Source organism: Pristis pectinata, chromosome 34 (genome assembly GCF_009764475.1).
Source record: "Pristis pectinata isolate sPriPec2 chromosome 34, sPriPec2.1.pri, whole genome shotgun sequence".
Taxonomy (NCBI): domain Eukaryota; kingdom Metazoa; phylum Chordata; class Chondrichthyes; order Rhinopristiformes; family Pristidae; genus Pristis; species Pristis pectinata.
In genome coordinates this window covers 7,203,530-7,432,695 of record NC_067438.1, presented here as the reverse complement: position 1 = coordinate 7,432,695, position 229,166 = coordinate 7,203,530, and the positions used below count along the sequence as shown (strand labels likewise).

The window sequence follows — 229,166 nt, the reverse complement described above, 5'->3', positions numbered from 1 at the left end:
CTGGGACAGTGGGGGTCGGGGTGGGGGGTAGGGTGGACCTGTTAGCTGGATTTGGGAAACGGGGGGCAACCAATGATGCCCAGGGCAGAGACCCTGTCCCCATTTGGTAGCACGTAAAACTGTCGGGCACCCAGGAGGTGTTGGTGGGATCCATCGTCAGCTGTCCCACCAGCTTGGGGAGCCTCGGGGGGCTGGGGGGTGGTGGGGGAGTTCTTTAAGGATGGCGTCCCTCCCCAAGTGGAAGGCCCAACTTCTGGAGCGGAAGAGGAGGGATGAGGAAGAGGGCAGAAGGAGGGAGAAGGAGGAGCTCGAGAGGCTGGCTAGCATCCCGGCCTGGAAGAAGGAGGTAATGGAGAGGAGGAGGAGCCGCCTTTGCTCCCGGCCCCTGCCGGGCGAGGGCCAGGCTCCTGTCCCAGGGAGGGCTGGGCCGCGGGGTGATGAGCGTGCCGGCACCCAGGAGGGGGCGGTCCTGCAGGAGGCCATCGGGCCCGTCAACTGCAACCCCTTCGTGCGGCAGGAGAGGCGGAGGTGGGACGGGGAGATGGGGCAGGGCCCCAGGCCCCGGCAGTGGGCCCCCACCAACGCCGGGGCCAGGACGTCCCGGCCGGGCGACCTCGCCGCCCCGGAGCCCGAGGACCTCCCCCACCCGTGGCAACCGGCCTCCGACGCCCCAAGGGCCGATCCGGGCAGGAGGGTGGGGGCCCCAAGGCGTCCCGTCACCGAGGCCGCCCTGACCAGGAGCGTGGAGGACCTGAGCTGCTTGGGGAGGGGCCAGGGCAAGGGGGAGGAGGAGGAGGAGGAGGAGGAGGGGGAGGAGGGGGAGCAGGTGCCCAGGCGAGGTAGGGTCAGCCGGCTGCTCAGCCGTTTCGGCCAGCGGCGGGGCTTCTTCGCCCGTTCCCGCAGCTCGGAGAATGTCCTGCGGCGCCCCTCCAGACCTGGGGACCCAGAGATCCCGGGACTCCTCCCTCGCCGGCCCCCCCAGCAACCCCCCTCGCCTTCCCCTCCCCGGAGCCTGCCTGGTGCCTCATTTGTCGGCCGGGGTGACCCCACCGAGGACCAGGACCCTGAGCCGCCCTCCCCCTCCCCCACCCCATCCCCCTCCTCCTCGCCCCCGGCAACCAACGCCCGTGGGGAGGGGGCGGGCTGCCCCCCGGCCCACCGCCCCGCCGAGCCAGAGGAGGGGGGGCGGCCCACAGAGTCACCCCAGGCCAGCGGGCGGCAGGTGGGGGCTGCCCCAGACCCCCGGGAGACCCCAGCGGCGGACGGCCAGGGGCAGGGTCCGGGCGGGCCGCCCCCCTTCCCATCTCCCACGCATCCCGCCCTGAGCCTCCCCTGGGCCAGGCTGTTGTCGGCGATGCCTCCCCTCAGCCCGGCAGCCTGTCGAAACCGCAGCCAATCAGCACAGCTTCCCCTTCCTGTGCCGGCCTGACCTCAGGCTGCCTGGCTGCTGCGGCTTCCTGCCCTGCTGCAGCAGCGACTGTGTCGGGAGGGGCGGACGATGGGCCCCAGGACCTGCAGGCCGGAGTAGGCCCAGAGAGGCCTCCGTCCCCCGAGCAGCAGGCCGCCCAGGAGGGGGCCGGCATGAGCAGGCTGTACAGGGTGGAGGGCCTCTCCTGGGCAGGGCCCGCGCCCCACCCACTGCCCAGGAGGAGGCTGGGCCTCCGGTCCGCTTCCTTAAAGGGGCGGTGGGCCTCCTCAGCAGGCCGGAGGCGGCGGCTCCGAGCGAGGGCCCGGCGGAGAAGGACAGCCCCGGGACGGCGCCTAGCGACGGGCAGGAGGCCAAGGGGCCATGGGGGTGCGTGCGTCCGAGCGGAACCCCCCAGCGCAAGGCAGGCCGGACCATCACCATCAACCCCCGCAAGATGGCGGCTAGCAAGGCCTCAGCGGCGGCGGAGAACGGTGTGGTGGCTCCCCCGGCAACGACACAGCCCCCGGCAGCCCCAGGCGCGCCGGCCAAGAAGAGGTACCCGACAGCTGAGGAGATCCTGGTGATCGGGGTTACCTGACCCTGCGGAGGTCCTGCCTGGTCAAGGCCGGGGCGACCCGGAGGAAGGTGAGGCCTGTCCCTTATTACCCCCCTTCTTGTGAGCCGTCCACAGCTCAGCCTGGGGCTGGGTGGGTCCTCCCCCTGTCTGTGACTGAGCTGGGTACTAAACACAGTTACGGACCGCCCACCTAGAGAGGAGGGTGGGGGAGGAGGACAGAGGGAGAGAGAGAGACTGGGGAGGACAGAGAGGGAGAGGGGGACAGAGGGAGCGAGAGGGGGGAAGGACAGAGGGAGAGAGAGGGAGAGGAGGACAGAGAGGGAGAGGGGGACAGAGGGAGAGAGAGAGAGGACAGAGGGAGAGGGGGGACAGGGAGGGAGACAGAGGGGGTACAGAGTAGAGAGGACGGAGAGAGAGAACAAACTGTCCACTGAGACCGAGAAAGAGAGAGAGAGCAAACTGTACAGAGATGAAGAGTGGAAACTGTCGTGAGAGAGAGAGAGAGAGAGAGCAAATTGTCTACTGAGAGAGAACAATGTCTGCCGAGAGAGAGAGAGAGAGAGAGAGAGCAAATTGTCCACCGAAAGAGACAGAGCAAACTCTAAATGTGTGTGCTGCAATGTACAACTTTCATGGTGCAAGTAACTCTTTGCATAGTAATCGATAGACCCCAGAGGTGTGGGAGCCCAGGACTGCTGAGGTCCACAGATCCCATTGACGTCCGGGGACAGGGTTTGCCCTATAAACCCCTAATCATAGAATCGAGAGAAATTTACAACATACGAGATGGCCATTATGTCCATGATGGTTGGAACCAGCTCCTCCTTCAGGTACTTGGTCCACAACCCAGAATGTCACAGATCCAAGTACTTACTGGAGAGTGGGGATAGGGATTAGCCCTGGGGTCTATAGACCCCTTTGGAGGGTGCTATAGGAGTCACCCTTGTGTTCTATAGATCCAATCGGAGAGTGGAGATAGGGTTACCCTGAGGGGGTTTAGACCCAATTGCAGAGTGGGGACTAGGGTTGATGCTGTGATCTATAGATCCTATTTGGGTCGATGGAGATGTTTTATTGTCTTTTATTCTCATCTGTCTTTGCATTAGAGCACGTAGCAACATTCTGGCATTCTTGCTGAGTTACATCAAAGGGGAACAAAGCACTCACTAGAGAGTTCAGAAGGATGAGGGGGGGAATCTCATTGAAACCTACCGGATAGAGAAAGGCCTGGATAGGGTGGACGTGGAGAGGGTGTTTCCATCAGTGGGAGAGTCTGGAATCCGAGGGCACAGCCTCAGAATAAAGGAACGTCCCTTTAGAACTGAGATGGGGAGGAATTTCTTCAGACCAGGGGGCGGTGATTCTGTGGAATTCTTGCATCGTTGCCAAAGGGCTGTGGAGGCCAAGTCACTGGGTGTATTTAAGGCAGAGATTGACGGGTTCTTGATTGGGAAGGGGCTTAAGGGTCACAGGGAGAAGGGAGGAGAATGGGGTTGACAAAAAAAATCAGCCAGAGGATGGGCTGAATGGCCTAATTCTGCTCCTATATCTTTTGGAGAGTGGGGACAGGTATTAGCCCTGGGGTCTGTAGATGCCATTGGAGGGTGGTATGTGAGTCAGCCTTGTATTCTATAGACCCAGTTGGAAAGTAGAGGTAGGGTCACCCTGGGAGAGGGCTGGACGAGAGGTTGACACTTATCTGAAGATCCTTTTGGGCTGGAAGGGATTGCATGTTTTATTCTTCTTGAGCAGGCTTTATGTTATGTCAACAGCAAGATGTATTTATCAGACATGAGGTGTATTAAAGGAGCCAGGGACATTTATGAAACGGTATTAATGGGCAAAGAGGGGAAGGAACGGTTATCAGCGCCCATGTCCCCGAGGCAGTGGGGCCGGTAAAGCTTCACACATCGCTGACACAGCTTTGTAGGTTTGAGTGGAGAGGTGGCAGTCCCGGGTGAAACTTTGCTGGTGGGGATGTGCTCCATTCACAGAAAGTAAACTGCCCCACGTCTGAGCTCTGCCAGACCGGCAGTCTAACAACGAGGGAGAACACAATCTCTAAGCACAGGGAAATGATCATCATCACACGTTGGGGTTCAACCGTTCTCAAGCACCCACTAATGTGCGATGTGTATCTGGTGTGTGTGAGCCAATTAGATTAGAGCCTGTCACTCTTGGGGCATCCATTTATATAAACCATCTGAACTGAATTAGACCCAGGGTATAATTCACACCGTGTGTATTTGGTCTCTGCGTATGTGTTTGTGTTTCTGTGTGGCACTGTTTGTGTGTATCTGTGCGTGTGTGTGTCTCTCTCTGTGCATGTGTCTGTGTCTATGTATGTGTATCTCTGTATGTGTCTGTGTGTATGTGTGTGTTTGAGTGTGAGTGTGTATATGTCTGTGTGTGAGTGTGTCTGTATCTCTATGTGTGTATCTATGTATGTATTTCCATTTGTGTCTGTGTGTGTGTGTGTCTGTATCTCTGTGTGCCTGTGTGTGTGCCTATGTGTCTGTCTGTGCCTCTGTGTGTGTGTGTATGTGCCTGTTTGTGTGTGTGTGTGTGTGTGTGTGTGTGTCTGTGCCTCTGTGTGTGTGCCTCTGTGTGTCTGTCTGTCTGTGCCTCTGTGTGTGTGTATGTGTGTGTGTATGTGCCTGTTTGTGTGTGTGTGTGTGTCTGTGCCTCTGTATGTGTGCCTGTGTGTGTCTGTCTGTCTGTGCCTCTTGTGTGTGTCTGTCCAAGTGTCTGTCCACCTGTGTGTGCCCCTGTGTGTGTGTACATGTGTGTGTGTGTGTTGTCTGCCTGTGTGTCTTTCTTTCCTTTCTCCTATCTCCGAATCCTTGTTCATCTTTCTTCCTGATTTTTACTCTTCTGGTCCCCCTGCGGAAACGAACTGCTCTGATCGCCAGCAATGACGATAAAGGTAATTGCACTAATTAGTTAAACGAAATCCCAAGGATGTGACATGTGAAACTTTATTCTGATCCTTTCATCTCGCACTGACTCCTCCCAGTGAGTCCCCACCATGTCTCGTCCACCTCGTGTCCTCTGGCTCGCGGTCTCTCTGTGAATGAATGCTGCCCTGTCACTGTCATGCCAACAGCTGGTTCCTCTCCACGGCTCAGCCTGTTAATGTGCCTGCTGTAATCGGATAGTTATGTGCTGCTACATTCCTCGGCACCATTCCACATGTTGTGCATCCATCTACTTCATGGGTGAATATATCCTCCCCGTCTCAGTAACTGAGCTGGGCATTAAACACAGTTAAACAGACCATCCAGCAAGGGAGAGAGAGCAAACCCTAAGTGTGAATGCTGCAATGTACAAGTTCTTCCACTAAATCTTCAGTGTGCAGAGAACTATTTGCATAGTGGTCCATAGACCCCAGAGATGTGGTGTGACAGACCCCAGGTTTGCTGTCCATAGATCCCATTGACGTGTGGGGAGAGGGGTTTGCCCTATAATCCCTTATTCATTCAATCAAGGGAAATTATAGAGTCAAACTTGTGTTGTATAGATCCAATTGGAGGGTGGAGATAGGGTTACCCTGAGGGGGTTGTAGACCAATTGCAGAGTGGGGACTAGGGTTGACTCGATGACCTATAGACCCTATTGGGGTCGGTGGGGATGTTTTAAGATAAGATAAGATTTCTTTATTAGTCACATGTACGTCAAAACACAGAGTGCGATGCATCTTTTGCGTAGAGTGTTCTGGGGGCAGGCCACAAGTGTCGCCACGTTTCTGGTGCCAACGTAACATGCCCACAACTTCCCAACCCGTACGTCTTTGGAATGTGGGGGGAAACCGGAGCACCCGGAGGAAACCCACACAGACACGGGGAGAACGTACAACCTCCTTACAGACAGCGGCGGGATTTGAACCCGGGTCGCTGGCGCTGTAAAGCGTTACGCTAACCGCTACATTACCATGTTGTTCTCATCAGTCTTTACATGACAGTGAGAAGTAACGTACTTAGCTGGCATTCTTGCTGAGGTATATCAAAGGGGCAACAAAGTATAAAGGCAGGGGAAGGTGTTTGGGAGTTACAGACTCATAGACTTGTACAGCACAGAAACAGGCCCTTCAGCCCTTCTCGCCATGCTGACCAAGGTGTCTTCCTGAGCTAGTTCCATTTGCCCGCGTTTGACCCATATCCCTCTAAACCTTTCCTATCCATGTGCTTTTTACCCAGGGTTAGGGAATCAAAGAATTAGACGGCAAAGGTTTAAAGTGAGAGGGGGGAAATTTAATAAGAACCTGAGGAGGAACTTTTTCACCAGAGGGTGGTCCGTATGTGGAACGAGCTGCCAGAGGAAGTGGTTGAGGCAGGTACGTTAACATTTAAAAGACACTTGGACAGGTACACGGATAGGAAAGGTTTAGAGAGATGTGAGTCAAACACAGGCAAATGGGAGCAGCTTAGATGGGTGTCTTGGTCGGCATAGACCTGTTGAGCTGAAGGGCCTGTTTCCGTGCTGAATGACTCTAATGACCTGTCTAATTGAGTTAGGAGAGTACATCGATGGAGCAAAGATTAGTAACGTGGGTGCAAGTGAGCAGGGACTGGTAGGGTGATAGGACAAAATCGTAGAAGATTGAAAAGCCACTTCCCATGGGAGATTGGACAGCAAAGTTCCTTGAACAGGTTCTGGGAGAATGCTGAGGATTTTTCCCTGGAGAACTATGAAGACTAGATAGGCCGTGAAGGGTGCCAAGTGATTTTCTTTCTGTTCTGTCACATGATCCCACCATCACGTGACATGGGCAAATGGAGGTCAAGGGTCGGCACTGTGGCGACTGAGTCTTGAGGGCAGTCCAACATGGAGAGTTGCGTCAGCATCATTGCGTGGTACGTCCAACCAACACCGCAAAAGAGGAGGGAGGTTTAAAATGTGAGACCTCGTTCCTTGTGATAGAAAAGATTGAACAGTGATTTGAATGAGGTGCTGAACATGTCAGAAGCTGTCGGTAAGGTGGATGGAAAGAAGCCGTCTCCTCTTGTCAAGGGGCTGGGGGAGGTGGTGATTGGTTTGTGAGGGCAACGCTATCGTGTCTAAGAGCGATGTCAACTTAGAATCAGAGCTTCATGTGTCCAGGTACAAAATTGGACAGCACCCTTCCACACGATCTGGAGTGGGGATCCAGAATTCCTCCCCCAGAGTCCCACAGATGTTCACAAAAGAAAAAGAAGCAGCTGTAAAGCCTCTCCTTTTGAACCGACTCCACCGTAAGATTGTATCTGGTCCTGTGTCTCAAGTTTACTTGCCCAGCCGGTCTCCATAATCCATTAATTCTCAGTGAATAGAAATCCAACCTTAAATGTACTCTGTGATGAGTATCCACTTCCTATGGCTGATTTCCAAAGATTTACAGCTCTCCTTGTAAATAAATTTCTTCTCATCTTGGTTGTACGTGTTCAACCCCTTAGCCTGAGATCATATCCCCTTGTATGAATTCTCCAGCCTCAGAAAGTGATGTGTGTGTGTCTCTCTCTCTCCTCAATCTCTCCTCAATCTCTCCTCAATCTCTCCTCAATCTCTCCTCAATCTCTCCTCAATCTCTCCTCAATCTCTCCTCAATCTCTCTCTCTCTCTCTCTCTCTCTCTCTCTCTCTCTCTCTCTCTCACTCTCACTCTCACTCTCACTCTCACTCTCACTCTCACTCTCACTCTCACTCTCACTCACTCTCACTCTCCTCTCTCTCTCTCTCACTCTCTCTCTCTCTCTCTCTCACTCTCTCTCTCTCTCTCTCTCCGCAATCCCTCTCAGGATCTTGCATGTGTCAATGAGATCATTACTCAATCTTCTAAATTCCAGTAAGTACTGGCCAATCTCACTCCGTCATTACCAGGAATCAGTATAATGAATCTAAACTGCACTCACTCCAAACCAAATATATCCTTCTTTAGATACAGAGATCAAAACTGCCCAGAGTGCTCCAGATTTGGTCTCATAGGAGTTTTGTACAAGAGAAGGAGACTTCCCATTCGTATACTCTATCCTATGGACTACAAGGGCTTTATAGGAACAGAATTAGGCCATTTGGTCCATCGAGTCTGATCCGCCATCCAATCATGGCTGATGTTTTTTCAACCCCAGTCTCCCGCCTCCTCCCCGTAACCCTTAACCCCTTCACCAATCAAGAACCCATCAACCTCTGCCCTAAATACACCCAATGACTTGGCCTCCACAGTCCTCCATGGCAACGAATTCCACAGATTCACCACCCCCTGGCTGAAGAAATTCCTCCCCATCTCAGTTCTAAAGGGACGTCCCTTTATTCTGAGGCTGTGCCCTCTGATCTGAGACTCTCATGAGAGTCTAGAATCACTGTAGAATCATATCATAATTGTTTGCAGTACCTTCATGTGAACATTATGGGGCTTGATGAACCAGTACCTCTGACTGCCCACAGTTTCTGGTTTCTACTGCTACTTATTGACGCAGAAGGAGGCTATTTGGCCCATTGGGTCCATGCTATCCCCCAGGGGAGCAATCCCATTACCCCGATTCTTTTTTTTAAAGTTTTTCTAATTCTTCCTATGAATAATCACATATTTCCTCTTATTAAGCGCCGCCTCTTGCCAGTTATATAACCCGCCCACTTTCCTTTGCGTCCTCCCCAAAGCTCACTGTCCCAGCCACCCTCCTGTTTTCTGTGTACCTCCTTTCACCAAAATGATTCATACAGATGGCACATAGCAGTGCATCCAGTCCTCAGTCCTATGACACCCCAGTAGTTCCAGCTCCTGGGAATCGATTAGGTTTTGGAGACACAAAACCTAACAAAAGTACAGTAACGTATCGGTTAGCGCGACACTATTACAGCGTCAGCGATCAGGGTTCGATTCCCGCCGCTGTCTGTTAAGGAGTTTGTACGTTCTCCCCGTGTCTGCGTGGGTTTTCCTCCGGGTGCTCCGGTTTCCTCCCACATTCCAAGGACGTACGGGTAGGTTAATTTGGGTTCTAAAATGGGCGGCACAGACCCGTTGGGCCAGAAGGGCCTGTTACCATTGCTGTAAATAAAATTTCAAAAAATTTAAAATTTAAAAAATTTACAGCTAACATCCTGACACCAGACACAAAGTGACCGCTTCGCCGAGCACCTTCACTCCACCTGCCGTGGCCATCTGGAAGCTCCCGGTTGGCAGCCATTTTAATTCCCCTCCCCGTTGCCACAAGCGACCTGTCTGTCCTCGGCCCTCGTCCAATTCCAGGGTGAGGCTAAACCCAGACTAGAGGAACAGCACCTGGTGTTCCGCCCGGGTCGTCTACAACCTGACGTAATGAACACTGAATTCTCCAGGTTACCATTTCCCCTCCGTCTCTTTTCTCTCCTCCTTATCTAACCGGCCTCCGTCAACATGGCTCTTCGCCTCCCCCCACCATGTCCGTGGTGCCCGTCAGCCGCACACTCCTCCCACTGGTTCCCCTCCCCACTCTTCCCATCTGTCCCCCCCCCCCCCCCGCCTCGATTCCGCGCTGCACCCTCCCTCCCCTGTCGGATTTCACCATCTTCAGCCCTTTGTCACCCCCACCTGTCACCTTCCCCCCAGCTTCTGACACCATTCCCACTATTGGCCTATTAACCCCCCCCCCCCACCTCAACCTGGATCCACCTATCACCTGCCGGCTCTCGCTCCACCCCTTCCGCCCACCTTTTTATACTGGGCTACCTCCCATCTTTTAGTCCAGATGAAGGGTCTCGACCCAAATGTCGACTGTCCGTTTCCCTCCATAGATGCTGCCCGACCTGCTGAGCTCCCCCAGTTTTTTGTATGTTGACAAGTTTTTGTTGGTGTCAAGGAATATGAAGTTCAATTCAAGTTTATTGTCATGTGCATAGGTACGGGAGGTACAGGTACAATGAAAAATTTGCTTGCAGTATCACAGGCAGGTAGGTACAGACACCAGAGAGGATATAAATTGTACATAAATTATACAATACAGTGAAAAAAGACTGTGTGAAAGCAAGACAGTGCAAAATATAACAAGACACAATCAGAGACGGGTCCATGTAGTGCAAGAGGTGGTCCGTGGTGTCCCGTTGCTGAGGTAGGGTTAGGGTTGTGCAGGTCGATTCAAGAACCTGATAGTTGTAGGAAAGTAGCTGCTCCTGAGCCTGCACTTCAGGCTTCTGTACCTCCTGCCTGACGGTTGCCGCTCCTGAACCTGGTGGTGTGGTGTGGGATAGGGGAACTAAGACAGGAAAATGGAGTTGAGATGCAGATCAGAAATGGTGTAATTGGGCAGCACTGGCTGGAGGGAGGGGTTGAATCTCCCCGTGGACTCAAATAGGCTGGTAACATGTGTTTGCTGCAGTCTACAGACCTTTTTGGATTGTGCTGAGTGTGTGCACATGTTCAGTTCCTCCCTCGAGCTATGTGGTTTACAGGCAATTTATCTGAAAGGGTGCTTGTGAAAACAAGTTTGTGTTTTGTGAGAGGAAGTAAAGCACATGAATGTGCATTTATGTCAGGCCTTTTGTGACCTTGAGTCATCTCAAAGTGCTTCCCAGCCAATCAGGTGTTTCCTTGAAGAGGAAGAGAAGACAGCAGCCACTTAGCACAGCACGTAACTAAATGGCCAGGCAATCAGTTTGTGTGACTTTGGTTGAGGGAGAACTATTAGCCAGGACATCAGGGGAGAAGTGCCTGCTCTCCTTCAAGGTGGTGGGCAATGGAAAAGGTTGCATTTGTGCACCAGGTCCCACCCGATATTGAGTTCATCTTCCAGAGGTCTGTTCTGTCAATCTCAATAAAACCGAATTCTGGGAGGGGAGATCACCACTTGCACTCTGCCACTGCACAATGGGCCTTTGTCATAGGGAATAAGTTCTGACCCCAGGATCTTTCACATGTATCCCATTTCCCTAGTTTAATGTTTCCCCCAGAATGGCACTTGATTGATTTTTTTTGAGGTGGTGACAAGAGTGATTGATGAGGGTAGGGCAGTGGACGGTGTCCACATGGATTTAAGTAAGGCATCCGACAAGGTCTTTCATGGTAGGCTGATCCAGAAGGTTAAGGTGCATGGGATCCATGGTTGCAGGTATTTATAAAACTTTGATTAGGCCCCACTTAAAGTTTTGTGTGAAATTCTGGTCGCCGCATTACAGGAAGGATGTGGAGGCTTTGGAAACTGTGCAGAAGAGGTTTACAAGGATGCTGTCTGGATTAGAGGGTATGAGCTTTAAGGAGAGGTTAGACAAATTTGGATTGTTTGGATTCAGAATTGGCTTGCCTATAGAAGGCAGAGGGTAGTGTTGGAAGGGTCAAAGGGTGGTCTGTGACCAGTGGTGTTCTGGAGGGATCAGTGCTGGGACCTCTGTCATTTGTGATATATATATTACTTGATTCAAGTGGGTGGGTTAGTAAGTTTACAGGTGACACAAAGATTGGAGGAGTTGTGGACAGTGTGCAGGGCTGTCAAAGGATACAGCAGAATATAGATCAGTTACAGATAGGGGCAGAGAAATGGCAGATGGGGTTTAATCCAAGCAAGTGTGAGGTGCTGCCCTTTGGGAGGTCAAATGTAAGGAGAAAGTGTACAGTTAATGCAGGACCCTTAACAGCACTGATGTACAAAGGGATCTTGGTGTCCAAGTCATAGCTCCCTGAAAGTGACCACGCAAGTAGATAGGGTGGTAAAGAAGGCATACAGCATGCTTCCCTTCATCGGTCGGGGCATTGAGTATAACAGTCAGGAAGTCATGTTGCAGCTGTATAAAACTTTGGTCAGGCCGTGCTTAGAGTATTGCGTGCAGTTCTGGTTGCACCATTACAGGAAGGATGTGGAGGCTTTAGAAACTGTGCAGAAGAGGTTCACCAGGATGCTGCCTGGATTAGAGGGTATGAGCTATAAGGGGAGGTTGGACAATCTTGGATTGTCTTCTCCAGAGCATCGGAGGCTGAGGGGAGACCTGATAGAGGTTTATAAAATTATGAGAGGCGTAGATAGGATAGACAGTCAGTCTTTTTCCCAGGTTAGAAATGTCAAACACTAGAGGACGTGCATTTAAGGTGAGAGTGGGAAAGTTTAAAGGAGATGTGGGGGGCAGGTTTTTTTACACAGAGAGTTGTGAGTACTGGAATGGGCTGCCGGGGTAGTGCTGAAAGCAGGTACAATAGTGCTGCTTTAAGAGGCTTTTAGACAGAGACCTGAATATGCAGGAAATGGGAGGGATAGGGATCATGTGCAGGCAGGAGAGATTTAATTTAACTTGGAATTGTGTTCAGCACAGACATGGTGGGCCGAAGGGCCTGTACCTGTATGTTGTCTGACAGTATCCCCTCAGGTGGTGGTGTCAGCAGAGATGTTGGATTTAATCTCCACCCACCCCCCCCCACCCCCCCCCGAACCACTCACGCAGAGGTGAGAGAGCACTGAGCCACAGCTGACCCTCAGGTTATGGTTGTGCTGCCCTGTTTTCTTTCGGAGTTACTCTCCCAGCAACGACAGACTTGTTGCCCACGGTACCTCATCCCAGTTACAAGTCACTTCGTCCAGCCTCAGTCCAGTTGTGAACACAGATTGGGGCATGCCACCTCTCCCACTCCCCCACCTCCCTGCTGTTTGTAGGGGATTCAACCCATTCACAGTGAGTCCCTGCTGAAAAGCAATTGACTAACAGCATTGTCCACATCCCAAACAGGAATCGGGAAGTGAGCACAGGAAGGGGAATTCCTTAGGAAACACTGGGTAACTTTATAACATGCTGAAGGGTTAAGTTCAGTCCCCAGAGGAAATACTCGCAGTGTGTTTATGGACATTGAAACAATGACTGGAAAATGTTTCACTGCATTCTTTCAGCAAAATATAAATTGACTCAAGCCCAACAAGTGTGACGTGTTCTGAAAAACAGTCTGATTAGAAGATTTACCGGGTCAGTACCAGGAATCTGCAGAGACTCGAGAACTGGGGACTGTTTGCCTTCAGGAGGTTAAGGGGAGATTGAAGTGTTTTGATAGGATTGGTCAGGAAAAAGTTTTCCCACTGATGCTAGAAAGCACGGACCTGACGATGTTGCAAGTGCCATGACGGGTAACAGGACTTTTTCTGTATTTTACTCAGAGAACTGTTGTGATTTGGAAAGTACTGGCTGCGAAACAAAACCGGTCGGAGATGTACCAAGAGCAGTTTCCGAAACTGAGCCAGATAAACGATAAGGGGAAAGCCCCGCAAGGCTGCTCAGGAAGAGCAAAGAGGCAGAGGGGATCAACAGCGTTGTCCTTTCAAAGAGCCAGTGCAAGACGAATGGGCTCCTGTTGTACTTCATCATTCAATAAAAATCTGCAAGCACAATAAAAGGCTGGTTGTGGAAGGGCTGCAGGATGTTGCAAGGGTTATGGTGCCAGAGGTTGACATTTAGTGATGAGTTGGAGGTTAGGAATGCAACTTTTGCTGTTGCCTCAACTTGCAGGCCAGAATCTTGCCTGGTGACACATTCGCCGTGTTGTGTTGGAAGTTAAGACTCGTTGCCCAGGCTCCTGCTCTCTATCCGTCACTGGTGGGGTCTAAAGGCTGTGGCAGACTTTGTCCCTCTCACAACCTCTCCTCCCACTTCCATCATGTGATTTTTATGAGGTGTATGAAATCATGAGGGGCATAGATTGAGTGAATGCAGTCGGTCTTTCCCCCAGGGTTGGGGAATCAAGAACCGGAGGGATTAGGTTCAAGGTGAGAGGGGAAAGATTTAATAGGAACTTGAGGGGCAACTTTTTTACACAGAGGGTGGTATGTATGTGGAACGAGCTGCCAGAGGAAGTGGTTGAGGCAGGTACAATAACGACTTTTAAAAGGCACTTGGACAGGTACATGGATAGGAAAGGTTTAGAAGGTTATGAGCCAAATGCGGGCAAGTGACGCCAGCTTGAATGGGGCATCTCAGTCGGCATGGACCAGTTGGGCCGAAGGCCTGTTTCTGTGCTGTATGACTCTATGTCCCCATATTTTCTCTACCTTGTGTGCCACCCACAACCAGGAGCTCACAGTATAGTCTGACTCTCCAATACAGTGCTCATGGAGTGCTGAAATGGTGGCAGGGTCATCTCAGGAGACCCCCATGACCTTACTGCTCCTTCCCTCTGTAAGCCTGAACTTACTTATTCCTACACTGGTGGCTGTGCCTTTGGCTACCAGAGACCAATGCTTGGGACTTCCCTCCCTAAACCCCTCTCCCTCCCTTTAGTGTAATAGATTTAACACTTCCAATTACCCTTCCGACCAAGCTTTGCCACAGTGTCATGTGATTCAGTTTCCAGTAGTGTTTGGGAATCACTCCATTGAAGCACCTGGGGTGGTGAGCATGGGGTTACTACATCAGTGAGGCTACATGTTCCATTGAAATGTAACAGCATTCTCACAGGGCTCGAGAAGCTCAGTGACCAGGTTCAATTCTGGCCACTGTCTGTAAGGAGTTTGTACGTTCTCCCCCACTGTCTGTGTGGATTTCCTCTGGGTGCTCCGATTTCCTCCCACATTCCAAAGGCGTACGGGTTAGGAAGCTGTGGGCGTGCTATGTTGGCGCCAGAAGCGTGGCGACACTTGCGGGCTGCCCCCAGGACACTCTACCGCAAAAGATGCATTTCACTGTGTGTTTCAATGTACATGTGACTAATAAAGATATCTTAGGATGGTGCTTCCTTTAGCTGAGGAGTCTAGAACTGGGGCCATATCCTCAGAATAGGTGGCCGTCTATTTAGGATTGAAGTGATGAAAAATTTCTTATTGGAGGGTGCATAATCTTCAGAATTCTCTATCCCACAGGGCTGTGGGGATTCACTCATGAAGTTAATTCAAAGCAGCGATCAATAGATTTTTGGATGACAGGGAGTCATGGAAACATTGCAGGAATGTGGAGCTGAGGTAGATTTTAATGAATAGCAGAGCAGACCTGCTCCTAGTTCTTACAGTATGTTCTTATATGTCGAGGCGGTGAAAGGCAGAGAGGTAGCAGGAGGACAGGTGGATCATTCGGGCCGGCGGTGGTGTGAGTACCATGCCAAAACCTTTCTGAATCACCCCATACAAAGGGAAAAGGTTCGAGATACACAGCAGGTCAGGCAGCATCAGTGGAGAGAGACACAGAGTTAATGCTTCGGTTCAGTAACCTTTCATCAGAATTGGGAAATCTTGGGGTGGGGGTGGGGAGAAGACGGGGAATTTTTTGTGATAGAGAGGAGCAAGAGAGAACATAGAACTACAGCACAGTACAGGCCCTTCGGCCCACGATGTTGTGCTGACCTTTTAGCCTACTCTAAGATCAATCCAACCCTTCCCTCCCACATAGCCCTCCATTTTTCTATCATCCATGTGCCTACCTAAGAGTCTCTTAAATGTCCCTAATGTATCTGCCTCCACCAGCACCCCTGGCAGTGTGTTCCACGCACCCACCGCTCTCTGTGTAAAAAAAACTTACCTCTGATATCCCCCCTGTACTTTCCACCAATCACCTTAAAATTGTGCCCCATCGTGTTAGCTATTTCCGCCGTGGGAAAAAGTCTCTGACTGTCCACTCGATCTATGCCTCTTATCATCTTGTACACCTCTACCATGTCACTTCTCAATCTCCTTCTCTCCAAAGAGAAAAGCCCTAGTTCACTCAACCTATCCTCATGACATGCTCTCCAGTCCAGGCAGCATCCTGGTGAATCTCCTCTGCACCCTCTCTAAAGCTTCCACATCCTTCCTATAATGGGGTGACCAGAACTGAACACAATATTCTAAGTGTGGTCTAACCAGGGTTCTATAGAGCTGCAAAATCACCTCGCTGCTCTTGAACTCAATCTCCCGATTAATGATTGATTGATACAGGTTGGTGTTGACTGATTGGTACCACCAGGCTCAAGGACAGCTTCTATCCCACTGTTACAAGACTACTGAATGGTCCCCTTGTACAATAAGATGGACTCTTGACCTCATAATCTACCTTGTCATGGCCCTTGCACCTTATTGTCTGCCTGCACTGCACTTTCTCTGTGACTAACACTATATTCTGCATTCTGTTATTGCTTTTCCCTTGTACTACCTCGATGTACTGATGTGATGAGATGTTCTGTATGGATAGCATGCAAAACTAAGGAAAGTGAAAGAATAAAAGTAGGCATGCCGGGACTGTGAGATGTAGGACACAGTGGCAGCTAGTAATCTGAAATGAAGAAGATGGCGTTTGACACATTTGCCTTCATCGGACGGGCCATTGAGCACAAGAGTTGGGACATCATGTAACAGCTGTACAATATGGTGGTGGGACCTCACCTGGAGCCTGGTGTGCGGTTCTGCTTGCTGAGTTATTAAGCTGGAGAGGAGGCAGAAAAGATTCACAAGGATGTTACGGGGACTGGAGGGCTGGAGTTATAAGGAGGGACTGGACAGGCTGGGATAGTTTTTCCTGGAATGAAGGAGGCTGAGGGGTGACCTTATAGAGGTTTAGGAAATCATGAGGGGGCGTAGATAAGGTGGACGGTCACCGTCTTTTCCCCAGGGTAGGGGAGTCTAAAACCAGAGGGTATAGATTAAGGTGAGAGGGGAAATATTTAGAGGGAACTTGAGGGGCGTTTTTCACCCAGAGGGTGGTGGGTATATATGGAACGAGCTGCCAGAGGAAGTGGCAGAGGTGGGTACAAATACAACATTTAAACAACATTTGAGCAGGTTCATAGATAGGTGAGGGAGGCCAAATGCAGGCAAATGAAATTAGCTCAGGAAAGGACCCAGTCAGCATGGAGGAGTTCGGCCGAAGGGCCTGTTTAAGTGTTGTATAACCCGAGGACTCTTTGAAAATGACGGTGAATCCCAGCAGATCAGGCGGCATCTGTGGAGAGGGAAAAACTGAGTTATGTCAGAACCAGCCAGGGACTGAAAATAAAAATAAAACTGCAGATGTAGGAAATTGGAAACAGAAACATAAAATGCTGGAAACGCACATCAAGGCAAGCAGCATCCGTTCAGAGAGAAAACGGTCCCCACCATCAGAGATCAGAGACCAACCATGCCGATCCCGTCCATGGAGCAGTTGCCTGTACCACAGGTACCCCCAGCATTGACCTCTCTCGCACAGGGACTGTCCAGTTCTGACATAGACTGGGAAGTTTGATTAACTGGATCCCCGAGAGCTTTAGTGTGTCGAGATGGCAGGTGAACTGTGGTTCAACAAGTTTACATTGGGGCTTCACTGGAACAGAGTGGGAGTGAGATGGAGAATTAAAGTAACAGACATCTGGGAATCCAGTGGTGCTTGTGCGGACTGAGGTGTTCTGCACGGAGGTCACTCAACCGGCGTTTGGCCTCCCCATTGTGGAGGAGACCGCATTAGAACGTACAACAGTACAGCCCACCGTGTCGGTGGTGACCATGAAGCCAATCCAAGCTAATCCCATCTGTCTGCTTGTGGCCCATATCCCTCCATTCCCTGTCTCTCCATGTACCTGTCTAAATCCCTCTTAAATGTTGCTATCGTATCTGCCTCCACCACCTCCCCAGGCAGCGCGTTCCAAGCACCCACCGCTCACTGGGTTAAGATAAAACTTGCCTCGTAAATCTCCTTTAAACATTCCCCCCCCCTCACGTTAAACCTTGACCCTCTAGAATTTGACATTTTCACTCTGGGGGAAAAAAGAGTCAAAATTTTATGAGAGGCATATCAAGCCACCCTCAGCCTCTGACGCTCCAAGTAAAACCATCCGAGTTTGTTCAACCTCTCCTTATAGCTAATACTTTCTAATCCAGGCAGCGTCTCGGTGAACCTCTTCTGCACCCTCTCCAAAGCCTCCACATCCTTCCTGTAATGGGGGCAACCAGAACTGGCACACGATACTCCAAGTGTGGCCTAACCAAAGTTTTAGACAGCTGCAACAAGACTCCCCAGCTTTATATTCGTTGCCCCTACCGATGAAGGCAAGCGTGCCGTATGCCTTTCTTACCACCCTCATCCACGTGTTGCCAGTTTTAGGGAGCTATGGACTTACACCCCAAGATCTCTCTGCATTGTAAGCACTGAACAAGTGAGTCGCTGCTTCAGTGGAAGGAATATTTGGGTCCCTGGGTGGTGGGAAAGGGTGAGAGGGCAGGTTTTGCGTCTCCTGTGGTTGGATGGGTCGGCGCCCTGAGAACGGGGATGGGTATTGCTGGAGGCTGTGCAGCAGGAAGATCCAGAGGGAATGCTGAAAGAAGACAGGAAGGGGAAGGTGCGGCCGGCGGGGGCACCCTGCTGAAGCTGGCGGATGTCGAGACTGGTGGGGCAGAAGATGAGGGGAACCGTACCCCTACCCTCGGCGGCAGGAGCAGAAGTGCAGGAAATCGAGCCGGTGTTACTGAGCGCCATGTTGGCTGTGCAGGAGGGGAAGCCATGGTTAAAGAAGGAGCAGGACATCAAAGTAGCAGAACAGATGCAACAGAACGAGAGAAGTTGTGAGAATGGAATGCAATCCTTACAGGGAAGTAGGATACAGAGGGTGTGGTCAGCTGTGGGGATCTGTGGGCTTGTAATGGATATTGGTTGTTGGCCTGTCAGCTGAGATCAAGAGCTTCAAAGTCAAAGTCGAGTTTATTGTCACATGCACAGGTGCAATGAAAAGTTTACTTGCAGCAGCATCACAGGCACAGAGCACATAGGTTACGGAAGGGGAGAGTCAGGAGGACCATCCTAAAGTGAGAGAAGGGTGGAAACTGGCAGTAAGCTTCATGAAATCTATCTGAGAGCAGGAAGCAGCACCAGAAAAAGCCTTGAGGAGAGAGGGGTTGAAACACGGACTGTCCTACGTATCCCATGGATACTAACTTGGATCACTAACTTGGATCACTCACTTGATCCCTGCCTTCAGAATCAGAATTATTATCACTGACTTAGATGACGTGAAATTTGTTGTTTTGTGGCAGCAATGCACTGCAAGACCTAAAATTACCACAAATTACAAAAATAAATAAATAGTGCAAAAGAAAAAGGAATAACGAGGTAGTGTTCACGGACCGTTCAGAAACCTGATGGCGGAGGGGAAGAAGCTGTTCCTGAATCGTTGAGTGTGGGTCTTCAGGCTCCCGTACCTCCTCCCCGATGGTAGTAACGAGAAGAGGGCATGTCCCGGGTGGTGAGGGTTCTTAATGACGGATACGGCCTTCTTGAGGCACCGCCTCTTGAAGATGTCCTCAATGGTGGGGAGGGTTGTGCCCGTGGTGGAGCTGGCTGAGTCTACAACTGTCTGCAGCCTCTTTCGATCCTGCACATTGGAGCCTCCATACCAGGCGGTGATGCAACCAGTCAGAATGCTCTCCACTGTATGTCTGTAGGAATTTGCAAGAGCCTTTGGCAACATAGCAAATCTCCTCAAACTCCTAATGAAGTAGAGCCGCTGGCATGCCTTCTTCCAATGAAATCAAACCTTTGATTAGGAGAAACCAAAGATTGCAACGTGATCCACCCTTTCTTTTCTGAGTACAAACAGCATCGTTGTGGGAGGATGCAGTGTAACACTAGCCTGGAGTGGCTGGAATGTTTAGAGAGCTGTGTATCAATAACACAAGCTGTCTTACTGGATGTTTACCTGTTCAACAAGATTCACCAGGTTTATCCTGATAGACAAATTAATCAACCGCACTGTTGTTGCTTCAGTTGGGAGCTTTGCGCTGGGGTTTACTGGAGTTCACAATACACTGGCCAAATATTTCCACCCAAAGTTTATTTTAAATGCATCCCTTTTCAGACTGTGAGCAGTGCCAAAAAGGCCAGCATTTATTGCCCATCCTTTGTTCTAATCAACAACTGACCCATAACCAACAACTCCACCCCTTCCAATCCTCTCCCCTTCCCCTTCCCCCCCTCCCCCCCGACACAGTTCATGACCCTAGAGATGCAATGGAGACACAAGAGACTGCAGACGCTGAATCTGGAGCAACACACAATCTGCTGGAGGAATTGGGTGGGTTGAGCAGCATCTGCGGGGCGGGGGAGTGGGGAGGAATTGTCGACGTTTTGAGTCAAGGACGGAGAGTGGAGAAGGGAGGTGCTGGTGTAGAGGTGTACAAGGTGATAAGAGGCAGAGATCGAGCGGACGATCAGAGACTTTCTCCCAGGGTGACAATGGCTAACATGAGGGGACATAATTTTAAGGTGACTGGAGGAAGGTATAAGGGGGATGTCAGGGGTAAGTTTTTTACACAGAGAGTGGTGGGTGTGTGGAACGCACTGCCGGCAGAGGTTGTGGGGGCAGATACATTAGGGACATTTAAGAGACTCTTAGACACATGAATGATAGAAAAATAGGGGGCTATGTGGGAGGGAAGGGTTAGATAGATCTTAGAGCAGGATAAAATGTCGGCACATTGTGGGCCGAAGGGCCTGTACTATGCTGCAGTGTTCTATGCTCTATGTTGTTCTATTAAAAGGGGGAGGGGTGAGACAGGAGCCCGGTGTGATTGGTGGATTGAGGAGGGGTGCAAGTTGACGGACAGATTCCACCAGGTATGGGGGAGATTTGCAAAGTGCTGGCCTTGTGTGCGAGGGGCTGATGTTGTAGCCGCCGCCTTTGTGTGCCACCCCCCCCCCCCCCCCCACTTCCAGTTTCAGTGAGGAGTTAGAGTCATACAGCACGGAAACAGGCCCTTCGGCCCAACTGGTCCATGCTGACCAAGAAGCCCATCTAAGCTTGTCCCATTTGCCCAGGTTTGGCCCGTATCCCTCCAAACCGTTCCTATCCATGTACCTGTCCAAGTGCCTTCTAACCGCTGTTAATGTACTTGCCTTGACCACTTCCTCGTTCCATGGACACACCATCCTCTGTGTGAAGGATTTGCCCCTCAGGTCACTTTCAGTGAGAAATGGGATCGCCATTTGGACCTGCTGAGACTTAATGGCTGAAATGGCCTCTTATGTTGTGAGAAGATGTTCTGGAGGCAGTTGTTCCCTGAGCAGACTGTCCAGACCATCGGGCAGAATGCCTCATCGCCAGAACTCACCAACAAGCACCAAGACCTCGGTTGGCTGGCGGTGAGAGGGGCCCTCCCAGTCAGATCCTTCCTGTATGGTCAGAACCTCACTCCGAGTGCACACTGCCCCAGGGAGAACTGCGCTGGGGACGAGACGGTCACCCACCTCTTTGCGGGCTGTGGGTTTGCGAGGAGGGTGTGGTGAAAGATGCAGGGGTCCTCGTCACGGTTCATCTCCAGCAGCTGCGTAACAGAGGATTCTCTGATTTACGGGCTGTTTCCGGGGACCAACACAGAGACGGACGTCAACTGCTGCTGGAAGGTCATCAACTCGGTGAAAGACGCCCTTTGGTCTGCCCGAAACTTGTTGGTCTCCCAGCACTGTGAGATGTCTGTAGGGGAATGCTGCTGGCTGGCACATTCCAGGCTGCAGGAGTAGGTGCCGAGGGACACACTGAAGCTGGGTGCAGCCAACGCGAGGGCTCAGTGGGGAAGGACTACATTTTAGGGTTCTTCTGCCACAGGAGAAGGAGGGGCGGGGTCAGGCGAGGAAGCCCCTTAAATGTTGTACGTACGGGATTGGGGTAGCCCCCCAGGGAGCCACACGAGTGGCATCGGTGCTGTGTTTTTTATATAAAAAGGTAACACTAATGATTGATCTGTACACGAATGTAAAGGTTTGCACTGTTTTATTGTTGTATATAGAGTGTTTTTGATGATGAATAAAGTTTATTTTGGAATACAAAAAAATCCAGGGGCAGACAGTGCTGGGACAGGCAGTCTGTCTGCGGACTGTCCTTGTGGGCGCACAATACCTGGGTCCCACCCATGTCCTGACTCTCCCTTTGTTCCTTCCAGTTAAACATCTCCTTTAATGACGGCGAGTTGGAGTCCACCTTCGAGTACCCATCGGAACTGGCGCTGCTGGCTGAGTTCGGCACCGATGAGGACGAGGCGGCGCCCCAGCTCCGGGAGCCTCAGGAAGAGGAGGAGGAGGAGGAAGAGGCACCGGTCCCTCGCCTGGAGGTGCCCGGGTCGCCTGTGGTCGGGAGAGTGATCCGCAGGAAGCCGCTTCTCGTAGGTACGGCTGGCAGCGTGGTTCGGAAGGGGTGGGGGGAGCAGGACCAAGCTGCCCTCCGCAAACCCCCCCCCCACCGGGACTGTACCCCAGTGGGACTGCACCCCAGTGGGACTGCCCCATTCCGGAGAGAGCCCTGCACCAGACTGACCCCTATGCAGAACTGTTCCCCCCAGGCTGAATATCCCCCACACCAGGCTAACCCCAATGCCAGCCTCAAAACCTCCCCCAAGGATTAGGCCAAAATTCGCCCTCCTCCCCCACACCACCCCCCCCACCCCCCCCCCCGACACTGGCCTGTTCACAAAGGGTCCCAGATCCCACCGTCCCAGAGGTAGACACGAGAGACTGCAGACGTTGGAATCTGGAAGATCAAACAAGATATTGGAGGAACTCAGCGCGTCAGGCAGCATCTGTGGAGGGAGGCGGACAGTCGACGTTTCGGGTCGAGACCCTTCATCAGCACGGAAAGGGCAGGGGGGAGGAGGTAGACTATGAAGAGATGGAGGGAAGGGGTGGGGTAAGATCTGGCAAGCGACTGGTGGATCCAGGTGAGGTGGGGTGTCATAGATTAATACAGCAGGAAAACTGGCCCTATGGCCCAACGTCCATGCTGACCATGGTGCCCACCCAAGTTAGTCCCATTTGGCCCATATCCCTCTAAACCTTTCCTATCCATGTACTTATCCAAATGTCTTTTAAGTGTTGTTACTGTACCTGCCTCAACCACTTTCTCTGGCAGCTCATTCCATGTACGCACCACCCTCTGCGTGAAGAAGTTGCCCCTTTAAATTATTCACCTCTCACCTTAAGCCTATGCCCTCTAGTTTTTAGTTCCCCTTCCCTGTATGTACCCCTCATGATGTTATGCACCTCTGTAACGTCACCTCTCAGTCTCCTACGCTCCAAGGGATAAAGTCCCAGCCTGCCCAACCTCCCCCCTATAACTCAGGCCTTCGAGTCCTGGCAACGTCCTCGTAAATCTCCTCTGGGCAGGGTGGAGCTAGCGACAGAGGCCAGGAGGTGATGGGTGGAAGGGAAGAAGGGCTGTGGGGGAAGGAAGCTAATGGGAGGGGAATGTGGAGCGTGGAACCAAATAAGGGAGGTGGGGAGGGTGGGTGGGAACGGAGGGGGGAGGGGACACAGTGGGAGGGGTGTGTGGGTGATGGGCAGGTGGGAGTGGGTGGAGGAGGGGGAAGGGACAGGGTGACGGGGGCTGGGGTGGGTGTAGAGGAAGTGAGACTTCCTCGAACTGGGTCTTGACCCAAAATGTCGACTGTCCATTTTCCTCCATGGATGCTGCCCGACCTGCTGAGTTCCTCCAGCATCTTGTTTGCTGCCCCAGTTGTCATGTTGGGCCAGGAGTGCCACCAGACCGGACTGCCCCAAATAACCCCCCCCCCCCCCAAAAATGCCCCTAGATCAGTCGATAACGGCTTGTCCCAGAGCAGGCTTGGTGCGAGCTTGAGGAGTGTCTTGGAAGTCTCACCTCAATTGGATACAAGCAGCCACTTGCCACGAGTGTTGGTGATTCCAATCCACTTTGGGACTGGAAGGAGATCTACCCGCACTGATCCCCGATCCGCCAAAGCCACGCGGAGTCGCTGGGAATTCCGGTGTCCGAGCTCTCCGGGATGCTGTGTTATCGCTGGACGCTCTCATGGACTGGGCAGTGTGGAGGTGGCTTGGAGTGTGGTGAGCAGTGGCAAGAAACACAGGGGCAGGCAGCCAGGTGCTTGAGGAAAGGCCACAACTCACGGAGTTGTCGGTTCGAATCCTGCTCCAGAACACTAAAGCTTGGGCTGTGTCTGAGGTGCCTTCTCTCAACTGAGGTGTGAAATTAAACGTTAGCAGGTCCTAGGTGAGCAAAAAAGAGTTGCCCTTGTACAGTAAACGCTGTGTGATTATAATTACAAGACACCACTGTATCAGTGGGGTCATGGGGGAAGCTGACCAACGGTAATACAGCACAGAAACAGGCCCTTTGGCCCAACTGGTCCATGCTGACCAAGCTGCCCTCCTGAGCTAATGCCATTTGCCTATGTTTGGCCCGTATCCCTCTAAACCTTTCCTCTCCAGGTACCTGTCCAAATGTCTTTTAAACTATGACTCTATTGGAGGGATATGGTCCGGGTGCAGGTAGATGGGACTAGGCAGATCAGGTTGGCATGGAATAGATGGGCCGAAGGGCCAGTTTCTGTGCTGTAGTTCTGTATGACTCTACCTCTACCTCTCGTTCCACATACCCACCACCCTCTGGAAAAACTTGCCCCTCAGGCCCCTATTAAATCTTTCCCCTCTCACCTTAAACCTGTGCCCTCTAGTTTTAGACTTCCCGACCCTGGGGAAAAACCATTCACCTCCTCTACGCCCCCCATGATTTTACAAACCTCTGTAAGGTCACCCCTCAGCCTCCTTCGCTCCAGGGAAAACAGTCCCAGAATGTCCAGTCTCTCCTCATAACTCAATCCCTCCAGGCTCCATAACTCAGTGGTGAATCTTTTCTGCGCCCTCTCTAGATGAATTGCATCCTTGCCACAGTGTAAATGACGTATTTCAATGTATGATTTTAGTGCTGGAGGGAGTCCATTATCTTAATTTGCATTAACCGACCAGTTTACAACACAAAGGTGGGATGGGATGGGGTGTGTTTTGGGTTTTGGGTCATGTATTGATCTCAGAATCTGGTTTAATCCCAACCAGGAGCCAGGAACAGCTCAGTGGGGATTAAGCTTTGATCTCCTCACAGAGTAACGGTGTGGGGAGGCCCCAGTTCCTCAACCCGCCCTCCTTCCTAGCCCCACAGCCAAAGACCAACCTCGGCTGATCTTCTTCCTGAGTTCAAACCTGGGTGCAAAATTTGTCGAATTTATTTTAAAATGTTGCATTTAGAGAACAAAGAATAGGTGGGCAGAAGGGTTGGAGATGTGAAGCCACTAGAAGGCCTGTTGCCATGGGAACACACCAGTGACATTCAGCATGTGGAGCCATGCCAAACCTCTCAAAACTTCACCAACTTCTTGAGGGGCAGAGCCCGTGAGTGGGGAAGAGAGCTGTGGGAGTTTCAGTCTGGATCTAACCAGGATTGTGCCTGTCCTGGGATTGTTGGGACAGTGTAGAGGGAGCCTTACTCTCTACCGAACACACCCAGACTGTCACTGCCCTGGGAATGTTTGATGGGACACTGTGGAGGGACCTGCACTCTCTACCTAACCCAGGTTGTCCCTGCTCTGGGAGTGTTTGAAGGACAATGTGGAGGGAATGTTTGAAGGGACAGAGGCAACTTTACTCTTTATCCAACCCACAGTTCTCAACTTTTCTTACGATATAGAAGAAGGTTATTTGGCCCATCGAGTCCATGTTGGCACTCAGAGCATTTCTATCACCCCATTCCCTCCCTCACGTCCCTCTAACCTACCTCGCCCTCAGCCCTCTTGCCACACAGCTTGGGGTGCATTTGGGGTAAGTGACAGCGTGCGATGGGATGGTGTAGATGGGACTTCACAAAGCTTTAAACCCATCGGTACAGTGGGGTTCTCGTACAGTGTGTGAAAGGTTAAGAACCTGCGCATTAATCATTTTTCCAGCACGCACTCTCACACACACACTCTCTCACACACTCTCACACTCTCTCTCTCACACACACTCACACACTCTCTCCCTCCATACGCACACTCTCTGTCTCACACACACACACAATCTGTCTCTCTCTCTCTCACACACAGACACACACACTCTGTCTCACACACTCTCTGTCTCTCTCTGTCTCTCTCTCTCACAGACACACACACACACACACTGTCTCTCACACACTCTCTGTCTCTCTCTCACACACAGACACACACACACACACACTCTCTCTCTCTCTCTCTCCCTCCCTCCCTCATTCTCTTGTTCCATTTTCCAGCCTTCCATTGAATGCTGGGTATAACGGAACCTCACAGTTGGAAGAAAATTTTTATTCTGGGATGGGATTCCTGAGGCTCAAGCTCTGTAAGTTTAGGTCAGTGACAGGGTGACAAACTGTGGTAAACGACTGAGGAGTTATTTTACCAGGCTCAATAACTAATAGGGGTTTATTTGCAATTTTCACACATAATTTTAGGTGTTAGATAATCAACTCCATTTTCCCTTAATTCCTCAAGGTTTGTTCATACAACCCCAGCATTTCTAACCAAATAAGCAGCCCACTTTTGTGCAATATTTTTAGAACAAATGAATATAAATAGTCCCCTTGTTTTTCTCTTCTTGACCCTGTGGTTTAAGAATATAAAGAGAGAGGAGTAGACCGGTTGACCCCTCACACCTTCTCCGCCATTCAATGAGAACCTGGCTGATTCGCTCTGGACTCATCACCATTTTCTTACACACTCGCCATATTCATTCCTTTTCCAAAGGAGGTTTATGCAGAGATTTTAGCATCACATTATTACGATATTACAGTGCTCCACAATTCACACTATTTACAGTTTCAAACTATAACACGGCCATCTCTATCCAGAACGCACTAGAGCCCCTGTGGCACCCACCGGTCCCGGAAATCCCCCATTGTCCCCACGGATACTGCGTGCTCCTTCTCCAGGGACACGCGGGCACGGGTGTAACCCTGGAAGAGGGGCAGGCAGTTAGCTCGGACAGAACCCCTGACTGCCTGCTGCCTAGACCCGCGAATGGCCTCCCTGGTCAGGCCCAGGAGCAAACCGACCAGGAGATCCGCCGAGCGACCCACCCCACCCCCCACCGCACTGGGTGATGAAGATCAGGAGCGAGGGGGCTGAAATGCAGCCAAAACTTGAGGAGCAGCCCCTTCAGATACTCAAGTGGAGGCTGCAACCTCTCGCACTCTGTATGTACATGACACACCGAATCCTCCTGGCCACAGAAGTGACAGACAGCTGGGGAGCCCCCTATACCTTCGTAGTTTAAATATCTGTCAATCCCTGGCATCAATATGTTCAACAACTTTGCCTCCACAGCTGTCTGAGGACCGAAGAGCCACGTCCTTCTGATAGGAGGTTCCTTCTCATCTCCCATCTTAAATGGGTGAAGCCGTATCCACTTGTGCTGGATGGTCACACGAAGGGAAATATCCACCTTGTCAATTCTCCTCTGGAATCTTATATGTTTCCACAAGACCACCTCTCTGATTTCCGTACACCAATGAGTACAGACACGGTAGTGTAGCAGTTAGTGTAACGCTAATACAGTGCCAGCGACCCGGGTTCAATTCCCGCCGCTGTCTGTAAGGAGTTTGTACGTTCTCCCCGTGACTGCGTGGGTTTCCTCCGGGTGCTCCAGTTTCTTCCCACATTCCAAAGACGTGCGGGTTAGGAAGTTGTGGGCATGCTATGTTGGCACCGGAAATGTGGCGACACTTGCGGGCTGCCCCCAGAACACTACGCAAAAAGATGCATTTCACTGTGCGTTTCAACGTACACGTGACTACTAAAGAAATCTTATCTTGTCTCCAACTACTCACCATACGAGACACAAGAGACAGCAGAAGCTGGAATCTGGAGCGACAAACAATCTGCTGGAGGAACTCAGCGGGTTGGGCAGCATCTGTAGAGGGGGGAGGAATCGTCGACGTTTCGGGCTTGACGTGCTGAGTTTTCCAGCAGACTTATTTGTTGGTCCACTGGAGCCTGGTGAACTCCTCCATTGACTCCAATGTAAGCTTATCCTTCCTTAACCAGTTCCGTTAAGTGTCCAAGCAATCGACCTTCAGTCCCCGGAGAGTCCAGGGTGGTCCTGAAGAGTTGGCAACCCCAAATTCCGGTCGCCACACCCCCCCCCCCCCCCCGGAGGCATTATGTTCCAGTGTGGATGGTGGGGTTGCAGTTGCAGTGGGTACACGGAGAGACAAGGTTTAGACGGACACGGGCCAAACGCAGGCAAATGGGACTAGCTCAGGAAGGCGCCTTGTTCAGCATGGAGGAGTTGGGCCGAAGGGTCTGTTTCTGTGCTATGTTGCTCCACGGCTCTTGTCCTAAATTTCAGTCCAGATGAAGGGTCTCGACCCCAAACGTCGACTGTCCATTCCCCTCCACAGATGCTGCCCATCCCGCTGAGTTCCTCTGGCATCCAGTACGCTGCACCTCTGGTGGCTGCTTGGTCATCCCCGAATTTCATCACCCAAGCCAGGCGGCTGTGGCCTATGCTCTGGGAGTTCCCTCTCTGGCCATCTCCATCTCTTCCCCTAAACCACTCCCTTAAACCGACTTCTATGGCCAAGCTTTTGGCCGTCTACTCCAACATCTCCTTGTACACGAAATGGGAGCAGGAATTGGTCACCAGGCCTCACAAGCCTGCTCTGCCACATAGTTGGTTTATTATTGTCACATGTACCGAGATACAGTGGAAAGCTTCTGTTTTGCATGCCATCCATACAGATCATTCCAAAGCATAACTACATCAAGGTAGTACAGAAGGGGAAAACTATAACAATGTCGAATATAGTGTTACGGTTACACAGGCAGACAATATAGTACAAGGGCCACAATCAAGTAGATTGGGAGATCAACAGTTCATCTTTATTGTACAAGAAGTCCGTTCAAGAGCCTTATAACCTATACCGAGGTACAGTGAAAAACTTGTCTTGCATACTGTTCATACAGATCAATTCATTACCCAGTGCATTCAGGTAGTACAAGGTAAACCAATAACAGAATGCAGAATAAAGTGTTACAGTTACGGAGAAAGTGCAGTGCAGGCAGACAATAAGGTGCAAGGCCATGACGAGGTAGATTGTGAGGTCAAGAGTCCAGCTTATCGTACTAGGGAATCATTCAATAGTCTTATAGCAGTGGGATAGAAGCTGTCCTTGAGCCTGGTGGTCTGTGCTTTCATGCTTTTGTAGCTTCTGCCTGATGGGAGGGGGGAGGAGAGAGAATGACCGAGGTTGGGGGGTAACTGATTATGTCGGCCACTTTCCTGAGGCAGCGAGAAGGTCTCGGTTGATTTACATGGCCTGCCACCATGATGAAGCACCTGTGCCTTGGAAGATCTTTCATTGTTAAAGTTGCTCTGTGGATGGAAGTTCCTGCTTCTGTTGTTCCTGTTCAGCCTTGGCACCGAGCTCCCTCCATCGACTCTCAGCTTCCTTCCTCTCGTAACTTATTGTCTCTCCCTTGCCTTCCCTTCACAGATGAGAGTTGCAGGTGATGACAGACTCCACAACCAACCACCGTGTGACTTTTGCCTTTGGAACTGCCACCAACCTCTGCTTTAAGTCTCGTAAACTGCCAAGGACCACATTCCTAAAGAGAACAAAGATATAAACAGGACCCTCCAGGATTTTCCTTCCGTTCACTGGAGCTGCCACAGATGACTGTGACCGACTGCTGGTTCGTTTCCTCTGGATGTTTTTCGGAATCAAACAACTCCACCAAGCCCAGTGGGACGTGTGGCCCACAGCAAGGGCGGAAAGACGTTGTGCTCCAGTTAGGAAACACCACTGTTCCTCGCTCAAACAGAACTTCCCAAATGCCCATTCCTTTTTGTAGCTTCACGTGCCGGATTATTTGAACTTCTTCAAGGATGTAGGCTTCTGCAGGGAGAACATTTGCCATGGTGATGTCTGTGTGTGCCAGTAAGGGGGATTCAGTACTCCGAAAATATTTATTCCCCTTTATGTGTGAATAGGGGCGGGTGCTGCATTGTGAGAGGGTGCTTCCTCAGGGCGTGACAGGACATTGGGCGGAAGGGGATGTCCCATCCCGTCCCTCCCCTCCCTGTCCCTGTTGGTCAGTCACAGGAGTGAGATGGAGGTCTGGTCCAGACCTGGAGACAACCTCTGCCGATGGACGGGAGGGACGGTGGGGGAGATAACGCGGAATCCTGGGACCTGATTGCAACACAGGAGGAGAGGTGGAGGGTGATTTGGTTCAGAATTCCCGGTTGGTGTCTATCTGAGGGAGATCCAGCTCTGGATGGTGTTCCCGTCTCCAGGAGTACAGCCAGGTCCCCGGCCACTCAGGAGTGCACGTGCTGTTCTCTAACCTCCTACCGACAGCTAATGGCCCCGCGCGCAACAAACGAACCTTCACCGTGGCACCTTGGTTCCTCGCCACCTGACTTGACGGGGCTTGTTGACTCTGGGCCAGCCTCCTGGAGATTTTCCAACCTCAATTCCTCCTTTCCCTGCCTCTATGCAACATTTGAGTGGTATGGGATTTGGGAAAAACAACAAGCCTTAAGACTCATAGGGGCAGAATTAGGCCATTTGGCCCATTGAATCTGCTCTGCCATTCGATTGTGGCTGATTTTATTTTCAACCCCAGTCTCCCGCCTTCTCCCCGTAACCCTTAACCCCCTCACCAGTCAGGAACCCATCAACCTCTGCCTTAAATGCACCCAATGCCTTGGCCTCCACAGCCCTCTGTGGCAACGAATTCCACAGATTCACCGCCCTCTGGCTGAAGAAATTCCTCCTCATCCACTTCCGAAGGGACGTCCCTTTATTCTGAGCATAGTTACATTGGGAACAATCCTGGCCACTTGTCTTTCAGTGTTCCTGGGATGACTAGTCCCAGTGACAAGCAATCAAGTATGCAAGGAAATGTGTACCTCCCACTCAGGATTTCTCCCCCAGAATTACAGGATTCTGCCCCACCTTCCCGGAATACCACCAGGTTCCTGTTGAGCAGAAGGCACCACATGGGATAAAATCCTGGGAAGCTCTGTGACTACTGGCGGGTCCCGGGATCACTATCTGAATTTCAGCAGCCAGCCCAGATACAGTCTTCCAGTCCAATACAAGACATTCCCGTCTCCCGGTTTACAAGCTCTTGGTTTTTATGTGTGTTTCTTTTAAACTTTAGACACAGTGGATTTTGTGCAAATTGTGTGTGTGTGTGTGTGTGTGTGTGTGCGTGTGTGTGTGTTTGTGTGCGTGCGTGTGTGTGTGTGTGCGTGTTTTTATGAGTTTGCTATGAACGGTTTAACAATGCATGCCAGCACTTTTGCTGTCACAGCCCACGTATGTTCACGCCAGATCCCCAATAAAATTTTGTAACTGGCTCCAGGGCTGCAGATATTGCGAAGTTCAGGTTTTCAAGTGACATAGAACAGTACGGCACCAGAACAGGCCCTTCAACCCATCATGTCTGTGCCAGCCGTGATGCCAAATTAAGCTAAACCTACCTGCCTGCACATGACCCCCATCCCTCCACTCCCTGCCTGGCCCAGATGCCACACACAATAGTGAGTTGTTTTCTCTGGAGTGTTGGAGGCTGAGGGGAGACCTGACGCTATCGCGTCTGCTTCCACCACCCGTACCAGGCACCCACCGCGCTCTGTGTAAAAATACTTACCCCGCACATCTCCTTTAAACTCTCCCCCCTTCTCACCTTAAAGCTACGTCTCCCAGAATACTCTCAGTCCTGATGCAGGGTTTCAACCCGAAACATTGACACTTCCTTTCCCCTCGCACAGGTGCTGCTGGATGAGCAGATTGTTGCAACATCTGCAGTCTCTTGGGTCCCCTCTGGTGTTTGACATTTCTACCCTGGGAAAGAGATTCTGACTTGTCTCCCCTATCTCTGCCTCTCATAATATTATAAACCTCTATCAGGTCTCGTCTCTGCCTCCAACGCTCCAGAGGAAACAACCCAAGTTTGTCCAGCCTCTCCTTATAGCTCATACCTTCTAATCCGGGCAGCATGCTGGTGAACCTCTTCGGCACCCTCTCCGAAGCCTCCACATCCTTCCCGTAATGGGGTGACCACAACTGTGCCCAACACTCCAGGTGTGGTCTAACCAAAGTTTTGCACCTGCTTCCCCCTTGTTCCTCTCCTGGTTCACCCAGGCCCTCTTACACACACACTGCAACCCTCCCAGCCCCCTATTGCCCCTGGTTCTATCCCCTCCTCCACCTACATCAGCCCATCTCCCACACACACCTCCCACTGGGTCCCCTCCCTCCACTGTTCCCATCTGCTCTCCCCACCTCCCTTATTTGGTTCCATGCTCCTCTCAGATTCGCTGCCTCCACCTATCACCCCCCAGCCAGCAACCTGTCACTCTCCCCACCTTTCCTTCCCGGTCCTGCATCTGCCAATCACCCCCCCCCCCCTCACCTGGATCCAACCATCACCTGCCAGCCCTCACTCTACCCCTTCCCCTCACCTCTTTATACCGGCCATCTCCCCTCTGCTCTTTCAGCCCAGGTGAAGGGTCTCGACCCGAAACGTCGACTGTCCATCTCCCTCCACCAGATGTTCCTCCAGCAGCTCCAGATTCCTGCATCTGCAGCCTCGATGCCTGTGAAGTTGTCACCGGCCGCTTGTTGTTTTGGCATTGAGACGTGCAGACACTCTCGTGAACTTGATTGTGTTTATCTCAAACTGCGTTACCGCTGGAGGGGGTGGAAAATGTCGCAAAGTCCCTCACAGAAGCGTAGGCCAAGAAAAATTGTCATTGAGTCACTGAGGGAGATACTCGAAGAAAAGGTTGATAGGTTAGTCAAAGGGACAGTTTTTAAGTGGCAGTGGAGGGAGTCTTCATCGTCTGTGGTCTTGCTTTTGTACATCTGGCCTTCCCTTATTCGGAATAATTCTCCACGTGGTGACCTTCTTCTGTGAAAGGCACGGATTGGGATTGAAGAAAACCACCACTTGACCCACACCAAGCCAATCCAGTCAGTTTTATTGGTTGCACCCTCACACTCCCATTCACAGACTCACGGAGAGAGACAGCACAGAAACAGGCCGTTCAGCCCATTGCGTCTGCACTGACCATCAACCACTCACTGACACTAATACCACGTGAATCCCCGGAGACACCGGGAGATGCTGGAACCTGGAGCAACAAGTAAAAAGCTGAGGGACTTCAGCGGGTCGAGCAGCTTCTGTGGAGGGAAATGGAACAGTTGACTTTCTGGTCCAGGTGGAGGGTCTCGACCCGAAACGTCGACTGTCCATTTCCCTCCACAGACGCCGCCTGACCCGGCGAGTTCCTCCAGCTTCTCACTTGCTGCATTAATCCAATTTTTTATTCTCCCCACATTCCCATCAACTCCCCCCAGCTTCTACCCCTCACCCACACACCGGGGGCAATTTACAGCGGAGAATTAACCCACCGACCCGCCCATCTTTGGGACGCGGGAGGAAACCGGAGGAAAACGTGCAAACTCCACACAGACAGTGCCTGAGTTCAGGATCGACTTCCTCCTGGTTTAAAAATGTTTAATTACATGAATCCTTATGGGAAATTATACATACTTTCCCCATCAGTGCCTTTCACGGAAACAGGTTGCAATTGTGAAACAGGTCAATGAATATCGAAAGTTATTCCTAATAAAGGTGTTTTCCCAATTCATTGCACTTGCCTGCAATAGATCGACAAGTCACAGCTCACGAGGTCAGGATCAAACCTGGTTTACTGGAGCAATGAAGCAGCAGCTCTACCTGCGGAGTCAATGCGTCGCTCAACAGCCTGAGAGCCAATGGCAAGGGGGTAGTGATTACAGCGGGGGACAAAATGGGATCTTGGCAGTCACAGAGTCACACAGCACGGAAACAGGCCCTTCAGTCCAACTGCTCCATGCCAACCAAGACGTTCCATCCACGTTCGTCTCATTTGCCAGCGTTTGGCTCACAACCTTTCCGATCCATGGACCTGTCCAACTGCCCTTCAAAAGTTGCTATTGTACCTGCCTCAACCACTTCCTCTGGCAGCTTGTTCCACATACGTACCACCCTCCGTGTAAAAAAGTTGCCCCTCAGGTTCCTATTAAATCTCTCCCCTCTCACCTTAAACCTATGCCCTCTAGTTCTTGATTCCCCAGCCCTGGTAAAAAGACTGTGCGCATTCACCCTATCTATGCCCCATGATTTTATACACCTCTAGGTCACCCCTCTGTCTCCTACACTCCAATGAAAAAGTCCCAACCTGCCCAACTTCTCTCTGTAACTCAGTGCCTGAAGTCCTGGCAACATCCTCGTAAATCTTTTCTGCAACTTTTCCAACTTAATGGCACCTTTCCGACAGCAGGGCGACCAAAGCTGAACACAATTCTTGCGGCTGGAAACTATTTGAAAAGATTCAGATTTTGAAACAACACAGAAAGAGGCCATTTGAACACGATATTCCAAATGCGGCCTCACCAATGTCCTGTACAACTGCAACACAACGTCCCAACTCCTGTACTCAATGCCCTGACCGATGAAGGCCAGCCTGCCAAAAGACTTCTTCACCACCCTGTCTACCTTTGCTGCCATTTTCAAGGAACCATGTACTTGTACTCCAAGGTCCTGCCAGATATGTTGAGATACGGGGCAGTTGTGCTCAATGCATTGCAGAATGGGGCTGAATGCTTTCTTATACTTACAACAACACACAGGAACTATTTGGCCCATCAGGTCCTCTCTGTACAAGACACTGGTAAGGCCACATGTGGAGCTCTGTGTGCAATTCTGATCGCCCTGCCGTAGGAAGGATGTCCTGGAGAGGGTGCACCCCTCAGTCTCCTGTGCTCCAGTGAATAAAGTCTCAACCTGCCCAACCTCTCTCTATAACCATCCCTGAAGTCCTGGCAACATCCCCATAAATCTTTTCTGCAGTCTTCCCAAATTAATGGCATCCTTCCTACAGCAGGGCGACCATAACTGAACACAATACTCCAAGTGCGGTGTCACCAGCATCCTGTACAGCTGCACCATGACCTCCCAACTTTTATACTCAATGCCCTGACTGATGAAGACTGGCGTGCCAAACGCCTTCTTCACCGCCCTGTCCGCCTGTGACTCCACTTTCAGGGAACCTTGTACTTGTGCTCCAAGGTTCCTCTGTTCCACAATGCTCCCCAGGGCCCTGCCGTTCACTGTGAAAGTCCTACCTGGATTTGATTTTCCAAAGTGCAACACCTCGCACTTAATCCGAATTAAATTCCAGTTGCCATTCCTCGGCCCACTTACTCAGCTGATCGAGATCCCCCTGTAATTTTCGATAACCTTCACTGTCCGCAATACCACCTATTGTAGTGTCATCTGCAAACTTACTAACTGGTCGCCCCAATATTAGTTGAAGGACATTGGGTGTTCTCAGTTTACATGTGGACATTGATGCCACGTCTTCAGATGGTGTTGAAGCAGGGGCAAGAGGCAGACGAGACCAGAGGAGAGGTGAGGGCAGGGGCAGCAAGGATGGATCCTCAGGCATGTCGGAAAGAACACAGAAGCAGCAAGAAGAGTCGTTCCCGATAATCCCCTTTGGCTGCGACTGGGTGGTTAAGAACAGAGGCAGGTTCTTCATACCGCCCCCAGTTGGAGAGGCACTGCAGGGGGAAGCTGTGGTCAGCGTTAGAGGCTGCAGTCCCGTTAACAAGAACACCAGCTCTGCCAAGAGCCTTGGTTTAGTGAGTATCAGACCCACATGACCTTATACCACACTCCAGAGACTCTAGGCAGGCAGTGAGGAAGTAGAGGCACTGGTGAGCTTTCTTGGCCGTGGCATCTATGTGGTTGGACCAGGACAGGCTATTGGTGAACTTCTGGGAACTTGAAGCTCTCAACCCTCTCGACCTCAGCACTGTTGATGTAGAGAGGTGCATGTACACCACCCCCTTTCCTGAAGTCAGTGACCAGCTCTTTTGTTTTGCTGACATCGAGGGAAAGGTTGTTGTCATGACACCATTCCACTAAGCTCTCTATCTCCTTCCTGTACTCCGACTCATCGCTGTTTGAGATACGGCCTACACCGGTGGTATCATCTGCAAACTTGTAGATGGAGTTAGAGCAGAATCTGGCCACACAGTCATGAGTGTATAGGGAGTAGAGTAGAGGGCTGAGGACGCAGCCTTGTGGGGCACCAGTGTTGAGAATAATCGAGCCTATCCTCACTGATTGCGGTCTGGTAGTCAGAAAATCAAGGATCCAGTTACAGAGTGTGGGAATGTAGGAATTATAGAATAATCAGTCCTGATCGTATTGAATGGTGGAGTAGGTTTGCAGGTTGAATGGCATATTCCTTCTCCCATTTTCTAGTTTTCTATGTAAATAAAACCTCAATCAGACCACTGAAACCTGTTGGTAACAACTGTTTTAGTTCAATGTCATTTAGTCTTTACATCATGACTGTAAGATACGCTCCAAAAGCAACCCAAAATGGCTAACTCTGTATCAACTCCACTCTACACATGTTCTGGAAGTATTTATGGGAAGGAGTACTGAGAAGTTTATTCAATATCTAACCCCTGCTCTCCCTGCCCTGGGAGTGTGTGACGGGACAGTGTACAGGGAGTTTCACTCTGTGTCTAACCCCTGCTCTCCCTGCCCTGGGAGTGTGTGACAGGACAGTGTACAGGGTGTTTTACTTGGATCTAACCCCTGCTCTCCCTGCCCTGGGACTGTTTGAGGAGACAATATAGAAGGAGCTTTACTCCCTATCCCATATATGCTGTACCTGTCCTGGAAGTGTTTGATGTGACAGTGTGGTCCTTGTTTCCAAATCTCCTTGTAACCCATTCCCTGCCTCTCTCTAACCTCTCCAGCACAGGGTATCTGTGCTCATCCAATGTTGCCTAAATGAACATCCCCAAACCGAATGTCTAAGTGACACATTGCTCTAACGTTGCAGTGGTTGAGCTCGGCTCGACGTGGCTCAGTGCTGGGGTTTTCTCCGCCTTTGCACAGCGGCCTTGTACTTACCCAGCCAGAGACTTTCCTACCACACTTCCTGTGCTCCTGACCGCTCAAGAGCTGTGCAGAAATGCAGAGTAATTTATGCTTATCTGATCACAGGATGCAACGTGGAGACTGTTTAATCCCCTGGCCACCCCCTTCTCCCATACCTGCATTGCACAAACTTCATTTCCAAATTTGGCCCTTTGGAATAGAAAATGCCTTTTAAACCATTTTTTTTCTCAGGGAAACAGCCAAAGCCACCAGCTTGTGGGGCCTCTGCAGTGCCATCACTGCTGGGAATGCACTGCTCCAAATATGGGCAGAGGTGCTGGGAGAGACTGAATGCTCAGCATGCCTGAGCTTTACGATTATAAGGGATTTGTGCAGCTCCCGACAACCTCGATAGAAATGACATAAGCGCTACGAATTGGGAAGTGGTTATGTGGTTCTGAAGTTGGCTCAGGGTCAGGAACTGGACGGACGTGGTGAGCAGTTGCTTTGTGGACTTAAGGAACTGACGGTGTAAATCTGATCCACTTGGCCCCAATCCCCCACCTCCGCGGCCTCTTACCCTCCCTTGATGTGACACTGACCGCCTTGATTTCTCTGGTCCCTTCACCCACTCCAACCTCATTTCCCGGGCAGGAGGTACAGAAGCCTGAAGTCCCACACCACCAGGTTCAGGAACAGCTACTTCCCTTCAACCATTCGGTTCTTGAACTATAATCACTACCTCAGTATAGCAACACTATGACCACTTTGAACTACTTTTTCTTTGTTCCTATTGTGTTCTTTTCTTCTACAATTCTTGTATAATTTTGTATAATTTAAGTTTTTCTTCTAAATATTGTGCCTCTAATACTAGGTCAAAGTCGAATTTACTGTCACATGCACAAGTACATTGGTGTTAATGAAAAACTTATTTGCAGCAGCATCACGGGCACAGAGCATCAGATAAGCTGCATTCACAAGAAAAACATAAATTAAACATAAATTATACACAATTTTTACAAGAAAGAACTCAATTAAAGAACTGTGCCAGTGATGCTGCTGCAAGGAAGGTTTTCGTTGCACCTGTGCTACATGTGACAATAATCTCGACTTGACTTCTGAACATGCAGCTCACTGCAAGCTAATCCAGATTTCTTTTTACCAAGCTGAGAGACCAGGGTGGTGCTGTTGTAGTGTGATGAATCAACCTCGACCTTTCAAAGGCCAAATGTCAGACCTCAGACACCACCCTCCGGACCGCGATCTCACCAACCAACAGCAGGCCATTGTCTCCCAGTATAACAGATTTCATCAGGAGATCTCCCCTCCCTTGAACCTGGTAGTCCCCCAGTCTTACACGGCTAGCTTCCACCTCCTACCCAAGATCCACAAACTGTCCCGGTAGACCTATTGTTTCAGCCTGCTTTTACCCTGCCAAACTTGTCTCTTTCTACTTTGAGTCAATCCTGTCCCCTCGAGTCCAGTCCCTTCCCACTTCCATCAGTGACACTTCTGCCCCCCACCCCCCGCCAAGTTTGACAACTTCCAACCCCCTGGTCCCAACCAGCACATCTTCACCATGAACGTCCAATCCCTTGACACCTCCAACCACTTCAGGAAGGTCTGTGGTTCATAGAACATACAAAACATAGAACACTACAACACAGTACAGGCCATTTGGCCCACAATGTTGTACTGACTTTTTATCCTGCTCTAAGATCTATCTAACCCTTCCCTCCCACATACCCCTCCATTTCTCTATGATTCATTTGTCTAAGAGTCTCTTAAATGTCCCTAATGTATCTGCCCCCACAACCTCTGCAGGAAGTGCGTTCCACGCACCCACCACTCGGTGTAAAAACTTACCCCAGACATCCCCCTTATACCTTCCTCCAATCACCTTAAAATTACGTCCCCTCGTGTTAGCCATTGTCACCCTGGGAAAAAGTCTCTGACTGTCCACTCGATCTATGCCTCTTATCATCTTGTACAGCTCTATCAAGTCACCACTCATCCTCCTCCTCTCCAAAGAGAAAACCCCTAGCTCGCTCAACCTATCCTCATTAGACGTGCTCTCCAATCCAGGCAGCATCCTGGTGAATCTCCTCTGCACCCTCTCTAAAGCTTCCACATCCTTCCTCTAATGAGGCGACCAGAACTGAACACAATACTCCTAGTGTGGTCTGACCAGAGCTCTATAGAGCTGCAACATCACCTCGCGGCTCTTGAACTCAATCCCCCGACTAATGAAGGCCAACTCTCCATTCGCCTTCTTAACAACCCTGTCGACCTGGGAGGCAACCTTGAGGCAACCTGCCAGTCTGGTGCACTGCACTCGGTGCTCCCAGTGTGGCCCCTCTACACGGCACCGGCCATTCCACACGGGTGACCCTGAGCTTCCCGTTACACCTCAGTCCTCATGTCCCACTCGCTTTCGGGCCTGGGGACGCAAGAGGTTCTTGATGCGGGGTTTCGACGGTCCCTCTCCTCCCACAGACGCTGCCCGACCCGCTGAGCTTTTGTTTCCAGCAGATTTCAGCATCTGCCGCCTCTCATGTCTGCGCGCACTCCTCCCGAGCAGAGGGGGCGCTGCGGCCGGAGTCTGCGCACGGTCCTCCCGAGCAGAGGGGGCGCTGCGGCCGGAGTCTGCGCGCACGGTCCTCCCGGGCGGAGGGGGCGCTGCGGCCGGAGTTTTCCCGCGTCCTCGCTGCTTCCGGCTGTCGGTGGCGGAAGGTTCCGGGTCACAGGTCGGAGCTGCTGTTGTTGCCGAGGGGGGAGCGGAGCGGAGGAAGGTCAGTGGGAGGGGCGCCCCCCCGGTCCCCCCCCCCCGGTCCTCCCCGGTCCCCCCCCCGGTCCTCCCCGGTCCCCCCCCCCCCGGTCCTCCCCGGTCCCCCCTCCTCCCCGGTCCCCCTCCCCCCCCCCCCCCCCCCGTCTCCGCCCGGTCCCCCTGTCCCGGACCATCCCCCCCCATCCCCCCCTCCCCCTTCCCCCTCCCGGTGCCCGGACCCCCGTCCCCCTCCCTCCCGGTGCCCGGACCCCCGTCCCCCTCCCTCCCGGTGCCCGGACCCCCGTCCCCCTCCCTCCCGGTGTCCGGACCCCTCCCCCCCCCCAGTGTCCACCAGGAATACCGCAGGGTCTCCCCAATACATTAGATTAAAGCTGCCCCCCTCCCTGCAGTGCGCCGGGTACCCGCACTTCCCACGGTGTTGGTTGTGAACCTTGCGAAGTGGTGGGGGGGGGGGGGGGGGGCAGTGGGTGCCCGCTCGTTAGAGTCCGAGCCTCTCTACAGCACGGAGACAGGTCCTACGGTCCACGCCAACCAAGGTGCCTTCCTGAGCTGGTCCCGTTTGCCTGCAATTGGCCCCTATCCTTCTAAACCTTTCCTATCCATGGACTTGTCCGACTGTCTTACGCGTTATAACCGTACCACCTCTGGCCGCTTGTTCCATATACCCACCACCTTCTGTGTGGGAAAACTTGCCCCTCAGGTCACCTTTAAACCTCTCCCCTCTCCTCTTAAACCTGTGCCCTCTAATCTTAAGAGTCCCCTACTCTGGGGTAAAAGGCGTGCTGAATTCTGCTGGCACCCACACCACCAGGTTCAGCAACAGCTACTTTCCTGCAATTATCAGGTTCTTGAATCGACCTGCACAAACCCTAACCCTCCCTCAGCAACAGAACACTATGGATCACTTGTCTCTGATTGTCATGGAGTTGTACAGCACGGAAACAGGCCCTTCGGCCCAACTGGTCCATGCCGACCAAGATTCCCATCTAAGCTAGTACAATGTGCCAGTGTTTGGCCCATGTCCCTCTGAACCCTTCCCATCCATGAACCTGCCCAAGTGTCTTTTAAATGTTGTTGATGTACCTGCGTCAACCACTTCCTCTGGCAGCTCGTTCCGTATACTGACCATCCTCTGGGTAAAAAGGTTGTCCTCGGGTTCCTATTAAATCTCTCCCCTCTCACCTTAAACCCATATTGTGTAGTTCTTGATTCCCCAGTTTTGGGAAGAGGACTCTGTGCATTCACTGTATCTATGCCCCTCATGATTTCGTACACCTCCATAAGATCACCCCTCATTTTCCGACGCTCCAGTGGGAAAAAAGCCCCAACCTGCCCAACCTCTCTCCACAACTCAATCCCGGCAACGTCCTGGTAAATCTTTTCCGCACTCCTTCCAGCTTAGTGGCATCTTTCCTACAGCAGGGTGACCAAACCTGAACACAATACTCCAACCGCGGCCTCATTTGTACAACCGCGCAGTTTTTATTTTCTCTTCAGTGTCTCGTTTAATTTACGTCAGGTGTGTCGTCTGTACCGATGCACATGCGATGCTGCTGCAAGCAGGTTTTTCCTTGCACCTGTACCTCGCTGGACTTGCACACGCAACGACGAGCTTGAGCCACTGACCTCGCCTGTTTTCCCCCTGCGCAGGGGCCGGCCATGGGCACCCTGGAGAGGTGGGTGAACGACCAGCTACACCAGCTGCTGGGGCTAAGTGACAAGTACGTGGCCCAGTTCCTGATTGGCACGGCCCAGCGCAGTGGCCACCCCCAGGACTTCATCCGGCGCCTGGAGGACACGGGCACCATCGACGTCACGCCGAGCGTGCGGCTCTTCGCTGGCGAGCTATGGGCCAAGGTGGGCGTGGGGCGGGTTGGGGGGGGTGGTTGAGGAAGGCCGGCAGTGGGGGTGGGGAAGGAGGCCGCAGGGAGGGGGTCGAGTTCCTCAGGGTGGTGGTCTCCCCCCCCACTCAGCACTAGGTCTCCTGGGTCCGTAGGAGATGGTCACAAGATCACAAGGAGCAGAGGTAGGCCATTTGGCCCATCGAGTCTGCTACGCTACCTCACCATGAGCTAAACTATTCTCCCATCTAGCCCCAATTCCCAGCCTTTTCCCCATATCCCTTGATACCTGACTAATTAGATAACTATCCTCCTTAAACGCCCCCAATGATCGGGCCTCCACAGCTGTACGTAGCAACGAATTCCATAAATCCACGACCCTCTGGCTAAAGAAATTTCTCCTCATTTCTGTTCTAAATGGGTACCCTCTAATTCTAAGACTGTGCCCTCTAGTCCTAGACTCACCCACCAAGGGAAACAGCTTGGCCTCATCTACTCTGTCCAGTCCTTTCAACATTCGAAATGTTTCTATGAGGTCCCCTCTCATTCTTCTGTACTCCAGTGAGTACAGTCCAAGAGCCGACAATCGATCATCGTATGTAAGCCCTTTCATTCCGCAAATCATCCTTGTAAATCACCTTTGAACCCTCTCCAACATCAGCACATCCTTCCTAAGTTAAGGGGCCCAAAACCGCACACAGTATTCCAAATGAGCTCTCACCAGTGCCCCATAGAGCCTCATCAACACTTCCTTACTTTTATACACTATACCTCTCGAAATGAATGCTGACATAGCATTCGCTTTCCTTACCACCGATCCGACCTGGTGGTTAACCTTTAGGGTATCCTGCACGAGGACCCCCAAGTCCCTTTGTACTTTGAATTTTCTCCCCATCTAGATAATAATCTGCCCGTTTATTTCTGTTTCCAAAGCGTACAACCGCACATTTCTCAACATTGAATCTCATCTGCCATTTCTTTGCCCCTTCTCCTAAACTGTCCAAGTCTCTCTGCAACCTTCCTATCTCTTCAATACTCCCTGCTCCTCCACCTATCTTGGTGTCGTCTGCAAACTTAGCCACAAAACCATTTACTCCATCATCCAAATCATCAATATGCAGTGTAAAAAGAAGTGGCCCCAACACCGAGACGGTGTGGGGAGATGGTGCTTGAGGTGGAGAGGGGACCCCTTGGGAAGGTGGTGGGGGGTGGGGGGGGGGGGGGTGCAAGCCACCACACTTCCTAGAGGGAGGATTGGTGCGCCATGTTCTGAGTCCCCTCTGGGCGCCCGTGCTCTCTGTCGGTCGCCTGACTCTCCCCCCTCGCCTCCCCCCGCTAAGATCCCCAGGAAGCAGGCGGAGGAGAAGGCCTCCCACGTGGCCGAGCGGGAGGCCCGGGCCCTGCAGCAGAAGAACCGGACCTACAGGCTGCTGGAGGACAGCGAGGAGGAGAGCGGGCCCGAGGAGAGGCAGAGCCGAGGCAAGAGCAAGAGGAAGAGGGCTCACCTCCGGAGGAGGAGAGCGGAGTCATCCGACAGCGAGGCCGAGGAGAGGGCGTGAGTGTCCCTGGGGGGGAGGAGGAGCAGGGCGAGAGTGTCCATGGGTGGGAGGTGGGGGGCAGGGTAAGAGTGTCCGTGTGTAGGGGGTGGGGGTGGGGGCAGGGCGAGAGGGCAGTGGGGGGGGTGGGGAGCAGGGCGAGAGGGCGGTGGAGAGTCAGGGCGGGGCAGGGCAGGGTCAAGGTGAGAGGGTGGGGGGACGGTCAGGGTCAGAGGGCGAGGAGGGGGCAGGATGAGAGGGCAGAATATGTGCAAGAGGGATGACGGGAAGAGTCATGGTGTCATACAGCTCGGGAACAGGCCCTTCGGCCCAACTGGTCCACGCTGACCAAGATTCCCATCTGCCCGTGTTTGGTCCACATCCCTCTAAACCCCTCCTATCCATGTACCTGTCCAAATGTCCACCTCAACCGCTTTTTCTGGCAGCTCATTCCATCTGCACACTGCCTTCTGTGTGGAGAAGTTGCCCCTCAGGTATTAACAATCCATAGTCGTCATTGGTTTGCATTGACCAGTACGTAAGTTGGATAGGGCAGTGAAAGAGGGAATTTAACCCTGATAGTGTGGTGGTGCAGTTTTGGGGGTGGGGGGGGGGGGGTGAGTTGGTGTTCAGATAAGGGTCGGACATGTACAACAGTGGTACCCCTAGGAAGGACAGGCCATCCCCAAGTAACAAACAGCTTCCATTTTTACGGACGTCCATAAGTCGATTTTGTCTGTCAGTCAGAAAATACACAAAAAAACACTCAAAGTCGGGTTTATTGCGACATGCACAAGTGCAGGTATGCACAGGTGCGACGAGGAATACAACAAGGACGTGGCTGCACTGGAGCCGGTGCCGAGGAGACTCACGGGGACTCTGCTGGGATGGAGCGTGTCAGTTATGAGGAGAGTCTGTTGTCCTTGGAGCTGAGGGGGCAACCGTGATGGAGGTGCAGAACATTATGGGATGTGTAGACAGACAGGGCAGATAGTAGGAAACCTTCCCCCATAACATCAGAGTCTAAGACCAGAGGAGGTGGTTGAGGCAGGTACAATAACAACATTTCAAGGACATTTCCACAGGTCCGTGGATAGGAAAGGTTTAGAGGGATATGGGCCAAACCCGGGCAACTGGGACTAGCTCAGATGGGCATCTTGGTCGGCATGGACCAGTTGGGCCGAAGGGCCTGTTTCCATGCTGTATGACCCTATGACCAGAGGGCGTAGGTTTAAGGTGAGAAGGGGTTGAGAGAGGATTTGAAGAGGAATTTTTCCACTCTGAGGGTGTCTGGAATGTGACATGCACTGCCTGAGGAGGTGGTGGAGGCAGGTACTCTGGCAGAAGTACCCAGTAAAGCACTTGGAGTGGTATGGGCCATGTGCTGGTATGTTATGGTTGGTACGAACGCAATGGGCTGAAGGGCCTGCTTCTGTGCTGTACAACTCTATGACAGGGTCCTGAGACAGTGCGGGGGTTGGTGTTGGAAGGGAGCGTGGGGCGCGTCCATCACCACTGACCGACTGGTTCACTCCTCGATCAGGAAGAAGTCACCGTCCCCTCAGAAACAGTCAGCATCCGAAGAGGAGGAATGGGAGAAGGAGGAGAAGGATCGGTTGAAAGATCTGGAGGAACGGGACGCCTTCGCCGAGCGCATCAAACAGCGGGACAAGGAACGGACCCGCATTGTCCTGGAGCGCTCCGATAAAAAGGTAGGGAAGTCATCGGGGGGGTGGGGAGGGGGGAGGTTCGGGATCTGGGCCTATTCAGCCCCTTGAGTCCGTGCCGAGCTTCCGTTACATCATAACACACTCGTGGCTGGTCTCTCTCGCTCTCCACGTGGCCCACGCTGCCTTCTGGTTAAGCAATGCATTGGGCTTAACGGGCCTGTCCCTCATTCCGTCTGTCATATTCCCATCCCACAACCCGCTGAGAATCAGGATCAGGTCTATTATCACTGACACATGACGCAAAATTTGTTGTTTTGCGGCAGCAGTACAGTGCAAGACACAAAAATTACCATGAGTTACAAAAAGAAATAGTGCAAAAGAGGAATAACGAGGTGGTGTTCATGGACCGTTCAGAAATCTGATGGCGGAGGGGAAGAAGCTGTTCCTGAATTGCTGAGTGTGGGTCTTCAGGCTCCTGTACCTCCTCCCCGATGGTAGTAATGAGAAGAGGGCACGTCCCGGATGGTGAGGGTCCTTCGTGATGGATGCATTGCCTCTTGAAGATCTCCTCAATGGTGTGGAGGGTTGTGCCCGCGATGGAGCTGGCTGAGTCTCCAACCCTCTGCAGCCTCTCTCGATCGGTGCTCTTCCCTATTTCTGGCCTCTTGGTCGTCCCTGCATCTAATCGCTCCATCGCTGGTGACTGTGTCTTCGGCTGCCGTGACCCCAAGTTCTGAAATTTCCTCTCTGTTACCAGTCATAGAGTCATACAGCACAGGGACAGGCCCTATTTCCCAGCTCGTCCATGTGCCGACCAAGGTGCCTTTCTGAGCCAGTCCCATTTGCCCACGTTCGGCCCGTATCCTTCTAAACCTTTCCTATCCATGTACCCGTCCAAATGTCTTTCAAACGTTGTAATTTGTACCCACCACTACCACTTCCTCTGGCGATTCATTCCACATACCCACCACCCTCCGTGTGAAAAGATTTAAAGGTCCCCTTTAAATCTTTCCCCTCTCTCAAACCTCTGCCCTCTAGTTTTAGATTCCCCTACGCTGGAAAGCAGACTGCGGGAACCATCCGCCTTACTTTTGCCCCTCTAGAATGTCACCTCCCATCTTCACTCCAGGGAAGACAGTCCCAGCCTATTAGGCCTATCCAGCCCCTCCTTATAACCAGGCCTCCAGTCCCGGCGGCGTTGTGGATCTTTTCAGCACTCTGTCTAGCTTAATCTGTAACTAATTTCTTCTTTCAAGATCCTTCTTAAAACCTTCCACATTGAAGTGCATTGAGAAAACCTTCCAAAGCTTTCATTTAGTGTAGCGGTTAGCGTTATGCTATTACAGCACCAGTGACCCGGGTTCAATTCCCGCCACTGTCTGTAAGGAGTTTGTATGTTCTCCCCGTGTCTGCGTGGGTTTCCTCCGGGTGCTCCGGTTTCCTCCCACATTCCAAAGACATACGGGTTAGGAAATTGCGGGCGTGCTATGCTGGTGCCGGAAGCATGGCGACACTTGCGGGCTGCCCCCAGAACACTCTACGCAACAGGTGCATTTCACTGTGTGTTTCGATGTACATGTGACTAATAAAGAAATCTTGTATCTTATATTTTTCTTTGTACGTCCCTATGGCATGGTGCTAATTCTTGTCGAGTGACATTCCTCTGAAGAGCCTTGGGGATGTTTAATGTGACAAAGATGCTACATTACCAGATGTTGTTGTAGAGCGTGGGTGATCTGTCGCTTCTCTCCCACTGACCTGTGTTAGCTGTGTACTCTCAGTCCCAAGACGTAGGATGTTAACCTGTGAGCTGGAGGACTAAGGGTTCTTCTGGTTGAATTTAAATGCTGCAAATGTTGGACACCTGAAACCATAGCAGAAAATGCTGGAAACACTCAGCAGGTCGGGCAGCATCCGTGGAGAGAGAAACTTGTTACTTGCCCCAGGCTCTTTAACGAACCAGGGTCCAGGCCTTATAGAGTTCGCTCACTGCTTTACACAGCAGCATCCTGGATTCTATATCCCAGGTGAGCAGATCCCAGCCAGGGTTCCAGTGGAAGCCTCCGTACACCGACTCCATGAGCACGTGTCGATCAACGACAGGTTCACTCCTGGCTCTGATGCCTTTCACAGTCAAATATCTTGCTGACACTGCGTTCACACTCAAGATGGTGCTTCATGCGCGCTAACCATGTTGGGTGTGTATGTTGGAATGTCATTGAGGGGTTCAGGAGGTTTATGTCTTGAATAATATATACCCAGGAATGAATTATAGGCTGGAATCTAATCAAGGGGTTCAGGGGGTTTATATATAGAATAACGAATACTGGGAGTGTGTTACAGGCTGGGATCTGGTTCAGGGGGTTTATATATATAGAATAATGGATATCGGGAGTGTGTTACAGGCTGGGATCTAATCCAGGGGTTCAGGGGGTTTACATATGGAATAATGGATACCGGGGGTGGGTTACAGGCTAGGATCTGGTTCAGGGGGTTTATATATAGAATAATGGATCCCCGGGAGTGTGTTACAGGCTGGGAGCTATCTGCGGGGTTCAGGAGGTTTATATACAGAATGTGTGGTTGTGATTGAGTTGCAGGCTGGACTCTTACTGCAGGAGTTAAGTAAGGTCTGAGGTATCTACAAATAAACTGTGTGGCTAATGTTTGACTCTTCTCCCTGCGCTCATGTGTTCCAGGCCTATGAAGAAGCTCAGAAACGCCTGAAGATGGGTGAAGAGGATCAGAAGGCACTGGTACGACAGTTTTGTTTGGAAGGGCTCGCTGCTTTATGGCTGCTGGACACCTGCTCTGTGATGCTGCTCTATGAGGCCCCTCAATCCTGTCCTGCCATCCATTACGATCACGGCTGATCTGCCCCAGGCCTCAGCTCCTTCTCTGTGCCAGTTCCTCACAGCCCTCAATCCCCCGATCCTTCAAAAATTGATCTATAAATACTCCCAAAGAGCCTGCATTGATAGTTATTACCCTCTGTCAAAATCTGCTCAGCTTGCCTGAGCAATGCTCCTTCCTAGCGCCTCTGTCCTACACAGCATTTCTTCAGCAGCTCTCATTTACAGAGGTAGGAATGTGTACCTGCAGTCACACGCCCAGTTTGGTCTGTGAAGTAGTAACTCGGTCGCTGGCTGACCCCCCCACTCTGACACACTGTATTGCTGTATTGTGTTTGGCATGAGGTGAATGTTGGTTTCTACTGCACAAGCCTCAGAATCCCCTCTGGTTTGCTAGTAGTGTCACACTGAAAGGCCACAGGAGGCAGCTGGGGAAGCAGAATCAGGTTTATTATCACTGACGTACGTCGTGAAACTTGTTGTTTCGTGGCAGCAGTACAGTGCAAGACATAAAAATTACCACGTTACAAAAATAAATAGTGCAAAAGAGGAATAACGAGGTAGTGTTCATGGACCCTTCAGAAATCTGATGGTGGAGGGGAAGAAGCTGTTCCTGAATCGTTGAGTGTGGGTCTTCAGGCTCCTGTACCTCCTCCCTGATAGTAGTAACGAAAAGAGGGCATGTCCCGGGTGGTGAGGGTCCTTAGTGGTGGATTCCACCTTCTTGAGGCACCGCCTCTTGAAGATGTCCTCGATGGCGGGGAGGGTTGTGCCTGTGATGGAGCTGGCTGAGTCTACAACCCTCTGCAGCCTCTTGTGATCCTGCGCACTGGAGCCTCCATACCAGGCGGCGATGCAAGCAGTCCACTCGCAGTGTAAATGGGGTCCTTCTGGGCTTGGACCCCCCATACACTGTGAGCTGCTGGATGGGGAGGCAAGTTATTAACTATCAGATGGTAACTTTTACTCTGTACCTAACCCGTCTTCCCCCCACTTCCCACCCCCCCCCCCCCCCCCCCCCCCCACCATTGCAAGGGTGTTTGATGCTGTAGTGAAGAGAAAGATTTGCTCCCAACTAATCCTCCAAGCCCCACACCACCCTGACTTGGGAACGTATTGCTGCTCCTTCGCTATCGCTGGGACAAAATCCAGGAACGCTTGTGAAAGTCGACCTGCACTGTAATAAATCAGAACCAAAGAACGTACAATTAACGCTTTATTAGTTTAACGCTAGCGGGAGTGAGGGATACAGAGAAGGAGTAAACAGTGTAACCCGAGCTCTGTACTGATCCCCACTCGGAGATTTACCGGTTAGTGTCCCTCCTTTTATACCCAATCCATGGGAAACCTCCCTGGGAAGTTGCACATACTGAGGCAGTTGCTTACAGCAAGCTTTTAGTAAAGCAAGATATGTCTTAAAAACGTTTCTCTTTCTCACCAGCACCTGGACGTTTTACAGCCATAACTATCGGCACCCCATGGTTGAGGCAATATCACACCAGGGGAAGGGTAGCTGCACACCTTAACCCTTACATTTCCAGCTGTTAACCCTTGCATTCCCAGTTATCTTTTACACGCTCCCCCCACCTCTTGCCCAACAGCAGTGTGGGTAAAAAAGGAACAGATGGGAACAAGGCACTTGGATCACACTGCACGCAAGTTAAGGGTGCAAGTATTGAAGGTGGGGTGGTGTTGGAAGTGGGGAGCATGTAACCTATGAACCTCCCCCAGATCCCAGAGCTCCGGAAGAGATCGCGGCGGGAATACCTGGGCAAGCGAGAGCAGGAGAAGCTGGAGGACCTGGAGGCGGAGATCCAGGACGACGAGTACTTGTTCTCCCCCAGCATCCTCACCACCCGGGAGAAGCAGCAACTGGAGTACAAGAAGAAGGTGCGGGACCTGGCCCGGGAGTACAAGGCAGCTGGAGAGCAGGAGAAGCGGGAGAAAAGCAACCGCTACTACATGCCCGAGGAGTCCCGGAACAAGGTGGGTGCAGGGGAGAGCTCGGGGAGGGGTGGGATCCGCGGCGGAGGGGAGGTTTAGCGACCCCGGCAGTGAATCTGCCACCCACGGATGGCACGGTTCACCTCCCGGCTTGGAGAGCCCATCCCCCCGGATGCCTTTGTATCTTGTGGGCTGAAGAATTCAATCCTGATTCCGGGAGCAGGAACATCACGGTATTCCGTGGAACGAGGCCTCAGAGCGCTGTCCGAGGGAGCGTTATTCCGGGATGTACAACCAGAGCCCACTCAGACCCATCCTGTTTCCCTATTAATTTTCCCAGTCACATTCCCATCGATTCCCCCTCCAACAGAAGCCCTTTACAGTGGCCCGTTAACCTACACGTCTTTGGGGCCAACAGTGCAGACTCCACACACCGACAGCGCCGGAGGTCAGGATCGAACCCGGGTCTCCGGAGCCACAGAGCAGCGGCTCTACCTGCTGCGCCACCGGGTTGCCCCTGCGTGTTGGGTGAAAAGCTATTTGACCCATTTGTTTGCCGCCTCCGCAATCCCCCTGCCTTTGCCTCCCACCCCACCCGCCTCTCTTCCGTGCCTCCGCTCTCACCTATCCTGGCCCCTCGCTCATTCCTCCCCTGTTGTCTTCCCAAAGAAAGTCCCGGATCGCTATGAGGAGCCCGCAGCGGACGACAAGCACGCGCCGCGGGACGAGCAGAAGCGCTGGGAGGAGGCGCACATGGACGCCGCCCTGCTGAAGTTCGGCGCCAAGGATGCCCGCGAACGCAACAAGCAGAAGGAGTACGAGTTCCTGATGGAGGAGGACGAGATGATCGACTTCGTCAGCTCTGTACCCATGCAGGGCACCATCTCCAAGGTAGGCCTTCACCCTGACCTCGCCTTTCAGCCGGTTGCTCAGATACGTGGAACCTCGAGCCACGTTCCACAAGGAGTAGACCACTCACCCTCCCCTACCCTTCGATGTGACCAAGGCTGATCTATGCTGGTCTCGTCTCCTCTTCTGTGCCAGTTCCCCATTACCCTCAATTATTCAGGTAAAGAAGGCGTACGGCATGCTTGCCTTTGTTAGTCGAGGCATTAAGTCCAAGAGTCAGGGTTACGTGTCTTGCAGCTCTGTAAAACTCACGTTAGGCTGCATCAGAAGTTATTGCATTCACTTCTGGTCGCTCCCATTACAGGAAGGATGTGGGGGCTTTGGAGAGGGTGCAGAAGAGCTTCACCAGGATGCTGCCTGGATTAGAGGGGACAAGCTATAAGGAGAGGTTGGACAAACTTGGGTTGTTTCCTCTGGATCAGTGGAGGCTGAGAGGAGACCTGATAGAGGTTTATAAGATCATGAGAGGCATCGATAGAATAGACAGCCGGTATCTTTTTTTCCAGGGTTGAAATATACTAGAGGGCGTGCATTTAAGGTGAGAGGGGATAAGTTCAAAGGAGATGTGCGGGGCAAGTTTTTTTTTACACAGAGAGTGGTGGGTGCCTGCAACGCGCTGCCAGGGGTGGTGGTGGAGGCAGATACGGTAGAGGCGTTTTAAGAGGCTCTTAGATAAGCACATGGATGTGCAGAGAATGGAGGGATATGGCCCATGTGTAGGCAGAAGGGATTTGTTTACTTAGGCATTTAATTAGTTGGACACAACATTGCAGGGTGAAGAGCCTATTCCTCTTCTGTTCTTGGTTCCTCAGTCTTCCAAATACTTCTCTCTCTCCAACGTAAATATATCAAATGATCCGGCCTCCACCTCCCTCGGGGGAGAGAGAATTCCAGAGATTCACCACCCTCCGACAGGAGAAATTTCTACGCACCTCGGTTATTACTTTACCTGTTATTTTGTAACTCCTCCCCCCCCAACCACGACTGTCCCTCCAGCGGAAACATCTCAACGTTTGGTCTCACTGCTCCGTGCTTTGCCTCGCTCTATCAGCATTCCCGTCCTGTCCTCTCCCCCTCCGGAATGGGGAGGGCGGAGAGCTTGGAGGGTGGTGAGGGCCGGGGGCAGGGGGGGGGGGGGGGGGGGGGGGGGGGGGGGGGTGATGGTTTAATATAGAGATATTTAGCTCTGGTGGCAGTGGAAACAAAACTTTTGTGCTCCCTGACATCAGGAGACTGCACATGGTAAACCAGTAGCTGTGACCCAATGGTGTCAGGCAGCAGAGACACTGTCATCTCACCTGCAAGGATTGGTAAATGGTTTATTATTGTCAAAGGTACCAAGACACAGTGAATAGATTTTGCTTTGCGTGCCATCCAGACAGATCATTCTGGGCATAAGTACATTGAAATAGTAAAAAGGGGGATTAAAATAAAATGCAGAATATAGTGTTACGGTTACAGAAGAAAGTGTAGTGCAGGCAGACAATAAGGTGCAAGGGCCACGACGAGATAGGCTGGGAGATCAAGAGTTCATCTTTCAGCGTATGAGAGGTCTATTCAAGTCTTATAACAGCGGGTTATATCACAAGTGGTCCTTGAGCCTGATGATACTTGATAGTATTTGTTCTCCAGCTTTTTTATCTCCTGCCCGATGGGAGAGGGGAGAACAGGGAATGACTGGGGTGGGAGGATTCTTTGATTATGTCGGCTGCTTTCCTGAGGCAGCAGGAAGTGTAGGAGTCAATGGATCGTGGGCGCTCGGAGACTGCAGGAACCGGGAGGGAAGCACTGAAGGCGGCTGGCAGATTTTTAACAGGCGTTTTCAGACCCTTGTGATCCTCACCGGCTTCTCCACGCACCCCACCCCAGGATGAGGCAGGCGAGGTGTCGGAGGCACAGAGGCAGAAGACGTCGCTGCAGGAGGTGAGGAGGAGCCTGCCCGTCTTCCCGTACCGGGAGGACCTCCTCACGGCCGTGGCCGAGCACCAGATCCTCATCATCGAGGGCGAGACGGGCTCCGGCAAGACCACACAGATCCCTCAGTACCTGTACGAGGAGGTGAGTGGCCGTCCGTGTCGGGGGTGCCTGGCGTCGTGCGGTTATTTGTGGGGGGAGTCGACGGAGCCTTAATGTGGTAACGTTTGCGGCTTTGTCACCATCAGGGTGTGGAAGTTAGTCCGCGCTGTAATAAAGCAGACAACAGCAGAACCAAGGAGTGTACAATTAATGCTTTATTATTTAACGCTAGCGGGAGTGAGGGATACAGAGAAAGAGTAAACAGTGTAACCCGAGCTCTGTACTGATCCCCACTCAGAGATTTACATGTTTGTGTCCCTCCTTTTATACTTAATCTAAAGATGCCTTCATGCAGAGTTGCACGTACTTGGGCAGTTGCTTACAGCAAACTTTAGCACAACAAGATATGCCTTAAGCACTTCTTTGTTTCACCCAAGCACCTGCACATCTTGAAGTCACGACTGTAGTGACGCCATGGCTGAAGCAATAACAGCCGTACATTATTAACCCTTACATTTCCAGTTACTCTTACGGGGGAGAGCTTCACCGCCAAGTGGTGGCTGGTGCAGGAAACGTCTTGCCAATTAAGTACAGAACACAATAAAAAGACACCGGGCAATGACTTTGCCTCACAACCATACTTCTTTCTTAACCATGATTGATTCAAACAACTCAAAGATTCATCTCGTAGATTCAAGTAGTCACTTAACTTACTTCCACAACTCTTTAGTTTACTTTCACAACTTCCAAAGCCCGCATCCTGTGTTCAGGTATCACCCACTCTCGATGAACCCGACTGCAGTTCGATCTCGTTGAGTTCTTCCCTGTGTCCCTAACTTGGGGTCTTCATCAGCGGTTGGTCTCCAGAGTTACCGCTGTTGGTCATCTCATAAGGTGACTTTCTTGTACATTTCTTCACATACCTAATCATTGCTTAGTTCTTTCTTACCTTTACACAGCCTTAAGATAAGATCTTTATTAGTCACATGTACATCGAAACACACAGTGAAATCCACCTTTGCGTAGTGTGTTCTGGGGGCAGCCCACAAGTGTCACCACGTTTCTGGCGCCAACATAACATGCCCACAACTTCCTAACCCGCATGTCTTTGGAATGTGGGAGGAAACCAGAGCACCTGGAGGAAACCCACGCAGACACACGGGGAGAACGTACAAACTCCTTACAGACAGTGGCCGGAATTGAACCCGGGTCACTGGCGCTGTAATAGCATTACGCTAACGGCTACACTACCATGCCTGCCCAATTCCAATCCTTATCCATACAAGCATGTGCTTTCTCCTTCAAATTCCTGCTAGTGCCTACAATTACTTTAACCATTTGGTTCCTCAACTACCAGAGTTTTTGTAATCTATCAGATAGTACTTTTCAAAAAGATGTCAGGTCCCAAGCACCCTCAGCTGCTTGTCCTGTCTTGCAGACAGCTCACGGTAGGAGGTTTATGGTGGGATAGTCCACGGGGTCTCAGCTCTGTTCTCACGTGAGACTGACCAGGTGTCGATCGCACAAACTTCCTTCACTGCGCCTGTTTGTTCTGTGGTTTCCAACATCTCTTCCAAGGGTATTACCCCCCACCAAACCCCGATGGGATACTTGACATCGCTCTCTGGCTGCTGCAGATGCAGCAGCCCACTGGCGCACAGCAAGATCCCACCTGCAGCGAGAGTGACTTTTAAATTGTCATTGGCAGCGCGATGCAAAAGTAATGGAGTTACTTGGCGATCGGCCTCTCTCAGTTAGTCTGCAATAGGTCCAGACAACCGGTGGGGGAAACTCCAGCCAAGGAAAGCTGTGGAAGCCGTGGATCCAGCCGCCTCTTCATCGTAAACAGTTGCCCCGTGATTATTTTCCCAGCATTGTACGTTTTTTTTTACCTCTTGTATTTGAATGAATCGCAGCATGCTGCTCTCAGCACCTTCCCCAGCAACATGTTGGAGTCATAGAAGGAGACAGTCTGTCCATCACCCATCTCCACCAATCCCATTTTATTCTCCTGTATTTTCATCAACCCCTCCCAGAATCTACCACTCACCCACACACAAAGGGCAATCGAGCACCCATTTACACTAATCCTGCAGTCATCCAGTTTTATTAGTCCTAGAACAATACAGCAAAGAAACGGCCCTTCGGCCCAACTTGTCCACGCCAACAATGATCCCATCGAAGCTCATCCCATTTGCCCGCGTTTGGCCCATATCCCTCTATACCTTTCCTATCCGTGTACGTGTCCATGTTCCCCTCAACCCCCCCCCGCCTCCTCCCCACAGATTCTACCACTCACCTTTTACACTGGAGACAATATACAATAGACAATTAACGCACCGACCCACATGTCTTTGGGATGTGGGAGGAAACTGGAGCCCCCGGGGGAAACCCATGGGAGAGTGTGTAAACTCCGCACACAGACAATGCCGGAGGTTGGAATCGAACCTTGGTCTCTACCCACTGCGCCACTGTGCCTTTTACACAATGTTGGGTGTTCGAGGTTGGAGAAGGCCAGTCCACTCATTGCTTCGAACGGTGTGCTCGAGGGAGGAGAAAGTTGCAGGGCTGTGGAGAATTAGAACCAACTTGCAGAGATGGACGGGCCAAGTGTCCCCTTCCGTGCTGTCGTTCTGTGATCCCATTGCCTGCGGCTTGTCAACACACTGGGGCTAATTGTAACGGTCAGCGGGGCGACCCCCGTCGTAACGGGTCGGGGGGGGGCGACCCCCGTCATAACGGGTCGGGGGGGGCGACCCCCGTCATAACGAGTAAGGAGGGGGGGGCGACTCCCCCCTGTCGTAATGGGTCAGGAGGGGGGGGGCGACCCTCCCGTCGTAACGGGTCAGGAGGGGGGGGGCGACCCTCCCGTCGTAACGGGTCAGGAGGGGGGGCGACCCCCCTGTCGTAACGGGTCAGGAGGGGGGGGGGTGACCCCCCGTCGTAACGGGTGATGGGGGCAACCCCCCGTCGTAACGGGTGATGGGGGCAACCCCCTGTCTTAACGGGTCAGGAGGGGGGTGACCCCCCCCCGTCGTAACGGGCCAGGAGGGGGGCGACCCCCCCTGTCGTAACAGGTCAGGAGGGGGGTGACCCCCCCCCGTCGTAACGGGTCAGGAGGGGGGCGACCCCCCCCCCGTCGTAACGGGTCAGGAGGGGGGCGACCCCCCCCCCCCGTCGTAACGGGTCAGGAGGGGGGCGACCCCCCCCCCGTCGTAACGGGTCAGGAGGGGGGCGACCCCCCCCCCCCGTCGTAACGGGTCAGGAGGGGGGCGACCCCCGTCGTAATGGGTTGGGGGGGGCGACCCCCCGTCGTAACGGGTCAGGAGGGGGGGCAACCCCCGTCGTAATGGGTCAGGAGGGGGGCGACCCATACAAGCACCCCGAGGGTGCGCGCGGGCCGACAGTGGAGCAGCTGAAGGTGGTGATTCCGCTGTGTTACGTCTGCGCCTCAGTTCACCCCTCCTGACCCTCTGTACCGTCTCCACAGGGCTACACGTCTGGCGGGAAAAAGATCGGCTGCACGCAGCCCCGGCGAGTGGCGGCCATGAGTGTCGCCGCGAGGGTGGCGCATGAGATCGGGGCCAAGCTGGGGAACGAGGTGAGCTGCCGCGCCGCCAGGACAGCGGAGCGAGGCTGCGGGGAGGAGCAGAGCCGAGCGCTGGGAGCTGCCGGGCAAACCGAGCTGAGGGACGGGGAGAGCGGCTGGGAGTGATCACGGGGAAAGGGCGTGCCCGAGGGATAGGAATGAGGGGAGGGAGGAGTGTCAGGGAACAGTGACGGTGAGCGGGGGTGGCGGTGAGCGGGAATGGCGGTGAGCAGTAGGTGGGAAAGGTGGCAGGGGAGGCGTTCGTAGCATCAGGCAGCAAGCAGGAGTAGTGACTGGCCGTGACAGCAAATAGCAAAGGGCATTGATCAGGAGTTACAACGGGCAGTCAGACAATCTGCTGGAGGAGCTCAGCGGGTCAAACAGCATCTGACAGGTCCTGCATCTGAAACGTCGAAAGTTCCTCCAGCGGACTGTTTGTTGCTCCAGCTTCCAGCATCTGCGGTCTCCTGTGTCTCCGTCACTGGGATCAATGGGTAGGGACCTGGAGTATAACGTCAGGTAAATGAGGAGAGCAGCTGGGGAGGATGGCAGGAGGTGGCTGGGAATGAAGGTTGTTCGGGGATGCAGGGATGGTCCGAGTGTGAGGCTCCACCAGGCACAACACGCGGGTGGCCACAGATCGGTTGATCATTTTACGCTGAGCTTGACAGTGTCCCATTAGCCAGAGCTAGAGTCACACAGCACGCAAACAGGCCCTTCAGCCCAACCAGTCCACGCCGACCAAGATTCCCATCTAAGCCACTCCCATTTGCCTGCATTTGGCCTATATCCCTCTAAACCTTTCCCATCCATTCCTGTCCATTCCATGTTGTCAATGTACAGTACCTGCCTCAACCACTCCCTCTGGCAGCTCGTTCCTTATACTCTGGGCGAAAATGTTGCCCCTCGGGTTCCTATTAAATCTCTCTCCTCTCACCTTAAACCTGTACCATCTACTTGTCGATTCCCCAGCCCTGGGGAAAAAGACTGAGTGCATTCACCCTGTCCGTGTTCCTCATGATTTTATACACCTCATAATATCACCCCTCATTCTCCTACACTCCAATGAAAAGAAGTCCCAACCCGCTCAAACCTCTCTCCGTCACTCAGTCCCTCGAGTCCCGGCAACATCCTCATAAATCTCCTCTGCACTCTTTCCAGCTTAGTGGCATCTTTCCTACAGCGGGGTGACCAAAACCAAACACGATATTCTAAATACGGCCTCACCAGTGTCTTGTACGAACTTCGCCGTCTTAATGGGGTTAAAGTGGGCAGTTGGAGCTGGGGTCAAGGTAGCCACGGTTGATCCAAGGATCGAGCAGCCACCTTCTTTTCCGAATGTTTCTGACTCGAAATACCAACAGGGCAAGAAAAACTATCAGAGTCTATCTCTGGCTAACGGAACACTGTTGAGCTCAGCGTAAGAGCTGTGAGTGGGGGAAGTAACGGAGGGAGGGTTGATGTTGTGCCTGTTGTTGTTGTGTCGGGGCTTGACTGCTTGACCCTCTGAATGTCTGTGTGAGAAGCGGCCTTGACCCCTGCTGTGTCACTCCGCAGGTGGGGTACAGCATCCGTTTTGAGGACTGCACGTCGGAGCGCACGGTGCTGAAGTACATGACTGACGGGATGTTGCTGCGGGAGTTCCTCACGGAGCCGGACCTGGCAGGGTACAGGTATGAGAGCTGCCGGCGGTGACCCTGCTGCGTCCCCTACTGTCGGACCCACCCGTGCATACGTTTAGATGGTGCAATCAGGTTCAAGTTACTTTATTGTCATTCCCCCATATGCTGTAAAGCACATGGAGGAACGAATGTCATTTGCCCCAGACTCTCACAACAGAGAACACACATAGAACAGAGGACATAGAATAACCACGGACAAAAAATAATTGTGAACGTACAAATAGTGCAAAAAAAACGGTATATACAGAATACAAATTTAGTGCAGAGTTAGTGCAAAACCGAGCTGGACGAAGAAAATACAGAACTCAGTGTGTTGCACTATTTGTGTAAACGTGTTCAGCAGTGGCCAAAGTTCTTATACGCCGTTGTGCAAACCAGGGCTTTTGAGGCAGCATTTGTCTGAGATTGTCTCCAGGGTATTCAGGAGCCTGACAGCCTGGGGGAAAAGACTGTTGTGCAGTCTAGTAGTTCTGGCCCGGATGCTCCGGTACTGCTTGCCAGATGGCAGTGGGACAAATAGGTCGTGGGAGGGATGAGAAGGGTCATCTATGATCCTGTGGACCTTGCGTGATCAATAACGTGCATGTTTCTCTCCTTGCATCATGTGGGTTGATGTGCATTTGTGTAGTACTGTGTCCCCTTACGTGGCAGGTGTACACTCTCTGCGCCATGTAGTGTATTAGATAAAGCCCAGAAACAGGCCCTTCGGCCCACCTGGTCCATGCTGACCACCCATTCACACTCATCCTACATTAATCCCATTTTATCCACCCCGTCAAGTCCCCCCCGATTCTACCCCTCACCTACACACCGGGAACAATCTGCAGCGGCCAGTTAACCTCCCGGCCCATGCACCTCTGGGACGTGGGAGGAAACCGGAGCACCCGGGAGGAAATTACCCCCGTCACGGGGAGAACGTGCGAACTCCACGCACAGACAGCGCTGGAGGTCGGGATCGAACCTGGGTCTCTTGTGCTGTGAAGCAGCTGCTCTACCCACTGCGCCACATTTAATTGGTGCTGAATATCCTGTGTACTTCCACGTGATGCTGGGTAGCGTGTGTGAATCTCCCTGCTGACCTGGAGCATGTGTGCCTATAACTACTGCAGCATAAGAGGCACCACAGCGCGAGAGACCTGGGTTCAATCCCCACCTCCGGTGCTGTCTGTGTGTGGAGCTTGCACATTCTCCCTGTGATCATGTGGGTTTCCCCTGGGTGCTCCAGTTTAGGACATAGAACACTACAGCACAGTACGGGCCCTTCAGTCCACAATGTTGTGCTGTCATTTTATCCTGCTCTAAGATCTATCTAACCCTTCCCTCCCACATAGCCCCCTATTTTTCTATCATTCATGTGTCTATCTAAGAGTCTCTTAAATGTCCCTGATGTATCTACCCCCACAACCTCTGCAGGCAGTGCATTCCACGCACCCACCACTCTCTGTGTAAAAAAAAACTTACCCCTGACATCCCCCTTATACCTTCCTCCAATCACCTTAAAATTATGTCCCCTCGTGTTTGCCATTGTCGCCCTGGGAAAAAGTCTCTGATTGCCCACTCGATCTACGCCTCTTATCATCTTGTACATCTCTATCAAGTCACCTCTCATCCTTTCTCCTCTCCAAAGAGAAAAGCCCTAGCTCACTCAACCTATCTTCCCACATCCCAAAGATGTGCCGATTGGTAGGCTATTTGACCGCTGTGGAATGCTCCTAGTTTGGGATGGTGGCAGGCGAACTGGTGCAGTTAATGGACGTCTGACACACAATAGGTTAGTTTATTCTCACACACACCAGGGTGCAATGAAATTCCTTGTTCACACAGAGTTCACGGAGTAACAAAGAGAAGTATGTAATGAGATGGGATGTCTTGTGCTTGTGATGGGTATTTTTCTTCCAATTCAAATGTACTGATGGAACATGGGAATAATAAATACATTACTAACAAATTAACAGTGTTACAGAGTAATAAATGGGGAGATGCTGTTGTGACTGTGAACTCAGTCACCAGAGAGACACTGAAGCTGGTGATATAAATGGTCTTTATTCATCACCACAAGCAGGCACCCTCTCAGCAGAGTCTCCCAAACTCAAAGTACACCACATTCTTATATCCTTAAGATCAAAGGTAGCAGCAGGTGATTCAATACAATTTCAATAGCTACAGTGACCTTGTTCACATCAATATTTTGAGTCTGACAATGCTCCCATTGAGCTACATAGGGGAGACACCTCTGAATGTTCAAGCACCTCTGCTGGGACAAAGTAATTCACACAGATGGTCTAAAAGCTGAGGACAGAGATCCCAGCCACCCAAAATTAATGCTGTAAGGGCTGAGTCAGTACACAGATATCCCAACCATTGATAGAGCAGATACCCTTGTGACTATGTCTGCTCTGCAAGCTTCCTTGAACTCAGTCACAATAGTGCAAAATAACGTGGCCCATGTTGCCTGGTTTGCTGCAGGACAGTTAACGTACCCCCATTGCCTTAGGTATGGCTGATGCAGACGAGAACGTCCCACGGCCACTTCACTTTGCAAACCACATCTCTTGGACAGCCAGCCCCCTCCTGTGGACCAGTAGCCTGTGCTCTGTAGACAGTACTGTTTGTTTACAAAGCTGCCCTTTTATTTTCAAACTGCTTGCAACTTACATGAAGAATGGTTCTCATTTGAATGACTGCACGGTATATCCACATAATTCCTGAGTCCCTAACAATGCGACAGATAGTTAATGCTCTGGGGAAGCAGCAGACTTGCTGGGCTGAATGGACTACCCGCTCTACAAAACTCTGGTTAGACCACACTTAGAGTACTGTGTCCAGTTCTGGTCACCTCATTATGGGAAAGATGTGGAAGCATTGGAAAGGGTGCAGAGGAGATTTACCAGGATGCTGCCTGGTTTGGAGAGTATGCATTATGAGGAGAGACTAAGGGAGCTAGGGCTTTATTCTTTGGAGAGAAGGAGGATGAGAGGAGACATGATAGAGGTGTACAAAACATTAAGAGGAATAGATAGAGTGGACAGGCAGCGCCTCTTTCCCAGGGCACCAATGCTCAATACAAGAGGGCATGGCTTTAAAGTAATGTGTGGGAAGTTCAAGGGAGATATCAGAGGAAGGTTTTTTTACCCAGAGAGTAGTTGGGGCATGGAATGCGCTGCCTGGGGTGGTGGTGGAGGCAGGTTCATTGGTCAAATTCAAAGATTACTAGATAAGAATATGGAGGAATTTAAAATAGAAGGATATGTGGGAGGAAGGGGTTAGATAGTCTTAGGCGAGGTTTAAAGGTCGGCACAACATTGTGGGCCGAAGGGCCTGAATTGTGCTGTACTGTTCTGTGATTCTATAGTAGGACGTTTCCTCGCTGGGCACTGACGGTCTTTGTCCCCTTCCAGTGTGGTGATCATCGACGAAGCCCATGAGCGCACCCTTCACACCGACATCCTCTTCGGCCTCATCAAGGACATCTCGCGCTTCCGCCCCGACCTCAAGGTGCTGATTGCCAGCGCCACGCTGGACACCGAGAAGTTCTCCACCTTCTTCGACGATGCCCCCATCTTCCGGATCCCGGGGCGCCGCTTCCCCGTCGACATTTACTATACCAAGGTGCTGTGGCTGGGGGGGGGGGGGGGGGGGGGGGGCTGGAGGGGGTGGGTGGGCTTGGGACTGAGGAAGGGTGGGGGCTGAGAACCTCACCCCATCATAAGGCTCTCAGAAGCTGCCCCCAAGGAGTTGCCGGAGGAATCGAACCCACAACCCACCACTCTGCGCAAGGGTGTTTGCTGAGTGACACCAGGAAGGAGGCATACTTTATATCCTAAAGCGCAGTACAGTAGTGTAGCGGTTAGCATAACGCTATTACAGCGCCAGTGACCCAGGTTCAATCCCGGCCGCTGTCTGTAAGGAGTCTGTACGTTCTCCCCATGTCTGCATGGGTTTCCTCCGGGTGCTCCGGTTTCCTCCCACATTCCAAAGACCTACGGGTTAGGAAGTTGTGGGCATGCTATGTTGGCACCGGAAGTGTGGCGACACTTGTGGGCTGCCCCCAGAACACTCCACGCAAAAGATGCATTTCACTGTGTGTTTTGATGTATGTGTGACTAATAAAGATATCTTATCTAACCATTCAGTCAGGGCTAGCGTTTATTACTCATCTACACTGAGCAGCACCCTGTGCCAATTCAAAGGGCATTCCAGGCAGGGAGGCCACAGCGGGCATTTACCTGTTCAGTACCAGCACTGGTTTATTATTGTCACATGTACCGAGACACAGCGAAAAACTTTGTTTTGCATGCCATCCGTACAAATCATTCCCAAATATAAATATGTCGAGGTAATGCAAAGGGAAAAGCAGTAACAGAATGCAGAATGTAGTTTTACAGTTACAGAGAAAGATAAGGTATCTTTATTAGTCACATGTACATGGAAACACACAGTGAGATGCATCTTTTTGCGTTGAGTGTTCTGGGGGCAGCCTGCAAATGTCACCACGCTTCTGGCACCAACATAGCATGCCTACAACTTCCTAACCCGTACGTCTTTTTGGAATGTGGGAGGAAACCGGAGCACCTGGAGGAAACCCACACAGACACGGGGAGAACGTACAAACTCCTTACGGACAGCGGCTGGATTTGAACCCGGGTCGCTGACACCGTAATAGCGTTACGTTAACTGCTACACTACCGTGCCTGTGCAGGTAGACAACAAAGTGCAAGGGCCATGACGAGATAGATTGAGAGATCAAGAGTTCGTCTTTATCGTACAAGAGCTCCGTTCAAGAGTCTCATAACAGCAGGATAGAAGTTGTCCTTGAGCCTGGTGGGACGTGCTCTCAGGCTTTTGTATCTTCTGCCTGGGGGGGGGGGTGCGGGAGAGAATGACCAGGGTGTTGGCTGCATTCCCAAGGAAGCGGGAAGTGTCGACAGTCAGTGGATCGAGGGCGTTCCGAGACTGCAGGAGCTGGGAGCGAGCACTGAAGGCTCTTTTATAGATTCTAATGGGTGTTTTCAGATCCGATGCAGAGGGTAAATTTGGAGAAGCTGTTTGCAGTGTCAGGTTGGTCATTAACCAGCGGACCCCTGGCTAAAGTAATTGAGATTTTCTAAGCCATGATCTGCGAAGAAGGTTGGAGGGGGAGCTGGAAAGGTGCAGGGTTGTGGTGTGAAAGTCAACCCGCGCTGTAATAAAGCAGACAACAGCAGAACCAAGGAGCGTACAAAAATTCTTTATTGTTTCACGCTAGCGGAAGTGGGGGTACATGGAGGAGCAAACAGTCAGTGTTGCTCTTCCCTGCACGTGGCCCGACTCAAGGAATACAGGGTGCTAACAAACTTAAATACATTGTTCTCCAGTGGGTGTCCACCTACTGCACAGGCATACCCATATTTGGGTATGCTTGACCAGCTCACGCTACCATTGGTCAAGCCGAGGCTGCTGTGTGCAAGCAGACAGGTTAACACGTCTTTCGCAGTTAGTCAGAAACAACTCTGATTCCTCGTGGCCTTGAAGCTCAGCAATTCCTTATCACGCCGAGCAGGTGGCTCAAGCTTTTTACCAGTAGAGAGAGAGAGTAACCCTTTGTTCACCAGAGCTCCCCATTCAAAGCGAGCCAGGACCGAGTGGTCTGTGTCGTCCGTAACTTGAGCTATTCACGTGGAGAGAGTGCGCCCTCGTAATTGGGCTGAGCCTGCACTGATTCCTCAGTGGTTTGGATTTCAGGCGGTTCCTCGCGTGGTTCAGGACCTAGGTGAAGGACCCAGGAAGAGGTTCAGGACCCTCATTGCCTGACCTTAACATTTGGGGGGCAATGATTGGCTTCTGATGCCCTGGGCTGGAGGGCTCAGCTGTGTGCCGATGCATTCGGCCTCTGGAAACCTGATGAGGAAGATCTTCCCCACTAACCACCACCCAACCCCCCCCCCCCACCCCACCGCCCCCCACATTTCAATCTCCTGGTACTCTTGTTCCACCTAAAAGAGCCGAGAGGAAAGTCGGAATTGCCCCTGCTAACTGACCGGCCCTCTGCTCTCTCCGCAGGCCCCGGAAGCTGACTACCTGGAAGCCTGCGTGGTTTCCGTCCTCCAGATCCACGTCACCCAGGCTCCGGGAGACATTCTGGTGTTCCTCACCGGTCAGGTACGTCGATCCTGGGTCCTGGGCCAGTAAGCTGGACGGGCAGTCCTCGGCAGGACCCATGCTTGCTCACGTCCAGAGCCACCCCAGGTCCTTTGTTGCCGACGGCGGGGCTCCCTGGGGTCTGTGGACCCTCCCCTGGGGTTGGGCAGGTTGTGTTGTGCCTCATTGTCATGGGTCCTTGACCCTCTCCCCAGCGGAGGGGTGATTTGCGGTAAGCCTGTCCCAGCGCCCTGCGACATCATCGAGTTGTACAGCACAGAAATGGACCCTTCGGCCCGTCTCACCCCTGCTGACCTTTTGACCCATCTACGCTCATCCCAATTGCCTGCATTATGAACGTATCCTTCAGTGCCTTGCCTCTTCAGTGCCTTGCCTTAAACATAGCGATTACATCTGATTCCAGCACCTTCTCTGGCAGCAGGTTCCAGCTATCGACCACTCTCTGCGTGAGGAAAAATCTCCTCAGATCCTCTTTAAAACTCCTTCCTCTTGTGAAAGTTGACCCGCGCTGTGATAAATCAGACAGCAGCAGAACCAAGGAACGTACCAATTAATGCTTTGTTAGTTTAACGCTAGCAGGAGTGAGGGATACAGAGAAAGAGTAAACAGTGTAACCCGAGCTCTGTACTGATCCCCACTCAGAGATTTACCAGTTAGTGTCCCTCCTTTTATACCCAATCTGTGGGAAACCTCCGTGGGAAGTTGCACGTACTAAGGCAGTTGCTTAAGCAAACTTTTAGCAAGATATGTCTTAAAAACTTCTTTCTTTCTCACATTTTACAGTCAAACCTATAGTCACCCCATGGATGAGGCAATATCACACCAGGGGGAGAATAGCTGCACACCATTAACCCTTACATTTCCAGTCATTAACCCTTGCATTTCCAGTTATCTTTTACACTCTTACCTTCAACCCATGTCCTCCGCTCACCCCCGTCACCACGGGAAAATGATTCTATCTACCCTATCTGCACCTCTTGTACTGCTGCCAGGTCACCCCTCGGTCTCCTTCGCTCCAGGGAAAACAAGCTCAGTCCGTCCGCCCCCTCCTCCAGTGCTGGCAGCGTCCGCGGTGAATCAGGAGACACGAGAGAGAGAGACCGCAGACGCTGGAATCTGGAGCAACCCACACAAAGCGCTGGAGGAACTCAGCGGGTTGGGCAGCATCCGTGGAGGGAAACAGAGGGTCGACATTTCGGGTCGAGACCCTCTCTCTGGACTGAAAGATAGAGGGGAGGAGGTAGCCACTATAAAAGGATCAGAGAGGAGGGGTTGGAGCAAGAGGAGGGGTTGGAGCAAGAGGAGGGGTTGGAGCAAGAGCGGGCAGGCGATAGGTGGATCCAGGTGAGGGGAGGGAGTGGTGATCACACAGAAAGCTGGAGGAACTCAGCAGTCAGTCTTCTCTGCACTCTCTCCAGCGCCATCGGACGGGTTCGTGTTAATCCTGGCGATTGTGTTGGCCCTTTTCCATCGTTGACACAGCACAGAAGTGGGCCCTTCAGCCCATCGAGTCCATGCCAAAACCAAATCCTAACCCAATAAACCCAAGGATGATGACAGGAAGCCCATCCCAGCTTGTCTCCCTCTTCACCCCCCCCCCCCCCCCCCCCCAGCTGTATCCACCTTTTATTCCCCCTTTTTCCTCTTCTTTCTCTGCCTCCCATCTATCATTCACCTGCCAGCATCTCCCAACTACACCTCGCCTCCCCTACCCGTCACCTTACACCCCTCCTCGGTCCACCAGTCACCTCGGGCTCCTGTCTCACCCCTCCCCTTCCTGGCCATCTCCCCTCTCCACTCTCGCTCCCTGATTCCTGATGCAGGGTTTTGACCCGAAATATCGACAGTTCCTCTCACGTGCGCGCGCGAGCATGCTACGTGCAACGCGCACACACTACGCGCAATGCACACACTACACACACACACACACACACACACACACACACACACACACACACAGCTCGACCCGCTGAGTTCCCGCAGCAGATCGTTTGTGGCTCCATCCAGGGTTGAGTGTGTCCTGGTGACTGGCTGCCGTAGGGCTTGTGCTCACTCCCGTTGCTGACGGCTTCGCTGCTTTACCTCCCCTGCAGGAGGAGATCGAGACCACCTGCGAGATGTTGCAGGAGCGCTGCCGCCGACTGGGCTCCAAGATCGCCGAGCTGCTGGTGCTGCCTATTTACGCCAACCTGCCCTCTGACATGCAGGCCAAGATCTTCGAGCCGACCCCGCCGGGTGCCAGGAAGGTGAGGGGTTGCTTCGGTCAACGTTTTAAAGCTGTGTGTTCTGGGGGAAGCCTCCCTGTCCTCGAGCATGGGTCGACACAGGAAACTGCAGATGCTGGGATCTGGAGCAATAAACGAGCTGCTGGGGGAGCTCAGCGGGTCAAGCAGCATCTGTGGAGGGAAATGGACGGTCAAGGTTTCGGGTTGAGACCAGGTGAACATCTTGACTCAACATCAACTGTCCACTTCCCTCCACAGACACAACTCTGTGACTGTTCCTCCACAGGTGCTGCCCGACCTCCTGAATTTTTCCGCAGTACACAAAAAGTGCTGGAGGAACTCAGCGGGTCAGGCAGCATCCATGGAGGGAAATAAACAGTCGACGTTTGGGGCCGAGACCCTTCATCAGGACTGGAAAGGAAGAGGGCAGAAGCCAGAATAAGAAGGTGGGGGGAGGGGGAGGAGCATACACAGGCAGGTGATTTGTGTCTCCAAACTTTTGAGCAGTTCTGTTTTTGTTTTAGGTTTCCAACATTCTGATTTTGAAAACTCTGTGACCATTGCTGCACCTCAGTAAATGTGTTCTTTGATGTGACCACATAATTAACAAATATCTTGGGCTACTTTTGGAATTAAAACCTGGAAACATTGTGATCGTCCCAGTCGATTACTGTCGGTGCTAATCCTCAGAATGAATCACACTCCTGATCCATATGTGTGCCCCTTTGGCTGCTCAGCTCCTTTTCCAGAGCCTAACCCTTGTCTAGCACTTCTCATCTCCCTGATGATATGGTTTATGATTAACCAGGAGGTCAGGCAGCATCTGTGGAGGAACAGTGGTCACTAAGTGGCCACCTCCTGTTCCTGCAGTCTCGTTTGGCCCCTTAACCTCACGGATGCTCTCCCACTCCTGAGGTAGTGATGGGTGCTGTGTAAATACATTTTTTATTTGATTGCCACCTTTTGGTGTCACCCATCTCGTCCACTTTAATGCCTGTATTCCTGAACTTTGACGTTAAAGGGGTAATTCACAGTGGCCAGTTAACCAATCAGCTTGTCTTTGGGATGTGGGAAGAAACCAGGGCACCCGGGGGGGCTCACAGGGAGTACATGCAAATTCCACACAGACAGCACTGGAGGTCGGGATCGAACCTGGGTCTTTGGAGCACGAGGCAGCGGCTCTGATTGCCGTTATACTGTGCCACTCTCATTGTCAACCTCTGTACACCTATGAAATGCACAGAAATTGAGGCTGCTCCTTTGTGTCACTGGCAAAGGCACTTCTAACGTGAGACATAGAATCTAGAGTGAGAAGTTAAGAGCGACTGTGCAATCAGAGACAGCAGCACATTTGCAACAGTGTTGTAATGTTGGGAAACGTCCCGGTTAGTTTACACGTGGGTGGCTCCTGATAATGACTCGGTGAAATTTTGGATGCACTTGTTCGAACAGTTCATGGCTGGGGCAGCAGACAGGGCTTTCCGGAATAGTGCCTTGGGATCTTTTGTGTTTCCCTGTGAGATGGTGTCTTAGTTAATACCTTCCTCGATGCACGGGGTTTCCAACTGAACATTGCTCCCAGTGTTTCGATCTGAAACATCGACTGTTCCTCCCCGCCTCCCCACCACCCCCCCCCCTCCCCCCCACAGATGCTGCTCGAGCCACTGGGTTCCTCCAGCAGATCGTGTGTTGCTCCAGTTTCCAGCATCTGCAGTCTCGTGTGTCTCCCTCTGTACTCTGCTGGGCATGCCAGCCGAGCACCCGTGCTCAGGTGTACAGAGCGGGGTTTGAACCCCCTCACCTTCTGACTCAAGGGGCAAGAGCTCTGCCAAGTGACAAATGACAGACAGGGTGGGTGGGGGTGTGGTCTGTTGGACCTGGTGCTTCCCTTCCCATCACATCAGTGGTCGTAGAACAGGTGGGTTCAGAGGTGCAGCAGTGGAGTTGTCCTGGGGCCCGAGGGTTACGTCAGCCCCTCTCTCCTCCACTGAAGCTTGGGGATCCAAGTGTTGAAGCACAGTCCCATTTGGTTATCAAAACCCACTGATTTGTCCTATGTAGAAAATTACAGCAGAGTACAGGCCCTTTGGCCCACAATGTTGTGCTGACATTTTATCCTGCTCTAAGATCTATCTAACTCTTCCCTCCCACATCGCCCCCCCCATTTCCCTATCATTGAATATAGAATAGTGTGGACATCTCATTTTAACTATACCTCAAAAGTAGTTCATTGGCTGTAAAGTGATCTGATGTGGCCCGAGGTCATGATAAACATTGCACAAGTGCAAATATCTATGTTCTTCTTTACCCTATGAATGGGCCTTTCTTCCATTTCTATTCCAACCTTGAGTTTCTAGGTACTGAATTGCAGTCAAGCAATTCTTTTTTCCTTTTGTTATTTTTCTTTGAGTTTCTTGGTATCATAACAATCTAACCGTGGTGGATATGAGTTTCTGTGTCAAAAGATAATGGGTCCAAAGTGGATGCCATATTGCTGTGTTGTGTATTTGATATCTAACATATGTTGGGAACGGTTGCCCCCACCGACCCTCCCTCCCTGTCTTACAATCTTTCCACGTGCACTGTTCACACTGAAGGAGGAAGATGGTACACAAGGATGGGGTGCCTGAGATGCCCACGGTAGTGTTGTACAACACAGATACAGGGCCTTTGAACCACCACGCCAACCATTAACCACCCGTTTGCACTAATCCTAAACTAATCCCATTTTATTCTCCCCGCATTCCCACCAACTTCCCCCTGAGGTTCTACAACTCACCTACACACAAGGGAAAATTCCCAGCAGCCAATTAACCCACCGACCGGCACGTCGTTGGGATGCGGGAGCAAACTGGAGCACCCCAGGGGAAACCCACGCAGTCACAGGGAAAACGTGCAAACTCCACACACACACACACACACATACACACACACATACACACACACACACACACACACACACACACACACACACACACACACACACACACACACACACACACACACACACACACACACACAGTGCCAGCGGTCGGGATTGAACCCAGGTCTCCAGAGCTGTGAGGCAGTGGATCTACTGGACGGCAGCTTCTTCCAGTCGTGTTTCACTTCCAGCCTCCCCAGTGCCTTGACTGAGAGCAACTTGTTCTTTTGTGAACCGACAGGGTTTTATTTTCCCTCTCCTCAGGTTGTCATAGCCACCAACATCGCAGAGACCTCCCTGACGATCGACGGGATCATCTACGTGATAGACCCCGGCTTCTGTAAGCAGAAGAGCTACAATGCACGGACGGGGATGGAGTCCCTGATCGTCACTCCCTGTTCCAGAGTGAGTAATGGGATGGGCACTGGCAGAATTACTGGAAACTGGGAGGGGAGACACCACAAACCTGGATACACTCTTACTAAAAGGACCTGCATTAATGCAGCACCTTTCACTTCCAGCACTGGAATCGTTGCCATACAGCACGAAGCAGGCCCTTTGGCCCATTGAGTTTGTGCAGACCATCGAGCACCCATTTTAAACTAATCCCATTTCATTCTCCTCAGACCCATCAACTCTCCCCCGATTCCACCTCTCTCTCTCTCTCTCTCTCACACACACGCGCACATGTGTGCAAGAGGGACAGTTCCCAGCGGCCAATTAACCCACCGACCTGCACGTCATTGGGATGTGGGAGGAAACCAGAACACCCCAGAAGAACCCCACGTGGTCACAGGGAGAGAACGTGCAAACTCCACACACAGACAGCCCCGGAGGTCGGGATCGAACCCGGGTCTCTGGAGCTGTGAGGCAGTGGCTCTACCCACTGTACTGCCCACTCCCTGCATAGTTTTTTTCCAGTTTATTGGAGACCACGAGCTTTAGTTTTAAACTCATCTACATCTTCTTTCTGTATTTTCTTCCAACGCAGAAGGGGGCCCTTTGGCCCTTCTAGTCTATGCCAATTTGCGCAGCAATCCCATTCCCCTTTTTACCTGTAGCCTGTTCTTCCCACATTCCCATCAACCTCCCCCCCCCCCCCCCCCCCCCCCGATTCTACCACTCTCCCACAGACTAGGGGCAGTTTACAGCGGCCAATTAACCTTATGTTTACCCTTCAAAACTTTGAAGTGGTTTTCTCAGATTACCCCGGGCCTTCTCTTTGTCGAGCAGCCACCATTCCGGCCTCTCGCTCGTCCCCATTATAAAATGGAGACTGAAGCAACGGCAGTCAAAATAAAAACCCGCAGATGTTGTAAGTCTGAAATAAAAACAGGGAACGCTGGGAACTGTCAGCAGGACAGGCAGCATCTGTGGAGATGACATCTGGCAAAAGGTCTTCAATCTGTAACCTTAGCTCTGTCTCTCTCCCCACAGTCGCTGCCTGACCTGCTGAGTGTTTCCTGCATTTCCTGATTTTATTTCAGAAAATCTAGCATCTGCGGGACTGTTGGCTGCCTCATTCAGTGCCTCGGCGTCCATTTTGCAAGTGGGAGGTGGGAGAGGCTCCTGGTGCCTCCTGATGTAGGAGATCACGAACTGCGTCAGTGTCCGACCAACTTTGACAATTATGTCTGAAGGGGGAGACCTGATAGAGGTTTATAAGATTATGAGAGGCATCGATAGAGCAGACAGCCCGTATCTTTCTCCCAGGGTCGAAATATCCAGTACTAGAGGATGTGCATTTAAGGTGAGAAGGGGTAAGTTCAAAGGAGATGTAGGGGAGGCAGGTTTTGTTTTACACAGAGAGTGATGGCTGCCTGGAATGCACTTCAGGAGAGGTAAATACAATAGAGGCATTTAAGAGGCTCTTAGATAGGTGCATGAATGTGCAGAGAATGGAGGGTAAACAGAATGGATTAGTTTAGTTAGGCGTTTACATAGAACATAGAACATACAGCACAATACAGGCCCTTTGACCCACAATGTTGTGCCAACCTTTAACCCTCGCCTAAGACTGTCTAACCCCTTCCTCCCACATATCCCTCTATTTTAAATTCCTCCATGTGCTTATCTAACAATCTCTTGAATTTGACCAATGTACCTGCCTCCACCACTGCCCCAGGCAATGCATTCCATGCCCCAACCACTGTGGGTAAAAAACCTTCCTCTGATATCTCCCTTGAACTTCCCACCCATTACTTTAAAGCCATGCCCTCTTGTATGGAGCATTAGTGCCCTGGGAAAGAGGCGCTGGCTGTCCACTCTATCTATTCCTCTTAATATTTTGTACACCTCTGGAATGACTAGTTTAATTAGTGCGGTTCAACATGGTGGGCTGAAGGGCCTGTTCCTGTATTGTACTGATCCATGTTCTCTGCCTCCTCACACCCCCAGGCCTCAGCCAACCAGAGAGCCGGCAGAGCGGGACGTGTGGCAGCGGGGAAGTGCTTCCGACTGTACACTGCCTGGGCCTTCAAGCACGAGATGGAGGAAACGTCGGTACCGGAGATACAGCGAACGAACCTGGGCAACGTGGTGCTGCTGCTGAAGAGTTTGGGTAAGGAAAGAGATCGCGCCCTCTCGGCGCCTTACAGCGGGAACGATGCTTCCTATAACGCGGCCGCCTTAAGGTGGCAGAGAGTCTCTGCTGGGGCACGGCCACAGAGTCACACAGCATGGAAACAGGCCCTTTGGCCCAACCTGTCAGTGCTGACACTGGTGCCCACCGAGCTGGTCTATGCCAGCTCACAGCAAGCCCATTCCCCCGCTAATTTTACCTGTACCCTGTTCTAGCCACCCTGTCCACTTGCCCGTGTTTTGCCCATATACCTCTAAACCTCTCCTATCCATGTAACTGTCCAAATGTCTTTTAACTATTGTTAATGTACCTGCTTCCACCACTTTCTCTGGCAGCTCATTCCACATTCGCACCACCCTCTGTGGAAGAAGTTGCCCCTCAGTTCCCTTTTTAAATCTTTCGCCTCTCACCTTAAGCCTATGCCCTCTAGTTTTTAGATACCCTTCCCTGGGAAAAAGGCTGTGTGCGTTCACCCTATCTATGCCCCTCATGATTTTATACACCTCTATAAAGTCAGCCCTCAATCTCCTGCATTCCAAACAACAAAGTCCAAGCCTGCCCAACCTCTTTCCCTATAACTCAGGCCCTCGAATCTTGGCAGCATCCTCGTAAATCTGCTCTGCGCTCTTCCTAGTTCAATGATGTCTTTCCTGTAACAGGGCGTCCAAAACTGTGCACAAGTGCAGTCTCTCCCCTGTCTTGTATAACTGCAACATAACGTCCCAGCTTCTGTACTCAGTGCTCTGACTGATGAAGGCCAGCGTGCCGAATGCTGTCTTCACCACCCTGCTACTCCCAGTGAACCTTGTACTCCTCGGTCCCTCTGTTCCACAGCACTCCCAGGGCCCGGCCATTCACTGTATAAGAAGGGGAGGTAATAATTAGATAACGAGAAAAAATAAGAGCAGGAAAAAGCCGCATACCCTCCTGACCCTAGAGAGAAGCAGCTTGGAAATAGGCCCTTCGGCCCATCAGATCTGTGCTGACCATCAGCTACCCATTTATGCTAATCAATCCCATGTCTTTTTATTCTCCCCACATTCCCATCAACTCCCCTCAGATTCTACGCCTCACCCACACACCGGGGGCAACTTGCAGCGGCCAATTTACCCACCGACCCTGCACATCTCTGGGATGTGGGAGGAAACCAGGAACGCCCGGTGGGGGTAGGTGGGGGTGGAACACAGGCGGTCATGGGGAGAAGGTGGGAACTTCGCACACGGACAGTGCCGGCGGTCGGGATCAAACTTGGGTCGCTGGCACTGCGAAACAGCGGCTCTCCCCACTGTGCCGCCCCCGTCCTCCCCTAATAGCCGATCTCGGCAAAGGGCACGGAGGCTCTTCACAGGATTGTCACTGAGTCGCATCTGAAAATGTCCCGATCAAAGGGGCAGGGGCAGGGCTCAAGGAGCAGAGTAACACTGAGGGGGTGGGGGGGGGGGGGTGCTGCGGAAGAATTTCAGAGCATTAAGCCCAGAGGCAGCCCCGAGACAATTCCCAGCCAGTTGTGTACTTTTTAATCAAAGTGCAGTTTGGGGAACATGTAATAGTGATAACTTTCACAGTGATGTTGATTGAGGAGGAGATACTGGCCAAGGACACTCCTGCTCATTTTCACAATGGTGCAGGGGGTTATTTTTTTTGCAGTGTAACCTGTTGCAAGGGCAGCTGTGTTAACATCACAACTGCCCTGCCAATAGCCAGTCTGAAGTGCTGGCCCGGACCCTGCTCTGGTTTGAGTGCAGACCCACTGCCTTTTGAGTCCGAGGAGAGAGTGCCGTCAACGGACCTGTGCTGAAGCCTCAGCGGAGGCAGAGGGTGCTGCTGGAGCAGGAGAACATCCGACCCTGTGGTACGGAAGAGCCTGATCCTTTGTGTTTGCAGTCGCTCATTGTCCACAAGTGTTGCCCGTGAAGGAGAGAACACTTGAGTCGATGGATCCATGGGTCCCATGGCCATGTTGTTGCATTAACTGAGCAGTGGGCACGGCATCTGTCTCACTCCACCTCATCCGGCCAGGATTCCACTTGGGACAGAGGGACGTGGTCCTGCTTTCCCGGTGCATTTCATCCCGGAGCACCGGGTTTAACCCTCTCCGCTCTCTCCCTTTAAGGAATCAACGACTTGATCCACTTTGATTTCATGGACCCCCCCCCTCACGAGACCCTGGTGCTGGCCTTGGAGCAGCTGTATGCCCTGGGAGCCCTCAACCACCTCGGGGAGCTCACCAAGGTAAGGCATGACACCGGGGGTGGGGTGGGGGGGATGGTTTATGGCGGGGGGTGGGGGGGGGGAGTGAGTGGGGGTTGGGGTGGGGTAAAGGGGTTTGGGGAGATGGGGGGTTGGTGGTGGTTGGGTCGGAAGGGTTGAGGGGTATGGGAGTTGGTGGGGTGGGGGTGGGGGGGGGGGCTTGGGTTGAGAGGGTGGGGGGTGTGGGGGTTGGTGGGCGGGGGGATAACAAAGGAAACGTTCTTTTCCCAATCTGCATCTCTGACTCTCCCTGCACCCTCCCCCTCCCCACTGCCAGCACCATTCCCCCCATCCCCCACCATTTTGTTACTTGTTCACATGCAAACATCCACCCTGCAGGCAAGGCCTCCATTCACTGTCCCACTGTAACTGCCTGCGAGCTCTGTCCCTTGCTGCAGATACGTGCTTAACTTCTCCCCAGATTGGTCGGGCGCAGCGCAATCTGCTGGAGGAACTCAGCGGGTCGAGCACCATCCGTGGGAGGACCCTGAAACGCTGACCAGTCCTCTTCACCAACCCTCCCCTGCAGATGCTGCTGGACCCACTGAGTTCCTCCAGCAGATTGTGTGTTGCTCCAGGTTCCAGCATCTGCTGTCTCTAAGCATGTAGCTGTGTTGGCCTAGTGTCTGACACACAGCCCAGACCTGGGAACAACGGCAAGTTCCTTCCCTAGATGACTAGTGAATCGTCACAAGGTTGCAGGAGTCTAGTGGCTTCACAGTCACCACTGCTGGCCTTTCATTCTAGATTTCATTAATATAATTAAATAAATTCCATAGCGATGGTGGATCATGAGTCCAGACCCCTGGACTGCTAGCTAGTAGTTTAACCCAAAGTTGTCTGTATCAATGCAGCAGTTAACGTAACGCTATTACAGCACCAGCGACCTGGGTTCAATTCCGGCCACTGTTTGTATGTTCTCCCTGTGTCTGCATGGGTTTCCTCCGGGTGCTCTGGTTTCCTCCCACATTCCAAAGACATACGGGTTAGGAAGTTGTGGCTGTGCTATGTTAGCGCAGCCTGGTTCTACCGCCGTGCCTTTCCTGAGTTTCAGAAGCGTGCGAATTGCCCTGCTTCTCAGGAACACCTCCTCCTCTGCTCTTCTTTCCGCCATTCACGCGCTCCCCCTCTCCTCCCCTTCCCTGGCTGCCGTTCCCAATCCCGGACAGCGTTCCCTGCTCTCTAACGCTGCCCTAGTTTCCCTCTTCTTCCAGCTCGGTCGGAGGATGGCGGAGCTCCCTGTGGACCCCATGTTGTCCAAGATGATCCTGGCTTCGGAGAAGTAAGTACCATCGGCGCAAGGGTTAAGGCAGACAGGCGAGCATTCAGCCTCTCAAAGGCTGGTCCCTTTCGCGGTCTTAACAACAACTCGGCAGCCAACCGCATGCGTTGCGTTGCCCACCCCACCCCCCTCCCGAAGGTGCTCCTGCCTCCACGGAGGTGGCCCGCCTGTTTTTATTTCAGATTTCCAGTGGCTGCAGTGTTTTGCTTCTCACGAGGTTCATGCTGTCATCCCTACCAGAGCAAGGAATCTAGATGGGCACTCCCGGGCAGCGCTGAGGAAGTGCTACACTGTCGTAGGTGCAGTCTTTAGATCGTGGTCCCCGCTGTCTTCTGAGGAGACCGTACGCGCTACGTTAGTGAAGTTCTCGCTGGTGTCCTGGGCGGTAATTTATCCTTCGTCAGAGCAGACCATTTGGTCATTGCTGCTGACGGGATCTTGACATGCGCAAGTTGGCTGCTGCGTTTCCAGAGTTGCGATCTCGGTCACATTTCCTGAACAGGATGATGATGCTGACTCAGCAGGCTATGCAGCATATGTGGAGAGAAGCATCTGTGTGAAATGGCCTCACGTTGTGATCACTCTTCCCCATTTCATTGATGTCGCTTGATCTTCCGAATGTTGTGAATCCAAACAATGTCCCGCTGCTGTCGTGCTTCGTGATCAGGGCTACCACCATCAGGCCCAAGGGCGGGGTGGCAGCACAGCAGTTAGTGCTGCTGCCTCTTACTCCGGAGACCCGGGTCTGATCCCGACCTCGGCTGCTGCCTGTGTGGAGTTTGCACGTTCTCCCCGTGACCATCAGGGTGCTCCTGTTTCCTCCAACATCCCAAAAAAACGTGTGGGTCGGTGGGTTAGTGGTGCCCCTATTGTGTAGTTAAGTTGCAGGGGTGTAGGGGATCAAACCGAGGGGGAATGGGACTTATGGGAGCCAGCATGGACTCTGTTGGAGGAATTTGTGTGTTAAACAAACTCAAGGTTCCCTCAAGGTTGCAATGCGGGTCGATTGGGTTGTTAAGAAGACGTATGGGGTGTTGGCCTTCATTAGTCGGGGGATTGAGTTCAAGAGCCACAAGGTGATGTTGCAGCTCTATAGAGCTCTGGTCAGACCACACTTCGGGTATTGTGTTCAGTTCTGGTCGCCTCATTATAGGAAGGATTTGGAAGCTTTAGAGAGGGTGCAGAGGATATTTACCAGGATGCTGCCTGGATTGGAGAGCATGTCTTATGAGGATAGGTTGAGTGAGCTAGGGCTTTTCTCTTTGGAGAGGAGGAGGATGAGAGGTGACTTGATAGAGGTGCACAAGATGATAAGAGGCATAGATTGAGTGGACAGTCAGAGACTTTTTCCCAGGGTGACAATGGCTAACACGAGGGGACATAATTTTAAGGTGATTGGAGGAAGGTATAAGGGGGATGTCAGGGGTAAGTTTTTTTTTCACACCGAGAGTGCTGGGTGCGTGGAACGCACTGCCGGCAGAGGTGGTGGGGGCAGATACATTAGGGACATTTAAGAGACTTAGATGGACACATGAATGATAGAGAAATGGGGGGGGGGGCTATGTGGGAGGGAAGGGTTAGATGCATCTTAGAGCAGGAAAAAATGTCGGCATGACATTGTGGGCCGAATGGCCTGTACTGTGCTGTAGTGTTCTATGTTCTAAACCTGTACCCTGAATCTGCCTTTCACTTGGGGCCCAGTTGCCCTCTTAACTACAGCTCAGATTGGGACAGCACACAAAATCTCTTGTACAGCAGTGATGAGTTTCTCCAACAAGTCGGTTTATTCAGGCCCTGTTACGGTGTACACCGGGGAGCACTTCGAGTGAGGGCTCAGAGACACTCCACTGATCCAAAAAATCTTCCAGCAATTTATAGTCTCGGCATTACAATAGTCACGTGGATTTCACAATTCCGTCAGTAGCACACTTCCCTTTGTATTTGATCTTTGTTTTATCTCTGCAGGGGTTGCCTCTAACTGCCTGGCAAATGGGACTTTGCCTTCCTTTACCAGATGGACATTTCCCCCATTCGCCCTGCATTTGGGTGCTCTGATTCACAGCCTAGCCCTCCTGTTGTGACCCTGCCCATCTAACGATCGGTTTTCCCGCACAATCAGCCCCATCTCACAATCTCCATTCGTCTACCTTTTTGCTGCGGCTGGCTCTGCCCTGTAATCTAAACGCTCTCCCATCCCAATGACTGTTCTGCTCTTCTGACGTGACCTTTACACCACCTCCAACACAGGCCTATTTGCCCATCATCCCTTTCCAGTTTGTACGACACCTAAGTTGACCATATTACGAACCTTCCCAATTTTCTTACAACTCCTGGACACTCCTTCGCCTGATTCAATGGGCCAAATGGCCTCCTCCCATGTCAAAGTAAGTAAATTTTCCATTTTGCTTGCCTTTCTGAAATGTCACCTGCAGCTCCTGGCCTACGTTGTAGGAGGCTTCCAGTCCCAACTGTATCTCATTGGTTCTCTGCTGGAATCGGAATCAGAATCAGGTTTATTATCAGTGACTTAAATGATGTGAATTTTGTTGTTTTGCGGCAGCAGTACAGTGCAAAGACATAAAATTGCTATAAATTACAAAACTAAATAGCGCAAAAAAATTTTATTTAAATATTTATTTAATAAATAAATAGTACAGGGAAAGATTGAACAGGTTAGGGCTTTATTTCTTGGAGTGTAGAGGAATGAGGGGAGATTTGATAGAGATTTACAAAATTATGAGGGGTATAGACAGAGTAAATGTGAGTAGGCTCTTTCCACCTAGATTAGGAGAGATAAGTACGAGAGGACATGGCTTTAGGGTGAAAGGGGAAAGGTTTAGGGGGAACTTCTTCACAGACAGTAGTGGGAGTGTGGAACAAGCTGCCATCTGACGTGGTAAATGCGGGCTGAATGGGACTAGCGGAATAAAGTTTTGGCACAGACTAGAAGGGCCAAATGGCCTGCTTTCTGTGCTTTAGTGTTCTATGGTTCTAAAAAAAAGGGAATAACGAGCTAGTGTTCATGGACCATTCAGAAATTTGATGGCGGAGGGGAAGAAGCTGTTCCTGAATCGTTGAGTGTGGGTCTTCGGGCTCCTGTACCTCCTCCCTGATGGTAGTAATGTGAAGGGGGCATGTCCCGGGTGGTGAGGGCCCTTAGTGATGGATGCTGCCTTCTTGAGGCATCGCCTCTTGAAGATGTCTTCGATGGCTGGGAGAGTTGTGCCCGTGATGGAGCTGGCTGAGTCTGCAACCCTCTGCAGCCTCTTGCGATCCTGCACATTGGAGCCTCTGTACCAGGCGGTGATGCAGCCAGTCAGAATGCTCTCCACCGTACATCTGTAGAAATTTGCAGGAGTGTGTGGTGACCCCAACCCTCCTCAAACCCCTAGTGACGTGCAGGAGTATGAAGAGTGGGTATTGAGGCCTGTTGTGCTGTTGCTTACACTCAGCACCTCGTGGCACCTGGTCCCGCTCAAGCCCGAGCTCTCCTTGTCCCCACAGGTACCAGTGCTCGGAGGAGATCCTGACCATTGCAGCCATGCTGTCAGTCAATAACGCCATCTTCTATCGTCCCAAGGACAAGGTGGTGCACGCGGACAACGCCCGCATGAACTTCTTCCTGCCGGGAGGTGACCACTTGGTGCTGCTGAATGTCTACACCCAGGTGAGGAAGCCAGGGCTGAATCTCTGCAGTCTGATGTACTGAGGGCGGGCGTAAACCTCCGCGTGTCCGGGACGGCGTAAACCTCCGCGTGTCCGGGACGGCGTAAACCTCCGCGTGTCCGGGACGGCGTAAACCTCCGCGTGTCCGGGACGGCGTAAACCTCCGCGTGTCCGGGGATGGCATAAACCTTCCTGTGTTTGGGTATGATGTAAATCTTCCCGTGTTCAAGGGATGATATACACTTCCCCACTTCCCCGTGCTTGGGGGGGAGGGGGGAGGAGGGGGCGCGGCGTACACCTCCCCGCGCTTGGGGGGTGGCGGGGGTGTGGCGTACGGCCCCTGCACTGGGGGGTGCGGCGTATGGCCCCTCGCACTCGTGCATCAGCGCATCTCACTGCAGTTTGCTGACTCTCCCCTTGCCCCCCTGCAGTGGGTGGAGAGCGGATACTCCACCCAGTGGTGCTACGAGAACTTCATCCAGTTCCGCTCCATGCGCCGAGCGCGGGATGTCCGGGAGCAGCTGGAGGGGCTGATGGAGAGGATCGAGGTGGAGCTGAAGTCCTCGGCCAGTGACAACGTCCTGATCCGCAAGGTGAGCCCAGAGCCATTCACCAGCCAGGCACCCAAAGACCCCCGGGCAGCACACAAAGGCCCCCAGGCGGCACCCAAATCCCACCGAGCTGGCACCCCCGCTGTTCTCTGTACCCGGGTGGGCATGAACCATAGGAACCTGGGAACTGAAATGCCCCTCAAACCCCTTCATTCCCAGATCCCTAATGCCTTCCACCCGCCTGGTTCCCTCTCCAACAATGATCCATCCGTTACAGTTTTCCATTGATCCATTGTCCCAAAGGCTGGAGGCAGCGGCATCTAGAATTGCCCTGCATTGCCTGGGTCATCTACAACCCGACGACATGAACACTGAATTCTCCGGTTTCAGGTGACCTCTGTCTCTCTCCTCCCTCCTCCTGATCTACCCTGTTTCTCCTACACCCACCCCAGCCCCCCCCATCACCCTGCTTCTATCCCCTCCTCCGTCTGCCCATCACCCACACACCTCCCTCACCGGGTCCCCACCCCCCACTGTTCCCACCTGCCCTCCCCACCTCCCTCACTTGGTTCCACGCTCCAACTTCCTCTCCTATCTGGTTCCATCATCTGCAGCCCTCTGTTGCCTGCACCTCTCACCTCCCGGCCTCTTCTCCCTATCCCCACCCTCCCCTCCTCTGTCTGCCTATCACCCCCTCACCTGGATCCACCTATCGCTTGTCTTCTCTTGCCCTTCACCTCTTCATACCGACCATCTCCCCTCTATCTCAGTCCAGATGAAGGGTCTCGACCCGAAATGTCGACTGTCCGTTCCCCTCTACAGATTCTGCCTGACCCACTGAGTTCCTCCAGCATTTTTATGCCCCTGTTCAGTCTCTCTCTAATTGTAAGGTCCAATCCCCAAAGCTCTAACTGGACAGAAGAGCTGACGAGAGGTCATCGGCCTGAAGGGTTTCTCTCTCCATGGATGCTGAATGACCTTCTGAGTATTTCCAACTTGGAAGAAATAAGATAGATACGATATCTTTATTAGCCACATGTACATCGAAACACACACTGAAATGCATCTTTTGCGTAGAGTGTTCTGGGGGCAGCCCGCAAGCATCGCCACGCTTCCGGCACCAACATAGCATGCCCACAACTTCCTAACCCCTATGTCTTTGGAATGTGAGAGGAAACCAGAGCACCCAGAGGAAACCCACGCAGACACACGGGGAGAACGTACAAACTCCTTACAGACAGCGGCCGGAATTGAACCCGGGTCACTGGCGCTGTAAAGCGTTAGGTTACAATAAATCCTTTATCTTAAAACTTGGTGATCAACAAGGAGATTTTTTTTCCAGGGTGGGAGCTGGTCTTATTTCGGGGGTGGGTTTCCCAGGTGCTGCTGGTGTGGTTAAATGAACGTGGTTTAGACTTGAGGGAATTAGTAAAGGAACCAGAGGAGATGAGGTGAAATTGTTGAACGCAGTGAGTTATAAACACAGAAAACACATTCAGTAGTAATTTCCAAAGGGCAGCCCGGTGGCGCAGCGGGTAGAGTCGCTGCCTCACAGCGCCGGAGACACGGGTTCGATCCCGACCTCCAGCACTGTCTGTGTGTGGAGTTTGCATGTTCTCCCTGTGACCGTGTGGGTGTGGGAGCTCCCTCCCGGGTGCTTCCGGTTTCCTCCCGTGTCCCAACGACGTGCGGGTGGGGTGGGTTAATGGGCCGCTGTGAATTGCCCCTAGTGTGTGTGGGTGAGTGGGAATGTGGGGAGAAATCTGGGGGAAGTTGATGGGAACGTGGGGTGGGAGTGGGGGGAGGGGAGGATGGGACCAGCGTAAATGGGTGGTTGATGGTCGGCACAGACTCGATGGGCCAAAGGGCCTGTTTCCCTGCTGTGGGAATTGGATGGCAGTTAAACACGGGTGGATCTCCAGGATCTGGTGACGCTGTCCTTCCCGCGAGCTGGAAGAGCGATGAAGGGCAGAGTGGCAGCCTCGTGCGCCGCGGAGCCTCACTGTGGCCAGGAGACGTTGGCTCAGCGTGGAACCGCCCTGGGGTTTGACGGTCGGGGCGGGGCGGGAAGTCAGCGCATCTCGCTGGCGGTGGGAAGTTTGGGCTGACTTCTTGTGCTGTCCCTCTCTCCTCTCCCCCCCACCCCCCCCCAGGCCATCACCGCCGGCTTCTTCTACCACACTGCCCGGCTGACCCGCACGGGCTACAAGACAGTGAAGCACCAACAGTCGGTGTACGTCCACCCCAACAGCAGCCTGTTCGAGGAGCAGCCACGCTGGCTCATCTACCACGAGCTGGTCTTCACCACCAAGGAGTTCATGAGACAGGTACCCAGCGCCCCCTCCCTCCGGACCGCGGGCCCGGCCTGCCGAACGCCAGCGGCTCTCCCCTAGTCCCCTGACCTCGGACGCCCGCGGAATGGCGGAGAGGGAACACTCGGCCACGCAGCCCCTCCTGCGTGCGCGTGCGGGCTGCCCTCGCCTCCCGGACCGTCCGATCCTCAACAAACACGCCCTGCAGGATGGAACACAGGGCAGTACAGCACAGGAACAGGCCCTTCGGCCCACCATGTCTGTGCTGACCGTGAGGCCAATTTAAACTGGACATCTGCCCGTGCACGGTCCATGTCCGCCCGCTTGTGCGCGGTCCGTGTCCCCCCGCCCAGTCCATGTCCGCCCGCTCGTGCGCGGTCCGTGTCCCCCCGCCCAGTCCATGTCCGCCCGCTCGTGCGCGGTCCGTGTCCCCCCGCCCCTGTTCATGTGTCTGTCTGAATGCCTTGTAAACATTGCTATTCCTCTGGTTCCGCCACCTCCCCTCCATCATGTTTCAGGCACCCACCGCGCTCTGTGTGTGTAAACAAAAATCAACGCCTCCCGCCCCCCTCAGCTTAAAGCTGTGCCCTCTGGTATTTGACATTTCCACCCCTGAGAAAAGGACTCTCTTTACCCTCTCATAATTGTACATATTTTCTATCATTTCTCCCCTGGCTCTGACTATCTGCGCCGCTCATAATTTTATAAACCTCTATCAGGTCTTCCCTCGGCCTCTAACGCTCCAGAGGAAGCAACCCAAGTTTTGTCGAGCCTCCCCTTTTAGCTCATGCCCTCTAATCCAGGCAGCATCCTGGTGAACCTCTGCTGCACCCTCTCCAAAGCCCCCACATCCTCCTGTAATCCTGGTGAACCTCTGCTGCACCTTCTCCAAGCCCCCACATTCTTCCTGTAATGGGGGCGACCGGAACTGCACACAAGTGCAGCCTAGCCAAAGTTTTATACAGCTGTAACGTGACTTCCCGACTGATGAAGGCAAGCGTGCCGTATGCCTTCTTTACCACCCTGTCTACTGTGTGGTCACTTTCTGGGAGCTGTGGACTTGCACCCCAAGATCCCTATGTATGTCACTGCTCCTAAGGGTCCTGCCGTTAACTGTACACTTTCCCTTTGGATTTGACCTCCCAAAGTGCAACACCTCACACTTGTCTGGATTAACCTCCATCTGCCATTTCTCTGCCCACTTTTCCACCCGGTCCACATCCTGCTTGAAACCTTTGACCACCTTCCACAACTCCTCAAATTTCTGTGACAGCTGAACTTACGAATCGGCCCACCCACATTTTTGTCTAAGAGCCCGAACTCTTTACCAGGTGTACCAGAGCACTTTATGGCCAACACGAGGGGACATAATTTTAAGGTGATTGGAGGAAGGTATAAGGGGGATGTCAGGGGTAAGTTTTTTACACGGAGAGTGGTGGGTGCGTGGAACGCACTGCTGGCAGAGGTTGTGGGGGCAGATACATTAGGGACATTTAAGAGACTCTTAGATAGACACATGAATGATAGAAAAATAAGGGGCGATGTGGGAGGGAAGGGTTAGATAGGTCTTAGAGCAGGATAAAATGTCAGCACAACATTGTGGGCCGAAGGGCCTGTACTGTGCTGTAGTGTTCTATGTTCTATATCTAGTGAATCACTTCCACTGCTGTTAAAAAGTAGGAAATGAGGCAGTCAGTTTGTGCATAGGAAGCTCCCATAAGCAGCAGTGTAGTAACGACCAGACACACTGCTTCAGTAGTGTTCATTGAGTGGAAATATTGGTCAGACAGTGTCCTGCTCCTCCAGGTAAAACCCTGGGGTGTCTTACAACCACATGAGAGGCAAAGTCATATCTGAGATCCCAGTCAGCCTGAGAGGGGTGAGGCACTGAGATCTGTGCCATGTGCCTGATTGCATGGGGAGGGTCATAGAGTCATACAGCACAGAAACAGGCCCTGCGGCCCAACTCGTCCGTGCCGACCAAGATACCCATCCCATTTGCCTGCGTTTGGCCCATATCCCTCTAAACATTTCCCATCCATGTATCTGTCCAAACCTCTTTTAAACATTGTTATTGTACCTGCCTCAACCACTTCCTCTGGCAGCTCGTTCCTCATCCCCACCGCCCTCTGCGTAAGGAAGTTGCCCCCTTAGGTCCCTTTTAAAACTTTCCCCTCTCACCTTAAACCTTTGCCCTCGAGTTTTGTTTTATTCCCTTCGGAGAGGGTGCAGAAGAGGTTCACCAGGATGCTGCCTGGATTAGAGGGCATGAGCTTATAAGGAGAGGTCGGACAAACTTGGGTTGTTTTCTCTGGAGCGGTGGAGGCTGAGGGGAGACCTGGTAGAGGTTTATAAAATTGTGAGAGGCAGAGATAGGGTAGACAAGAGTTTTTTTTCTCCCCCAGGGTAGAAATATCAAATACTAGAGGACATGCAGTCAAGGGGAGAGGAGGAAAGTTTAAAGATGTTTGGGGTAGGTTTATTTTTTACACAGAGTGGTGGGGGCCTGGAACGGGCTGCCACGGGAGGTGGTGGAGGCGGATACGATAGAGGTGTTCAAGAGGCTGTTAGATAGACACAGGAATGTGCAGGCAATGGAGGGATATGGATCATGTGCAGGCAGAAGAGATTTAGTTTAAACGTAGAACAGTACAGCACAATACAGGCCCTTCGGCCCACAATGTTGTGCCGACCTTTAAATCTCGCCTAAGACTATCTAACCCCTTCCTCCCACATATCCCTCTATTTTAAATTCCTCCATATGCTTATCCAGTAATCTCTTGAATTTGACCACTGCCCCAGGCAGCGCATTCCACGCCCCAACCACTCTCTGGGTAAAAAACCTTCCTCTGATATCTCCCTTGAACTTCCCACCCATTACTTTAAAGCCATGCCCTCTTGTATTGAGCATTGGTGCCCTGGGAAAGAGGCGCTGGCTGTCCACTCTATCTATCCCTCTTAATATTTTGTACACCTCTATCATGTCTCCTCTCATCCTCCTTCTTTCCAAAGAGTTTAATTTGGCATTGTGTTCAGCACAGACATTGTGGGCTGAAGGGCCTGTTCCTGTGCTGTGCTGTGTCTCTGTCCCTGTGCACTCGTCCACCTCTTCGCCGGTCGACGGACCGTCCGCTGCCCTTTAAGCTCCTCTCGCTTCTGCCCCCAGGTGATCGAGATCGACAGCGGCTGGCTGCTGGAGGTCGCTCCGCATTACTACAAGTCCAAGGAGCTGCAGGACGCGGCCAGCAAGAAGATGCCCAAGAAACAGGGCAAGGCGCGCGAGGAGCTGGGTTGAGTGCGCCGGAGTTGCTGGGAGTTGAACCCCGTGGCACCGGGAGAGGAGGCCAGGTCCATCCCCCACCCGGCCTCCCTCGCGCCCGGTAGGCCGCTCCCTCCCGTGCAGTCTTTGCCTTCGCCATACGCGGTGCACAGTTGGTGAGGGGGGTGGCCTCGAACGCAGTCCCCGCCGGCATCCCGTTCGTTCATCCTGGTCGGTCGGTTGGACCCCGACCGCTCCCCCCCCCCCGGAGTTCCACCCCTCCCTCTCCAGCCTCCAGCCCCTCGCACTTGTGGCCAGGACACCAGACGCTAGTTCTGTCCTGAAGCACCAGGGGAGAATTCCCAGTTGAAGCAAGGCAGGCTGCACTAGCAGTCCCAGATCAGTCCCAGTGGCCAACACTGATCCTCCTGTTGCAAGGACCAGTTACACCCCACTGCAGTGTGCAGTACCTTCCGACCTCTATATGGTTTCAAATAAAGCTTTTATTTTCTAAAGAGTATACCATCTCTCACTGTTTGTAACCTAGTTGGACATTCCCTGGGTCATCTTACAGAGGGATCTCAGATCAACTGGAGAAGTGGGCTGGGGAGTGGCAAATGGAGTTTAATTCGGATAAGTGCAAGGTGTTGCATTTTGGGAAGATAAACCAATGTCGAGGACTTTTGAATGGAGGTTCCCTGGGGAGTGTTGTAGAACAGAGGGACCTAGGAGTACAGGTACATGGTTCCCTGAAAGTGGCGTCGCAGGTAGACAGGGTGGTGAAGAAGGCTTTTGGCACGCTGGCCTTCATCGGTCAGGGCGCCAAGTCTAGAAGTTTGGAGGTTATGTTGCAGTTGTATATGACGTTGGTGATCCTGCATTTAGAATATTGTTTCAGTTTTGGCCACCCTGCTACAAGAAAGATCCCATTAAGCTGGAAAGAGCGCAGAGGAAATTTATGAGGATGTTGCCAGGACTCGAGGGACTGGGTTATGGAGAGAGGTTAAGCAGGTTGGCACTTTTTTCATTGGAGCGTAGGAGAATGAGGGGTGATCTTATAGAGGTGTATAAAAACTTGAGGGGCATCGATGGGGAGAATGCGCACAGTCTATTTCCCAGGGTTGGGAAATCAAGAACTAGAGGGCATGAGGGGGGAGAGATTTAACAGTAACCTGAGGGGCAACTTTTTCCACCCAGAGGGCCATCAGTATATGGAAGTGGTTGAGGCAGGTACGTTAACATTTAAAAGGTACTTGGGCAGGTAGATGGATAGGATAAAGGGAAATGGGCCAAACACAGTCATATAGGACTAGCTTAGATGGGAATCTTGGTCGGTATGGGCCAGTTGGGCCGAAGGGCCTGTTTCTGTGCTGTATGCCTCTACTGGGCAGCTGGGGGGGTTTCTTTAGATTTCAGTGACCAGACCTTCCACAGGACTGAGGTTTATCCAATACACTCACCTACCACTCAACCATCGCTCCACCACAAGTCACGTACGGCAGACACATCCGGCTGAAAGTTATCTATAGACTGAGGAACACGTCACATTCTTATGTTAGCAGGCTTCAGCCCACATGTTTTACGTAAGTTAATGACTTATTCACAATCAATGCCACAGGCCTGTCCCAATAAACTGTTGTCACCATTGAATAGTTTTAACCTCGTGAACGAGTTAATCCATGTACTTGGAGAGTTCGCTGGGCAGCACAGGGGTATGGTTAGTGGAACTCTTAACCCAAAGATGAGCTCAGACCTGCAGCAGGAACTTTACCTGACTGCACCTCGCCTGCTGCATAGAGAGATACAGCACAGAAACAGGCCATTCAGCCCTTTGTTTCTCATGAACTGCCCCAAACTCTATCTCTCACCTACATACACGCTGGGGGGCAATTGACTGTGGTCTATTAACCGGCCAGCCTGCACATCTTTGGGATGGTGGGGGGGGGAACCCACACGGTCACAGGGAGAACGTCCAAACTTGGCACAGGCAGCGCCAGAGGTCGGGATTGAACCCAGGTCTCTGCAGCTGTGAGGTAGCGGCTCTACCCATCGCGCCACTGTGGCCCTGTGCTCTTCCAACACAATCCTTCCCGTCGTCACCCTCCATAAATTAGTCCCATGTCCTCGCGTCCCATATTGCTTTCATCTCTGTGCTCGCTGATTGACATTTGCTTCCAGTCCAGCAATGGCCTGACCTTAACATCCTCAACTAAACTAACAGCACCCTGGGTGAACACACCACCAAGTCGCCGGCTTCCTGAAGGTGAAATGTGAGCGGCTGTGGGAGAAGCCACAGTTATTGCCCGCTTGTCCACTAAAGTGTATGATGACAGGATGACAACGCAGGAGGCGTCCTAGTGCCCTAAGGTTATCGCATCCCTTTCCCCCATAACATGAATGCACAAAATAATACTGAAAATAAGATTTCTTTATTAGTACATTGAAACACAGTGAAATACATCTTTTGCGTAATGTTCTGGGGGCAGCCCACAAGTGTCGCCACACTTCCGGCGCCAACATAGCATGCCCACAGCTTCCTAACCTGTACGTCTTTGGAATGTGGGGGGAAACCGGAGCACCCGGGGGAAACCCAAGCAGACACAGGGAGAACGTACAAACTCCTTACAAACAGCGGCGGGAATTGAACCCGGGTCGCTGGTGCTGTAATAGCGTTATGCTAACTGCTACACTACTGTGCCTGCCAAGTCCAACTAAACTGTAAAACTGACATTTCCCAGTTCACAGATTCAACCTGCCTGGAGGCGCGACTGCCCGTGGAGGACAATGCCGCTCAGGTTGTGCTGGAACATTACCAGCCGAGGTTTCCAGCAGTGAAATCCTGATTTCACAGGAACCTGAACCAGGAAATTCCCTGCAGTGAAATCAGAAGCGAGCGACTTTTGTCTCAACTGGGGCCACGTTGAAAATCCTGTGCTTGCCTGACCACGGGCTCCCCTGCAAGCCCAATGTCAAATGAAAATTCTCTTTCTTGGCACTGAGCAGCCTCCTTTGAGTGCACACGTCGAGCAGGATCAGAGTCAGGTTTATTATCACTGATATTTGTCGTGAAATTTGTTGTACAGTGCAAGACAGAGATAAAAATTACTGTGAGTTACAAAAATAAATAAATAGTGCAAAAGAGGAATAACGAGGTAGTGAGCATTCAACAAGCTATTGCAAAAGTTGGGGGAATTGCACAATAAGCTCCTAAAACCCGAAGCTTACTGCTTCAATCTTGATATGAAGATCCCTCCATGACCTCCCCCTGCACCTCTGCATCTCCTCCAGGTGGACAACCCTCTGAGATGCCCCGCTCTGTCCACCTGCCCGCCGGCGGGGGGCGCTCCCGGCGGTAGTGCCACCTCCCCGCCGCCGGGGGGCGCTCCGCTGGAGGACCGGCGTTTCCCGCTCCCGTGCCCGGAGCTCGAGCGAAGGGCCGCGGCCGGGTGTCGGGACGGTGCAGGAGGCCGCGGGACGTGGGGGCCGGACCGAGGTGGGGGAGAGGGAGAGGGAGGGGGGGGGGAGAGGGAGAGGGAGAGGGGGGGGGGGGGGGGGGGGGGGGGGGGGGGAGAGGGAGAGGGAGGGGGGGGGAGAGGGAGAGGGAGGGGGGGGAGAGGGGAGGGGGGGGGGGGAGGGGGAGAGGGAGGGGGGGGGGGGGGGGAGGGGGAGAGGGAGGGGGGGGGGGAGGGGGAGAGGGAGAGGGGGGGGGGGGGAGGGGGAGAGGGAGGGGGGGAGGGGGAGAGGGAGGGGGGGGAGGAGGGAGGGGGGGGGGGAGGGGGGGGGAGAGGGAGGGGGGGAGGGGGAGAGGGAGGGGGGGAGGGGGAGAGGGAGGGGGGGAGGGGGGGGGGAGAGGGAGGGGGGGGAGAGGGAGAGGGGGGGGAGAGGGAGAGGGAGGGGGGGGGGGAGGGAGGGGGGGAGAGGGAGAGTGGGGGAGGAGGTGAGGGAGAGGGGGGGTGGGGGAGAGGGGGGGTGAGGGAGGGGGTGAGGGTGAGGAGGGGGAGGGAGGGGGTGAGGGTGAGGAGGGGGAGGGAGGGGGGAGGGGAGGGGGAGGGAGGGGGGAGGGGAGGGGGAGGGAGGGGGGGTGAGGGAGGGGGGAGGGGAGGGGGAGGGAGGGGGGGTGAGGGAGGGGAGAGGGAGGGGGAGGAGGTGAGGGAGAGGGGGGTGGGGGAGAGGGAGAGGGGGGTGAGGGAGGGGGGAGGGAGGGGGTGAGGGTGAGGAGGGGGAGGGAGGGGGGGGTGAGGGAGGGGTGAGGGTGAGGAGGGGGAGGGAGGGGGGAGGGGGAGGGAGGGGGGGTGAGGGAGGGGAGAGGGAGGGGGAGGAGGTGAGGGAGAGGGGGGTGGGGGAGAGGGAGAGGGGGTGAGGGAGAGGGGGAGGGAGGGGGGAGGGAGGGGGTGAGGGTGAGGGGGAGGGAGGGAGCAGGGGAGGGGAGGGGGAGGGAGAGGGGGGGTGAGGGAGGGGAGAGGGGGGGTGAGGGAGGGGGAGAGGGAGAGGGGGGGTGAGGGAGGGGGGAGGGAGGGGGGAGGGAAGGAGGGGGTGGGGGGAGGGGGGAGGGAAGGAGGGGTTGGGGTGAGGGTGAGGAGGGGGGAGGGAGGGGGGGAGGGAAGGAGGGGGTGGGGTGAGGGTGAGGAGGGGGGAGAGAGGGGGTGAGGGTGAGGGAGGGAGGGGGAGGAGGGGGAGGGAGGGGAGAGGGGAGGAGGGGGAGGGAGAGGGTGGGGGAGGGAGGGGAGGGGAGAGGGGAGGAGGGGGATGGGGGAGAGGGAGGGAGGGGAGGAGAAGGAGGGAGGAGGGGGTGGAGGAGGGAGGGGGAGGGGATGTGGGAGAGGGAGGGGAGGGATGGAAGAGGGGAGGGGAGGAAGGAGGGGGAAGGAGTGAGAGGGTATGGGGTGGGTGGGAAGAGGGAGGGGAGGGGGTATGGGGTGGGGGGGAGGGAGGAGGTATGAGGGGTGGAGAGGCTGAGGCCCGGGGTTGGGTTGGGGTGGGAGAGGGGAGTTGGGGCCGTGGGGACAGGAAGCCGGGTCGGGGGCCGAGTGGGCCTGTGGTAGATTAACAGGAGCAGGGGTGAGGGGTTGGAGAAAGAAGTGGGGTCAGGGGTAGAGTTCAGGACCGGGTCAGGGGTCAGAGACAGGGTCAGAGTTTGGGTCAGGGACTGGGTCAGAGTCGGGTTTTGGGCCAGGGTCAAAGAGGGATGTGGTGAGGGGTGTGAGGTGGGGATGGGGGCTGAGATTGAGTGGGGTCTGGATTTGGGACAGGGTCTGGGACAGTGAGTGACCAGGATTGGGTCAGGGTCAGGTATGGGTCAATGTTGGGGTTTGGGACAGGGTGTGTCAGGTTTGGGGTGGGTGGTGAGGTTAGGTGGGGAGCTGCGATTGAGCGGGGCCAGGGGATGGGAGGCGAAGGGCAGCAGCCACAATGATGCTGGCGTTTCGGGGGCTCCAACCTCAGATGGGCACCTGAACAGTTACAGGCCTCGTCCTGGGTGGTGGGTGGAGGGAACTAACAGACCCTCTGCGGGTCTGGGGCTGGGGAGGGTGAGCAGCCTGTCGGCAACAACCGGAGTTTGGGACATTGATTCAGGAGCCTGTAAATGGACAGGGTGAGGGAGGAACGGGAAGAGGCATTCGGCGATAATTTGGAGTAATGGGAGACGGAGGCTGGGCTGCTGCAGGGTCAGGCTGGATCAGGAGATGGTTAGCACATCGTGTGTACTGATGGCTGCGTGATCTGGTTCTTGGGCTCTTTCTGCTCCTGCAGAGCTGCGATGGCTGATTCGTGTTTTGAATCCGACCCTGACTTCTGCCCCGAGTGTGGAACTATCCTTCCGCTGCCTGGCCTGGAGCAGTATGTGGTGTGTCGCAGGTGTGATTTCCAAATCAGTGTCCACGGTGAGTAAACCGGGCGGCTGAGACTTAAGCGTAGGATTAAGGTGTACCATCGAACATCCCTGGGGGAGGTACAGCATAAATAGTCTAGTACAGAGTGAAACTCCCTCCACACTGTCCCATCACACACTCCCAGGGTCAGACACAGAGTGAAGCTCCCTCCACACTGTCCCATCACACACTCCCAGGGTCAGACACAGAGTGAAGCTCCCTCCACACTGTCCCATCACACATTCCCAGGGTCAAACATAGAGTGAAGCTCCCCCCACACTGTCCCGTCACACATATCCACAGGTTAGGTGCAGAGTATCAGATCACACCCTGAAGCCCTGTGGACATTCGGCAGCTGCCAGTATTTCCCCTCCACTGCAAGGCACTCCCCTCGGGCTGAGGTCTGAGCTGACTGTCTTCCGTCCAGCTTCTTATCACTGGCTGGATACCTGTGGTCGGGGGGGTCCCAGCTGCCCTGTGGGACGGCTCTTGCCTGCCCATTACTGCCCTCGAGCTTCCTGGGCCACTGTGTGGGTGGTGAGGGGTAAACCACCAAGGCCCCAGCCAGACCGGGGAGGGGTAGGATCGATCTCCAGCCTCCTGCCCAAAAACACACATTTCGACATCACTCCTGGTTCCTGCCCCCGCCAACCTCAGTCATTGGGCTGTGCTCCTTTTCCAGACTTCTGTCCCAAACCTCATTCCCTCTGACGGAGTCTGTTAAAGACTGACCAGCCCCCCACTCCACTGAGGCTTGTGGGTTGGGCTTGGCTTGTCTGGTCCTGTGTTTCTGCCTGGTTTGTGTTTTATCTGCGGCTGTGGATCTGCGCGGGCTGCATTTATTTCTGGCCTTTGCTTTGGGTTTGGACTGCGTTTGTATCTGGGCCTGTGTTTCCATCTGCGCTGTCTTTATTTCTGGGGTTTATTTTGGGATCTGCCGTTGTACCAGGCCTGTGCTGGGCTTTGTCTGTTTATTTCCAGCCCTCTGTTTCTGCTGGGGCTGGGCTGGGTTCGCCCCGGGCATGCTGCTCTCCACTGACTGCATCTTCTTCCCCAGCCTTTGAAGGGACGGAGATCCACTCGGAGGTGGTGTTCAACAATCCGGACCTTCTGCAGGCCAAACTAGACACAGAGGATGAGGCAAGGGACCTGAAGGGGCCTGTGGTGAGTGTCAGAGGCCAAATGGCAGAACCTCACAGCACAGGGATAGAAGCTTCCCTCTAGTCTGGTGATTTGTGCTCTCAAATGTTTGTATCCTCTGCCCGACGGGAGGGGGGAGAAGGGAGAATACCCGGGGTGGGAGGGGTCCCTGATTATGTCGGCTGCTTTCCTGAGGCAGCGGCAAGTGTAGACAGTGTCAGTGGAGGGGAGGCTGGTTTGTGTGATGGACTGGGCTGCGTCCACAACCCTGTGCAATTTCTTGCGGTTTTCGGCAGAGCAGTTGCTGTACCAAGCCGTGATGCTTCCAGATAGGACATTTGTGAAAACTGGGACTTGTTTATCTACAAAGGCATCAACTTTTGCTTTCAGTAATAAATGGCAGCTAATATTAACGAGCTGCACATTCACAGCCGACCAACTCTACTTCTGACGCTCAGGGTTAATATTTCCCTGGTTACCCAGTCACATCGCTGACCGATGAATTCTTCCACACCTCTGCAACCAGACGAGATTAGTCAGCAGTCTCCGCACAATGTCCACATTTTGAAAATCGCAATCTCAAAGCAGATTCGCGGTTGGCATTCTCAAATATTTTGCCGACAAAATTATTGTTGCAGAATTATGAAAAGCAAATTTTTAAAGCTGGTGGTCAGGGAGGTTTGTCAGTTGTCAGTGAAAATTGGGAAAAATCTGTGTTGTAGTAAATCAGATCTCTCCCTGGATAATGAAGGGACAATGCTCCTAAAGATTTCCTCGTTTCTGTGAAATTCATATAGCACGAGGTACAGTAAACTCTTAATTTTGGCAAGGGCCATCACTTATAGAGATCAAAATTAAATTTATTATCACTGGTTTATGTGGTGTTTGTTGTTCTGCGGCAGCAGTACAGTGCAAAGACACAAAATTACTATAAATTACAAAAATAAATCGTGCAAAGAAAAAGGAATAACGGGGTAGTGTTCATGAACAGTTCAGAAATCTGATGGTGGAAGGGAAGAAGCTGTTCCTGAATTGTTGAGTGTGGGTCTTCAGGCTCCTGTACCTCCTCCCCGATGGTAGTAATGAGAAGAGGGCATGTCCCAGGTGGTGAGGGTTCTTAGTTACAGAGTCACACAGCACGAAATCAGGACCTTTGAACCAACCGGTCCATGCCAACTATGATTCCCCATCAAAGCGAGTCCTGTTTACCTGCGTTTGGCCCATTTCCCTCTAAACCTTTCCTATGCATGTACCTGCCTCAACCACTTCCTCTGGCAGCTTGTTCCATAACCCCACCGCCCCGTGCGTGTGGAAAACGGCTCGGCTCCCTTGTTTTGGGATGGACGATGGGAATCAGCCTTTCCCCAGGAAGGATGCGGTAAATCAAAAGCAAACCAGGCTGATCTAGACAAGCTGAAACATACCACTCCCTCATCCAATGGTGGTTGTTGCTCGATGGAAGAGCACAGGTACTCAGGGGAATTTGCTTTCCATTTTAAACGGCTTGTTTGTTTCACACTGTTTCCTGTTAACCTAATCAAAAAGGCCGATAAATGTCACCTCCACCCACACAAATAACAGACATCTGTGGTTTGTGTTCCCGGGTGCCTGAAGCTCTGTCCAGTTGTCCTCCTACCCAGCTGGTTCAATACTCCTGCAGTCTTTGCGGGCCTGTCGCTGTGTAACGATCAGGGGAGCGTTAAGTTCAAACAGAAATGAGGTGATTTCATTTCTCTCTCTGCGGGTTGAGAGCCTGTGGAACCCTCACAGGGCATTGGAAGCAGAGTTTCTGCAGAACTTCGCAGCAGAGGTAGAACAAACCTCAGTAGGTGAGGGGGTGGAAGGTCACCGGGTAGCGGGAGGAGCAGGGGGTTGTATTCAAGTCGGTTCTTGTTGAGTGCTGGAATGGACCACGGGGGCTGAGTTATTCTTAGTTGTGTGTTCGTACTTTGTTTCTGCACTAGGAGTACCACTCCCCAACCCCCTCCCCTCTGTACAAGCAGTGACAGCCTTCACTCTCCTCTGCACAAGGATTGATGGCCTTCACTCCCGTCTATACAAGGTGTGACAGTCCCCACTGCCCTCTGCACAGGGAGTGACAGTCCCCGCTGCCCTCTGCACAGGGAGTGACAGTCCCCGCTGCCCTCTGCACAGGGAGTGGGGGATCTGAGTTTTACCGGCACTTATCGTGCACCAGTAATTACCCTTGAACTGTGCTCGCCCCCTCTCGGAGGGTTTCCTACTCTGTCCGGTGGGTCAGGAGTCACCGGTGGGCCAGACCACGAGGATAACTAACATCAGTAAACCTGACAGGTCTGTCCTGGGGTCAGTGAACTCCACGACTGGTTCGCCTTCTGATTGTTCCTTTGTTCAGTGGTAGAGCTCTCCTCCAGTTGCTGAACATTCGCTACAACAAAGGGTCTCATTCAGTTTAACGTCACTTAACGAGGAGAACGTTTCTGGAGGCACAAGCAGATTGGAACCTAAATAGAAACATTTCGAATGTTTAAAGGACTGGACAGAGTAGATGTGGCTAAGCTGTTTCCCCTGGTGGGTGAGTCCAGGACTAGAGGGCACAGAATTAGAACTGGAGGGTACCAGTTTAAAACAGAGATGAGGAGAAATTTCTTTAGCCAGAGGGTTGTGGATTTATGGAATTCTTTGCCACGTACAGCTGTGGAGGCCCAATCACTGGGGGCGTTTAAGGCAGAGATTGATAGGTATCTAATTAGTCAAGGTATCAAGGGATATGGGGATAAGGCCGGAAATTGGGGCTAGATAGGAATAGTTTTAGTTTAGCTTGTGGAGCAGACTCGATGGGCCAAATGGCCTACTTCTGCTCCTTTGTCTTGTTGATCTTGTGAACCTGGAGCAACAAACTGCCGGAGGGACTCAGAGGGTCGGGCAGCATCTGTAGGGGGAAATGGACAGTTGACGTTTCGGGTCGAGACCCTTCACATTCTCCTGTCCGGATGAGGGGTCTACGACCCAAAACGTCGACTGTCCATTTTCCCCCCACAGATGCTGCCCGACCCGCTGAGTCCCTCTGGCAGTTCGTTTCTTTGAACACATCTGGAGACTGCCATTCAAACACAGGTCAGTGACGTGCAGCGGCTTTTGTTTTGATGGGGTTAATGGGAAAGAGTCCGCGAAGGAATCAGGCCACTTGAAATGGAAAGCAAATTCCCCTGAGTGCCTGCACTCCTCCATCCAGCAATGACCACCGCTGGACGAGTGAGTCACAACTTTCAGCTTGTCTGAGTCCGCCTGGTTTACTGCATCCTTCCTGGAGGGAGGGGGGGCGGGGAGCGTGGGAGGCTGCTGAACTTTCTGCTTGTTTTCCCACCACCCATCGCAAGACTGGTATCCCCTGCGAAAGTGAAGTGTTTAGTGTACATCCCTCTGTGCAAGTTTCTGCATTACAACGGGGTTCATTAGGAACCCCTTGGTTAACTGTGGGACGCCTGTCAAAGTCGAGTTTACTTTTGCTGTACTGAGGTAGTGATTAGGGTTGTGCTGGTTGGTTCATGAACTGAATGGTTGAAGGGAAGTAGCTGTTCCTGAACCTGGTGGTGTGGGACTTCAGGCTTCTGTATCTCCTGCCCAATGGGAGCCACGAGAAGTCAAAGTCAACTTTATTGTCACATGCACAGGTACACGTGTGCACAGGTGCAATGAAAAACTTGCTTGCAGCAGCATCACAGGCACAGAGCATCAGAGACACAACATTCACAAGAAAAACATCAATTAAACATAATGTATACACAATTTTTACCAGAAAGAACACAAATAGGACAAAAAAAGCAGCCGGATAGTGGGGATCTTAGATGACGAATGTTGCCTACTTGAGGCAGCGCCTCCTGTAGATACTTCCGATGGTGGGGAGGGATGTGCCCGTGATGTACTGGGCCTCAGTCCCCTACTCTCTGCAGCTTCTTGTGTTCCTGTGCATTGGAATGGCTGTACCAGACCCTGATGCAACCAGTCTGGATACTTTGAACAGTACGTCTGTAGAAGTTGAGACTGAGAGGTGATATTATATAGATTGGGTGAATGCACACAGTCTTTTACCCAGGGTTGCAGAGCCAAGAACCAGAGGGCACAGGTTTGAGGTGAGAGGGGAGAGATTTAATAGGAACTTGAGGGACAACGTTTTTACGCAAAGGGTGGTACGTATGTGGGACGAGGAAGTGGTTGGAGGCAGGTACAATAACAACATCTAAAAGACAGTTGGACAGGCATGTGGATTGGAAAGGTTTAGACGATTATGGGTCAAACACTGGCAAATGAGACTAGCTTGGCTGGAGCACTTTGGCCGGCATGGACCATTTGGGCCGATGGGCCTGTTTCTGTGCTGTATGACTCTATGACTCTGTCAGAGTTCCTCAGCAGCTGGGGTGGTATTCGAACGCACACTGTCATGGGCTTCGGCCTCTGGATATGAGTCCATAGTAAGCACACCGCGGCCGTATTCCCGTGAAGGTGGCGGTGAGCTGTCCGACTCAGCCAACCCCGTCCCAGGAGAGGGCAAGCCCTGTGGGTACGTGCTCGTGGAGGAGGGACCCTCGGGGGTGATGGGGGTCATTCTACTGAACTGGGAGAACCATGTCGGGGAGGGGTCTTGACAAGGGAAGCAGGGGGCGGCCTTGGCAGGGGTGAGGGCAGTAGGGTCCCGGCCGCAGGTAGGTGGGGCTGGAGAGGAGGGAGGAGGTGCCCGGCGTGGGGCAGTGGGAGAGACGGGGGACCGTGATCCGCCCAGTGCATTCTCCGGACTCTGCCGCTGAGGGCAGCCGTGACGTTAGGGGGCTGCTAATGGCCGTGGGGCTGTGCTTCCAGGTGGACCGGAAGTGCTCGCGCTGCGGACATGATGGGATGGTGTATCACACGCGGCAAACACGCTCAGCAGACCGAGGGACAGACCGTGTTCTACACGTGTACAACTGCAGGTGGGTACAGCGGGAATTACAGTGTCTGCAGGTGCCTACAGTCACTGTAAGTGGGAGTTACAGTGTCACTGAGGGGGTTACAGTGTCATTGAACCCCTACAGTCACTGTCAGTGGAGTTACAGTGTCACCGACCCCTACAGATAAGATCTTTATTAGTCACATGTACATCGAAACACACAGGTGAAATACATCTTTTGCGTAGTGTTCTGGGGGCAGCCCGCAAGTGTCGCCACACTTCCAGCGCCAACATAACGTGCCCCACAACTCCTAACCTGTAAGTCTTTGGAATGTGGGAGGAACCAGAGCACCCGGAGGAAACCCACGCAGACACAGGGAGAACGTACACACTCCTTACAGACAGCGGCCGGAATTGAACCTGGGTCACTGGCGCTGTAAAGCGTTATGCTAACTAGTCACTGTCAGTGGGAGTTACAGTGTCACTGAGGGAATTACAGTGTCACAGACCCCTATAGTCAACTGTCAGTGGGAGTTAGAGTGTCACTGACCCCTACAGTCACTGTCGTGATCCCATTTTCCCCACTATCCCAGCCACCAGTCTGCGACACCTCAGCTTCTTCTGACGATGGGGAGCCGGTGCCCGTCCCCCCGCTCTGAGGTTTGGCACGGCTGCTGAGGTTCCAGTGTGGGTCTGCCGGGCTGGCTTGTCCCCCAGTATACACGGCCTGGTCCCTGTCCCCACCGCGGCAGGAATCCTGACCTCCCTCTTTGTTTTCCTTTTGATCCCAGGCACCAAGAGAAGGAGGACTCCTAACCACGGAGAGGGCGGCGCGGGCTGCTGCTGGTGAACACTGGAGGGGACTCCCAGGCCAGTCCGCTTCCCGTCAGCCGGCGGGAGGTCCAGCGTCTCTCCTCTCCCTGCCTCCGCTGTGGGTTTTGTAAACAAACGAGCCGAACCTCCATCGGAAGAGTCGTTGAGCCAATCGGATGCTTACAGTCGACCCTGCGCACCCGTGGGTGCTGCCAGTCCCCAGCCTGCACGGTGCGTCCCTGGGGTCCCCCCCACTCCCACTGCAACTCCCTCCCTCAACCTTCCTCGCTGCGGATGACGCTCAAAGCCCCTCGCTGACGGTCTGCCCTCCTGTCTCCGCACACAGCCGCTCGGTGGGTGATACAGCCGCTTGGGGTTGGCTTCCGACGTTCCGTAAGTGGAGGGGCTGCGGCTTGGTTGGTGACCTCTCACTCGTGTTATGTTGCAGACTTTTTTAAAAGTAAAATTACTTCTTTTTAAAATTCACGCACCAATAAAACCGTGTCCCAGAAATAAATATCAACCGAGGACGGTTTATGTTTTGCGCTGTCACGAAATGTTTGCAGCTCAGCAGGGAGCTGTTCAGACCCTCGAGTTTGTACCAGCTCTTGTTTTGGAGTTACCCAACTAAGTCCCACTCCCCCACCCTCTCCCATTGCCCGACAATGGAGTTCAATCCGGAGAAGTGTGAGGTGGTGCACTTTGGAAGGCCAAACTCCAAGGTGGAATACAAAGTGAATGGCAGGATTCTGGGCAGTGTGGAGGAGCAGAGGGATCTGGGGGTTCATATCCACAGATCCCTGAAAGTTGCCTCACAGGTGGATAGGGTAGTTAAGAAAGCTTATGGGACGTTAGCTTTCATAAGTCGTGGGATCGAATTTAAGAGCCGCAAGGTAATGATGCAGCTCTACAAAACTCTGGTCAGACCACACTTGGAGTCCTCTGTTCGGTTCTGGTCACCTCATTATAGGAAGGATGTGGAAGCGTTGGAAAGGGTGCAGAGGAGATTTACCAGGATGCTGCCTGGTTCGGAGAGTATGGATTATGAGAAGAGACTAAAGGAGCTAGGGCTTTAATCTTTGGAGAGGAGGAGGATGAGAGGAGACATGATAGAGGTGTACAAAATATTAAGAGGAATAGATAGAGTGGACAGGCAGCGCCTCTTTCCCAGGGCACCAATGCTCAATACAAGAGGGCATGGCTTTAAAGTAATGTGTGGGAAGTTCAAAGGAGATATCAGAGGAAGGTTTTTCACCCAGAGAGTGGTTGGGGCATGGAATGCGCTGCCTGGGGCGGTGGTGGAGGCAGTTACATTAGTCAAATTCAAGAGATTGTTAGATAAGCATATGGAGGAATTTAAAATAGAGGGATATGTGGGAGGAAGGGGTTAGATAGTCTTAGGTGAGGTTTAAAGGTTGGCACAACATTGTGGGCCGAAGAGCCTGTATTGTGCTGTACTGTTCTATGATTCTATTTGTATGAAATTATTTCACGTGTTTTTCCCGTTGTCTAAGGGGCTCAATTAAATCTGCTTCACTGTGCCTTCCAGGTTCTGACCACATCCTGCGTTTTAAAACAGAGGCACGTCGTCCTGTCACTGCGGTTTCATTTGCCCAGACACCTTCATTCTATAGAGGCAATTGCCTGGGGTGGGAGGACTTCAGTTATGCGGAGAGATCGGACGGGCTGGGCTTGTTTTCCCTGGAGCGAAGGAGGGCCGACCTGATAGAAATTATAAGAGGCATAGATCAGGGTAGATGGTTAAAAATAATTTTCCCCTGTTAGGGGTATCAAAACCAGGAGAGCGTAGGTTTGTGAGAGGAAGGAGCTTTAAAGAAGATTTGATGGGAAAAGTTTTTTTTTACACAGAGTAATCAATTTATTGTCACATGTACCAAGGTACAGTGTAAAACTTTGTTTTGCAAGCCATCCATACAGACCATCTCACAACAGCAGTGCATTGAGGTCGTACAAAGGAAAAACAGTAACAGAATGCAGAATATAGTGTTGCAGTTACAGAGAAAGTGCAGTTCAGGCAGACAATAAGGTGCAAGGCCATGATGAGGTAGATTGTGAGGTCAAGAGTCCATCTTACCGTACTAGGGAACCATTCAATAATCTTATCACAGCGGGATAGAAACTGTCCTTGAGCCTGGTGGTACGTGCTTTCAGGCTTTTGTATCTTCTGCCTGATGGGAGGGGGGAGAAGAGAGAATGTCCGGGGTGGGTGGGGTCTTTGATTATGCTGGCTGCTTTTCCAAGGCAGCGAGGAGTGTAGATGGGAGTCCACGGAGGGGAGGCTGGTGTCTATGAGTGATTGATATCTGGAACTCGCTGCCAGAGGACGTGGTGGAATCAGATATATTTACAAGGTTTATACAAGCACTTAAATAGGCAAATGGGATTCGTGTAGATGGGCAGAAAAGTCAGCATGGACATGGTGGGCCAAAGTCTCTGTTGCATTGGTTTATTATTGTCACTTGTACTGAGGTACAGTGAAAAGCTTGTCTTACAAACCGATCGTACAGGTCAATTCATTACACAGTGCAGTTACATTGGGTTAGTACAGAGAGCATTGAGGTAGTACAGGGTAAAAACAATAACAGTACAGAGTAAAGTGTCACAGCTACAGAGAAAGTGCAGTGCAATAAGGTGCAAGGTCACAACAAGGTAGATCATGAGGTCAGAGTCCATCTCATCGTATAAGGGAACCATTCAATAGTCTTATCACAGTGGGATAGAAGCTGTCCTTAAGCCTGGTGGTACGCGCCCTCAGGCTCCTGTATCTTCTACCTGATGGGAGAGGAGAGAAGAGAGAATGACCCGGGTGGGTGGGGTCTTTGATTATGCTGGCTGCTTCACCAAGACAACGGGAGGTAAAGACAGAGTCCAAGGAGGGGAGGCTGGTTACTGTGACGCCCTGGGCTGTGTCCACAACTCTCTGCAGTTTCTTGCTGTCCTGAGCAGAGCAGTTGCCGTCCCAAGCCGGGATACATCCAGATAGGATGATAAAAGTACAATACTTCTACTCCATTTTGTCTCTTTCTTGACCCCTCTGCCAATGAAAGCAGTTTCTCACACCTACATAACTTCATCCCTATTATTTTAAATAACACTAAGAGATTCAATCACCTTTATCCCGAGAAGAACACCTCCAACTTCTCCGTCATGCCTTCAAACCTGGAATTGCTCTCTGCGCTCTGAGGCTTTATGAACAGCGTGGTGACACAGGAGACTGCAGGTGCCAGAATCTGGAGCAACACACAAGATGCTGGAGGAACTCAGCAGGTCGGGCAGCATCTGTGGAGGGAGAATGACAGTCGACGTTTGGGGTCAAGACCCTTTATCCGGAGAGTCCAGATGAAGGGTCTCAGCCTGAAACATCCACTGTCCATTCCCCCCACACACAGATGCTGCCTGACCTACTGAGTTCCTCCAGCGCTTTTTGTGTGGTTATAAAGTGTGATGCCCAGAATTGGCTGCTGTCCTCCAGCTGTGGGCCAGCCTGTGTCTCTTCAAGGTTAGTCGTGACTTCCCTGCTCTTACACCTTCTCAGAACCCTGGAGGCACAGAGACTGTAGATGCTGGAACCTGGAGCAACACACAATCTACCGGAATCAGGCCAGAAGCCTGTATGCTATTATAACCGCGCTCTCAACCTGCCCACTCCTCTAAGTGAGCTGTGCACAGGTCAACCCTCGGATCTTACGGATGAGGAGTTACCTGATGAAGACACAAAGAATTTCTTCTCTCAGAGAAGAGTCTTACAAATTCGCTGCCACAGTGATCTCCAGAGGCTGAATATATTTAAGGGGAACACAGGAAAATGGAGTTGAGACCATGATCAGATTAGCCCCAATCTTAGATCATAGAAACAGGCCCTTCAGCCCATCGTGTCTATGCCGATCATCATGCCTATTTGTACTAATCCCACTTGCCCACATTAATTCCATATGCGTATCCCTGCGTGCCTTGCTTATTCAAGCACCTGTCCAGATGCCTCTTAAATCTTGACGCAAGAGACTACAGATGCTGGAATCTGGAGCAAAAAAAAATGAGCTGCTGGAGGAACTCAGTGGGTCGGGCAGCAGCTGTGGAGGGAAACGGACAGTCGACATTTCGGGTCGAGACCCTTCATCAGGACTGAAAGATAAGAGGGGAGATGGTCAGTGGGGGAAGGGGGGGAGCAAGAGCTGGCAGGTGATAGGTGGATCCAGGTGAAGGGGTGATAGGCAGATGGGGAGGGGAGGGTGGGGATGGGGACAGAGGCCGGGAGGTGACAGGTGGAGTCAACAAGAGGGCTGAAGGTGATGGGATCTGATGGGAGAGGAAGGTGGGAGTGTGGAACCAAGTGAGGGAGGTGGGGAGGACAGGTGGGAACAGTAGGGGGGGGGACCCGGTGGGAGGGGTGTGCGGGTGATGGGCAGATGGGAGTGGGTGGGGGGGTGGGGCTGGGATTCGGAAAAGAGGGTGTGTGTGAGAGGGCCTGAGTGGATCAGAAGGAGGGCAGGTAGCCTGAAGGAGAATTCAATGTTCATGCTGTCGGGTTGTAGACTGCCCAGGTGCTGTTCCTCTAGTTAGCTTTTGTCCTGGCCGAGGACAGACAGGTCAGTCTGTCAGTGGCAACGGGGAGGGGAATTAAAATGGCTGGCAACCGGGAGCTCCAGACACCCGGTGGACAGAGTGCAGGCGCTCGGTGAAGCGGTCACCTGGTCTGCTCTTGGTCTCACCGACATAGAGGAGGCCACAGCCAGAGCACCGAACATTATAGGACAAAGCTGGGAAGTGGAATTAAACTTGGTAGCTCTTTATTAACAGGTCCGTTAGATGTCGCTTGGACTTTTACTGTGCCGTAGATCTCTTGGAATTCCTGTGACCAACACAACCAGAAAAGTCACCTGCATTTATAAGGCTTCTATCAAAACTTTATAAAATATGAGCGTTGACGGAACTGTGACAAAATCTGAGATAATAGGAACAAAGATTTCTGACCACATACGCCCCGCAGGAAATGTTTTAAAAATAAAGACTTATAATTCAGTTGGGAACACTTGTGCCTTTGATGAAGGACGTGACCAGTTCAAGTTTATTGTTGTCATAGACATACTATACATCCACAGGGTATAAATGCCAGAAAATTCAGCTTTTTGTAGCAGCAGCACATACATTACCAAGATGAGGACAAACATAAGTTAATAAACTTTAACATAAATTATACATAACTTACCCTAGTGCAAAATAAGCAACAAAATAAATATAATGACATTAATGCAAGATCAAGGGAGGGAGATGAAATATAGATGAAGGCAGTGTTGGGGTTCTTCAGGTGGGTTCAAGGACCTGACGGCAGTAGGGAAGAAGCTGTTGTTGAACCTTGAGGTGTGGGGTCTTCAGACTCCTGTACCTCCTGCCTGATGGCAGCATTCGAGAAGAGGGCATGGCCCAGATGGTAGCGTCCAACTTCTGACCAGAGATGCAAGTATATATTTCAGGATGACAACCACTGTGAGACGCTGGGTGAATGAGGTACTGACATTCAGGTGAGACGTTAAACTGCAGCACTGTCTGCTCTCTTGGGCAGACTGTGAGAGAATATGGGAATTATTCCCTACGTTTTGGTCAATTGTTATCCCTCAACTAAATTCACCAACAAAGGATTATCCAACCATTATCACATTGCCATTGATGAGAGCTTAAGCACAAACTGGCTGGTTAGAACATACAACAGCACAGGAACAGGTGTTTCTTGCCACAATGTCTGTGCCAAACATGATGCCAAATTAAACTAAATCCCTTCTGGCTGCACATGATCCATATCGCTCCATTCCCAGCATATTCATGTGTCTGTGGGACACACATTAGTATGCCCCAAGCTATTCTCACTGTCCTCCATGTCCTCAGTGAATACCGAAGCAAAGTACTCCTTTAGTACCTCGACCACTTCCTCTGACATCTCCAAGCAGAAATTCCTTTCTTTATCCTTGAGTTGTCCTACCCTCTCCTTAGTTATCCTTTTGTTTCTAATGTAAGTATAAAATGCCTTGGGATTCTCTGTAATCCGATTTGCCAATGATATTTCATGGCCTAATCTCAGGCTTGAGTTCTTTCCTGCTTTCTTTTATTCCTCAAGGGCTATGTCTGGTTTTAGCTTCCTAAACATTACATACACCTCCTGGTTCTTTCTGACTAAGTTCACAACCACTCTCGTCATCCAAGGTTCTCTTACCCTGCCGTCCTTGTCCTTCTTCCTTACTGGAACATGTGGGTCCTGAACTCTGATCAGCTGGTCTTTAAACAACACCCACATGGCAGATGTGGACTTGCCCAATATCGGCTGTTCCCAATTAACTCCCCTTAGCTCCTGTATAATAATATCGTAATGTGCCCTCTCCCAATTTAGTACTTTCCCGCCACTTCCATACGTATTCATAACTATCTTAAAACTTAAGGAGTTGTGATCACTGTTCCCAAAATGCTCTCCCACTGAAAGGCCAGTCACATTTCCCAAAACAAGGTCCAGTATGGTCCGTCCTCTAGATGGATTATCCAGGTTCTGTTTTAAGAAACCCTCTTGGACGCACCTAAGAAATTCTGCCCCATCTAAGCCCCTAGCACTAAGGAAGTCTCGGTCAATATTAGGGAAGTTAAAGTCACCCACTATGACAACCCTGCGACCTTTAGACCTTTCCATAATCTGTCTACATATCTGTTCCTCTATCTCCCAGTGGCTCTTGGCAGGCCTGTAGTATAATCTCATCAGAGTGATGGCTCCTTTGTTATTTCTGACCTCTGCCCATATTGCCTCAGTGGATGAGCCCTCCAGTACGTCCTCCCTGAGTGCAGCTGTGAGCAACGATGTTTCAAAAGCGGCTCGGTGGATGTGAAGTGTTTGAGAGGCCATAAAAGCTGTTGCATAAGCGCCTCTCCTTCTGCCCCCAATGGTCTTGGATGCAATCGCTTGATTGGAGCATTAGGTTTGGGTCAGGTCTTGAGTTGGCAGCCCCGCTGGTTGTGCTATTGCCATGATGCACTGGGTTGTGGACATAGCCCAGTGCATCACGGACACCAGCCTCCCCTCCTTGGACTCTTTACCGCTCACTGCCTTGGTGAAGCAGCCAGCATAATTCAAAGACCCCACCCGGGACATTCTGTCTTCTCTCCTCTTCCATCGGGTAGAAGATACAGGAGCCTGAGGGCACGTACCACCAGACTTAAGGACAGCTTCTACCCCACTGTGATAAGACTATTGAACGGTTCCCTTATACAATGAGATGGACTCTGACCTCACGATCTACCTTGTGACCTTGCACCTTATTACACTGCACTTTCTTTGTAGCTGTGACACTTTACTCTGTACTGTTATTGTTTTTACCTGTACTACATCAATGCACCCTGTATTACCTCAATACACTCTGTGCTACCTCAATGCACTCTGTACTACTTCAATACACTCTGTATTACCTCATTGCACCCTGTACTACCTCAATGCACTCTGTACTGCCTCAATGCACCCTGCACTGCCTCAATGCACCCTGCACTGCCTCAATGCACCCTGCACTGCCTCAATGCACCCTGCACTGCCTCAATGCACTCTGTACTGCCTCAATGCACTCTGTCCTACCTCAGTGAACCCTGTCCTACCTCAGTGAACCCTGTCCTACCTCAATGCACCCTGTACTACCTCAATGTAACTGCACTGTGTAATGAATTGTCCCGTAAGATCGGTACGCAAGACGACTTTTTCCCTGTACCTCGGTACAAGTGACAATAATAAACCAATACCAAAACCAGCTGCTGATTTCACTCTAGGTGTCCATTTCCCTTGCTGCCTGAGTCCTGTGGACTTTGAAGATGGACAGATAAACATGTCAACCCAACACTGCCTGCCCTGGGTTGCTAACTGCAGCCAGGGACCTCCTGGGGATTTAATTCATGAATACAGGCTTAAATCCCTGCTGTTTATCTTTCTCTTTCTGCAATGCAGAATTATTGAGCAAATAAACACATTTATTTTCTCACATGGCAACGTGGAACTTCACTCCCTTCACTCCAGAGTTGGCAAGACCTCGGCACACCCTCCTCACCTTTGACATTGCCACCCGGCTGAAGCCAGGCAGGGACGTGTCACGTGTGAAGGGGGGAGAGAGGGGGGGCCGCCGGCCACGTCGGCGGACCTGTCAGGTGACGGCGGGCCGGCCAATGGCAGGCGCCGGCGGCGGGTTGGGGGGGGCGGGAGGGCCGGCGTGACGTGGATTCCGTGCGCGCGGGCGCCGCGCCGGGCAGGAGCAGGAAGAGGGGGCGCGGGGGGGGGCAGAGGGTGAGTAACCATGGAGACGGGCGGGAGGCCGGGGGCGGCGGCGGGGCCCCCGTCGCCATGGAGACGCGGCCTGTTTCCCCCCTCGACCGGGAGGGAGCCGGCGTGAGGGGGGCTGTGGCTGCCAGACTGTAGTTTATTGATGAAGGGGTGCGGGGGGGAGGAGAGGGGGTGAATGTCCGGCTGGTGCACTGGGGGGGAGGCATGTAGCGGGGGCTCAGGGGCATGGACTCTGCATCGGTCCCAACACGGCCAGGGCATGGACTCTGCATCGGTCCCAACACGGCCAGGGCATGGACTCTGCATCGGTACAAACGCTGCCAGGGCATGGACTCTGCATCGGTCCCAACGCTGCCAGGGCATGGACTCTGCATCGGTACAAACGCTGCCAGGGCATGGACTCTGCATCGGTCCCAACGCTGCCAGGGCATGGACTCTGCATCGGTACAAACGCTGCCAGGGCATGGACTCTGCATCGGTACAAATGCTGCCAGGGCATGGACTCTGCGTCGGTACCAACACGGCCAGGGCATGGACTCTGCGTCGGTACCAACACGGCCAGGGCATGGACTCTGCGTCGGTACAAACGCTGCCAGGGCATGGACTCTGCGTCGGTACCAACGCTGCCAGGGCATGGACTCTGCATCGGTCCCAACACGGCCAGGGCATGGACTCTGCATCGGTCCCAACGCTGCCAGGGCATGGACTCTGCATCGGTACAAACGCTGCCAGGGCATGGACTCTGCATCGGTCCCAACACGGCCAGGGCATGGACTGTGCATCAGTACAAATGCTGCCAGGCAGTGCCTCAGCACCTGTGTGAATGCTGCAAGGCAGGGATCCCTCGTCGGCGCGGACGGTGGGAGTCGGTGATCCCACGTCGGCGCGGACGGTGGGAGTCGGTGATCCCACGTCGGCGCGGACGGTGGGAGTCGGTGATCCCACGTCGGCGCGGACGGTGGGAGTCGGTGATCCCTCGTCGGCGCGGACGGTGGGAGTCGGTGATCCCTCGTCGGCGCGGACGGTGGGAGTCGGTGATCCCTCGTCGGCGCGGACGGTGGGAGTCGGTGATCCCTCGTCGGCGCGGACGGTGGGAGTCGGTGATCCCACGTCGGCGCGGACGGTGGGAGTCGGTGATCCCTCGTCGGCGCGGACGGTGGGAGTCGGTGATCCCTCGTCGGCGCGGACGGTGGGAGTCGGTGATCCCACGTCGGCGCGGACGGTGGGAGTCGGTGATCCCTCGTCGGCGCGGACGGTGGGAGTCGGTGATCCCTCGTCGGCGCGGACGGTGGGAGTCGGTGATCCCTCGTCGGCGCGGACGGTGGGAGTCGGTGATCCCACGTCGGCGCGGACGGTGGGAGTCGGTGATCCCTCGTCGGCGCGGACGGTGGGAGTCGGTGATCCCTCGTCGGCGCGGACGGTGGGAGTCGGTGATCCCTCGTCGGCGCGGACGGTGGGAGTCGGTGATCCCTCGTCGGCGCGGACGGTGGGAGTCGGTGATCCCACGTCGGCGCGGACGGTGGGAGTCGGTGATCCCTCGTCGGCGCGGACGGTGGGAGTCGGTGATCCCACGTCGGCGCGGACGGTGGGAGTCGGTGATCCCACGTCGGCGCGGACGGTGGGAGTCGGTGATCCCACGTCGGCGCGGACGGTGGGAGTCGGTGATCCCACGTCGGCGCGGACGGTGGGAGTCGGTGATCCCACGTCGGCGCGGACGTTGGGAGTCGGTGATCCCACGTCGGCGCGGACGGTGGGAGTCGGTGATCCCACGTCGGCGCGGACGGTGGGAGTCGGTGATCCCACGTCGGCGCGGACGGTGGGAGTCAGGGATTCCAGATCAACGTGAACATGGGGTCGGTGATTCCACATCAGTGTGGGCGCCGGGTGTCGGTGATTTCAAGTCAGTGTGGACGCCGGGTGTCGGTGATTTCAAATCAGTGTGGACGCCGGGAGTCAGTGATTCCAGATCAACGTGAAGATAAGATATCTTTATTAGTCACATATACATCGAAACACACAGTGAAATGCATCCTTTTGCATAAAGTGTTCTGGGGGCAGCCCACAAGTGTCGCATGCCCACAACTTCCTAACCCGTATGTCTTTGGAATGTGGGAGGAAACCGGAGCACCCGGAGGAAACCCACGCAGTCACGGGGAGAACGTATAAGCTCCTTACAGACAGCGGCCAGAATTGAACCCGGGTCGCTGGTGCTGTAAAGCGTAACGCTAACCACTACACTACCATGGAGGTCGATGATTCCAAATCAGTGTGGACGCCGGGAGTAGGTGATTCCAAATCAACGTGAACATGAGTTGGTGATTCCACATTGTGTGGACGGTGGGAGTCAGTGATTCCAAATCAGTGTTGATTGCCAGGAGTCGGTGATTTCAAATCAGTGTTGATTGCCAGGAGTCGGTGATTTCAAATCAGTTGATCGCCGGGAGTCGGTGATTCCACATCAGTGTGGACGCCGGGAGTCGGTGATTCCAAATCAACGTGACCCTTCAATCTAGACAACCCAGCTGGAGGAAATGGAAATAGGAGACCTTTGTGATGATGCAGGCGGACAAGGAAGTGCTTGATGAGAGAGTTTGGTGATATTACGGTGCACTGATCAGAATTGAATAGAATTGGAGGTGGAAGACGTGTGATTGCCTTTGTACAGAGGCTGAACAAGAGGTTCATAGTTGCATTGTTGGGATACATCACATGGAGCTGGTGGTTAGTGTTGGCTCTGACTGTGAGTGGGGAGATCTGTGATTGGGTTGAAGAGGAGGGATTGCAGAGAAATGGAGAATTATTACTGGTGATGATAGGTTGATGTCTGGGTTCCCAATACTGATTTGAAAGGTTCCTTTCAGGGGCTATTCAGATTGTCAGCCACCGTAAGTCCCTAAAGGTCCTTGGTCATTGAAATATTTCCCCAAACGCGCACACGTTACAGAATACTGCAAGAATTTGCTGTATTCACAGTACTGCTAGTCCCACACAAGAATCCTACTTCCTTGACATAAGACTGAATACAGGTTATGCAGGTGTAGGTGGGAAGGCGTGCTGTACTAACATTTCACTTTCAAAGCCACTTTTGGCACGCCTTTTCCTCGAGACTCGTCATCCATCCTTCTGAATTATTTCCCCTAGCTTAAATCTCTGTTTCTCTTTGTTCTGCAGATATGTTCTAGGTCAGTGCAAATCCTTCTATTTCCCCGTGCGAATCCCCTACTTGAACCTCTTGCCTGTCCCACAGCTCTGATACATCAGGATTAGACTTCTGACCAAAGTCGCAACCGATGCGCTTTGCGTCTGCACTCTTCTGTGCTATCTTCCCTGCAGCTTTTCCAACCTCCTTTGCGGTTTTGAACAGGGTTTACAACATCGTCCTCCTCCATTTGAATTGGCAAGGCATAGAAGGTTAGGAACCAAGTGCAGGTAAACGGGATTGGCACATTAATTAGCACGGACATGGTGAGCCATTGGCATCTCTTCCATGATCGAGCTCTGTGGTGTCGTCCTCTCCGACTGGCCAAACACAGCCTTCCCTGGTGACGGCTCCCCATCCTGCCTCCGTCGTAAAATCCCCGACAGTATTTTAGTGCCTCCTTCCCCCTTGTAACGCCCTCTCTCGTTGCAGTGGTCCATGGCGGTGTGTCTCATTTGTACGTTTGCTGGTGACACCCAGCCGTATCCCTTCACCAACCCCCTTTACCCTCGTTCTCTTTGTAAATGAACCTCCTGCTTCACCCAGCATCGTTGTGGGATAGTGACAGTTATCTCCACAGCAGACACAGAAGAAAGAAGCTGCAGTTTGCTCTTGTCAGTTAACTGTTCCTTGCTGCTAACTCTCTGCCTGTTTGCTCAGGTTGTATGATGTTTATGGGTAGGGGAGTAATGGGAGGTGTGATGCCCCTGCTGGGTATCAAACCCTAGGTTCCATCTCTGACCAATCAGAATCAGGTTTATTATCACTGACATATGTCGTGAAATTTCTTGTTTTGTGGCAGCAGTACAGTGCAAGACGCAAAGACATTTAAAAATTACCAGAAGTTACAAAAATAAATAAATAGAGCAAAAGAGGAATAATGAGGTGGTGTTCATGGGTTCATCGACCGTTCAGAAATCTGATGGCGGAGGGGAAGGAGCTGTTCCTGAATCGTTGAGTGTGGGTCTTCAGGCTTCTGTACCTCCTCCCCAATGGTAGTAATGTGAAGAGGGCATGCCCGGGTGATGAGCGTCCTTAATGATGGATCTCACCTTCTTGAGGCATCACCTCTTGAAGATGTCCTCGATGGCGGGGAGGGCTGTGCACGTGATGGAGCTGGCTGAGTCTACAACCCTCTGCAGACTCTTTCAATCTTGCCCATTGGAGCCTCCATACCAGGCAGCGATGCAACCAGTCAGAATGCTCTCCATTGTACATCTGTAGAAATTTGCACGTCTTTGGTGACGTACCAAATCTCCTCAAACTCCAAACGAAGTAGAGCAGCTGGCGTGTCTTCTTCTGATTGCATCAATCTGTTGGGCCCAGGATAGATCCTCTGAGATGTTAGCGCCCAGGAACTTGAAGCTGCTCACCCTTTCCACCACTGACCCAGCAATGAAGACTAGTGTGTGTGTGTGTGTGTGTGTGTGTGTTCTCCCGACTTCCACTTCCTGAGGAAAAATTTCTTTAGCCAGACGGTCGTGGATTTGTGGAATTCGTTGCCACATACAGCTGTGGAAGCCTGATCATTGGGGGTGTTTAAGGAGGAGATTGATAGGCATCTAATTAGTCAAGGGATATGGGGAAAAGGCTGGGAATTGGGGCTAAATGGGAGAATAGTTTAGCTCATGGTGAGGTAGCAGAGTGGACTCGATGGGCCGAATGGCCTGCTGCTCCTTTGTCTTGTGATCTTGTGAAGTCCACAATCAATTCCTTGGTCTTGCTAATGTTGAGTGCAAGGTTGTTGGTGCAACACCACTCAACCAGCCGATCTATCTCACTCCTCAACGCCATCTGCCAAGAACAGTGGTGTCATCGGCAAATTTATAGCCACACAGTCATGAGTGTAGAGAGAGTAGAGCTGTGGGCTAAGCACGCATCCTTGAGGTCTGCCTGTGTTGATTGTCAGCGAGGAGGTGGTGTTACTACCGATCTGCACTGACTGTGGTCTCCTGATAAGCAAGTTGAGGATCCAGTTGCAGAGGGAGATACAGAGGCCCAGGTTTTGAAGCTTGTTGATTAGTACTGAGGGGATGATGGTGTTGAACGCTGAGCTGTAATTGATAAACAGCAGCCTGATGTTTGTTTTGCTGTTGTCTCGGTGCTCCAAAGCCGATTGGAGAGCCAGTGAGATTGCATCTGCTGTAGACCTGTTGTGGCGATAGGCAAATTGCAGTGGGTCCAGGTCCCTGCTCAGGCAGGGGTTAATTCTAGCCATAACTAACCTCTCAAAGCACTTCATCACAGTAGCTGTGAGTGGTACCGGGCGATAGTCGTTGAGGCAGCTCACCCTGCTCTTCTTGGGCACTGGTATGATCGATGCCCTTTTGAAGCAGATGAGAACCACCGACTACAGCAGTGACAGGTTGGAGATGTCCTTGAACACTCCAGCCAGTTGGTCGGCACAGATTTTCAGTACCCTGCCAGCTACACCATCGGGGCCTGACGCCTTGCGAGGGTTCACCCTCTTGCAGGATATTCTGACGTTGGCCTCCAAGATGGAGATCACAGGGTCACCAGATGCTGTAGGGAATTACAGGTGTAATGTTATTCTGCCTTTCAAAGCATGCGTAAAAGGCGTTGAACTCATCCGGGAGTGAAGCATCACTGTGATTTCCGACCATCTCTAAGACTATCTCTGGTATGTCCCCTACTTCCTCACCTACTCTCCTGCTTTGTCACCTCAAGTTTAGACTGTGACCAGGAGACCCAAAAACTGAAGGCAATTAAGCCACTGGCACAAAAATAGGTTTCAGACTAGCTGGGGCCCGCTGTAGGTCCTCGACTTGTCAGCTATCCCTCGCTCCGCTCCATCGCTGGACTTCACATGAAATCCAGCAGCAAAGATCCTTCTTCCTGAGGTTCCCCAACAATAACCATAGAATCCTAGAAGACTTGTGGTACAGAAGGAAGCCATTCCGCTCATTTCTGTCCATGCCAGTCAGGAAAGAGCTATCCGAACTTGGAGCAAAAACTACGGGAGGATCTCTGCATCTATGGAGGGAAATGGATGGATGACGTTTCAGGTCGAGAGTCTTCATCTGGACTGGAGCTTAACCAGAGGCCATCAATATAAGATACTCCATGAGAAAGCCAATCAGGAATTCAGAAGAATGTCCAGATGAAGGGTCTCGACCCAAAACATCGACTGTCCATTTCCCTCCACAGATGCTGCCTGAGCCTCTGAGTTCCTCCAGCAGTTTGCTTTTTTTTTGCTTTTTAATAATGTAGCTATTTTAATGATTTTTTAAAATGTTTTAATTTTTTTTGTTTTAATTACTCATTGGATACAAACTAGGCCACTTGGCCCAACCAAGCAATGCTGGCCTTTATGCTCCGGTCAAGCTTCCCCCTCAGTGTAAGTCTATTGGCATAAATCCTCTTTTTCCTCCCCCCGTTAAATGTACCTACACTGTTCTGTTCAACCTGTGGGAGTGGGTTGCATATTCCCACTGCTCTTTGGGTAAAGAACTTTCTACTGAACTCTCAATTGGATTTCTCATGGAGTATCTCATATTGATGAATTCTGGATATGCTCCTCATCAAAACCTTTGACTATTTTATAGATCTCTGGGGATTTTCTCAAGACACTCGGTCTTTTCAACCTTTCCAGGTCCGTACGCTCACACAGTCCCAGTATCATCCTTGCAATACTTCTCTGCACCCTTTCTAATTCTTTTTATAAGATTTGTTTCAATTTGAGTAGTTTTTAGACGTCTCTGAATGTTGGGGACATTTTAAGGCTGTTACAAAGCTCTGGCAGCTTTAGACAGAGGCCATCAAAGGAGGTCTGGGCTCTTTATCAACAGTGTGGCAGCCAGGGCGGTGGGAAGCTCGGGTGGGGAGGGCCATCGAGGTGAGATCATGTCTTGCCCCAGTTAGCGCAGGTAGCGACTCCTGCTGGTTTATTAGGTCCTGGAGGACTCAGCCCTTTGTAGAGTGATACAAAACGGGCAGACTATTATTTAAATGGGGAGAAAATTCAAAATTCAGAGATGCAAAGGGACTTGGGAGTTCTCGTGCAGGATACCCTAAAAGTTAACCTCCAGGTTGAGTCAGTGGTGAAGAAGGTGAATGCAATGTTGACATTCTTTTCGAGAGGAATAGAATATAACAGTAGGGATGTGATGTTGAGGTTCTATAAGGCATTGGTAAAACCTCACTTGGAGTACTGTGTGCAGTTTTGGGTTCCTTATTTAGGAAAGGATGTGCTGATGTTGGAGAGGGTTCAGAGAAGATTCACTAGAATGATTCCAGGAATGAGAGGGTTAACATATGAGGAGCGTTTGACAGCTCTTGGGCTGTGCTCCTTGGAGTTCAGAAGAATGAGGGGGGACCTCATAGAAACATTTTGAATGTTAAAAGGCCTGGACAGAGTAGATGTGGCAAAGTTGTTTCCCATGGTACGGGAGTCTAGTACAAGAGGGCACGACTTCAGGACTGAAGGGCGCCCATTCAGAACAGAGATACGGAGAAATTTCTTTTGCCAGAGAGTGGTGAATCTGTGGAATTTGTTGCCACGGGCGGCTGTGGAGGCAAAGTCATTGGGTGTATTTAATGCAGAGATTGATAGGTATCTGAGTAGCCAGGGCATCAAAGGTTATGGTGAGAAGGCGGGGGAGTGGGGCTAAATGGGAGAATGGATCAGCTCATGATAGAATGGCAGAGCAGACTCGATGGGCCGAATGGCTGACTTCTGCTCCTTTGTCTTATGGTCTAACACCAAAACAGGCTATTTGGCCCACCACATATCTTCTGACCATCTCCCCTAATCCCATTTACGTGCTTGGTCCATAACCTTCCGTTCCTTGGTAATTCAAGTGCTCATCGAGATCCCGCTCAAACCTCGCAAGAGTCTCTGCCTCCACCACCCCTCCGGCCATGTGTTACAAATTCCATCCAACCTCTGGATGAAAAAAAATCTTCCTCAAATCCCCTCTAAACCTATTCTGTCTTTGCCCTAAACCTGTATCCTCTCGCCTTTCATCCTCCCTGTATCTGGTCCACAAGTCAACTTTTGTGTTTTTCTGTCCCACACTAACAACAAAAATGTAGCAAAGCATCACAGGGCACTTCATGACGCGGACTGCACAGGTAGATGGTAGGGCAAAGAGTCTAAAACTTGGTCAGAGAGCGTGATATTAAGAATTGTCTTAAAGGAGGACAGGGAAGTACAGAGGTGTAGGTTGGAGGGAGTGTATTTTGGAGCTTAGCATCAATGCCACTGAGAGTGGTGGTAGAGGAAGGTATTGAGGCTAGAACTGGAGGCAGACAGCAATATTAAGGTATTTATTTATTAGTCACATGTACATCGAAACACACAGTGAAATGCATCTTTTTGCGTTACTGAGAATATTCTGCGGGCAGCCCGCAAGTGTCGCCACGCTTCCGGCGCCAACATAGGATGCTCACAACTTCCTAACCCGTACATCTTTGGAATGTGGGTGGAAACTGGAGCACCCGGAGGAAACCCACGCAGACACGGGAAGAACGTACAAACTCCTTACAGACAGCGGTAGGAATTGAACCCGGGTCACTGGCACTGTAATAGCGTTATGCTAACCGCTACACTACCATGCCACTGGGTATTGGGGGGGGGGGGTGGGATGTTAGGATTGGAGGAGGTTACAGAGGTAGGGAGGGGTGAGGTTTATATTATTGCAGCTTGTTTGGAAGGGAACAGAAAGTTAACCTGTGACTTCATTTCTTTCAGTTACACAGCGAGAGCCCCCCAAATGACAGAACGAGGTGTGTGTAGGCTGGTGTGTGAAGATAATCGCCCTGAATGCTAGCCAGCTGCTTCTGTTCTGCTCCGAGCACCGTGCTGTAAAGTGAGCAGCGCAAGTCCTGACGTGGCTGGGGAGAACCTCTTGGCCACTGAAGCCTGGGACTGCCTCCGTCCTCATCCACCTGCCAGCTGCAGGCAAGCAGCAGCAACGCAAAGCAAATGAGCAACTGATGGCTGAGGACTAACTGTTCTCCACTGCAGAGGCTGGATCTTGCAGGATAGACTGTGCGGAGAGAGGATCAGCTGGACACTGGGTGAATTTAACAGCTCAACAGTTTGATGAAACCCTCCTGCTGTGCATGCCCGTTGTAGAAAAGCAACTCCACTTGGCCTGTGCCCACTTAAACATCCCAGAAGGAAGCCACACCACTCAGAAGCACCGCAGACATTCAGGAATTCATTTTTTTCTTCTTGGGGGTGGCAAGAAAGCCAGCACAAGGAGTCCTGGCTCATGCAGCGAACAAACAGAGCAAGCGATTTCCTGACTGGGGAGGGCCCTGGACTAAAGTGACACATTTCCTCTTTGTCAGGGTGAGTGGGTAAAAATCCAAAGCTGCTAAAGTGCAGCCAACAAAGAGCAAAGTCAGCAAAGTGCGCACATTCACAGACTAGAATTGTGAACACACGGGACCGCTGATAGCCCGGTCAGAGCAACACAATACAAGCCCGAGAGGGTGGCTCTGCTCCCCGCTTTGCGTTTGCTTTTGGCGCCTGGTGAGCCCCTCTGACAGTAACATGAGCAGATAGGATCGAAGTCACATTTCCTGGTAAGGCCAAACTTTTATTTTATTTGCACAGGATGCCTGTTAAAAGTTTTCTGATGTGGGGTTGCAGGGTGGAAGTTCAAAACCAGTTATTGAATTCTGAAGGAGTCTCTCCATGCACAGGCACTGTGCCTTAGAATGTGGCTGTGAAAGTTTGTGTGTGCAGAAAATGTACTGGTAACAAGCTAACCTACTGATCCTTTTTTTGTGTGTTGGAAACCTTTTTCTGGGTTTAACAAGAACGCCGCCAATGGTCTTGTGGTTTATGGGTTCAAATCTAAGGTCGATTAAAGCCATTCATTAAAGAGACCCCTTTAACCTGTTGGTTGCTTCAGAGCTGTTGGGGAAGTGCCATTTTCTTCCATGTGCACTCTGTTGCAGCCTGCAGTGCCGGGGGAGAGACTTGCATTTAGCCAAGAGATTGCTGTTCCAAGTTTCTGCAACTTTTTACTTTTTCTTTTTTAAGAGCTCCTCTCAAATTTCAGTCAAGTTTCCTAAAAAGGCCAGCGTGTTGTGAGCTTTGTGCTGCTGTCAACAGTTGGCAGCGTGGCCAAGAGTCTGTCTTATCTGCAGTGGGAAACTGTTCTGTCCAATTTCTTGGGTTCACTGCTGTGCTTTTACTGTCCTGTCCTGAGTTTGATTTGGGGATGACTTTCTATCCCAGTGCCTCCTCCCCTCTCTGCCGGCCTTCCGGGTCACCATGTTGTGCCTTTGCTGCTCTCGAACCTCGTATCGCTGGTACAAACCCCGAGAAAGGGAATATAGGAATAATCACAGGCCATTCAGCCCCTCGAACCTGATCTGTCGTTGAGTGAGATTGTTTGTGACCCAATTCCACACACCGGCCTTTTCCCTATATCCCATCCACTGTGATTAAGGTTCCATGAAATCTGCCAGTCTCAGATTTAAAATTAACAATTCACAGAACGTGAATTACCAATCGCAGGAGTTCCAAGTATCTACTGCCCTCTCTATGTAGAAGAATTTCCTAACCTCTCCTGAACTGATTTTTAGCTTCTGGTTCCTGGAACTGCTCCTAGTTCTCCCCAGGTCTGTTTTAACCTGGCTTTGTCCAGCAGTAGTATAACTTCTATCCAGTGGAAAGGCAGCATTTCATTAGACTTTTGTTTATTTTTACGAGCTCTCCATGACATTTTAAGGGTCTATGTACGTGGACCCATGTGTCTGGATCTCCACTGCTTCCAGCTTTCCACAGTTTAGGCTCTTTCCCTCTGCCCAAGACCGTAAGAAATTACAGAGAGTTGTGGACACAGCCCAGTCTGTCACACAAACCAGCCTCCCCTCCATTGACTCCGTCTACACTTCCCGCTGCCTCGGTAGAGCAGTCAACATAATCAAAGACCCCTCCGACCCCGAACATTCTCTCTTCTCCCCACTCCCATCGGGCAGAAGATACCTAAAGTTGAGAGCACATACCACCAGACTCAAGGACAGCTTCTGCACCGCTGTTATCAGACTCTTGAACAGATCTCTTGTATCATAAGGATGAACTCTTGATCTCTCAATCTACCTTGTTGTAACCCTTGCACTTTATTTGTCTGCCTGCACTGCACTTTCTCTGTCACTGTAACACTATACTTTGCATTCTGTTATTTTTTTCTTTTTGTACTACCTTAATGTACTTGTGATCTGTCTGGATGGCATGTAAACAAAAGCTTTTCACTGTCTCTCGGTACGTGTGACAATAATAAGCCAATTACCCCTTTAGATCCAAAGTGGAGACTTCACATTCACCCACACTGAACACCACTTGATGTACTTTTGCCCTTCTATTACTGCGATCAATCCCTTGCAATTTGACACTTCTATCTATGCTGCTTACAGTGCCACCTACCCAACTTTGTATCATCTGTGGGCTTGGATCAGTAGTTTTCTATCCCATCACCTCGGTCTCTGAAAGTATTGGTTTTTAAGATATCTTTATTAGTCACATGTACATCGAACACACACCGTGAAATAAATCTTTTGCGTGGAGTGTTCTGGGGCAGCCCGCAAGTGTCGCCACATTTCCGGCGCCAACATAGCATGCTCACAACTTCCTAACCCATACATCTTTGGAATGTGGGAGGAAACCAGAGCACCTGGAGGAAACCCACGCAGACACGAGGAGAACGTACAAACTCCTTACCGACAGTGGCCGGAATTGAACCCGGGTCGCTGGCGCTGTAAAGCGTTACGCTAATCGCTACATTACCGTGCCTGCCCCTTAGCACAGACCCTAGCAATTCAGGAGCCTGCCCGCCACCCCCAACTCTGTACTCTGCCACTGTTGAGATAATGATCTGACAAGTCAGCAGCCTTGCAACACATTCCCGATAGTGGTGATTCAGCTCTTAAAGCCTCCTACTTAGGACATTTGTTACATTCCAGGAAAGTGCTTTAGAGCTCAAGTCCGTCTCTGAGAAATAATTCTTTCATCGTGTGTGGGATCAGGTGTAGAAGGTGTTTGAGAGAGTAAATGGCCAGTATCAAGCAAACACAGACTGGAGGCCAAATAAGGGTTTGGGTAGTTTATGTGCACAGGGCAAGAAAGATAAAGAAACTTGCATTTTGGCAGTGGGTTTCTAAACCTCAGAACGTACTGTGTACAGTTCTGTTTGTCACACTAGGAGGGACGTGATTGCACCAGGGGTCGGGGGGTTGGTAAATTGGTTTATTATTGTCACATGTACCAAGGTACAGTGAAAAGCTTTGTTTTGCATGCAGTCCATACAGATCATTTCATTACAACAGTGCACTGAGGCAGTACAAGGGAAAAGCAATAACTGAATGTAGAATATAATGTTACAGTCACAGAGAAAGTGCAGTGCACGTAGATAATACAGTGCAAGGTCATGACGAGGTAGATTGTGAGGTCAAGAGTCCATCTTATCGTACTAGGGAACCATTCAATAGTCCTAAGTGGGATAGAAGCTGTGCTTGATCCTGGTGGTACGTGCCTTCAGGCTTTTATATCTTCTCCCTGTTGGGGTGGGGAGGAGAGAGAATGTCTGGGGTGGGTGGGGTCTTTGATTATGTTGGCTGCTTCACCGAGGCAGCAAGCAGTGTAGACAGAGTCCACAGAGGGGAGGCTGGTTTCCGTGATATGCTGAGCAGTGTCCATAACTCTCTGCAGTTTCTTGCGGTCCTGGGCAGAGCAGTTGCCGTACCAAGCCGGGATGCATCCAGATAGGATGCTCTCTATGGTGCATCGATAAAAAAAAAATTGGTGGGGGTCAAAGTGGACATGCCAAATTTCTTTAGCTTCCTGAGGAAGTAGAGGCACTGGTGAGCTTTCTTGGCCATGGCATCTCCGTGGTTGGACCAGGACAGGCTATTGCTGATGTTCACTCCTAGGAACTTGAAGCTTTCAACCCTCTTGACCTCAGCACCGTTGATGTAAACAGGAGCATGTACACTGCCCGCCTTCCTGAAGTCAGTGACCAAGTCTTCTGTTTTGCTTTTTCTGTGGGGGATGAGGGTGCAGAACAAATTCACAGGATGTTGCCTGGGATGGAGCATTTCGGTTATGACACTGAATAGGCTGCTGTTTTTTTTTCTTGGAGCAGAGAAGCAGAGGAAACCTAACAGAGGTATACAGTATTATGAGGTTCATAGATTAGGAAGATGGTAGGAAACTTTCTGCTATTGCTGAGGTGTCTAAAACAAGAGGGCGTAGGCTTACGATAAGGTGTAAGAGATTGAGAGAGGAGCTAAGAGGAACCTTTTCACCTGGAGGGTGGTTGGAATCTGGAACGCACTGGGTGGTAAAGGCAGATCGCCAACATTTACAACATTGGAGGTGTACAAAATATTAAGAGGAATAGATAGAGTGGACAGCGAGCGCCTCTTTCCCAGGACACCAATGCTCAATACAAGAGGGCATGGCTTTAAAGTAATGGACGGGAAGTTCAGGGGAGATATCAGAGGAAGGTTTTTTACCCAAAGAGTGGTTGGGGCATGGAATGCACTGCCTGGGGCGGTGGTGGAGGCAGGTACATTGGTCAAATTCAAGAGGTTACTAGATAAGCATATGGAGGAATTTAAAATAGAGGGATATGTGGGAGGAAGGGGTTAGATAGTCTTAGGTGAGGTTTAAAGGTTGGCACAACATTGTGGGCCGAAGGGCCTGTATTGTGCTGTACTGTTCTATGACTATGATTTAAGAAGAGCAGTGGAATCACCAAGGCTATGGACCAAGTGCTGGCAAGCAGGATTAGTATCGATGGGTGGGCATGGATGTGATGGGCCGAAGGGCCTGTTTCTGTGCTGTATGACTCTGTGACATCACAAAGCTCTTCTAAGTCAAAGCGTGTTTACTCCGCCTCTGTAGGATTGAGGTAACCAGTTGTAGGCAGCGTGATACCAGAAGCAGTGTGAGGATCATCAGGTATTTTCTTTGAATTATGCTGTTTGAAGGACAAATAATGAGACCACCAGAGGAACGGCATTAGGGTAAGCTATTTGCACCCAGATATTGGCTGCCATCCCAGGTGAAAGTAAAACACACATCGTCCATTCCATGGAGCTGAGGATCTAAAACCCCACCTTCATTCATTGCATTATGAGGAGAGACTAAGGGAGCTAGGGCTTTACTCTTTGGAGAGAACGAGGATGAGAGGAGACATGATGGAGGTGTACAAAATATTAAGAGGAATAGATAGAGTGGACAGGCAGCGCCTCTTTCCCAGAGCACCAATGCTCAATACAAGAGGGCATGGCTTTAAAGTAATGGGCGGGAAGTTCAAGGGGGATATCACAGGAAGGTTTTTTACCCAGAGAGTGGTTGGAGCATGGAATGCGCTGCCTGGGGCGGTGGTGGAGGCAGGTACATTGGTCAAATTCAAGAGGTTACTAGATAAGTATATGGAGGAATTTAAAATAGAGGGATATGTGGGAGGAAGGTGTTAGATAGTCTTAGGCGAGGCTTAAAGGTCGGCACAACATTGTGGGCCGAAGGGCCTGTATTGTGCTGTACTGTTCTATGCTCTATGTTCTATTCCACGAGCATCACTCCCACCTCCAACTCCCAGGTCAATATTTACTCAGTCAGTATAAGACTGCAGGTGCTGGAGTCTGGGACAAAAAGACAGAATTCTGAAAGAACTCAGCAGATCGAGCAGCATCGGTAGAAGGAAATGGTGCATGTTGACTTCAGGTGGAGACCCTGCAACTGGACTGAGGTGCAAGAGGAAAGATTGTCGGTATGTAGCGGAACAAGAGGGGTGGGGCAGAGGCTGGCAGATGATAGGTGGAACCAGATGAGGGTATTGGGATTGGTTTATTATTGTCACTTGTACCGAGGTCCAGTGAAAAACTTGTCTTGCAAACCAATCGTACAGGTCAATTCATTACACAGTGCAGTTACATTGAGTTAGTACAGAGTGCATTGAAGTAGTACAGGTAAAAACAATAACAGTACAGAGTAAAGTGTCACAGCTACAGAGAAAGTGCAGCGCAATAAAGTGCAAGGTCACAACAAGGTAGATCATGAGGTCAGAGTCCATCTCATTGTATAAAGGAACCGTTCAATAGTCTTATCACAGTGGGATAGAAGCTGTCCTTGAGCCTGGTGGTACATGCCCTCAGGCTCCTGTATCTTCTACCGATGGAAGAGGAGAGAAGGGAGAATGACCCAGGTGGGTGGGGTCTCTAATTATGCCGGCTGCTTTGCCAAGACACCGAGAGGCAGTGAGAGGTAGAATGTTGAGCAGATGGAGGGGGTGGGGGGGGGGGGACCAAAGGGTGAAGAAAACTGAGTGGACAGTGAGTGGGTGTTGGAGCAGAACACCTGGGGAAAGTTCAACGTTCATGCATGTGGGTTATCAGCTGCTGAAGATGAGATGTTGTTCTTCCAATTTGTATTTGGCAAACAAGTTTCTGTTTGTGCACAAAAGTTGGTTGCTGTGCCTGTTTTGTTCTGGCAGTGACTGCACTATAAATAAAGGCTTGTGAAAGAAAGGCCTGTCCTCAGTGCTCAGAAGCACCTGGCTATGGCTCCCTCACCAGAGAGCTCCACTCCTCCCCCAGGGTTAATGAGTAGAGGGGACGTGGCTGCCGTTAGCAAATTGCAAGCTGACTCGTCACCGGTCTGCGTGAACTTTGGTTGGATTAGTCCAACTGCCCAGCGGAGGTTGTGGCGACATGAGAGACTGCAGATGTTGTAACCTGCAGCGAAAGAACACAAACCGCTGGAGGAACTTGGTGAGGTCAGGAGGCACCTGTGGAGGCAAAGGGATGGTCGACGTTATAGGGTCCTGATCCCAACCCCAAACGTTGACCATTCTTTTGCCTCCACGGATGCTGCCTGACCCGCTGAATTTCTCCAACGGTTTTTGCTGTGATCCGCGGTGCTGATTTTCAGGGTTGCATTGGTGACCAGTTGTCTGGCAATGCAAGTCCCCACCACCTCCCCTCCGCCCAAGGTCCTGTGTAGATCCTGACCTGACCCCGACTCTTCAGGACTCTGAACCAAGGGCCAGGTGACCGTCCCTTCTGGAGATTTAACCACAAGCTCAGGGGTGGACCCCTCAGGCCTCAGTGCCCTGCTACTTCCCTCTGTGTTCAAACACCGGCACGGCTGCTCCCCAGCACCTATCTGCACTGCAGCTGCTGTGTCTTTGGCTAATTCTAGAGAGGCAGTGGCTGCTTTTTCCTCACCCCTCTCTGTAGCTGGGCCCAAGAGAGGGCAAAGCGGGCAGGGAGATGGACGTTTGAATCCACAGCCGTGGACCCAGCTGGCTGTGGGACAGGAGCAGGCAGGTCAAAATGGACTGCCTGTTATGAGGACCAGTTTCCCTGCTCTATGACTCTATGAATGTACGTTGGTAACCCACGGACAGCTGAGCTGTACTCGGTCTGGAGTCGGAGACTGAGGAAGGGACCGTAGCCGGGAGAAACCAGCACAGATGGAGTAAAATCTGTTTCCTTCTAAGAACTACCAGCTTGCCTTTCCTCTGGGCATGTGTCATCTACATTGCAAGTATCTCCAAGCTTGCTGTGCGACCCAGCCCACACGCTCCTGCCATGGTTCAGTGGATCACATCGCTCCTTGTGTTATCCTACTATGCGTGCAAGCTTGCAGGACTGACTGCGCTGCACAAAAGTGGTGAAAGGTGCTGATAAGTGCGAGTCTTTCTTTATTGTTTGCTCTCTCTGGTTCACATGCTGCATCTGCAGATATCCTAACCGACGAATGGGAACACAGCCTGCCTGTTCTCCTCCCACTCCTGTTATTTTTCTCTTGCTGTGAGGAAACTGGATGGGCAGCTCCTGTTCCCCACCCTGTGACATCAAGTTCCTGTGGTGGTAAGTTGTTGCTCTAGGCTTGTGACTTGCTGCTCTCAGTCAGTAACTCTCAGCAGTCTACGTCTCACTTCAATGGTACAAGGTTGTGCATTTTAAGTGGCCGTTTCATAGTTCTCTTAAGTACAGAAGATTAAGGGCATTCTACTTTTAAGATGATTAAAATACTTGACGAGATAAAGAGGGAATATTTATTTCCTTGGGCATTGAGCATAACCTTAAAGTTAGGTCATTCATCGAGCATGTTGGGGGCGGGCTGCTTTGCCAACATACTGCAAGGTATGTAAATGAGAAGTTGCCATCCCCCCCCTCATACAAATTCAGGACCCAGTGTCCTTTTAGATGGGCAAAAGGATCAGCATGGATATGGTGGGGCGGAAGGGCCTGTTTCTGAGCTGTATGGCACCCGACTCACTTCCCGTGTAGTTTTCCCGATCCCACTCAGATCCAATCCCAATCCAGGTCCAGGTTGAGTAACGCCTAGTCGGGAAGTCAGAGGACAGTCACAGTGACCAGGATCCCGGGACGTACTGACAGGGGAGGTGGTGGAAGTGGGTACGATAGTGACGTCTAAGAGACATTTAGACAGGCAGGTGAACACGTAGGGGTTGGAAGGATATGGATCGTATGCAGGCAGGTGGGGTTAGTTTAATTTGGCATTGTGGGTCAAAGGGCCTGTTCCTCTGCTGTCGTGTTCAACTTAAATTAGAAAGAAAACTAAGTAAACTATTCAAATGAAGTAGTTGACAAGTTGGACGGCAACCTAATGACTTCCAGACTTGTTTAACATTCTGTTCTTTCTAATTTGCCTCCCCCTTTATCATTATTCTGCTCCTCTTGTGTTTATGTAGTGGTCACTGATTCTCCAAACAGTTCTGAGTTCATGGGAGCCAGCCAGCCTCTGGTATCTGCCCTCCCACCTCAACCAGCTGTCCGTGTACTGTGGATGGGGTGGACATGTGCAGTTGAGCTGCTTGCTTTTCTCGCCATCCCCCTCACACACAAACAGCATCCATTCAGTGGCTGGCAGCAGGGACTTGGGGTCTCTGTTAAACTCCCATGCATTTACTTATTTGACTGTGGGAGGGTTCATACAATCTCAGTGCATTCCAGCAGTGACCAGAAGGGTGGTTTGTATAGAGTTAAGGGCAGAAAATACTGGAGCTACTCAGCAGATCAGGCAGCACCTGTGGAGAGAGAAGTGGCGCCAAAGTTTCCGAACCAAGTGTGACCGGACATGCTGAGTATTTCCAGCAGTTTCTTTTTATTTTGGGTTTCAAGCATCAGGAGTATTTTGTACTGTTCCGTTGGTTGATGCAGTTTAACTTCTGCAACTGGGGCAGCACAGTGGTGCAGCTCGTAGAGCTGCTGCCTCACTGCTCCAGCAAACCAGCTTCAACCCTGACCTGTCTGTGTGGAGTTTGCACGTCCTCCCTGTGACTGTGCAGGTTTCCTTCTGCTGCTCCGGTTTCCTCCCATGGTTGGTGGGTTAATTGGCCGCTGTAAACTGCCCCCAGTGTGTAGGTGAGGGGTAGGATCCGGAGGGAGCTGAGGGGGAGGTGGGGTGAATGAAATGGGATTAACGCAAATGAGTGCCTGATAGTCAGCACGGACTCAGTGGACCGAATGGCCTGATTCTGTGCTGTGTTACTCTTTGACTGCACAGTTAATGAAGGGTGGTGCAGGTGTGGAGGGGGACTCTCTCCCTTGTGTTTGGATCTCTGCATGGCCTCGCCCCTCTCTGTCCCTGCAGCCTCCAGCCCTTGAACCCTCCAGGTGCTCCAGCGTGACCCAGCTACCTTCACTCGATTGCCGGCAGCTGTGCCTCCAGCTCTGGAGTTCCTTCCCTCACCCTCTCTACTCCCTGCTCTCCTTTCTCGAGCCCTGCTTTTGGTCAACCATTCTCGTGACCATTCCTGTGGCGCCCTTTTGCCATTTTATCTCCCAAAGTAATTCACAGCCATTGAACTATTTCTGAAGCATGGCCCCTCTTGTAATACAGGAAAGGTGGTAGAAATCTCCCACAAACAGTGACGTGACTGTGAAGATCGTGAGGCTTGACTTTATTTCTCCCCCCTCAAGTCCCTTGGGATGTTTAGCCAGATGAAAGGTGCCGTTTGAATGCACATTGTTGGCATGAACTGTATCATCGGGGTTGGGGGGAGGGGGGTGGGCGCGGAATGTACTGGAGGCTATCTGGGCAGTGTCAGCAAAGAGGAAGGAAACACACAGCAGAACGAGGAGCCACTGGACAGACCAGGCAGTTCTGTCTGGCCTCACACAGGCAGGGGCAGACCACACTCATTCAAAGTTCCGTGCTAAATCTATTATCCGAAAAAAAAAACACTGAGCACAGACCAACTTCTTCCACAATACCACCGCCCCCATCCCCAACTGCTGTTTGTTTCAAACTATTTAATTCCACTCTTAGTTAGGCAAGCTTTCAGATCGATCAGGGTCTGTCAATGAAGAGCAAGCTGTGATCACTGGACTGTGACCCATTTGGCAGCCAGTGTACCCGACTGTACTTTGTCTCAAAGTGTGGAAGTTTGAATGTGTGTCGGCTTTAGCAGCTAATTATCCTGTCTTCCCTCTGCCTTCAGATTTTATGAGGTACGTTCCAGATTTCTTTAATTTATGATGCCACTGCAGTGCCCCTCTGAAGAACTGTTTAGTGTCAATTATCTAAGGCTCCCTCACTGATGCTGCCTTTTAATCTTTTGCAATGGTTGTAAAGCACAAAGATGCTTAACTAGAGCTCTCAGCCAATGGCAGCCTACAGATGGGTTAGGGAGAGCAAGGAATTGTTTCCTGCTCACTACGTGTTGTCACCGGAAGTGTGTATGTGGCGCGGACAGAGATTGTGTCCACTGGCATGCTGTCTGTAGCTTCATTTTTAAAAAAAAGTGTGGACTGGGATCCAAAGACTGTCGCTATACCACACTGGGATTGTGCTAGAGTAGGTGGGATTCCAAGCCAGACTGTGATACACACTAGGACTGTATACTGGGATTGTGCTGGAGTAGATGGGATTCCAAGCCAATTCTGTGATCCACACTAGGACCGTATACTGGGATTGTGCTGGAGTAGATGAGGTCCCATCTCAAACCAGTCTCTGACCCACACTATTGTGCTGGAGTAGGTAGGGTCCATCTCTGGCAGGTCTCTGATCCAAGCTATTGAACTGGAGTAGATGGAATGCAGAGCTTGTTTCTGACTTGGACTCTTTGCTGACAATGTTGGGACTGGGTGTACTGTAGCCACATTTGCACATTTGCTCCTGATGGAGAAAGGGGTGGGTTCGGAAGTTGTGGGGAGGTCACAAAGAGCTTTACAGCTTGTAAGAAACAATTATTTTAAATGGAACAAGACTACAATGGAATAAGTGGGTGGCACGGTAGCGTAGCGGTTAGCGCGACGCTATTACAGTGCCAGCGATCGGGGTTCGATTCCCATTGCTGTCTGAAAGGAGTTTGTACGTTCTCCTGTGTCTGTGTGGATTTCCTCCGGGTGCTCCGATTTCCTGCCACATTACAAAGACATACGGGTAGGTTAATTAGGGTTTAAAATGGGCGGCGCGGACTCGTTGGGCCGGAAGGGCCTGTTACCACGCTGTAAATAAAACTTAGAACTTAAAATGTTGAGTGCAAAGGGATCTCTGAGTCTTATTATGTGAAGCACAAAAAGTTGACATGCAGGAACAGCAAGTAATTAAGAAGACTTATGGAATGTTTGCCTTCGTTGTAAGAGGTCTGGAATATGAAAGTAGAGAAACAGACTGAAAGCTGGAGAAACTCGGTGGGTCAGACAGTTTGGGTGGAGGGAAATGGACAGTCCAGTTTCGGATAAACTGCTCCCCCGTCTCTCTCTCTCTCCTCCTGATCTACCAGGTTCCTCCCACTCCCACCCCAGTGCCCCCCCATCACCCCGTTTGTTTCCCCTCCTCCACCTGCTCCATGTGCCCGTCACCCCTCCCACTGGGTCTCCTCCCCCTACCGTCCCCATCTGCCCATCCCACCCTTATTTGGTTCCATGCTCCACCTTCCTCTCCTGTCAGGTTCCATCACCTGAAGCCCCCGTCACCTCCACCGATCACTTCCTGTCGCTATTTCCAATCTTCCCTCCTCCGTCTGCCTATCACGCCCCCCTCACCTGGATCCACCTATTGCTTACTCCACATCTTCCTCTTCACCCCTTTATACTGCTCAACACCGCTCTCTCCAGCTGAAGGGTAGTGACCAAAAACGTTGACTGTCCATTTCCCTCCACGGATGCTGCCTGACATGCTGAGTTCCTCCCAGCTTCTTGCTTGCTCCAGATTCCAGCCTCTTGTGTCTCTATAAAAGTAGAGAAGTTTTGATGCAACTTTACAGGGTATCTGGAGCATTGTCTACACTTTGGTCCCCATAGTGAAAGAGGGATGTGCTTGTGTTAGAGGCGGTGAAGAGAAACTTCATGAGGTTGACTCTTGGCATGAAGGGGTTGACATATGAAGAATGGTGGAGCGCGTTGGGCTTCTACTTATTGGTGTCTGGAAGACTAAAAGGTGATTATATTGAAACATATGAGATTCTGAGGGGGATTGACGGGCAACTTGTTTCCCCTAGTCAGAGTACATAGAACTAAAAGGCATTATTTTAGAATGAGGGATTGTCATTTCAGACCAAGATGGGGAGGAATTTCTTCTCTCAGAAGGCCAAGAATCTGTGGAGTTCTCTACCCCAGAGAGCTGTGGAGGTGGAGTCACTGAATATATAAAAGACGCAGATGGACAGGCACTGCCAAGTACAAGGGAGAGGAGGTTTTGTGGAGAGGCCGAGATCTTGTCAAATGGTGGCCTACTCCTGCTCCTGTTTCTTGAGTTGTTTTTAAACATGGATGATGCCGTTGTGACCAGGAGCCAGTGTCAGTCGCTGTCGGACTCCGGGCCTGTGCACTAACATTGTGCTGAAATGGCTGGGATCCTGAATGTGTCACCCACCAGCACCGGGCCTGTGTGCTGGGATTGCGCCAGAGTGACTGGGATCCCGGGGCCTGTACTCTCCTGCCCTTGACCTAGGATTATGCTGCAGTGTCATAGAATTGTACAGTACAGAAATGGGCACCACCTTCATTCCAACCTTTATACCCATCCACACTAATTTCACTTGCTCACCTTAGGTCAGTATCCCTCTATGCCTTGTCTATTTAAGTGCCTGTCTAAATGTCTCTTAAATGTACTTCATGTGATTCTAAACATTCTTGTGCTTTTATTGAATCTTAGCATTCTGTGCAACAGCTGAGAAAGCTGTAAGGCAGTCTATAGACACTGTAGTTAATAATTTATGCGTTGGGCATTAACATATCAGATGACCTGCCCTGGGCTCAGCACGTAGATGTAATTACAGGGAAGGCGTGCCAGTGTCTTTACTTTCTGAGGAGGTGAAGGGGTTCGGCTTCTCACCGAACATTCTAACAAACTTTCTACAGATGTACTGTTGAAAGTATCCTGACTGGTTGCATCGTGATCTGCTACGGCAATTTGAATGCGCAGGAACATAAAAAGCTGTAGAGAGTATTGGATTCAGCCCAATACATCACGGGCTCATCCTTCCCATTCCTCCACCATCGGGAGTATCTACATGAGGCGCTGCCTCAAGAAGGTAACATTCATCATCAAAGATCCCCACCATCCAGGCCGCGCCATCTTCTCGCAGTAACCGTCGAGCCAGAGGTACAGAAGCCTGAAGTCCCACACCACCAGGTTTAAGAACAGCTACTTCCCTTCAACCATTCGGTTCTTAAACCAAGCAGCACAACCCTAATCACTACAGTTTAGCAACACTATGATCCTTTGATCACTTTGCACTGAAATAGACTTGTTTTTGTTTGACCTAATTGTATTCTTTCTTGTAAACATTGTGTATAACTTATTTATGTTTTTCTTGTGAATGCTGCTTCTGAGATGCTGCTACAAGTAAGTTTTTCATTGCACCTGTGCATACGTGTACTTGTGCATGTGATAATATATTCGACTTTGACTTGTGACGTTGAGGAAAGTTGAATATAATTAAACCTAGTCAATGTGGTTTTATGAAAGGCAAATCACCTTTGACAAATTTGTTCGAATTCTTTGCGGATGTAACAGGGAGAGTTGGCAAAGGGGAACCTGTGGATCCAGTGTGTTTAGATGTCCAAAAGGCATTTGACAAGGTGCTGCACGGGAGGCTGGTGCATGAATAAAAAGCCCATGCTATCGGAGGACGTGTTAGAATGGATTGAAAACTGGCTGTCTCCTAGGAAACAGAGTTGGAATAAATGGGTCCTTTTCAGACTGGAAGGAGGTAACTAATGGAGTTCTTGGCCCACAGTTGTTCACTTCATTAATGACCTGGAGGAAGGAACAGTATGTGAGGTTTCCAAATTGGCTGATGATAGGAAAATAGGTGGAAGGGCATGTCATGATAAGGATACTGTGATTCTGCAAAGGGATATCGATAGAGTGAGTAAGTGGGCTAAAGACTGGGAAATGGAGTTTAATGTGGAGAAGTGTGAAGTCATAAGAGAAATCGAAAGGCAGATTATTATCTAAGTGGAGAGTAACTGCTAGTGGGTGAAGTACAGAGGGACTTAAGTCTTCTACTGCATGAATCACAAAAGCTAGCAGGCAGGTCCAACAAGTAGTTAAGAAGGCAAACTTTATTTTGGCCTTCATTGCAGAGTGGTTGGATTTTAAAAATAGGGAGGCTTTGTTGCAATTATACAGGATGTTGGTGAGGCCTCACCAGGAATACCGTGTACTGTTTTGGTCCCCTTACTGAAAAAACAGCATGGGAGGCAGTACAGAGGACATTCACCAGGCTAATTCCTGGGATGAGGTGGTTGTCCCGCCAAGAGAGGCTAAATAGTTTGGGCTTGTATTCCTCGGAGTTTAGAAGAATGAGGGGTGACCGTATTTGAGCATATGAGGTAGTAAGGGGCTTGACAGGGGTAGGTGCTGGAATGTTTTCACTGGCAGGAGAGCCTCGAACAAGGGGACATAACTACAAGATGGGGGGCTGGTTGTTTAAAACCGAGGTACATAGAAACTTCTTCTTGCAGAGGGTGGTGAATCTCTGGAATTCTCTTCCCCGGCAGAAGCTGAATCACTAGAAGTACTTAAAGCGGAGGTGGATAAGTCTTTGATAGGTGGAATGGAGGGGTATGGAGAAATGGCACGGAATAGGAGTTGAGGCCACCATAAATCAGTCATGATCGTATTAAATAGTGGGGCAGGTTTGAGGGGCCAAGTGGCCTATGCCTGCTCCTATTTTCTTGAGTGTCATAAAATCCTTGTAATTTTCCGTTGACGATGCTGTTCTGGATCAGGGGCAGACACGTGCATGGACTGCCTGTCTTCGGTGCAAGAGCGCAGTCCGCCAATCAAAAGTCCACAGCAGCAACTCTGCAGAGAATGGGAAGTGGCAGATTAGATTCTCATAACTGCCCATCTGGCCTCACCTTGTGCAACATCTCAGCAGGTGGCCTCCCGAAACACTTTGCAGCAAATTACCTAGTTCTGAAGTGTGGTTACTGTTGTAATGTTCAAAACAGTTTGCACACAGCAAGCTCCCACAAAAGGCAACGTGCTAACACCGGGTAAATTTTACTTTAACTGACTCTGGTTGTGGGATGAATGGATGGCAACAGAGCTGAGAGAACTCCCCTATTCTTCTTTGAGAACTGTTGGGGCTCCGTTTTAAAACTTCTGTACATGCTATTGGTTTATTATTATTGTCCTGTGTTCCAAGATACAGTGAAACATGTTTGTTCATGTGCCATCCAGGCAGATTTTGCCATGCATAAGTACACTGAGGTAGTAAAAAGAAAACAGAATGCAGAATATAGTGTTGCAGTCACAGAGAAAGTGCAGTGCAGATAAACAGATAAAGTGCAAGGTAGATTGGGAGATCAAGAAATTTTTAGCACGTGAGAGGTCCTTTGATGCGTGTGATAACAGTGGGGTAGAAGCTGTCCTTGAACCTGGCGGTATGTGCTTTCATGCTTTTGTATCTTCCGGGAGGCGGGAAGAAGAGGGAATGACCGGGGTGGGAGGGGTCTTTGATTATGTTGGCTGTTTTCCTGAGCAGTGGGAAGTGTAGACACAGTCACTGGAGGGAAGGCTGGTTTGTGTAATGTGAAACACTTCCTCGGTGCTGGCACTTAAGGGGTGTTGGCCTGAATATTTGTGCTCGGACTTGAGCCTGTGACTTTCTGACTCAGAGGCGAGAGTGACTATCCTCGGAACCAGGAAGGTTGCCAGTTCTCCAGCCAGTGCGATTGGCATGGAGCAAGAGCTTGAGAAGCCTGATCCATCATCCAGGGATCCATATGATGTGTTGCCAATGCAGCCTGGGCTCTTCATTCACTTATCTTGTGTGTCGGTGCTGAAATGTATTCACTGCAAGCATCTGTGAGCAGACCAAGACAGCGAGCTCCTGCATTAATCTCATTCACCTATGAGGAACAGTCCTTGCTCTCTTTCAAATACGCCCAGTAAGTAACTCATTTGTCACAAGTTCCTTTTGCTCCGAGCAGAACAAAACTGATTTAGATCTTCATCCAGCAAATCTCCTTTAATCAGTAATCCGACACCCATGAACAGAGACTGCTTGCTGTACGTGATCAGGTTCTACGGCATACTGTGCAGGTGGTGACTTAGTTCCTCTTAAAACTCCAGTGTGAGTTTCAGTTCTTCCTCTGGCTTTTATCACTAGTTCCTGTAATTAGGTCTCTGTCCTGTTTGTGAGCATTTCATGAGAAATCTGCTCACTTGAAGCTGTAATAGCTGTGTTGTCTGTGTGGCTTTCTATTTCCTTCGCTCTTTCACATGCGCTCTTACAAAGATAGGAATAGTCTAAGGGTATGTGTTTTCTGTCTCCTTATTTGAGTATCATCGTGCTTTTGTTGTGTGTAATGTGGAAAGTTTACCTGAGTGTATGTTGTTCTGCCTGTTGGGGTGTAATTGCTGGGGTGAATCTCTGATTCTGTGTGGTGTGTATCCAGTTGGCTGTGTATTCTGTGTGTATCCAGTTGGCTTTTCTGGTTCTGTGAGTATCTGTGTGTTTGGCAAAATGTGGTTTTCATTCTATGTACTGATGACTGTGGTTTTGGTCCTCTGGGCAGCTCTGTATTTTTCTTTTGGACCGCTGTCTGTTTTTTCTATGGTCCATTTTTTTTGGCCCACTCTCCACTTTTTTATTGGTCTGCTGTGTGCTCTCTTTTTGGCGGTCCTCCGCTGTGTGCTTTTTGTCCTGTATGTGTGATTGTTGTGCATCTTCCTCTTGTGCTGTTGAACTCTCTCATCATTAGACAGCACAGATTGTCGTGCAGAACTGCCTCCAGGAATGTGGCCGATGGACGTGGAGATTCTCTGCTCCACACTGGGGTTTGATTCAGTTTTCAGCCAGGGATGTACGTTCTGTGGTGTCATTTAAAGGGATGAAGTAAGGACCAACCTTCCTGCAGCACTTTCACCATTGTGGGATTTCACAGCTCGTGGACTATTTCCTGAAATGTAGTAACTGTTGTAGTGTAGGAAATGTCCGAACAGATGAGCAGAGCAAGATCCAACAACAATAATGACCATATTTTAGTGATGTTGGTTGGGGGATCCTGGAGTCATACAGCACAGAAGCAGGCCATTCAGCCCATCGAGTCCACCCTGACCGTCATCCACCCACTTAAAGCATGGAAACGGGCCCTTCGGCCCAATTGGTCTGTGCCGACCAAGTTTCCCATCTAAGCTAGTCCCACCTGTCGGTGTTTGGCCAATATCCCTCTAAATCTCTCCTATCCATGTACCTGTCCAAGTACCTTTTAAAGATTGTTAATGTACCTGCAATACATTACAGGTAAGCGAATGGGGGTTTGGAAATGATGCAAGCCAGCTGTGATTAGCCAGAGGTCACGTGCCACAATCCTACATTAATTCCATTTTGTTTTTTATTCTCCTCACATTCTCATCAACTCCCCCTGCATTCTACCACTCACCTACACACTTGGGGCGATTTATAGTGGCCGGTTAACCTACCAACCCGCACGTCTCTGCAATGTGGGAGGAAACTGGAGCATCTGATAACCCACGCGGTCACAGGGAGAACGTGCAAGCTCCACACACAGACAGCGCCGGAGGTCAGGATCGAACCCGGGTCTCTGGCACTGCGAGGCAGCAGCACTACCAGCTGCACCACTGCGGCTCTGGAAATGACTGCCTTCAAAGAGCTTCCCCTCCCATGCAGCAAAAAGCCATGTTCTTGAAATTTTCTGCAGGAGTTCCGATGTGCTCGTTCTGGGAGCTGAGTGAGTCAGAGGATTTTTGGAAAGGGAGCAAGGCAAACAGCTGGCTAGTCCTTGGGAGAAGCGAACAAGGGTTTGGAAATGATGTAAAACAGCTGCGATTAGCCAGAGGCCAGTCACCCTTGGAGGCCCCATTCGAGGGGGGCACTCAAACTTGGCTGCATTTCCTTGGAAAGACTAACAGAAATAACACAAAAGAAATCAATACTTCCCAGCATCAAGCAGACGGCTTACCATCTGACAAAAGCTTGCCTATCTGCTGGGGGTGAGGAGGGATTCGGGGGTTGCAAATGTTGGCCAGTGGCATTCAGTCGACAAGTGAGTATTGGTAGCAGGGTTAGACAGGCAGGGAAATGTTAGTGGAGGGGATTAGACGACAGCTGATGGTCAGTGGGTAGATGGACAAGTGGATGTCAGTGCTAAGGTTCGACCTGATAGAAGTGTATAAGATTATGAGAGGCATGGACAGCGTAGATAGTCAAAATCTATTTCTCATGGTTTAAAAAAAACAAGAGGGATGTGTTTCCAGTGAAATTTTAAAGGACATCTGAAGGAAAAGTTTTTTTGCACTGATATCTGGAACTCACTGCCAGAGGAGGAGGTGGAATCCAATACAACTACTACGTTTAGGAAACATTTGGGCAGGCATGTAAATGTGCAAGGCATAAAACGCTGCAGACCTAATGCAGGCAAATGGGATTAATGTAAATGGGCAAAAAGAATGGCATGAGCAGTGAGGGTAGAGATGGAGACATCCAGACCCTTCCAAGGTGAGTGGTTACACTGGACGGACTCTGTTAGAAAACGTGGGAGCAGCTGCAGGCTGGAGGGAATTTAACACCGGGTTTCCATGAACCTTTCTGACTCAGACAAGAGTATGTTCCGTTAAACTGGGCTGACACAAGGGTGGGAGGAGCGACTTCGTAAGGTCCGAGATTGCCAACTAAGGGTGGATAAATGGGCAGACCAGAGGGGCGAGTGATATTGTACTGGATTCTAGAGAGGCGTGACACTAAGTTCTCTAACACTCACCTGGGGAGGTTCTGAACTCTGCAGGGTGATGGTCAGATTGAACAGAGAGAGGCATGGATCTTTACAGAGCAAATCCCAGATATTAGTGTCTAGATACCCAGGAGTGAACATAGTACACTGCTGGAACAGGCTCTTCCTGTAATTTATCTTTTTCTCGTGAGTGCTGCTTATCTGATGCTCTGTGCCTGTGATGCTGTTGCAAGTTTTTCATTGCACCTGTGCACACATGGACTTGTGCACGTGACAATAAACTCGACTTTGAGTTTGATATTCTGCCCGCGAAGTCTGTGTTGACCCTGATGCCAAATTAAACTCTAATTTTTAAACAAACTTAACCTTTTGCCTGGACATGATCCATATCTCTGCATTCCCTGCATATTCCCTCTTCAAAAGCCTCTTGAATGTCCACTATTGTATCTGCTTCCACTACCACTCCTGGCAGCACGTTCCAGGCAGCTACCATCCTCTGTGTTTTTAAAAAAAAACTTGTCCCCACATCCCCTTCAAACTTTCCCCCTCCGACCTTAAAGCTATGCCCGCTAGTATTTGACATTTCTATCCTGGGGAAAAAGATTCTGACAATCTACCCTGTCTATGCCTCTCATAATTTTATAAACCAATATCAGTTCTCAACTCAGCCTCCAGGGCTCCAGACAAAACAATCCAAGTTTGTCCAACTCCTTATAGCTATTACTTTCTAATCCAGGCAGCATCCTGGTAGACCTCTTCTGCACCCTCTCCAAAGCTTCCTCATCCTTCCTATAAAGATCAGCGGGGAGGTGGAGAATGCTTGGGAGACTTATCCAGCCTCTGACACCTCCCATTCCCCAGGATCCTGGTGTTCCTGGATTGGGTAGCATTTTCTCTGAAGAGTTTTTTAATCTGCTGCCTCGTTGGTTGAGTAAGGCTGCTCCATAAAATCATTTAGCAGGAGAAGCTTCAAGTGCAGACTTGTTGCTGAGATTTGAACAAGATGGATATGGATTGGAAACTGGATGAGGTTTGTGTGAAAATACAGCATGAGGTATTAGCTTCTCTGAAGGCCTCTGGCCTCGTGCCCAGTAAGAAGGAGAGTCTTATTATACACGTTGCTTTTCACAACCCTGGGTCTGTGTCCAGGTGTTTTACAGTCAGTGGAGTACTTTAATAGCGTAGTCATAGTTACAATGTAGGAAACGTGGCAGCCAGTTTGTGGACAGAAATAGGCTGCTGTTTCTTTTCTTGGAGCAGAGAAGCGGAGGGAGACCTAACAGAGGTATACAGTATTATGAGGTTCATAGATTAGGAAGATGGCAGAAAACTTTCTCCTGTGGCTGAGGTGTCTAAAACGAGAGGGCGTAGGCTTAGGATAAGGTGTAAGAGATTGAGAGAGGAGCTGAGAGGAACCTTTTCACCTGGAGGGTGGTTGGAATCTGGAACGTACTGGTTGGTAAAGGCAAATCGCCAACATTTACAAAATTAGAGGTGTACAAAATATTAAGAGGAATAGATAGAGTGGACAGCCAGTGCCTCTTTCCCAGGACACCAATGCTCAATACAAGAGGGCATGACTTTAAAGTAATGGGTGGGAAGTTCAAGGGAGATATCAGAGGAAGGTTTTTTACCCAGAGTGTGGTTGGGGCGTGGAATGCGCTGCCTGGGGCAGTGGTGGAGGCAGGTATGTTGGTCAAATTCAAGAGGTTACTAGATAAGCATATGGAGGAATTTAAAATAGAGGGATATGTGGGAGGAAGGGGTTTAAAGGTCGGCACAATATTGTGGGCCGAAGGGCCTGTATTGTGCTGTACTATGACTCTATGACTTAAGAAGAGCGGTGGAATCACCAAGGCTATGGACCAAGTGCTGGCAAGCGGGATTAGTATCGATGGGTGGGCATGGACGTGATGGGCCGAAGGGCCTGTTTCTGTGCTGTATGACTCTGTGACATCACAGAAAGATTTCAATTGTCGTGATCTGGAAAGTCTATGGTTTTCTTCTTGAAATGGTTTTGAATGAGGAATAATCTTAGTCAGTCACCTATACATTAATGTTGCTTGATGATCTATTACGTATGTGAGAGCAGATGGGGTCCTGAATCAGCATCTCATCCAAAAATCAGCACCTCCTTACTGATTCTCTGTCTGAGAATCAGCCAAGACTTTTCTACTCAAATCTCTGGGGTGGAATCCAAGTCCTCAACCTTCCAGCTCAGAGATGAGAGTGCTGCCTCTGAGCCAGTATTGACCCCCCAACCACCCCCCCCCCCACCCCCGCAGCCTGTAGAAGCATGTCCTTTCCAGCTGTGTTTCCCATTTGTTACAGTTACTCCCCTCTCATCAATGTATCTGGAACCTGGCCCACCTACACTAACCCTCCACGCTACCATCTACACTGAGTGTCATGTGCCCCTGTTTACTCCACTCCTGGCTTTCCCCCTTAGTGCATGACAGCAGCCACCCCCATCCTCAGCTCACAGTATCATTCAATATTCTCATTGCTGATTCATTGGTTCACACATAGAGCACTTACAAGTGGCAGTTGATGATTTATTGCCGTTGTCTCTAGGGAAGTTACAGAACTGGTTAGATACAGAGGATAACTCCCTCTGCACTGTCTTATCACACACTCCCAAGGCAGGGGCAGCACAGGGTATGCACATAGTAAAGCTCGCCCTGCACTCCTGCATCACACACACTCAAGGCAGAGACAACACGGGTTACACATAGAATAAATCTCCCTCTATGTTGTCCCACTAAATACTCAGGGAGAGCCTACTTTTAGTTGTATCCCCTGTATCTTCTACCAGGATGAACAGGGAGACATGTTGTGGATTGCTGGTAGCTCAGTGGTAGATGGTCTGCTGTCAGAGGAGATGACATTTCCACAGAGCAACATGTACATCCGCTGTCGAAGGCAAAATTGACTGCTCACCTAGGGTGCTGGACAGGACTGCTCTGAGTGCTTTCTCACAGGAGCCGAGCACTGGTCATAAACCAGCTGGTGGCCTCCATGCTCTGGTACCAGATGGTCGCTTTGGTCTAGAAGAAGCTCAACTTTTTCTTTTCTGGGGCAGGATCTAACACAGGATCTCTGCTGTAGTTGGGGTCTCCTGATTCAAGAGGACAGCCCACACCAGTCATTAGACCCTGCGGAGATACCTGAACGGAAAGCATCCTCCCAGATGCTGCAAGCCGGTGATGTATTATCTCTACCGGGGCACTGCCTTCAGAATGATGCACAGGTCCCGTCGGTGGACAGCATGTCTGGGACATGGTTCCCTCCAGTCAGAATGTACTTCCTCCTACTGCTCCCCACTACCTGGTCAATAAGGGTAGTCTGCCAGACACGAGGATGGACTGGACCGTGTAGGAGCAAACGCCACATCACCAATGCTGGTAGCCAAAGCCTCTGGCTGTCCATTGTTTGTGGGTGTCAAGGGGGCTTAGGAGTGTGGGGCGATCCTATTCAGCGGACTCTTGTTTGGCTGGAATTTCTCATTGGATCCAGACCTCTCCAAAACCTTGGCTGGGAGCTAGTCCCGCACAATTGGAGCCATCTTCCGGAAGTGCCCTCTCCGCCATTCCACGTGGGGTTTTCTCTATCAGATGCTCCTGCGCACTCTTCCTTGTCCTCACCTGCCATCTGGATGTGCTCTGGCAGTCCACTCTGCCCTCCTGGCAGTGAGGGAAGTCCCTAACGAAGGTCTTTGTGTGCAAGAGGCCTCTCCCCTTACACTGAGGACCTGGGAATGGAGGACATTGCACCAGACCAGTCCTCTCCACTTGAGCTGGTCCACGGACTCCCAGACCACCTGCCCTTTCTGTGGCCTGAACGTACCGTGTGTGCATGCAGCATGAGAGCTTGCAGCCCTTCTGAGCATATCTTGAAGGGGCTGCTCCTCAGAGAGAGGTTGTACTCGAGCCCCATGCTCCTGACCTTTGGCACCCAGTGTCGAGGTGGGGAGCAAATCGGTCAGAAGACCTCCTTGTTGTCTCCTAGGTCCAGGCAGCAGGCTGTGTGGGGGTCAGCCCATCACAACTGCCTGCCCTCTCTGAGGTTCATGTCCATGCCAAGGTATCCTGAAGAAAGAGCACGTGATGTCCACTGGCTCGCTGGAGGCCTCCTGGGTCCCAGTGGGTACCACAGGGGCTGGAGTATATCCTCAAGTCAAGTTGAGTTATTATCATGTGCTCAAGTATGGTGAGGTACAGGTACAATGAAAAACTTGCTTGCAGCAGCATCACAGGCACATAGATTCCGACAACACACAGAATATAAATTGTACATTAATTATACAAGACAGTGAAGAGAAAACAAAGATTTTTTTTGCACTATTTTATTGTTTTGCACAATCAGAGACGTCCATAGTAGTGCAAGAGGTGGCCCGTAGTGTTACATTGCTGAGGTAAGGTTAGGGTTGTGCAGGTGGGTTCAAGAACCTGGTGCCTGTAGGAACGTAGCTGTTTCGGAATCTGGTGGTGTGGGACTTGAGGTTTCTATACCTCCTGCCCAACGGTAGCAGCGAGGAGAGGGCATGACCTGTGTGGTGGGGTTCCTTGATGAAAGATGCCACCTTCTTGAGGCAGTGCCTCCTGTAGATGCTGTCAGTGGTGGGGAGGGCTGTGCCCAACATGGACCGGGCTGTGTCCACTGCTCTCTGCAGCCTCTTGTGTTCCTGTGCTTTGGAATTGCTGTACCACGCCGTGATGGACTCAGTCAGGATGCTTCCAACAGTACATGTGTAGAAGTTTTTTTTAGTGTATTTGGTGACATGCCAAATCTCCTTAAGCTTCTAAGAAAGTAGAGGCACTGGCGTGCCTTCATGATTGCATCCATCTGCTGGGCCCAGGACTGGTCATCTGAGATGCTAATGTCCAGGAATTTGAAGCGGTTAACCCTCTCCACCTCTGACCCACCAATGAGAACTAGACAATACATCCTAGACACAGAGAACAACGATTTAAATTAAGTTTTGATGTAAATAAGGTTATTTTAACACGGAAAAAATGCAAAATGAACCGCAGGTAATAAAAGCCAAGGAAAATAGAATGGATTGCAGAGTAAAGCTCAGTCTAAACCATCCCATGAAACAATCCAAGGGGTTAAACACACTATGGGATAGAAACAGATTATAAGTATATATAAAGTTGCCTCAGGTGGATAGGGTAGTTAAGAAAGCTTATGGGGTGTTAGCTTTCATAAGTCGAGGGATCGAGTTTAAGAGCTGTGAGGTAATGATGTAGCTCTCTAAAACTCTGGTTGGAGCACACTTAGAGTACTGTGTCCAGTTCTGGTCGCCTCATTATAGGAAGGATGTGGAAGCGTTGGAAAAGGTGCAGAGGAGATTTACCAGGATGCTGCCTGGTTTAGAGAGGATGCATTATGAGGAGAGACTAAGGGAGCTAGGGCTTTATTCTTTGGAGAGAAGGAGGATGAATGGAGACATGATAGAGGTGTACAAAATATTAAGAGGAATAGATAGAGTGGACAGCCAGCACCTCTTTCCCAATGCTCAATACAAGAGGGCATCGCTTTAAAGTGATGGGTGGGAAGTTCAAGGGAGATATCAGAGGGAGGTTTTTTACCCAGAGAGTGGTTGGGCATGGAATGCGCTGCCTGGGGCGGTGGTGGAGGCAGGTACATTGGTCAAATTCAAGAGATTACTAAATCATACGGAGGAATTTAAAATAGAGAGATATGTGGGAGGAGGGGGTTAGATAGCCTTAGGCGAGACTTAAAGGTCGGCACAACATTGTGGCGGAAGGACCTGTATTGTGCTGTACTGTTCTATGTTCTATGTATAAATAAAACCTTTGTCACAGAGTTGGGGAACACAAGGAGGGCATTCAGACAATGCTGCTGTTTTGTTAGATCAGAGCGGATCTGCTCCTTAGCCTGGTTTTGTTCTATGCACCTCGATGTTCTTATGTGACAGAAATCAGATGGAGGTACAGATCCCAGGTCCAGTGTGAACCCTGTGATTTCCCTGCTCAATGCCTTGGCTCTAGTTTCAGGTTATGTCCCCAAATCTATGAACCCTGGAAGATTTTAAAGCTCAGACCTTGTCAGTGAATATTGGGTGGACCATTATTGAGCAAACAGTTGGTTTAAGACTCTTAATTGCACAGTAACAGAAACACAGCTGGTAACAGACAGAAGTTATCAGACCGAGATAGATAAATATTTCTTCTTTGCCTTACTGGCCAGTCCTTGATTACACTAGCATGGATCTGTCAAGCAAAGATACCAAATACACTCCCCGTGCTTTTTCGGCACCTAACTTTATGTGCAATCACTCAAGGTGACCGGTTTATTTTTAGTGTCAGCAGTTTCAAGAGATCCCAGTTATTATTAAACAAGTTCTTTCTACTAATTGGCTCTGACCTCTCACCTGTCATCTCCCGCTTGCCAGGATTGTTCTCCAAGCCACGTCCTGAGACCGAGCTCCCACCTCCCAGTCACAGAACAAAAGCAAGGCTCACGTCCACATCAGCAAGTCTGTCCTTTTAATTGTGTGTCCCCAGCACAGTCTGCACAGCAAGGCAAGCAACAGCAAATCAATTCTGTCCCCACCCCCGTACTAACTGATCCTGGTCCAACTGGACAGAGAAACCTTGTTCATCCACCTGCTGGTAATCAGATTGAGCCAATAAAACAATAACCTACAATGCAGCTTTAGCTTCTGACACAATGTTAACCCCTTTTAGCCCTTTCTAATCAGCTAAGCTGGATACATATCCACCCCCTCCCCTTCTGTGACCATGTTCCCCAGCAAGGAATGCAGTACGTTAAGATGGGGGCTCACCAGGACTCTGGAAGTGAAACATGACCTTCCATTCTTTGCATTCCATAGTTCTTTGATACAAAGACCCACATTCCATTCGACTGTCCAAACAGATTCCTAGAACATAGCAACACACACAAAATGCCAGAGGAACTCAGCAGGTCAGGCAGCACCTGTGGAGGTGATAGGTAGAAGAGGCAAAGGGCTGAAGAAGAAGGAATCTGGTAATCCTCTTTTTTTCTCCCCTACTTTGTTTTCCCTGATTCCCTGACCTCTTCTCTTTCCCTTTCCCCCGTCCTCGTGACCTGCCCACCTATTCCCCACCTCCTTCCCTTTATTCCATGGTCTACTGTCCTCTCCTGCCAGATTCCTCCTCCTTTAGCCCTTTGCCTCTTCTACCTATCAGCTCTCAGTTCTTACATCATTCCCTTTCATCGACCCAAAACGTCAACTGTCCATTACGCTCCACAGATGCTGCCTGACCTGCCGAGTTCCTCCTGCATTTTGTGTGTGTGGCTCCAGATTTCAGTATCTGCAGAATCTTGTATCTTCATAGAACAGGCACAAAAATTTGGCATAGTACAGCACAAGAACAGGCCCTTCGGCCCACAATATCTGTGCCAACCACAATGCCAGTTTAACCTGCACATCTGCTTGCCCATGGCCTACCCTCGATTCCCTGTCTGTTCATGTGGCAATCTATATACCTCTTAAATACCCTTACCTGCAGCTTTGGTAAACTATGCAGAAACCTCTTTGTAGTTCACAAAGGAGCTGGAGGAACTCAGCAGGTCAGGCTGCATCTATGGATGGAAATGAATAGTCGACGTTTTGGGTCGAGACCCTTCCTGAAACGTTGACTGTTCATTTCCCTCCATAGATGCTGCCTGAACCATTGAGTTCCTCCAGCTCCTTTGTGTGTTGCTCCAGATTTCCAGCATCTGCAGTCTCTTGTGTCTCTCTTTATAGTCCCTCAGGTTCTCCTAACCTTGGAGACACATGAGACTGCAGATGTGGAACCTGGATCAACAAACAACCAGCTGGAGGAACCCAGCTGGTCGAGCAGCATCTATGGAGGGAAATGGACAGTCAACGTTTCGGGTCGGGTCTTGGTGAAGGGTCTTGACCTGAAACATCGACTGTCCATTTCCCTTCATAGATGCTGCCTGACCCATTGAGTTCCTCCAGATTTCCAGTATCTACAGTCTCTTGTGTCCCGTAGCCCTGATGTAGGGTTTAGAGCCAAAATGTCGACAGTTCCTTTTCCCCCACAGGAGTTCCTCCAGCAGATTGTCTGCTTCTACTGATCTTTCCCTGCCGAGAAAAGTTTTGCATCTGCCTTTCTCCAAATTGGATGGGACTCATATTCTTCCTTTACACTAAGATGCTTCTGGGTCGGATGCCACATGAGTTTGAGACGATGTTGGGATTGGAAAGACTCTCCCTAGAACAGAGAGGATCAAGAGGAGATTTGTGAGAGGTGTTCAAATCTCTGGAGGTTTTCAACAGAGTGGAAGAGGCTTTCCACTGGCAGGAGGTTTGTAACTAGAGGTCAGATTATATGCAAAAGAGCCAATGCGTTATACAGCAGGTTATCCCGATCTGGCACACACGGCCTGAAAGGGAGGTTGAAGGAGATTCATCAGCACCTGTCAAAATGGAATCCGATATAAACTTAAAAGGAGACATTTGCAGATTTGTAGGGAATAACTAATCATAATAATAAGAAGAAGACACTTGGCATGCTGGTCTTCATTGGTATTGGTTTATTATTGTCACTTGTACTGAGGTACAGTGAAAAACTTGTCTTGCATACCAATCGTACGGGTCAATTCATTACACAGTGCAGTTACACTGGGTTAGTACAGAGTGCATTGACGTAGTACAGGTAAAAACAATAACAGTACAGAGTAAAGTGTCACAGCTACAGAGAAAGTGCAGTGCAATAAAGTGCAAGGTCACAACAAGGTAGATTGTGAGGTCAGAGTCCATCTCATTGTATAAGGGAACCGTTCAATAATCTTATCACAGTGGGGTAGAAACTGTCCTTGAGCCTGGTGGTACGTGCCCTCAGGCTCCTGTATCTTCTACCTGATGGAAGAGGAGAGAAGGGAGAATGACCCGGGTGGGTGGGGTCTTTGATTATGCCGGCTGCTTCACCAAGGCAGCGAGAGGTAAACAGGGCATTGAGTATAGGAGTTGGGACTATGTTACAGTTGTACAAGACGTTGGTGAGACCGCACTGTGTATGGTTTTGATCACCCTGCTATAGGAAAGGCATCATTAATCTGGAAAGAGTGTGGAAAAGATTTATGAGGATGTTGCCGAGACCAGAGGGCCTGGGTTTTCGGGAGAAGTTGGGAAAACTGGAATTTTATTCCTTGGTGAGCAGGAGATTGAGGGGTAGGTGACCTTCTAGAGGTGTATGAGGGGCATAGATAGGGGGAATGCACACAGTCTTTTTCCCAGGGAAGTGCAACTAAAAACTAGAGGCTTAAGGTGAGTGTTGAAAGGTATAAAAGAGACCTGAGGGGCAACTTCTTCATGCAGAGGGTGCTGTGTATCTGGAGCGAGCTGCCAGAGAAAGTGGTTGAGGCAAGTACAGTAACAACATTTAAAAGACATTTGGATAAGTACGTGGATAGGAGGGACTTAGAGGGATAAGGGCCAAACCCTGGCAGATGGGACTAGCACCATGGTTGGAATGGAACATCTGATGAATCTATTAGAATTACTGAGTTGTAAAGTATGGACCAGGCCCAGCTTGCCCAGTTCTTTGAAGATGTTTATCCAGTGAAACAAAGGAGGTGGAATCATTGGGTGTTTTGGGATTTTCCTAAGACGTTCGAAAAGAACTCACACAGGAGATTGCAGAACAACACTGAACACACGTGGGTGATCTGCTACTGAGGGTTGAGAGCTGACTAACCGATTTTTAAAAAAAACAGAAAGAATAGTCCTCCTCGGGTTGACAGGTTGCAAACTAGTTGGTACCGTGGGGTTTGTGCTTGGGCGCAACCTACGTGAACGATTGAGCCGAGGTGACCAAACACAATGTTCCCACGTTTACTGATGACAGAAAAACTAAGTGGCAACGTGAGGAGGTGAAGAGCCTTAAGGAGGATACTGAGTGAGTGGGTAACAGGATGGCAGGTGGCAAGTTGGGAAACCAGGAGGTAGATAAGCCAGGAATTCTGTTTTTTTTTGAAAAAACAAAGATTGGGAAATGTTGATGTTCAACGGGACCTGGTAACTTTGTGCTCAAGTTACTGAAAGCTGATGTGCAGCTGTAGCAGGAAAATGGTGTGTTGGACTCTGGTACAAGACGATTTAACTACGAGAGTAAATATGCCTTACTATAGTTGTATAGGGCCTTGGTGAGACCACACCTTCAGTATTGTGTATAATTTTGGTCCCCCTAGCTTAAAAAAAAAGGATATACTTGTTATTGAGGGATTGCGGCAGGAACTCACCAGACTGGGATGGCAGGTCTGTCATTACAAGGAGGGAGTGAGTAGGTGAGGCCTCATTTAGAGGTTAGGAGAATGAAAGCCAGAGTTATACAGCATGGAAACAGGCCCTTCGGCCCAACTCATCCATTCTGACCAAGATGCCCATCTAAGCTAGTCCCATTTGCCCGAGTTTGGCCCATATCCTTCTAAACCTTTCCTATCCATGAGCCTGTCCTTTAAATGTCATCATTGTACCTACCTCAACCACTTCCTCTGGCAGCTTGTTCCATGTACCCAGCACCTGAAGACCCACACCTCAGGGTTCAAGGACAGCTTCTTCCCCACTACCGTCAGGTTCTCGAACTGACCTAAAGAAGTTGCCCCTTTTAAACTTTTCCTCATAAAACCTATGTCCTCTAGTTATTTATTCCCTTTCCCTGGGAAAAAGACTGTGCACTCATCCTATCTATGCCCCTCATGATTTTATACACATCTGACTTCCCTTTGATCATTCCCTACTTGACGAATCTATTAGAGTCATACAGCATGGAACCAGGCCAACTGTCAGTCTCCTATGCTCCAAGGACTAAAGTTCTAGCCTGCCCAACCCGTCCTTATAACTCAGGCCCTTGAGTCCTGGCAACATTCTCATAAATCTTCTAAGATATCTTTATTAGTCACATGTACATCAAAACGCACAGTGAAATCCATCTTTTGCATAGAGTGTTCTGGGGGCAGCCTGCAAGTGTCGCCATGCTTCCGGCGCCAACAAAGCATGCCCACAACTTCCTAACCCGTACGTCTTTTTGGAATGTGGGAGGAAACTCTTCCCAGTTTAATGACATCCTTCCAGTAGCAGTATGACCAAAATTGTTGAGTACTCCAGGTGTGGCCTCACCACGTCTTGTTCAACTGATGGCTTACTATAGTTGTATAGGGCCTTGGTGAGACCACACCTTCAGTATTGTGTATAATTTTGGTCCCCTTAGCTTTAAAAAGAAAGGATATACTTGTTATTGAAGGAGTGTAGCAAGAATTCAGCAGAATGGGATGGCAGGTCTGTCATTACAAGGAGGTGTACACAATCCCTCGAAGGCTAGACGAGGTGATTCCTTGGTTGAATCATAGAACAGTACAGCACAATACAGGCCCTTCGGCCCACAATGTTGTGCCGACCTTTAAACGTCGTCTAAGACTGTCTAACCCCTTCCTCCCACATATCCCTCTATTTTAAATTCCTCCGTATGCTTAGCTAGCAATCTCTTGAATTTGACCAATGTACCTGCACCACCGCCCCAGGCAGCGCATTCCACGCCCCAACCACTCTCCGGGTAAAAAACCTTCCTCTGATATCTCCCCTGAACTTCCCACCCATTACTTTAAAGCCATGCCCTCTTGTATTGAGCATTGGTGCAATGTTGAGCAGTCAAGTAATAGGGGTCACAGTTTCACAAGAAGTGGTAGACTGTTTCATGCTGAGGTTCAAATTTATTGCCATGGGCAAGCATACCCAGTTTATATGTGCCATGAAAGTTTAGCCTTTAGCAGCAGCACAGTACATTACAAATATTTACTACATAAATGTAAGTTAACCCAAATTATATATAACTTCCATGACCAAAATAAACGTAATGACATTACTGCAAGTTGAGGGAAATATAGTCAGAGATGGAATTAGGGTCTTTCAGGTCCGTTCAAGGGTGGGGAAGAAGCTGCTGTTGAACCCTGAGGTGTGGGGTCTTCAGGCTCCTGTACCTCCTGCCTGACGGCAGCATCAGGAAGAGGGCACGGCCCGAATGGTGGGGGTCCCTGATGGTGGATGTCGCTTTCCTGGGACATCGTCTCCTGTAGACGTCCTCGATGGTGGGGAGAGCTGTACCCGTGATGCGACAGGCCGAGTCCACCGCTCTCTGTAGCCTCTTGCGTCCCTGTGCATTGGAGTCCCCATCCCAGGCCGTGATGCAACCAGACAGAGACGAGGAGACGTGTCTTCACTGGGAGGGTGGTGAGTCTTTGGAACTCTTTACCCTGGAGGGCTGTGGAGCCTCAATCATTGATCCTAAGCAAGAATTTTGGATAAAAGTGGAATCAAAGGATAAAGGGAAAGTGCAGCAAAATGGTGCTGAGGTAGAAAGTCGGCCACAATCTCGTTGGGTTAACCCTGGCTAACCCCCGCCCTATCTCTTTGTCCTCTCGTGAAAGGGCAGGCAGAGTGGAACTAATTTGTCAAAGAGGTTGCACTGGCAGAATGGGCCGAATGGCAGGCTCCTCTTGAGCTGTATCGTTCTGCGAACGGGGCTCTCTATACTTGTCCATCAACATGCTGTGTTCCAGCATCTGCTCTGAGGAAGGAGTGGCCCACAGCCCACTCTGCCCTGCGGTGTTCCACCTCACCTTGCCCCGTGCCCACACATACAACCCTTGTCTCTTTCAGGAGCCCCGTTCTGGAGGGCAAGTTGCAGGGACTGAAACACCAGCGTTAATCTCCCGGGAAAAATGGGAGTGTTGGCACTGGGTGGTCCCATCCTTCGCCACGTCTCCCTTCTGCCACACCTGTGCTGCTTTTGGGCTCGTGCACATTCCCTCAGTTACGGGGAGAGCCCAGTGGACAGAGGCGGCGTGGGGAAGGTCGATCTGGTTCTCATTTTGTCACTGACACAGAGAGAGCAACGTTGCGTTTCTGGAGCCTCCTTTACTCTAAACTAAATGATCCAATGTGTGTTATACCCACAAGGGACACCTTGAAAGGTCGTTGTAGTAACATTGGGAACAGGACAACAATACTGAAAGTTCCTGTGCGTGCGTGCGTGTGTGTCTCTAGCTCTCGCTCCCTCCAGCTCTCGCTCTCTAAACTAAAAAGAGCTCTTTCTAGGCCTCGCTCTGTCTAGCTCTAGCCCCCGCTCTCTCTAGCTCTAGCCCCCGCTCTCTCTAGCTCTAGCCCCCGCTCTCTCTAGCTCTAGCCCCCGCTCTCTCTAGCTCTAGCCCTCGCTCTCTCTAGCTCTAGCCCTCGCTCTCTCTAGCTGAAGCCCTCGCTCTCTCTAGCTGAAGCCCTCGCTCTCTCTAGCTCTAGCCCTCGTTCTCTCTAGCTCTAGCCCTCGCTCTCTCTAGCTGAAGCCCTCGCTCTCTCTAGCTGAAGCCCTCGCTCTCTCTAGCTCTAGCCCTCGCTCTCTCTAGCTCTAGCCCTCGCTCTCTCTAGCTCTAGCCCTCTCGCTCTCTCTAGCTCTCCTCCCCACACTCTCTGCCTCAAGACCTCTATCTACCTTTGGCCCCCTGGGCCCCTGTCACCGGGAGCCGGGACTGTTGGCCGCAATGACTTTCAGCCAGCCTGACCCTGTGCCTCTCTCTCTGCCCCCTCCGCAGGTTGATGGAGTTGGACTGAGGCCAGCGGGGAACCCGAGCAGCCCCAGGCCGGGGGGGGCAAGATGATGCTGCGCCGGAGCAACGTGGTGGTGTGGGGCGTGCTGCTCTTCATCGCCTGGAACCTGCTGCTCCTCCTCTTCCTGCTGGCCCGGCCCCCGGCGGGTGGAGGCAGCCCGGACCCCGAGGAGCTGACCCGCCAGGTGGTGCGGGTGGCCGAGGAGGTGGAGCAGGAGCTGGAGGTCCAGCAACAGCTGCTGCACCAGATCCAGGAGCACCAGAGCCTGTGGCGCCAGGGCAAGGGGGAGGAGCAGCATCCCGCCGCACCCCCTCCTCCCCCCACCCCGGACCACCACCGCCCACCCCCTCAGGACAGCCCGCTGCCCGTGCTGGTGATCGGCTGCGACCGCCCCACCATCCGCCGCTGCCTGGACAAGCTGCTCCATCACCGGCCCTCCAAGGAGCTCTACCCCATCCTGGTGAGCCAGGACTGCGGCCACGAGGAGACGGCCCGGGTCATCGCCTCCTACGGCGACCAGCTGATGCACATCCGCCAGCCGGACCTCAGCGACCTGCCCGTCCCTCCGGAACACCGCAAGTTCCAGGGCTACTACAAGATTTCCCGCCACTACCGCTGGGCCCTCAACCAGGTCTTCCGCACCTTCAAGTACAGCGCCGTCGTGGTGGTGGAGGACGACCTGGAGGTGGCCCCGGACTTCTTCGAGTACTTCCGTGCCCTCCTGCCCCTGCTGCGGGCCGACCCCAGCCTGTGGTGCGCCTCGGCCTGGAACGACAACGGCAAGGAGCAGATGGTGGAGACGGGGCGGCCCGAGACTTTGTACCGCACCGACTTCTTCCCTGGACTGGGCTGGATGCTGCTCAAGTCTACGTGGGAGGAACTGGAGCCCAACTGGCCGGGCGCCTTCTGGGACGACTGGATGCGGCACCCCGCCCAGCGGCAGGGCCGCTCCTGCATCCGGCCCGAGCTCTCCCGCACCATCACCTTTGGCCGCAAGGGGGTGAGCAACGGGCAGTTCTTCGACCAGCACCTCAAGTTCATCAAGCTCAGTGACCGCTTCGTGCCTTTCACCCGCCTGGACCTCTCCTACCTCCGCAAGGAGCGCTACGACCCGGCCTTCACCCGGCAGGTGTACGGCGCGCCGGCTCTGCGGGTCGACGAGCTGCAGCGCAACGAGCGGGCGGAGCTGGGCGCCGTCCGCGTCCAGTACTCCACCCGCGACGCCTTCAAGGCCTTCGCCAAAGCCCTGGGTGTGATGGACGACCTCAAGTCCGGGGTGCCCCGGGCCGGCTACCGAGGCGTCGTCACCTTCATGTACCGCGGACGCAGGGTGTACCTGGCGCCGCCCAAGGACTGGAGCGGGTACGACCCCAGCTAGGGTTAGCCTGCGGCCCCCGCGCCCTCCTCCCCGAGACTGCTTCATTCCCACTGGGGTCCCCCACCTCCGCCGCCTCTCTCTCTCCTGGTGAGAGTTGAGGGAAATCCTCGGCAGAACAAAACAAAGATGCCTCCCTGGTCGGGTGTTAACAGCCCTCCTACCCCCTCTCCCCCCCTCTCCCTACCCCACCTCTATCCCCCCTCTCTCCCTACCCCACCCCTCTCCCTACCCCACCTCTATCCCCCCTCTCTCCCTACCCCACCCCTCTCCCTACCCCACCTCTCCCCCTCTCTCCCTACCCCACCCCTCTCCCTACCCCACCTCTATCCCCCCTCTCTCCCTACCCCACCCCTCTCCCTACCCCACCTCTCCCCCTCTCTCCCTACCCCACCCCTCTCCCTCCCCCACCCCTCTCCCTACCCCACCTCTCCCCTCCCTACCCCACCCCTCTCCCTACCCCACCTCTCCCGCTCTTTCCCTACCCCACCCCTCTCCCTACCCCACCTCTATCCCCCCTCTCTCCCTACCCCACCCCTCTCCCTACCCCACCTCTCCCCCTCTCTCCCTACCCCACCCCTCTCCCTACCCCACCTCTCCCCCTCTCTCCCTACCCCACCCCTCTCCCTACCCCACCTCTCCCCCTCTCTCCCTACCCCACCTCTCCCCCTCTCTCCCTACCCCACCTCTCCCCCTCTCTCCCTACCCCACCTCTCCCCCTCTCTCCCTACCCCACCTCTCCCCCTCTCTCCCTACCCCACCTCTCCCCCTCTCTCCCTACCCCACCTCTCCCCCTCTCTCCCTACCCCACCTCTCCCCCTCTCTCCCTATCCCACCTCTCCCCCTCTCCCTACCCCACCTCTCCCCCTCTCTCCCTACCCCACCCCTCTCCCTACCCCACCCCTCTCCCCCTCTCTCCCTACCCCACCCCTCTCCCTACCCCACCTCTCCCCCTCTCTCCCTACCCCACCCCTCTCCCTACCCCACCTCTATCCCCCCTCTCTCCCTACCCCACCTCTCCCTACCCCACCCCTCTCCCTACCCCACCCCTCTCCCTACCCCACCCCTCTCCCTACCCCACCCCTCTCCCTACCCCACCCCTCTCCCCCTCTCCCTCTCCCCCTCTCCCCCTCTCCCTCTCCCCCTCTCCCTCTCCCTCTCCCCACCCCTCTCCCCTCTCCCTCTCCCCACCCCTCTCCCTCTCCCTCCCCCACCCCTCTCCCCACCCCTCTCCCTCCCCCACCCCTCTCCCCCACCCCTCTCCCCCACCCCTCTCCCCCACCCCTCTCCCCCACCCCTCTCCCCCACCCCTCTCCCCCCCTCTCCCCTCTCCCCCTCTCCCTCTCCCCCTCTCCCTCTCCCCCTCTCCCTCTCCCTCTCCCCCTCTCCCTCTCCCCCTCTCCCTCTCCCCCTCTCCCTCTCCCCACCCCTCTCCCTCCCCCTCTCCCTCTCCCTCCCCCACCCCTCTCCCTACCACACCCCTCTCCCCACCCCTCTCCCCCACCTCTCCCTACTCCCCTCTCCCTACCTCTCCATAACCCCCTCATCTCCATAACCCCCTCCTCTCCCTACACCGCCCCTCCCTACCCCACCTCTCTCCCTACGCCCCTCTCCCTACCTCTCTCCCTACCCCGCTCTCTCCCTACACCCCCTCTTCTCCCTACATCCCCTCCTCTTCCTAGACCCCCCTCTCCCTAACCCCCTCTCCCTACCCCACCCCTCTCCGTACACCCCCTGTCTCCCTAACCCCTCCTCTCTCACTATCCCACCCCCGCCCCAGCCTGACCACCTCCAGAGAGGATGCCCGCTGGCTGACAGGTGCCCTGCTGGGGGAGCGTCGCCGGGACTGCAGTTCCATGAAGGGAGGGGACTGGTTGGGGAGGTTCAGACAGAAGCCGGTCTGGCCAGAGGGCCGAGGGGGAGGGGAGGGTCAGACACCAGACGGGCAGGGGGTGTGGGGAGGGGGTCAGACACCAGAGAGCCAGGGGGTTGGGGTTAGTGGTGAAGAGAGTCAGGCACCAGAGAGCAGTGGGGTTGATCAGATATCAGACAGCCGGGGTTGGGGGGGGGGGAGGGATGTTGATTGCACAGACTCCATGGGGTGGGGTTGGTCAGACAGCAGCCGGCTGTTGGGTTGGGTCAGGGAGGGGCCCCAGGTTGGTCAGACAGCAGCCGGTCACACATTGGTCCAAGTGCGTGGTTCAGCCTGGGTCTGCCATCATCGATGCCCGTGGATCCCACAGCCCTGGGCTGACCCACCCGCCCCATCGCTCAGCCTCACCGGGCACCTGCCCACAGAGCTGGCGAAACCGCTGGGTCTGTGGCGGTGCCTGTCACCACCGGCGCTCACCCTTCCCGGCGAGGAGGGTCAGGGTGCCGGCCGGGACACTGACAGCTTCCTTCTTCCACCGGACCCACTCTCCCTCCCACCTCGTAATCCCTCTTTCCCTGCCCTGGAATCCAACTGCTGCCAAGGGTGATAACTTGGGGCAAGCAGTCCAGGGTCGTGGAAGTACCTCGACTCCTCCCGTCTGCACCCTGCCCCTCCTGTGATGCCGCAGCCTGGTCTGTCCATCCCCGAGCCAGTGTGGAAGAGGACACTTGGCGGAGAGACAAGGACTTTGCAGTTGGAGCAGTGGGAGGGGTCCACAAGGACTGGGGAAGGAAGAATCATCTTCCCACCATCTCCCAGCTGGGCTGACAGATGACTGGAGCTCGCTGCGATTTTTATTTTTTATATAAATAAATAAATATATATATATAAAAAAAATATCCACACAGCGGAACTCGGAATAGGACCAGAATGACTGGTCTGGATGTGGAATGGGCCATTGGGAGGCCTTCAGAGCGCAGGGAGCTGACGGAGCTGCCCGTGTGAAGTGCTGCTGCTCCAAGTTTCCCGCCAGCTTCTGGCTGTGACATTTTCAGGGGGGGATAAAGGGGTGTGTTGGGGGGGGAAGATAAATCATGGAGATTTGAATTGCAAAATGGGAATGCACCCTCGGAAAACGAGGAGTCAGTCGGGAGACTGTTTCCCCATCCACACCTTCTGTGTATTCCCAGCGTTTTCTTTTTCTAAAATTATTATTTTTAAAACATGTCCAATGATGGCTCCAATTCCCCACCCAAGGTCTTGCCACTTTCCCTGGTTGCACAAGTGGGGGCGGGGCGCTGGGTCGCATCCGGTGTAAATAAATTTAAATATCCATCTATACCTTCCACAGCACCTGTTTCTAAAGGTGGGGGCATTTGTAAAATGTGATTCTTTTTTTCTCTGGAAGAGGGTTTTCTCTTGGTGAAACTGTGATGGGTTCGCGCTGATCTCATTAAACACAGACGTTTGTATGTTTCACATCGATTCCTCAGGATTGAAATCAGATGTTTTTTTTGGGGGGGAGTTGTGTTGAGAGGTTAAAAGCATCAAGTGATGTGCTGGGGTCGGGTGGGATTACAGGAGCGAAATGCAGACTGCTGGAGGAAGTCAGCGGATCGATCAGCATCTGTGGGAGGAAATGGACAGTCGACGTTTTGGGTCGAGACCCTTTCATCTGGACTCATGAATACATGGTATGATTTTCAGGTGGTTTTGGGCGTGGGCGAGGGCTGTGCAGGGGCAATGTGTGTTGAGTGAGGAATTGGAAGGCTCCTCCACAGCCCATGAGCTGCTTTCTAGGAGATTGATATTGGTATTGGTTTATTATTGTCACTTGTACCGAGGTACAGTGAAAAGCTTGTCTTGCAGACCGATCGCACAGGTCAATTCATTACACAGTGCCGTTACATTGGGTTAGTACAGAGTGCATTGAAGTAGTACAGGTAAAAACAATAGCAGTACAGAGTAAAGTGTCACAGCTACAGAGAAAGTGCAAGGTCACAACAAGGTAGATTGTGAGGTCAGAGTCCATGTCATTGTATAAGGGAACCGTTCAATAGTCTTATCACAGTGGGGTAGAAGCTGTCCTTGAGTCTGGTGGTACGTGCCCTCAGGCTCCTGTATCTTCTACCCGATGGAAGCAGAGAGAAGAGAGAATGACCCGGGTGGGTGGGGTCTTTGATTATGCCGGCTGCTTCGCCAAGACAACGAGAGGTAAAGACAGAGTCCAAGGAGGGGAGGCTGGTGTCCGTGATGCGCTGGGCTGTGTCCACAACTCTCTGCAGTTTCTTGCGGTCCTGGGCAGAGCAGTTGCTGTACCAAGCTGTGATACATCCAGATGGGATGCAGATAGAATCCAGATAGATACAGGAGGTGCTGGAACCTGGAGCACAGAGAACAAACTGCTGGAAGCGGGTCAGGCAGCAGCTGTGGAGGGCGAGGGATGGTCGACGTTCCGGGTCGAGACGCTGCCTCGGGATCCGCCGACTTCTTGCGGCAGTTTGTGGTGAGCCAGGTTACCTGCTGGTGTTTAAGCAGGAGGAGAGGGTGGAACAGACCCGGCTGCCGGGTCACTGTGTTCCCTGGGCTTCCCCTGGCTGCGTTGGAGGAGACATGAAGTGGGGACTGCTGTGTGCCGGGTGCAGGAGAGCGGCCAATCTCCCCACCTGCCCCGTATTTCAATGCCCGGTGGAACCCCCTCTGTGGGGAGAGGTGGCACTGGTGCATTGAGACCCTTTCCTCGGGTGGAGGTGGGAGTTCCCGCCACTGAACCTCCAGGGGCGGGAAACCACTGCGTCCGTTTTCCTCCCCCGTCCACCGGTAACAGCAAGCGCAGCGATCCGGCCCCCGCCCACCGGGACGGCTGTTCCCCGCCCCACCGGTGCCTCCGGGGTTGACTGGACGCTGCCCCCCTCCCCCCCCCCGGGAGTCCGGGACCCGCCGCCGGTGGTGGCCTGTTTTATCTCCCCTGGGATACGGAAACAGGCGGATGGCAGGTATCCGGAAGGGAGAACCGGAAGCGCCTGATGTATCAACCTCTCGGGGGGTGGGGGGGGTTAAAGGTGAGAGAAACTGTGGCGCTGATTGGAGGAGGCGCTGGGGGCGTTCTGCGACGTGACAGCCCTGTAATACCATTGGTCCGCTCGCCAATCCATCCCCACCGTACCGCCTCCGTCAGCCAATCGTCAAGAAGGGGCGATGTATCAATTGCTGATCCCGCCCCCAGGCAGAGGCCGAGCGGCGGGAAGGGTCCGGGACCCCGCTGTCCCCGGGGCGTCCTGCTCCCGTCCCGGGGCTGCTGCTGCTCCTCCGGCCGGCCTGGGACAGAACCGGGAGGGTCGGGTCCAGCTGACGTCGGCCGAGCGGGGCGGACCCACAACTCGTCTGGAGAAGCAATGGAAGCGAGCGGTAGGAGGGACATCAGCCAAGGGTCGCGGCAGCTCGCAATAGGGGCAGGACTCGGCCACTCAGCCCCTCAAGCCTTGTCCGGCCCTTCAGTGTGATCATGGCCTCAACTCCTCCTGTGCGCCAGTTCCACTGCGGTTCCCCCAAGACTTGACCACTCAAAGCGACGAGAGCGGAGCTGCAGGCACTCTCGCTCCCTCCATGGTCCAACACAACATTGAGAGGTAAGAGGTGGCAAGGTCAGGAAACCCTGGATGATGAGGTGTATCGAGGGTTTGATGAGGGACAAAAAAAGGCAGCAGCATATTGGCAGGTGAGGGGTACGTTTTTTACTGAGAGAGTGGTGGATGCCTGGACTGCGTTGCCTGATGGGGTGGTGGAGGCAAATTCATTGGGGGCTTTTAAGAGGGGCTTGGATGGACACATGGATGAGAGGAAAATAGAGGGATATGGGCATTCTGTAGGTAGAAGGGATTAGCTATGTGGGCACAACATTGTGGGCCAAAGGGCCTGTCCTGTGCTTTGCTGTTCTATGTATAGACAACTGTAAATGGGAGAGAACCTGGAGAAGTTTAGAGTGAATAGCAGAGTGCTTCAGGAGGGCATAGAGGGGTCATGAAATATCACCGACTGATGATTAACGAGAAACTAAAGGCATTTTATCAGTACATTAGGAGCTAGCAGTAAGCAGGAGCAGACTGGGTCTCCTCGGAGACCAGAGGGACAACCTGCCTGGAGCTAGGAGATGTGGGTGAAGGCTTGTGAGTATTTCTCATCTGTGTCCACGCTACAGTGGATGTGGAGAGTTCAGAGTAAGGGCCAGCGATGTTCTGGAGTGTCTCGGCATTAAGGAGCAGATGGTGTTAGATATTTTGGAGCATATCAAGGTGGATTAATCCTCAGGACCTTACGAGATGTATCCCAGGCTGCTACAGGAGGAAATTGCTGGGTTCCTGATGGAGATGCTTAAATCTTTGTTGCCCACAGTGAGGTATCAGATGACTGGAGGACAGCACATGTGGTTGCTTTATTCAACAAGGGCAGCTGGAGTAACTCAGGTTCCGACAGGCCGGTGTGTCTTACATCAGTGGTAGGGAAATTATTGGAAAATAACCTACAGGAAAGGATGCATTTACATTTGGAAAGGCAGCAGTTGTTTAGGGATGGTCAACATGGCTTTGTGGGAAATCCTGTCTCACTAATTTAATTGAAGTGGTAACTAATGATAACATGGTGGATGTTGTCTGCATGGATTTTAATAAGGCCTTCGACAGGGTCCCTCATGGTAGGCTGGTCTAAAAGAGCCCATGAGATCCAAGGCTAGCTAACAAATTGGATCCAAAATTGGCTTGGAAATAGGAGGCAGAGGAATGATGTGTTTCTGATTAGAAGTCTGTGACCAGTGGTGTACCACAAGGATCGGTGCTGGGATCCTTGACAACATGTAGGGGGTATGATCAGTACGTTTGCAAATTATATGAAAATTAGCGTTGTGGATAGTGAGGCAGGTTGTCCAAGGCAACAGATCAGATGGAAAGTTGGGCGGAACATTTGCAGATGAATTTAATCCCAACCAGTGCAAAGTTAAGAATGTTCATCCACACTGCCCGAGGCTGGAGGGGGTGTTGGTGAACAGAACCTTGAATACAAGTCAGTAATCCCAAGTGGCAGCACAGGTAGCTGAGGTGGTGAAGAAGGCATATGGTATGTGTGTTTCATTGGATGTAGCACAGGATGTATGAGCTAGAATGTCATTGCTACAGCTTCATAAAAAATTAGCAACACACACAAAATGCTGGAGGAAGTCAGCGGGTCGGGCAGCATCTGTGGAGGGAAATATTTGATGTTTCGGGTCGAGTCCCTTCTTCATTGCTCCCGATTCCAGCATCCGCAGAATTTCTTGTGCCTCCATTTTGCTGCTCCACTGCGGTCTCTTCGAGGTGTGCCTACCCCGAAGAGGTTTTCCGCCTCTCTTCGGGAGTTCTGTGAGACCCTCTCACTGCTCCCCCTCTGTGATCTCTGCTGCTCTCCGACCATGTGCTCACTTCCAGCATTGTGTGTGTGTTGCTGCAGATTCGGCAGAATCTCTCGTGTCTCATTAGATAAAACATCAGTTAGGTGAGTCCTGTGCATTTGCAGGCACCACACTACGGGATGGGATTGTGCTGAAGATGATGCAGAAGGAATTCACCAGGATGTACCTGGATTGGAAGGGCTGGATTTTCCCTGGAGCAGAGGAGGCAATAGTATAACAAGACAATTGGGGGACTAGATTGTAAGAATCTTTTTCCATTGGTGAGGGTGTCTAAAACCAGTGCATGGGTATAAGGTGAGAATTGGGAGATTTAGAGGGGGGACTTTTTCCCCCACGCAGAGAGTAGCCAAAATCTGGGAGGTGGAGATTGCCACAGCACTAGCAGCATCTAGACTTGGACCTCCAAAGTGTCATGGGTTCTGGACCACGTGCTGGTTAAGTGGGAGTAGTATGTACAATGGTTAGCATAGATGTGGTAGGCCGAAGGGCCTGTTTCTGTGCGGTATGGCTCTATCGCACCACGCGGAATTTCTCCCTCCCCTTCTCTGAAAGTGGGGGTGTCCGATAGCAAAGAGCTGGGTGGGACCCACCTTGCCTCCAGTGTTTGCAGCGAGTAAGCTCCACGGGAGAGTCCCGTCCCTCCCCCATCCCCTGCACCCACATTTCCTCCGAGTTTGTTACTTGTAAAACTTTTTGAAAGTGAAATAAAAAGCTGTTGGTTTGTTCTTTCTGTGCAGTTTTTGGATAAAATGCGAGTGAGTATTTCCACTGCGGCCTCTCGTGAGAAATGTTTTATTTTAATTCGGCGTCACCGATTTTAACCACTTTTAAAGTCCACAGAGGTTCTCACTGCTCCATCACCACAGCCCCAGCTCCCCCCCTCCACCTTCCCAACATCCACAACCGACAAACTGGACACCAGGAATGTGCAGCAGAGCAGGCGGCAGCTGTGGAGAGCTAATGTTTCAGGCTGGCAGAACTCGGGATCCAGGTTCAGAGAACAAGCCACACCCTTGCCTTCATTGCCAGGCGGTTGAAGTCCAACGGCGGAAGATGCATCAGCTGGTGGACCGGCCGCCGTTTCAGTCTCCCCGTCAGGACAGAGACTTTGTGTTGGAGACGTTTCAGTGGGTCGATGCCCGAGGCCCATCACTAGGTTGGGACCACGTCGACAGAGAACGGGGGCCTCACTGAGGCTGGATATTGGTGAGGGCGACCAGAGAGATGCAGAGAGGCTATTTCCTGAGGTTGGAGACATTGGAACAAGGAGGTCTATCCCAGAACAGGGAGGGGAGATCAGACTTTTGGGACTGAACACAGGAGGCATTGCTTCACGCAGAGGGCGGGGGGGGGGGGGGGGGCACCGCATCACTGCTTCCAGATATGTCGGACGTTTGGGGGAAGATTCTCGGACACACACGTCGGAATCAGTCCCTGATCAACTCTATGTTTGGCCATTCGGCCCAGCAGGTTCATGCTAGCTCTCAGGAGGTTCCTGTCCCCCCCCCCCCCCCCACAGCCCTGTAACGCCCATCTTCACAAGGCTGCCACTCCCCTTGGATTTGCTTTGCTACTCACCCAGGCGCCAGGGGCAATTAACCCACCGACCCGCACGTCGCTGGGACATGGGAGGGGAAACCAGAGCCCCGGGGGGGGGATTGTGGGGAGGGAGGAGAACCTGCGCCTTCACAAAGAGAAGGTGCAAACTCCACACACATACAGACAGCGCCAGAGGTCGGGATGGAATCCAGGGAGAGAGGTTTGAGGAGCTACAGGAATCCAGGAAGGAAGTGAGACTGGGGTGCTCATCTCAGCCGGTCTGACCCACGGCGAGTGCCCAGCTTGTGTGTGGGACCGACCCAGAGCTGGGAACATCACTGTAGAACCCGTCACTGGGAGACCGTCCTAACCCCGCACACGGACACCAACAGTACCCCGTCTGGTGGGGCAGTGGGTCACACACCGTCCCGTCCCCCTCTGGGACCGGGTGGGGAGGGGGTGTGGGGGTCGTCTCCTCAGCTCGCCCCGCCCTGCAGCTGCTCCAGCCCATGCGCCGCCTCCCTCACTTGCTGCAGCTCTGCCCGCAGGGCGTCCACCTGCGGAGGGAGACAGCGGGTCAGTTGCCACTGGTCACCCGGCACGTCCATCAATTCCCCCCCCCCCAAAGACCAATCAGAAAGCAGCTGGGGTAGTGGGAGTGAACGGAAGAGGATGGAGGGGGGGGGGGGGGGGGAGAGAGACGAAGGAGGGGAACAGGGGAATGGAGGGAGACGGGGGACAGAGGATTGGGAGAGGTGGGTTTGAGTTCTGTTCCCAGACCCCCCCCCCCCCCACCACAGACCCTCCCACATTGACCCCCCACCGCACCCCAACACCCACCTTCCGTGCGTTCTCCAGCCGGATCCTCTCTGGAACCTTCTCCATGTAGCCGGCCGTCCGTGTCCGGCTGACGACGGTCTCCAGCTCCGCCTCCAGCCGCCGCCGCCTCTCCCCCAACTTCGCCAGCTCCCTCCGCGGGTCGACGGCCCCCTGCAGGAGGGCAGAGGGGGTCACCCAGAGCTTGTGGGGGGGGGTTACCCTCCCCCCTCCCCACGTGGGGCCCAAGATCCCCACCTGCGACTCCCCGACCCAGGTCTGTGCTACACAATCCCCGTCTCCCACCACCCCACATCCTCAGTGACCCCACCCCACCCCGGGCATCTCCCCCCCTCCGGTGTTTCCTCACACTTACCCCCACCTGGGGCAATCTACAGTGCCCCGTGTCAGGGTGACACAGTGCTCATCCCAGCGCCAGGGACCCGGGTTCGATCCCGACCTCCTGCACTGTCTGTGTGGAGTTTGCACCTTCTCCCCGTGACCGGGCGGGCTCCCCCTGCCACCCCCCACCCCCCGCCAGGGGTCCGGTGTAGACCAGCCGCAGACACGGCCGTAGAAATGGCAGATGGAGCTCAATCCGGACAAGTGTGAGGTGTTGCGCTTTCTGGGGGCAAACACAAGGGTAATGTGGACAGTGAATTGCAGGAGCACCAACGTACAGAGGGGCCTAGGGGTCCAAGCCCAGGGCTCCCTGAAAGTGGCCACACAGGTAGACAGGGCGGCAATGAAGGCGTACGGCATGCTTGCCTTCATCGGTCGGGGCACTGAGTTTAAGAGTTGGCAAGTCAAGCTTTGGTCGGGCCACACTTGGAGTATTGTGCACAGTTCTGGTCACCCCCATTACAGGGTGTGGGGGCTTTGGAGAGGGTGCAGAAGAGGTTCATCAGGATGATGCCCGGATTAGAGGGTCTGGGCTATAAGGGGAGGTTGGACAAACTTGGGTTGTTTTCTCTGGAGGGTCGGAGGCAGAAGGGAGACCTGATAGTGGTTTGTGAAATCATGAGAGGCAGAGATAGACAGAACCTTTTCCCCAGGGTAGGAATGTCAAGTAGTAGAGGATGTGCATTTAAGGTGAGAGGAGAAAAGTTTAACGGGGGTTTACAAGGCGAGTTTGTTTACACGGAGAGCGGCAGGTGCCTAGAATGGGGAGAATGGGATTGGTGTTAATCAGTGGTTGGGGGCTGGCGCAGACTCAGTGGGCCGAAGGGCCTGTCCCCCTGCCACGTGACTCCGAGATCAACTCCTGAGTTGGGACAGGGTGTGATCCGAGGCCCTGTCTCTTGGTGGGTGTCAGGCTTCACCAGGGGGAGGGAGAGGGAAAGGGAGGGGGAGGGGTTGGGGGGGGGGGGGGGCGGGTGAGGGTTCCTGACTGGTCAGAACCGGGCATCACATTGCTGGGGTCACCTCCCCCGCCCCTTCCCCACCTACCTGGAGCCGGAGGTGGAGCCGACAGCGCGGGTTCACCACGGCGACCGCGCACCCCGGGGGCGGCCCCTCCCCGGGGCTCAGCAGCTGCGCCCATCTGGAGCGGGAGAGGGTCTGCAGGGGCCCGAGGAAGGGATGCAGGCGGCCGGCCTCCTCCTCCCCGCAGGATACGTAGACTGTGGAGAGACACAGAGGGTGAGGGGCCCGTCCGGCCGGTGGGCAAGGGGGCACCTGGGGTCCCTCGACCCTTCTCCCTCCTTACCGTTTCCCAGGGTTCCCCCAGACCCTCCCCCCCATTCCCCAGGGGTCCCCCCCCCGTTCCCCGGGGGTCCCGACCCCACATTCCCTGGGGGTCCCCTCGACCCTCCCCCCTGTTCCCCGGGGGTCCCGACCCTCCATAGGGGTCCCCCCAACCCTCCCCCCCCACCCCTGTTCCTCAGGGGTCCCGACCCTCCCTGGGGGTTCCCTCGACCCTCCCCCTGTTCCCCGGGGGTCCCGACCCTCCCCCCATTCCTCGGGGGTCCCCGACTCCCACTCACGTTCCGGCCGAGCCTTGGTCAGCTGATAATCAGCCCGCAGCGCCCTCACCGCGCGCACCACTTCCTGCACCAAGAGGAAGTCCGACTCCAGCTGTGGACAACTCCAGTCCGGCTGCAAGGACAAAGCTCCCCGTTACTGCGGCCCCGAAACCCCTCCTCCCCCCGCCCCCCACTGGACACCCCCCTCCCACCCACCCCCACCGTGCGCCTGGCCCAGGAAAAGGGAGCCTTGTCCTATCCATCTGCGTGCATTAGGAGGTGAACCCAGAGGGATCAGTGTAGGTCATCAGCAGAGATTTGAGGGGCTGAAGGGCCTCTCTCTCCTGTGTCACCAGTCACAGCCCCTGAGTCTGACTCCCCCTCAGTTACATTCCACGAGGGGGCGAGCTGTTCCTCACACTCTGGGCCCCTTTACGGAGGTTCGACTTGTCACCGAACACTGACGAACTTCTGCAGATGTCCTGTTGAAGGTGTCCTGACTGGTCGGATCACGGTCTGGGACAAACAATCCGAATGCAGAGGGTAGTGTACTCTGCCCAGCACATCCCTCCCCACCGTCGGTAGTATCCTCAAGAAGGCAACATCTATCATCAAAGATCCCCACCATTCGGGCCGTGCCATCTTCTCGCAGCTACCGTCAGGCAGGAGGTACAGAAGCCTGAAGTCCCACACCACCAGGTTCAGGAACAGCGACTTCCCTTCAGCCATTCAGTTCTTGAACCAACCAGCACAACCCTAATCACTGCCTCAGTACAGAAACACCGGGACCACTTGGCACTAAATGGACTTTTATTTTGCTCTGATTGTGTTCTTCCCTGTAAAAATTGTGTATAATTTATGTTTATGTTTTTCTTGTGAATGCGGCTTATCTGATGCTGTGTATCTGAGATGCTGCTGCAAGGAAGTTTTTCATTGCACCTGTGCATACGTGTACTTGTGCATGTGACAATATATTCGACTTTGACTTGTGACGTTGAGGAAAGTTGAATATAATTAAACCTAGTCAATGTGGTTTTATGAAAGGCAAATCACCTTTGACAAATTTGTTCGAATTCTTTGCGGATGTAACAGGGAGAGTTGGCAAAGGGGAACCTGTGGATCCAGTGTGTTTAGATGTCCAAAAGGCATTTGACAAGGTGCTGCACGGGAGGCTGGTGCATGAATAAAAAGCCCATGCTATCGGAGGACGTGTTAGAATGGATTGAAAACTGGCTGTCTCCTAGGAAACAGAGTTGGAATAAATGGGTCCTTTTCAGACTGGAAGGAGGTAACTAATGGAGTTCTTGGCCCACAGTTGTTCACTTCATTAATGACCTGGAGGAAGGAACAGTATGTGAGGTTTCCAAATTGGCTGATGATAGGAAAATAGGTGGAAGGGCATGTCATGATAAGGATACTGTGATTCTGCAAAGGGATATCGATAGAGTGAGTGAGTGGGCTAAAGACTGGGAAATGGAGTTTAATGTGGAGAAGTGTGAAGTCATAAGAGAAATCGAAAGGCAGGTTATTATCTGGAGAGAACACAGACCATCGCTGTGGATGGCCAGCAGGGATTCAATGGGCTGAATGGACTCTCTCCCTGCTGGAGGTCACCGGTCGCAGCTTCTGATCGCACGGGAGAGAGGGCAAACTCTTCCTCTGGAGCCCTTTATCCCCCCACCTCACGGCCCACACCCACTCCCCCCACCCCACCCACCCCGGGTCCCCCTCCTACCAGCTGTCCGAGGGTGGGGTAGGGGGCGAGGCAGATGCTGGGTTCCGGCCGGCCCTCACGGCCCGGGAGACGTTGCCACAGTTCCTCGCTCAGGTAGGGCATGAAGGGCGAGAGCAGCCGCAGGGACAGGTCGGTGCAGGCGGTGAGGGTCTGGAGCGCTGGGTCCCGCACACGGCCCCCCTCTCCCCGCACCACTGGCTTCACACATTCCTGCAGGGGGCAGAGAGGGGCAGAGTCAGGCGGGAGGGAGACGGGAGAGACGGGAGAGCAGGGCGAGGGGGTGGGGTAGGGAAGGGGGGAGGAGGGAAGGGGGGAGGGAGGAGGGAAGGGCTGTGGTAGTGGTCCGGTGAGGTGGGGGGTGGAGGGGAGACCAGGAGGGATGGAGGGGAGACAGTGAGGTGTGACCAGCCCACTCCCCCCACCTCCCCGCCACTCACCAGGTAGACGTCACACAGGTCATGCAGCCAGAAGCGGTGAAGGGCGCCGGTGACCAGCGACAGGTCGAGCTCCCGGAAGCCACGCTCACACACGGCGACGGTGCGGTGCAGCCGCCCCAGCACCCAGCGGTCGATGGCGGCGCTCCCCTCCGTCCCCAGCACCTGCACACCAGAGGTTAGTGCTGCACGTGGTCACCGGGAGCACCCACCCACCCCACACCCCCTCCTCCCCGCCATCCCATTCCCCCTCCCCCAAGGGGTGACCCCAGATCCACAGCCATCATTGTCACAGGAGATCCCAGTCTGTTCCCAGAGCCGGACCCTGTCCCGTCCCTACGCGTATGCGCACACACACACCGGGGCACGCGCACACACTCTCATGTGCACACTCTCACGCGCGCACAATCCACACTCTCGCACACACTTGTGGAGTCCTGTCCTGCTCCCACTCACTGGATCCCGGCAACTGAGGAACAGTCTGGGATCGTCCCCGGCTCCACCCACTGACACTGGTCTGCAGGGAGAGGGACCCCACCCCCGTCCCGAGTGCTCCAGCCGGCGATCCCCCACCCCAGACATTCCCCCAGTCAGGGACCCCCCCCACCCCAGACGTATCCCGGCCGCGGGACCCCACCCCACCCACTGATCAGCACACTCCGGCCCCCTCACCCCCCCCACCACCCCATCCCCCCCCCCCAACCCCCCCACCTCGTCCAGCGGCAGTGGGTGGAAGTTCTCGGGCAGGACGGACAAGGTGAACCTCATGCCGTTCCAGATCTTGTTACAGAACCGGCGGGCGCTCAGGAAGGAGGCAACGTCCACGTTAATGTCCTCTCCTGGGGGGGGAAGAGTGAGGTCAGTGAGACGGGTCAGTGGAAGGGGGCAGCAGTGGGACACATGGATGAAGCTGCGGGGAGATGGGCTGGGGGGCAGAGACAGCCGGAGAGGCGGGCGGGGGGAGAGAAGGGGTTAACCCGGTGACTCCGGCTCCTTACCTTGACACCGGTGGGAACACAGGGTGAAGCGCAGGGCGTCCGTGCCGCACTCAGGGATCCCGTGCGGAAAATCCCGGCGCTGCCGACACAATAAATCCGGTTAGTGACCGGTTCCCACACCGGCCCAGCCCCTCAGCTGACCCACCCCCACCCCTCCACCGGCCCAACCGCACCCCCCCACCCCACCCCACACCCTCCTGACTCAGTGTAATGGCAACTGACCTCCCCCCTCCCAATGCAGACTTCCCTGGGGTTCCCCCACCCACCCACCCCTCCCAAGACCCCCCCACACCCACCTGCCCCTCCAGGGCGATGCGACACTCCCGAGGGTCCAGATTCCCCTCCCGCAGCCTCTCCTGCAGGCGCTGAAAGAGACGAGAGCTCAGCCCAGGCCCCTCCCCAGGCAGAATTCCCGGCAGGAATCGCGGGACGGCAGGGTCGGGAGGAGGAATCGGAATCGGGCCGGCCGGCAGTGGAGGGTTGTGGGGGACGGGTGGGCAAACCGCAGGGGGCAAGGGTCAGAGAGCGGTGAGCAGGGGCAAGGAGTGGGGAGGGGGAAGCGTTAGGGGGACGGGTCAGGGACAGGTCAACTTCCCCCAGCAGACCCCAGACCCACCTCCAGCGAGCTCCCACTGATCACGTCCAGAGGGTCGATGACGTTCCCCAGGGACTTGCTCATCTTCCGACCGTGGGCATCCCTCACCAGTGGGTGGAAGAGGACCTGTAGGGGGGAGCGTTCTCATGGTGAGGGTGGGGGTGGGGGGTGGAGTTGGGGGGGGGGGGGAGACAGAGAGAGAGAGAGAGAGAGAGATGGGGGGAACCCATAGGAGACAGCAGTCACTGTGGGTGTGGGAGGAAGGGAGACACACACGGACACAGGGGGAGAGAGAGCGCGAGGGGGGGGAGAGAGCGAGGGGAGCGTGAGGGATAAGGAGACACTAAGAGAGTGAGAGATGGGCGGGAACAGCAAGAGAGGGGAGAGAGACACACACAGCGACACACACACACACAAACGGGGAGACCCCTCCCTGCTGGGGGTCTGCCCCACAGACACACACGGGGAGACCCCTCCCTGCCGAGGTCTGCCCCACGTCCCACCTGTGGGAACGGCAGCTGTCCCGTCAGCCCCCGGCCCAGCATCACCATCCGGGCCACCCAGAAGAAGATGAGGTCGCTGCCCGTCTCCAGCAGCGAGCTGGGGTAGAAGTCTCGCAGGTCAGCCGTCTGTTGGGTGAAAGAAACACTCAGTCACCTCCCAGCCCACCGTCAGGACGGCCCATCCTTGTCTGTGGGTGGGGGGGTGGAGGGAGACATCCCATCCCTGTCTGTGGGGCGGGGACATCCCCGATGTCCTGCAGACACTGAAACAACTCCGGAACTGCACTCACTTCCCTGTGGCCGGAGAAACTTGAGGAGAGGGAGGGGAGGGGGAGGAGGTGGGGAGGGAAGGGAGAGGAGGGATGGAGGGAAGGAGAGGGGGATGGGGGAGGGAGGGGAGGGAGATGGTCTCAGCACATGGCTGAGGCCGGGTTTGATGCAGTCAGTCACCGCGATCAGGGAGCTAGGGGTAAATGGGAGCCAGGGCAGCGATGGGGCTTTTGGGGGGGGGAGGGGGTGCGTAAAGAGGAGTGGGACCAATGGGACGGCTTTTTCTCCCCATCACTGTTCCAGAATCTCGGCAGTCAAGGGGTCAGTGGTGGTCGGACACAGGGGACTGAGGGACTGGGGACAGGAGGGCGGCCGCCAGCTCTCTACCCCAGCAGCGGGCCCCTATCGGGGACGGAGCCTCAGGCAGTGCAGCTCTCCCTCTGGGCTGCACTGGAGATCCGGTCCGGAGGTAACAGCAGAAGCAGGGTGCGGACCCAGCCAGGAGGGAGCAGAGGCTGAGGGGGGGTGGGGGGGGGGGGGGGTCAGGGGCCGGAGGGGTCAGGGCAGCAGCCACGCCCACGAGCGCCTGTCACTTACCTCCCGTGGCCATCCCAGAGCCGCGAAGGGGAAGAGCGCCGAGGAGAACCAGGTGTCCAAAACGTCGGCATCTGTGGGACAGGGAACCACGGTGAGGGGGGGTGCAGGCAGGAAAGGAGGCACAGACCCAACACAGGCAATGCACGGTCGCATGCACCTGTACGCACGTAGACGGTCGCGCAGACAGACTCATGCATGCGTGCACACACACTGACACACATACACACAGCTGCATGCTCGCACACAAAGACGCACACACACCTGGACACATGCACACATATGTATGCATGAGCATACACACACACACACACACACTGCCTACACATGTCCATGTGCACATACACGCGTGCAGTTATGAACGTGCACACATCTGCATAACCCAAACCATAAGTATAAGCACGTGAACACGGGCGCAAGCGCACCCCTCTGTCCCGCTGCCTCCTACCCTGCGTCAGCGTGATCTCGCTCTCCTCCCGGCCAAGCTGCCTTGCAGCCTTCGCTCGGGCCTCGCCCTGTGTCCGGCCCACTGCCCACAGCTCGCCGGAATTGTGCTGCAACAAGGGAGGGGGGAGAGGGGGAGTCAGTCCGAGAGAATGGGACACCCACCAACACACTGCACCCACTCCCCGAAACCCTGACCCCAATGTCCCCTCCCCAACAGGCCCAGATCGATCCCCACCCTCCCAACCCTGGGAGCATGACCCTGCTCCCACCGTCCGCCACACCCCCAGCATTGATCCCTCTCTCCCCAATCCCTGGCCCCCGCTGCCCCCCACACCTCACTCCCTCTGGCTCCACCTCCCCCCGCGTGGCCCGGTATGGCAGTTCCAACACACAGTGATGCAAGAGGCTGCAGAGGGCAGTGGACACAGCCCGGTCCGTCGCAGGCACAGCCCTCCCCACCACTGACAGCACCTACCTGAGGTGCTGCCTCAAGAAGGTGGCATCTGTCATTGAGGATTCCCCACCATCCGGGCCATGCCCTCTCCTCACAGCTACCGTTGGGCAGGAGGTACAGAAGCCTGAAGTCCCACACCACCAGGTTCAGGAACAGCTCCTTCCCTTCAACCATTCGGTTCTTGAACCAACCGGCACAATCCTAACCCTACCTCAGCAACGGAACACCTCGGACCACCTCTTGCACTGCTGCGGAGTTGTCTCTAATTGTGTCTTTGTGTTTTTACACTGTCTATTTTTCCCCTCTCTCTTCACTGTGTCATGTATAATTTATAGTCTGTGTGTTGTCTGTACCTATGCGCCTGTGATGCTGCTGCAAGCAAGCTTTTCATTGTACCTGTAGCTCACCCTACCCGTGCACCTGCAATATTGTGTAGATCTGGTCGCCCTGCTACAGGAAAGACATAATTTACATGGAAAGAGTGCAGAGCAGATTTACGAGGATGCTGCCAGGACTCGAGGGCCTGAGTTATAGGGAGAGGTCGGGCAGGCTGGGACTTTATTGCTTGGAGCGCAGGAGACTGAGAGGTGACCCTATAGAGGTGTATAATATCATGAGGGGCATAGACAGGGTGAATGCACAGTCTTTTTCCCAGAGAAGGGGAACTAAAAACTAGAGGGCACTGGCTCAAGGCGAGAGGGGAAAGATTTCAAAGGGACCCGAGGGGCAACTTCTTCACTGAGGATGGTGGGTACGTGGAACGAGCTGCCGGAGGACGTAGCTGAGGCAGGTACATTTAATTGACATTTGGATCAGTACCTGGATGGGAGGGGTTTAGGGGAAATGTGGACCAAAGGCAGGGACATGGGACTAGTCTGGTGGGCACCGTGGTGGGCACGGATGAGTTGGGCCGAAGGGCCTGTTTCCCTGCTGTAATAAACTCGCTTGACTTGATCTCTCGAGGACAAGCTCTGTCCTCAACCACCCCCCCACCCTGGGGCATCACCAGCATCCACCCCCACCCCCCGACCAGGGAGCCACCAGCTGGGCTGAGCCGGGTCAAGGGTCCCCAGGTCGTACGCACCTCTGGGTCAGGCGAGTCCGGGAGCGAGACGCGATAGGCTGGAATCCGGTGACCCCACCACAGCTGGCGGGACACGCACCAATCACTGCAAGGCAAGAGCTCAGAGGTCGGTCTGTGTTCACAGGGTCAGGCAGGTCACAAAGGAGGGCGAAGGGTGAAGGTGGCTGGGGGTGGGGGCAGAACGGGTGAGGGGGGGGTGGGGAGGGGGACAGATAACAGGTGTGAGAGCAGGAACGGGGTGGAGAGAGCACAGGGGAGAGAGGGAGCTGGGGGGAGGGGGGGCGAGGGGGAAGAGGGAGCACAGGGGAGAGAGGGAGCTGGGGGGAGGGGGGGCGAGGGGGAAGAGGGAGCAGGGGAGAGAGGGAGCTGGGGGGAGGGGGGCGAGGGGGAAGAGGGAGCACAGGGGAGGGAGCTGGGGGGAGGGGGGCGAGGGGGAAGAGGGAGCACAGGGGAGAGAGGGAGCTGGGGGGAGGGGGGGCGAGGGGGAAGAGGGAGCACAGGGGAGGGAGCTGGGGGGAGGGGGTGAGGGGGAAGAGGGAGCACAGGGGAGGGAGGCTGGGGGGAGGGGGGGCGAGGGGGAAGAGGGAGCACAGGGGAGGGAGGGAGCTGGGGGGGGGGGGGGGAGGGGGAAGAGGGAGCACAGGGGAGAGAGGGAGCTGGGAGAGGGGGTGAGGGGGAAGAGGGAGCACAGGGGAGAGAGGGAGCTGGGAGAGGGGGTGAGGGGGAAGAGGGAGCACAGGGGAGAGAGGGAGCTGGGGGGAGGGGGGCGAGGGGGAAGAGGGAGCACAGGGGAGGGAGGGAGCTGGGGGGAGGGGGGTGAGGGGGAAGAGGGAGCACAGGGGAGAGAGGGAGCTGGGAGAGGGGGTGAGGGGGAAGAGGGAGCACAGGGGAGAGAGGGAGCTGGGGGGAGGGGGGCGAGGGGGAAGAGGGAGCACAGGGGAGGGAGGGAGCTGGGGGGAGGGGGTGAGGGGGAAGAGGGAGCACAGGGGAGAGAGGGAGCTGGGAGAGGGGGTGAGGGGGAAGAGGGAGCACAGGGGAGAGAGGGAGCTGGGGGGAGGGGGGCGAGGGGGAAGAGGGAGCACAGGGGAGAGAACAGAGGTGGGGTGAAGGAGAAAGCACGAGAGCAAGCAGACCCCCGGTGAGGAGAGTGGAGGGGAGTTGTCAGTCTGTGGAGACCCTCCCACCCCCACACCACCCCCTCCCCTCACACCCCCCCCCCCCAGTCACCTGATGTTCGAGAGCCAACCGTTCCAGGTGTTCTGCAGGGAGGCAGGGGTGAAGGTCAGCTCTCCGCTCTCCACGGCCTGTGGGACAGACAGGACAGAGTGAGTGGCGGGGAATGGGGTGGGGGGGGGAGGGAGGGAGGGAGGGAGGGAGGGATGGACAGAGAGGAGGGAAGGGAGGGGTTTGCGATGGGACCCGAGGACCACCTCCACCTGGTCCTGACCCACAGTATCCCACCCACCAACACAGACAGGTCCCCAGAACTCAGCACCACCTGCTCCTGACCCAAGCTCCACCATCCATAGTCCCGGTTCCCCAGAACACAGTCCCCTCTTCCTCCGGGTCCTTCAGCAGACCGAATGGACACCCCTCCCCCTCTCCCACCCCCACCAACAGGCTCCCCCGCTGGATGCCCACAGGGTGCCTCACCCTGACCAGAGCTGTGAATCACCGGCTGGAACCTGGACCAAGGACACAGTCCCAGCGCACAATCTGATCCCAGTAACTGTGGTCGAGGGTTTCCACCAGGGGGCGGAACCACAGTCTGTGGGTCACCCACTGTCCTCCCCTCCCAGGGGGAACGGTGTGCGGCTCTGTTGCCGTTTCAGCATCACTCACCGCCATGGCGCTCTCTGCCAGTTCCCGACACCTCACGTACCACTGACTCTTCAGGAGCGGCTCCACCACATCCCCCGACCGGCTGCAGGGGAAACCAGGCCATGAGTGGGGGGGCGTTGTGAGGCAAGGGAGTGTGGGGGGCCAGGAGAGGGAGGGGGAGCGGGGGCCGGGGATGGGGGTGGTGAGGTGACTGGGGGGCGAGAGGGCAGGGGCTGGCAATGGACCCAGGGGCGAGTGACGTAGCTCCCAGGAGCACCCCACGGACCCAGACCCCAGGAGCACCCATCCGTGCCAGACCCCAGGAGCACCCGTCTGTGCCAGACCCCAGGAGCACCCCACGGACCCAGACCCCAGGAGCACCCATCCGTGCCAGACCCCAGGAGCACCCGTCTGTGCCAGACCCCAGGAGCACCCCGTGGCCCCAGTCCCCAGGAGCACCCCGCGGACCCAGACCCCAGGAGCACCCATCCGTGCCAGACCCCAGGAGTACCCCGCGGACCCAGACCCCAGGAGCACCCGTCCGTGCCAGACCCCAGGAGCAGCCCGCGGCCCCAGACCCACCCAACGACCCCCTCACCTGCACAGCCGCAGCACCATGGGGTGTTCCTCCGTTCCCCGGAACAGGCCTCGCTCCATCAGTGCCGCCATCACCTGCTGCCGAGCGTCGAACCTCTTCACACCCTGGGGGGGTGGGGGGGAGGGGGAGGAAGGGTGAGGGAGGGAGGGAGGGAGGGGAGGGAGGGGAGGGGAGGAAAGGAGGGAGGGAGGAAGGAAGGGTGAGGGAGGGTCACAGGAGGCTCCCTCCCTCACCTGTTTTCATCCCCCACCCTCCTTTCACCCCCACCCGCCAGTCCTTGCCCCTGGTCACCAGCTCCCCTGTCCCTGCCTCATGTTCCACCCTCCCCCCCCAAATCTCACCCCACCCTCCCCCTCCACCCTCAATCCTCCCCTTTACCCTCCCCTCCACCCTCACACCCCCTCCTTCCCCTCCCCTCGCCCTCAAACCTCCCCCTCCAACCCCCACCCTCAAATCACACTCACCCTCCCCCTCTAACCCCCTCAACCCTCAAATCTCACCCACCCTCCTCACCCTCAAACCTCCCAATCCTCTCCAACCCCACCTTAGCTCCCCCCTCCCCTGCCCCACAGCCTCTGCCCCTCCCCTCCACCCCTCCACCCCCCAGTACCTGCAGCCAGCCGCCAGCCTGGGCAACCATGGTGCCGTCCTCGTGGATGACGGTGAGGAGGGGGAGGTGGTGTCGGAGCCCCAGCTGGTGGTCCATGTGGTCGTGGGCCGGAGTCACCTTCACCGCACCTGGGGGGCGTGGGAAGAGGGAGTGGTCAGCGCAGGGAGGGGGAGCGGTCAGTGGGGGAGGGGGATGGTCAGTGCGGGGGGGGGAGGGGAGGGGACGGTGCGGGTGGAGGGGGCTAGTGCGGGTGGAGGGGGCAATCAGTCGGGGAGGGGAGGGGGCGGTCAGTGCGGGGGGGGGAGGGGAGGGGGCGGTCGGTCGGCTGGGGAGGGGAGGGGAGGGTCTCCGTTACCTGTGCCGAAGCCGGGGTCCACCAGCGGGTCGGTGAGGACGGGCAGCTGCCGCGCCGTGAACGGGTGACGGACACACTTCCCCTGGAGGTGCTGTGGGTGGGGTGGGGGGGACAGCAGGGGAGGGGTCAGTGCCTGTGGCCGGGTCACAGGTTCGATCCCCACCTCCCCCCCCCCACAACACCACCCACACCCACAGGCACTGCCCCCAGTGCCCCGCAGGCTCCGCCCTGACTGAGCCCCTCCCCCAGCAGTGTGACCGCGGCCCATGTCCGTGGCTCCGCCCCAGTCCTTAAGCTCCACCCCCACACGGTCAGGACCCCAGCTCCGTCCCTGCACCCTGACCTCGACCCGACCTCCGACAGCACCACCTCCCCCCCCCCCACCCCAACCGCATCGCCACCCCCAGCTCCCACTCCCCCCACCCTGACACCCCCCGACCCACCGTGTAGCGCTCGTCCTCGGGGTGCACGGCCACAGCCACATCCCCCAACATGGTCTCCGGCCGTGTGGTCGCCACGACAATCTCCGCACCTGGGGCAAAGGAAGGGCATGCGTCAGGTGTGTATTGGAGGTTGGGGGCGTGGGGTGGGGGGGAGGGACCGACGGTATAGGGACCCCACCCCAGGACCCATCCCCTGCTGGGTGGTGAGACCCCCACCCAGGACGGTGTGGGCCAATGACAGACACCTTGTGCCAACCGAGGCTCTGGGAGTCTGTGGTCCAACACCCCACCCGGTCCCAGAGGGGAACAGGACGGTGTGTGACCCACTGCCCCACACAGTCCCAGAGGGGGACGGGGCGGTGTGTAACCCACTGCCCCACCCGGTCCCAGAGGGGGCGAGGACAGTGTGACCCACCGTCCCTCAGAAGTCAATTCGATCACCAATCTGGGTCCGAGGTTTTACCCCAGTGGAGGGGGGCTCTGTTCGCATGACCCCACTTGTCGGGGGGGGGGGGGGTGGTGATGGTATGCTTGGACTCCCCGTCCTGCAGCCCCCCTCCCCATCCAGGGTCACCGCCCTGCACACACTCACCCCCGTCCTCGGTCAGGTAGGCAAAGTTCACCAGCTCTCCGAAGACCACCTTCTCCTGGTAGCCCGGCACCGAGATGTGTGTGCGTCCTCTCAGGGGCCGGCTCTCCACCTGGGAATGGTGAAGTGAGGGACGGTCAGAGGTCGGGATCCAGAGGGAACAAAAGCGGCTGGTCCCCAGAATTCTGGGGTGGGGGAATGGGTCTGCTCCCTCTTCACGGGAAGATGGAGTCAAGGCCAAGAGACAGAGCAGTGAGATACCTCTGGCCGCACCAACCAGAGGCGAGGTCCATGCTGGGTCACACTTCCCATTTATGCATTTCCAGCATCCAGTGCTCACCCCCTGTCGCTCTGGAAAGGTGTGGGAATGACCCACCTTCCCGAACCACTGTGGTCCTGGTGAAGATGCACACCTCAGTGCTGTCAGGCAAGGAGTGGGAAGACTTAGACCCAGCAGGTAATGGACATGTCAGTTAATTGTCAACTGAACATTGCCCCCAGTGTGGAGGGGAGCGGCGGAATCTGGGGGGAGTCGGATTGGTTTACTGTTGTTACATGTAAAGAGCAGCAGAGCGAGAATGCAAAATGGTTTCCAGGCTCTGCTGTTTATAGACTTTCTTGAAAAGATTTATTCCAACTCACTCACGTAAAAATTCAACCACACCCTCCACTAGCCACCAGAAAACCAAGAAATCTGCCTCAAATTACATTAACTCTTCTATTAGTTTTATAGAGAGTAAGGTTGGCAGGCACGGTAGTGTAGCGGTTAGCGTAACGCTATTACAGCGCCAGTGACCAAGGTTCAATTCCAGCCGCTGTCTGTAAGGAGTTTGTACGTTCTCCACGTGTCTGCGTGGGTTTCCTCCGGGTGCTCCGGTTTCCTCCCACATTCCAAAGACGTACGGGTTAGGAAGTTGTGGGCATGTTATGTTGGCGCCGGAAGCGTGGTGACACTTGCAGGCTGCCCCCAGAACACTCTATGTAAAAGATGCATTTCACTGTGTGTTTCAATGTACATGTGACTAATAAAGATATTTTACTTCTTACTTACAGTGAAAAGTTTCTGTCTGCGCGCATCCAGACAGACCGTTCCAAACACAAGTACATTGAGGTAGTAAAAAGGAAAACAGAATGCAGTGTTACAGTTACAGAGAGAGTGCGGTGCAGGTAGACAGATAAAGTGCAAGGGCCACGACGAGGTAGACTGGGAGATCAACAGTTTGTCTTAATAGCATATAAGAAGTCCATTCAGGAGTCTGATAACGGTGGGGTAGAAGCTGTCCTTGAGCCTGGTGGTACGTGCTCTCAAGCTTTTGTATTTTCTGCCCGACGGTAGGGGGGAGAAGGGAGAATGACCAGTCCTTGATAACGTTGGCTGCTCTCCTGAGGGAGCGGGAAGTGCAGACTGAGTCAATGGAGGGGAGGCTGGTTTTTGTGATGGACTGGGCTGTGTCCACAACTCTCCGCAATTTCTTGCAGTCTTAGACAGAGCAGTTGCCGTACCAAGCCGCGATGGGAAATGTGGGAGGGAACAATGGGACCAATGTAGGGTTAGTGTCAGAGGGTAGTTGGTGGCCGGCACAGACTGGGTGGGCCGAAGGGCCTGTTTTATCGCTCTGGTTGACAAGCGCCTGCTGCCCTTGACTGGCGGTTGAGGCTGTGGGTTTGGAAGGTGCTGACAGGAGGGGCCTGGGAAAGTAACCACTGCGCATCTTGTAGACGGCGAACACAGCAGCCACCGTGTGCCAGTGGTAGAGGGAGGGAACATCTCATGAAAAATAGCACCCCAAAACCCACTGGACCGACCCCCTGGCTGGAAACCCCCACCCCCCTGAACCTCTCCGTCTCACCGGCCCCTTCTGAAGCAAGGCACCGAGTTACAGAGCAGAGAAACAGGCCCTTTGGCCCACCACGTCCATGCTGACCTCGCCGCACCAATCCCAGCACTGGGTCCGTAGCCTTCTACACCTTGGTGAGTCAAATGCTCATCCAGATACTTCTGAACTGTTGTGAGAGCTCAGGCAATGCTTCAGTTACAGAACGTGGAACAGTACAGCACAGGAACGGGCCAAGGTTGGGCCGAACTAATTAAACGCCAAACTAAACGAGAACCTTCTGCCTACACAAGGTCCATATCCCTCCATTTCCTGCACATTTATCTGCCTATCTAAGAGCCTCTTAAACACCTCTATCGTATCTGCCTCCAGCACCACCCCTGGCAGCACATTCCAGGCCCCCACCGCTCTCTGTGTAAAAAAAAACTCGCCCCACACAAATCCTTTGAACTTTCCCCCCCCCCTCACCTTCAATGCGTGCCCTCTGGCGTTAGACATTTCGTCCCTGGGAAAAAGATACCGGCTTATAACAGCAAGGTGCTAAGTTTCCTTTAACACTCCGAGAGGCGTTACTGCGGAGATGTCGGTCGGTCATCCCTCGGGGCACTGAGTACCTACCTCGATGTCGGAAATGGCAGAGTTGAGAGCGCATGACCAGTTCACCAGCCCCTGGCTGCGGTACACCAGGCCTGCCTCGTGCAGACGGACAAACGCCTCCGTCACCGCCTCGCAGAAACCCTGTGAGGAAAGGGGGGGGAAGCAGAGAGCAGTGAGGCTCGGGGGTAAAACTGTCCGACGAGACCGCGGAGGGAAGCGGCGCGGGGCGCGAGCTTGTCGGGGAACAGGGGGTCCGGCCAAGCAGCATCCTCTGGGAGAAGGTCTGTGGGGCCGGGCACAGAGGTTCTCCCACTTGGTGCCACACAGAACAGTGCAGCACAGGAGCAGGCCCTTCGGCCCACCATGTATGTGCCGAACACGGTGCCAAATTAAACTAAATCTCTTGTGCCTGCACATGATCTGTATCCCTCCATTCCCTGCACATCCATGTGTCTGTCTAACACCTCTATTGGATCCACCTCCACCCCCACCGCTGGCAGCCCATTCCAGGCACCCACCAGTAAAAAACTTGCCCTGCACATCTCCTTTAAACTTTCCGCCCCTCACCTTAAATGTCCTTTACTATTTGACATCTCCACCCTGGGGAAAAGATTCTGACTGTCTACCCTATCTATGCCTCTCGTAAATTACTATCAGGTCTCCCCTCAGCCTCCGCCGCTCCAGAGAGAAGACCTCCAACCACTTGACCCTCCAGCCTGTTCCGCCTGTAACCTCACCCACGCCTGTAACCTCTCACCCCTCTACCTCACAAGTATTCAAAGACTCTTTGAAGGAGCTCCAAAGGTTCATCCCCCTCAGAGAGGAAGGATTTCACGTCCGTCTTAAATGGGCAACTCCTCCTTCTTAAAATTGTCACCCCTGGTTCTCCACATCGACCCTATGAGGGACCCCATGTCCTTACGAGTATCATTCAAGTCATCTCTTGCTCTTCTAAACTCCAGTAGACAACAAACGACCTTTCCTCCTTCCACATCCTGCCCATTCGAGGCATCTGTCCGGCAAATCTTCGCTGACCCACTTCCAACTCATTAATATCCTTCCAGATGTTGTCTCACCAACGCCCTCTCCACCTGAAGTTGCCCTCCCTCCTCCAGATGTGGTCTCACCAACGCCCTCTCCATCTGAAGGTGCCCTCCCTCTTCCAGATGTGGACCCCACCTGATGCCCTCCCTCCAGATGTGGTCTCACTAATGCCCTCTTTATCTCAAGCATGACCTCTACAGATGTGACTCATCAATGCCCTCTTTGACCAAAGCATGACCTCCCTGATCCAGTTGTGGTCTCACCAGTGTCCTCTTTAACCGAAGCAGGCCCCCCCCAACTCCAGGTGTGCCCCCCCCCAACAATGCCGTATACAACTCTTTACACAACTCTGGTCAGTTCCTCGCTCCCCCGCACCCTGACACACACCCTGGGCTTGCTGCCCACGGCTGGACACAACGCTCCAGATGAGGCTGAACGAAGCAGGCAGGAGCTGACAGACGGCGGGAATGGGGTTGGAGCTTCAAAGGTCGCTGACTGTTGGGGGGGTGGGGGGGTGGGGCGCGAGGTTTAACCACTCACCGGGTCCATGGTGAAGCTGGCCCGGTCCCAGTCCAGCGAGGAGCCCAGGCGGCGCAGCTGACGGTAGATCTCTTCCCCCTTCCTACCAGAACAGCCAGAGGTTAGGGAGGGTGGACTGAGTGGGAGAGAGGGGTCGGGGGTGGGAGGGCTGACTGAGTGGGAGGGTGGGGAGGAGTTGGGGGGGAGGGGTAGGAGAGGAGGGGAGTGAGGGCTGGGAGCTTGAGTGAGAGGAGGGGAGCAGGCAGGAGTGATGGGTGAAGAGGGGAGGGGGAGCAGGAGAGGAGGGGTGAACAGGGTGGGGAGGCGAGGCGAGGGGTGGGGGAGGCGAGGCGAGTGGGGTGGGGGGTTATGGGAAGGTTCACGGAGTGGGAATATGGAGGGGTCGGGGGAGGGATGGAGTTGCAAGGCAAGGGATGGACGGAGGTGTGAGAGGTGTGAGCAGAGGGACGGGGGTATGAGGGGGGTTCGGGGGGAGTGAGGAATTTTCCTCTATGAAACTTTCCACGCCCACGGGGCGACCCCAAGAAGCAGTGGTGAGGCCCCTGCCACAACGGCACAGCAAGATCCCAGGTGGGGGTAACACCACCGGCATTCTGATGCGCACGGCTCCCGCGGCAGAGCTGCACCCACCCCGACACTGCACCCAGGAGGAGCTTCCCCCCCACCTCCTCCCCCACCCCCCGAGCCAGTACTCACTCCTCCTTCCATCGCCACACCTCCTGCAGGAACTGGTCCCGGGACAGGTCCCGCCGGCTGATCCCACGTTCCCGCTGCAGCTGCCTCTCCACCACCACCTGCCGAGGAGAGGGGAGTGAGGCCTCGGCCTGGCTCACAGCCCACCCCCACTGGCCACACGTAATCAGGAGGGGGAAATAACTGCGGGGCTGTGAGCTGAGGGGGAGAGTTTAAGGGTCAGACCCAGATACAGGGAGAGACCCAGATACAGGGAGAGTTACAGGGGGAGACCCAGATACAGGGAGAGACCCAGATACAGGGAGAGTTACAGGGGGAGACCCAGATACAGGGGGAGACCCAGATACAGGGAGAGTTACAGGGAGAGACCCAGTTACAGGGTCAGACCCAGATACAGGGGGAGTTACAGGGAGAGACCCAGATACAGGGAGGGTTTAAGAGTCAGACCCCATTATGGGGAGAGTTACAGGGGGAGTTACAGGGTCAGACCCAGATACAGGGAGGGTTTAAGGGTCAGATCCAGATACAGGGAGAGTTTACGGGTCAGACTGCCTAAACTGCACAACCTCCCGCAACTTCCACTGAGGCAGGGACGCCGGCGGATCAACAGACTCACCTGGGTGGCAATTCCTGCATGATCACACCCCGGAACCCACAGCACCTTGCAGCCCCGCATCCGATGCCTGGAAGGTAAAAGGTCCCACAATGACCTCCAGGGAACATTAACCTTGCAAATGAGGAGAGAGTGCGGCACCTGAGCAGTTAGAAAACTGCAAAGGCAAACAATGCACAGAAACGCCCCAGTGTTACGCCGGGGCAGACCCGTCCCCCCCCCCCCGGTACTGCACCGGGGCAGACCAGTCCCCCCCCCGGGTGTTATACCGGGGCAGACCCGTTCCCCCCCCCCCCCACCCCCCCCGGTGTTACACAGGGACAGACCCGTCCTCCCCGGTGTTACACAGGGACAGACCCGTCCTCCCCGGTGTCACACAGGCACAGACCCGTCCTCCCCGGTGTCACACAGGCACAGACCCGTCCTCCCCGGTGTTACACAGGCACAGACCCGTCCTCCCCGGTGTTACACAGGCACAGACCCGTCCTCCCCGGTGTTACACAGGGACAGACCCGTCCTCCCCGGTGTTACACAGTGACATTACCCGACAGTGTTGTACAGTGACAGCGCAGACACTCACCATCGAACCACAGCGTCCTGGATTGCGACGGTCAACGCGTGCCCCAGGTGCAAGGAGCCGGTGACGTTGGGTGGGGGGATACACAGGGTGAAGGTGGAGTCCTCTCGCTGAGACAGTCGGGCCTGTGGGTGGAGAAGTGGACAAAAGCAGTAGCCCCGAGCTCAGAGCCCCTGGGTCCATCGTGTGGACTCAGCCTCCCCGTTCCCCCGCCCTCTCCCTCACTCTCCATCCACCCCCTCACCCCCGCGACCTCTGCCCGCACTCACATGATACTCGGGTTTGAAGAAGCCTTGTTGCTCCCACCAGGGGTACCAGGCAGCCTCCACGTACTGGGGGCTGTAGGAGTCAGGCAAAGGGACCGAGGTATCTGCAACAGGGAGACAGGAATTAGGACACACCGGGCTCCCTCAGCAGCTCAGAGGCCTCCGCACTGCCAGTTGTACAGCATGGAAACAGGCCCTTCGGCCCACTGCATTCATGCCAGCCATCGAGCGCCCATTCACACCAAATAACTTCACAGAGTTATACAGCAGGAGCTGCAGCCCAACTTGTCCAGGCAGACGGAGATGCCTCCCTTTGCCTGCATTTGACCCATGTGCCTCCCAACCTTCGAGAGGCACAAGAGACGGCAGATGCTGCAATCTGGAGCAACAAACAAAACGCTGGAGAAACTCAGCAGCTTGAGCAGCACATATGGGGGGGGGGGGGGGAGGAATCGTCGACGTTTCAGGTCAAAACCCTGCAATTCCTTTCCTTCCAAAGATGCTGTTTGACCAGCAACCCTCTGAAAATGTTGCCCCTCAGGTCCCCTTTAAATCTTTCCCCTCTCACCTTAAACCTGTGCCCTCTGGCTCTTGATTCTCTGCACCTCTCACTGTGCCTTATATCCAGTCTCAGTGCTGACGAACAGTCTGAAACAGCAATCGTTTTCCCCTCAACAGGGTGCTCCCGCACCTACTGGCCATACCCAGCGCTTTTTATCTCAGGTTCCTAACATCTAATTCTGAGGAATTAGGTTTTTTTAAATGTATTTATTCATGCAATGGGGGCATGGGGCCTTTGGTTACTACCCACCCCTAACTTGCCCCAAACCGAGAGGCCTGCTTAGCCACTCCAGTTATGACCTGACTGCAATGGTGTGAAGCCACACCTAGGCCTGGTGAGAAAGGCAGATTTCCTTCACTCCAGGCAGGATGTGAGCAGGCTTTTATTACTGAGATATATTTAATTAAACGATTGAAGTTCCACAGCTGGTGGGATTCAAACTCCTACCTCCTAGAACAGTACAGCACAAGACTGCAGAGAGTTGTGGACACAGCCCAGTGCATCACGGACACCAGCCTCCCCTCCTTGGACTCTGTCTTTACCTCTCGTTGTCTTGGTGAAGCAGCCGGCATAATCAAAGACCCCACCCACCCGGGTCATTCTCTCTTCTCTCCTCTTCCATCAGGTAGAAGATACAGGAGCCTGAGGGCACGTACCACCAGGCTCAAGGACAGCTTCTACCCCACTGTGATAAGACTATTGAACAGTTCCCTTATACAAGGAGATGGACTCTGACCTCACGATCTACCTTGTTGTGACCTTGCACCTTATTGCACTGCACTTTCTCTGTAGCTGTGACACTTTACTCTGCACTGTTATTGTTTTTACCTGTACTACCTCAATGCACTCTGTACTAACCCAATGTAACTGCACTGTGTAATGAATTGACCTGTACGATCGGTATGCAAGACAAGTTTTTCACGATACATGTGACAATAATAAACCAATACCAAAAAGGCCCTTCAGCCCACGATGTTGTGCTGAACTAATTAACCTGGTAATTAAATGCCTAACTAAACTAAACCCTTCTCCCTACACAAGGTCCATATCCCTCCATTCTCTGCACAGGTACCTATCTCAGAGCCTCTTAAACACCTCTATCATATCTGCCTCCACCCCCACCCCTGGCAGCTGTTCCAGGCACCCACCACTCTCTGCATTAAAAAAAACTTGCCCCGCTCATCTACTTTGAACTCACCCCACCTTAAATGCACGCCCTCTAGATTTAGGCACTGGAGACGGCAGACGCTGGAATCTGGAGCAAGAAACAATCATCTGGAGGAGCTCAGCAGGTCGAGCAGCACCTGTGGGGTGGAGGGTGAAGGAACTGTCGACGTTTCAGGTCGAGACCCTGCATCAGGACTGAGAGGGGAGATGGCCGGTATAAAGAGGAGGGAGAGGGGTGAGACAGGGGCCGGTAGGTGATTGGTGGACTGAAGTGTGGTGAAGGATGACAGGCAGATGGAACCAGGCGAGGCAGAGGCGGAAGGTGATCAGAGAGAAACTTAAGGGGGTCGGGGGATAACTGGTAGCCTTTGTGTTCCAGCTTATCACCCTACAGTGGCTGTCTCCACCCAGCCATCCCCCTCCCCCTCGTCTCCATCTTTTTTCCCTTGCCTGCTTTCACCTATTGCCCACTTGCCGCTGTCTCCCTACTCCACCCCTCCCCTTCCCCTGCCTGTCCGTCATCCCCACCCCTCCTCGGTCCACCTATCACCTACCGACCCGTCTCCCCAACCCCACCCCCCCCATACCGGCCATCTCCCCTCCCCATTCTCAGACGTGATATGATTGCTGGTTCAGGGGATCCTGTGGAACGACGGGCTGCAGGCATCTTCAGCTCACCCAGCACGGCAGACGGTGAAGTCCCACCCCTCCCTCCTACCTTTCCTCTCTCCGGGACTGGTCGGCACGTCGTAAGTGATCACCGGTGGCTCCGACCACTTTCGCTCGCCGCGGTCCTGTGAGGAGAGAGGCTGTTATCCCCTGTGAGACGGCGTTCGGCTTGAGCCAATTAATCCCTCCCTCCCATTTACTGCTGGCAACTCCACCAGTAGAAAATACCCATCCTCCAGGTACCACTCAGAGCGGCACAGCAGGTGTTACTATACTCCTGTTGGAATCTGTCACAACCCCAGAGCTTCTCACAGTCAATGAAGTGAGCTTAAACAGTGGTGTGATGTAGGAAAGGTCGCATTGACGCACACTATTGAGGACCAGATACAGGTCTTCCCCAGGTTACATAGAAAACCTACAGCACAATTCAGGCCCTTCGGCCCACAAAGCTGTGCCAAACATGTCCCTACCTTAGAAATTACTAGGCTTACCCACAGCCCTCTATTTTTCTAAGCTCCATGTACCTATCCAACAGTCTCTTAAAAGACCCTATGGTATCCGCCTCCACCACCGTTGCCGGCAGCCCATTCCATGCACTCACCACTCTCTGAGTAAAAAAAACTTACCCCTGACATCTCCTCTGTACCTACTCCCCAGCATCTTAAACCTGTGTCCTCTTGTGGCCACCATTTCAGCCCTAGGGAAAAGCCTCTGACTATCTACATGATCAATGCCTCTCATCATCTTATACACCTCTATCAGGTCCCCCCTCATCCTCTGTCGCTCCAAGGAGAAAAGGCCGAGTTCCCTCAACCTGTATTCATAAGGCATCCTCTGCATTCCAGGCAGCATCCTTGTAAATCTCCTCTGCACCCTCTCTATGGCTTTCACATCCTTCCTGTAGTGAGGCGACCAGAACTGAGCACAGTACTCCAAGTGGGGTCTGACCAGGGTCCTATATAGCTGCAACATTACCTCTCAGCTCCTAAATTCAATTCCACAAACATGTGACTTATGGACACACCGTACATGTTTGAGTGTTTGGGAGACCAGCGGGATGGATGGGGACAGATTTGCCAGCTGCTGCGGGGCTGCAGGCATCTTCTGCCGGGTGGGAACGGGACAATTCTGGGTGCCTTCTCTCTCCAATCCCTCCACCGAGCCACAAACATCAGGGGCTGGGTGGAGCTGAGCAGAGCCGGGAGCGCTGAGCAGACTCGCTCGCTGAGTCAGTGAGGACAGCCGGCGGCCCCTCTCCCCACGCCCGCTCACTGTCCTGTCACCGCTGTTCCTGTGATCCTCTCCCACACACTGCGTCTGTACATTTCTGACTGACGGACAGATCAAGTTACGGACAGTTCTTGGGAACGGGAGCCCTGTCATGACCCGGGGACTGCCTGTAGCCTGTTTCGAGGAGATGGTGGTTCAACATCGAACATCAGCCGGAGGATCGGACACAAACCACTCCCCCCCCCCACCGTTCAACTCTGGGAAGGGTCAGAACCCACCAGACTGGAGCTTCCAATGTTGGGGAAAGGTGGTGAGTGAGTGGGTGGGGGGGTTTGAGGAAGGGGGCGGGGTTGATGGTAGGAGGACAACTCTGTCCAAGGTCACAGTTCAGATCAAGTCGGGTTTATTGTCACACACACGGCAATGAAGATCTCGCTTGCAGCAGCACCACAGGCACAGCATCAGAGTCACTCCGTTCACAAGAAAAACATCGATTATAAGTGAGCCAGAGGTTTTCATGAACTGGGGGAGAACCCTGGGGTGTTGCCAGGTCAATTCTTCCCGTCAGCGGCCACGGAATTGTCTGATCCACCTGGGGGGGGGGAGGCGGGGGGGGGGGGGGTGCAGGGGGACGTGGGGGAGATGTAGTGAGGGAGGGGTCAGGGGCACAGATAGGCAAGGTCAGGGGTCACCCCAGGGAAGGTCAGGGGTCAGCTGTGGTGGCTTGAAGAGGGTGGGAAAGGAGGGTGGCAGAGGTCAGGGCCTCGGCAGCCACTCCCACACACCCCCCACCCTCAATCTCCCCTGACACCCCACCTCCCCCACCCCACCCCACCCCATCCTCAACCTCTCCCCACACCTCTCCACCACCCTCACTCCTACCCCTAACCCCCTCCCTCACCCCCCAGCCCTCCCTCCCTCCTCATCCCACCCACCCCCCTCCCCCTCAATCACCCACCTCACCTCACCCCGTCACACCCCACCACCCTCACCTCACCCTCCTCACACCCCCTCCCCTCCCCCTCACTCACCCACTCCGTCCCCCACCCTCCTCACCTCACCTGTCCCCTCCCCTACACCCTCACTCACCCCCTCCTCCCTCACAACCCCCCTCCTGTCCCCTCCCCTACACCCTCACTCACCCCCTCCTCCCTCCCCTCACCCTCACTCACCCCCTCCTCCCTCACACCCCCCCTCCTGTCCCCTCCCCTCCCCCTCACTCACCCCCTCCTCCCTCACACCCCCCCTCCTGTCCCCTCCCCTCCCCCTCACTCACCCCCTCCTCCCTCACACCCCCCTCACTCACCCCCTCCGTCCCCCCTCACTCACCCCCTCCTGTTCCCTCCCCTCCCCTCCCCCCTCACTCACCCCTCCTGTCCCCTCCCCTCCCCTCCCCCCTCACTCACCCCCTCCTGTCCCCTCCCCTCCCCCCCCTCACTCACCCCCTCCTGTCCCCTCCCCCCCTCACTCACCCCTCCCTCCCCCCCTCACTCACCCCTCCCTCCCTCCCCCCTCACTCACCCCTCCCTCCCCCCCTCCCTCACCCCTCCCCCCCCCTCCCCCCTCACACCCCTCCCCCCCCCTCCCCCCCCTCCCCCCTCACTCACCCCTCCCCCCCCTCACTCACCCCTCCCCCCCTCACTCACCCCTCCCCCCTCACTCACCCCTCCTGTCCCCTCCCCTCCCCCCTCACTCACCCCCTCCTGTCCCCTCCCCTCCCCCCCCTCACTCACCCCCTCCTGTCCCCTCCCCTCCCCTCCCCCCCCCTCACTCACCCCCTCCTGTCCCCTCCCCCCTCACTCACCCCTCCCCCCCTCACTCACCCCTCCCCCCTCACTCACCCCTCCGGCCCCTCCCCGGGCCTCCAGCACCGCCTCCCGCCGCAGCAGCCGCCGTTCCTTCTCCTCCCGCGGGCGGCCGGGGCTGCGGGAGGCGGTCCCGGCGGCCGGGCGGCTGCTGCAGGCCCGGTGCGGGGTCGGGGAGCGGACCTGCCGCAGGACGGCCCGGCCGCAGCACCGGCCCACGGGCGCCGCCATCACCTCTGCCCGCCACCGCCGGGGACCGGAAGGGGCGGGACCAGCGCTGCGGCGGGGCGGGGCCCGACTGTCAATCACGCGTCCGGCTGTCAATCACGGGTCCAGCTGTCAATCACGGGGCCCGGCTGTCAATCACAGAGCCCACTGCTCAGTCTCCCTCAGTGAAGACTCCAGACCGACCCCACAGCCCCTGCACCCCCTCCCACAAACTCTCCAACCCCCCGAGCTAAACACCCGCAACCCGAGAGTGGGATCCCCTCCTCCAGCTAAATCTTTCTTGTGTAATTTGTTTTTCTTGGGAATGTTGGCTCAGTCCAATACATTATATAAGATTTCTTTATTAGTCACATGTACATCGAAACACACAGTAAAATGCATCTTTTGCGTAGAGTGTTCTGGGGGCAGCCCACAAGTGTCGCCAACATAGCATGCCCACAACTTCCTAACCCGTACATCTTTGGAATGTGGGAGGAAACCGGAGCACCCGGAGGAAACCCACGCAGACACGGGGAGAACGTACAAACTCCTTGCAGGCAGCGGCGGGAATTGAACCCGGGTCGCTAGCGCTGTAATAGCATTACGCTAACCGCTACACTACCGTGCTTGCCAGGGGCACATCCCTCCCCACCATTGGTTGTGCCTATATAGGGCGCTGCCTCAAGAAGGCAACATCTGTCATCAAAGATCCCCACCATCCAGGACATGCCATCTTCTCACAGCTCCCATCAGGCAGGAGGTACAGAAGCCTGAAGTCCCACACCACCCGGTTCAGGAACAGCTACTTCCCTTCAACCATTCGGTTCTTGAACCAACCGGTTCAACCCCAATCGCTACCTCAGTACAGCAACACTGTGACCACTTTGCACTGCAATGAACTTTGTTTTTTCATTTTCTAATTGTGTTCTTTCTTGTAGAATTGATGATATTCTTGTGAATGTTGTGGATCTGATGCTCTGTGCCTGACGCTGCTGTAAGTTTTTCATAGCACCTGTACATACGTGTCCTTGTTCATGTGACATTAGACTCTGACTGCCCACCCTCTGCACACAAACTGAAAAAATCTTGCAAAGAGAAGTCCCTCCCCACCCAACTCTCATCTGGTATAACCATATTCTTCAACTGAAAGTAGTTATTCCAGCACCTGAAACCTATTAATCCAAGCTGCCGTGGTATGTTTGGTAACACACACAAAACGCAGGAGGAACTCAGCAGGTCAGGCAGCATCTATGGAGGGAAATAAACAGTCAACGTTTCATGAATGCTGATGAAGGGTCTCGACCGGAAACGTCAACTGTTTATTTCCCTCCACAGATGCTGCCCGACCCGCTGAGTTCCTCTTGCATTGTGTGTGTGTGTGTGTGTGTGTGTGTGTTGCTCCAGATTCCGGCATCTGCAGAATCTCCTGTGTGAAGGTATGCATCCTGTCTCTTTATGAGATGGTTTCAACAGAACTATTCAATACATTTACTGTAATAGTTCTACTCCCTTTAAACCTCAATTATATAATGTTAAGGATCACTAACAATGTAACAGCAACACTATATTCTGCATTGTTTCTTTTTCCTCTTGTACCAGCTCCTTGTACTTATGCTTGGAACGATCTGTCTCAATGTCACGCAAACAAAAGCTTTTCATTGTATCTCGGTACATGTGACAATAATAAACCAATTACCAATTATTCTGCTGACTGTAATCATTCCTACATTCAGAACGATAGTCACAAACTGCAATAATGGAACATTATGGCATCAAATGGCTGTAGCATGAATGCAAGAAAATAAGAAAAAGGGTCAGGAGTCACCAACCCTACCCTTCAAACCCGCTCCGCCGTTCATCAATATCATGGCTGATCTCCCTCCGTTCCATTTCCCAGTTGATCTCCCCTTCTCTATTATATTAGTCACATCTTCAGAGAACTCCAATTAGACATGACTTCCTTTCACAAATCCATGTTGGTTCTTCTGAATCCTATTATTCTTTTCAAAGTGTTACGTTATTAATTCCTTCATTTCTCGATTCCAGGGTTTTCCCTGCCACTGATGTCAGGCTGACAGGTTGGTTGTGCAAGACAATCACTTTGTGAAAGAGTGTGGCTTCAAATCTCCCCACAGTCTCAGCGCTCTTCCAACCACACCATGTCTTCAGTTGCCTTGGCTCAAAACTGCGTTCCTTAAATATTCCTTTCTGCTCCTGAGTCAACCTCTGCCCAAGCTGATGGTCATTTATCCTGATATGCAAGTGTCAAATTCAGTTTGATAATGGTTTCTGTGAAATATCTCACCAACATTTTACTACGTTAAAAGATGCTGCATGAATTTTTGTGCTTATTGCTGTTTGCACCAGGATCTGTGGCAAGTTGACATTTGCCATACACCCTGCGGGAGTTGGAGTCCTAGATTCACACAGCATGGAACCAGGCCATTTGGTTCACCACCTCCATATTAATCCCACATTACTTTTCATAAGAGGAATGTTGTGTCCATTCCAAAATATCCCTGTAGCTCTCATCTCCCAATTGTTTTCATTAGATTCTGTTTCCAATCAAGAAGTTTCCATCTCCCCCAACACCACACTTGACCACACTTCAACCAAATCAGCTACTCACTTCAGTTTGTCTTCCGTGAACACTTGAGTAGATTTAGTCTCCAGGTATTCAACACCGTTGTACCTCACCTGGACACACCAGGATGGAGTCATAGGGTTGTACGACACTGAAAGGAGCCCTTCCACCCAACGTCCACACCGACCGCGATGCATTATCTACACTTTGCAACCTTTACGCCCAGATCTCTCCTTTCTTCTCCAAATGCTTCTTTAAACATTGTAATCGTACCCACCTCTACAACTTTCCCCTGGCAGCTCGTTCCGTGCACCCACCACCCTCTGTTGGAAAAAGATCTCCTTGCTCCCCTCTCACCCCCTAGTTTTAGACCCCCACCCTCAGAAAAACACTCAACCTACCCTATCTATGGAACATAGAACAGAACAGCACAAGAACAGGCCCTTTCACCCACCAACTCTTTGCCAACAATGTGCAGGCAGATAACTAATCCCATCTGCCTGCTCACGGTCTATATCCCCTGCCTGTTCATGTGTCTGTCTAAATGCCCCTATCGTATCTGCCTCCACCACCATCCCTGGCAGCACATTCAAGGCACCCACCACACTGTGTGTAAAAAAACTTGCCTCATAAATCTCCTCAAAACTTTCCCCCTCTCCGCTTAAACCTTGTGGCATTTGACGTTTCCACCCTGGGGAAAGACTCTGCCTTCCCTGTCCACACCTCTCAACATTTTCTAAACTTCAATCAGGTCGCCCATCAGCCTCTGAAGCCCCAGAGAAAACCATCCAAGTTTATCCAACTTCTCCTTACAGCTACTCTCCAATCCAGGCGACATCCTGGCGAACCTCTTCTGCAGCCTCTCCAAAGCTGCCACATCCAATGCAGTGACCAGAACTGCACACAATGCTCCAAATGTGGCCTGACCAAGGTTTTATACAGCTGCCAACTTTTATACTCAACACCCTGACCAACGAAGGCAAGTATCCCATACACCTTCTTTACCACTGTATCTACTCGTGTTGCCACTTTCGGGGAGCTACGGACATGCATCCCAAGATACATCGATGCTCCCCAGAGTCCTGCCACTTAAAGTATCCTTTCCTCTTGCATTTGTCCTCCCACAATGCATCACCTCAGACTGGTCCGGATTAAACTCAACCTGCCATTTCTCCGCCTAAATTTTCGACTGACCTACATCCTGCTGTGTCCTCTGACAACCTTCCTCACTATCCACAGTTTCACCAATCTTTGTGTCGTCTGCAAACTTACTGACCAGACCACCTACATTTTCATCCAAATATATATATTACAAACAAAAGAACACCACTGGTCACAGACTTCCAGGCAGAAAAACCTTTCAACCTCTGTCTGTGAACATCTACCAATAGATCTCATGTGACTTAATCTTCTGGACCGGCCTATCTTGAGGGACCTTGTCAAATGCTTTACCAAAGTCCGTGTAGACAACATCCAACAACCTTCATCAGTCATCTACATTACCTCCTCAAAAAATTCAATCAAATCTGAGAGACTGGACCTCCACCCTACAAAGCTGGTTCTCCCTAACACCCTCATAATTCCTTCAAACACTATCGTGTCAGAGTTTGAAGCATTTCAAGTTTGTAACTACCCTTGGAACTATAGACTTCTGCCTCTGCAACCAGGTTCTCCACATAACTCCTGCCCCTCTCCCACTGCATGTTCTGACTCTTTTCCACCCCACCACAGAGTGGACGCTGCAGCCTTGATTCCTTACACTCTGCCCAAAATTACTCTCCATTGGTTTCAATCTTGTCGGCTTCTTCCTAAACGATTCAGGAACAGCTTCTTCCCCTTTACCATGACCTTTAGAATGACAGAATCATAGAACAGTGCAGTGCAATACAGGCCCTTCGGCCCACAATGTTGTGCCAACCTTTAAACCTCGCCTAAGACTATCTAACCCCTTCCTCCCACATATCCCTCTATTTTAAATTCCTCCATATGCTTATCTAGCAATCTCTTGCTAATCTCTTTGCACTGTACTGCTGCCACAAAACAATAAATTTCATGTCATATGTCAGTGATAACCAACCTGATTCTGATTCTTCTAAGTCTGATTCTTGACGGGATAAAGTTATCCACGTGGTTTTTAATAGCTGGGTTTACAAGATACAGTCATGGCATCAGGATGTCTCTGAACACTTTGCAGCTGGTGAAGTGAGTGAAATGTGGTCACTGGGGGAATATAGGCATCGCCCCACAAATAGTGATGGTCAGACAACATCTCGGTGAAGTAAAGGATAAAACAGAACCAGGACACCCGGGATAATTCTCCGGCTCTTCCTCGAAAGAGCACCAGGGTCTTCGAAAGGACCATGTGATGTCCCACCCCACTGAAGCTGGGGCCTTGGTTTAACATCACATCATCCCACCACTGCCAAACACCAACCTCAAATAGCCCCTGTGGATCTGGTTCCTTTCCTCCCCCCCCCACCGCATTGCTTGCCACCCCGACCCCCACCCACCCACCATCACTGGCACCTGACCAAAGCAGTGGGTCTGATGGGTGGGCAGGAGCGATTGAACAAACCTGATGAGTTGGCTACAGCATCAGCACCATTCCAACAACGGCTAACACGAGGGGACATGATTTTGAGGTGATTGGAGGAAGGTATAAGGGGGATGTGAGGGGTAAGTTTTTTTACACAGAGGGTGGTGGGTGCGTGGAACGCACTGCCTGCAGAGGCTGTGGGACATTAGGGACATTTAAGAGGCTCTTAGATAGACACATGAATGATAGAAAAATAGGGGGCTATGTGGGAGGGAAGGGTTAGATAGATCTTAGAGCAGGATAAAATGTTGGCACAACATTGTGGGCCGAAGGGCCTGTACTGTGCTGTAGTGTTCTATGTTCTATATTCTATTCCGACCTCTCGCCCAGGATATCCTGTGGGTGAGGAGAAAGCGACGGGATCCCTGTCCAACCCATGGGCGCCCCATCCCTACCCATGGGTTTCCTCCGGTCCCCAAGCCATGGGTGCCCCAATCCCCCACCCAAGGGATCCCCCGGTCCCCAACCCAGGGGTGCCCCAATACCCCCACCCAAGGGATCCCTGATCCCCCCACCCAAGGTTCCCCTCACCCACAGGGTCCCCCACCCATGGGTGTCCCAATCCCCCCACCTGTTCCCCCCACCCATGGGATCCCCCGGTCCCCCACCCATGGGTGCCCCGATACCCCTACCTGGGACCCCCCCACAGGTTCCCCCACCCATGGGTGCCCCAATCTCCCCACCCACAGGATCCCCACACATTCTCCCACCCATGGAATCCCCTGGTCTCCAACCCATGGGTGCCCCCAGTGCCCCATCCAACCACAGCTTCCCCAGTACCTCCCTGCTCTGAGCAGCACAGAAGCACCACCACGCACAGGCTCCCCGCTGGAGGCGGGGCCAACAGTGCGGCGGGATAAACCCCCCCGCCAACTTCCCACACAGCAAGACCCCCCACGGAGCCACGCCAAACAACGCAATCTCTTCCTAAACGCGACGCAGGAAATGCAAGTCGGGCTGGGAAACGGATGAGAGGAGGTGGGATAAGACGGTGTGTGAGGAGAGAGGACCCACGGAAAGGTGAGGGGTGATTCTTGGTGTCCAACCCTAGTGAGTTTTGTCGAATTACTTCCGATCAGATGGACGTGGAACCCGTTTCCGTCTTGAACACCATTTGCTGGGTAAAGTCTGAACAAATGTTGCTGTAAAAGTAACTGGATATATAAGGGTTAATAACATACGGCTGTTATTGCTTCAACCATGGCGTGACTATAGTCGTGACTGCAAGGTGTGCAGGTGCTTGGGAGTGCTTAAGGCATATCTTGTTGTGCTAAAGTTTGCTGTAAGCAACTGCCCAAGTACATGCAACTCTGCATGTAGGCATCTTTAGATTAAGTATAAAAGGAGGGACAGTAACACGTGAATCTCCGAGTGGGGAATCAGTACAGAGTTTGGGTTACACTGTTTACTCTTTCTCTGTATCCCTCACTCCCGCCAGCGTTAAATAGTAAAGCACTTTATTGTCCGCTCCTTGGTTCTGCTGTTGGCTGCTTTATTACAGCGCGGGTCCACTTTCACATTGCCTTTGCTCCAAATTAATGTTACAAATGAAACAAGGTGCAAAGGCTAACTTTGCAGAATGTTTTCATTTGTTTTGTTCAGAGGTCATGCGCCTCACTGGCTAAGTCATTGCCTGTCACTATTTATCCCAGAAGTAAATGGTTTACTGTTTCAGAGGGCAGTTAAGTGTCCCCCACATTAGCGTGCCTGGAATCGTATATCGACGTGACTGGGTAAAGATGGCAGACTCCCTTTCCCAAAGGACATGAGTGAAGGGATTTTAAGGCAGACAGTTTCATGGTACTATCACTGAATCTAACTTTTTATTCCAGGGTACTTAATTGAGTTTGAATCATCTATCTCCCAAGGTGGGATTTGAACCCACATCTCCAGATCAATTGTCCAACCCTCCACATTCATCAACAGTGCTGAGGTCGAGAGGGTTGAGAGCTTCAAGTTCCTGGGAGTGAACATCACCAACAGCCTGTCTTGGTCAAATCACGTAGATGCCACGGCCAAGAAAGCTCACCAGTGCCTCTACTTCCTCAGGAGGCTAAAGAAATTCGATTTGTCCCCCTTGACACTCACCAACTTTTATCGATGCATCATAGAAAGCATCCTATCTGGATGCATCACGGCTTGGTACAGCAACTGTTCTGCCCAGGACCGCAAGAAACTGCAGAGAGTTGTGGACACAGCCCAGCGCATCACGGACACCAGCCTCCCCTTCTTGGACTCTGTCTTTACCTCTCGTTGTCTTGGTGAAGCAGCCGACATAATCAAAGACCCCACTCACCTGGGTCATTCTCTCTTCTCTCCTCTCCCATCGGGTAGAAGATACAGGAGCCTGAGGGCACGTATCACCAGAATTAAAGTAAGCTCTACCCCACTGTGATAAGACTATTGCACTGCACTTTCTCTGTAGCTGTATCACTTTACTCTGTACTGTTATTGTTTTTACCTGTACTACATCAATGCAGTCTGTACTAACTCAATGTAACTGCACTGTGTAATGAATTGACCTGTACGATCGGTATGCAAGACGAGTTCTTCACTGTACCTCGGTACAAGTGACAATAATAAACCAATACCAGTTCTAGTACCTTAACCATTCTGCTGCTGTATGTTATTGGTATATTGGACTGTCAGCCCTAGAAAACACATAACAGTGATGGGATTGGAGACCTTTTCTTCACTAATTTGGTGGCATTCCTTGTACCACCGTGCAATCCCTCCTTGGCAAGCCCTGACGCAAATCTGTAGCTTAAGGCACAAGCAGGGCTGGGATAAGAGGCACTGGAGGAGGCCAGGTTTGGTTTGTGAAGAGTGGAATTATAGAAGATTGGAGCGGGACCTCCTTCCTCCGACAACACTGTGTAAACGGGCACTCGCTGGCCAGCATGGACATGCTCAGGGAACGGGACTTGGAGCCACAGTCAGCACCGGCCACAGGCCCTTCGGCCCTGAGTCTCTGCTGGCCCACACATTTACACCAGCCCCCACACGAATGCCACTTCTTGTTTGTGTTCAGCAAGACCATTTATTTCAGTACATCTGATCGGTGAAAGGGTCGGAGCCTTCAGCATTACACTACAACCCGCAGCCCGGCAGCAGCGACATACCCGCGAGGGGTGCCCAGCGCCCACCGGCAGGTACAGAGGGGCAGCTCAGCCCAGGAACGGAGGCCAGGCCCGGAGAGTCCACACCCCGCGGGGCCCCACCTGTCCTTGGACGGACCACACTGCACCCGACACACACATGCCCAGAAAACACAGACTCTGACGGCGACCATCGCTGGCGGGACCCCCTCACACACGACGGGCGACTGGCGGGGACCCAGCACCTCCCCACCGGTCACAGACCCTCAGGCACCCACCCCACCCTCTTCTGGAGGCACAGGACGCTGGAATCCGCAGCCACAGACAACCTGCGGGAGAAACTCAGCGGGTCAGGCAGTGCCCGAGGAGGGGAGAGGGTGGGGAAGGAACGGTCAACGTTTCAGGTTGAAACCTTGCATCGAGGACCCAAACCATTGACAGCGACACACAGAGAGAGAGAATGCTGGAGGAACTCAGTGGGTCAGGCAGCATCCGTGGAGGGAAATGGATAGCTGATGTTTCGGGTCAAGACCCTTCATCTGGACTGGAAAAGAAGAGGGCAGAAGCCAGAATAAGGTGGTGGTGGGAGGGGGAGGAACACGGGCAGAGGCGAGTCCAGGTGAAGGGGGGGGGGGGGGGGAAGGGGAGAAGGTGAAACCTGGACTCACCTATCCCCTGCCAGCCTGTGCCCCTCCCCTTCCCTCTCCCGCTTCACTCCGGCTTCCGTCTTCTTCCTTTCCCAGCCCCGATGAAGGGTCTCGGCCTGAAACGTCGCCTGGCCCACTGAGTTCCTCCAGCGTCTCGCTCCAGATTCCAGCATTTGCCGAACCTTGCGCCGCCCCCCCCCCCCCCGCCCCCCAAGCATCCGCTGCTCCTCCCCCCGCCCCTCCTCTCTCCACGGCCGCCGCTCGACTGGCCAGGTCCCTGCGGCAGATCATTTGTCGCCCCCGACTTCCGGTACCCCCCCCCCCCCCCCCCAACCCCCGCTCACACCCACCTCCCGGCAACTCCTCTCCCGTAGCTGGGCACCGGCGCCGTCAGCCTCGGGTGGGACTGCCACGCCGGCAGGCTTTGCGCCAGTGCTCGGGCGGTTCGATTCCCTCCCCCTCGCCCCACCACCCCCAGCACCCCCCAGTCAGCTCTAGGATCACCCGGATCGTGCAAACCCAGTTGTGGCGTGGACCAAAGGTCCATGCTTTGCATGCACCCACACCCCCTCCCACACCCCACCCCCCACCCTTGTAGATCTGCTGCAGTGACAACAAAAAAAAGGTTCCTATTAAATAAATTACAAATGCAATACAAATTTACAGGTCTAGTCTTCTTAAAAAAAAAACCCTCTCCTCTAAAAGATAAAGCAAACGTCGTGGCCGTGCGGCGACCCCCACCCACCCCCTCAGGCGGTGTGTCAGGATGCTGCCGCCGGGTGTTTTGAGGGGAGGGGCGTGTGGGTGGGTTGGGGGGGTCGTGACAGTGCTCCCCCCGGTTGGATCCCGCCGCCCACCCCTCCCCCACACTTCAGTTCTCCGGAGGGCTGCCGTGTCGGTGCTCCGGGTGCTCGGGGCTGTGGCTGGGGTCGGCGCGGCCGTCCGGGTACGGCTTCTTGTGGTGGCCCCGGACGCAGTGGGCGTTGCCGCAGCCGCCGTCCTCGTCCTCGCTCTCCGAGGAGCTCTCGCCGAAGGCCCGCGGTTTCTCGTAGATGCAGCAGCCTGGAGACGGCGAGAGGGAGGGAGGGAGATGGAGGGGGAGGGGGAGAGGGGGAGGGGGAGACGGGGAGGGGGAGAGAGAGACCCTGATGAGACAGCAGAGGGGGGGCAATGGGGGTCGCGGACGCAGACCAGTCCCCCGCGCAAAACCCGCCTCCACCCCCCCCCCCGCACTTCCCGCTGCCTCGGGAAAGCAGCTGACGAATCAAGGACCCCTCCCACCCCGGGCATTCCCTCTTCTCCCCCCTCCCATCGGGCAGAAGATACAAAAGCCTGAGATCACGGACCACCAGGCTCAAGGACAGCTTCTATCCCGCTGTTATCAGACTCTTGAACGGATCTTTGATACGATTTCCCAATCTACCTCATTACGGCCTTGAACTTTGTCTGCCTGCTCTGCACTTTCTCTGTAACTGTAACACTCTATTCTGCATTTTTTTTTCATGGAACAGTACAGCACGGGACAGGTCATTCGGCCCACAATGTTCTGCCGATCTTGATGTCGATTTATACTAACTGTCCTCCTGTGTATCCTCCATATTCATGTGTCTATCTTTTACAATATTTTTATTAAATCCACGAAAAAAAATACAGAGTACATGCATCGAAAAGAGGGTAAAAATACTACTGAATACATGGCGTTAAATCGTACTGAGGATCACAATACTCTAAATTAATAATCACGTGATAGTTAATAAAGAAAAAACTGGAATATTTTACTATAAAAAAAATCTGCTCCCACTACCAAAAACTGAAGCTGTTTGATTCAAAAAAAACAAGGAAAAACCCTTGAAAGGTAACAATGGCAGCCAATGTCTGTATTTTAGTCGCCAAATCAAAGGTTTTGAAAATAATTCAAAGAAGGTCCACACAGGGTTTGAAAGTCTACGTTAGACTCAAGGATTGAACAACGGATCTTGTCCAGATGTGTCTATCTCAGCCTCTTAAACTCCACCAAACTGCCCGCTTCCACTACTACCCCCGGTAACCCATTCCAGGCAGCCACCGCTCTCTGGGCACATGAATGAGAGGAAAATGGAGGGATTAGCTATGTGGGTACAACATTGTAGGCTGAAGGGCCTGTTCTGTGCTGTACTGTTCTATGTATAGAGGGATACGGGGACCTGCTTAGACTGGCTCCTTGGTGGAGTAGGGGGCGAAGAGCCTGTTCCTACACTGCGTGACTCTCCGAGGCTGATCACGTCCGCTCGTTTCCCCAACCAGCACGACAGCCTGCGAAGCCTCGTGAGCCGCCCCAAGCGGGGGAACCGGCAGCGATCGGCGCACTTACACTTGGAGGAGCGCCGGCCCAGGTGCTCGTTGTCCACCGTGTCGCTTGACCACTCCACCTTCTTGTTGGTCTTGCGCTTCCTCAGCCGGATGGTGATGCTGCGGTTTTCCTGGTGGGGGTGGAAGGGAGAAGGAGAGGATCACCCACTCATCGACCAGGGGGGTAAAGGAGGGGGAAGCTGCGATAAATTGCCCAAAGCCCCACGGAGTGACCAGAAAGCCCAACCCTCCGCAGCCTCGCCTCCCGGCCACCTGGAGGCGCCAGCAGGGCAGAAGCCGCCCTCCGAAGGCGCCGCCTTTCGGTTCAAGCCTTGAGCCCAGGGCGCTCACTCGGACAGCGGGAGACCGAGCCACGTTAGCCGAGCTGGAGTGGGGGGAGAGGAAGGTCTCCCATGTCCCGGCCAGAGTCAGACACTCAACCATCGCCAGCCGTCAACGTACAGCCATCCAAGCGGTCTCACCAGTGAGAGTAAGCACGTTAATGGAACACCCTGCTCCCACCCATCAGGTTGCAGTGTGAGAGTGGGGTGGGTCAGAGTCATTATCACTGACACATGACGTGAGATGTGTTGTTTTGCGGCAGCAGTACAGTGCAAGACGTAAAAATCTATCAATTACAGAAACAAATAAATAGTGCAAAAAAAAGGTCATGTTCATGGGTTCATGGACCGTTCAGAAATCTGATGGCAGAGGGGAAGAAGCTGTTCCTGAATCACTGAGTGTGAGTCTTCAGGCTCCTGTACCTCCTTCCCGATGGTAGTAACGAGAAGAGGGCATGTCCTGGATGGTGAGGGTCCTGAGTGATGGATGCCGCCTTTTTGAGGCACCGCCTCCTGAAGATGTCCTTGAAGGCGGGGAGGGCTGTGCCCGTGATGGAGCTGGCTGAGTTTACAACCCTCTTGCAATCCTGTGCATTGGAGGCTCCATACCAGGTGGTGATGCAACCAGTCAGACGCACAGGAATGCAAGAGGCTACAGAGAGCAGTGGACACAGCCCGGTCCGTCACGGGCACAGCCCTCCCCACCACTGACAGCATCTACAGGAAGTTCTGCCTCAAGAAGGTGGCATCTATCATCAAGGATCCCCACCATGCCCGTGATGGAGCTGGCTGAGCCTACAACCCTCTGCAGCAGGGTAGAAAGGGTCAAATGGGACTAGTTTGGACGGGCATCTTGGTTGGCATGGACCAGTTGGGCCAAAGGGCCTGTTTCCCAGCTATATGACTCCATTAAGTTCACGAGCCTGGTCTGCTGGTGACCTTGGCAGCAGGAACCCCCCCATTCACAAGGAAATAGCAGACATAAGGCCTCTGAAGCCCTCCTGGCCAAGCAATATGATCGTGCCCCAGGTGTCTCCTCTCCTGTCCCCGTCTCCTTCCACTCAGCCAGCTCCATCACGGGCACAACCCTCCTCACCATCAAGGACACCTTCAAGAGGCGGTGCCTCAAGAAGGTGGCATCAATCACTAAGGACCCTCACCATCCGGGACATGCCCTCTTCTCATTACTACCATTGGGGAGGAGGTACAGGGGCCTGAAGACCCACACTCAACGATTCAGGAACAGTTTCTTCCCCTCCACCATCAGATTTCTGAACAGTCCATGAGCCCATGAACACTACCTCCTTGTTCATTTTGCACAATTTATAGTTGTAATTTATAGTATTTTTTGTGTTTGCTCTGTACTGCTGCTGCAAACCAACACATTTCACATCATGTAAGTCACTGATAATAAATGTGATCCCGATTCCCCAAAGCCCTCAGCCCCCTGATCTTGCATGAAATACCCCCAGCGATCCACAACCCTCCAGGGCAGAGAGTTCCAGACAAACTTCATGAGAAGAAATTCCCACCACCCGCTCATCCTGTCTCCTTTCTCAAGACTCTCCCACTACTGGAACATTTTCGACATCTACCCTGTCAAACCCCCTCAAGATCTGACACGTTTCAGTAAGATCATTCTAAAAACACACAAAGGGTCTTGGCCCAAAACGTCGACTGTCCATCTCCCTCCACAGCTGCTGCCTGACCCACTGAGTTCCTCCAGCAGCTCCCCCTTTGCTCCAGATTCCAGCACCCCTCGTGTCTCCAAGACTATAGATCTAACTCTTCCCAGTCTTCACGGTTGGACAATCCTCCCTCCCCAGGAATTAGCCCAGTAAGTCTCTCACAGATTATTCCAACGGTGCTAAAGCCTTTCCAAAACTCTACAGGGTACACTCAGCTTCCATACAGGTAGGGGAGCATTCTGTGGCAAGTAGCCAGATGCCTGCATCTGTGGTCCAGAAATAGCAGGCGATCCAGAAGTGACAGCTCAAACCTCAGCGCAGCAGCTGGAGAATTTAGGCCGAGGTAATTAAGATGCTGGTTTTAGTAAGCGGTGCCTGTGGTACGTCCATCCAATTCACCTAAGGCTTCTGGGTGAAGGAAGACCACCTCCACCCCGCTTACTCTATATGTGACTTCTAGCCCACTAACATGGAATCTCTCTTGTTCTCCCTCGTCAGTAACCCAGTCTCTCAGATCGAGAGGTGATTAAAGACAGAGAGTGTTGACTGCAGCCCGTGAGGAGGTTTCAGTTTGGATGGCTGTAAGCGATAACTGGAAATGCAAGGGTTAACGACCGGGAATGTAAGGGTTAATGTTGGGCTGTTATTCTTCCCTGGCATGATATTGCCTCAACCATGGGGTGATTATATGACCATAAAATCTCCAGGTGCAGGTGAGAAAGAAAGAAGTTTTTAAGACATATCTTGTTTTGCTAAAAGCTTGCTGTAAGCAACTGCCTCAGTATGTGCAACTTCCCACGGAGGTTTCCCATGGATTCGGTATAAAAGGAGGGACACTAACCGGTAAATCTCTGAGTGGGGATCAGTACAGAGCTCGGGTTACACTGTTTACCCTTTCTCTGTATCCCTCACTCCCGCTAACGTTAAACTAATAAAGCATTAATCGTACGTTCTTTGGTTCTGCTGTCATCTGATTTATTACAGCGTGGGTCAACTTTCACATGGCTACCCCTCTGCTGAGCCACGAGGACCGGGGAATCTCCGGGGCACTCACCGTGTCCGTGGGCTGGGTCCCATCCACGGTCTCGGTGACGGTCGCCGATGCGCTCGCTGCCTCTGCCATTGCGCCGTGCTCGAGCTCTCGCTCCATCTAAGCCGGGGCTGGGTGAAACCTCTGGGCGCCCACTCCCCTCAGCGGCCGCGGAAGAGTCGGCTGCGCGGAGACTCCGGAATCGCTGAACCCTGCGGAAGAGCCACAGCGTTTACGCGCCGCGCCAACGTCAGTGGGTTTCCGGTCTAGTGACGACATGGGAGGCAGTCGTTCTGTCTACCGGGTTTCTGCTGGCTCCCAGCCCGCTGCCCGATCAGTCCTCTCCCCCTCTGCCTGTCCCCCCACGATGTGTCTCTCTCTCTCAACTCCCCTTTGATTCTCATCTCCGCTAATTAACAGAGGCCGATCAACCTCTGGGAGGAACCCAGAACACCCGGGGGAAACCCACGCGGTCACAGGGGGAACGTGCAAACTCCACGCAGGCAGCGCCAGAGGTCGGGTCCGAAGTGAGGCAGCGGCCCTACCCACTGCGCCACAGAATCGGCGTCGGTGTCAGAGGAGGAGATGTTGGACCATTATGATCAACTGAAAAATATAGCACACCATTAGAATGAAAGGGCTTTGTGGCAGAAATAGTATTCCTTCCCATTTGCTTACGACAGTCTCACCTCAGAGCGAGGGACCAGTTTGCATTCTTGCAGTTACCTACCCCGAAGATAACAGGTCACTGCACCCCCAGCACACAAAATCTCGGCCCTCCCCAACTGTGACCACAGGTTACATTACTTGTTGCCCATGGGTCCCCATAGCTGTCACTTATACTTACAGCACGGAAACAGGCCCTTCGGCCCAACTGGTCCATGCCGACCACGATGCCTCATCCAAGCTGGTCCCATTTGCCCAGGTTTGGCCCAAATCCCTCTGTTCCTGTCCTCTCCATGTATCCATCCAAATGCTTTTAAAATGCTGTGGTTTTACCTTCCTTTGGCAGCTTGTTCCACATACCCACCACCCTCTGTATGAAAAACTTGCCCCTCAGTTCCCCTTTAGATATCTCCCCTCTCACCTTAAACCTGTGCCCTCTAGTGTTAGACTCCCCCACCCTGGGGAAAAGACTGTGGCAGTTATAGCATTGTATATTACACTCTCAGTTTGTGGGATTATAGCAATAAACTGTTAAGAACACTCGGATGAATTTCTGCTGTGGATACACCAGGAAACTGGGCCCAAAACTCCATCACTTCCTGTTGTAGGTCATCAAGTTCCTACCCAGATACCTTCCATGCACCAGCACAATCATGCAATTGCATTAAGAAATATATTTAACAGTTGTAAATGATTGCATGTTCATTATTACAGCCCAAAGGCAGGTAGCAATTCAGCACACCTCTGTGGGCTGGGCTGACGTGGTCTCTGGCGTTGAAGTTAACAGAGACCAGTTTGAACAAAGGTTAACGCCCTGCTGCTTGTGAAGGTTCTGCACCAGCGTTGAGCAAATACAAGAAACTGCTCCTCACAGCAAAACGGCCCCAGGGAACCCCTACACAGGCTGACCCCGGGTTGTGAACAGGTTCCGTCTTTACGATTTTGTCCACAAGATGGAAAAGACACAAAAAAAAAATCACCCGATTTGGTACCCACACCTCCACCCTACTGCAATGAGTGGTGTTGATGAGAGCCAGTTACTTACTGCCTGCCCCTGCCTAGTTACAATGGGACAGAATCAGGGTGTCCCATGATCAGTGGCTGGTTTCCATGGAAGTATCAGTTAATGTTATACTGTTTAATCAAGCATCACTGTACAAGTTTCAGTAGCAGCAATTGCTTGCCAATTTCCAAAGCAACTCACTTAAATGGCTTCCTGTGGTGAAACTGGCAGCCTGTGTTCTTAAGAGACACTGGCTGGTGTCTGATAACTGCTGCAAGGTTGCATGTATACACGTTTTTTTTCTAAGATTGGTTCTTGTTTGGATTTAATAATATTTATGGGAACTCGTTCGCATGTATTGGATGTCCGTAAGTCAGGCATTTGTAACCCCGGGCGGACCTGTACTCCAGCTGTACAATGGCCTGGTCTGGGCACCACGTCTGTAGAAGGCTTTATTAACCTCCCTGCCGTGGGAAACAGACCATTGATGATCTGAACAGGCCTTTTGTAATTTTATACTCCCTGGGCCTCTCAGTAATATTGGACAACAAATAAAATTCTGGGGGAGATGTTCCTGTTTGGAAGAGAATGCAGGAAATACAGCCAGTTGTCATAATTGAACCAGCCCCTGAACTCTCTTCCCAAGTCTCTGCTGGACCCCAATGCCTTCCCTCAGGTCCGATCCGACTGAGGCGTTTGACAGACTGGTTATGTATCAGTCAGCTTAGAGAGTTTGTGGAAGAAACAGAAGGAAACCCTCTCAACACAATGTGCTTGCATCGGCTCGGTAGAAAAGATCCAATTAGTTCCAATTTCTGAAAATCCTGCTTTTTAATCCCGTTTCTAAGCATAAATCCCATTCCTTCTCGGAAATCACGCTCCCGCCTCCACTCCTCTTTCAGCCAGTGCACTCTAAGTCCCATTAAGTTGCTGCTTTAAATTGATTTGCTTCCAGTTCCGCTTCACCATATGTGACCACACATCACCCCACACTGCCAGGGTAACCACAGGCTTCAACTTGTCAAACTGCCACTTTATGAAGCTTGTATATGAATTGCCCCAGATCTCTCTCCTGCACCCTGTTAAAACTGAACTAGTTAATTAGCACAGCTTCTCCACTTCCTACTGACAAAGTGCATCATTTAAATTCCTCAGGATTAATCTTTTATCTGCCAAGTTTTGTCACCATTTCAACAGTCTTCCTCAGTTCCCCTTAAACCTGTCATTATCCTCCTCATTCCATGTTATCTACAAACTTTAAAATTATGCAATGCCCACCGTTCAACCACAGATCATTACCACACAACAAAACACACAGTGGTCCAAGATAGACCCCCAGGAGCATCACTGCACATTTCCCTCTGCTCTGAAAACTATTCACTAATATTTCCTCTTTTTTCACACTGTAATTTTAAACCACACAAGCCTTTTAATTTGTTACAAGGACTTCAATTTTGCAAATGTCTGATAAGTGTTATCTTATCAAACACCTTTTGAGAAATCATAAACACATTAAACTATGCCCATCAACCAAAAGAACTCATCAAACATTAACATAGCACAGTATCACATTACAAATGGAATACATTTGGATCTTAGTGCAATTATACTATATAAAATTACAGATGACAGATATTAATTTTGTTATATATAGTAGTTGACCAGCTACTTTCCCATTACACTGCTTATATTACCGATTGTTATGTTGCTGTGAAGACATGCACCATCAGTTGTCACGGCCACTCACTACTATCCACTGGTTTTAAGGCATTATATTAAGTTGCAGGCAAGAACTGTATTATCAATTGGCTCCTCTTGCCCATTAGAATATTTAATCAGCTGCCCCACCCCACATTATACATTGTGCTTAGAACATTATATTAATTTACAGCGGAAAGTTCTCATTAGTGTTCTCCAAGTTATACATTGTGCTTACAGAATTATATTAATGGGAAATTTTAAGCATTTTACAGGGAAAATATTTATTTACCAGCTGCTACATTATGACAGATTATGTTTAGAACATGACATTTATCAGCTGTCTCGAAGCTATACATTAGAGCATTATATTCATTTACAGGAGTGAATACTTATTTACCAACTGAGCCACATTATAGATGATGTTTAGAGCAGGGTAATAGTTTACAGAAGAGAATATTTACCAACTGCCCCACTTTATGTTTAGAGCAGGGTATTAATGTACAAATGAGGATATTATCAGCTGTCTCCACATTATATATCATAGAGCATTAAATTACAGGGGAGAAAATTTACCAACTGCCCCACATATTAGATCATGTTTAGAGCGGAATATTAGTTTACAGAGGAGAATATTCATCAACTGCCCACACCTTGTGTTGAGACATTATATTAATGTACAGGGGAGAGTATTTACCAGCTGCCCCACATTCTGGGTAGAGCAGGATATTAGTTTACAGGAGAGGACATTTATCAGTTGTCTTCACATTCTAAATTATGTTTAGACATGATATTAATTTACAGGGGAGGATATTTACCAGTTGTCCCACATTATGTTTAGACCAGGATATTAGTTTATGGATGAGGACATTTATCAGCTATCTCCACATAATTTACAATGTTTAGCTATTATATCAATTTACAGGGGAGGATATTTACCAACTGCCCCACATTCTGCATGCAGCAGGGTGTTATTGCACAGACGAGGACATTTACCAGTTGTCTCCACATTATGTTTGGTCATTATATTAATGTACAGGGGGGATATTTACCAGCTGCCCCACACTCAGGGTGTTATTGCACAGACGAGGACATTTACCAGCAGCCGATCCCACCCTTACACCGCAGGGCACTAACTCACAGAGGAGATCCGACCCACTGACCGACTCCCCGTCCCCTCCCGGCCCCGGGTCACAGGGTGAGGCGCCTGTCGCCGCCGGGACGCCCAGCCCTGCGGCTCATTACCTGAGTCCCAGTCACTCCGCCTCCATCTTCCAGCCCCTCTGCCGACGCTCCGCTCCCCGGTCCGCCGCCCATCTGCTTCCTCCTCCCCACTTCCGCTCTTTCCAGGTGGTGTTCACCCGAAGTCTCCCCGGCCGGGGACGTGTTACGCCGGCGGCGCTTCCGCCATCTTTGATGCTGGCGGCGCTGCCGTGCGTGGGGCGGGGCGGGAAGAGCCCCGCGCCATCTTTGAGGCTGGCAGCGCCGCTGGAGCCCGGGGCAGCGGTGAGTCTGCAGAGGCAGCTGAGGAAATGCCCTGCGGGGAAATGAGTCAGCATTTGTCAGCAGACTCAGAGCCACCAGATTCGGGGGGGGAAATGAGTCAGCATTTGTCAGCAGACTCAGAGCCACCAGATTCGGGGGGGGGGGATGAGTCAGCATTTGTCAGCAGACTCAGAGCCACCAGATTCTGTTATGCAAAAAAAAAGTCCCATTCAGACTTTCATAAGATTGCACCCTTGGGAGGTGCCCAATTTTAACTTCCATCAGGGCTGGTGGTTTTGCACATAACTGATCCATAGAACCATAGAACACTACAGCACAGGAAACAGGCCATGCGGCCCTTCTAGTCTGTGCTGAAACGTTATTCCACTAGTCCCATTGACCTGCACCCAGTCCATAACCCTCCAGACCTCTCCTGTCCATGTACCTGTCCAATTTATTCTTAAAATTTAAGAGTGAGCCCGCATTTACCACGTTGGATGGCAGCTCGTTCCATACTCCCACCACTCTCTGAGTGAAGATGTTCCCCCCCAAACCTTTCCCCTTTCACCCGAAAGCCATGTCCTCTCGTACTTATCTCTCCTAATCTAGGTGGAAAGAGCCTACTCGCATTTACTCTGTCTATACCCCTCATAATTTTGTAAACCTCTATCAAATCTCCCCTCATTCTTCTACGTTCCAAGGAATAAAGTCCTAACTTGTTCAATATTTCCCTGTAACTCAACTCCTGAAGACCCGGCAACATTCTAGTAAATCTCCTCTGCACTCTTTCAATCTTACTGATATCCTTCCTATAGTTAGGTGACCAGAACTGCACACAATACTCCAAATTTGGCCTCACCAATGTCTTATACAATCTCACCATAACATCCCAACTCCTATACTCAGTACTTTGATTTATAAATGCCAGGACGCCAAAAGCCTTCTTTACAACACTGCCTACCTGTGACGCCACTTTCAGGGAATTATGTATCTGAACTCCCAGATCCCTTTGTTCCTCCACACTCCTCAGTGCCCTGCCATTTACTGTGTATGTCCTACCTTGATCCCTGTAGAAACATTGAAGGAAGGGTCTGGGGCAACAAGCAATCTGCCTGAGGAACTCAGCAGGTCGAGCAGCATCCGTGGGAGGAAAGGAATTGTCGACGTTTCTGCAGCAGGACTTCAGGTCTCAGGCAATTTGTTGCTCCAGATTCCAGCATCTTCAGCCCATTGTGTCTCTAGTGAGGCTGGGGTTTGTTTTTTTTAGAGTGGAGGAGGCTGAGGGGCGCGGACCCTATAAAGGGAGGCAAAATTATGAAGGGCTTAGATAGGAGTCGATAGCAAGACAGTGGTACCTAAAGGCAGTAGACATAGGTTCAAGGTTGGGGGTAACAGAGTCAGAGGGGCTTTGAAGAGTATTTGTTTCACGCAGTGGGCTGAAGGGCCTGTTTCTGTGCTATACTATATTCTAGTTCTACTGGCTGTCTGTAAGGTGGCCTTTCTTAAGGGATAGCACCAGTAGCTGGATAGCTATTATATCTCCTTCTGCCATTTCCCCTGGCATTCCAGGCACCCACCACTCTCTGTGTAAAAGACTTGCCTCATAAATATCCTTTAAACGTTCCTCCTCTAACGGTAAACCTACGCCCTCTAATATTTGACACTTCCATCCTGGAAAAAACTCTGTCTATGCTCTCATAATTTTATGATCTTCTAACAGGTCGCCCCTCAGCCTCTGATGCTCCAGAGAAAACAATCCAAGTTTGTCTAAACTCTCCTTTTAGCTAATACTCTCTAATCTAGGAAACATCCTGGCGAACCTCCTCTGCACCCTCTCCAAAGTCTCCACATCCTTCCTGTAATGCAGTGACTAAAATTGCACAGGACACCCCAATGTGACCTAACCAAAGTTTTATACAGCTGCAAGATGACTTCCTGACTTTTATACTCAACACCCCAACTGATAAAAGTATGCAGTACACCTTCTTTACCACCTACTTGTGTCGCCACTTTCAGGGAGCTATGAACATGCACCTCAAGATCCCTCTGTACATCAATGCTACTAAGGCTCCTGCTTTACTGTATATTTTCCTCTTACATCTGACTTCCCAAAGTACACCACCTCACAATTATCCAGATTAAACACCATCTGCCATTTCTCTGCCCACATTTCCAACCGGTCTATAATCCTGCTGAATCCTTTGACAACCTTTCTCAGTATCCACAGCTCCACCAATTTTTGCATCACCCACAACATACTAATAGTGTGCGTAGGAGTCTACTAACTGCCCTTAAACCAACTGAGGAAAGGGGTATATGAAAACGAAGACCTCAGACCTGGCACTAAGTTCATGACCTGTTAGGCAGCAGTAATTCCTGCTCTCTGATGTGCTTCCGAGACCTGGACGACCTTCTGCAAGCCCTTCCGCTTGTCTGGCAAAGAATGTCCTCCTCCCCTGACCTGAACAAGAGATTAGCATCTCTCTTCCACCTCAACTGGGCTGTTACAACTCCAACGTTGCTCTTCTAGTTGGTACAGAAGATACAAGTGGTGGAAAATTGCAGCCACTGCCCCCCTCCCCAGTGAAGCTGGGGGGGGGGGGGGTCAACTGAGAAAGTCAACAGCTGATAGCCCCATCAGGTAGATGGAGTTGAGAAATGCATCAACCATGGGCCAATTAAAGGGATGCCCATTCTAGGAGGGGATAATGGCACCAGCCTGATCCCAGACAGAGCTCATCTTGGGTATCAGTATATTATTGTAACGTGAAAAGATTTTGTGTGCCACCCAGGCAGAGCATGCCATACACAAGTACATCAAGGTAGTTTAAACAACAGAATGTGGAATAGAGTGTTGCAGCTACTGAGCAAGTGCAGTGCAAGTAGACAGATAAAGTGCAAGAGCCATGACGTGGTACATCAAGAATTCATCTTTAGTACAGAAGTCCGTTCAAGAGTCTGATAACACCAGGATTAAAGCAGTCATTGAGCCTGGTGTGACGTTCAGAGAAGTGGGTGTTCCTAAAGCTAACATGCAGGCACAGTAGTCAAGTGTGCTGGCTTTTACTAATGCACTCAAATACTCTAGCTAAATATTGTAAGAGTAAACAGTGTAATCATTGCATACAATTTTAGTTTCTTAAAGAATATACTTGCAAACAGGGAGTGCACCAGGTTCATCAGACTGGTACCAGGGAAGGCATTGGATAGAGATTAAGTAGACCAGATCTCACAGAAAAACAAAGGTAATGACAGCTGGTGGGGAAGGGGAAATAAGAAAAGTTACAACTACCCTACAAAATGGGGCAGCACAATGGCACAGCTCCAGAGACCCAGGTTCAATCCTGACCTCTGCTGCTGGCCGTGTGGAGTTTGCATGTTCTCCCTGTGACCGTGTGGGTTTCCCTCAGGTGCTCCGGTTTCCTCCCACATCCCAAAATTAATTGGCTGCTCTAAATTCTCCCCAGTGTGTCAGGTGTGCGGCAGAGGCCGTAGGAAAGAACAAAATAGGTTAGGGTAGGATTGGTGTTAAAATATAAAGGTTCAGCATACTCAGTGGGCTGAAAAGCCTGTTGTTTCCCTGTGGTACCTCTCTGTAACTCCAAACAAGACTTTACACAGACTCTGCGACAGTTCAAATACTCATCGTTTATTGCAGGGTACTACAAAAGGGTGGTTGAATCATGGTTATGTTCAGGTTTAAAATCAGGGGTAGCTCCCTGTCAGAGAGATCTCAATCATCACAGAACAGTTACCAGCAACACCAAACCAAAACAAAATCCTTTATTTCTTTTTGGTTTTTAAAAAAAAAAGAACAACATGGAACTTCAAAAAATAAAGCAAAACAGTCACAGATCATCTTGGGGAAAATAAGAAATAAAATATCAACTTTTTGCTGCTAGTATTTTAAAAGAAAAACACCAACATTTTATGTATACTGATAGTATTTTCCCTGGTGTCCTCCGCGCTAAATCCCGACGGTGAGGGTAATCCGCACAAGGTACGACCCAAGTTTGTGTGTGTAGCAGGGGAAACCGCGGTCTTGTCAACAGGTATTACCAAATCTGCAAAAGGAAGCACATTACAAACTGTTCAAAGACACTCTGATCGCCATGGGTGGAGAATGCACACACAGCTCGCCCAAGGCGAGCCTCAGCAGGCAACAACTCTGCCACTTTTGGTACTGTGCCCAACATTCAAAACAAAAAGGTAAATGAGACCTGGTGGGGGAAGAGGGGGATATAAGAGAGAAGGTAGAAGAATTATTGAAACATTTTGTGTTCACAAGATCTCCCCGTTCCCCTCAAGAGTTGTTTCAGTGGCTCACTCTGAGCAGACCACCTCAGCACAGCACAGAGGAGTCACCCTAGGCTATTTACGTTCAACAGTTTAGTGAGGAGGTTGGGAAGGGAGGTAATGCCATCTGTCTGGGGGCCGTCAGCATTACAGCGTGTGGGATGGGGGACAGGAGGGAATGGGGTGGTGGGTATCAGCCAGGGTTCCTGCTCCTGGTCACTTTGCCAGCCTGGTGGAGACGAGATTGAACACAACTGCGAATGATCCACGGGGCGAGCGCTGGACTGGGTCAGCGATAGTTCAGCGAGAAACAGGACGGCAGCGTAACCTCCTCCGGGACAGGCCGCTCCGACGGTTTGCTGGCCGGCTCTCCGCCTTCTGTTTAACGGGAGCTCATCCAAGAGGAAAGAAAAGAAACACTGGCCGTGCCCTAACCTAACGCCAAGTTACATTCACCCATCACCACGGCGCTTGCCATCTTACTGTGGCTCCCAGTCCAGCAATTCCTCGATGGTACAAATGCCACAGGCTTGTGTTCAACTCCCCCGAGCATGCCCGTCTCTGCGCCTGCAACTCCCTCCGGCCCTACGTCTTGCCGAGATCTCTGAACCTCCAGTTCCGGACTCGTGCTTGCCCCCACCCCCCTGCCCCATTCCCCCTGGCCGAGCTCCAGAATCCCTTCTCTAAGCCTGTGTTTCTCTTTCTTCATTTAAGGCACTCCTTTAATCCTACCTCTTTGACCAAGATTACGCGCATGTGTGTGTGTGTTGGGTGTGTGTGTTTTGGTCACCCAGTCCCAACGTGGCCCTTTGGGGGCTCGGCGTCAGAGTCTGTTTGACAAGCACCCCTCGCGAGCACTGTGGCAACCTTTTACTGCGTTAACAGGCGCTACACAAGTGCAAGGTTTGTGGAACCGCACGGAAAGTAGGAACACCTGTCTCCAGGAGCCGACAAAACACAACAGCATCCCACTGCATTCCTCCTCGGATTGCGATCGCACCTCGAGGCGCCAGTCAGTTTAATTTCTGTTACTGGTGGAGCAGGTGGCACTCGGGTGCGTTCAGGCCCCCGCTGTCTCCGCACTCTAACTGCACTTCCATCTCTCGAGCCTTGACCGTTGGTGGAAATGGCGACTGGGAAGTGGACAAGAGCAGGAAGTTAAATTGGCAGCCGCGCTGTCAGCACGCCCTGGGGTCTCCCCTGCCCTCGGCGCCTCTCCAAACGTTACAAGTAAAATCAGGCCTGAGACTGGAATGGGGTGCTGGAGAGGGAGGGGGAGGAAAGGGAGAAGCAGGTGACGGGAAGGGGAGGGGGAGGGCGGGGGCGGAGAGGCGTGCGTGTGCCCGCGCGCGCGTACGTACGCGTGTGTGTCGAGAGATCACGCACTTGACCCGCGCCGTGCGCCGTTCCGCGCTGCCGACACTCGCTGAATGGGGGAGGAAAATAAAAAAAACAGGGTAAAGGCCGCCTGGGACTGGCGCCCATTGGAACCACGTCCCAGTGACAGGTGGGAGAGGTGGGGTGGGAGTTTAAAAATGGGAGGGGGTTGGGGAAAAAGGGGGTGGGGTAGGGTGGGGGGGGGAAGAAAAGGGGAAGTGAACAGTTCCAACAGAAATTAAAATTTAAAAAAAGCGGACAAGAGAAACAAGCTGCTGCGCCAGTTACCACGAACACAACCTGAAGCTAGTCTGATAGTTGCTACTTTCCACAGGCTCCGATGGTGGGAACAGGAGCTGAGTTTCCAACAGGTACAAAACTGTTAAAGAGGAGGGGAGATGATACAGCAATTCAGTTCATTCAACAAACCTACAATCTCCGCGAGCTGCAGTGGATTTTTTTTTAAAAAACACGCACAAAACCGTCAGCAACACCGCCAGACATTAAACGTCTCGACGCCCACCATTCGTCGCCTCGCTACCACCGGCAAATGGCACTCTGCACTCAAATGACACTGGCCTTGTGACAGCCCATCACGTGGATCGCACGCTCCTGGCCTCTCTTCCTGGCGACGCCTTTTCCCCCTGCTGCTGCTGCAACGTTGAGCGGGGAGGAATGACCAGGACTCCTGGATGGCTTCCGAACGCTCTCGGGAGGGGCGACTAGCCTTGAGACCGACAGTGGGTGGGTATCGGGCTAGGATTAGTACTTGAAGCAGTATAAAAGGGAGAGGGCTGGGGGATGATTAGAGGTATTCCTCCACTCCCTCCCAACCACCCCCCTTGTAAACTGATCCTCACATTAACTATAAGAGCACGAAATATACCATTGCAAATAGCCACCGAAAACAGACAATGCGGCAACTGATAGAAGGGTGTTAAAACACTTGAACCATCCATGATCTGAGCACAAATCACTCCACTGCCCATTAAAGGGGCAAGGAAAAAAAATAGCACAACATATCCCAAACAATGATGGGCTGAACAGCCTCACTACATGGTAGCAAGAGGCACCTCTCTAACACTGGTCTCGATTTAAGCAACTCAAGCAGCATGCGTTATCGGCCGGCCAGGGAAGCTGAACAAACTGGGCCCGCCTCACCGCCATCTCCCCAACCTCTAACCTGGTTCAGTGCGCAAGTAAGCAACCCCAGAGACGAGGAGTATTGAAAGACTTGATCCCTGCTCTCCTGCGCCGTCGGTACAGCAGTTGGAGCAGGCAGGACGTGCGTGGTGGGAGGAAATGGCAATCCAGCACAATCCCCGAACTCTAGCTTGTGGTCTCTGCTGGAATGAAGTGGAAGTGGGGGGTGGTTGAAGATCACCAATGCTGTCCTTCGGGGTCCAACACTACTGATGTGGGATAAAGTGCGTCAGTTAGGTACTGGAAAGGTCTCTGTACTCACATGGAAATGGGCAGCTTCAGGAAGAAGAGAGAGGGGAAAAAAAAAATTGGGGTGGGTAGGGAAGGAGAAAGGGAGGAAAGATTGAAGACGGCAGACTACAAGTAATCAGAATGACAAACTTTCTCAGCTCAGGTTATACAACAGTTTGTACAAAGGCGTGCACACAAATCCAGCCTGGAACACAGGAGGCACAACAGGTATAACCGAACTACCAGTATAGCAGACAGCACGGCCGCCGACAGCGTTTAAACAATTCATCACAGTATCCGACCGGTCCACAAGGTCAATGCCGCCTATGCTCCTACCGCATGGAGATCTTAAGAGTCAGGTCCAAAGGCAAGCTCCAGCCTTACCCGGTGAACTCCCTCTGTACAGCAACACTGTATGGAGGGGGAAGGGGTTCATTCTGCTCATCAGCAGGAGAGGACCGTGTTAGATCAATTGCAACAGCTGTCGACCAGGACACTGCACCAGAGACAGACTCGCCCCACTCACCAGGCCGAGCAGCCTGTCAACAGCAAGGGAAGCCCCTGCGACACAATCCGCACGCGCGCGCACACACACACGCGCACACACACACACACACAACAGCTTCTCCCGCCTCACCTGGACTCGCTCAGCCCCCTGTGCGTCAGAGCCCATCGCCTTCCGCTGGGTCAGCCACAAAAGTAACCAAGGTCAAACTTCAAAGTCTCAACAACGTTTGGCAACAGACAAAAGAACAAGTGGGGGGTTTAAAAACAAAGAAGGGACGAGAATTGAGGAGTTATTTCTTTTTTCTCTAAGAAAAAACACAGGTTTACGGCCTGAAAGGGTGGCGGTAATGGACTACTTTCAAGAGGGGCTGTGTGAAATGGTTTGAAGGACAACCTGTCTTTGACGTGCTGTGGCAATTTCCTGTGTTGAGTGACTCCAGCGTCATTCACCCCCGATCTCCCACCCCCCCCCCACTGCTGTAATGAAGTGATCGGTACGGACGGCATGCGAGACAATCTTTTCACTGTACCTCGGTACATGTGACAATAATAAACCAATTTCACTGGCTGAAACTCCAAGGGGTGGGATGAAGGGATGGAGAGCCTGGTATCAAGAGTCAACCAGCTGGGAGAGGGATAGAGGGAGACGTTACCTCACCGAGGGATGCAAACAAACTTTTGCCCCACTTTGCTGGAGAGCTGTGTATGCTCAGCTGTTTAACGTTCAACACCAATGAACTTTTGGGCAGCAGTGGAAATGGGGCTAGTGGTGTTGAAGTAAATCTGCTGAGGTGTTGCTTAAACAGCAAAGAAGGCTTGAGGGCCCCAAATGGCTCCCCTGTTATAACATTGTATGTTATCATTGGAGTAACTGCCTTATACTTTATTGATCACAGGGAACTTGCCTCTCAATACCCACTGACAGCAGAAACAATAGTGTAGAATGACGGCCCTGTCCATTAAGTGCTGTGATACAATGACCTCAAGCTGTGTAGAAAAGTTCAAGTGACACACCTGTAACAGGTAACCAACAGCAACAGCAGTTTTGAACGAAGGAGAGGGTAAAATAAAAGTTATACAACTAGAGTTTGTAAGGTCACGCACGGAACAAAACTCTACAGACAACTCGCGCGTCCTACCGCTGGGAGTGTACAGAGATCCCGGGTCACAGCAGGAACTCAAGCTGCCGTACCTGCAGCACTTTCTGCCTTTGAAACCGGCTTGAGGCAGGCAGTAACCTGGGTACATCCAGAGGGAATGTGCCCCACCACGCGAACGCAAGCCGAGCACCCGGCTGAATGCGAGAGAGGCCGGCCGTCGCCTTTGTGCTGTCGTTTGCCAAGACGGAAGGCGTTAACCTACCAAAGCAGGACGCGGGTTTACCCAGGGAGGAAATCTGGACCGAGGCCAGCTGGCTGGGAGGCGCCGTGCGTGTGAGCACACTGTCAAAGGAAGCGGCGCGGTCCGACAGTGCAGGCAGGTGCAGGGGAGGGAAGCTCCTGCCCTCTCCTCTCCCTCCTAGGCAAGCAGGCAGAAGGAAGAGACCCCTGAGAGCATGGAAAGCACCTAAGGACGAGAAAGTAGGCACCAACACCGCCAGAGCTTCGATTCTCGACGCCGGTAAACAACGGAAACAGTTTAAAAGTGACCAGGAATTTAAACATAAAAGGGCTGCGGGGAGGGGAGAAAAATCCTCCTCGTGCGCATGCTCACACACACGCAGCGGGGACAACGTTCCAGGGGCCTGCTCAGGAATTATTGGCCACAGGAACCTTCCTCCCCCACCCCCGGTTGGAACGGAAAGCCATTCCCGGGTGGGGTGGGCGACGAAACAAAAACCGGCAAGCGGCCCGATGGTAATGGGGAGACCGCAGCAGAGCCCGGGGTTTGGGAAGGCCCGCCAGCTCTCACTCACCTGCTGGTTAGTAGGCGGAGTACTGCGTCTGGCCGGCGTAGGTGTCGCCGGTGGCTCCGGTGGCAGTGTAGGCGGCGTTGCTGGTGGCAGCGCTGGAGTAGTCGTAGCCGTAGGCGCTGGCATAGTCGGCGGCGGTGTAGTTGGCGGCAGTGTAGTCGGCCGAGGTGGTGGCTGTCGCGCCGTAGCCGGCTGCTGCCGCGTAGTTGGCACTGGCGTAGTCCTGGGCGGCGTAGCTGGCAGCCGCCGCCGCGTAGTCAGAGGCAGTGGCCGAGGCGGTGGCGGCAGCGGCGTACTCGGTGGCAGCCGTGGCATAGTCGGTGACGGTGGACACCACCGCCCGCCGCAGGGGGCTCCGGTCCCTGGCGTAGTAGGTGGGCGGCTGGGAGATGGCGCTCTGGCTGTAGGCCTCCAGCGCCTTGGGCATGCGCTCCCTCAGGCCGGCACCGTATGCCCCCAGCTGGGCCCCCCAGCGGTCGGGGTAGGGCGTCCCCACCGCCCCGTACGCTCCTGCCCGGTACTTCTCGTAGTAGTCGACGTAACGGCTGTCATAGAAGGGCTGCTCCCCATAGCGTGCGGGCATGGCGTATGGGTCGAGGTAGTCGGGGGTGAAGCCCACCCCCAGCTCCGGCCGGTCCGTCGGGCACTCCTTGGACCAGTGGCCGTCCTTGCCGCAGCGGAAGCAGGTGTTTTTCTCACCCATCCCAGGCTGGACCCGTAGTCGGCTCTTGGACAGCTCAACGTGGATTCGCTTGCCTTGAAGGGAAAGGAGAAGATTCCCAGTTCATTACACAGAACTAAAGTCAAAGTTTACTGTCAGATGCACAAATCCACGTGTGCATAGGTGTAATGGAAAACCTACTTGCAGCAGCATCACAGGCACATAGCATCAGATACAGAACATTCACACAAATTATACCAGAAAGCTCACACAGAAAAGAAATCATCCATTGTAGTGCAAAGTGTCGCCATACTGAGGTAGTGATTAGGGTTGTGCAAGTTGGTTCAAGAATTGAACAAAGGGAAGTAGCTGGTGGTGTGGGACTTCAAGCTTCTGTACCTCCTGCCCAATGGTAGCTACACAGGGAAACAGGGGCTGCGGATATTTCCTTTCGATTTAAGCTGTGAGCTGCAGAGGTTCCCCAAGAAAGCAGGTTTAATAGTACGTGCAAAAATGGGGAAATGGTGTGTCCCACCTTTGCTCTCTCCCCTTCCAGTATTTCCTACTGGAAGGGGAGAGAGCGTGTGCAGTGTTATGGGAATAGGGCAGTGGAGGAGAGTTCAAAGAGCCCACAGAAACTGGCCAAATGTCTTCCTCAAGTTGCACAATACAACTGATCTAAGTACGCTGATTCTACCAGTGACAAGGGCATGGGTCCACATCGCACAACCCCACCTATCATTAACGTGGCTGCAGAATGAGGTCTGGGTGTGTGCTTCTTACCACATACGAAGTGTGAAACTATATCTCAGAGAAAGTTGATTGCTATGGTCAGTTAACAGATAGTTTCCAGTCAGCAAAAGAAAACTCTGATACAACCTCTTGTTTCAATGGTGCCCAACACATGCTTTACAAAGATGTTAACCCCAACGACCACATTCTACACTGACACACCCCAATCACAGTGCCATTTGTGAGATCTTGTGTATACTTGGCTAACACATCTCATACGTTGCAACACACACACACACCTGGAAAAATTCTTAGGCTGCAAATGTACATTGGGGATCCCATGGTTGTGAAAAGCAAGATTCTCTCCTTGGAGAGGAGGATGAGAGGGGACTTGATAGAGGTGTACAAGGTTATAAGAGGCATAGATCAAGTGGAGACTTTTCCCCAGGGCGAAAATGGCTAACACAAGGGGGCATAACTTTAAGGTGACTGGGGAAAAGTATAGAGGGGGGAATGTCAGGTCTTTTTACAGAGAGTGGTGGGTGTGTGGAACGCACTGCCGGCAGAGGTTGTGGGGGCAGATACATTAGGGACATTTAAGAGATTCTTGGTCACATGAATGATAGAAGAATAGGCAGCTATGAGAGAGAGAAAGGTTAGATAGATCTTAGAACAGGATAAAATGTCAGCACAACGTTGTGCACTGAAGGACCTGTACTGTGCTGTAATGTTCTATGTTCTGAAACCCACAGCTTTAAATACTCTTAAAATGCTATTGCTGGAGGTTTTCACACAACTAGGTAGCTTTACAGCTGATTGACCATCAACAAGGGTGCAAGGTCAGGGTCAATATAGAAATAGACCAGGAATGCAAAGACGTATAAAAGATATGGTCAGATATAAATTGTTTTGTTTCACACCAAGTGAACACAGAAATGCTTACTACCAATGAGGACTTCACTTCAGAAATACATTAAGAATTGTGTTCAACCCATCCTACCACAATCTTATTCAAACTACATGCTGTTTTGCCAGCCTTTGCATAAAACCTGACAATATCTATTTATTTTCTTCTGCTATTGGTTCCAAGGAACCAGAATCTTTCCATTTGAAGAACGTGAGGACTAATTAAGACAAATCTAACAAAGGGAGAAAGATCCATACAATATATTTTAGCCACAATTTAAAATTTAAAAGAAAATTTTAAAATTATATCTTCAGTGTTTTGCTTAAAATTTGCACAGACACATTGCTTTAAAATGCAATATTTAGTATTCTTTTGTGCAGAGAAAAAAGGTGAAGTGAAGTCAAACACCTCTGGGAGAGGTTAGACATGGAGGTGAAAGGTTTGATGGGACTAAAGAACATGGTGTGGCAAAAATTAGTGATGGAATTGAGGGGGACTGTACGGTGCTGAAAGGGAGCAGTAGGTAACAGCATTGGGCAGAGGGAGCAGGAGGAGAATGTACAGTGGAGGGAAGGGAGAGGCGAGTGATACCCCTTGGGGGAAAACATACAACACGAGGGGGTAGATAGGCAAGCGATTGAAATATGAAGCCTGTATTTCCACCACTATAATGGAGGAAAACACCAACCATTTGAGATGAACTGTAGTTTGTGCACTGGTCATTTGTTTCCAGGGATTAAAAAACTATTTAATTTCTTATGCACAAGGACATCATTAAGCAAACAGTCTAAAGGGTTGCACTACACTGACGTGTTTGGTGCCATTCTTGGTGGTTTGTACTCTGAGCTCCATTCTTTTCACCCTCTGACAAAAACATTCCTGTTTTTCCAAAACCTTTAACTCCCCCCCAACCTTTTGGAATTCATATTCTGTAATACTACAGGTCCATTAAATCTCCAACTGATCAAATGAACATTCTGCGATAGACAATGCCGCTTGTAACCCTCTCTCAGTTGTTTGCTGACAACTCTGTACCATCTCAGAAACAATGAAACCAAGCATCAACCCCCTCCTTCACATGTGGGCCTTGCAGCACAGGAGCAGGCCCTTCAGCCCACAATGCCAATGCTGAACACGATGTCACATGGGTTCTCAAGTTAGCTACGTTTTTATCTGGAGTGCCATTTCCCAAGATCACAACCAAGTAGGATTATTCTGACACTTTTCCTGCTTATCTCCACATAAAGGGCGAGTTCACAAAAAAATTACATCCCTGCTGTTGTTGCCTCAAGCACAGTCAGTCCCACATTCAGCACTCTTGCCTTTGCCCCCCAGCCCCAAAAAAGTTTAACCTCATAACTAAACTTAAAGCTTGAACTCCAGGAACTATCCAAGTCCAACCCTATTAGAATACTGCTCATCGGCTGCCCCAGTCCTACAATGTCAACATACCAGCCTCCAGGTCACTTGAGCACAATTCTAAATAAAAGAGATGCAACATTGCTTTCAGCCCCAACAGGGAAGTTACTGCACAGCAGGCAGCCATTCATGCCACAGGTCTACATGCAGTGGACTGGCAGTGATCTTGTCACTCCCACCTCCGTACCCCTCTGTTCTTTCACCACAGCCCTGCAAATTATTCTCTCAACATCCACTGCTGCAGATTATTTAAAAAGACAATTCAAGCAAACAGTTGGACCCTGTAACTATAACTGTGTGTTGAAACAGCCCAGCCTCGCTCCATGAAGAACCATTACAGCTGGGAAACAAACTCAAAACACCAAAGCCTACTGCCATTTCATTTGGGGCCAAGGTAAATCAGGAACACGGCTTCAGATGAGGCAGAACAATAAGGGGCAGAGATCAAGTGTTTAGAGACGATTACCAGACATGATAGTGCTGATGCAATCAATAAAAGCACAAAGCAGTCGAAACACTAAAAAGAATGAGCTCACTAACTCTTTCCCTTCTTAAAGGAGAACTCCAGGGTCCAAGGTCAGTTTTAAAGGAGCAACAAACAATGAGAGATCAAAAGAGAGGATTTAGGGAGGAATTCTGCAGCTTCAGGCACAGCAGCTAAATGCAATGGTGTCAATGGGGAGGGATGAAATTTAAAGATAATCAGTGGCCAGGATTGAAGGAGAGCCGGCGTAGCTGAGGGCTATTGCACCGGGAGGTTGCAGAGACGGGGCAGGCTGAGGGAAAGATTTGAAGGATGGAAATTTTAAAATCGAAGTGCTGCTGAACTGGAATCCAACACATCAGCAAGCACGGGAGTTGGTGGGGGGTGGCAGGGAGGTGAACAGATCATGCTCTGCATTAGGACACGGAATGCAGAGTTTCAGGTGATCATCATTTGTGAAAGACAGAATGTCAGGGAGCAGCCAATAGAAAAGTTTAGCAGGGAGCAAGTGTAGGACGGGGGTTTAGCAGACGAACGTGACAAGGGGGGAGTTGGGTGATGCTACGTGGGAATTAATCACTGGCAATGATGGTGTGGAAATAAAGCTCAGCTCTGGATTAAACAGTTTACCAAAGCTGCAAACAGTCTGGATCAGCCGCAGACAGTTGCCACTGGCACAGCAGAGTTTGGTGACAAAACACACCAGCCAGCTTCCAACATTTCGATGGAGAACTCTACCCAGTCCTGGATAGTCTGACAAGAACAGTCGCAAGTTAGCAGTTTCAGGATGAGGTTGCCGAAATAACAGGTAGATGAAAAATATGAGAGGGGTGGGGAGAGGGGTCAAATAGAGGTTCACAAGGACCTCTGCAGGGACTGGTCATTGCAGGCAATCTTTTATCTGGACCTGAATCAAAAGTAGGGCAGGTGCACTGCCACACACTGAGACAACAGTGGATAAGGTTGTGTGGACAACTGTGTTAGAGGCTGTATTGAACTAGAAGGGCAAGGATGGATAGTCACACAGGTCACCATTAATGACTTTGTTAAGAGTTATTACATTTCTGGGAAAGATGGACATGGGTTTTGGGAACTTCAGCACATTGAGGACTTCGCACTGGAGAGTTTGAGGATGGTCAGTACTCCATGTAAGAGGTGAACAGTTAATTTTTGGAACAAACACAGTGATGATGGCACATTTAAAAGGGAGCACAGTATGTCAGGAAACAGAACGATGAATACTGCTAATGTGGGATCTAAGGAGGGTAACAGCAGTGGGATGTTGCTCCTGGCAAGACTAAAGAGAAAGCAGGAGAGAAGTACAGAGACATGGTCCTGGGGAGTGGGGGGGGGGGGGGGGGGGGGGTTAAAAAAAGAAAACAACAGAAGCGGATGGTTAGTTGAAGTTGTTGGATGATGGAGATGGTGGGATGGGGGGGGGGGGTTAAGAAAAGGGAGAGAAAAAAGTAACAGTGGTCTACAGTAGAGGAGCAGGTTGGATATTACCTCTGCCACCCAACATGATTCTGGGACAGAAGTGCTTTGTTCGAGAGAAAGACACGTCAGTGCTTCCTGTAGTCCAGCCACATCTGGTGGTGAATACCCCGCTCAGTTATCTGCTGTACCCATCCTGTCAGATGGGTGGCTGAAGAGACAAGATGGACGGAGAGAAAAATGGATGGAGTGGGAACATGAGAATGCGACCACTTCTTGAACATTTAAGCCCAAGCAGCAGCAAGTATAAAGAATGAAGCAGGAATAGGCCAGTTTGCCTCTCAAACCTGCTCTGCCATTTAATAAGTTCATGCCTTACATAAATGTAATGTCAACTCTGCATTCCCAACCACCCTCAGAAATCTTTCAAGCTTTGGTTAGCAAGCATCTGTCTACCACTGCCTTAAAAACCAAAGAGTCTGCTTCCATCATCCTTTGAAGAGTTCCGAGACTTATAACTTTCAAAAGTTTCTGACACAATAAATCAACGCCAATGCTAATTCAAAACCAAGAGACTAGATGTAGCCTTTTACTCCTTGATACCACCATGAACCCATGTCAATCACGTGGCTTTGTAGCTAGTGGGAAGACAGAGCACCCTTTCCCACTGGCTCAGGCACAGTAGCGTAACGGTTAGTGTAACGCTATTACAGCGCCAGCGACCCGGGTTCAATTCCGGCTGCTGTCTGTAAGGAGTTTGTACCTTCGCCCCGTGTGTCTGCGTGGGTTTCCTCCGGGTGCTCCAGTTTCCTCCCACATTCCAAAGCTGTACGGGTTAGGAAGTTGAGGGCATGCTATGTTGGCACTGGAAGCATGGCGACACTTGCGGGCTGCCCCCCAGAACACTCTACACAAAAGATGCATTTCACTCTGTGTTTCAATATTCACGTGACTAATAAAGAAAGTCTTATTAGAGTAAGTGCTCTCCAGCAACTTCACCTTTCAGCTCTGTGCCATCCAGCCCTTTGATGGCTGCCATAGCATCATCCCCTCTCTCCATGTGCACAAAGGCGTAATCTTTGATGATGTCGCACTCCAGGACGGTTCCGTACTCCTCGAACTTGGCCTGAAGCTCCTGGCTGGTGCAGTTGGGGCTCACTTTCCCCACGTGGAGCTTGGTGGAGGACTTGGTCATGCTCTTGCTGGCCTCCACGTTGATGGCAACCCCGTGCAGCTTGTAGTGGTGCAGGTTCTCAATCGCCTCCTTGGCTGCCTCCTTGTTGTCCATGTGCACGAATCCATAGTTCTGTTAGGGAAGAAATGCAGACCAGTGTACCGCAACATCCAACAATAAAAGACTATAACCCATGAAAAATCTGCAGTGTACCACCTTTCAAGTCTTAATGATTTGGAAGATCTCGGGCTCAGTGGCTGCTTTTAGTTAGTTGTTCACAGTTTCGTTTTACTGGTGGCTTGGTAGTTTCATAAGTCACCAGTAAAGGCTCTCCCACTCCGCTGTCAAGAAAAGAGTTCCTCATTCTAATTGAACAATGGAGAATGGAGAACAGGATGTTGTGTGGCCCTGCTAAATCAGGTCTCCCATCACCAACAATTGCTTTAGTCTTAGCTCAGTCGGTGGCATAATCATTGTGAGTTTGAAACCCACTTCACAAGATTTAATCATAATGCAAAGGTTGGCATATGGTACAGTGAAGGCACAACACAATGTTACAGCTATTGCCATTCAGGCGAGATCTTAAACCGAGGCCCTACTTTCCTTCTTAGTAAAGAGCCTGCCAACACTACTTTAAGGAGATCTCCCCAATGTCCTGGTTAATAAATGACCAGCACAAAGATATTAAAACCATTGACCTGAAATAATTTGGGTTCTCTCCACAGATGCTGCAAGATTTTCACTCATTTATCTAACAAAAAAAACAATTATCTGGTCATTGTATCCACTTTGGTTTGTGCGTCTTTGTGCTGTTGCCTTGTGTTACGTGACAGTAATGACTGCAGCTCAAAATGTGCTTCATTGCCTGAAACACACTTAGGGATGTGTTGAGGTCATAAAGGCACAACACAAGGTCCTTCAGCTCCATGGGAAAATGGACTCCCTTCCCTACACCTGATGAGATGGGCACACTTGATTAGACCATCAGGCATTTCTATCCAAAAAGGCAAGCCAGAATTCCATCCTTGCTGCAAGGTCTGCTTAAGGAAAAACGTGGGATGAGGACAATAGGATCCTCAATGCTTCTCAAAGACTGTACAGGCAACCTAACATTTGTCAGCGATCAGGCACTTTGATCCAAACCAACATTTAGTTGGCATTTCAATGCCTATACAGATCACTCCAAAAGGTAGAAATTGAGTCCATCCTGTACGCAGATAAGTGGCAGAATTTGACCATGCTTCATCAACCAGCCACATCCAACCAAGTTAAAAAGTTGGCAAGGGTTCACAGCCAATGGTCACTGCTGGAAAGGCACAGGCATGTCAGAAACAGAAGCCGTCACATCCCAACACACCCACCAATCATTAGCACCTAGGTTCCATCAACCAGGCACTTCCACATTCATTGGGATTCCCAGTGAGAAAGAAGGTGCGGGGGACTGAACAGAATTCAGCCTGTTTGCAATGGCACATCCACCCTAACATTCATATGCAACCAGGCTCCAAGTGTGGAATTAATTTGCACTCTTTTAGAAAGTTCATCCAAAGGGATGAGTGAATCACAATTCCCTGCCCTTCTCCAGGGACAGGGGCGAGAGACACCAAGGAGTAGTCAGGAGACACAAGAGACTTCAAATGCTGGAATCTGGAGCATAAACCAAACTTCTGGAGGGACTCAGTGGGTCAATACAGCACAAAAACAGGCCCTTCAGCCCCACTCTTCCATGCCAATCATTTTGCCTATCTCAGGTAGTCCCATTTGCCCCCATATCCTTCTATCCTATCAAGCAGCATCTACAGAGGGAAAGGTATTGTCCATGTTTCAAGTCCAGGCCCTGGGAGAGAAGTCAGTTTGAATGCTTCGCCTCCCACAGTCAAATAGCTCCAGACTCCAAATGAATGCACAACTACTTCCCCAAACCCAGTGAACCAGGGTTCCCAGCACGGCTGGTTGGAGGAGAGGGGAAGGTGGTATCACCACTGCAATAGCAACGAGAGGGGTGAAGAAAACACCATGGAGCACCAAAGCCCAGCTCAATTGGTGGCATAATCATCGCAGATTTGAGACCCATTTCACAAGATTTAATCCCAATGCAAAGGTTGGTATATGGTGCAGTGCTGAGAGCATGCCACACCACAGCACCAAAGTCCATGCGTGAGCTTGGTTTGTCCGCAATTGTTACTTAAACCAAGTTAAGCGACCACTGTAATAGCAACGTGGTGGGGGAAGGATGCACACAACACACTTGAAGACCACCAGAATGAGAGGGGACCTCATAGAAACATTTAAAATGTTGAAAGAACTGGACAGAGTAGATGTGGTTAAGCCGTTTTTCCCTAGTGGGTGAGTCCAGGACTAGAGGGCACAATCTTAGAATTAGAGGGTACCGGTTTAAAACAGAAATGAGGAGAAACGAGCCAGAGGACAGTGATATTATGGAATCCTTTGCCATGTACAGCTGTGGAGGCCCGATCATTGGGGGCATTTAAGGAGGAGATTGATAGGTATCTAATTAGTCAAGGCATCAAGGGATATGGGGAAAAAGGCCGGAAATTGGAGCTAGATAGGAATAGTATTAGTTTAGCACGTGGAGCAGACTCATTGGGCCGAATGGCCTACTTCTGCTCCTTTGTCTTGTTGATCTTGTGACCACTGTAATAGCAACGTGGGGGGGGAGGAGGATGCACACAACACAGTGCAATGCCACCAGAACGACCAATAGCAACGTGGTGGGGGGTGGTGGTGGGGGAAGGAGGACGCACACACACAACACAGTGCAAGGCCACTAGAACGACCACTGCAATAGCAACGTGGTGGGGGGAGGATGCACACAGCACAGTGCAAGACCACCAGGCTCCACGCGTGATCTTGGTTAATAAGGCAATAACTAGCTAAACCAGTTAACCAGGACGCACCGGCCGGCGGGCGACCCGACGCCTCCCGGGCTCTCGCCCACTTGTCAATCAAAGGGGCGCGTTGCCCCCAGCGACCAAGCCGGGTGCCACTCGGGCGGTTGCCATGGCAGCGGCCCGGGCCCCGCCCCCTACCTTGATGAGGTCACACTCGCTCACTTCGCCGTACTTCTCGAACAGGGCGCGGATCTCCTCGGCCGTCGTCGGCCGCGGCAGGTTGCCCACGAATATCTTCACCATCTCTCTCGCCTCACAACCCTCCCAGCGGACGTCGATTGAAGGAGGGGGGAGAAGGAACGACCCGGAGCGGGAGCTTCGAGGCAGAAACGCCGGCGGGGAAACAGCGGCACCTCAAGCCGGACGACGCTCCTCCGCCCGTCTCTCGCCGCGACGTAAAATGGCGGCTGCAAAGGGCGGGCGGATCCGCCTCCGCCCCCTGCGCCGATTGGCCGCAGCTCGGGGTCAGCCCCCGCCGCTCAATGGTGGATCCTCACGTCAATCAGCGCCGCAACGCCCGCCACGTGTCCGGAGGCGGTCCCCGCAGCGGATTGGCTCGGTCCAACGTCAATCATCTCAAGGGCGGCCCGGGACCATCGCCGCCGGATGGTTTCGGGGTTGGCGGTGGCGCAGAAAGAAATGGCCCATGAATGGGGCAGCAGATTCATAATTCTGTGTTCATCTTCACCTCTGCGGCGGTTCCTACTCAGCCAGTTCAACATTTTTTGCATTATTTTCTCTTCAAACAGATGCGGCGAGATCTCTGTGCCGGTTAGAGCGCCGCCATCTTTGGTCCTGGCAGCTGGACCCACCGGTAACACGTGGCTCAGCATTGAAATTAACTGCACGCAAAATCTGACACATGGGCTCACACTTTAAGATAGCAGAGTATTTGTTCAACAACTTCTTGCTTTTTTCCCCCCTGGTCTACTGCAGTGAGTTAAACTTAAATGGGTGTCTGCTAAAGACGTTTGCAGAAGATAACTAAATGGAAAGGTGGTTCGGTGGTTTCCAACTTTTTGCAGTGAGATCCCCACTCTGCCGAGGGTTGCACTGTCCGGCTGAGTATCAGAGGACTCTGCTACAGGCTGGACAGCAGTATGAATGTGATGAAAGCCATGTACTGTTTAGTATTTCTTGTGTATGTTTTCAAGAATAAAGTTTTAGACAGAACTATAGAACAGTACAGCACAATACAGGCCCTTCAGCCCACAATGTTGTGCCGACCTTTAAACCTCACCTAAGACTATCTAATCCCTTCCTCCCACATATCCCTCTATTATAAATTCCTCCATGTGCTTATCTAGCAATTTCTTGATTTTGACCAATGTACCTGCCTCCACCACCACCCCAGGCAGTGCATTCCATGCCCCAACCACTCTCTGGGTAACAAAACCTTCCTCATTTATCTCCCTTGAACTTCCCACCCATTACTTTAAAGCCATGCCCTCTTGTATTGAGCATTGAGAAGGAAGAGGACTCTATGGTCTGGGTTGCAGACTGAGACAAACGTCATTTCGGAGAAGCGCTCTGATCTGCGTGAAGCTTGTTGGTCTCCAGTGTAAGGAGATGTCCGTAGGGGAAAGCTGCCGACTGGCACATTCCAGGCTGCGGGAGTCCGTGCTGAGGGACGCACTGAAGCTGGTACTGCCACTCCAAATGCTCTGTGGGGAAGGACCACAATCTGGGGTCCTGCTGCTGGTGGACACTGAGGAACTGGCTCCTGTGGAACACCCTCTCAAACACGTCATCGGTGTATTTGGGGAAGAGACATTGGTGAAGTAGGCACATTGTACGAGAATGAATTGATGGTACAATGAATGTAGGGACATGTCGCAGTTTATTTATATATATAACATTACAGCACAGTACAGGCCCTTCGGCCCACAATATTGTGCTGACATTTTATCCTGCTCTAAGATCTATCTAACCCTTCCCTCCCAAATAGCCCCCCATTTTTTTATCATTCATGTGTCTAATTAAGAGTCTCTTAAATGTCCCTAATGTATCTGCCCCCCACAACCTCTGCCAGCAGTGCGTTCCACGCACCCACCACTCTGTGTAAAAAAAAAATTACCCCTGACATCCCCCTTATAACTTCCTCCAATCACCTTAAAATTATGTCCCCTCGTGTTAGCCATTGTCACCCTGGGAAAAAGTCTCTGACTGTCCACTCGATCTATGCCTCTTATCATCTTGTACACCTCTATCAAATCACCTCTCATCCTCCTTCTCTCCAAAGAGAAAAGCCGTAGTTCATTCAACTTATCCTCATAAGACATGCTCTCCAATCCAGGCAACATCCTGGTAAATCTCCTCTGCACCCTCTCTAAAGCTTCCAATCCTTCCTATAATGAAGCAGACCAGAACTGAACACAATACTCCAAGTGTGGTCTGACCAGAGTTCAACAGAGCTGCAACATTATCTCACGGCTCTTGAATTCAATACCCTGCCTAATGAAGGCCAACACTCCATATGATGAATGAAGTATAATTTTAGGGGAAAAAAGTACTACTGATAAGCAGTCCTGGGGATTACCGGTGGGCACATGGTCAAGGTACCTCACGTACCCAGTATATTTTATGCATTTTTACTTTTTTTGAGAACTTTAATGAAATTGTCTGAATATTATTAAAGTCTCACACACACCTGCCTGGTGCTCCACCCCCACACCCAACCCCTAAGGGTGATGAGGAGGAAAGCTCTCGGCTGCAGGAAAGCGTCAATGGTTCACTCGGTTCAGCAGCAAACTGGTGAAGTAGATTCCATCCAGAGATGTGCAACTAATGTAACAGAACACCTCGTCACCAGATCTCCCCAACAAGCACTAAGACCTCACTTGGCTGGCAGTGAGAGGGACCCTCCCCGTTAGATCCTTCCTGCACAGTCAGGGTCTGACTCCCAGCGCGCGCTGCCCTCAGCCGCGGTGAGGATGAGATGGTCGCTCATTTCTTCATGGACTGTGGATTTGATAAGATGCTCTGGAGAAAATGTACTGTCTTTAGCTACCAATTTCCAGCTCCTGATGCAGGGTCTCGACCTGAAACGTCAACGGTTCCTCCCCCCTCCCCCGCCCCCCACAGATGCTGTTTGACCTGCTGAGTTTGTCCAGCAGACTGTTGCTCCAGATTCCAGCGTCTGTGGTCTCTGGTGTCTCTCACTTTCACACAGTCCATCTCTGGCTCTTCCCTTTCCGGAGCTGCCAGCCTCCAACTCACCAGATAGCCGAACAACCAATATCCATTAGGAACCCACAGGCTCTCACAGCTATTTTGACCGCACAACCTCCCACCTTCCATTCCGCACACATTGAGTTCGAAGCTCAATGCAAAAACAGGGTCTTAAACCTAAATAAAAGAAAGTGAAGACAGGAGGGGGGAGTTGGCTGGGGTTGAAGTGCAAGGTACAGCGGTAGGTTAGCATTTAAGGAAATAAGTTGCTTAAAGTATATTTTCCGTGCAACCCAACAGGAAAAGTTGACGGGAAATTAAAGATAGCATTAAATCCAATTAAGTTATAAACATTTGAAACTTTTAAGAACAAAGCATATTTTTGAAATTTAGAAATTACATCTGTGATCCTCTCCTGGTGGGACCTGTTATGGGACAGTGTTCCCTGTCCCTTTGATTCGGAGCTCGCTGTACGGCGATGAGGAGCAGAGAGTCAAGGTATTAATTTTTTCACTAACTTATTTTAAATATTAAATGCATAATATTTCAATATGTTTTGAATTAATTTAATTTTAAAGTATTTTTTGGTAACTTTATTTTTTATTTTCAGGAAGGCGACATCCATCATCAGGGACCCCCACCACCCGGGCCGCGCCCTCTTCTTGACGCTGCCATCAGGCAGGAGGTACAGGAGCCTGAAGATCCCACACCTCAAGGTTCAACAGCAGCTTCTTCCCCACAGCCGTCAGGGTCTTGAACCCACCTGAAGAACCCCAACACTACCTTGGACTGTTTTCTCCCTCTCAACTTGCACTGATGTCATGTTTATTTTGGTAATTGGTTTATTATTGTCAGTGAAAAGCTTTGTTTTGCCTGCCATCCATACAGATCATTTCACCACATCAGTGCATTGAGGTAGTACAAGGGAAAAGCAGTAACACAATGCAGAATAAAGTATTATTTTGTCGTGTAAATTATGTATAATTTATGTTAAGTTTATGTTAACTTATGTTTGGAATGTACTGTGCTGCTCCTGCAAAAAGCTAGTTTTCATGGCATTTATACCCTTGGTATGTAGGCCAATGAAAATGAATTTGAACTTGAATTTGAACTTGAATATCAGGGGTATGTAGAATTTATGGAGCAGGGTGTGGTCATTTGGCCCATGGGCGGAAGGGGATATTCTGCCGTGGGAAATATTAGAAGCGGTTATTAAAGATGTTGTAGCAGGGCCCTCAGTAAAAGAAATATCAAGGTACAAGTCCTCCCCTGTAAAAGTAACTGGGAATGTAAGGGTTAATGTTATTCAGCTTCTGTGGGGCGTGACTGTAGTTGAGATGCATGATGTCCAGGTGCCTTGTGTAAATCAAAGAAGTAGTTAGTGAAGGAGTATCCTGTTTGCGATAAGCGGTTAGCCTTGGCGCCCGGACATGTCTGTGGCTTCAGACCGTAGCATGATGAACTGTTGCTGAGTTACAGAGTGCTCAAGGATAGGAAAGTAACAGATAATGAAGCAAAAAGTAAATCGTTATAGATGGCTCGGTATGTGAAACTTAGCATGTAGACTTTAAGTATAAGAGGAGGGACCCTGGCATGTGAATCTCTGAGTGGGGATCAGGACAGAGCTCGGGTTTCACTGTTTACTCTTTCTCTGTATCCCTCACTACTTCCTCAGGAGGCTAAAGACATTTGGTTTGTCCCCTTTGACTCTCACCAACTTTTACTGATGCACCAAAGAAAGCATCCTATCTGGATGTATCACGGCTTGGTACGGCAACTGCTCTGCCCAGGACCGCAAGAAACTGCAGAGAGTTGTAGACACAGCCCAGTGCATCACGGACACCAGCCTCCCCTTCTTGGACTCTGTCTTTACTTCTCGTTGTCTTGGTGAAGCAGCCAGCATAATCAAAGACCCCACCCACCCGGGTCATTCTCTCTTCTCTCCTCTTCCATCAGGTAGAAGATACAGGAGCCTGAGGGCACGTACCACCAGACTTAAGGACAGCTTCTACCCCACTGTGATAAGACTATTGAACGGTTCCCTTATACGATGAGATGGACTCTGACCTCATGATCTACCTCGTTCTGACCTTGCACCTTATTGCACTGCACTTTCTCTGTAGCTGTGACACTTTACTCTGTACTGTTATTGTTTTTACCTGTACTACCTCAATGCACTCTGTACTAACCCAATGTAACTGCACTGTGTAATGAATTGATCTGTATGATCGGTATGCAAGACAAGTTTTTCACTGTACCATGGTACAAGTGACAATAATAAACCAATACCGATAGCATTAAGATAATAAAGCATTAATTGTACGCTCCTTGGTTCTGCTGTTGTTTGTATTACAGCGCGGATCGACTTTCACACCCCAGGCTACAAACGTACGTACAGCACATACACACCGCCCAGCGTTAGGGAGACCAGCAGGACAGATCGGCTGACTGCTGCGGGGCTGCAGGTATCTGCTGCCGTGAGGGACCTTGGTTCACAGCCGCACTCCCAACTCATGAGTGATGAACAGTTCTCACGAATGGGACCTGGGGACGACCTGCAATCGGCAGAGGCCACCTGGCTTTGAGGGAAATCATGCTTGACCAATTTCTCTTGGTATTCTTTGAAGAAGCGACATGTGCGGTGGGGGTGGTGGTGCAGGAGGTGACCTTCAGGAGTGGACAGGATGGCAAACACACAAGATACTGGAGGAACTCAGCGGGTCGGGCAGCTTCTGTGGAGGGAGATGAACGGTCGACGTTTTGGGTGGAGACCCTTCAACTGGACTGATAGAGAGGAGATATCCAGCAGGGAAGGGGTGGAGCAAGCGCCATCTCCCCTCTTTCAGTCCAGATGAAGGGTCTTGACCTGAAACGTCCACTGTCCATCTCCCTCCGCAGATGCTGCCCAATCCGCTGAGTTCCTCGTATTTTGTGTGTTGCTCCAGGTTCCAGCATCTGCAGTCTCTTGTGTCTCCAGCAGTCTTTTTCTGGCTAACAACAGGACAAGTGCCTCGGAGATCGATGCTGGGGGTCTCAGCTTTTTTACAGACGACACTTTCTTTAAATGACTTGGTTGAAGGCACTAAGGGTGTGGTCACTGAATCTGCTGGTGACATAAGTGTAGTGTGGCGTAGGCTGTGAAGAGAACATGAGTAGGGTGCTGAGGGATATGGCCAGGCTAAGTGAGTGGGCAAAGATCTGGCAAATGTGAACTGGTCCATTTTGGCAGCAAAAGATTTTTTTTAAAAAGTAGCATTCTGGTTGCATCACGGCCTGGGATGGAAACTCCAATGCACAGGGATGCAAGAGGCTACAGAGAGCAGTGGACTCAGCCAGTTCCATCATGGGTACAGCTCTCCCCACCATCGAGGACGTCTACAGGAGGTGATAACCCAGGAAGGCGACATCCATCATCAGGGAGCCCCACACCGGTGAGCATTCCCTGCAGTCAGTGGCAGGTTGTTGAAAGCTCCTCCTGTGACTGCCCTTTGGAACACCTCCCAGGAAGTCTGTCCTGACTTGGGAGGGGGTGGTCACAGTGTGATTGCTTCACGGGCCGGGTCAGTCAGGGTTGCTGTACCAGGAGGG

General features: G+C 52.4%; 8 protein-coding genes across 28 annotated transcripts; 4 read left to right on the top strand and 4 right to left on the bottom strand.

The window, feature by feature from the left end:
* The first annotated feature begins 51 nt into the window (after window positions 1-51).
* On the top strand, window positions 52-33,307 carry LOC127586116 (phostensin-like). Its single transcript, XM_052043963.1, is given in 5 exon segments — window positions 52-1,392; window positions 1,394-1,992; window positions 1,995-2,062; window positions 21,769-21,991; window positions 29,136-33,307. Coding segments are annotated over 5 exon segments (2,079 nt in total). The 5' UTR covers window positions 52-220; the 3' UTR covers window positions 29,153-33,307.
* Window positions 33,308-39,298: 5,991 nt separating this feature from the next.
* On the top strand, window positions 39,299-85,136 carry dhx16 (DEAH (Asp-Glu-Ala-His) box polypeptide 16). 4 transcript variants are annotated; one of them, XM_052043938.1, is made up of 21 exons: window positions 39,299-39,395; window positions 41,042-41,248; window positions 42,573-42,787; window positions 44,311-44,479; window positions 47,137-47,193; window positions 49,021-49,275; window positions 49,903-50,124; window positions 52,012-52,200; window positions 55,649-55,759; window positions 57,305-57,420; window positions 60,828-61,038; window positions 63,469-63,567; window positions 65,661-65,813; window positions 68,980-69,120; window positions 71,113-71,275; window positions 73,410-73,528; window positions 74,761-74,828; window positions 78,333-78,495; window positions 78,926-79,087; window positions 81,199-81,372; window positions 84,524-85,136. In XM_052043938.1, exons 2-21 carry the CDS (start codon window positions 41,051-41,053, stop codon window positions 84,650-84,652), a joined length of 3,114 nt encoding a protein of 1,037 aa, XP_051899898.1. In that variant the 5' UTR covers window positions 39,299-39,395; window positions 41,042-41,050; the 3' UTR covers window positions 84,653-85,136. The 4 variants fall into 4 exon arrangements, with proteins under 4 accessions (XP_051899898.1, XP_051899897.1, XP_051899899.1 ...); XM_052043937.1 differs by having other exon boundaries at window positions 39,338-39,395; window positions 40,911-41,248; XM_052043939.1 differs by lacking the exon at window positions 39,299-39,395 and adding an exon at window positions 39,856-39,927.
* A 2,764-nt stretch (window positions 85,137-87,900) lies between these two features.
* On the top strand, window positions 87,901-96,559 carry polr1h (RNA polymerase I subunit H; the record flags this gene model as incomplete). The annotated part of the gene is given in 5 exon segments (XM_052043962.1): window positions 87,901-88,109; window positions 90,368-90,498; window positions 91,544-91,650; window positions 96,463-96,534; window positions 96,536-96,559. Coding segments are annotated over 4 exon segments (327 nt in total), but the record flags the coding sequence as incomplete, so codon positions are not given.
* Window positions 96,560-105,599: 9,040 nt separating this feature from the next.
* Window positions 105,600-149,452, top strand: mgat1b (alpha-1,3-mannosyl-glycoprotein 2-beta-N-acetylglucosaminyltransferase b). Of its 7 annotated transcripts, XM_052043944.1 has the most exons (3): window positions 105,600-105,659; window positions 114,569-115,410; window positions 147,637-149,451. In XM_052043944.1, the coding sequence occupies exon 3, from the start codon at window positions 147,699-147,701 to the stop codon at window positions 149,028-149,030; it is 1,332 nt and encodes a 443-aa protein (XP_051899904.1). In that variant the 5' UTR covers window positions 105,600-105,659; window positions 114,569-115,410; window positions 147,637-147,698; the 3' UTR covers window positions 149,031-149,451. The 7 variants fall into 7 exon arrangements, with proteins under 7 accessions (XP_051899904.1, XP_051899910.1, XP_051899907.1 ...); XM_052043950.1 differs by lacking the exons at window positions 105,600-105,659; window positions 114,569-115,410 and adding an exon at window positions 120,951-121,046 and having other exon boundaries at window positions 147,637-149,452; XM_052043947.1 differs by lacking the exons at window positions 105,600-105,659; window positions 114,569-115,410 and adding an exon at window positions 122,589-122,715 and having other exon boundaries at window positions 147,637-149,452.
* A 3,481-nt stretch (window positions 149,453-152,933) lies between these two features.
* Window positions 152,934-154,321, bottom strand: LOC127586112 (uncharacterized). The gene is made up of 2 exons (XM_052043958.1): window positions 154,033-154,321; window positions 152,934-153,283 (listed from the first exon to the last, which is right to left on the bottom strand). The coding sequence occupies exons 1-2, from the start codon at window positions 154,319-154,321 to the stop codon at window positions 152,934-152,936; spliced, it is 639 nt and encodes a 212-aa protein (XP_051899918.1).
* A 2,781-nt stretch (window positions 154,322-157,102) lies between these two features.
* vars2 (valyl-tRNA synthetase 2, mitochondrial) lies at window positions 157,103-184,057 on the bottom strand. Its single transcript, XM_052043936.1, has 29 exons — window positions 183,824-184,057; window positions 180,802-180,877; window positions 178,358-178,458; window positions 178,092-178,213; window positions 177,515-177,581; window positions 176,902-176,999; window positions 176,206-176,287; window positions 174,643-174,762; window positions 172,193-172,301; window positions 171,601-171,689; window positions 171,158-171,248; window positions 170,803-170,930; window positions 170,193-170,296; window positions 169,616-169,697; window positions 169,001-169,077; window positions 167,774-167,858; window positions 166,237-166,342; window positions 165,792-165,862; window positions 164,925-165,050; window positions 164,443-164,547; window positions 164,123-164,182; window positions 163,827-163,905; window positions 163,540-163,667; window positions 162,832-162,993; window positions 162,395-162,604; window positions 160,681-160,792; window positions 160,145-160,317; window positions 158,720-158,869; window positions 157,103-158,436 (listed from the first exon to the last, which is right to left on the bottom strand). Exons 1-29 carry the CDS (start codon window positions 184,016-184,018, stop codon window positions 158,356-158,358), a joined length of 3,189 nt encoding a protein of 1,062 aa, XP_051899896.1. The 5' UTR covers window positions 184,019-184,057; the 3' UTR covers window positions 157,103-158,355.
* An 8,131-nt stretch (window positions 184,058-192,188) lies between these two features.
* On the bottom strand, window positions 192,189-203,068 carry ppp1r11 (protein phosphatase 1, regulatory (inhibitor) subunit 11). The gene is made up of 4 exons (XM_052043961.1): window positions 202,919-203,068; window positions 198,331-198,518; window positions 195,270-195,378; window positions 192,189-193,981 (listed from the first exon to the last, which is right to left on the bottom strand). Exons 2-4 carry the CDS (start codon window positions 198,424-198,426, stop codon window positions 193,791-193,793), a joined length of 396 nt encoding a protein of 131 aa, XP_051899921.1. The 5' UTR covers window positions 198,427-198,518; window positions 202,919-203,068; the 3' UTR covers window positions 192,189-193,790.
* Window positions 203,069-206,786: 3,718 nt separating this feature from the next.
* Window positions 206,787-223,563, bottom strand: LOC127586109 (RNA-binding protein 4B-like). 12 transcript variants are annotated; one of them, XR_007958638.1, is made up of 6 exons: window positions 222,546-223,563; window positions 219,321-219,627; window positions 212,688-213,440; window positions 210,015-212,338; window positions 209,132-209,210; window positions 206,787-208,587 (listed from the first exon to the last, which is right to left on the bottom strand). XR_007958638.1 is itself a non-coding variant. In XM_052043951.1 (4 exons), the coding sequence occupies exons 1-3, from the start codon at window positions 222,648-222,650 to the stop codon at window positions 212,695-212,697; spliced, it is 1,158 nt and encodes a 385-aa protein (XP_051899911.1). In that variant the 5' UTR covers window positions 222,651-223,563; the 3' UTR covers window positions 206,787-212,338; window positions 212,688-212,694. The 12 variants fall into 12 exon arrangements, 4 of the variants coding, with proteins under 4 accessions (XP_051899911.1, XP_051899913.1, XP_051899915.1 ...); XR_007958637.1 differs by having other exon boundaries at window positions 206,787-207,222; window positions 208,389-212,338; XR_007958635.1 differs by having other exon boundaries at window positions 209,120-212,338.
* Window positions 223,564-229,166: the final 5,603 nt, after the last annotated feature.

What these genes read in the sequence shown, in the direction of transcription:
- dhx16 (XM_052043938.1), top strand. Translation starts at nt 41,051, where the DNA reads ATGGGCACCCTGGAGAGGTGGGTGAACGACCAGCTACACCAGCTGCTG. An exon ending in TGGAGCGCTCCGATAAAAAG is followed by an intron (nt 44,480 to 47,136) that starts GTAGGGAAGTCA and finishes CATGTGTTCCAG; the next exon opens with GCCTATGAAGAAGCTCAGAA. An exon ending in CCGAGGAGTCCCGGAACAAG is followed by an intron (nt 49,276 to 49,902) that starts GTGGGTGCAGGG and finishes GTCTTCCCAAAG; the next exon opens with AAAGTCCCGGATCGCTATGA.
- mgat1b (XM_052043950.1), top strand. Translation starts at nt 147,699, where the DNA reads ATGATGCTGCGCCGGAGCAACGTGGTGGTGTGGGGCGTGCTGCTCTTC.
- LOC127586112 (XM_052043958.1), bottom strand. Translation starts at nt 154,321, where the DNA reads ATGTCCCTCCTACCGCTCGCTTCCATTGCTTCTCCAGACGAGTTGTGG. An exon ending in GATTGGCGAGCGGACCAATG is followed by an intron (nt 153,284 to 154,032) that starts GTATTACAGGGC and finishes TCTGTGCTCCAG; the next exon opens with GTTCCAGCACCTCCTGTATC.
- vars2 (XM_052043936.1), bottom strand. Translation starts at nt 184,018, where the DNA reads ATGGCGGCGCCCGTGGGCCGGTGCTGCGGCCGGGCCGTCCTGCGGCAG. An exon ending in ATGGTGCTGCGGCTGTGCAG is followed by an intron (nt 169,698 to 170,192) that starts GTGAGGGGGTCG and finishes TTTCCCCTGCAG; the next exon opens with CCGGTCGGGGGATGTGGTGG. An exon ending in TGGCAGAGAGCGCCATGGCG is followed by an intron (nt 169,078 to 169,615) that starts GTGAGTGATGCT and finishes TCTGTCCCACAG; the next exon opens with GCCGTGGAGAGCGGAGAGCT.
- ppp1r11 (XM_052043961.1), bottom strand. Translation starts at nt 198,426, where the DNA reads ATGGAGCGAGAGCTCGAGCACGGCGCAATGGCAGAGGCAGCGAGCGCA. An exon ending in GGACCCAGCCCACGGACACG is followed by an intron (nt 195,379 to 198,330) that starts GTGAGTGCCCCG and finishes CACCCCCACCAG; the next exon opens with GAAAACCGCAGCATCACCAT. An exon ending in GGGCCGGCGCTCCTCCAAGT is followed by an intron (nt 193,982 to 195,269) that starts GTAAGTGCGCCG and finishes CGCCGTCTCCAG; the next exon opens with GCTGCTGCATCTACGAGAAA.
- LOC127586109 (XM_052043951.1), bottom strand. Translation starts at nt 222,650, where the DNA reads ATGGTGAAGATATTCGTGGGCAACCTGCCGCGGCCGACGACGGCCGAG. An exon ending in GCGAGTGTGACCTCATCAAG is followed by an intron (nt 219,628 to 222,545) that starts GTAGGGGGCGGG and finishes CTTCCCTAACAG; the next exon opens with AACTATGGATTCGTGCACAT. An exon ending in GGATGGCACAGAGCTGAAAG is followed by an intron (nt 213,441 to 219,320) that starts GTGAAGTTGCTG and finishes TTTCCCTTCAAG; the next exon opens with GCAAGCGAATCCACGTTGAG.